Source organism: Aythya fuligula, chromosome 1 (assembly GCF_009819795.1).
Source record: "Aythya fuligula isolate bAytFul2 chromosome 1, bAytFul2.pri, whole genome shotgun sequence".
NCBI classification, from domain to species: domain Eukaryota; kingdom Metazoa; phylum Chordata; class Aves; order Anseriformes; family Anatidae; genus Aythya; species Aythya fuligula.
The window spans coordinates 138,024,047-138,312,404 of record NC_045559.1 but is presented as its reverse complement, the minus strand read 5'-3'; the positions used below and the strand labels follow the sequence as shown (position 1 = coordinate 138,312,404).

Genomic DNA, 288,358 nt, shown 5'->3' with positions numbered 1-288,358 from the left:
GGTTGGATCAGGTGACCTCAGGAAGCCCCTTCTAACTTAAATTGGTCTATGATCTTGTGATTAAGGGACTCCCCTCTCCCTGGAAGCAGTAAGTCTGTAATCACAGGCACAGATGTCTCAGTTCCTGCATTCAGCATTGCAATTGACTTTTGCAGCTGTGCCTGTTGGCTGCTGACATTTTTGACTGAGATCTGGTAGTTGTAAGCTCACGTCAACACTGCTGTCCAGGGCTCATCCACTGCAGAGTGGATAGGGCTCATTATTGGGAACACAGGATTCTTGGAAACTTCTAGCTGTTAAAGTAATAAAACGTGCCATGATAGATCCACCAAAGGACTATAGGACCAGCAAAGGGAGGACCTGGCTCTTACCTACACTGCTGAGAGGTTGGGTGACTGGCTGTGGCATGCTTCGCACTGAAACTCTTGGTGGAAGAGTGTGCTGGTGAGCCCACAATGAGGAATCTGCAAATGCATCATCACTTTTGTAGTCAGGGATTCAAATATAAGTGAACAGATACAAAAAGTTTCCTAACTTATTTGTTTATTTATTTATTTTAAATGAGTTTGTTTTACAGAACTGCTGTTCTCTATGTTCAATGTTGCCAACATTGTTTTAATACATTAACAAAACCTGAGAGACTTTGAGATTGATCACTTTGCTGAGGAGGTGGAGGAAGCCTTTAAACCTCTGCCCCTATGTGGAAGAATAATAATTAAAAAAAAAAAACACGTTGGGTACTCACAGCTCTGCAATTTTAAATAAGGTTAGTATTTTTCTAACTGCTTATTCCTTATCTTTGCATATGAGAAAGGTTAATGGGATCGTTGCAAGATCAAATGTTTATATGGCAGTGGATTAACCTTTACTACTAACTCAGTTTCTTGCAAATGTAAACTGTATTCAGCATGGATACCTGCTAACCATGCTATGGCAATATGGACAACAGTTCAAGCCTTCATTAACTGTGTGCTAAATTACAGTGATAATCATGTAATTTTCAATCATTTCAATCCCTCTATATTGCTCATTACAACACAAGCATAAATGACACATTCAAACTTCAAAAAAGTCAAGTGAGAAATAAGAATTACCATTTAAACCCACTCTGTGAAGTTGACCTTGATATAATTTTATTCTGCTTTCCACTAAGAGTATTATAACTATCCGGGGAGGCAAAGTGTTTCAGCTTAAAAATATGATTTAGATGTGCCACCTTTATTTCTTATCTAGGCTGGCCTTTTTCTTTAGATTGTCTCCAAAATATATGCCAAAAGCCCAAGTTTTGCTGGAGACTTTTCTGCCCTTTTCCTGCTTCTGCTTGTATCTGAAGTATACTGTGGCAGCTTTGTGTTTTATTACTGTTAAAATGCATATCTAGAATGGGACCAGCCACCAAGAAATGTATCATCCTACAGCTGAAGAGTACTCAACATAGATGGCAGGGGAACACCAACATAGAGCTCATGTGCAGTTGGCCCTCCTCTGTATTTCACTGAACTCTGCTTGCTGCACTTGTTTGCTGCTGTCACAGGGAAGAAGCCTGGATGTATTGATCAGGGCTTGAAGCTGTTCTCTGTTATGTCAAGTTTATGAGATAACAATCTTTTGATCTTTGTGAATGTGCTGTGTGGCTATGGATTGCACTTTTAGAGAGCTCTTTTGGAAGTTCAGCCCATTACTTTTCTCCATATTTTAACTAAAATGTATACTTGGTTTAGAATCGGGGAGGAGAAGAACAGGATTTAGATGAGAAATAAATAAAGAATAATCTTTACAAGGGCTTTGTTCCACAGTGCCTCTATCCAGTCTCTATTCTGGACACCCATTCTCAAAGAATTACCCCAGAACATAGTCCTGGAGAACAGATGTTGCTGAAGATGTGGTGGAATTAGGAGGAATCTGTTTCCTTGGCTGTTTGAAAGGCATTTCTGGTGTGGCTGAACCTAAACACAAAAGTCACAAAATGGCTTGCATACATTTTTGTGGTCAGTTGCTAAATAGTTTTATACTGATGTGAAGGTGGATGTATTGGCCAGTGTCTATTTACAAACTCTGGATTATCAGTGTTATATTTTTAACTCTTTCATATTCCATTAAAAAATAATTAAAAATCAATCATTTCCTTCCTTTACATAAATAAAATGAAGGAGAAAAATATATATATATGGTTTTGTTCACTTCCAAAAAACTGTAATGAAAATGAAGCCAAGAGGGTAACAGTAGTTGAACAACAATGCTCACCAGCATCAGAAATGCCATGTGGATTACCTCTTTGGCTAAAGTCTAGACACACAAAAGTAAGTACAACTCATGAAATTTTAAAACTGTTGTGCAACTTCAGTCAGGTACTATATTCTACAACTTCCAGTGTTATTCAAGAGCCTTATTTCAGCTCCATTTGTTCATTGCCAAGTGTTAAGACATATTTTTAGCAGATGAAAACTGTCACTGCATGAAGCACCTAGGGAACATACCCAGGAGGCTAAAGGGAAGAACCTGCATGTGTATTTATGTAGCTCATCATTCTCGGCTCTGCATCTGATGTCAGGGCAAATATTTAGCTGTGGGTTGTACTAACTGACAATACTGGGATTTCTCCAGAGGAAAGGTATTTCTCAGTGAAGATGCCAAAAACAGTTCACAAGTGAGCCTAAAGAAAACCTCGCCCTTGCATTTCCTTAGTGTGCTTACAAGACTCTGCATTTGCAAGAGGCTTAGGACTCAGATTCTTTCTTGGCTTCAGATTATCTGCAACCTTGAAAAGCTTCACAGCAGAAGACCCAATGGGGATTTTTTCATGCTCTTCAGGGATAATACATGGCCTCACTATCCTGTAATAACCCAAGAAAAGCTGCAAACACTACAGATATCATATTTCCAGAGATATAATTCAAGAAGAAACTGGTAAGAGTTGAGATATTCCTTAGCTCCTTAAATTCTTTGTTTCCACTGTTTTGACTCCCTGCAAAAGTATCGTCTTCTACATAGCCTTCATCATTACTATGGAGTCCCTTCATACCACAAAAACAGCTGTCTAAGGATGTAATTTTAAGGCTTTAACTAGCCTTTAATGTATCTTAGACATAAATTAAGGATTACATCAAAGGTACCACTAGTGATTTTGAATATGAATCCATGTTTTTTGAGAAGCTCTGCAGTGCTTAGAGCATTTGAGGAGATGGGCTTGTTGTATGCTGGACTTCCTAAAGAATAAGGTTGTTTTGCTGGCGACATTCAATTGCTAGAGTGTAGAAGGTCATCACCTCGTTTGTATGTTTGTATTAATAAACATCTGATGATGTGAAAGGCCACATAATCATGGGGGTGGAGATAATGGAGTGCTGTTGGTCACAGCAGTTGACAAAACGGGCACTGGTGTGTGAGCACTGGGGAACCACTCAGAATACATGTATTAATGGAGTACAACCTGACCCAACTACAGGTGGTGTGAACATAGAAAGAGGAGCCTACACTTGGCATGGGAACTCCTCAAATATTTTCTTCTACTCACCTGACTAACTTAGGTTTGGCTCAGACATCTACTCTTTATCAATCTTTCATCTTGTCCAGCTACATAATCATCTAAGGACAATTGTATTTGTATCATTTGGTAGAGATAATAAAATGTCTGAGTTATCTCCATATAAGAGGTAGTCAAGCTCATATTATTACTATTGCTTTTAAGACTTTGAGAATGACCACAGAGATAACTGGCTAACCTTCAAGTCTGGCTCTTCTCTACCATCTATTAAGACAGGTTTATAATCTTTCATTTAATATGGAGTCTGTACTGGGAAGGCTACACAGAGAAGTTTCTTAAATGCTCTCCAAAGGATATTCATGGGCACTTAACCACAGAACAAAGACTTGGTCAGCAGATATTACCTCAATTTAAAAAAAACATATGTCAAATATTACTTCAGATTTCATTAACTTTTGTAGACATTTCATTACTTTGTATATAAGGAGATTTGCAGTAGGAAAGCAATCTATTCTATATGACTTTCTGCTTTGGGAATCTCTGATCCTAGAGCTCCTTCTTTCCTAAGAAGACCACAAAAGAAAGCTGGAAAACACAAAAGATATAGTATAGTAAGAAATAGTCTTAGCATATCCTTCTTCCTTTCTCTCTTACCAGTCCCTCTCACCACTTCTGATGGTGTCCAGAGCAGGGAGATGCTGGATTTTCCTATCTGTCCAGGATGGGTGAAATTTGTTTAAATCTGTTCTCTTCTGTATTTCTTGTCACTCTTCTGATTTGGAAGCGGTAGTTTGTGACAGCCACTAGCATCCTGCAAGAGAAACAAAAAGATTTATACCAGTTGAGAATTCTTTCAGGTAGTTTCCTGCTCTTATACCTAGGTGTTGAGCTTGACTTTTTTTTTTTTTTTTTTTTTTTTTTTAATAAGAAAACGTGGTTTAATTTTTTTTTTTTAATTATTTTTCATTTTTGTTTTACTTTTGCAAAAGTATTTATTGGTTATTTTTCACACAGTATCCACTTTAAATATATTTAATGAACATAGGTCAAAATCTCAAAATCATGAGTATTTAAAAGAGGATATAAAACCCCAGAATCTTCATAGGTATGTATAAATGACTTGCTCCATAGCCTCTTTAGACCTGCTGAAAATCATTGGACATCTCCTCTTTGACTTGAAACTAAAGTCCCCCCAGGTTTGAGCATTTCAGGTTTGAATATGGTTTCCTTGTCAGAGTGCTTATGTACATCTCTGCTGCCTAAACCCTATAGGCACCTGGCAGGGCACAAGTTCCCTGTGGAGGCCAGCATGGTACTGCATGTGCACAAAGATGTCCAAACAAAGACTCAGTGGTTGTTTAGCTTTTAAAATGTGGGCAGATGAAGCAGAGTCATTCCTTACCTTTCATATAAGATGTAACCATTTCTCATTACAGGATTCAAATTCCTGACATTGTGCCCCAGCCCTGCTGGCTGTAAGTTTTCCTAACCACTGCAACTTCATGTTTCTAGCTAGACCTTGAAGAGATGCTCATGCCTTGAGACACTTCTGATGTCTAAGAGACACTAGGGTGGGATTTTCTTAGAATTATAATGAAAGTCAGTGTTTAGCTCACAGGAATGAGACCTTGGTACATAAGTTCCCTAGGTAATTGAAAATAGCCTGTATTTGAGTAGTCTACAGAATTGAGATCCACAGAAAATGCAAAGCAAAGGGATTCTTAATATATACTGATTTCCTTGACTCTCTACAAATGCACTGGTGCACTTTCCCACCAAACTATTAATCAATACAAAAGTATTTTATCAGTGGTCACACATATGCAGAGCTTCCCATGCTGCTTTGTATAATCTTTTTATCGTAGTATTTTACTGGGAAAATTAAAAAGGAGAGATGGCTGGTGAATAAGCTTAAGTGATTTTTAGAAATATCTGCTGATTAAGTTTGTGTTGTTTTGCAGTTGATGTGATATGTCAGGATAGCAGCATTCTTGACTAATAGTAGCAGCAGTAGCTCATAGAAAGAGTTTATTATTATGGAAGGATCAAGTCTAGGCTGCGTGATAGCCAGTGGGTTTGGGGAATTACATTAGGATGATAAAACATAACAATTCACAAGGAAAGTAGGAAAAAGGGAACCATTTATCCTCTAGAGATGTCCACACAGAAGGAATGAGGAAATTCAGCATTCACGTGATTTCAGCAACAGCGGGTAGTTCCTGGGATCACAGGATCAGAGGTCACCTGGTCCAACCTCCTGCTCCGACAGGATAAGCTATGGGATCAGACCAGACCACTCAGGGATTGTTCCAGCTGAGTGTTGACAACCTTCAGAGAGGGAGACTGCACCTCTCTGGATAGCCTGTTCTGCTACCCGACTGTCCTCATGGGAGAAAAGTTTTCCTCACTATCCAGTCTGAAACTCTCACATTTCACTTATGCATATTTATATCTCATTCTCTCTCCTTGCACCACTGTGAGGGGTCTGGCTCTACCTCCTCAATGACCCCTCACAGGCACTGTGGCGGGTTGGTAGGTGCCCCTGGAGCCATCTCAGCTCCAGGCTGACCCAGCCCAGTCTCCTCAGCGTCTCATCAAGGGAAAAATGCTCCAACTGCTACTGCTCTAGGGGCCCCCCATGATCTCCCCCCAGTTTGCCCATGTCTTTCTTGCACTGTGGGGTCCAAAACTGGATGCAGGATCTAGATATGGTCTGATGAGTGCCAGGTGGAGAGAGACAATCGTTTTCCTCTCTCTAATGGCCATGCCTCTGTCCACACAGTCATGAGCTGATGGCTGCCTTTGGTGCCAGGTCAGACCATGGGTTCACATTCAGCTTGCTGTCTGCCACCACTCCAAGGCTTTTCCTGCAGAACTGATCCCCAGCCCCTCCATCTTTTTTGGGAGATATAGCCCAGATGACTACCTTATATTAGACCCTTACCTTGCAGGTGTTGATCTTTCCCATTGACTTGGGTGGAATATAAATTTTCATCCTAACATGTATTCCTCATAAAAGGTTAATTTAGTACTCTCGACTTCACTAGGATGACTCATGAGTCACGAGTTACTCATGTGCATAAATGTTTTCAAGATCACGCCTGGAGCATGTACCTGGGTTGGGAAGACTTTTGATTGACAAATTTATTCTGTTCTCTTTCCTTTAAATATTCATTTGTTAACTTAAAAATCTACTTATTCATACATTACTCATTAAAATATGAATAAAGTTAGTTATAAAAGGTCTAACCTAAAAAAAAAAGCACCCTCTTTTTCCTCAATTCTTTTGCAGACTCTTAAGAAGAGTGTTATTCCCATTATATTTGAGGGATGCTAATGATTAACAAGGTTCATTATTAGTGGTGTATGCTGATATTTTAGCACTTTGAAGATGAAAAATCTTGGCTTTTCATCAAAATGATTAAACTGTTATCTCTGTCCACTTCAAAATCCTTTATAAAAGATCATTTATTAGTAATAGAGGATTAAACTGCCTGGGAATGATGCAAAGACATGTTAATTTTCATTGTTTAATACAGCAAAGTGTGTATTCTATTTTTCTCTTTTTTTTTTTCTTTTTTTTTTCTTGAATTTCTATCAAGGTCTCTCTATAATTCACTTCAGTTGGTAGCTAATTCACCTCGTTTATTGAATCTTCACAAGCGCATCCTCCCACCAAACATTGCAAAAGCTTAATATGCTGGGTCATCTTTGTGAGAACCTTTCAGAGTTTGATGATTTCTTGATATATTGAAGCAAAATTTGCTGACAGAACAATTCCAGCTTTCAGATAAAATTACCCAGGGAATCTTTTGCATTAGTAAAGAAATGGGGGGCTTTTTTTTTTTTTTTTTTTTTTTTTTTTTTTATTATTATTTCAGATAGCTTTCTTTGACTGGAGAGATGTTTTACCTGAGGTCCAAGTACAGAATGAGCTTCATTTTTGCTTGTTTGTAAAAAAAACAAAACAAAACAAAACAAAACAAAAAAATTAATTCCTTTTCCCTTCCCTTCCCTTCCCTTCCCTTCCCTTCCCTTCCCTTCCCTTCCCTTCCCTTCCCTTCCCTTCCCTTCCCTTCCCTTCCCTTCCCTTCCCCTTCCCCTTCCCCTTCCCCTTCCCCTTCCCCTTCCCCTTCCCCTTCCCCTTCCCCTTCCCCTTCCCCTTCCCCTTCCCCTTCCCCTTCCCCTTCCCCTTCCCCTTCCCCTTCCCCTTCCCCTTCCCCTTCCCCTTCCCCTTCCCCTTCCCCTTCCCCTTCCCCTTCCCCTTCCCCTTCCCTTCATTTTTGTTTCTGCACTCTGCTTTTTTTTTTCTGAGCCCTGCACTGAACTGCAACCTGTGTCAGAGCTGGAACAGATCATTATTCTGATGCATCCTAGTCCCGCGAGCAGAATGAGAAATAAAGTGTTGTGAAGAGAAGGAAGGAAATGGAAGGAAGTTAAATGCTATCAAAAACATTTCTGAAATTAGAAATAACTGAAAGAACTTTATTTTTTATGTTTTACAGAAGAGGTACAGAAAGTGGTCTGTATGATTGTATGCCAGTTCAATGTAGTCATAGCTTACTCACTATTACACAGTGAGAGATAATTAATAATCCATATAAGAATTAAAACATAAAATATTCAGGACTTTTCTTATAGGTGAAGTGCCTTGCAACACAGGGTAGTGGCATGTCCATGAAATCTGTTTGCAGACCACGACTACTCAGTTGGCTCTATAAGCACCTGCCTGTCAACAACACCTTCACAGTGAGAACTTAAATTACTGGCTGTGATGTCCTGCATGAGATACAGCGTAGTGCACTGGTGCACTTTGAAGCATAGGGTCTGATGTTTCTGTATGTAGCAAAAATTGGCCTTCTCAATCCTCTTTTGTTTGGGGGAGGAGAGTGCAAGCAGGGAAGCTGTAATCCTGACTATGAGTCTGATACATGGATACTTCATTGTACTGGAATGTTTCTTCTCCAACTGTGCCTGAGCTGAAGATATGTGATGAGGCACCTTCCTCTGCTCCTATCTTAGCACTGCTTAGGGTTCCTCTTTATATACATACATATATATATATTTGCATTTTTTGATCAATCCCACTTCTACTTTCTTGAGCCATCTACCTTTTAAATCCAAGGCTCCCACTTTCTCTGTGGTGTTGTGGAAGGGAAGATAAAGTCTATACGGATTTTCACATGGGTTTTTCTGCTGTTTGAGGGCTTTCTGCAGGAATGAAAAGTGCAGCCATTAAAATTTCATGATGCACTTCCAAGAAAAAATGTTCTCTGTTTAGTAAAATAATTAAAAGCCTGCATGGTCTCTGCAGTAAGTGGCTATGGAGGGATGAATGAAAGTGCAGCAGAAGAAATGTGCTTGCTTTAATCAGCATTACATCAACCAAGTGGGATCCATGCAGGAGAACTGCTAAAAATCTATCATTCAATAGAGCTGCACCATTTCTAGACCCTTGGGGAGAGCTCAGTACTACTTTGCATTTCAGACACACTGTGGTTGGGTCAGACCAGAGTAAATCTAAACCATATCCCTCCCCAGGGTGCTTATATCATTCTAAATAAATAAAAACTTCCTGCAACTGAGTATAATATATCAGAAACCCGCCCCCTGTTCTGTCAGCCTTCAAGGTATTTCTGTCAGCCACTGTGCTATTTTAAGCTCCTATATAGGTGGCAATTGCTTGGCTTGGCACTGCACCTCAGCGACACGAATGCAGCATTTCAGCAGCAAATGCTGGAGAAAAGGAGTGCAAGGCGGCTATAGTACTCCATTCTTCCATACAGAGAAAAGGATTTATTTTTAGATCCTTTAGCAATTCTCTCCTCTAGACCTCTCTACTCCTTTGAATGCAGACAGGTTACTTTGGGCATAAGATCGTATGTGGTGGGAGCCAGAATCATAGTGGTGGCCTTGAGGAGGCTTGCAAGAGCAACAGATGCCACCATGAGTAGTACCTGAGACTTGTCTAAGATGCATGAAAATGGAGGAAGAGGTTTGTCATCCAGCCCTGAAGCTCCCCCAGGTTCCTGGTCACAGTCCTGAGACTATCTGGCTTCTACCTTGGCCTATTGCAATGCTCTGCCTGCTTTCTAACTGCCTGCTGCTGTGTTCAAACTAACAACAGACAACATGTTCCAGAGCTTATGTATCAAACTCTGCAATTATTCACCACAAGAGCTGCTTCCAAATGTCTTATGGATGCTACTGTGACAGTGTACAGCACAATGAATTTTTCATGCAAAAGTACCGAGTGTGTTTAAAACATGGGTGTGGAGAAGGGAAATACAGAAGAAGCCAAATTCCCAGCTCTGCACACGCCCTGCTGGAAAAACAATCACTTCAAAAAGCTGACCAGAGCTGCTATGAGAGGCATTTAGCTTGCTTAACTTGCAGAAAATCTATGCCTTCTTTGTGCAGGATGGAAAATATTCTGCTCTTTTTGTAAGCATTCCCAGCTTGCCTACAGATAGGACATGAACCTGCGAAGATCTTTGCTTCTGATGTCAGTAATCACTTTTAAGCAATCTAATGGTTAAATTTTGGTTCAACACATGAGCAGTCCTATTAAAGTACATCTCCACATAAAGTAAAACTAATGATTACGTACAGTAGTGCTTGACACTGTTATAACAAGGCTCAGTCTGGTGATGTTTCAGATTTCAGCTAACAGGTTAGGAAAGATTTTTGTTTGTTGTTTTGTTTTGTTTTGTTTTGTTTTTGGTGGTAGTATCTTTCTAGTTATCATTTTGGGTTCCAAGGCATGCTCTCTTCTGCACTTTCCTCAGTAAACTTTACAAGGTTTACATTTCCTGAAGGAGTTTTTTCCAGTCACGTTCTCATATCACAGCCTACAATTTTTGTTTTGGGCTCAGTAGCAAAATTCACAGTAATTGGACTGCAGCAAACCATGATGAAGATTTTAGGTCTGCTTCCCCACTCCATCACTGAGAACTCTTCCTTACCTGGTTTCAGCAATCCCTGTGTCCCATACTGCTTGTGGGATGCTAATCATATGCTGCTTTCCTGACCCTCATCAGGAGGGTCTAAAAAGGATCACCTATTCCAGTCATTGGCGGAAGCTGTGGGTGCTATACGGTCTGTACAGTCACACTGTTATGCTTAAAAAACTGCATGGACAGATTCTGGGATGAGATTTTCCTTACAGATTTTACAGCACAGTCTCTGACAGTTGTTGCATGGGTCTTTGTGTGCAGTGAGCTGTTTGTCTGAAGGGGGAGGAAATTTTCCACAGAATGTGTTGGTATAGTATACGGAGCACTTATTTATTATTAGCTATTGGAACTTTAAATTAGGTATCTATTTTCAATGCTGCCCCTGGCTATATTCCCACTGCAGGTATAAGATGCAGCTCTGACATAATGCCACATCTCTTAGCTATAGAGGAGTGTTAGTTGCTTGTATGCAGAAAAGAATTCAACAGCTTCACATGGAAAGTTCTTTATCCTTTATTTTTCAACAGTGCCACTTTTAATGGCTTTGTAGTTCTTCAAGTGACTGAAGTGGTAAGACTCATTTCTAATCTCAAGAACATGAATGCATTTTTCAAAACTTAGTTGTTAAGCAGAAGCTTTATGAATTCACAGAAATACTCTATTCATACTAATAATCTAGTATCTGTGGCCTAGTGTAACTGCATTTCTGTCTCTTCCAAGGCACCTCAAGACCAGGTGCAATGCCTGGTCAGAGACAGAAGCAAGCAGCTAGAAAGAGAAGGATTTTAGGTGGTTACTGCATACACGATTCTAGAGAATAGAAAAATATCTAGAAATTTGGTCTGTACAAACAGGTAGCTTTTGTCACCTGGGTGCTCTGGAAAAATCCTTTTACATGAGACTCTTTGCTAGCTATAGTGGCACTTCTCTTACAGCAAATTCATAAACTTCAGTCCTTCTGGACAAATTATTATTGCAGGCTGTCTGCTGAAGAAGTAAAAAATTTAAAGTTCATGGTTTAAAAGCCCACAAACACTTGCTGGAGTTATGCCTTCCTTCGAGGCATTCTCCTTATCTCACTACCTGATTCTTCTGACAGCCCTCTTGTACTCTTGCAGAGAACACTCTTTTATGTATATCAAAATACAGTATTCATAAGTTACTCCAGAATAGCTCCAGTTCTATGTGTGTCTTTCTGCCTGATGCAGCCAAACACTCTAAGATATACTCAAGACTGTGTTGTTCATGGCAGGAGCCTAGCTTATTATTCAGCCAACTCATGCGAGCCACAAGGTGTTATTTCAGTCAGTATGCCTAATCAGTGCAAAGTCTGAAATAAATTAACCAGTATAAACTCATTAAAGACAGCAGTACCAGTCTTAAGAATATTTATGAATTCTTAAGATCTGCTTCTTTCCTCCAGATTTAATATTTGCTGTTTGCAAGTACTTTCTAAAATTACCTTTGGCACAAGTATTTGGTTTGCTTTTGCTATGAAAACCATTTTCTAATGCCAACATGGATAAATATTCAGGGAAGGGAATATGTTCTTTAATCATCATTTGTTATTTCTTTTCCATTGTTAATTTCCCCCTCCTTTATTTTTTTGTTAAAAGAACTTTTTGAGAACTGTCCCAGAGGGTAGAGGTAATAACGATCTATATCGTGTACTGCCCATCTCAGTGTGTGAGCAACGAGCAACGTGTGCAAAGACACCAGGGGCTGATTGTTTTTACATAAGTAATTCTGTGCATATTTATGGAAATTGAATTGATTAGCAAAAAAACAGCCTAATTTGCCAAGTTCTATAAGTGCAAAATAGGGCTACATGTTCTGGGAAATTTGTTCACAAAATTTCCTACTGCCTAAGTACTTTTTCTCACTCTTAGACTTAAAATAGGTTTACATTTGAAGAGGACTGTGCTGGAAAACAAATTGCTTCAGGTTCTTTACAGAAAATACAAAAGACTCATGTAATATTTGTGTCAGATTTATCACCTTTTAGCTCTTCTGCCCAATCAGGATGACACATCTAAAACCTTTATCACCGAGGGGTTTTAGCTGCAAAACATTTTATAATTGCAAGTGACTCCTAAATAAAAAGTGCATGGAGGCTGATAATTCTGTCTTGCTGTGACCTTTCAGGCTTTTATATTTGTCTTCATTTCTTATCAGAAAACCAGTAAACATCCAGAGTGTTTTCAAAGCATGACTTGTGCTGAAAAGTCTTTTTTAGATCAAAGAAGTCAGATTCATAGATTAAAAACAATGTTTCCTTTTCTCTTTTTCTGTGGCCAGTTTGACCTCAGAATCCTCCCATTGAAAACTCTCCAAATTAAGATCTCTCTGCAAAAGTTCAAGTTTTGCTGAAACAATAAAAAGTGCTTCAGTAGAAATCTCCTATTAGCTTCACTAAAACACCTGTGTGAGAAATATAATATCCTATAGTTTGTAGGTGATACAGACAAAATGTTTAAAAGATGAACATGAAAATTCAGAAGTCTGTATTTTTTTTCCTGTAGCTTACCTCAGGACATAAAGTAATGGTATTTTTTAAACATTTCTTCACAAGAAAGATTACAGAAAGCTAAGAAAATCTCTCGTGTGTCTTTGTATTAGCCATATCTCCCTCTTCTTTCTCTTAATTGCTAATATGCTTGACAAATTGCAACCCTCTCTTTCCATCTGCCCCACAAAAATTCCCCCTACTTCAGAAATCCTTTCACACTTGAATAGGAGGGGTAGTTTAAAGCATATGAGAAAATTAGTTATAAGATCTAAAACTTTTGGACTACAGAGATATTTCCAGAGTATGTATGTTTTTTAAAAAGTTTGCAAAAACATTACGGAGAAGAAAAAGTATTGTGCTTCATTTTCCTTTGGAATATAGATTGTAATAAATGCTGCCATTGTTTAAGGACACAAACGAAAAGCAATTATGTGAAAGTAAAGTAAGTGTATGGTCAGAGTCAAATTGCTCACTGATCTAGACATTAAAAATATCTATGTGCACATAAACTTGACAACTGATCAGAGGATATCATTGGCACACAGCTCCCTGCATTTCAAGTGTTGTACAGCCCTAGCTTTCTACTGAACCCACTGAAATGGCATTACTGCACGAATACATCACTACCACTCAAGCACAAGAACATTACTGATCTGAACATTATTTCTGTCCTTCATTACTCATTCTGAACCCAGGTCATTGAGATTACAGAATGTTATGGTTCTAGACTCATCCTTAGAAATTGCCCATCTGTTTTTTGTTTTTTATTTGTTGCTGTTTCTTTTTTGGGGTGGTGGGTGAATTCTATTTCCAACCTTGTTTTATTTCAAATGATTGGCTTTATCTAATTTTGTCATCAGGGTAATCATAAGTGATTACAGAGACATACTGTATCTAAAAGACCAAGAAAAAACAAAACAAACAAAAAAAATTTAAAAAAGAACCACTTTCCCTTTGATCAGCAACCCATAGAAACCTGCTGACTTCTTTCAGACATTATAGCTCTTTTAATTAACTTACTACTGGCTTTGCTATTATACAGAACTAAACCACTGCAAGAATGTTAAGGCGATAATAAACATCTAATTTAAATCCACTAAAGAGAGAAAAAAGTAATTTACAGCAAGATTCCTGTCCTTAGTTTACCCTTTTGTGTCAAACATTTTGAGAACATTTGGGAACTGACATAGTTTTCCTTAGGACAGAAAGGAGTCCCTCTGGAGGAAGCAGGCTTACTTATTGAAATGAGAAGTATCTGTTCTTTGCTGCCTAAAATCTTCTGTCTATCTAAGAAGCTGACATAGTAAGAGTTTGCAAGATTTCCTGATTTCTGTGTTCTTTTTTTAGTAAATTCAAACCCCAGATTTAGCATTGTAGTAATATGTCATTTTTGTCTCAGGTTTTTCAATGTATGAAACTCAATGCACTGATGACTTCTAATCTATGGATTTTCCAAAAAAGAAGCACAAAATGGTATTATTTGTACCTCTGATACTGAGGAAAAAAAAAAAAAAAAGTCTTGTTACTCAGGCAAGTTTGATGTTTACTTTTTGGGAAAAAAAAAAAAAGAAAAAAAAGAAAAGAAGAAAAAAGAAAAAAAAAAAAAAAAAAAAAAAAAAGAAAAGAAAAAAAAAGAAGGAATTTAGAGAAGGCCTATGAAAGAACATTGAAAATAATCCAGAAATCTCGAAAGCCTGCTTACTTCAGCAGGGGAATTAAGAAGTCCATTTTTTCAATTTTTTTTTAAGAGTAGTTTGTAGTTTGAGAGGTGTCTTAACCAAGTTGAGTCCGTGCCTCCACAAAGAAACAATTGCTAGTGGTGTAGAGATGTTTCTTTCACTGAACCAATGACAAAAGGCAGAAATTAATGGAGTTCCAAGTGCAAAGAAATGTGAATTTCTGTCCACGACTGTAGCAAAACAGAAACAGAGATGATAGAATACAGGTTGCCTAATATCTGTAAAAAAAAAAAAAAAAAAAAAAAACAACAACAACAACAACAACAAAAAACGAATGGATACATCTCTCAAAATTACCCTTTAATTTTGTCAGATTTTGTTGATGATGCAGACAAGTAGGCAATAAGATAAGCCATTCACATTCTGACAATACCTCCTACCACAGGATTGTCACTCCAATTCAAATGTTCATCTCACTTGTTAATATTTAAATTTAAGCTGCACACTCAGAAGGAATTTGATTGTCAAACATGACCTTCAAAGTACATTAGGTGCTTTTTCTTTTCAGAACTTTATTCTGATTTTTCAATGGTATTTCTATACCTCGTCAGGCTAAATTAAGGTTAACGATCTATCCTTAAACACTGATTTGCAATGAGGAAGTCCTTACAGGGCGCTTCCAGATTTAGCAGCAGGTGTGTTTAGCAGCATCCCTCCCAATACTATCTTCCATTCATTTGAATCAAGGAGCATTTCATTTCATACCACTTCCCTGTGAAACATTCCCTTCCCTGTGAAAATGAAACATTCTCAGATGCTGTAGTTAGGACACAGCCATTGCAGTTAGGGAACAAACGCTCGATCTGCAAGTACCTAAGCATACTTACACAGTGTCTGCTATGTGGCACAAGCAGGTGACTACCCTAAGTTTTCCACTGAGTGGCAAAGATCCTTTTGGCACTGTTGCTGCTAGACGTTGGCTAGAGACATCTCTTTGGCTGCCACTAGGCAGTGCCCCTTTGGGGAAGCAGTGTGAGGGATAAGAAGTCATCTCAGGACACATTTGTTGCATAGCTCTTTGAAAGCTTCAAGATTTTTTTGTAAACCCTTTCCTTGATTATGAGTCATGCTAATCCGCTGAGGAAACAAGAGAAATCCTGCGTGATTTGGGACTAGTCTCAGCTAACCAAAGCAGTTTCAATTTCAGATTGAATCAGTTCAAAGAGGTCTGAAAAGACTTGCAACAAGATGTGCCATGTAAATCCCAACAATGAATAAATCAGAGATAATTGTGAGCTGTGTCTGGATATTCTGAAGAGGAAAAAAAGCTAAATTAATCAAGTGCACTATTCATTGCAAAATTATTTTTTTCACTCCTGATCATGAAGCATTGTACAGACAGGAGCTGTCTGCTCCTAGACCTTCTGGTCCTTAATGCAAGAGGTTTTCCAGGAATGGGGCAGGGTGCAGTGTTACCCTCACTCCTCTGCTCCCACATTGTTAGCTTAGCTGCAGAACTGCTGTGTTTCCCAATGCTGTGTTTATAGCTTTCACTGCTGCTGGCCTAAAAATAACACTGTACTTGTGCTTTCAGCTCTTCCATATCACCTGCCATAGCACCTGTCTACAAGCTGCTTGCTGAGGTGGAGGATGAACAGGGCTAATCCAGGCTCCATGGTGAGACACATACATGGACTCTACAATTAAATGTATTTTGATTTCCTTCTCTTTGTATTTGCTGTTGTTTCACAGAAAAGTGAAACTGTGATGCCCATGGTGATTATGGGTTCTTGTCTGAACAGCATGTTTTCCTGTTCAAAATTTAAAAGGAAGATTGTTGTTTTCAAAGCCTGATGAGGATGCCATGATTATTTCACTCCAGCAGTTTCATTCAGCTGAAACAATGATGAAACCATAAAAACATTGGCTCAGAGTCCTTGCTTGTATACATTAACACAAAAATTTTAAGAGTTTAATGCACAAGAGAGTAAACAAATGTGATTAACTAAGTGTCTTTGTGTCTGTAACCACTTATAATCATGATAAAAGTAAAAAAGAGTAGTTTCAGCCCTATGTTATTTGTAGTTGTTTTTTGGTATTGTAATGGATGCCCGTTAATGTTTCCAGCTCTGTGATGCTGGACTGATAAAACAGCTTTCAAATCTGAGTACCAACTTGTGCTTCCAAGCTATTACTGAATGAAATGGCTATCTTCCTTCTTTTCATTTCAATGGATCATTTGACCTACACAAACAAGTTAAAAACCAAAAGTTTTTGCCTTATAAGTTTGTTAGGAGGAGAAATACATGTGCTGTGTAGGTAGCTTAATTTGTACAGCTCTCCAGCATGCTTCATTGTCTCCAATCCAGTTCATACTCCACTGAGTATGGAATAAAACCAGAAGAAAATTGGCATTTACTGTCACCTTTTCTCTTCAGAGGCCAACAGGGTATCCTAAATATCTCTGAAGACCCAGTAGTACATTAAAAGGACATTCATCACAGGCATGAAATCACAGAAGACTTTACATAGAAGGTTTTAGTACAATAGAGATTATCTCTGTGGTATATACTTCTTCCTCTTGATAAAAAGGAGCACTGGAAAAAACTAACTGTGGATTTTATGTGAAGAAAGCAAGAACGAAAAAGAGAAATGGTAGGTTGCCTCTCTGGCAACACATCATGTTTCATAGTGGTGGTTCAGCCATGAGGGTTAAAGCCTGTGGATGTAGAGAGCCAACCATGAGAGCTTTCTCTGCAAAGCAAAACTCTGTTCTGCAGTCTTCATGTTTGGTGTTGGTGGTCCAGCTGTGTGTGATCCAGCCTGCAGAAACAAGGAGCCAGCCACAAGACCTTTCCCTGCAAAGCAAGCCTCAGCCCTCCGGGAGGGAAGCCTGTATTCATAAATAGAGCATTTCCATTTCTCTTTTTTGCTCAGTTTCAATATTTTATTTGGTTTGGGTTGGTTGAGTATTTCTCCTCTGGAAGGTCTGGCAAAGCCATTTCCAGGAGGCACATGTGTGATGAGCTGCCAGACATCCCCCTGCCTGAAACCACCTGCATCAGCCTCAATGAAGTGGAGAGGATTTGGGAGTTGGGGTAGTTTTGGCATTCAGATAGCGACAGGAATATTCACTAGCTGTTAACAGAGATTAAAAACAGGAGAGTAAGAACAAGAGCCCTACCTTAGAAGATGCAACCAAAAACAGGGAAGTTATTTGTCTTCTATACACCTTGTTATTCAGAGGTTTGCATCCAGCTTGCTCCTGGCAACTACAAAATACATAATACAATTAATAACAGTTCATTGTCACCAGCTGCTCACAAGAAACAGATGCAGTTGTGGAGCCATTTAGTCAGCATTTCTTCCTGCCCAGTTATGCTTCATCTTGAGCTGAGGATATTTGAATAATGAATCATGTATTGGACTATGAAGTAGGACAGATATAAATCAAATTGTTCTCCTTAACCATTGTGGTTCACTAAGCACGAGGTCCACAGTTAAGCACAAGAGATTTAGGAGAAATACATGTACATTGGTGAGGAAAATTCAGTTTTGGCTTTATTCATCTGGAGGTATTTCCTCTCAATATGATCCCATGTGAGCTATGGGGCTGTGTTTACAGGGAAGGAAGTCCCTTGCCCTGCCATGAACTAACTGCCTTGGCACTCCATCTAGGGAATAGTCCTGTAACATTTTATATTCCTAAATCTTTTATTTTCTTTTTACAGCAAAGAGACAATAGCACAACCAGTCCCGGGATCTCTCTGTCAAGGCTTCTCTCTAGAAATTTTCATTTGAAATATTGTGGAATTCCTTGCCTGAAATGGGATGTAACACTGGAATATTTCCTCTGTAGAAATATTTGCATGTTTCTAAAGGAAAATATCATGGATTTCTAAGCCTACTGAAAACATCATGGACTCACGGGATGGTTGAGGTTGGAAGGGACCTCTGGAGATCATCTGCTCCAGCCACCCTGCCAAGCAGGGTCACCTAGACCACATTGCACAGGATCACATCCAGGCGGGTTTTGAATATCTCCAGAGAAGGAGACTCTCTGGGAAACCTGTTCCAGTGCTCTGTCACCCTCAAAACATATTTTATATGCGTCATTAATATTCAAGGTAAAAAACATCCATTTGCCCAAAAGCATATTGAGAAATATAATGATGTCTGAATGTTGGAGCCAGCGAACAAGGAATTTTTCCATTGGCCACTGACCTTTGTGTAAGGCTAATCAGAACATTTTGGTAAAGTGAGCCTTGGATAAACACTTTGAGAGACTTAAGAACTCTCATATGATGCAATTGGCAGGAAATTGATAGGTTATTCAAATATTAAATCTTAAATGAAAAACAAGTGGGGAGCATTCATAATTTAAAGAAAAACACATAAATCCCAAAAGAGAAAAGAGAAACTATTTTAGTCACATTTTTTACTTCAAATTAAGTAGTCATACAGTGTCTAGAACTATGTCTGCAACATACATCACAAAAATAAATAAATAATAAAATAAAAAACTGACAGTAATACATTTAGACAGTCTTATTTAAAGAAACAGAGAATTGGAAACAAGCAGTCACAGACAGAGATGAGCACAGTCCAGGTAAAAGATTATGGCAGTGAAAAAAAGAAAATATCAAGATAGGGGAGTTGTAAGTGGCAACACTGAAGGTTGTTTTTCTTCAAATCTCCACCCCATGCCCAGTCATGGAGACACCTGAGAAGGTGTGAGGTGCAGTGGGTTGGCATCATGGTGCTCCCACAAAGGGATCCCCCCAAAGCTGAGTGCAGGGGAGCCCATCCCCCACTCTGCTACCTGCTGCCATTCTCCGGGATGGGACCTCAGGACATCCCACTCAGCCACCTGCTTCCACAGAGCTTTTGGGAATTTTTGATCAGATTTGTTTGAAATTGCCCAAAAGGTTCAGAACAACATTCAGGAGGCAGGAGAGACACAGGTGCTTAGGCAGTTACATAAAACACCTAATTAACTCGGGAATGCAGGCAAAAAAATAATGCCTAAAGGAAGAATTTTGTTAAAAAGCTTTTATATATACTTTGTGGTTGTTTTTTTAATTGAGCTTCTTGGTCTTGTTAAGGTTCCAGGGGGGAAGGAAAAGCAAAGAGTTTCTCCTCTTCTCTGAAGCCTAGTGAAATCAAAGGATCCTTTCTCCTGTCTCCTGACAGAGGTGCTGAGCATGGCCATCTTCCAACGCATTTCAGTAAAGCTTTTCAGGGCATTGCAACTGCACATTTATGCAAAAAAAAAAAAAAAAGTATGCACTACTTTGCCTCTCTTTCTTTCTTTCTTTCTTTCTTTCTTTCTTTCTTTCTTTCTTTCTTTCTTTCTTTCTTTCTTTCTTTCTTTCTTTCTTTCTTTCTTTCTTTCTTTCTTTCTTTCTTTCTTTCTTTCTTTCTTTCTTTCTTTCTCTTTCTTCTCCTCTGTTTTACATCCCAGCATACCCAGAAAAACAAAGCTTATGCAGACCTGTGTGTCCATGCATATTTCCCTCATTTGAGAAAAGGATGTGGGTCTGAAAAGTAATTAAGTTTCTATTACTTTTATAAAAGTCCATAACCAGGAAAGAGAATTGTGAGGGTCCAGACATTTACACATTCATCTCACAGTGACTCGCTTATCTCATTCTTTTGTTATCTTGCCACTTTTAGAGAGGCTCCAGCTGACTTCTGCTAAGAAAGACTTTTTTCCAAAATTTGCTAACATCTGCATTTCAGGGTAACTCCGGACATTTTTGAGCATCTCAGTTTAGTGGGCAGGAGACACTCTACTCCACCCTGGAATAATGATTTCAACAACCAGGAGAGAGTGACGTGGCAAGCCAGTGTTATACTGGTCATGGTCAGACTTAGTATTAAACAAGACTGAGAGATAAAGTGATTTGTTTATTTGGAAATATAAATTTGCAACTATGGAATAAAGTTACAAAAAAATACAGCAAAGTTATTAAATTTATGCTTAGCATTAAGTAACTTCCTGTGCTTCCAACACTCTCATTGCTTTCTGGGTCAGCAAAAACCAGAATCTGCAACTCACTCCAGGCTTGGCATGCTCTGGGGAACTTCAGGAGCAGGATCTTGTCTGGCTGAATTATCAGGTCACAATATTCTCTTGTCCTGGCTTAAGTTGGGATAGAGTTAATGTTCTTCATAGTAGCTCATATGGTGTCGTGTTTTAGATTTAGTATGAATATAATGTTGGTAAAACCAATGATTTTCTTTTCTTATGAGCAGGCATAATCCTGAGGATTAGTTCATGCTCTCCTCCCTCCTTCTTAAGGCTGCAGTTATGATTCACATTTCTATTGTAAACTTTAAGTACCTGAAACCTGGGTTTAGCTGTCTTTGTTTCATTTACTGAGTCCTTAAAATATGACAGACAGACACAGCACTAGATAGATAGATAGACAGACAAATAGATAAAAGATAGATCAATGCTGGATTAATCAATCCACTTTGTCACGGGACATGCCATGTACAAGATTTATAACATTTTTTTTTTCTTATGGTCATCGCATTGATTCTACATATGACAGTAAGCCTAACGGATGACAAATATTACCTGGATGCAGGAGTGGAGTGCATCCTCAGCAAGTTTGCTGATACTGAAATGGGGGGTGCTGTTAACTCCCTGGAGGGATAAGAGGCCTTGCAGAGTAATGTAATTAGGTTGGAGCATTGGGCAATAATGAACAGCATGAAGTTCAACAAAGGAAAATGCCGGGTGCTGCATTTGCAGCACCTGGGGGTGCTGGTGGCAGCAGGCTCAGCAGGAGTCAGCAGCGTGCCCTGGCAGCCAGAGGACAAACCTTACTTTGGGGTACATTAAACACAGCATAACCAGCTGGTGAAAAGAGGTGGTTCTCCTACTGGATTTAGTGTTGGTGCAGCCTCACCTTGAGTAGTGTGTGCAGCTCTCGGCACCACAACATAAAAAGGGTGTTAAGGTACTTTAAAACATCCAGAGCAGGACAACAAAGCAGGTAGAAGGGCTGGAAGGCCTGTCCTGTGAGGAGAGGCTGAGGACACCTGGGCTGCCCAGCCTGGAGAGAGGAGGCCAAGAGGTGACCCCAGGGCTCTCTGCAGTGTCCTGAGGAGGGAACCGCAGAGGGAGGTGCCGGTCTCTGCTCCCTGGGCACCGGTGACAGGACACGCAGGAATGGCACAGAGCTGTGCTGGGGGGGTCAGGCTGGGAATTAGGAAAGATTTCTCTACTGTGAGGGTGCTCAAACACAGGAACAGGTTTCCTAGAGAGGTGAGTGATGCTCCATGCCTGTCAGTGTTCAAAAGGTGCTTGCACAATGCCCTCAATTAAATGCTTCAACTTTTTGTTAGCCCTGAAGTATGCAGGCAGTTGGATCTGCTGATCTTTGAAGGTCCTTTCCAACTGAACCATTTTCTTCTGTTGGTTATTTGGATGGCACAGCATCCCCATAGTTATCTAATAGTGTGTAATCGTACAGCACAGGTTAACCACTCTGCAGCTAAGTAGTTTTACATCTTTAGCTAAAAAGCAAATGCACAGTAATGGAGACACTTTTATACTTGTGGGCTTGAACAGATACAGACCCTTGATTGTCTATATAATAGTAGAATACATGTATATACTTGAGCATTAATTCTGCTCCTCACTGTTGTTTGGACAAGACAGTATTACCAGGCTGATACTTAATTGGGTTTTAAACATACCATTTGGGCATAGTAGATGACATTTTCCTCAGAAATTGGCTAGAGAGGTTTACACTTTAAAATCTTTGAACAGCATAAACACTGCAAATTATAGTCTTATACAACCATAGAAGGGATAGCTATAAATGCAGCTTAATATTAAATTCCTACAGAAAAACAAAACAAAACCAATGACCACTGAATATATGTGCACAAGACAGGGTACTTTCTGTGAAAGGGCTTTCTGGGACAGGGTTATGCTGTGATATTTATTATTAGCTTTTGACCCATTGGCTGATTATGACAGCTCTCATGTCATTGCTGAAAACCTCTGAAGGAGAAGATTTTAGGTACATACATAAATATTAGGATATTATACTATAATTAGTTTAAACAATGAATCAGCTATCCGATAGCTGAGTGATTATATCATTGAATTATAGAGAAACAGGTTCAGGGTAACTCCTGCTTGCTAGCTGGGGTGCTCACCAGTTAATGAAAGCGATGGATGTCACATTATTAGAATGGCTGGGCTTAGTTTATGTGTCTGCTGGAGGCGCTTCTCAGGACATACAGACACTGGGATGCCTACGTATGTGTCCCTTGTTGGCTTCAGTTTCAAGCAGATGCTAAGATACTCAGCCCAACAACAGTGTCTCAAGCCATGCAAAACTTCGGTGTCCCTGCACTTGAGTTTTTTTGTAAAGACCACACTTAAATGTAGAGTTCTATTATTGTTGCTGAGTTTTCACAACTAAATAAAAAAGTACAAGAATTTAAAGTTATAGAGTATGAATTCAAGCATTTCATTGAAATGAATGAAAAGGTGAGCTTGAATGAGTGGACCTTCACAAATATCCAGTAATGGGATATCAAGAAGTGTATAATTAGTTGCTATATGAATTAGCTATCTGAATGCTGAATAATTATACCTTTATTAATAACCACTGGCCATCATCTTGGCTTGGAGAATTGTTGCTGCATGATGAAAAATGCAAGTGGATCAAAATCCGTTCGCTTGCAGAGATGTCATGCAGATAGATGGGGACACAGAATAGTTTTCTTTGTCATGGACCAATGTCAAACCCTCCAGCAGCCTGCTGTTAGGCTGGTGGAAAGAAAACCCTGACAGATGGCTGGGCATTACCTATGCTGTGCTGTAAAAGGTACGGCACTAACTGGGTACTTCTTTCTGATAGTGCCTATCCCCAGCACGATGCCAGTCCCAAACAGCTCTGAAGCAGCACTGTGGAATAACACAGCTGCTAGGAGGCAGGCAGGGCTAACAGACCCAAATCAGCAGTTTCTTGCTAAAAATCACCATTTCAGCCCTGTTTTGAAGGAAGGCAGCCAGGTAAACTGTTAGCATGAAATGTGCTGTACCCATACTTAGCACAGTGTGCTACAGTGACTTGGCATTCCAGCCCTGAAAACAGAGGCAGTGTCTGAAAGTACAACAGCCATGCAAATTTCATGAGGAGGGAAATGACAGATTTACGCACTTCACATCCAAAACTGGCTTAGTGCATACTTTCACTTGAAAAAAGACGGAGGTTGGAAACTCATACCTAGCACAACAAAGAAGCAGAAAGCCGAACTAGACTGGAAACTGATATTTCCTGAATGTTATAAAATAACAAGATCCTATCATACCTCTTTCAGAGACCTCCTGCAGGTAATTACACACAGTCTATAGAGTGTTTCTTTGTGGCATAACCCTCTGTATTGGGTTTACATGGCAAAGATATGGTAGCAGGGGTGGTGCAGGGGTGGCCTCTGTGAGCAGAGCCCAGCAGCTGCCCCTTTCAAGATCAGAACCAGCTCCAGCCAGCTCCAAAAGGGACCCACCACTGACTGGCGCTAAACACCAGAGAGCAACACTGGGTGAGCCACTGGGAGAGCAGATTTAGAAAAGAAAAAACTACTGCGCAACAGCAACTGGGAGAGAGAAGTGAGAAACAGTACTGCAAGGGCTGCACCAAGGTCAGTGCAGGAGGGTAGAAGGTGCTCCAGGCACAGCAGTAGTACCCCTGCAGCCTGTGGGGATGCCCCTGGTGGAGCAGGCTGTCCCCCTGCAGCCCATGGGTCCCACATGGAGCAGATCTCCATGCTGCAGCCCTCCCATGGAGAGCCCTTGCAGGAGCAGGCCCCGGGCCTGTGAGAAACAGCCCGTGGAGAGGAGCCTATGCAGGAGCAGAGGGTCTGGGGGGAGCTGCCGCCCACCTGTGGGGGACCCGTGCTGGGGCAGTTTGCTCCTGGGGGATGGATGGACCTTGTGGTACGGAGCCGTGTGGGAGCAGTGCTTGAAGAGCTGCTGCCTGTGGGCAGCCCCCGCAGTCTCAATTTGGGAAGGACGGCATCCCGTGGGAGGGACCCCATGGGGAGCAGGGGCAGGGAATGACCATGAAGGAGCTGTGGAGGTGAAGCGTCAGAGACTGACCACAGCCCCCATTCCCCGTTCACCTGCGCCACTCAGGAGGAGGAGGTAGAAGAGGGTGGATGGGGGGAAGGTGTTTGTAGCTTGCTTTTAGTTTCTCACTGTTCTAGTCCACTAGTGATAGGTTATAAATTACATTAATCTCCCTATGCTGAGTCTGTTTTGCCTGTGACAGTAATTGTTGAGTGTTCTCCCTGTCCTTATCTCAACCCATGAGATATTTTTCATATTTTTCTTTACCTTTTCCTGTAAGAAGAGGCAGTGAGAGAGCAGTATAGTGCTGCTTAGGTGCACATTGGCGTTTTAACCATGACCCCCTCAACCTGTAATACTGTATACAGCTGGGGCTGTTCCAGAGATGCCTAGCAGCTCCCAAAGGTTGGCCATTCAGGTCCACATGTATGAGCCCCAAACTTCTTCCTGGACCCAGCAGCAGCAGATCTATTTTTCTCCAGCTCATTTGGTCATCGATAATTGTGTGTCAGAATGATTTACTTAGCCAAACTCACTCAAAGATAAAATAGCCTGTGAGAATATGGTGCTACATGGTATAGCATACTTGTCAACATACACCATGGATAAGAAATGTACTAATGTAATTGTCTTAACATGTTTTCCTTTGTTTATTTAAATTTGGTATTTTTGGTATTTAAATTTGCAGGAACTGTATGTGGATCATTATTTAAGACTTCAAAATAAGCTTCCTAAAAGATTCAGGTTACAAAAGAAAAGAAAAAGCCATACACTGCCAGGGCAGTGTTATTCCCTCTCTTACACAGCTGATCGGCAGAGCAGAGGACTGACTGGGTGGCTTGCTCAAGGCCAGACATCAGTGCTATGGCTGTGAGTTGCTATAATGGAGATCTTGAGAATTCCTGTCCAGCACAGCCACATCCCAGAAAATCAACAATATCATACAAATATATACATTAATTCCAAATATTATCCAGGGCAGTGTGTGTGCACAGGAAGCACTGTCCTGGAGCCTCTGGAGATATCAATGAGAAAAACAGATCTAGGAAAACAAAACAAACAAACAAAACAACTTTTTGTTGTTGTTGTCATTTTGTACTCTTTGTTTTATAAGTCAGGGTTTGTTTTCTTTCTTTTCTTAGTTTGTGTTTTGTGTTTGTGTTTTCCCTGGAGTATTTTCTTTTTCTTCGTTTGTCTCTGCAACAGAACATTTAGGTTTCAATAGTCTCTAGTATGTGATTACATCAATAGATATTTTACAGAAAAGTATCCAGCAACAACCCATTGATCCTGTTTGTGTATGAGAAACTTCAGGATACTGGTCTTTCAGGGCACAAGTATTTATCATGAAAAGTAAATACTGCTCCTAATTTGGCATCATTTTTTCTTTTTTGTTTTGTTACACCTATGCCCAATTACAACTTGTGGAAAAAACATTGGAATCTGTAGATTCAAACCTAACAAACTTGAGGAAAATTTAGAAAGGAGGTTGGTAAGATCCTACAGGCTTTATTCTTGCACTCAGAGCACAGAAATATGTAAAGGTTCAGCGGCTTTTAGCTCTGCTTTCCATCGTTGTCTTTAGTATTCCTGTCAGATACCATTTAGTACCATCCCTCTTCTCCTATGTCTCATTTATTTGCCAGCATTTTTAGCAATGCAAGTCTTGTTGGTAGCTGTGAGAAGAGCACAATTTGAAAACTTGTGAAGAAAGGACAGTTTATTTCTTTCCATTAGACTGTCTTTTCTTCTGTCAATGAACACTAGTTATGGAGGAAAGGAGGACACTTTCCAAATGTATTGGTTTTATGTGGTAAGAACTTGGTAGCAGGAAGGTCTGCAGGGGTGGCTTCTGTGAGCAGAGCCCAGCAGCTGCCTCATGTCAGATCACAGCCAGCTCCAGCCGGCTACAAGGGACCTGCTACTGGCTAGAGCTGGACCAGTGAGGGACAATGGTTGGACCTCTGGGAGAACAAATTTAGGAAAACAAAAACAAAAACCTGCTGTGCTGGGAGAAAAGAGTGAGAACCAGCCCTGCAAACTCCAAGGCCAGTGCAGAAAGAGGGCATGAGGTGCTCCATGTGCCAGAGCAGAAGTTCCCTGTGGGCAGCCCCTACAGGCTCAGTTCAGGAAGAACAGCATCCGATGGGAGGGACCCCACATGGAGCAGGGGCAGGGAGTGACTGAGAAAGAGTGGTGGAGACGAATAATCAGGGACCGACCACAGCCACCATTCCTTCATGCCTCACAGGGAAAGGAGGTAGAAGAAGGTGGTTGGAGGGGAAGGTGTTTTTAGTTTTCTTTTAGTTTCTCATGGCTCTAGCCTGTTAGTAATATGTAATAAATTATATTACTCTCCCTATGCTGAGTCAGTTTTGCCTGTGACAATAATTGCTGAGTGATCTCCCTGTCCTTAGCTCAGATGCTGAGCCCCTTCCATCGTATTTTTCTCTCCTTTTCCCTTTGACAAGGGAGAGTAAGAGAGTGGTTGTGGTAGTCCAGCTGCCCAGCCAGGTAAAACAACCACCCCAAAAAATATATATAAAACAAAAATGAACAAAAAACACACTGCATCAAGGTTACGCTCTACTGTTGCTGTTCCAGCAGCAAAGGGTATTATCACTAGTGCCTTGTGGAAATGCATTGAGCTCTTCAGAAGAAACAGAAATTACATGTTGCAGAACTGTAGGAATGCATGCTTCCTTCCATTTTTGCTGTCATTGAGGTCTTACTGAAAACAAGTTATGATAATAAGTAACTTAAGTCTCAGGATGTTTTGTGGAGAACTGTAATGAAGCTGTCTGTTTAAAAGCTCATGTGGCCTCTAATTAGCTCAGGTTCATCCTGCCCCAGGGAGGCACAGCCCTGCCAACATTTAGAGACCACAGCTTCCCACAGCACTGTCTGCAAACTGGGGACCGTCAGGCTGCCCACGTAGGTGGCTGGGCCTTTATCTTCATGGCTGCTTTACATGCCTCCATACAGATGTCCCACCAACAGAACCGATGTCTCCAAGGCAGCCCCGTGGCAGCCCCAGAGGGTATGGTACCACAGGTGGCACCGAGGAAGGCAGCACTGATGCCCCTTGGGAGCAGGGCCAGGCTCTTCTTGCACCTCCTCTGACTTGGCTGCTGAACCCTGAGAGCATCTTTTGCTTAAGAGTTGCAGGGAAAACTCTTCTAAAGGGTGTTGGACAGAAAACAAGACACCTGTAGAGGTCTCTCTTCACTTGGTCAGAGGAGATTTATCTTTACTCCTCCAGTGCGCTTGCCAAGAGAGTGCTCTGTGTTCTTCTCAAGAAAAATAAAGAACAGCAATAAAGCTTTCAGAAATATCATTTTACAGGTTTAGTTAATTCATACAGAATCCTTACTATTCAATTTCTTCTGCCATTTTTGGATTGATGAATTCACAACATACAGCACTAATTGTCAGGCAGCTACATCTAAACGCTGTAATAGCTAGATGCTTCTAACGGGAATTGACAGCTGACACATATGGAAAGTGTTACTTACCATGGCCTGAAATTGAGGGAATTATGTGACAAAATTAAATGCTTACATGCTTTCAGGCAGAAACTCTTATTTTAGTAAGGAACAAAGAAATACAATTACTGCACAAAGATTTACTGCAGGTAAGTTTGATCAGGATTTTATATGTACAATATACCACTTCAAATTATGTCACCAGGTATGCACGTAAACACATTCATCTTGATGGATGTCACAGCTTGCTTAATACTGCCAACAACACAATGCCTTTTTGCAGCAGCATCTTTGGGAAGAAATGATAACACCCAGCATTTTTATTCTTTTCCACATATAACCATTTACAAATGCTTCTTTGTACAATTAAGTTTAATTAAGCATACTGGATTCACTTAGGAGAATTTTTCATCCATCATCAGGCTTTTGAAGGCAATTTTATCACACTAATTTGTTATTTCTGATCCCCCACCCCCTTTAAACATTATTATTTTTTTCCTGTGAAGGCATTCATTTCTCAGACATTCTCCACAACAAAATCTGCAGCAATGCTGTGCCTTGTTGAACGACCAGTATATTTCTTAGGTAGAAAAGGTCTGTTGCTTTAAAAGGAATTCTCATAGGTGGACTACCCACTAATTAAGCAGAAAAAGAGGAGGAATTTGCTATATGTTAGTTTGCTTTGCTTTCCAAACTGCCAGGTTCACAAGGATTAGGTAATGGCATAAAGTTGTGTGCATTCTCAAAACATTTTTCCAGCAGGGGGATGTAGAATTCCAGGTGTTTTTTGTTTTTTTTTTTTTATTTATTTATTTTTATGAGTTGCAAGAATGGTGGGACAATTATTTTCCATTTCATGAACACCAGAATGGTCCTATTTCAAAAAAGAACAAAGTAAGAGAAAAAAGGCAAGAAGGCTGGTCTCAGGAGTTTCTATATCTGAGCAACTGTTAAATTGCTTCACTGTTTGTAATCTGAATAAATGATGACCGTGAACACTTTTGAATTACTTACCAGATCACTGCCTGGGAAATGACTGGGGTAAGTATTCCTGAAACTATTCAGAGTAAATTATGGGTGAAAAAGTGAGAGAGCATACACATGATTTAGAAACTATTTGGCCAATACGCAGCAGGCTGAAAACAATGCAAACTGTATCTGCAATTCCTCTGGAGCATGGTTTTCCCTGGTGTAAATCAAGTTAAAAATAAGGTAACATGACATGTAGCAATTAAAGAAAAAAAGAAAAAAAAAAAAAGTTGTTGACTAGGCACCCTAGAGCCTTTAGACCAACAAATATAATTTCCCTTGTTAAAGTAGTTCAACACTAGTCGCAGGGGGAAACCTGAACCTAGGAGCCCATCCCAAATCAAATACATTTGTTTAAATTTTGAAAAACAAATTGAACATCAGTGCCTGCCATTCAATTTCATCTGGACATTGACAGCCTACTCCAATGGGACTAGCCAGGATCCCCTGTATTCAAGAGCCCACAGCATCTCTCCCCCTCAGGAAGTCACAACTGCGTGGTGGTGAGGACACTCTCCTAGCTGCTCCTCTGCACTGACACCAAAGGTGAAAGCTGGCTTGTCATTTAGGACAAAGGACCTAAATCCATTTAATTCACTGTGGAGACCTCCTAGAGCAGCTTGAGGCAGGTGGAAGCTGAGCTGTGGGATATCCCAGAAAACAGGGTGGAGTCCTCACCTGCCACCTGTGAAGGACCTCAATTTCAGCTGGTAGCAAGTATCTTCTGGTCACCAGCCTCGGTTTGTCCATCCCCAGCTGGTATGAACCAACGGCATTACACTGAATCACACAGGCTTCAGCAAAGTTGGCCTCTGCTCAGAAATGGGAGCACAGGTGCAGCCTTTTGAGTCTTTCACGTTTCCCACCCAAGCTGCCAACCTGGAAGAGAAATAGACTGGGTTAATTCTTCTTGCAGTTCCAGTTCCCAGCCTGAATTCCATCTTTCTCGCACTCCCTTTTATCCAGTCCCTCACCTGCCATGTTTCCTTCTTCACCCAGAGATTTCAGGCACACAAAAAGAAGGTTTTGCAGAGTGCAAAGAGGAGTTTGTCCTTTTGCCCAAAATCTGCTTTATCATTCCTGCTGTGTGTCAACTGAGGAAGGAAACATTTCCTATTTAATTGTAGAAAATTGCATTCAGTGATACAGAATCATTTCACAAAACAAAGTGCTGGTTAAGCCAATTAAGAGATTCTAAATTAAAAAAGAAACAAGCTGTTGTCAATATAGCAATGTCAGATCTCTCCAGTGCTTGGAGTTATCCAATAATCAGGCGTTTCCAAGGGGTCCAGTCCTGCATCTATTGAAGTCAATGGCAAAACTCCCAATGATATTGGGGGAGCAGAATCCAGTTACTAATCTACAAGCTGCTAGTTCAGTAAGAGTGATAGTAATTACGCAGATGGCCATATAAAGAAGTTCAGCTGAAAGTCATTTTGTGTTAAAAAAAAAAGAAAAAAAAGAGAGAAAGAGAGATAAATATAGAAGAGAAATTCTGTTGTAATATAAAAACTACTGAAGTCTTAGATTTCAGAGATAGCAGGTGATAAATCATTTGACATTGTAAAAGTGGTGGACAAATTGTAACAGATATCAAGATAGGCATGAAGAAAAGGTCTGTAAGAAATTATACCTTCATTTCTGTATTAAGATAGCATGTAACTAAGCCTGCAAAATTCTGAGTTTTAAACCATTAGAAGTGATTGATTTTATCAGGGCTGTGAAGTGTATGAATTAGTATATTACTGATTTATTCAGATTTGCTTTTTCTTGAAATACGGAGCTAGGTTCAAAAGAAAGGGAACAGCAAGAGGGAAGTATGTGTAGATCTCTAGGCTAGGAGGAACCATTTTAAATTGCTGTAGGGGAGTTTCAAATTAAATAGGGAAATAGTTTGTCTCCAGAGGCTGTGAAATCTTTACTAGTAGCACTCTTTAAGAGTGGGTGTTAAATAAATGTTTTTCAGGAACGTCAAGAGGAGAAGCACATCCTGCCTTAGGAAGGGAAGGTGGACTTGAGGATCTCTTGAAATCCCTTCCATCCATTTTTTCTATGATTCCTTGGTTTTTATTTTTTTTCAAATTGATAATTTCCTTGAATCCCATATGGTTTCTATTTTACTTATAAGATCTTTATAAAACAAATATTCCCTGTATTAAATTTATTATAGCGGTGCTTAATGACTAATGAAGAACAATGATGCTATACTGAGTGTTACAGTAGACAAGTGCAAGATAACCAATGACTCTTTGGCTTTGGGACTAAAAATCCTTTGTTAGCTTGCTCAAGTGGTGAACTCATGCCATGCACTATACGCTATATCTTTCTGCTTTATTTGGAGACTTTTTTTTTTTATCTCTGATTTTCTTCCTAAGTATTTCAATAAGATCTGCACTTGCTGCATTTTTGGTCAGTGATACAGGTTTGAGCCTATTCCCTGAACATGTCCCACTTGCAATGAAATGCCTATGCTGAGATGCTGAAAGGTTCTTTATTCTCTAGAGGGAAAAGAAAGGAGCAGGTAGTTTCAGGTGGTGGTTTATATCTTATGTGGCCTGTTTTGCCTGGCAGAGGTTTTTTGCTTTTTAGATGGAGGTCTAATCTTTAACATGCCTCTGTAAGTTTTTTTTTTTTTTTTTTTTTTTTTTTTTCCCATTCCTTCAACATATTCGGTGGGTTCTCTCTTCACAGGTGGTGTTTGTATTGTCTCTCTTTTCTCAGCAATGTCAAGTGCAGCCTTTGTTTTTACCATGAATACTCCAGCAACAGATGTTTCTGCAACAAGTAACTTGAATAGTCATCTTTCCACTCATTGCCATTTACATTCACTCTTTGCACATCCTTTTTGGGTCTGGAAAAGGTATCCATCAGACAGGAACACTGTACTTGTCATAGAACTCTACACCATGCAAGTGTATGATGCCAAGAAGAGTTTTTGCTCCCAATGGGGCCTTATCCCTGTGTTAATGCCAGCAGTGTGCCATTCATTTGGTATTTTCTTAAACTATGAAAAGGTTGTGATGATCTTCCACTATTGCTTTGACATTCAGAGTTTGATTTTGCTGTAGGAAATGGTTCATGGATATCCCAGTACCTCTATCAAATTTGATTGTGTGCTTGGTGCTTTTCCTTTAGAATTCCTCCTCCACTGTTCAAAAGTAGGGTTCCCAACTGAGACTCTCCTTTTCTGACGTTATTAATTTTTCCTCTTGTGGTCTAATACAGTGAAAATGAATGCACAACCTCACAGAAATTAGTTTGCCATTAAACATGAGAAAACTATTTCATCTGCCATGAAGCGATTCACAGACATCTTCTAGAAATGCAGGCCAGTAGAAAGAAGACTGGTCAGGGGTCACAGACATGTAATAACACTTAAGGAATTGATTAGCACATCCAACAGATTAAATCAACTAAAATATTTAATAGTTTTTTTCATTTAGTTAAAGTTACTGAAAATAATGATTTACTTAAAACCAATAAAGATCCAGTGATGCCAAATGTTATTTTTCCTACCTCCTACTGGTACACACATTGTGCAGCACAGAACTGGTTTCTTGCAAATGAGCCTGAGAAAATTTGCAGCAATGCTTGGAAACTAGGGTGTTTACTATTTGCTACAGCAGTTGAAAGAGAGAACTGCAAAGCATCGTGGTCTCAAAGAAAATAAAATCAACCCTCTATTTGAAGAGAGGCAATGAGAGCAAAATACTCGCAACAGATCAACTGTATTTAATAAATATCAGTAAAACCATAGTGGGCTTCTGTTGATAGAAATGTATATCTGGGCCAAGCTTGCAACATGTGTTGATATGGTTTCACTGCTCTTAGTGGCTGAGCTTGGAGTAAAGATATTGCAGTTATACCTATCCATGCTGTGATCACACTCTCGAAGGCACCATAAAGCCTTCTAATGATAAAGATAACGAGCCATCAAAATAGAGTGGCTGGAAATTGTGAAGCATCTTTTGTTGAAGGTCTTTAAATGGATGCTGAATAAAAAGCTATCTGGAATGATGTGGTTACAGATGATCATGCCTTTGGGCAGATAGATGAAGTAATTGACCTCTTGATGTCCTGGCCAGATGTATTTTTTTTATTTTTAACTATATAATCTTGGATTGTCATTGAGCAACAAACCTCTATTTTTCTGAGGCTCTCTTACTGCCTCAGTGCAGCGTTGATGCATCAGTCTTCAGAGTCACGTCTGAGCACTAGTAATGCTTACTATTAGGTTTGCTTGCAAAATACATTTCTAAAATAACATTATCTTAAGATTGCTCTGAATATAGCAAGTCACCTCACTTCTTGCCACTGGATTCTGTAGATCTGTGTCTGTCCTTTGATCAAGAGACTGCATTAAAATGTGAAGAGCTATTGGCAATGATGACAGCTCCGTACTCTTGGAATTTAACAGGGGAAATGTATTTCTATTGTATAGGATTTTGTAGGCTGGTTAGGTGTGCAAACTGCATGCAAAGAATCTCCTGCTTTTTTAATTCTGCACATTCCTGTCTCCAGCCTACCTACAGCATCTGCCTGGTGGCTTCACCTGGTTTTATAACAGGAATGGAGGTTTAAAACTACCATTAGGGTAAGAATCTAGCAAATTTAGCTTTACTGAGTTCCACAGCACTTGTTCAATGGGATTTCTGCTTGCTATTGTAGTTAATGAAAATGTTTATTTGGCTGGCAGTCTAGTAAACACTTTTGTAGAGCAATCCAGATGAAACAGATCCAGGGGCTCTGCTTTCTTCAGCTGTAGCCATCTGTGTATAGGTATTTACCTGTCAGTGAATTCCTGCTGACTTCATGGGGAAGATTGGCCCGCCTGAGAACATTGTGGGACAGTGATTTTGGAGCATCTTCAAGGGTGTGACTGTGTGGGGCCAGATCTAAGCAGAGAGACACAGGAGCCCCTCTGTGAGTTTCTTCCCATAAGGGTGTTCAGCCAAACAGGGCTGAATTTACACTTGGTTATGTCTGCTTATTAGGCAAGATATTTATTATACTGTGTGATTTCAATGGAGCCTTTGAATAGAGAGAATGTGTTCCTGTTTCAGATTTGCTCTTTCCCTAGGCATTTTAAATAACTGTTAATATACAAATTTAAAATTTAAGTTAATATGGTATTTAGGATGTAACACTCCTTTGTGGTTTAACCTGTCATTATGTCTGATTATTCCACTACGTTATGAGCTTACTCAGAGTAGAAGAGAAAAACACCTTCTCTTCCTGACAAGGCAAAGAAGAAGAAGAAAATAATTACATAAAGGAGAGCGTGGGACCCATTCTGCCTCCGTTACACTGCACTTGCATCGCTGCTATTCCAGGCATTTCAGCAAAGTTACTCTGAATTTGCATCTGTGTCACCAAGGGCAGGGTTTGGCCCACACTGTGTAAAGGCTGCATCCTGTTGTCATGGCAATAGAAGTTCTAAAAATTGTAGAGGAGCAGAGCACTGGGTTGTTGTGATAAATGATGCATTAAAAGTGACTGCTTTCTCATAGCTTCTTGCTTTTAATTGATGCCTTTGTGTGTGTGTGGAATCTATTTTTATTGATGGATGCAATTAGCCACAATGCTCCTGTAGCAGCGTTAATTTTCCAGTGGCCAGATATCACAATGGAGATGCCCAGGTTACATTTTATAGCAAGATGAGAGATTGGTTAGCTTAAACTTATGCAACAAACTTACGTTCTGTACCTTCCTATTGATTTCTGCAACAGCTGTCATGGAGCAGCGGGAATCAACCTAAAGCTAATGCTATCACAGTGACAAGAAGGAAACCACATTTTTGACATCTGAAACGTTCTGTATTCTGAAACAGGCTTATGGAGAAAAGACGTGTTTTGGTGAACTCCATACTTTTTTACTTTCTACATTCCTGCCAGGAGACCATAACTCATATAATGCTTTTTGATGGTCTTTGTGGTCTGTGCTGGGCTGAACTTTGAGGCCTATAAACCCATCCCAGCCGGTTTAAAAATCATTGGGTTGGCTTTGCTAGATTACCTCCATCAGCCCCTCCCTGATGCCTCAGCTTGCCAGCAATCCTGTCTTTGGGAGGAGAGACCCGATTCACTTCCTCCTGAGGAGTTATGGGTGGCACCAAGTAAGAAGCGAGCACAGAAGGGAAACACTGGGAAGCTAAAGGCAGTGGTGAAAGAAAGCTGAATTCAAGTTTTAATGGCATAGTGGCATAGCACATCACTGTGCATATAAAATGAGAGACATTTCTGCCTCAGTTTACAGGAACCTAACTTCAGGTGTCTGCATATGCGTGTCCATGGGTGTCTAAACTCTCAGCATAGTGTTTTTTTTTTTTTTTTTTTTTTTTTTTTTTTTTTTTTTACCTAAATGTGGCACCTATTGCCATTTGAGATATTCTGGGATATCAAAGACATCTAGTTTATCAGGGAGGTCTTTCCATTTTTGAAGCAGTATGTGCCTAAAATGGCACCAACATTCAGGCAACAGAATCTTCCCATTATCTAAACTGGACAAATACATCACTCAGATATTCAGTTGATATTGATGCTGCATTAATCTGATGTCCACTAACTGTAATGAGATCTTAACCACCAACTCACATGCAGGCTCCTATGCTGTAAGTACATTGCTATCTAAAAATGGCTGTGAATTTCATAATTAATTACTCTTTTTCAGCCATAACCTTAAACTCAAATGAAGTAAGGGAAAGCAACAATTTTTTTTTATTTATTTATTCATTTATTGCTTTTGATTGAAGTCATGTCACATTAGCTCCATTGAAATCAGAATAAAGTTTCTACTCATTTCAGAGGGGGCAAGACAGAATGCATGTGATTTATGAATATAGCTCCTTAATGATGACATCAGGGTGACTGCTTTTCCTGGTCTACACAGCCTTTCATTGTTTAAGCTGTTTAAACAGACAAGATCTCAGGTAGTATCTAGACTCTTTATGCTGTCATTAAAGGGAGAGAGAGGCACCTCTACAGGGTCTCATTCCAGTTATTAGTGTGCCTCACTCATGACACTCATAATACGTATTTAAGTCCAGAATAACTCTTTAGTGATCAGAACTAGGCAAGATGAATTGCCCTGAGTGATTGCAAGCAACTGGTATGACAGCTATTTAGGTGTCCCCACAACACCAGTCTATAGGAAAAAGGGAGTAGATGAGATTAGCTCTGTGCTTACTGATGCCTGGAGAAACAGCTGTAAAACATTGACAGGAATTTCTATTGAAAGTTTACATCACATATAAATATATAAATTAATTGATAAACTAGTTTTTTGTTTTTTGTTTTTTTTTTTGAGAAAATCACTGTTATGCCTTTGGTGCATACTGATGATTGGAAAAGGGTTGTGATCCTTCTGTGGTGTTGGGCTAGTTTCTGTCTTTTTTTCTGTGTCTTTTCTGTGTTTGTGTCCTGCAGTGATTTTGATCAGTAAATTTCAGGAAACAGATCAGAATACAGGAAAGCACTAGGCACTGAACCTCAAATTCAGCAGGATTTGTGCGCATAGGAATTATTTTTTTCTTTTTACTGGATTTTTTCCTGTGCTAAAACTTAGGCACTTGCTAATCAGAGGCTAGGTTCCTACAAACTGTAATTTGCAGTATGACCTATAAGGTTGTTCTGCATTTTAATTGCTCTGCTTACCTCATTCCTTGGTATTCACAGTAAAATGTTGCTAAAAGGGAAATTAACTATAGTAGCTTTTTAGAGTATCTCAAACACTAGCTGTCTTGGAGGTAGTTTATTCTTGGAGGGCAGGCTTTGAACACCCCTCAGCAGGCTATCATGTCTGTGGCTATGCTCTGGGGCTCATGGATGAAGCTGCCACCCTACCTTGCTGTCTGCCAGAAGTTACTGCCCTGCTGGAAGAACTGCAGAAACCAGCAAGTCCCAGCTCCTGCAGTTCTCAGGTGGGGTCACCAGGATGGTGCCAGTGCACAGCCCATGCTATCATTACCATGGTCTATGTGCTGAGCCCAGCCAGGGAAGGTGGCTGGGAAAACCACGGCAGGTCAAGTGGGAGTGTGAGTGTGAACAGCACTTGGGAGCGGAGCGCTGGAAAGATGCTGATAACAAATCTATCAATCCTGTGGAGCTCAAGTGTGTGATTTGAGCAGCTTTTCCTTGAGACAATGTGTACATGTTCACATATTCAGAGAAATAACTCATGTCTTGGAAGGCAACAAAAATGAAAACTACATGGCAGTGAAAATAATAATGGCCAGGGGCTGCTATAGGATTATTATTTTTAGCTCTTAAACAGTGACAGTACTTTCTATGCCGTAGAGTGATGAAGGTAAAATGTAAGTCCTGCTCAGATTAAGTTGCTGGGAAGAAAATACATAAATCCATAGTTTTAATGAAAAGGAACAGCAGAAAAGGGTGCAGTCAGAGGGAAAAAAACAACAACAACAACAACAAAAAACACTTAAATGGTCTGGTTTTATTTTTTCTGGTCAAGATATAGGATGTAGATTGAAGAAGTTAAATCTCACAGGAAGCTAGCACTGTCTTTTACTACACTAAAGCTGCTCTCAGGTTTCCAGAGCAGGCAATGGCTGAGCTTATTTTTACCCATGGAACTCCAAAATATGGCAAAATTATACAAAGCCCAGAGAACACATATAAAGCAACATAATGAACTGCTGCACATTCCTCCTGTCCTCACACTAAATTACACACATTCTTATAAATCTAAGGTAGCAAATTTACCTTCTGATGTCTCAGTGGGAAGCAGCTTACTAGCTAAGGTGCTGCAGGTGTAGCTGAAGAGGGGGGACAGAGAAAAAAAGAGCAAGACTGGACTTGGTTAAAACTGCCTTCTGAGAGCCCCATCTCAGCAGCAGTTCTACTGAAGTTGTGTTTCTCAAGGGTCTTTGCTCAGAAGGCTACAAAGAATGCAAATAGGCTGGAGTGGTTAGAAAAGTCATAATGTTCCCTTCTCTGGCAAACAATCAGAAAGGAGAAACGGACCTGGAACAGAGAGTGGACTTCAGTGTTTCTTCTGTTCTCTGCATAATGGAAGGCATTGATCAGGGCAGGGGCGTGAAATACTGCCTTTGCACACAGAGTGAGCATCTGTGCTGGTGGAGATCCCTCTGCTGAGAGCACAGGGACAACTTCATTCATCAAATTGCGTAGAGAAGAATAAAAAGAGAGTATATAGTATTTGCTTTTATGTTTGCAGAGCTGTTAAAAATTCATGGCCCTGTTCTCCAGGAAATTCATCAGGCATGAATGAACTGAAAAGTGTGTTTTATGTTTCATATGTATATCTCGAGGAGAAGTTGAGAGTGGTCATAACTCATGAACTAAAACTGACTCTGATGTGATCAGCATACTACAACTCTGCATGCATTTCCATGGAAGTATATGTGAAGATTAAGCAAATGGAAGAGCCTTTTAAAAAGCCCTTGCTGTTCCCCAGGGGCTGTTTTCAACAAAGAAGGGGTTCGGCTGACCTGTTGCTTCGCTGGCAGCGTTAGTGCTGCAGAGCAGACTGGAGGTAGAGGGGGTGAGGTTGGGAGATGGGGTACACTTCTTTATTGCTCTTTGTCTGTGGCTTGTGAAAATACACAGGTAGGAAACAGAACTAGAGGGTTACTGAGACCCTCAAAGGATGTGCATTTACACCTACTAATGGGGCAGAAGCTGATGTAACTTCCTCTTCATTGCTAATATCACATATCATGATACAGAAATCAGAGAATTAATTACAGAACATGATATGGTACTTTCCATAAGAAACCATGGCCATTTAGCAGTTAATCATGGAAGCTATTAAAATGCATAAGAGCAGGCAATGAAATATATTCAATTTGTACCATTTCAAATTAGTTTTGTATTTCAAGAAGACAAAATGGGATCAGTTTGCTGCCAAAACAAACCCCAAGCCCAACAACAAAAAGCGCAAATCCAAAAGCAAATGGAATATAATGTGTTACTAAAATAGCTGAAAATTGTATATTTTACTAAGTTGTGTGTTCTCCAGTAAATTTTAGTTAATGAAAATATTAAGAGCATTAAATATTAAAAATGTCAAGCTATATAAATGATGGATACTTTTGAAAACAGTAGCACAAAGTGTTTTGAAAATATAAGTAGTAAGATGCTTCTTTCAGTTATTTCAGTGAAAACATTTAAGCTAATAATTTAATTCAATTTTTCATTGCTAGTTACCAGTGGCATTTGAATGTTCCTTTGTTGACTTTTGAGTATACTTTTTACTCATATTTTATTCATGAACTCTAGATTTGTGCTGGTTGTGTTCTTTTCATTTACAGTAAAGGTTTTCCTACATCAGAAGCTGCTTCAGAATATTTATTTTGTATTATTTACCTTAACTATCATTTTATTCCACACTAATTGCATCTTCTTATTTTCATAATCCACCCAATGTCTGATTTACTAATCTGAGAGGATATCTGATCCCAACCTTCTCCAGTCTTCTGAAAAATAGCCTTAAGACTTGGCTGCATCTAGAGGAAAGCGGGGTTTTGCAGCAGTCGTGACTGACTCTTCTTCACTCACAACTGATGTTTCTGAAAGATTTTTATCACAATATGTTTGGCCCCAGGCATTGGGATGAGCAAGTCACCCACCTGACAGTCGGCATACATCCCCTCTGCTTGATGGGAAGAACAGCACACCATTTCTGTGAACAGTTGTGTAGAAACTGTCAGTCTGGAGTGGCAGTGCTCTGTATGAAGGTTATGTGTTGTTATAGGAGATGTTCAGAAAGTCTCCGAATAACCTGCTGGTTACCAGCTAGCGCTTAGGGCTTTTTCCTTGGGGTCTAATTTTTAGAGATTTACTTGTGCATTTAAGATCTTGAAGACAATGTTGTAGTAACGTACGTACTCCAGCATTTCCACCAGGAAGGTCAATCTCCTTGTAGTGTCGTTCTGAGATCTGCACAATCGTGTTTCTTTCTACACCATAAAGCATATCTTTCTCTCCCACAGGACTGATATAATACCATCCAAATATGTTGGAGACCGACCATTGGGTCTATCATCTCCTGACAGCAAAAATTTCAATGATTGTGTTCATTTAATTTAATTTACTTGAAAACATAGTAACAGAGTACTATGAAGGATTCACTGTTTTGTGCTATTTCCTTCAGACCTGATGGAAAATGTTATCCTCCTCCGGGCAATGGAGAAAAGGTGAAATATTCGGAGAAAAAATGTTTTCAGGAGGACTGGCAGGTATCCTCATTGCTTCACAGGAAAAATAATAGTTGCTTTATGACCTACAGTGGCATCTTAGAAAGCTGGAAGGGGAATGATGGAAGAACGGCACTAAGATGCGGTGCCTAGGAGCGTGGTATCACGCAGGCAGAGGGGAGAAAAGGCACAAGGGAGCTCTGAAATCCACACCCCAGCACCAACTCAGCCGGGTGGCACTGCAAGGAGCTTCCTTGCAGCCAGCCCAGCCGTGCTGGCACGTATCTCGCCCACGCACCAGCTGGGAGCCCGGCTCCCCTGCCTCACCACTCCATCTGCTGCTGCTGTCTGGGGAGGGCAGGCTCGCCTTCAAACGTGTGCCCAAAAGGCTCTCTCTTACTTTTAGTCATTTTCAGGAGAAAATAAAAAGGGGGATGCTGTGGGGGAAAGGAAAGGGGGGAAATGCTGAATGCTGTGGAGAGCTGGGTCAGGTGTCTTGGGGAGACTTTACTCCCAACGGGAGCCCTGCTGCTGCCACTGCTGCCTGGATTTTAGGAAGCAGAAACATCTGGGTGGCTGTACCTGGAGGGTCCTCCACAGACAGCCGACTTGTGTTTCTTCTCCTGTTACCATGGAGATGGGAAAAGCTCTTCTGCAGAGACCGCAGCACTCAGGGGACCAGGGGATCTCAGAAAGATCTGAGATGGCACCTCTTTTTCAGATGCAGCACATGCTCCTCTAAAAGGAAATTAGAAGTTCAGTTCCTGCATATTCCTTAAACATTGGGTGAAAACATCCTGAGATCTGTATGTTTCTCCTCCTGGATATCCATCTTGCTGATCAATAAATTCTACAGCTGGTGATGGGAGGATGATTTATGGCATGGTGCAGTATCAGAGTTACGCTGCTTTGTTGATGTATTGATGCAATATATTATGGAGGCAATATCCTGCAGTGATACATTGATTCAAAACCTGGTTGTAACCAGCAGCAGCATTATGGAATAGTCCTGTCTGCCTTTTCTTCTTTCTTTTTATGTCTGTCAGATGAAAACTTTTGGGGCGCTGCCATTATGGCACTGCTGGTCTTTTCAAAGAGAAAAAAAATCTCAGTTTTTTCTGAGCATCATGTTTGGACCAGCTGCCCCCTTCAGTCGATGTACAGAAGGTGCTGGATGCTGTTCTCAAGGAGGACAACCCAATGGTGTAGAAGGGCTCTGGACACCGCCTGCTTCACAAACTGATGGACCAGGTATCCTTTCCAGCCTGGTTAATGGGGCCTGCCAATGCCTTTAAAACAGAAGAGGCTGCCTGGGCTGTCCTGTTGCTTAACAAGCATGGTCTATGTTTACTTGTTCCCTTCCTCTCCCCACCTGTGACAAGCAGTGTTTGTTTTCAAGTGGCTTTGCTTTTGCCACATTCACAGAGAGTGAAGTGTATTGCAGCCACTGGAGTATATCGAGCAGTTAGACTACATTAAGAAAGCCTCCTAGGGAAGCTAGCGTACCACAGTGTTGAAATTAGACAACATATTGTACAACACAGCCTTGGATATTCAGATGAACATTTTTCCTCGAGGTCCCGTAGGCACATCCAAGTTTTAGCTGCGAAGAGTACAAACAGCTGCAATCCTCATGAGCCAGTGGGCACACTGCTGTCACCAGCTACTGAAGTGAAGTCAGTGACATCGGCACACCTTGAGGAAAAAAAGTCTGCTACCTAAACAAAATACCATTTCTCACCAGGGAGTAGAGCAGTGGGTTAGAGGAGGACCAGGATCTTACTGCGAAGTGCCAAAAGGAGGTCTGCAGAAGGGAATTAAGTGTTCAGGTATTTTTCTTCAAATGTGTCTTTTTCCTTTTCTTTTCTTTTCTTTTCTTTTCTTTTCTTTTCTTTTCTTTTCTTTTCTTTTCTTTTCTTTTCTTTTCTTTTCTTTTCTTTTCTTTTCTTTTCTTTTCTTTTCTTTTCTTTTCTTTTCTTTTCTTTTCTTTTCTTTTCTCTTTTCCTTTCCTTTCCTTTCCTTTCCTTTCCTTTCCTTTCCTTTCCTTTCCTTTCCTTTCCTTTCCTTTCCTTTCCTTTCCTTTCCTTTCCTTTCCTTTCCTTTCCTTTCCTTTCCTTTCCTTTCCTTTCCTTTCCTTTCCTTTCCTTTCCTTTCCTTTCCTTTCCTTTCCTTTCCTTTCCTTTCCTTTCCTTTCCTTTCCTTTCCTTTCCTTTCCTTTTCTTCTGGCTATCAGCACAGATGTGCTGGCATGCTCTGATGTAAACTATTGCCTGCTAAAAAATTCTAACAACTTTTTTTTTTTTTTTTTTTTTTTTTGGGGGGGGGGGGGGGGGGGGAGAGAGAAAAAAGCAATGAATTGTATGCAATAACAGTTCAAAGATTGTCATAAATCCAAGGAGCCGTCAGATAACTAGACTACCCATACATCTAAGTCCTCAGTGTGCCCCTCAGACACAGTGATTGCTTTGGAGCAGATGGAGAACTGAAAAGCCACCCAAAGCTAAAGGGAGCACCTGGCACTCTTTCCAGGGAGCACATAACCATGTGTCTTTGAACTGCATACTTATAGCTTGCCAGGGAGCCTTACAAGATGCAGCTAATGACATTAATGAATTCCCCTCCTCATGAGGTCTATCTTAAAAAAGAAGCCAAGAAAGAAGCTGTGTTAGAAATCTTGTTTTTATTTTATTTTATTTTTTTTTTTTTAAAGTAGGACACAAAGCCCCAAATCAAAATATGGTCTAGAAAAGGCCCCGTTCAGATGGCTTACCAAGTGTGCCTTACAAGGGCTGAAACTACTGTCACTCCCAGTTTCAAGGTCAGAATTTCAGGTGTCTCTAGGCTGTGGGCAGTCTCTAAAGCCCTGAGACTCCCACACCAAAAAGAAAGATAGATCATAGAATCATAGAATGGCTTGCGTTGAAAGGGACCTTAAATATCTAATTCCACCCCGCTGCCATGGGCAGGGATGCCACCCACTAGATCAGGTTGTCCAGGGCCTTGTCCAACCTGGCCTTGAACACCTCCAGGGATGGGGCATCCACAGCTTCTCTGGGCAACCTGTGCAAGTGCCTCACCACCCTCTTTGTGAACAATTTCCTCCTAACATCTAATCTAAATCTCCCCTCTCTTAATTTAAAACCATTCCCCTTTGTCCTATCACTATCTGCATGTGTAAAAAAACACACTCCATCTTTTTTATAAGCACCCTTTAAATAGTGAAAGACCACAATGAGTTCATCCCAGAGCCTTCTCTTCTCCAGGCTGAACACCCCCAGCTCTCTCAGCCTTTCTTCATAGGAGAGGTGCTCCAGCCTTCTGATCATCTTCATGGCCTCCCTCTGGACCCGCTCTAACAGCTCCATATTCTTCTTGTGCTGAGACCCCAGACCTGGATGCAGTGCTCTGAGTGGGGCCTCATGTGTGTAGAGCAGATGGACACAACCCCCTCCCTTGACCTGCTGGCCACTCCTCTGTTGATGCAGCCCAGGACGCAGTTGGCCTTCAGGGCTGCAAGTGTGCACTGCTGGCTTTTTGTCCACCAGCACACCCAAGTCCAGCCTGGACTCATGTCTGGGATTTCCCTGACCCAAGTGCAGCACCTTGCACTTGGACTTGTTGAACCTCATTAAGTTCACACGGGCTCCCTTCTCAAGCTTGTCCCAATAGCAAGGGATGACATTCCTTCTTTCTGTTGTATTAACTGCACCACTCAGCTTGGAGTCATTGGAAACCTTGCTGAGGGTGCACTCAATGCAACTATCTATGTCACTGATAAAGTGACCCATCCTAAGACGGACCCCTGAGGGACAGTATGTGTCACTAGCCCCCACCTGGACATTGAATTGTTGACTGGAACACTCTAGCTGTGGCCATCCAGCTAATTACTTATCCACTGAATAGTTCACCCTTCAAATCCATCTCTCTCCAATTTAGAGATCAGGATGTCATGTGGGACTGTGTCAATAAAAGATCATGTGTTCCCCTTTTTTCCCCATAAAATAAAAATGAATCAAGGAACTCAATGCTTCTGTTAAGGATGATAAAAGGTCTTTAGTAGTCCAAATTGCTCAGGAAACAAAGGTAATAGAGCAAAGGAGATGAATTAGATGTTACTAAGCACCTGAAATTCTCTTCAGTCAAAACTGGTTTTGCATCCGGTTATCAAGCAGGGAACCATTTACAGTACTATTCAGTTCCTGGAAATTTTAGGAGTGGTTGAGGAATTCTGGTGCAGATGTCACTGTCTATGTCTATTTCTGGATATGTTGCTGTGCAATTAAACTAGAACTCTTTTGCTCATCTGAAGGATAGACTAGCAATAAATGTGTATATGCTTCACAGTATGTCTCAATAAAAGTTCCATGTTGATTAGTTACTTGGGCAACTGGCCAGTGCTCTCTGTTAACTGTAGAAGATAGAACATTTATTTTGTAATAGACTTTAAAAAAAATCTATCTTTGCACCTTAAATTAGAAGATATTAAATGAGAGTAGATCTGAGTTGTATTTTGAAAGAAGAGAAAGAAAAGAGAAAGCAGTACTGATGCTTCAGCTTCAGAAGGTGTGTAAGTTCCAATCTATTTTATTTTGGTTTCTTTGGATTTCCAAACCGGAGATCAAGTAAGAATTTACCACTTTTCTGAATGCTTCCATTCTGGGAAATGGCCCTCAGTGGCAGAGCACAGAAAAGAAATGTTGCTGCCAATGTATGCTGAAAACAATTTTTAACCAGACAAGAAACTTCTGAAAGGTTTCTTTTTATGCAGAGAAACTGCATAACACTAAAGCTACTGCTTGTCTTGACGCATTTGTGTGAAGTAGATTTTTGCTTGTACACTTTCACTTGTTTTGAATGATAATTCTCTGGAGCTTGATGTACTATGAATATTTTTTTTCCCACAGTAAATCCTGCTTAAAGTGGAACAAACTTACATCTTCAACTGTTAGAATTAAAGATTCTTGTGCATTCACTGAAGACTTTTCCTGAAGTCCCTGCTTCCTTTGAGCAAAGACTCAAAGAGCAAACTCTAAATAGCATGGCTCACTAGTTAAACATTGATACAATTCAGCCTCAGATAAATCTACCTACATTGTTCACTAAGTGGTGTGCTGTAGAATAGTGGTGCAGAACAGCATCTTCTGCCACAAAGGCAGAAGGCTGCTCACCAAGGAGGATTTTTGCCTTTACTACAACTGCTTTCACCAAGATAATCAGCTAAAAGAGGCCATGAGACAACCCTGATTATGTCTCAGTCATTGACAGCCATAACAGCTTGTATATACTATTAAGCAGTTTGTCACACATCACAGTATGCACTGAAAATATTGTGATAGATGCAGCTACTACTGTATATGGAGCTGTCAGAAAATGGGAGATGCAGGGATTGTGCCTTCACAAATACAGAAGTTCCCAAGGCTGTTTCATCTAGCATGTTTCTTTTTAGTCGAGAAGCAGAGTAATTCTTATGAAATTGTTCAGTATTCTTCTCCCAATGGATATTTTCACCTTGCTTTTCCCCTGCGTTAAGAAGGAAAGAGTAATCCAGCTCATTAATTCACCCCACGTGTTTGTAGGAGCAAAAGGTCATTTACACATATGCGGTCTTCATGAAGTCAGATTTTCAGTAGTGAATAAATTGTGAAGGCAGAACCACATAAAAGAAAACTTGTTGAGTGGTGCTTTGTTGCACAAGAAGAGCACTGAGCTGTTGACTACAAGAAATGACCTGGATTCCGAACAGTTCTCAGTGGCAGAGCTGTAGGATTTTACATCCTAGGATGGGCCTCAGGGGCTAACATCATCTATCCCCACCCTTAAGATAGGACCAAGTATGTATGTATTGCTTCTGATGGGTATTTTTTTAACCTACAGAAATGGAAACTCTCCTGTCTCCTTAGGCTTTCTATTCTACTCCTTTGCTGTCATTGTCATTAGAACACTTTTTAGCAAATCCAGCTTGTATTTTTCTTACTGCTACTAAGACTACTTACTTCTTCTTATATCCATCACAGAAATAGACAGAATAATTTCTTTCTGTTTGCAGCAGTCCTTGAGATATAGTTAGACTACTCCTCTGACTTCTTGTCCTTAGGCTAAACAACCTTGTTTCTCTCATTTCTTCTTGCCGGCTTGGTTCTCTTGACCTGTGATAGTTTTGTTACACCTTTCTATACTCTTTCCATTTGATCTGTGCTATTCTTGAAGAATGTCTATGGAAACCGGATGCCTTACTGTTAAAGCATTTCCCAATAGAAAATAAAGAAGGTAAAGATCAGCTGTTCAAAGCCAGGGAGCAGCAAGAGTGACTGCTCCCCAATGTAAGGGAAGGCAGGAGCTGGGCCATGGCCTCAGTGACATGAAGGAGGAGCAGAGGAGGTCAGGCAACACTAATAAGGGTCAGACAACAGCCTAAGCTGCCAAAAACACCACAGTGATGAGATAGGTCTGAGGCCAAGACAGAAGTTAAGTCTGGAGATTGGGATCAGCAAGGGACATGGCAAGGTACAGGCATGTCTGGAACAGAGCTCAGGCAAAGACCAAGGAAGAAGGCCTTATCCTGAATGCAGCCCCTGAGATAAAGAGAGTCAAGCCCCTTTGAAGGCTCAGTCTGTCACAGCTCTGATTCAGGAACACACAGGTGCCCTAGAGCAGAGAGATGGCCTTGAGGACAGTCAGTTAAATTCTTAGGAGGACAGGTTACTGTTCTCTGACTGCCTAAGCTTCTCCAGTGCAAACCAGTTCTCCCTAGCAGGCATCACATGTAATGTTAGTAAGAATTGTCTGTACTGCCTTATGTAGTTTGGCGCTTATTCTTAAGTATATACTTATAGGTATGTATATACTTATATATTCTTACGTGTATAGCCCGTAAGTGTATACTGCGGTTCCTTTGGAGTCTCAGCAGATGCTTTCCTTTTAGTAGTGTGTCATTAACAGCTGCTCTCTGAGCCATCCCTATGGTACAGTGAGTGATTTGGAGCTGTTGTGAGGGGCTGTGACAAAAGCCTCACTAATGTCAAATTGCGATCTGTCTACTGTTTCTGCTTTTTCTCTTATTTTTTTGTTGTTGTTGTTCTTGCTGAGGGTGTTGGTTATCGTCAGAATAGGTTGATAGATGCCTTATTCATGCAGAAATAGAATCCTTCATTCCAAGGACTGATTTTTAGAGAGCAGTGTCAGAGAAAGAAGTGTTCTTATTTAGCCTTAGAATATGAAAAAAATATTGGACTTAAACTGAAAAATTTTAATTCCATTTCTCAAAGGCAGTGATTATATATAAGCCTCCATGCAATCAGTCATGAGCACATCTCCTGTTCGCAGCTTTCCTCCAGAACAAAATACCCATACATAACTAATATGACATGGAAAGACGTTAAACAAGAGTCAGACTTTGGAGATTATTATTTAGAAAATAAAAATCCATTTAGCCAAACAGATGGATGTTCCTGTTGGACTAGTCAAGTGAATAGGATTTTGTATCTGACACTTTCACATATCTGCAATTTTGAAGTTTGTGAGCATCAGCCTTGGAAAGGTATACGCCTTGACAATGCTTCTTCATATTTTTCTTCTAGGTATACCTGCCTCTCCTAAACTGCCATGCCCTGCTAAATGCTTACCACAAAGAAGGATGTGTGCATTTAACCCAACAGTTAATCTTTCCAATTTAGCAAAAGGTAGATCAGTCCTTATAGCACAGTCTCCAGGTCTCAAGATATTTTCTCATTCCTTCTCTGTGATTCCTCATTTACTTTACTTTGTGAGTACTTATTCCTACACTGCACTCCATGCTGTGTTCTCAAGCAGCAAATTCATTTATATGATGCCAAATGTATGTAGCATAAAAATAGTTGACGATCTTCAACTGCTAAACCAACTCAAGCCTTTATCAGCATGTTAATGCCTTTGTACCTGAGTTTGGAAGGAGTATCAATATCCCTGTCTACTCTCTTGCATCATGAAGACATTCTCAAACTTTCTACAAATATCTCATTCTTTAAATCAGAGGAAAATTGTTTGTGTTAAAATTTTCCTACATAAACTGCCTTTGCAAAAACTCTCCAGTGATTCACTGGTATGCTCTGAACTGCAGTTATCCAGCTACTCCAAGACGTAATTGATAGTGACTGGTTCCCAAAAACATTGATGTTGAATCATACTCATTGATTGGTGCCAGGACTATCAATTGACAGCCTCTTAACCAAATAATTTTGTCCTGTCAGATTTTGTGTCTGAAACTTAACAAAGACACTGAAAAATAGTATAGCGTTCAGAGATAGGTTACAAGAATGAATCACAATCTGGAAAAGATGACATGTAGTGAGATACTAAAAAGACACTATGAGGCAATATAATCACCCGCTGTAAATATCTGTGCTGGAACGTAATATAGTGCTGGTACATAATATACTACTCTTTAATCTAACAGAAAAGAGATACCAAGAAACAAAGACTTGCTGTAGCTAACATGATTCAAATGGATATGATTAGAAAGGTACAGTACAATTAACAATAAAGCCATTTGCCAAAGGATATAGTATATTATCAGATATTAGAGACATTTTCTAGTTTTTAACTTGAGCTCCCAGGCTCTTCATTGGACCTGTGAAGTTCTATTTCCTGAGCAATAAAGGACATCATATTTGGTGTCTTATTCCACAGTCCTATTTTAATCCATTGGTCTTTATTTATTTATTTATTTATTTATTTATTTATTTATTTTCTGGCTCTAGTCAATTAGTGCAAATGTAAGCAGGGAAATAACTACATTTTTTAGTATGAACTAGTAACAGTTCTGGATGTCTATTCTTGCAGATACTATCTTTCTATCAGTGTCCATTTTACTCCAAGAATTATATTTAATAGGGAAGATAATTTATAACAAGAGCTACTCCTGCAGTGAAACTAGCTTGTTGTAAATGCTCACTGGAGTCAGAAAATAATTGTGAAAATCAGAAGAAGATGAACATTTTAAACTTCTTCTAAGTCATTAGTAGAAGATAGTCAGGTGGTATGTGGCTGCCAGTAGAAACACGCATGTCTATTTAACTCATTGCACTGAAGCTAACAGTAATATAAAATTGGAATAACTTGTGTCTTTATTTATTTATTTATTTATTATACCTAGGGAAAATGCATAGGGATATATGTGGCAAGATTTTGGTAATGGGGAACTGCACAGGTGGCCTTTCTGAGCAGTCCAGGTGCTGCTCCCATGTCAGACACAGCAACTTGTAGCGGGTGTTTCTACAAAACACCCACTGGCCAGAGCCACGCCCATCAATGACAACAGTTACAACTCCATGATAACAAATTTAAGAAAGGGTAAAAAACACTGCACCATCTGTAAGAGAGAGGAGTGAGAAAATGTGAGAGAAGCAGCCTTGCAGCTCCCAAGGTCAGTGCAGCAGGAGGGCAGGAGGCACTCCAGGCAGTTCCCCTGCAGCCTGTGGAGAGGCCCCTGGTGGAGCAGGCTGTCCCCCTGCAGCCCATGGGTCCCACATGGAGCAGATCTCCACGCTGCAGCCCCCCCATGGGTGGAGAAGCCCCCGGTGGAGCAGGTGGATGTGGCCTGGAGGAGGCTGCGGCCCATGGAGAGCCCCCGCAGGAGCAGGCCCCGGGCCGGAGCTGCAGCCCGTGGAGAGGAGCCCACGTAGGAGCAAGGATCTGGGGGGAGCACCCATGGGGGACCCGTGCTGGGGCAGTTTGCTCCTGTGGGATGGATGGACCCCATGGTACAGAGCCATGTGGGAGCAGTTCTTGAGGAGCTGCTACCTGTGGGCAGCCCCCGCAGGCTCAGTTTGGGAAGGCACCTGCGTGGAGCCAGAGTGGCAACTGACCACAACCCAAATTTCCCATTCCCCTGCACTGCTCAGGGGAAAGATTTAGAAGAGTTGGAAATGAAGGAATGAATTTGAGCCAGGGAAGAAGGAGGAGTAGGGGGAAGGTAGTTTTAGTTTTGTTTTGGTTTCTCATCAGCCAGCTCTGTTTCAGCTGGCAATAAATGACATTAATCTCCCCTAAATCTTTTTTGCTTTTGATGGTAATTGATGAGTGATCTCCCTATCTTTATCTCAACCCATGAGCTTTTTCATCCTATTTTCTCCCCTTTTTCTGTTGAGGAGGGGAAGTGAGAGAATAGCTGGTTTAATGTCTGGCAGTCAGCCAAAATTAACTTACCATGCTTAGCTACAAATTTCAGTTTCTACATATGAATGTCTTTTATTGTAGGGCATTGCAACATATATAATTTCCACAGGTGTAGTCAAAATAATTGCAATTACCAATTCTCTCCATGCCTTTGCATATTCCTGTAAGTTCAGTGTGTGTTAAGCCAAATCACAGCAGAGAAACCTTTAGAAAAAGCTCAGTAGGATCAATTTGTCTTTGTGGTATATATCTAAATTTTAGCCAACTTCCCAGTTCCCTCACATTGGGCTCAATGGCTGCTGTGTTTAATTAGGGACATTAATACATTTCTCAGTGTGAATTGCCCTTATGACTTTCACCTTAGACACTAATAAGTTGAGTTTGATAGCAAGAAAAAGAAAAACCCCAAACATTAACATCATTAAGGTTAATAACCCAGGAGTTTGCCAAAGAAGCTCCACACCTTAATTTGAATTGATTATCTAAATAGTTTCATTAAAGGATGCTAGCTGAATCAAGCCCATTGTTTCACAGTGACCCAGAGCAATGACTTCGCTGTTCTATTTACAAAGCTAAAATGCCTCTACACTTTGAAACTGGCCCGTGACTCCTATCACTTTGTTAAGTAATATATATTAGGGAAATGGGAAGCATTATGTTTACTCCAAAAAACAAATAGAGAGAAATTATAAATGTTCAAAATACTTAAAATGAGATAGCTAATGAGAGAAAGAATCCAAGGATATCAATGAATCTTCACAATGAAGAAGAACAGAACTGCAAGTTAGCTTATTCATTCAAATGAATTCAATGTAGACATAAGTATATCCTCCTCTTACTGCAAAATTCTTGTAACCCTGGATTCAGTGTAGAATTCATTCTGCAGTGGCATGGGAAAGCAGAGAAATATGTAAGGATTTTTGAATTGTTGAGATATTTTTACAGAAAAGTTAAAATAAATATTACAAATTCTTTTATGTATATATGTATATACACATACATACTTTATTTTTCAGTGAAATGCATGCAGACATCTCCCACACACTGTTTGGTAATGTCTGTCACATGCGGAGGTTAAAACTGACATCAGAGCAGAGTGCCTGCTCTATTCTCAATGTATGGCCCAGGATATCGTGAACCCAGGATAAAGTGGTGGGGAAGGGGGTCACCAGAAATCCCATATGGAGAGGTGGGGCTTATGGTGTTAGAGGCTTTGTGGTGGTGATATCTGGTCCATCAGCATTTGTATGCTCCTGGATTAGTGCCTGTGTACTCTGACACATCAGGACTAATTACCTGCCTGTATGGATAAAATAGAAGGTAGACTTACACAAGGAAGAAGTCAGGTGGTGAGACATGGATTTAGGGGAGGAAGGAGAAGGTAAAAGGAGATTACACAAAAGAGTTACACAAGTTGAGCATCAGGGCCACAGCAATCAGTAAACTCCTCTTTGCGTGATTAAACCACTCCCTTTTCTGAGTTTGTTTGTTTATTTATTTATTTATTTATTTATTTGGTGAAAGCTGTGCATATTCCCTGCAAGGGAAGAGATTAGTAAGAGGGAGGTATACAGCGAAGGGAAGACAGTGACGGAGCATGAGACAGACTGATCCCTAACACCTCATGGATGGTGCTGGAGATGATGCAAGGAAGCAAACTTCTGTTTTCTCCTTACAGTGGCTTGTCCTTTCCTCAGAAATTCATTCCCAGGTGCCTCATATGGATTCCAAATACTGACTTAAGCCTCAAGGTCTATGACAGTGCAAAGCCACATGTTAAAATTCAATGGCTGGTGAGGGAAGACCATTGTCAGAGAAACACTAAGGTTTAAATTTACAGATTCTGAAATAAAAAGTAATATAGCCTCCTTAAAGCCACCTTTTTTTCAAAATGTGTCTTAATTATGCTTAATTCACTGGATTTTATGACAGATCCCTCCGACAATCCTTGAAACCTGCAACATCATTCTGTTTGCAGAAATGACACCTGCTGGGAGGACATGTGAAAACCAAAGGCATTTAATGAAGGATCTCCCACAACCCCAGAACAACAGAATTTTTGTCTGCTTTAGATCACATTACACAATCTTCTTTATCTTGTTTCCATTTGCATAAGGGATACAACAGTCTGAAAACTGACCTACTTTCCCTGCCATATTTGCTTTGCTTTTAATTATAGCAATTATATTGCCCTGATCACTGGCATAGTCCCCAGAAAGTTGACTTTTTTCTTAATGTTATTGTTATATAGATTACACAGATTCTTTGCCAGCATGCTGCCCCCTAATTATCCAGCTGGAGATGTTGCCTGTGCCACAGACAAGTAGGAGAGCTTTGTGTGGAGGTCTTTGAAGATTTCTCAGGAGGCTGCTATGCAGCAATTGTTATGCATAGACTCCTTCAAGGGACAGGTAGAGCTGTATGTTGCTCCTAATCATCCGCTTCTTTCTTATATTGTTCTTTTCTCCTTTTCAGTGCAGCCGTTTTAATGAAGGGTAGTGTATAATACAGACAAAACAGCCTGAAAACCATCAAATGCTTGGCATGTCTCAGCTGATGTGCCACAGAATTTTTATTTTTTTACTGTAATAGATAGATGTGTTAAGAACTTTTTTTTTTTCATTATAATGTTGTTTTGTCTTCTATTAACTAGCTTGTTAAATAATTTCTGACTTTATTATCACATTTAACCTAAGAAATAACATAGAATAATTATATTATTATTCAGCAACAGAAAAAAGTGTATGTGGTTGAAAAGATTAGGAAGGTAAACCATGTGGTAGAGCATGGTATGTAATATCAGAGAAGAAAGGCATAGTGTTCTTCTGTGTCACAAATTGACTCAATATTTCCCGTTTTCACATTAATGAATGTTTGGGCTTAGAAAAGCAGATAGTAGAAAACATTACTTCTGCTAAATTTTTTTCCTGAAGAAGGAAAATATTATTGCATCACATAACACAAGTAAATCATGGGGGAGATTGCATGGTTTGATTGATGGCAAACTGTTTTAAGAACTTCCCTCTGGTACAAAATGCTGCTGTTACTATATCAGAACCCTTCCTCCTTCCCTGGTCTTAGTCCACAACTCAGCTCTGTCCTGATTCCTTATTAGAGCATCTAATTCCAGAAATGAACCAGGGGGTGTTTGCTGAGTGCTAGATAAGAACTATATCATGTCTTGGTGTGGAAAACCATAGAGATGCTGGCAAGCCCAGACAGGGAGGGCACAGCTAGATACTTGCAAGAGACGTTGTCTTATTGTCCTTGTTTAAAGGATACTGTGGAAGAGACAGCCCCAGGTTGTCTCCCTCTGCCCATCTACTTCCAAACTACCATAGCAATTTTTGCACCTCCAAATACCCACCTGCCCTCATACCAGGTCCCAGGACATAAACCGTTCTCCCTGCTAGTGAGGACCAGTGCTCCCTGCTAGAAAAATATCATCTTGGAGGGCTGAAACACAGCCAATGTCATTTCATAGCTAAACATGAAACAAACTGCATGCAAAAAGTAGAAAAAAAAAGTTACTGTGGTTGATGGCTAAAAGTATGCCTCACACAGCAAAGGACTGACCCAGGGGATTGTGTTTTACGGGGTGGACCTGGCTGCTCTTTCCTGGAGGGGATTTCAAGGCACTCTGCTCTGAATTGCTTCACGCCACTTTGCCAGGCACTGAAGATCATTTCTGAGAGCCAACAAATTTTGTAGTGTAGATGCAGCCATCAAGGAGTTCCAGCTGTATCCTTTCCCTCGTGCCAGCTTTAGGTCTTACACAAGATGAGCAGGCCCCACTTGCATAATGCTATTCTTATTCTGGGCAGCCCCTGGGACAGATCTCAGGTGTACCAAAATACCATGCATCTGGACAGCAGGAGGCCTAAAAATGCCAGGTCATATCATGCTTGATGCCTCCTGACAAGACCTTTTAGGTGCCTCCTTAAGGGATGTCCATGGCCTGCCTATCCCCATGCTTACTGGTGTAGAGACTTAAACAGGCAGATGAAAGGGGCATTTCTGGTTAATATGAGTGTCCCACCAAACCACCTGGTCTTTGACTTGACAGACAAAACTTCTGCCTGTTCTCCCTTCCTCTCATTTTAATTTGCTTTTATTTCCATAAACGCATGCATATTTCTCTACTTGTACATGTCATGAGACATGCTACCCCTCATTGTTGGACTGGCACAGCCAGTCCCTTGGTTTTTTAGAAGTGATGTTATATAATAAACATTCAAACCCTATGAACATGACAAGAGGCTCCTGACAGTTATAATTATATTCCACAATGCATGAAGTTCTCATTGTGTTATGTTCATGATTTTTTTTTCCTTTCCAGCTGGAAAGGCAGTTTCTTTGGTTGATTTCATCCATTTAAAAGCTGAGGAGGTGAATTCCTCTGGGGTGCTGTGAAAGGTTCACCATCTATGCATACATAAATCAGCCATGGAGATTAACAAGGAGTTGAGAGTATATGGCTTTCTGTAAATAAAGCAGAGGAAATACCTATTTAAAATAGTGCTTTTCTTCACAAGGTTCTTAGGTAGTGTCACAACACACATGTACAAATTTGGGATAAAGTCTGTTTCTATTATACAGCTCTCTTGCCAGAAAGGAAAACAGAGTTATTACAGATTCAGAACCCACAGTTACATATTAAAAATCCTGTGAAGATAATTGACATAGCAGAGGATTTTCCTGGTGTTAAATGTTAAAATATGTCATAATAAAGTGTCTACCTATACACAAAAATTTGTTTTTATTTAACAAGTTTCTATGTGCGGATCATCTTTTGATTTAATGGTAATTTACCTTTCCCTACTTAAGCTGTTTATGAGCAATTTAAGAATCACTGAAAGAAATAACTCCCAAAATGCTGCAAAAGTTTTATTTCAGTCTCATTAATACAGTCTAAATTTAGCCCATTTTGAAATATCATAGTGCTCACTTTGGTCGAGCCTTATGTGTTTAAGTGAGAAAGGCCAGCGTCTGATTTATTTATGGATATGATTACATTTGCTACTAAAGTAAAGTTATTTAAGTCAAGTACTTGTAGCCAAACATACTTGACAACATCATTTAAGATGGGGACATTTTGAAGAGAGACAAAAAGTAGTCGTGCTCTCAGTCTGGACTCTTTCATTCCAGGAGTACTCCTTTGCTGCAGATATTGTTATTTTTGCCTCTTAATGTGGGGCTTCACCACTGCTGGAGTCCCTGCTTTTTGACCGCTTTAGCCCTGTGGGCTCACCTGCGTTTAACTGGTCCAGGTACTCATCACTAGAAAACCAAGCAACTTTCTTCAAAACAATACATTATTTATTCAGAGGCAGAAGAAAGGTGTTCAACACTGTTGCTTTTGTAGTTCTTTTTAATTCAGGGAGCTCTGCTCAGCTGAAACCCAAATTCACCAACCCCAGTAAGGAAAACATAGGAAACTCCTAGAGCCTTACGTCAATGTCTCTCCAGCAGTGATGTCTTTCAAAGCTGCTGCCTACACACATCTTTATTTATTTTGTTTTATTTTATTTTAGTTTAGTTTAGTTTAGGTTAGGTTAGGTTAGGTTAGGTTAGGTTAGGTTAGGTTAGGTTAGGTTAGTTTTAGTTTAATTATAGTTTTTCTAGACAAGAAGATCTGATAGATAAGTGACCCTCTGACTCTAGGCATTGGCTTAGAGAGAGAATAAAATATTGTTAACCTTGACTGGGCTAGCTGACCGGATCCCATTTAATATCTACTTTGTAAACAGTAATAACTGTCTCTCAGTTAGCACAGGAGTTCTGGCAGAAGTCGGGGCAGGGTGAGGAGAAGAGAAAGGGATGAGAAGAACAACATTGGGGTGTTCTAGCTTAGCATATAAACATAAAGAACAGATCTTGACTGACAAAAAAAGCAAGAAAATAGTGTAGATTCTTAAGTGGCTTTCAAAGGGAAAACAGTATATCCTGAAAATGTTTAAAGAGAGACAGCCTTAAAAATTGCTCTCCATATGCCTGTCTAAATTTTGACGAGAACAGCCCAAGACAATTCAAAGAGGTTCAAAACATCTCTTTCTTCCTTGTATTTTCTGAACTTTTAATGGATTCTCCAAAAAAAAAAAAAAAAAAAAAAAAAAAGAAATGAAATCATGGAAGAGGAGACAAGGAAGGTTCTTTTCCAAATTTACTTAAACTACATGTTCTAGTCCACATATTCACATATTTCTCAGCTCTTGTCTGGTTTGAGACTGTGCTGAAACAAATGTTCTGTAAGTTGTTTTAAACCCATAAGCTCTGTTTAACCCTTTGTTGAAAACCATCCTCAAGTATGCTTTCCAGCCTGTATTAGAGATGAACCTTCTCTGAAGATTTCTATTTCCATGAGCTGTAAGTTACTTTTGGCATTTAATGATCCTGCTATTTTTGCTGCAAGGGGGAGATGGAGAAATGAGGGTTAAAGAGGTTTATTAGGGACAACAATAATTTGAACCAAATCTCTCAAGTACCAGCAGCTTTTAAGAGAGCAAAGCATATATCCAAACAGGATGTTTCTGAGATGCCTCCCTATTGTGTCATTTGGCCCATTTGTATCATTTTTTACATCCGCTAGGTGCTGGCAGAAGAGTGCTGAGTGGAATCCTATTCCTACCAGCCCACTTTTCCTAAAGTGTTTGCAGACAGTTTGAAGCAATACAGATAATAAGTAACTAAAAAAACTATAATGATATGGGTTGCTGTAAAATTCTTTATTACATGTTAGAGATAGTTGCATTAGTCATTGCTGACATTTCTTAGGCAGTAGTAAGAAAACTTTTACAGACCTTCACATCTCTGTGTAATGTGTGTCCTTAAAGGTTTTAAAATAGGTGTTATAATCCAGTAAAGCCACATTTTCTTCATTCTTTTTCTTGTTCATTTCTTAAATACTTTGGAGCCCTTACTGATACCAGGCAAGGGATGGCTACCACTATAGCATGAAGTTGCTTATGACAATGATGAATGCAATGGCCATTTTCTGGGAATTAAAGCTGTTTCTTATGCTTTTAATGGGAACATACAATGTAATGTAAGTAAATCTTGACAAAAATAAGAGCTTCTCTCTTTCTGGACAAAATTAGAAATAAGTCATGTAAAGTACCTTTTTATGTGGGGCTTTCTTCTCCCCATTCAGATTAATGATATCAAATTATTGAGATTGGTTAACTTTTACATTCTTCATCCCTCCCCATCACCTCCCATAGTAAATAAGGTGACAACACAAACATTCAGGGAAAATGTTAACAAATTTAAAGCTTTGCAATGCAGATACTGCAGAAGGAGGAGACTTTCTAGCAGAGTGATAAATATTAAGATTAGATTAGAAAGGCAGACTGATAGCCTTTCAGTTCACACCTCCTGCAGCCCACAACACTTTATCCAATTTACTCTCATCACCAACTCTCTTTATAAATGAAGAAGCCACATGCCTCAATATTTATAGGTCAAAGCTGTAGGTCAATTTAGTGACATTATGAATACTATAAATCAAGTCATACCATGAACTATGAAGGATACCAATTGTATAACAGTAAAAACAGATATAATTTATAGCCAGGTATTGAAAAAAAATTGTAATTTTTTTGCCTCACCTAAAATTAATGTATCCAGAGAACAGGAGGAGTACTGCTGGCATCCTCAGATGAAGCACAGCTTTCTGTGGGCCAACAGGAGCTATGAGATGAACAGTTTAAGTGATTCATTCTGATTTTTTCTTTCTTTTATTATTTTTTTTCCCTGTTTATCTGGTATACCTGTTATGGAAACAAATGGTGGAATCCTATTCAGTTTTTCTAGAGGACTTAGAAGGAAAACACAACCAAAAGACCAGAAGCAACAAGCACTTATGTGATGTGGTGTAGTGTTTTTGGAACAGTTTCTCACAAGTTCCTTAGCAGATGACTAAAATCTACTGTTTTAGGGCATTCAGGTTTGCTCTAGCTCTTTGCAGGTTCACCCAGCAGCTATGGCAAAAGAAATAGTTTAATGTTGATCTTCCTCTGCCTCTGAACTGCGTGTACCCACCCACTCTGAGCTACAGAATCACTGGTAGGAGAATGAACTACTTGATTTGAAGGAAAGCTTAACAACCCTAAATGGCCTTAAAGATGCCTCCCTTCCTAGGTATGAATTTATGGAAAAAACAAGGGCAGCCGACTCTGAAGCTCCTCCTGAAAACCCCATTTCAAACCTCCTTTGGAAGAAACATCTCCCTGCAACAACAGAGACAGTGCCTGAAGGAGGAAGAATAGCATTTGCTGTAAACTTCTCACTTGCAACAACCTTTGTCAAGTTGACACAAACATGTGAAAGGCATACACCTGGCCTAGGTATTTTTGTATGAGGTAAAACACTAAAGGAATCATCTTGATTATACTAAGTACTGCCTGGATTTCTGAGCCACTTATGTTGCTAGAGGTCCTTTGAATTCAGTATTGGTCTTAACCATGATTTCATGTTTGGCTTCCTGTGTCAGCAGTCCCTGTTGGTAGCAAGTATGAAATGTTAGCAGAACTAACATAGATACTAAGAACTAAGATACTTCAGTCTGGACATAGCATCAGCCACAAACCAACCCATCACTGCATGAACCTTCATAGATGGCCATGTAGTAGCATACCTGTGTCTTGCTGACAACTGTTTAAAAGTGAGTATCGTGGGAATCTTATCATTGTTTTTGCAGCAGCTGTATTGCATGTTTTTAGAACTGAGCCTGGTTCTATTTTTTTCTATTCCCTTTATAAAATCAGATTTAATTGTCATGATCAAGGTAGTGCTTATATCACCCTAAAGAGTGATAATTGTAGTTAGAAACCTACCATATCTGAAAAGAATAAAAATGGAAAAATTGCTTCTATGCTATTTGTCCGAAGGCCAATTCACTTCAGTGGGTTTGGACAGTAGATTTTGGAATACTAACTGCTGCTGGCCATGCTTTGTTTCAGAATGTAGTGAGGTCTGGAAATATTTAACGTCAGATTTGTTTATTGAATGGCAAAATCAAGCTGAAGGATGTCATCCTAATTGTTCACAGTGGAATCATGAGACATTGTGGTTTTCAAAGGAAACTCGAAGTTGATCAAGTTTAGGTAAATGTATGCAAGCAGAGTATGTTCTGTCTTTGTTTAAATAAGCAATGCATAAAGCATTAAATATGAGGTACTGAATAGCATTTAAGAAATAGACACTTCTGTTTCCAAAGTGGATCATGAATTTTTTAACTAATTACGTGTTAGTTATGGAAGGGACACTTGAATTAGAATTCATGCCTGGCTAAAACTGAAATTTGTTTATGTTCATGAAATACATCATTAGAATAAAAACAGCTGTATGGTTATAGAGAACTTAGGGTACTCAGCTTTCACGTTTGGAAGATCCTTGAACTTTTTTGCAGGCCACATCAACAATGAACCAAAAATATATCTGAGGCTGTTGAAAAGCTTCATTCTTTATTCTTTTTTATATTCCTGCATTCCTCAGGCACAGAGAAGTATTTTGAATACATTGGGATTTGAGTAGCTATGTAACTGAATGCATGCTCAAAGACTGAAACAAAGGGGAAAATAAAATACTTAGGGTGATACAAGAATAAACTCAAGAGCATCAAGCAAAACAATAGGAAAAGCAAAAATAAATAAATAAATAAATAAAATAAAAATAAAAATAAAAATAAAATAAAAATAAAAATAAAATAAAAATAAAAATAAAAATAAAAATAAAAATAAAAATAAAAATAAAAATAAAAATAAAAATCTAGCTGTAAGTTCTTGTAAACCACAAAGTTTTCTCCCAGGTGAACCTGGGAAAAGAACATGTTGCTGAACCTTCCAATGCTAGGCTGGACCTGTGTAAGTTGATGCCATAATGTCTCAAAGGTAGCTGAATAAATGGTCATGATACTTCTGTTTTACGCACACTGTTAATTCACAAAGAAGGAACCGTCTGACTATTAAACCTCTGAAATCAGAACTGTAAGATATTTATGGTAGGAATTTCAATATAGTAAGAGCCCATTAAGAGAAGTTGATGTTATGATTGCCAGTGTTGATTACTTCCATATGTGACCTGTGCATTGGGAAGGAATGGGCACTGTCTGAGTTAGCAGATGACACCACATTAAGGGGAGAGTTTGATGTGCTGGTGGGTAGAGTTGCCATTCACAGGAATTGCAACAGGGTGGAATAATGGGCTGAAAGAAGCTATGAAATTCAATAAATTAAAATGCAAAATCTTGCACCTGGGACAGGAACACTCCTCGCAACACTGCAGCCATGTAGTGAGGGACTAAGGAACTGCTCTACCCAAAGAGACCCAGAGGATCCTGGTGCACAGCAAGCTGAACATAGGTCAGCATTATGATGACTGCATACTGGGCTGTATGAACAAGCATATAGCCAACAAGTCAAGGCAAGTCTTGCTCTCTTCTTCTTGGCAATCGTGAACGTGTCTGGGACACTGTGTCCAGTTTTGGCTTTTCTGTACAGGAAGGACATCAGTAAGCAGAGGAGGGTGTAGAGGGCTGCTGTGACAGCTCAGGTGCTTGAGCACATGATGAAGGGAGGGGAGACCAAGTCACCTGGACTTGTCCAGCCTTGAAAGGAGAAAACAGAGAGGTCTAACTGCTTTTCTTTAGTATGTAGAGGGGGTGTATAGGAAGAGAGAGACGGGCATTTTCCAGAGGTACAAGGACAAGGTGCAAAGGCAAGAGGCAGTGGTCACAAGCTGTGGTAAGGGAAACTTCAGTCAGATATAGGTGAAAAAATTCTTCCCATGAATGTGGTTCAGTGCTGCACAAGGTTGTCTCAAGATGTTGTGGAACAGGATGGAGATGTGCAGCACCTGAGGTGAGAGGAAGGTTTTGATCCACCTCACCTAACTTTGAAGTCAGCATGGTGTGGAACAAGGGATTGGATGAGGTGGCCTCCAGAACTCCATTCCAACAGAAATCACTCTGATTCTAACAAAATCGAAATGACAAGTAACATCATTACTAGACAAAATGAGGACCCTCCAATATCCAGAAACTAACAGAAGTTTCTGCAAAAACAGTGAAGTACTTAAAAAGACAATGAGGAGAAATTATAAATGTGTACCAAATAATGATAGCCTGAGGAAAATGGATTTTTCTCCTCTTCATCTCATAACAAAAGCAAGGACATTCAATGGAACAAGAGGTGGTAAGCTCAAAACTAATAAAAGCAGAGTTTTCTTCATTATGAATTATTAGATAACTGTGGAGTTAGAATTTTAAAAGATTTATACAGGTGTTTGGAGAGTACAGGAAAAAGTACAATAAGTAGAGCTGTTTTAGTTAACAGTACTACAAAAAGAGAAGTTAGAAAGAGGTAAGACTCCACATTTTGGATTTAAAGATGTTCTGACTGTCTGCAACCCACATAAAGTCTATATCAGGGAAACTTGGACCTCATTTGTTTGCTGTTGAGGATTGTCCAACTGTCCCAGACAGGAATTCATATTTTAGGAAATTCAAAGCAATCACTTTCAGAGCAATGGAAAAAATCATGCAAGGTTTGTAAAATAGGATCAAGCTTTTCCTGAAGAAAAAGATGATATCCAAATCTGTGAAGTATATAGACAACTCAAAGCATTAGCATAGACATCAGCAAGGAACAATCAGAGATGTTTTCTCTTCTTACTCGTTAACAGCAATGTTCAGGAAATTTCATTTTTCCATTAAATGTTTATTTAGTATTAAAGACTGAAATCTCTCTTTCTCTTAAGGTGATGCTGAGACCTTAATCCTTTCTTATGAAATATGAGCACAGGTGTTACCAAACTACACCAAAATGTCATGTACTACTGGTAAAAATGTCCAGCAAAGACACTTGAACCTTTTGTCAGCATGTGCTTCACCTTTCCCAAAATAAGCTGAGTACCTTATCCACAGAGAAACACTTCTGCTGACATCACTTGAGCTCTGGGGCCAGGACAGCTTCCAGACCCTAGGATGGGATTTCCTAGCCACAGGCCCCAGTTATTTTAAACTTGAGCTTTCATTAGATGAAGTCTAGGTGTGCAGGGGAAAAAAAAAGATAAGGGTGTGCTCCCACAGGTACTCCATTTTGTAGGATGCCTCAAGACTATCACCAAGGGACCGATCCCTGGAGCACATTTACCTTGGATATAAGGCCAGCCTCTGTGAATCAGTGCTTCCTCCAATATAAAAATAGTGTAATTATTATTCAGTTTATCAGAGAATTTAAAACCAGCGAATTTACACCTGTGTTTCCAACTAAAGATACCATGACAGGAGTTTAAACGAATAAGAAGGTCATTCAGATGACTGATGTACCATTGCATACATAGCTATTTCTTCATTTTCTTGTACAAAGAACTGTATGAAAGAAGTAGCAAAACAGAAACCACTAACAAATAATTAAAACAAAACAAAACAAAACAAAACAAAACAAAACATGCATATAAAACCTGATGGGCACAAGTGCTAGATTCCAGGTATATCTGAACAAGAAGGCAGAGAGTTTTGTTCTGCTTACTTGCCACTACTACAAAAAACAAACTAAAATATGAAGTCAAGTAGGCATTAGCCCCACGGCACTGCTCTTCATAACTGACCTTATGATAGAACACCACAAACATCTTATTGAATTTCATGATGCTTTCAAATATTCCATCATTACCTATTTATTGGCCTCAGTTAAATGAACAGTCCTTGTCTTAGCACACTTCTATTGCAGATTATATAAAAAATGAAATTATAAGGAGCAATGAATACCCAAATTGATATAATAACTATGAGATTTAAAACTCACTAAGATACTGGAGTAAACTGCTTGCAGGATTTTTCATACTTCTCGTTCTTTGAACTGGTGTCTGAAATAGTTGCATTTCAGACAATGAACGTGTGATAGAATTCAAAATACTCAAAGGCTCTCACATTAGTATTTGGACCTTTTGTTCTGATGTTTGGACATACTGCATAGGTTTACTTCACTATCTAGTATCAATTTCCATACTTTAAGAAAGGGAGCACTTCACAAGAAAAAGGCAAGAAGTTTGCATATAAACTTATGAAGTGCTACAAACTTGACTGGAAATTAATTTATGAACTCTCCCATCTCACCTATAAATAATTGTTCTGTAATACTTGAGAGCACAATTTTTAAATTTTCCATGTACTTCACCTAAATAAATACAATTTTTCATAACTAGTATCTAATTCAAGAAGTTCTCTATACATGTTTTTTTTGAAATACCAATTTCAGGGAAACACATGGCATTACTTCAAGCTGAACAAAATTTCTCAGATTTTTCTATTATTTTTTTCCTGGTTCTGGAATCTTTCTGTATGAGAATGAATCTATAATAACTACGTTAGTTCTGCTGAAAGACAGTGCATCGATTAATTTTATAGCAATTTCTTCAGCATTTTGTTTAATAGTCATGCATAATCCTTTCTCTTCTAATTTCCTGTGCCCACCATAACTATAATCTAGCATACATTTGTTTTACTTCTGTCATGTTCTCAGTCTTTTTTTGATTCTCATTGACTTATGAGACTTTTGATAAACTTCAAGATGCCAAAGCTTCCCAGTTTTTAGTGAAGATACTCTTATTTTTACAGTTTCTGTCCTTGTGGTGAGCATTCCCTGGAGAGAGATGTTTCGGGCAATTGGAAGGCTCAACATTGGGACATGTAAATGTTTAAATTATGCCTTGCAGATCAATGACAAGAAATAGGACATCTATTTCTGGTAACATTGTAGATTTATAGTTATGAGTCAAGGCTAATGCAAGGTGAACTCCTCCCTTTATGATCACTGCCACAAATGCATTAGCTCATCCGTGAATTTAAAAATCGACCTCCAGACAGTTAGGTGGCAATTTGGCACCTTGCTTTGATTGTATACAATTTAACAAAAGAACATCCAGCACTAATTCAACAGTAATATTGCTTCTGCCTTTCAGGAATGATTTATTCATTTGGATATGATGTCCAAATCACATTTTCTTAAGGAGGGGGGTTTACTTTGTTTGTTTGCAGTTTATTATATTACTTCTCAAGGACATGACAAAAGTAGAATTGTTGCTACTGATTATTAGGTTACAAGCATGCCATGAATGATGGTCCTCTGCACAGAAAATCCAGGTAGTAGGGCTGTTGCTGCACTATGCTTTCTGACACTTCACAACCTACCTCATCAAGAAGCTTCTGTCTAAGCTATAATCTGTATAAAACAGACAGGGTCCTTGAACACCACCACTGCAGACCTCAAGGGATTCACAAGATCTTTGTGCTTCCTTATCCTTGCAACTGTAGCATAAATACCTGAGCAATTCTCAGTGATCACTGGGTAAGGGGCCTCACCTTGCCTGTGCTGAGCTCCTTTTTAGTGCCACAGACACTGTCTTGTGTTGTTGTGGTGCCACTGTTGTTGTTCACCATTAAAGAAGGCTTGAGTTTGTCTAACCCTTTCAGTAAGCATATGCCCTTGCTGCACTTTGGAAGGGTGATTCAACATTTCTGTGCAGCAGATCCCACCCATACTCATACCCTAGAGTAACAGGCTTTCCATTACCCACTGTTGCCTGCAAGGGTGATGTAATGCATGACTATCAATATTATTTATGAAGTTTTTATTGTCAGGGCATAAATGTATTTAGGCAGTTAGGCATTTAGGCAACTTAGGCTTTTTCTTCACATTAGCAATATGCTTATTGTTATTTTTAAATCATGTAGGTTAAGTGTTCAAGTGATTAAGTCTTGGAGACTCCCTACACTACTGACATTTCAGACGAGTTACCTCCATAGCTATTCAACCTCTTGGCTTACTTTTTGTGTCTGGGATTTTCACTGGATTTAGCCAGCTGCTGCGAAATCCTATAAAAATTAATACCTATGTGTTAAACGTGGGCACCAAGTATGAGCTAACATTCATTCTTGTCATGCTTTGCAGCCTTGCATGGATACAAGATGGAGAGCATTTCCAGGATATTCTCCCAAGAAGATGGTTACCTGCTCTACTAAGGAGGCCACGTAGTTGTAGGTCTGAGATGTAAACATCTCTGTAGTTGTGGATCTTGCAGCTACTGAGTGAGTGTTCAGCTCTTCCAGCATCACATATTAGGAGAGATGAAACACCTGGACCTGAAACAACTACCTGTGACAGCAGATGAACTTTATGAGAAAGAAGATCATCTTGGATTTAGTTTTGTCCCCTCTTTTCAAGGTCAGGCAGGTAAGTAGGCCTATCAGTGAAAAAACAATCAATCAATCAAACAAACAAACAAAAAAACAACAAACTAGTATTGCCATTAGACTTCAGCAAATCATCTGTCAGCACTGGATGATATAAAGTGGTCAAGCAGACATGTTGTCGTTTATCCACAGGCAGTGTTAAGGTTTCCAGAATAATGACAAAAAGTGCTCCAGAGGTCTGCTGGGGCTATCACTGTGACACATGACTTGAAAACCCAAGCTATTCATAAATATGTCAATTAGACATATTTATGCTCATTAAGTAAGTCTTGATCAATCAAAAAAAGTGTTTAACAGACATCAGTGCAATATGTCTGATGTCTCATGTTTTAGTGTCTCAAGAAGCTGGGTGATCCAGCAATTTGATATACACAGTGCAGGCAATCTGAGGCTTTCCTCCCACTGGCCACATGTAGGGTGTCTGTGCCCACTGGCATTTCATCTAAGGTCATTAAGCATTTGATGGGAGGCTAACTGGCAAGACGGTTTGGCTACCCACTTGGCTGGATAGCTAAACAAACAGTTGCAGACTGGTGGTGGAAACAGTTTAGCTGGAAGAGTGACAAGATAACACTGCTCACACAGTTTGAATGCCAGCATATTCAAAGATGCCCTCATTATAGGAAAAGAGGAATACCACAAGAATTTTAGTCAGAACAGGCTAATATATCTGATGGTTTTGCAGGGCTGATGGAGGTTATTTGAAAGGAAGCTGCACCCAGGATAACAAGGTAATTTCTGACCTGGAATTATATTGTTTCTGTCTCTTTCTTCAACAGCTGCATACGAATAGAGAAATGTTGGACTATTTTAGCCAAGGATCACTTTTCTTTCAGTGGTGCATTGAGTAGCTCCTTTCCCACCAATGCTGTTTATGTGGCAATATGAAGGACAGCCCAATAAGGATAGTGAGAATGTTTAATTTCTATCAGCTGAATTCAAATCCAATTGGCTGATTTAAATCACTGATAATGGTACCATCAAATGTCACTATACTCAAATTTTCAGAGAAGTGTCATTGTAACATCCTTTGGTTTGGTGCAAGGCTCTTTTCTTCTATTTCTCACTAGATTTCATTCTTTATTAGCCTTGGCAGGAAATCTTTGGATGATTTCCATTCTGAAGATAAGTAGTGTTAGAGAGCCTTCTCTTTCCCCTTTCTGCTCCCTGCCATTTCTCAAGACATGCTCTTGTACTCTGTTGCCTTCCAGTAAGATGGGGAGCTGTGATGCAAAACCTTGCCACAGAAGTCCACTTGTGATACTTTGTCTTTGCCTTACAATTCCACCAGCAAAAGGCCGGTAATAGATCAGCAGTATCAGAAATTCTGCAATTACTATGGAATTAATATCTTGATTATCTCTTTCACAACTCTAAAGCTAAAACAAAACAAAACAAAAACAAAAAACAACAACCAAAAAAAAAAAAACCTACAATATCTCCATCTTTACTTTTGCAGCAGATGTCTCTTCCTTCCCACACATTGTTCAGCTTATATCAGGCAATGCCACTTCTACATGTGTAGCATCAACTGCAAGTATAAGAGTTTTTTCCTTTTCCTGCAATAGTCGTGAATGAATGACAAGGGGGTTAGAGAGGAGAGCAGAAGAGCAATTGAAGTGGAAATTCTTCTTACTCCTGAAGGAAATCTCATTTGAAAGCACATAGTGGCCTTCATTGTAGGAAGTAATTATTAATTATAAGAATATAGCATGAAACAGTTGCACTAATCGCCTGTGTGCTAGGCACAGAAGTGGTATCTCTGTCCTGTCCACCTCCTAAGGTGGGATTTTCTCCTTGCTCCCTTTGATTTCTTTCTTAAACAGGTCTTGAGATCACTGTTCAAAATTACACTGAGCTTCTTTCTAGTCTTTGACCTCCCGGGTAACTGTTACAAATGCCTTTTGGTCTCAAAAGCTCATATCAAAAGTGTGACAGGAGAGAAGACAGTTCATAGAACTCTGTGTCTCAGAGAAAGGGAAAATATGAGGGTGAAATCCCAGATTTGACATTGGACTTGAATTGCAAGTATGTTTTCCTCAGGTTTGTTATTGTTTTTGTGCCCTGAAGCCCAAACTAATGAAAAATTCTCTTCTCTTAAATTTCTTGGAAAGGACCTTGAGCTGATTTCAGGAATAGCACCATATTATGCTCCTGAATAGCCTCATGGCAAGGGTCTACTAAGGATAATTCCACCTCCCAGACATTCACTATGATAATCTAGATTTCCTAGAATACATCTTTTATGTTAAAAGCAAACTGTTAAAGCTGAAAGTGTTTATTCTCTGAAAATGTTCAATTTTGTCTACTTGGTATGGATGTTACATTTCCAGCCTCCATAATCAAGCATTTATTAGAAATGCAATTGAGTTATTTTAACCCAGAAAAGAATTTAGTAGACTACAAAAAGTGCCCTTCTAAAGTGGGGTCAAAGATGATTCTGTCATTCATATTCAGGTAAAACTCACGCTGAAATCAAAGAGTTTTACGAAAGAAATACAGGGCATGCATAGGCTCTGGAAAAATGGCAGCATCACAAGGCTTAAGAAGGTGATCTGCCTGAAAGGGAATTAAGGATAAAGTTTCTTAGTCCCCACCTTATACAAGATACAAGAAGGTTGTCCTGGATAACACTTTTTTCTCCATGGTTTAATTTTTACTGTCAGGTAACCCATAAAATAGCATTTTGTTTTGAAATCATTGGGCTTGTATTTCACTGGGGACTGCACTAATTTAAAAATTGCAGTGGCTGCATTTTTAGATTTGTCCAGCTGCTACCACATCTTATGTCTGAAAAGTCTCTGATACAAAAGACACCCGTGTGTTGTTTTTCATACAAGCACTAGGTAGGTGAAACTTAAATTTCTGTCTTGAGAAAAAATCTGCTAAACAATTATTTTAACCTTCTTATTTATTCAAAGGTCAGTCTTCTTTCATATTCCTCCATCAGTCCACTCTGAACATTATAGCAGTGACTGAAGATCTCAGTGGTCTCCTCAAGTATAATATACAGTTTGAAATTTCACCGCTATTTGTAAGTAGTGTTTATTAAAAAACAAACAAACAAACAAAACAACAAAACAAAAAAACAAACAAACAAAAAAAAACCTGCATTGGAGTAACAGTAGAAGTTGAATTTATTTCATGGATCACAAAGTTGTAGTATGGAAAGTATTAGAATTACCTTTTTAATGACTCGTCTTACTGCGCTGCTTGGATCAAGACCTCTTGCATTAGCTGTACAGAGGACAAGAACACAGACCAACAAGACCACTTCCTGTAAAAGGTGGAGAAGTGCTGTGCTGTATTTCATAATTTTAATAGGTAAATTCATCATCCTTACATAGCTTTGTTTTCTTGTCTGCCATCTATAGATATAATACATAGGTGGACAAAACTCTTATCAGGAAGTATATCCAGATATTATTAGCCCTTAATCCCAGCAGACTACACTCCAATAAAATCAAATGTCTTTCTAATCAACTGAAACTAATTAAATAGTAGCTTTTAAAGTCATATTGATTCAGCTTTACAGTTCCCCAATTTTTGTAACAATATAATGCTAAGCTTAACTTTTTATACAGCTACAGAAAAAAAAAAAAAAAAAAAAAAAAAAAGCTTCCAAGAGCTATAATTAAATCAAAATAAGAAAATCCAGGTAAGACTTTTGTTCATTTTTAGAAGGCTAGAGGTGCAGGTACTGATGGAGAAGAACCTTTTATTCTGCCTCAAGAAATCTCATACCTAGAATTCCTCCATTATTTGAAAAGAAGGTTTATGGTAAGGTGTAATAAGGTGGAGCCTAAAGTTGACACAAAATTTGGGAAACATTTAAGCCTGTTTCCATTGGAACCAGAATCTGTCTTCACCTCACTTCAGCAGTTGTTTCTTGGGAAGTAACTAGTGAGCATACTTTTTATTATTAGTGAGCAAAATTTCACTTTAGTTCCCTGACATCATAACTAACCCACAAATACCTTTGTCCACAAAACGGGTTTTTTGGTTTGACAGGTCAACACTGCAGAGGACTCATCAGCAGAGAGGTATTTAGAAATGTGTGTTATAACCTTAAAAATGAAGTCAATAAATTGAGACAGATGGGGAAACTTCTGTGCAGAAGACCAGCTACTTGCTAGGTTGTACAGGAAAGTTTTGGTGATGATGGTGCAATAAAACAACAGTTTGCATAGGGTGTCAGTAGAGCAGAAAAAATAACTGGAGAGCTTAATGGATAGATCCTCCCCTCCCTTTAGTAAAATGTTTCTTCACTGTAAATGAAAGTGGCTCTGTGATTCTTTACTCTGATTGGCTTCATAAGTCTGTTTCTGAAGAGGTTATATTCAGAATTAGCAAAGAAAATAAGGGAAACATAAAAGATCAAATCTCTACAAATGTCAGTTGTGTGAATAAAAATAACATAGGTAGATGCATATAATGTATTAAGTAATACATAATCTAATGTATAGTATAAGATATAAATGTCTAATTCATATAGTGTTATATGTTGTATGATGTACAATACATCTTTTATCAAGTATCATACATCCTACATTATATTCCATATATTCTATGTTATCTTGTTATATTTGTATGTGCTGGAAAGAACCCTTCAGCAAGTTTTAGGACCAGAATTAACAAAGAAACAATGTAAACTTCAGCCCAATGTACAAACAAGAGGAAGTGTATTTTTTTGTTTGTTTGTTTTTTGTTTTCCTCTAATGTTTCTTGTAACTGAGAAAAGCTAGGAAAAACTGTTTTTGGTCTCAAAAAAAGTCACAGAAAGGATTAGACACTTAAATTAAAAAATAAAAAATAAATAAAATAATAATAGAAAAAGAAACCCTCGACATTTGTAGCAAAGTAAAATATAGCAAAATCAAGACATAAAGAAATAAAGAAATTGTGATGTTCTGGCTAGGGGTGCTTATAGGGAGGGAATCTCGTGAGCCACACACAACACCTGGGCACTCCATCTGCCACAGGCATCCAAGGTCACCCATGGGAGGTGGCTCCTTCTACAGCTCATAGAGACAAGCTTGTTTCCCTAAAGGTCAGTTAAAGCAAGAGCATAAAATGAGTGATATGAAATTGTCTCCAGGGAAAAAGCCTGTTTCTGCTCTGTGATGAGCTTCCCAGGCACATGCTCCCCACATGCCACAAATGCCAGTTTGTGCCATGGCTCAACACAGGGGAAGAGCTAGATACTTGAACAGGGGATCCACAGAAAATGCAAAGCAGAGAGAGTGTCCATGAGAGAGCTGAGGAGAGGTGGGAAACCTACTTCAGTCCTGCTGGGCTCTGAGAACACACCTAGAGCTCTTTGGGATAGACAATGTCAAACCTCATCTACAGGTAGGTGCTTAGTGCCTTTTCTTATAAAGTACAAGAGCAGTCAGACCTTTCTTTTAAGAGCCCTGAGACTGCTGGAGAACATTAGAATTTCCTTTGTACCTTTTTAAAGATAAGATTTCTTTTTACCGATTCCTTTTTAAATCAACATTTACTGGATATTGGAGATTTTAGTCCAAATTCAGTCCATGCTTGTAGGGAGATGGATGTTTCAGGGAATGCTCCAGTTTCTGCCTATTAGTGTCCTGCAGGATAAAAGGGACTCTTCCTTTTATTTTTTTTAAGCCCTTCTGATTTATAACTTGTACTTACATGTTCATTAGAGAAAAGCCCACAACACGAATCCTCCTTCGCACAGGATGGCTTTAGCAATTAGCTTGTAGAAACAGCCACTTGTTCTCACTTGAGCATGATTCATTTTGTAGGGTAGTGGAGCAGCAACAAGGGGCAGGACACACACACACACCTGCATGCACACCGCTTCCCCTAGTCTGTGCATGAGCACAGGGAATAAGGAGCCCTCACCCATGAAAACCCTCAGAAACAGTCTAATGAGGAGGCAGAAGAGACTGCACTGGTCAGCGCAGGTATGGCCAGACACATACACTGACCAGCACCTGCCTACCTGCCATCAGCCCTTTTCCCTTAATTTTTTCATGCTCGTTCCTCCCCAGTCCCCTTTGATTCCTCCCTCTCACCACCTCTGTTCCCTCCCTTAAATATCCCATCCAAAATGCTCTTCCCTCACATCCCATACTGAGCCTCTTACCTGTACACGCTCATACTGTCACCCCATGTGTGAAGTGACCTGGGAAAAGTTTCGCCCATTGACTCATCTTGATGGGTCTCACCTAGCCTCACCTAGGTGGTTGCTCCCCAGGTGCAACCATAAGGGGACAAGGCAGGGGGCTTCAGTGGGTCCTGAGGGGTTTTTGCCCTCCCCTTCCCTCCTGCCAACTCCTGGGTCTCCCTGCTCCTTTTCAAGCATGGAGACAAGTGTTTTACCACATAACCTAAAAAAAAATACATAAGTAGAGACAGCAGATGGAAGCAAGCAAGAGGAAGCACACCATGGCAATATCTATTTTGGGAAGTCCTCAAGGAGCTGCATGCCTCATTGTTCTGCTCTCTGACACAGACAAGCAGGGACCTGGGGGCTGAGACCCCTTCCTAGACCAGAGTACACATTGTGCATGCCCGTCATGCACAGATACTTAGTTAGACCCCTAGCAGGCAGTCAGCCTGCTAAGGTTTCCATGGGGATCTGGACTGCTTTGGGATCCTTCTGGGTGTGGGAACTGGTGAAGTTCCACCAGACCCAGGACACCGTGTGGGAACAGGGTGGGCTGTCAGAGGGAGAAAACAATGCTCCAGAAGGCAGTAAAAGCACTAAAAATAAGAATGTTTTTGTTTAACCAAGAAAAAAAGCAACCCCTGGGCATTGTGAAAGCCTGCTATCAGAAAGCAGGCTCTGATAACCTTTCAGTATTGATTAATCAGTTGCTGTATTCATTTGAAACAAAGCCTACGGCTTGTTTAGGAAGTGGCAGTGCTGCAGCTTAGTCGTGTCCAAAATACCATATCGCTATCAAGGCTAATTTAACACTGATGAGATCAATAGGGTTCCTAGGGCTAGTAGTAGATGAGAAACATGGCTCATTACATGCTGCTCTAGTTCTCCATTGGAAAGAGCAAAATCAGGCAGTAGGGTGAGAGGAGAGGGATACAGGGATTGTGGAGCCCTCAAAAACAGACAGGTACTTTTTGATTGCTTCAGTGAGCACCTGAAGTGACAACTCTCTTAAACAGGGTGACCAAAATGGGAGTGGTTCCTTCCTTTCTCCAAATTAGGTGTGCCCCTTAACTGAAGTGTCCTTTTCAGGGTGTTGTTAGTGTTTGCTCGCTTTTTCTTCTCACTCTCTATTTATCTAAGCCTACAAACATACAAATTCTGAGTTTTCTACACAAAGGTCTCAGTGCAATCCCATAACCATTGGTGGTACCAAGGTTTATTTGTAACTGCTTCTAGAAATTGTCCAGTAAATATTGCCTTCTGGTACAAAGCTTTAGAAATAGATGAAACAAACAAGCAAACAAAAACCACAAAACAAAACAAAAACAAACAAACAAACAACCACCTGGACTCTTGAAAGTGAGGTGTGACGATGCTCACAAACAGCAGTGCAATCCAGCTGGCTGGTCAGCATGCCACACATACCTGTGCTGTGCAAGGGGAGAGACAGAGGTGTCAGAAAACATCTAGGCAGCAAGTTTTCTGTAGGAAGCATAAAATTTATGTGACTGGTGGGCATAGCCAATATGAAACACAAAGGGAGGTGAAATCCTGGTCCTCTCTGGAAGTTAGCTAGCTATCTTTGCCAGCGTTGCCTGGAAAGCTCAGATGCTTGGAGGCAGTACCTGTATTCTTTTGTTTGAAAAACCAAGCAAGGTAAGGGGAGAGTGGGAGGTAGATTCCCTCTGTTTTTCATGGCTGCAGAAGAAGAGAACCTCTGTTCGTATGTTAGTTTAATAATTGAAGTAGCAATCTATATAGCAGATCAGTAGAGACCTCAGCATGAAAGTGAGAGCAAAAAAATCCCTTTTCTCCCAGAAAGACTTCAGCTTTATGTCCCAGCAGAATGGCCCGGCAGAATGCTTTCACAGCAGTGAAAGCATTGCATGGCTGCATGTGCCTTCTTCCTCCAGGCCTGATTTTTTTATTTTTTCTTGTAAGAGGCACCTCTACAGTAAGACAGATTGGGAATGTCTCATCCTCCTGTCTCCAACTCTAATACTATCTATAATAGTCCGTGTAGCCCTTACCCCTTCTTACAATCATTGTTCTCTTTGACAAGACACTACCATCGGTTCTTCCTCTGGAGTGCATTTTACTAATGCAAGCTGCTAGCATAGTACAGCTATTCTGACAGTCAGCTGGGATGGTGTTCATTTTGTAACAATAAAGATAATGATACTAGTGATAATAAAACAATAAATAGGGTTATATAGGAAAGGAACATTGTACAGAGTGACAAAGTCTTTTTCTTGGTTGGATCCCGGTATGGACTATGATGCTGCTCAGATTTGTCAATACAAGAGCATTTCTGGGACAAGTCAAATTAACTGCAAGTGCTCAAAAATGTTTTGGGGCTAAAAGTAGGTTGAATTCTAGTACCTTGTTGGCTAGATGAGCAAAGATGATCAGAAGGATAGCTCAGAACTTCTGTTTTTTGTCAGAGGATGCTGGCACTTTCTGCACAGGTCCAAGGGTATAAGTTGACTACAAAGAGTCAAAGAAGTATTCCCTTCTGGGTTGCAGGTTCATATCCAGCCTGTCATTGCTGTGATGAAGAGGGAACTTCAGATGGCCACTGAGTGATTTATTTGGGAAGTGTTTATTTATACATTCCTATCCGGCACATACATCATCGACACTCATATTTCATGGTGATGGGAAAGACACTGTGTGTAATTATCTCAGCCAGGCATTCATTTCCTCCTTTTAGAGAAAAGATGAAGAGTTTTTAACTCATAAGTATGGCAGGCCCTCCTACCCAGAAGCATTACTTCTTTCTATGGTAAAAAATCATGTAGTTCATATAAGAAACTTTCTGCCTGAGAAAGCTAGCTGAAAAATGCATTGGGATAACAATTTGTTTTCATTGCCAAAAAATAACAATCAATGTAACAATTCCAGGCAATCTAATATGATACTTTTTTACCTTGCTAGAGATGTTCTGTTTTACTTTTATTATTATTATTATTATTATTATTATTATTATTTATCCCACTATAGCCCATTTAATCTCTCAGCAATGAGAGATTAAATTAATTAGGAGACTGGCCCAGAGATTGGACTTGGTGATCTCAGGGTCCCTTCCATCAGGTTAAATTTACTATGCTGGGAATGAGCACGGCACCAGGGCTCTGCCTCCCCCATTAACCCTTATCTCCCCTTTTCTCCCAGAAGCTCTGGAGCTGTTCTGAGGGTTGCAGGGGCTCTTCCTATAACCATCTAATCAAAAGCAGTCCCATGGTCTCTGAGCCCCGTGTTAGCACCAGGGAAGTTGCCCTTGGCTGAATTATACCTGTAATGGCGAGCTGCTGTCTGCCTGCACAAGCTCCCAATGGTGCTGTCCCACTAGCTGTCAGCTCATAGGATCCTTCCTTGCACATGACCCCTGGCTTCTTCATTCCCACCAGCCTGTGTACATGACTGCTTTTTAAGTCTTTCCTCTTAACAGCAGCTCGCTTTCAGGCCAAAAGCGTAAATATAGTTTAGAAGAGCAGAGTCCTGCAGACTCCTGGGTGCTTCTGAACACTGCAGCCATGGTATAATATTCTAAAAGAAAAAAAGAAAAAAAAAGCCCTGCAAAAGTCAACTTCAAATTGAATTCAGGGATGAATGCAGGAGTGTAAGGTCTCATCCTTTCAGAAATTTCCATGGGAGCTAAATTGCAATCAAATAACACAGTCAAAGTTCAAGCCAAAGAAAATGAGCTCAGATAAAAAATGAACAGAGCTCAGCTAAAACTAGAATCAATAGAGTAGCGAACTTAATGACCTGTTCATCTTAGTATCAGGTAATTGAGCCCAAATGATATTTAAGCAGAAAGAAAACTGGCCTTACTGTTTGTTAATAATTACTCATATTCCAGTAACAAGCCTACAGAAAAGTTCCCTTAAATGCATATAATGTATTAACATTAGTACCCTGCTCCAACAAAGGGTATCTGATCAACATCATCCATAAGAGAAGAATCAAATCTGAATTAAATGTTTAATGGCTTTAACACATCCAGATGAATTAGATATATAAATTACAAAAGAAAAAGAGAAAAAGAAAAAAAAAAAAAGCATGAATTACATAGGACTGATTAGGGAAAGAAAAACCTGTTTTAATTTTAGAAGAAATCCTGCACACCTGCCTGAGATGACACTTTTCTTGATGTTCTTGGTGACATCCCACTTATTTCTCTCTTTGGAGCTAGGAAGACAGTGCTGAATCATGGTGCAGTGGAAAGAATGACTTAAATTGGAGTGGGTTCCACTTCTGTTCCCCCTTCTACTCCCCTCCCCCCCTTTATTTTTTTTCTTGCACATGGACATTTTTTTAGGAACACACTGAAGCTCTCTGAGGTTAGTAAGCCTTTGGATTGATTGCAAGGTGGTTTCTTTAGGATTTGTTCTGCCATTTTTTTTGTGTCATTGGTTGAGCTTTCTTTACCCTTTTGGAAGAGTAACTGTAGTCTTAACAAATTGAAATATGCTCACTCAGAAGTAGTCAAGACACCACCTCGTAGCTGTAAGACTTCTCCTTAGCTAGGATGTAGCAACTGACCATGATGGCCTTCAAAATCCATTGGAAGATAAAGTAAAATCAATTATTTAAATGAACAGTTATCTTAATGGGACTGTTAGTGGAATATCAGTTTTCAGCCATCTGTGACATGCAACATTTCACATTTTGAATCACATTAAAATTGCATGGCAAGCAAAATAGATGTTGTGAGACTGGCTAAATCAACAGTGGAGGAAGCAAAACATTTTACTTCATGGTATTACAGACAAGGAAGATACCACATCCTAGTCAGGGAAATAAAGAAGCTTCTTGCTAAGGAAAACAACTTTTTCACCAATGCTAATTCAATTGCTTGAGTTTATGCATAGATACCTATACAGGAACATCAATATTTTCATTACATTATAGACCTCAGAAATCAATCATTGTATTTGCAGCACAACTTATCTGTTTTAATCATTCTTTCAAGGTCTCCTTTCTCTGCTTGTCATATAGATTAAATATAATTAATTGATAATACTGCTGAAACCAAATGACTGCAGTTGCTTAAAACTGTTATTCCATTAATATCTGTGTTCGTTTTCTTCAGTTGGTCTTCTTGAAATTCAATATATGGAGGACTGATTTAAAGGACAAGTTATTTATCAGTTATTTAACAGAACAAGTCTTCAAGTCTTATCAAGTAAATTTTCTATTACACTTTCCTTTTGGTATGCTGGAATTTTATAGCATGTTCTTTTCAGAAGTCTTCACATTTCTATAAATATTCTGATCTAAGACATGAGGATAAGTCATTATTAGTTATACGAACAATTATCCATTTAGAAGAAGATTTGTTTATCTCTATTTCATTATTCAGGATTTTATGTTTTATATAATACAGACAACATTCAACAAGAGCGTTTTACAAAATAGTTCTCAAATACAAACCTGTCTGTCTCTATGAGACACTTTTCTCTATATGAGACACTTCTGTGGTAACTTTATTAGTGGAAAAAAAAATAAAAAATAGAGAAGTGCTGAAGAACCTTCATACTTGAAACCTGGGAGGAAGTTACCTGCAGAATGGCTACTCTGATTTTTCTCTGAGTGACAAGGTGGAAATGAATGAGAAACTATATGTGGCATGCAATTTGGTTATGTGAGACTGTGAAGTGATGGATGTCACCATTCCCAGGAAAGGAAGGTGTAAGGTAAGCAGAAGAAAGTAAGAGAAATTCACACCTATTCTGAAGATATGCAGAGAATTGACTGGCAGATTGTGTATTTGGTAATATCATCTGAGGTGCTTAGGATTTCACGTCCAGTTCCCTGGGACAAAGACATCATAATGTGGCAGAGCAAGAAACTGACATTTTAAATTGTGTATTTGTAGCTTACACAGTGACATATTTTTTGTGTTGGATTAATATTTTTTATTATTTTGACTTGATTATAATAGTATTGTTTTTTTTTTTTCTCTTGTCCTGTTTTATGTACAAACATGCTGGGTCCCCTTCTGAATTTCTTGAGTATTTCCAGTTCCTTTCTTGACTGGTATCCTTGACAGAGACTTTTCTTTTCTCTCTTACTGAAAGTCAACAAAACCAGCTCCTTTTTCCATGCTAGCCAGCACTGGACTGGAAAAAACAACACCCCTCCCCTCCTCCAACAAAACACAACAACAACAACAAAACAACAATTTTTTGTTTGTTTGTTTGATTGATTGATTGATTGCATAATATGTGAGAAACCTGTCGTTTTTTTTTTTTTTTTTTATTTCTACCAGGAACTTTTGGTCAGTAAAAGGAAATGTCAATAGCCTGCTGGTATGGGCTCTCACTAGCCGTAAGTTACGTATTAAATAATTATTTTAAAACTTTTCTGCAACACTATGTAACGGGGCAAAATCTTGCTGTTTCTACATCAGAACTACTTTTTTACATCAAAATCAGCCAGAGTTTTTTTATTTTATTTTATTTTTATTTATTTATTTATTTATTTATTTGTAATACTGGACCTAAGAACCATATTTAACATCATTTTGTCCACTACTCACATTTCTATGAGAATAATCTATAAATGAACCTACATTTGCTGGTGGAAAAATATCTAATTTTTGAAATATTTCCAGCTGCAGCTATTTCCACTTTTCTATAGACACTTCAGACATCTGCAAACCCATCTGGAAACAGGGAGAAGCAGGTGTTTTGTGACTAGAGCTCTCCCAGACGAACCATTATAATGGAACCATTTATTTTTACCACATAACCTATATAGTCTCCGTAAGCATCGTTAAGCTTTTGACCATCAAGCACTGATGGTCCACAAAGAACAGAGCTTCCAAAACAGTAGCTTAAGTAAACTGCTATAAATTGTAACTTCCAATTCTTTGTTGGAGACTTGAATTCATAGAGGCATTCACAAAATAAGCAACTACAACAGGTTAGTGTGTTACAGACCTGTAGAAAAGGTGTTAGGGTGAACATTATTTGGGTTGTAATGCTGCTGGTAGTACTGTGCAAATGTTTGCTCTATAAAAGTTACATGGTATCAGAAATAAAAGCAGTGTACTGCACCAAATCTTCCTGTGTTGCTAAGAATTGTTACATAAAACTGATGTTCACATAGGCTGAAAATCTTCAGTCACAAGGACAGCCATCTTTGTTTTCTTCTGGTGAACTTGAGATCTCCAGTCTGATCGATAAGACTTACATTTTTTTTTTTCTATGCATCTTATATGAGTTCCCTTTTTCAGGTGTTAGATATAAACACTGGATTTGAAATCATAGTTTGAATCATTTGGATTTGAAATCAGAATTTGAAATCACAGCTCATATCATTAGAAATTCTGTCATTAATTCAGACAAAGCCCACATTAGGAGCCTAAAACACACCAGTGAGCATGGAAATACTCACCTCTTATATCTTAGCTTAGCTGTTTAGTTGCACTAATCACAATCTGTCAAGATAACATATCTCTGAAGACTGGGAGGAACTGGACATATGAAGGACTGACAGAAGTTCTGTGTCTTGATACCTCTTACGCCAGTGGCTCTGAAAAACTTGACCTAAAAGGAAAAATCTCTCCATCTATGAACAAATTTTGAAAAGAAACAAGAAAACATTAAAAATTGCAAAGAGAAGTACCAAAGAGGCTTGTGCCTTGATTCAATGATCTTTTTTTATTGAGCAAATGACTGAGTGCAGTGGGACTAATGAATGCATCGATGTGCTCTGCTCCTTTGTGCCCTGAATGAGATTGCTGTTGCAAAACAAAGTGAAGGCTTTTGTGTTTGAAAACACAAGCGAGCTCTGTGGAGATGGATTTCTGCCCTCCGGTGGTCCATCCCACAGTTCAAGCCCTGAGGGAAGACAGTCTTACTCTTGTTGCTTCTAAAAAATGCTTTCTTGCTTTCTTCTAAAAATAACAAGGAAGAGCTTATGCTCATTTGTTCCATCAATTCTGTTTTTTACTTCCTGCAGCCTTTTCTTAGTTTCAGGGACTAGAATCATAGAATTCTAGAATCATTCAGGCTGGAAAAAACCTCTAAGATCATTATGTCCAACTTCTAACCAAGCACTGCCAAGTCTAACACTAAACCATATCCCTAAACCAGCACCACATCCACACATCTTTTGAAGACCTCTAGGGATGGTGACTCAACTACTTTCCTGTGCAGCCTGTTCCAATGTCTCACAACCCTTTTAGTGAAAAAACCTTTCCTAATATCCAACATAAAGTAGGTAGGAATCAAGGCATCTGTCTATTGTGCTGATCAAAATGGTGGCATTTTCACCCAGATTTTTTTTTTTCCCTATCTAAACAGTCAAGGAAAGAGTCTACCCATTCAAATAAGAAAACTCAACATTATGGGTTTAAAACCATCTTAACTTTGTCTGGTTGCATGGTGAATTGTGGTCTGTGGCTTGGATTTTGTGACATTACAAACAGCAGATGTGGTGGAAAGTTGTCTAAAACAGGATGGATTTTGAAAACAAACAAAAACAACAACAACAACAACAAACCACCACTCAACAGAGTCTTCTGTTTGTCCATAATGCATGAAGAAATATTTTTATACAAATCATTTACCAGAGGCATAAATTAATGTCTAGCACTCTTGTCAGGGAAAGAAAACAAATTCATATGAAGCACTTTGATGTATTTGTTAACTGACCCCTTTCCTACTTCCTTTAATTAGAATTTCAGATCTGGTAGAATGTATCATTTGTTTCTGATTGCTACATACCGAAAGAGGAGGGGGAGAGTAATTTTAGAGCAAGTTTTCACACCTGGTCCATATATAGCTAAATAATCTACATATATTTCATAGCTAGTTTGCAGAGTGGATTAAGAAAAAGATAAATTAACTACACCCTTTATCTGACTTTTCAAAATAGCCAAAGCCTATTTCCATAGTGAGATGGAAACAGAAGGAGAGAAATGTAGGTCTAATTTATTTCTCATTCTGCTTTCCTTCTCACACTGTTTCTCTAAAGACTTCCTGTCATCTTTACAGTATTAAGAAAATAAACAGGAAATTAAGATTCATGTATATATCCTCCTTCTGGGGAGGGGATGAAAAGACATATGAAGGGCATGGACTCAGCATTGGCACTGTCTTTCGCAGTGAGAAGGTGAGTTGAACAGATAATAATGTGAATTGCATCCTTCCTTTGTGACACCATGTTGTGCTAACATAAAACTAACTTAAGCCAACTGCACAAGTCCCCCATGGTGTCTACCTTACCCTTAAAGAGCTGAGGCACTTTCCCACCTATTTACCACACAGCTGCCTTGCATTTGTTCCTTGCAATAAAACCATTCACTGTTGTGGACTATTTCATTTGATTATTGCTGTTTGTAGCCACATTCTACTTCTGAACATAATCATTAGCTCCAGATGTGCTATTCTTAACTAGTGGTTGCTGTTTCAATCTCTCATTGTTTCCTGGTTCTCCTGGGCTCTGCTTAATGACAACAGAAACTTGTCCCTCCTGAAAAAGGTGAAGAGAGGCTCAGGACACTGTGGCAGAGCACACTTAAAGCCATTTCCATAACACCTCCTGTTATGCATAAATTCTCAGCATGGCAGTCTTTGAAGGCTAATAGCAACCCAGTGCAATCAGAGCAAGAGGAAACTTGTGAAGCCCCTCTCCCACCCAGTAGAGAAGGGTCAGGAGAACAGTAGCTGCCAAATGGACCAAATACTCAGGATAAAAATAGTAATACAGGCTGTAAAAAGCTTCGGTCCACACCGTCATACTGTCTTTTATGGATAAGTCCATCAGGAGAGGATTAAGGATGACCTGTCTTGTAGATAACCCAGGATGAAATGTCATGAAGACTGTGAAATGGTGAGAAAACTGATGGCAGAAACCACTAACTCATGTTGTTTAAAGATTTTACTTTAGTTTTTGTAATTTGCAGGCAGTTTAACGTGTGTGTGTGTGTGGAGGGGGGACGGGGGTCCCACAAAATAAAGGGTTTTTGTGAATCTGTTTTGGTCAGCTAGTAGACAGGAGTACTGCAAGATTTTATTTCACTAGAAATGCAAAGTGCTCCTAATTACACACATTGTTAGTTTTTCAGCACCAGCTTGCACCATATCATAGCTGGGTAAGCCAATCTTAGAGATTTCTGAGAACCTGTTCTGGAAGCATGGCTCCTCTCCACTTGAGGCACCTGTTGTGTCTCTCTCTGGATGCTGTTTACATCACATCACCTTCCAAAAAATATTACTCAAGTCTCGTCAAAATATTTGCATACCAGGTATTTCAATATTTAACAGGAATGATGACTCAGACCTCTATCTCAGGACCTGTTATATGTTTTACTCCAAGCTCCACATGTCAGACACTCAACAGTGATATGAGGGCATTTCCAAGGGGAAATACAGCATCCTGCAAATTGTTTTTGCAGTCTTCCTGTTCTGAGCTAAGAAGATTCATTTGTGAGGGGATACAAGGGTACTTGAAACCTCCTACAGCACACAGAGGGCAAGAGCAGAGTGAAGGAAAAGAATTAATTTCACCTCTGAGTTAATCTTTCCTCAGTTTTGGGCACTTTACTGAGAAGCCAAAGTAAGAAGGGTAGTCACCCAGGCTTAGTAGAGGGCTGAATCCATTCCTAAGTGCTGAATAACCTCTGAAGGAGCTCATTTCTTTTCATTGGCATGACTGGGAGGTTGGGCTCCTCACAGAGGAGACTAAATTAGATGTCCAACAATAAATGGAATGGGGAATCATAGCCAAGAAGCCTAAGGACAGAAACTTTATCATGGTTTGATAAAGTGGGATGGAAAAAAAAATCATGTGAGGCTTTTGTAGAAAAGCTGCCCTTACAAATTGGTTCAGGGATGATGAAGTTAGCTTGTAGAGATGTTCCCCTGTTTGAACTGATTCTCTGTCTGATATGGCTTTTATGTGCCTCTTTGACATCTCTTACACCTCAGTCTCCAGAAATTACAATCTCAAGAGCTCCAGTGAACACACATTTCATAGTTTGACCATTTCAGAAGATCTGTGAACATAAAATTACATAACATAACATAAGCCTTATAACATAAAACTTAGGCCCTGAATTTTGACCTAATGTAATCTGAGGAACAAAGATTTTTGTGTCCTGATGGTAGATTTTCTGGAAATCTCATATGACCAAGCATTCTCAGGAAAACTTTTCCTTGTTGAAAACACCTGACTGTTTTAGAGAGACTGACAGGTTGAATCCATAGAAATGCAGACAGCTATTACACAGTAATATATGAATATCCTTTCCTGCATTTTAAGATCATTAAGAATATTTTGTGACACCTGTCCTTATTATAGTGATGTAATAGACATATTCTCAAATAAAATCCTATCACTTTTTGTACTGCTATTTACTGCATAAAGAATTCTCTTTTCAAAAATGTTTACAAGTGAGATTTTTTAATCCAAATTATAGCTTTAATAACATTTTTATTGCATATTCCTAAACATTTGTGTCATGATGCCAAAAGCTGAATTAATTATTTTGTGAATACTTAGCATGACACTTGAAGTGTGATGAAAGCACTGGCTCTAGACCCTATTTTAAGAATTTTTATTAGCAAGTGATAGAAGTACCTCAAGGAGTTCAGTAGTTCTGGAGACCACATAATATACCAGAAAGAAGTGGAGCAGCAAAACGTTATAATCCTTAATATCCTTCTAAAATGTTGAGGAAATAAACTCATTTGGAGAGACTTGTTCTTTACTAGCTTGAAATAAGGAATAGGTTTTAGCTTAGAATCATAGAACCACAGAATGGCTTGGTTTACCTAGAGAATTTGTGGGGTCTCCTTCTCTGGAGATATTCAAAAGCCATCTGGATGCCATCCGGCACAATGTACTGTAGCACACTGTGATCCTGATTGGCGGGGGGTTGGACTAGATGATCATCAGAGGTCCTTTCCAGCCTTGGCCATTCTGTGATTCTGTGGGTTGGAAGGGACCTTAAAAATCATTTAACTCCAACCCTCTTGCCATGGACAGGGATGCGACACACTAGATCAGGTTGGCCAATACCCCATTCAGCCTGGTCTTGAACACCTCCAGGGATGGAGCATCCACAACTTCTCTGGGCAACCTGTTCCAGTGACTTACTAACCTTACAGTGAAGAATTTCCTCCTAATGTCTAGTCCAAATAATCTATCCTCTTTTAATTTAAGACCATCCCCCCTTGTCCTATTATTGTTTACCCAAGTAATATATCAACTTGGATATAGAGCCATTGATAGCAATTCTAGCTGTGGCTATCCAGTCAATTCCTTATCTACTGAATGGTCCACCCTTCAAATCCATATCTCTCCAATTTGGAGATCAGAATGTCACAGGGGACTGTGTCAAAGGCCTTACAGAAATCCAGATAGTTGACATTGGTCAGTCTTTCCTTGTCGACTGATGCAGTTACTCCATCACAGAAGGCCACCAGGTTGGTCAGGCATGATTTACCCTTGATGAAGCCATGCTGGCTGTCCCAGATCACCTCCTTGTCCTGTGTGTGCATTAACATTGCCTCCAGGAGGACTCATTCATTCCATGATCTTTCCAGTCAGAGGTGAGGCTCACCAGTCTGTAATTGCCCAGGTCTTCCTTCCTACCCTATTTTTAAATGGGAGTGATGTTTCCCTTTTTCCACTCAGTGGGGACTTCACTTGACTGCCATGATTTTTCAGATATGATGGAGAAGGGCTTGGTGACTACATTAGCCAATTCCCTCAGGACACTGGGATGTATGTCATCAGGGCCCAAACTTGCTCTTTGCTTACAGTGGGAGGGTTCTGCTCTTCCAGCCCCTGCTTAGATGTTCAGGGACTCGAGAGGTGTGGGAAGCCTGACCACTAGTGAAGTTGTTAAGTATATCTGCCCTCTCCACATCGGTTGATACCAGTTCTCCAACTTCATTTGTCAGAGGTGCTGACAAATAAATAAATAAATAAATAATCTTTACAATAAATAAATAAATAAATAAATAATCTTTACAAAAAGTCTAGAAATGCTAGATGAAAGATTTTACTTTTCCACCATGCACCTTCTCTGTCATACATTTTTTTCCTTTTCTCATTCCTTCTGTGGGCTATTTCATATACGCATTGCAATTGGGTCCTACAAAGTCTTTTTCAGTCATGTGAATGTGAATAATGCTGTATTCCCTACAACAGAAGGTATTTCATAGAGCAGTAGAGTTTAGTTCACTCCAGTATCAAGTTTCACAGAAAGCAGATCTTCTACCATTTCCCACAGGAACCGTGTCTCAGTCTAATAGACCTTAGGTGATAGGCAGCGTAACTTTTCTTTCTGTAATGTTGTCCCACTGCTCTTGGCTATAAGGCTCCACCACTGTACAAAATCCTCCTTCCGACTTGCATCAATGGCAAGCACCACCAGTGCTCAAAACACAAATTGTTGATTTCTACGTGTCTTTGTATTTAGGGCAAGATTTTCTGAATGGGCTCCATTAAGACAGTCATTTGAGACTGGAGGCTAGTATTCTCCTAAATGCTGAGTATTACCTCAGGTGTTGCTTGGATCTCAGCACTTTGGTAAACACAGCATTCAGCCTTTGGCTATTTCTTATTTCTTCACTTTCAGGTTTCCCTCTATCACATCTCCTGGGACAGATGCTACAAAAGTGGACAAACACAGCAAATATTCTACCAAGTGGAAACACGGTGAGAACCATTGTCATTTTTCATGCTCTCAAATTTCTTTATCTATCCCACACTTCTAGCTCTCTATGGAAGAGAGCAACTCAAAATCAAAAGTACTACATAGTTACATTTGGGAATATGTCTTTTGACCTGTTTTTTCTTTTCTTTCTAGAACGGATACTTTCCATCTAATAGATGTTATTCATTACTTGAAGACAGGTACAAAAAGCCATTTTTCATTCATTTTCCTATTTTCAAGTGCTGAGAACTATAAGTTTCATAGCTCACACAGGTGTCTCTCCTGCCTCTAATGGTTTTATACCAAAGTCAGAAAGGGAGAGTGCTTGAGATTGTAACATAAAAGGTGCTTAAGGCAACTTCAGATATATAAACTAAGATTAACATAATGGATTTATCCATACTTTAATGCCTTTGAGAAGAAAACAAAACAAAACAAAACAACAACAACAACAACAACAAAACACAACCTACAATTTTAACAAACAATTTTTTTCTTTGAAATCTTAGCATTTGAACAAGAATGCTTAGAAGAAAAATATAGATGTGTAAAATTAGGAGATAGGTCTTATTAAAAATAGATATTTTCCTTGGTGAAAATCACTGTCTGGATAAGTTCCTCCTGGGCTGGTGGGCAGACATGGGGAAGAAGAAAAGGAAACTAGACACTCAGCCAGAAGGCATCTGTGAAATTTCCAGCATTGAGTAATTTCAAATCAACACTTGCATCAATTCCACTGACTTGTACACTATCAAAGCATAACATTAAAAAATAAGTATGAAGAATATAATTTGAAAGGTTCCTGCACCCTAGAAAAACAAGATGTTTAGAAATAATCTCAGTAGTTTAGCTCGAGATCCCTCATCTGCCGATGTCTGGAGTGTGAACAGATATTTTTTAAAAGTCGAGAATTTGAAACTTCTAGTAAAAATACTCTTCAGTTTCAAACTCTTCAGTTTCAAAGGTGATAACAGCAACTGTGAATGAAGATGTAGAGATAAATCCTGTGTGAAGCCACTAGTTCTGTTTTTTTTTTTTGTTTGTTTGTTTGTTTGTTTTTTTAACAGTAACTGATATCTCAGTGAAGAAGAGACTGGTTTTCTCTGCATCTGGGGGTGAGATCCTCCAAGAATCTAAAGAATTACATTGATTAAGAAAGAGGAAAAAATGTATTTAAAAAGGAATTGGTGGCTTGCCAATACTTGAGCAATCTGTAAAGTTTTCCCTCTAGGCCTTTTGCTACCCTAAAAAAGGAAACAAGTTTCTACTGCTAGCACTGCCCCTCTCAGAACATCCATTTCATCAGGTATCTTGAGGGACCCCCTAGTCTGAAAGATGTCCTGCACACCCATGGTTTTGGCTGCACCATGATGACAACATCCCTCTGCTTAGTATGAGCCATGATTTCCCCCAGGTGTGTGTTTTTTCAGGCCTGCATCTGTCTGGGGCTGTACCTGCACCTGAGGGCATATGAGCTTGCTCCAGCAGGCTGACTTTGGTAATGGGTTTCCCAACACTGTAAAACAGTGCCTTCAGAAGCTTCCCCAGGGCAGGACAGGTGGCCAGATGCCAGACAAACTACTCTTGCACCCTGATGACAAGCCCTCTGCAGGCAGCGTGAAGGTCCTTTAAGAATGTTTCAGATGGGGGCAATCAGGAGGGACTCCACACAGGGCATCAAGGTGAGAGGAAAGGATAAGTGCAATGTCAGTGTCCTAGTGGACAGCAGGCTGACCACGAGTCAGCAATGTGTCCTTGTGGCCAACAAGGCCAATGGTCCATTTGGAAGAGTGTCGCCAGGAGTTCAAGGGAGGTGATCCTCCCCCTCTGCTCAGCCCTGGTGAGGCCACACCTGGAGCATTGTGTCTGGTTCTGGGCTCCCCAGTACCAGAGGGATGTGGAGCTACTGGAGCGAGTTCAGAGGAGGGCTACCAAGATGATGAGAGGACTGGAGCACCTGTTGTACGAGGACAGGCTGAAAGAACTGGGCCCATTTAGCCTGGAAGAGAGAAGACTGAGGGGAGATCTCATTAATGTATATAAATATCTGAGGTGAGGACGTCGAGAGGATGGAGACAGTCTCTTTTCAGTTGTGCCCAGTGAGAGGATGAGAGACAACAGGAACAAACTGAAGTACATCAAGTTCCAGCTGAATAGGAGAGGGCACTTCTTTACTGTGAGGGTGACAGAGCACTGGGACAGGTTGCCCAAAGAGGCTCTGTTGTCTTCTCCTCTGGAGATATTCAAAACCTGCCTGGATGCCATCCTGCACAATGTGCTCTAAATGATCTTGCTCGGCAGGGGGATTGGACCAGATGATCTCCAGAGGTCCCTCCCAACCCCATCCATTCTGTGATTCTGTGAATCTGTGATTCTGTGGGTGCATGTGCTGGGAATGAAGGAAAATAAATCCATGCAGTGATTCTTTTGGTAAAGAGCTGCCATGATGGCAGCATTTTGTCTAACATGGTTCTGCTAGTTACAGGTTATGAAACCCATTGGAGAGCTTTTAACACATTTTTTGCTGCTTGGCATCCCTCTTGTCATGGGTTTTGGGTCTTTTATCTTCATGTGACTTGTCAGGATGACTGATATATTAACTACCTGGCTGATCCTATACAAAGAAAGGGGACTGGGAGAATGTAGTTTCCCAGGAAGCAGTCAGGGATGACATTATTAGCTCAACATTATTGTGGGCAAGAAACAAGTACCTGTTGCTTAATAAAACAGGTGCAAATATTAGCTACTACAAGAAGAGGGTACTGCTTGCAGTAAGAAGCAACAAGCTGCTGATGGGCTGTGTAATAGGATTACAAATCAGTAAAGAAAAAGTAGCACTTTCTCTGACAGGCTAGTTTAGGTAGAGATGAGATAATTATGACCAAATAAATAACACAACAATAAAAATTCAAAGGGAGGGCAGTGACAGACAGAGGCAGGCTGCAGTGCAAAACTAATGAGCAAATTGTTGCTAAAATTCAACTCTCTCTAGATGCAAAATGGAGATTAATTTGCTTTGTTATAAGGCAACAGCTATTAAAAACCTCACGGACCTGCAGATATATTGCAGTGCAGAGAATGTGAAATGAGATTTCCATGTCAGATTTGTACTCTCACAATTATGCATGAGGGTTTTGCATATTATTTGAGAGCCTGAGATTATTAATGATTAAGAATCATTTATATAGCCTTCGAAGTTACATCCTCTTTTACAAAACTGATTAAGATGTGCTTATTCTCTTCTTTTCTCCCTCTCTTCTCCCACTCTCTCCTTCCAGATATGCCAATCAATGGACAAATATTGTTTATTCCACTCATGACAACATCCAATTGCATTTTTAGGGCTGTGTATCACATCAATCTGCCAAACCTTGGAGGCTGGCAAACCTCATTATCAGAGCAGAACAACTATGTTTAGTTGTTATCAGGTATTCAGAAGCTTTTGAGAAATATTGAATGTACATTGTGGCAAGAAACTCAGCTACACAGGATCTGCAAAGTGAAAAAGGAATGTATTTCAACATCACATTATATCAACATCACATCACTTCCAAGTGCAAGGTCCTGCACCTGGGTCAGGGCAATCCCAAGCATGAATACAGGCTGGGTAATGAGTGGATGGAGAGCAGCCCTGAGGAGAAGAACCTGGCGGTACTGGTTGATGAGAAGCACAGCGTGAGCCGGCAATGTGCACTTGCAGCCCAGAAAGCCAACCATATGCTGGGCTGCATCAAAAGCAGCATGGCCAGCAGGATGAGGGAGTTGATTGTCCCCCTCTGCTCTGCTCTTGTGAGACCCCACCTGGAGTGCTGCATTCAGCTCTGGGGCCCCCAGCACAAGAAGGATGTGGACATATTAGAACAAGTCCAGAGGAGGGCTACAAAGATGATCAAGGGGCTGAAGCACTTATCCTACAAAGACAAGCTGAGGGATTTGGGGCTGTTCAGCCTGGAGAAGAGAAGGCTCCAAGGAGACCTTATAGCAGCCTTCCAGTACCTAAAGGGGGCCTACAGGAAAGCTGGGGAGGGACTCTTTGTCAGGGGGTGTAGTGACAGGACAAGGGGGAATGGCTTTAAATCAAAAGAGGGTAGGTTTAGATTAGATGTTAGGGAGAATTTCTTTACTCTGAAGGTGGTAAGGCACTGGCACAGGTTGCCCAGAGAAGCTCTGGATGTCCCATCCCTGGAGGTATTCAAGGCCAGGCTGGATGGGGTTTTGGACAACCTGGTCTGGTGGGAGGTGTCCCTGCCCAGGGGTTGGAACTGGGAGATCTTTATGGACCCCCCCAACCCAAACCTTACTACGACTTATAAACTTTTGCTTTATGACAGACCAGCCTTTCAGACCTTACCAGACAGGTTACAAGAATCACAAGAAAATTTATGCTGGGAGAGTCCCTAAAGGTCATTTGGTCCAGTCCCAAATCAGAGCAGGGGTGGTTTTCACATTAGTGCAGGCATTGCAGCCAGCAGTTATTTACAAGACCTCCCAGATGAGCTGCAAGCCATCTGCATCTGCATCTGGATGTTCCCTTCTCCCTGCTGTGTCCTTGTGTCCAGATACACCTCTTTTGAATTGTGTCTTCTTTTGAATTTGTGGCTTTTTTTTTTTTTTTTTTTTTTTTTTTTTTTTTTTTGGTCTTTCCTCACCCTTGGTTTTATTTCACTGTACACCACTGCTGAGGTCCTCTTTTGCTCTAGTAGTTTTAAGTCCACCATGATGCCACCTCCTTTAAAGTCTTTCTAGTTAGGCTGGCCATAGATCTTGTAAACATTATTTCTGTTCCATTCCTTTGTCTTTCTTTGCTGTGTTTCCTCTAGGCTCTGTTTAGACAGGAAATAATTTGGGACAGCGTCTGTCACATCTTAAAACCTCTGTAGTGTCATAGGATATCATGGTGTCATCCAACAAACCAGTAGTAATGAGGATAATGACTTCTTTCATAACTGTCAAACTTACTTTGTCATGAACTTTATTTTTAAAGACACAGAAAATGAAATGTTTGTCTTGACTTTCTGTCAAAAACATAAAATTTCAAGTGGGTATGAATTTCACTTATTATCATTATTTTCACTCATTTATGTAATCAATCTTCAAAAATGTTAGATACGCAAAAGCACATTAAGTGACATGTTGTCAGTTCATAACTAGTTTCATACTGTTAAAATAGTGATTTGTTCTCTGTCTGCTGTAGCTCTCACATTATGGGGTCTTGCTAATGCCTGCACTTCACTGCATTAGCTTAATAGCTATGCCTGCTGATATAGGATTTACCTGTTTTCCCTTTGAAAGTTTTTTTTTTTCCCCTCATATCAGTTAAAAAAAAGAAAAAAAGAAAAAATGAATGAAATGTTGTTAAAAATATTTTTTTTTTCTTCATTTAAGAAAGTCTTTTTTAAATGTATTTATTTTTTCAATATCCACTGGTAGATAGTTGGCTGTCCATAAGCTGATGAAGTTTTCTGGAGATTTTGATTGTAGGAGTACACTTCCATAAATATCCCTCTGGCTTCATGGGTATAATTTCACTGAACTTCATGCATTTGTTTGTATATAATTGAGAAAATGGTATACATACATACATAGAAAATAATGAGTAAGATAGATGGTTTAGTACTCAAATAAGCTGGCAGTCTTCACAGCATGATTTTAAAAGCTTGAAAAAAAAATCAAAAACTGTAGTACAAACATTTGTAGCCCTTAAGGATGATTTTTGTACTAAAGCAGGACACAGTAACATCTGCCTGATAATTAAACATTCATCGTTGTACAAAATACTGAGGAAGAACTTCAAACATATATAAGCAATGGCTTATTCTAGCAGATGAAAGCAGATTTTGCTGTTTTCACATATCTGATCAACCATAAAGCATCTTACATAACAGAACGTAGGTACATTTCATTCTTCTATTGTGATTAGACACAGGCTCATCTCATTATACAGCTGAGTGAAACCAGAAGAGGCTCTTCACATTGTTATACAACTCACAGTTGGAACCCTTTTTTTTTCCTCTTGTTTCCAAAAATATGTGTAAGCACAGTACAGAAGACCTGCAAAACCTCTCTGCAGTCATCACACGGTAAATATTGCACATGTGAACTAAGTACTCAGTCACTTTGCCAGTTTTTGCTCATGAGAATGTTTAGAATTGTATGCACTACCTGTTTGAAGTCCTTCAGCAAAAAAATGTTGCTGGCAAACCTGTTTCAGTACAACAAACTGAATGTCTTTATGGTCTCATCTGGCCTTAAAATGTTTATTTTGTTTTCTGCATTGCTCAGGATTTGTGCTCATCACAATCCTTCTGCGTCATTAGTTTTGTTGTGTGATTAGCCAGTTTAGTGATCTCAGCTCAGTCCTTCCAAGACATTTGGGTCTCAATTTCTAGGCAGGATCCAACCCCCTGTGATTTTTTAGAAAAATAAAGCATCTACATATGGGTTGGGGGATAGGATTTCTAGTGCCTAATTTGGTGAAAGCCTGAAACTGGAGGTCATGATCATTAGTGAGGGAATGGGGAGTAGAGCATCCCAAACACTGCACTTACTTCCAAAGTACTTACTTACAACAAAGCCACATATGCATTAGCAAATTGATCAGTGCCAGAGAACATTGCCAGGTCCTGGAATGAGACCCATTGTACTGTACTGACCAAATTCCTGGGCATTGTTCAGATCACTAAATGGCCAACAACCATTCTTGAAGGGTGGTAGATGTGCAACCACCTATTTTGGGGCACTAAGAGAGTTGTATATACTTGGGCTCTTCTGTGCTATTTGGCCTCAGTGATTCACGGTGGTTGTCCTGGTTTCAGTTAGGACAAAGTTAATTTTCTTCCTAGTAGCTGGTAGAATGCTATGTTTTGGCTTAGGATGAGAAGAGTGCTGATAACACCCTGATGTTTTAATTGTTGCAGAGCAGTGCTTACACCAAGCCAAGGACATCTCAGTTTCTTGCTCTATCCTGCCAACGGGCAGGCTGGGGGTGCAGCAAGAGCTGGGAGGGGACAGATCCAGGACAGCTGACCCAAACCAGCCAAAGGGGTATTCCATACCATCTGATGTCATGCTAAACAATATATAGGGGTGGCTAGCCAGGGGAGGGGGCCGGACTGCTTGGGGTTAGGCTGGGCATCGGTCAGCGGGTGGTGAGCAATTGCATTGTGCATCACTTGTTTGTACACATTATTATTAGTAGTACTATTATCATCATTATTGTTATTATTATTATTGTTATTATTATTTTCCTGTCTTAATAAACTGTCTTTATCTCAACTCACAGGCTTCACTTTCCGTTTCTCTCCCACATCCCAGAGAGGGAGGGGGGAGGGTGAGTGAACGGCTGTGTGGTGTTTAGCTGCCAGCTGGGTTAAAACATGACGGTGGTCTTTTAACTTACTAGTACAGACAGTCCAATGGAAATGTAATCAATGGAAATGTAATCAATGGATTGGATAGCATTGGTTCCTTTCAGCTCAGCTTCTTGACTGGTTAACCAAGAGTAAGAGTTTTCAACTTGTTTTTACACTTTTTTTTTTTTTTTTTAAAGTTTTATTGGCATAATATCCAAAGAATCAATGCTTAGACCATAAACATATCCAAAGCATCCTAATACCCTGGTACTTAAAAATGAGAAATGACCAAAACTAGACTGAGAACTCATCTCTCATAGTGTTGAGAAATTACTCACTGAAAGGTCCTCTTTTATTTCAGTGAAGCTAGTGATAGAGCAGTGACATGTTAAAATAAAGAATGTTTCACTCTTAATATTCTTATTAAATGTTTGTACAACTCCTGCATATTAATATATGACCCAGTGCTCAACTAAAGATGAAACTGGCATTTTTATTAATAAATTTTTTTTGAAATGCATATGTGCAGCATTTTATGTATACTCTAAATACAAATGAACACTCTGTTCAGGAAATAAAAAATTAAAAACAGCAATGTCAAATCTGCCCAGAAACTAAATAAAACCAGTGAAAGAAAGAATATTATGTGTCTTTTAAAACATAGGCATGTTACTAGAGCTACTATAGACTAGTGGATGAAATTAAAAGCCCAGCACTCTATACATACCACTAGATATGCAATTAATTCAATTTGTTTGTTTTGTGTCTATAAAAACTTCCACTACTTAGTTGTTAGCCAAACAATTTTTTTCGGTATTCCACCTCCTTTTGAAACTGAATGTGTTGGGCCCCATCAGTCAATATTGACTGCTCTACCATTTACTGTGTTTACAAAAGCTGCTCTGGAAGCTGTCTCATGTTGTAGCAGAAGGAGCAGCTTCAGCCTGTAAATCTCTTACTAGTTCACTTCTAAGACTTACATATTAATGCATTATGAATTATGCTTTGGGATTGCATCGTGTATTGCTCTCTAGTATGGAAAATAATTTATCAGCTTCTATAGCCACCTCCAAAATCTCAGCCCAGATGCAATCTGCAGTATATTTACTTGTCATATAACTCACTTGTAACCACACAATCAATCTTCGTCCATCAGGAAAGCCTGAGGGAACATTAAAGGCAATGCAAAGATTCTCCATATAATATTACTTGCCCATTTTGTCCCAGATGAGAATATTAGAGAAAAAATAGTGGTCCAGGCTCGAACTGTCTAATTATTGCAGGATAGTTGCTTTTGTTCTTAAAATGCCCCAAATACCCAGGGGGTATAAATTCATACCCTTACCCTCCAAAAGTTCTGGTCTGTGCTGCAGCTTGGAGCTGCAACAGATAAATTTTGTGAGTGCTGTTAATTAGTGAGTAGTGTTCTACCTCATTGGCCCACAAGCTGAGCTTTGTGACTTCTTACATAATTGGTTGCAGAAGTCCCTTGCCTGCTCCTGTATTTCACCTTCCCACTCCACCAAGGTCTTCATTCTGGATTTGTCTGGGTTAAGGCTTCTTTGGAAGTATTCTGGTGCACTACATGAACAACATTTTTGTGGAAATTTGAAATTTTAAATCTAGAATGTGTATCCAACAATTCCTCCTGTGAGGAATTGCAGCATACCTCAAGTGAAGGAAAATCTATGAAACAGATTCTACAGTCCATATTAAACCTCCTTTTCTCTTTCTTTCCACTGCTTTTTCTACCATTTACCTCCTGCTTCTTAGTGCATTTGGGACTGATTGTTACTCGCTAACAAAGAATTAGGATATGTATCAGCTTTTAATCCATATTGTAACATTAAGTTTTCTAAAAAGATGACCTGCTGGAAAATAAAGGTAGCTAGTGCACATTTTAATCACCTCTAGCTACTGCCCCAGCCCTGTATGCGTGGCTGAACTAGTCCTTCTGTTGACATCAACATATTTTCACTTCATTCCTGGATCCTAGAGAAGAAATATACTACCCACATTACAAAATGTACCTCCATATTATACTATAGATTTGACATTTAGCTGCTTTGCACATCTGTATTTTCCTACTTTGTTTACATCAGGATAATTAAGAAAAGCGGTAGAGCTAGTAAGCAGCATTTTTACAGTGTTTCTTGAACCTTAACATTTTTTCTTCCTCTTCCCCACAACCTACTGTAAAGGAGTCCTTAGTCTTTACCAGGAAAGAGATCATCTACATCAAATCTCTCTAATGTCTTTATCATCAGAAACCTTTACCATATTTCATAAGAAATACCTGGAAATTATGGAAAACCTTGTACATGTTGGACTTATGAGGTATTACTATACACAACTATACATTGTACTATTTTGCTACTTCAAATTGGAAAATGCTCTTGGAAGTTACAAATCAGGTAACTAGAAAGTCACTTTACACATAATTGTCAAGCAGGCTGAGTTTCAAACTAATAATTCATCCATAAATTGTATCCTAGAGATACACCAGAAACATTCTCTTATTATGATACAGGCCTCTTGGCAGAACAGCACAGTAGTTAGCTGAAAAAAATTCTCTGCTTCATTTTGTTCAGCCAAGGGAACTGCAGCAGAACCTCATTTAAGTATCAGGATCAGCCAGAAATGAAGTGCACTTGATGTTCTTTCCAATCCCATGAACAAAGGCTTGAGCAGCAGCAATGGGATGTAATCAGTGCCAGAAGACATCTTCACCTATATTCAAAATAAAAGCTCCACTCAAAATTTCATCAGCTGGATCAGTTTTCTTTCCTGGAATTTGGTTGTAAGAGACCAAGAAGACTGGAAACTCATTTGTATATGTATAATTTTAAGCATATTTAAATATAAAGAATCACACTTGGCTGAATAGGATCATTTCCTCCCTCATTAATCATGATGTTACATACAATATGCTGTTCTCATATTTTAAAAGTAACAGAACTGAATTCTCATGTACAATAAGACAGTGCTACAAAGTGGTCTACTATACATGATATGTTCAAGTTGAAAGGATCCATAGACCCTTACACTGTCCTCTACAACTAGAGAAATATTCAATTTACAGCACTAAAATTTATTATTATTATTATTATTATTATTATTATTATTATTATTATTATTATTATTATTATTATTATTATTATTAATTTTCAAATTAAAGTTCAATCTCTGCTGACAAATAAGAGTCTCTTCTCCTGAGTCAAGGAACAATAATTCCTCTTTAGAATCAGCAAAATAGAAAAAGAGGATAGTGGTATAATGCCATTTTGATTTAAAGACTCAGAGGAATTTTCAGATTATTGGCCTGCATATCTAGACAAGGAGCTTATCTATACACAGAAGATGCATATTTACCTCCCTTTTTCTTGGGTTGCCATATGGTTCCCTTGCAAACACTGTGGTGGCTGACACTGTCTGAGGGACCCAGAAATGGAACAGATGACTACTGGAAAAGTAGGAAGTATTTGTAACTAATTTTTGAGTCTCTGGCAGAGTTGAGCCTGTGTAATATTCCCTCCAACTTCCTTCATCTTCTAGAAAGAGAATAAATGAACAGCAGCTATAAGGTTTATGGGAGACGGGTTTATTCAGCTTGCCACAGTGTTGCTACATAGAGAGAAAACTCTAGAAATAAATTACTGTTGAGACTGATTCTTGAAGTGTAAAAGGCTAAAAATATGATTTCATCAAGCAGTGTACTTTGCATTTGAAGGATTTGAACCTTTAGAGTTTACTCATAAAGTCTGCCACTCACAAGGGTCATGGGGACCTGTCAGTAATTCTTGTTTCAAGACAAGCTAAGTGGTTAATGAATTCTACAGGCAAGTGTTATCTCAGACAAGGAAGGAAAGGAGATGAAAGTGAGAATATAAGCATGATACAGTAGCAGTAGGCAATGATCTAAGTAAAATAGGTAGCTGTCTCAATAAGCAAGAATGAAGATCAGCTTGGCCTTTTATCCATAGGTCTTGGAGAGAGGAATGAAGAGACAGCAACAGGTCATCACACGGAATTGGTCTTCAGAAGCTTCAAACTGCTGCTGCCTTGCAGAAACAGATAACCCAGGGAATGGTAGGGATAAAATCATGGAGTAAACTCTAAGCAAGGATATAGAATTACAGCATTTGCTGGGGCATAGCAAAAAGAGGCTGTGTCCACAGATTATATGAGAATGATCAGAGAGTTGATTTACAGAAACAGAAGACTTTTCTTTTCTCTCATCAGCAGCCGGATACTTGTCTGCAGTCATGATATATAGCATATGAAATGTTCCTTGGGAATTAATTTTCTAAAACCAGACCATTACTGAATAAGTAAGTCCATGCAGGCAGTTCCAAGGGGACAAGGATTTTGCCAACACCCAAAAGAGATGCTTGAAATGCAAGGAGTTTCTCAAATCAGATCATAAATCTTGCCACTGTTGTTGGCAGATGCAGCCTCTTCCAGGAAGTTGCACTGGAACAGACAGCGTCAGATAGGTGTAGTAAAACCTGAGGACAGAAAAAAGATAAACTGGCAAGAGATGGTAAGGGATCTGCCACTAATGCACTGAAATCAATAGCACTCTAAAACATACACCCAGTGCCACTTTTAATTGTAAAGAACTACAGGTAGTCTTATTACCAAAATTAAAATGTTGTAGAATAACTGTATCTATAAAAACCTACAATAGGCTTACTACAGTATTTTTGGCTGCTTCTGCTAGTAAATGATACTATAATAAATTTATCAGACAGATGATGAGACCCAAAGAGATCAGCCTTAAAAGCTGATTGAGTTCAGTAATATAGAGAGTAACAAACACCCCCAAAATATTCAAACTTGGTATTGAGACAATATTAATTACATAAGTGTTTTTGTTTTCATTGTGGGAAATAAGTGCTTGAGTAGATTTTATTCTATACACACTGTATTTGTAGGGTTTTACATCTTTCACTGAATAGAACAGTGTTCTAGCGTGCTCCATTATATGCAAGGTAAATTGTCTGTTCATTGCTCTTCATTTTCTGTTTGTTCATTTGTTTGCTTGTTTTCCTGGGCTTTAAGTCTATTGCAAAAGACTGGGCTTTAAAGTCTATTGCAAAACTTATCATTTTGCCTTGGGTTTGTAAAAATGATGAGATTTTTTTTTCCCTCTCTTCTGAGAGCTTTTAAAATGTATTTGAATAGATGTTACGACTTTTATTTGTGCTGGTTTTTTTTTTGGTCTGCCCAGAATAATAAATAGGAACTTTTTTGAACAAGTGCTCATACAGATAAAAAATAAATGTCTGAAAAAGGGAAGAAAACAAAATCCTAATTCTGCTCTCACAGTCAACATATGCTGGAAAAAAAACTTTTGTTTAGAAGTCTTGGAAAGTGGCACCAAAAACTTTGCATTCCAGCCACTGAGGCAGTTGCAGAGGGCTGGAACATGTGGGGCAGAGAAGTGGGGATACCTCTTCTGGCAGCTTTTGTCTTCTCATGGCAATCAGGCTCCTAAGTTGCACTTTCACCTCTTTGGCCTGACTACCTCCATCAGTGTTCACAGGGAGCAAAGCTTCCCACCACTAGGGCAGCAGCTCTCCATTTCCTTTCCACTAGTGAGGCTGAAAGGTGGATCTGGGAGAGCAACATCAATTTTAGTCTATTCTCCACCTTTGCCAAAACCTGCAGGGCAGCAGCTAGGAATTTGTTTTTACTGCAGAGCTCAATTTATGAAGTTCCCCTTACGAAGAAGAAAACAAGATTCAAGCCAACAGTGGCCTTATAGCTTCAGAATATGCTCAAAGGTGAAAGCCAGTGCAAACCCTTACAGGGGAGATACCATGAAAGAGATGCAACAAAACCAAGTGTTCTGCAGGAGGGTCAGAGGTTCTTCTGGAGGAGCAGGGAAGATTTAGCTGACATTAGAAAACCACTGGCTGTATCCAGCCTCTGTATGATTTTAATCAGATGGGGAAAGATTGGAAAAGGAAGGGCGTCATACAGTCATGTAAAAAAAGAAGGAAAAAAAAGATTTATTATAAAAAATACAAGGGGAAAATATATGGTGGAGTAGAATTATAATAGAACTGAGTCACAAAAGACTGAAAATGAAAAGAGCTTTTTGAAAAAGATGTCTTAGCTGGTCTTTCTGAGAGGGATGACCACAGAGAGGATAGGAATGAACTGAACTTAAAAGAACTTCAGTTGCCACAGAAAAAACTTTGAAAAATAATTCAGAGCTTTTTGATGTGCTTTATCTTAGAATTGGAATATTGTTTTTTTATATAGTGCACAGTTTAATTGTAGAGTATTCTCAGAGAGTTCATCTGATAGATTATTGTTTACCTGAGGGGCTATTAAAACAGCATAGCAATGAGTACAGTGTGAAAGCCTGAACAGATGCACTTCTCACTTCCAACAGCAAAAGTCTCTTTCCCTAGTGTTGCTCCAAGACAGAGGCACCAAAGCTGCTTCAGTTCTTGTGTGCCAGCCATGGACCACGGTGCCAGTGCATAAGCATGTGCTGGGAGCAGTGTATTTGTTCCTATAGGTAGTGTGCTGTTGTCCTGCTTAATTAATCCATCTTCTCACCAGGATTAATCCTGCTTCTCAGCAGAGTGTGGGCTTGAATTCTGAAGTTTGGGGGATTGCAAGGTGCTCTGCCATGCAAACTAGCAAGCACAGAGATCTCTTGCTCCTCTGAACATGGATGTCTTCACTTCAGGTTGTAAGCACTGGAGAAGAATCTGAGGGGATCTAACCCAAACAAACAAAATTATTCTGGCCAGACTTGGAATGTCTAAACTCTAGTTGTCTAGTTCATGATAAGTAATTCTTCCTTGTAAGTGCAAAGAAAAAGACACCTGAAGGAAAGGGTTAATCCAATCTTCTTCAGACAGTAAAGATAAGATGAACTGCCTTGTGGAGGAGGCTTCCTTCTCTACAGTTACCATAAAGGAATCACAGAGCAAGCAAATCAGACATAGATCAACCATCATATGCTTGAATTAGGGAAGATGACTCAGCACAACAGACTATTTCTACAGTGAAAGAGGGAAGCTAGACACTTCTAGAAGGCAATTTACCCCACATCTTAGTAGGGTGCTTCTATTTTCTGAAAGTTAGAATGGGGACTTAAGCTGGTTTAGAATGGATTTTGGATAGCTAAAAATAGGTGAGATGAATCCTAGGGAAGTTGGATACTTTGTTTTGTCCCTCTATAACTTCTGTAGTGGGAATCTAAGACCTTCCTTCTTTCCCTCCTTCCTTCTTTCCCTCCTTCCTTCTTTCCTTCCTTCCTTCCTTCCTGTTTTTTTTTTTTTTTTTTTTTTTTTTTTTTTTTTGGTTGGTTGGTTGGTTGGTTGGTTTGGTTTGGTTTTCTTTTTTTGTTGTTGTTTTTCAGGACTGCTGCATTTATAAAAATTGCATGTTGAGAAAACTGTTTTATGCTCTATGACCAATATGAAAGCTTTACCAAATATGAAGTGATTGTTACTTATTGCAGATGCCTACATGGTTATAAGCATAATGGCATAACATTACTTCCCCTCTTTACTTCATGTCTTCTTATTCACCCACAATTTAAAATGTAATTCTGAAATACAGTGAGTAGTATAAGTAGTATAAGTAGTATAAGCTTCATCATAAATATTCTCTTTGTGAGAAGAGATATTGGAGTGCTCTAATGCTGAAAAATGGAAACCAGTGGTGGGCAGAGATTTACACCCATGTCCTTAATGCAATATGACAGGATAAAAATCAAGTGTCATTTTGGAGATGGGTACCCAGAGGATTCATGAAGCAGTCTTTTCATCTAGTGCACCTTTACCTTTACTGTTTTCTAACCAAATACCAAACTGTGACAAGAAAAAAAAAAAAAAGAGAGAGAAGAGAAGAGAAGAGAAGAGAAGAGAAGAGAAGAGAAGAGAAGAGAAGAGAAGAGAAGAGAAGAGAAGAGAAGAGAAGAGAAGAGAAGAGAAGAGAAGAGAAGAAAAGAAAAGAAAAGAAAAGAAAAGAAAAGAAAAGAAAAGAAAAGAAAAGAAAAGAAAAGAAAAGAAAAGAAAAGAAAAGAAAAGAAAAGAAAAAGAAACTGGAGGGGTTCCAGAGAATAAGGGCTAGAAAGGGTGCTAAAAATGTAAGTGCAGTGTGGTAGAGCAACACAGAGAAGGCAAATGGAGGAATCTAAGGAAGAAAGGCATTGTGAGTTGTATGATGGATTCATCTGGTCTAACATTAACTGTCCTATCAAACACAGGTTTCCCTGGGGCTTCCTGTTTAGGAAAATTAGCACAAACAGACAATAAGAAGAAAACATCAGTCTCTTGTTAGTATGAACGACACAAATCCCTATCTGGGCTGCAAGTTATTGCTCTATTATCTACTGTCTAATATGATTTCTTCCTGTCAGTGAGGTAAGCTGATTTTATGGCTTTCTTGTTTACTCCAGTGAAATGACTGGTTTTCTTGCTTCTCCGGTCTTTATGCCTATAAAACACAGGGTTCATCATCTGGCTAACTCCTTTCTTGACACGGAATGAATAGGATAGTTAAACTCCTAAGACTAATACGATTAAAACTATACTCTTCTCCATAAGGCATATATACCATCTAAATTATAAAGGGCAGGGTAAAGGTTTTCGGATGTTTCCTGGAAGAAGACTGAGAACTCAGATTTTCCTCTGACAAAGACTAGAAACCTAGAAGAAGAATATGAGGATAGGTTGCATGGTTTAGTGAGCTGAGGTCAGTGCAATGTATACTAGTATTTTAATTTGAAACTCACTTTTGTGTATGGACTAATACTACTTTTTTGCCGAGGCGATCGGCTCCGGGGCAGACGCGTTCTGCAGCGGAGCGGGGGATCGGACCAGGCAGGGCTAATTTTTTCCGGCATCGAGCCTACTTGAGGGAGCCGCCAGGACCCGGCAGCCCTCGTGAGGGAGGCTGACGAGGTGAAGGCGGAGCCAGCAGCGCCCCCTCCCCAGCCGTTCAAAAGCTGCCCCTAGGGAGCGCGAGCGACCAGGAGCGCGGCGACCAGGGCGGGCAAACAGGGCGTGGCGCGTCAGAAGGGAGTGGCGCGGCATTTAGCGCGGCAGTTCGCGCAGGAAGGGCAGAGCGCTCCCCCTACACACAAACAACACCTCGTTAACAACAGCCGTAGCTAGGTGATAGTGGTCGCCACCAGGCACGGCGCGCTCTCCAGAAAGTCGGTACACACGCAGACCGACTACCCGTTAAAAAATGCCGCAGTTCAGGTCACCGGATGCAAGGAGTGTCTGAGCCTGTTGCTGCCATCGGCGGGAGGCAGAGAAACTGCGTGCGTGAGATGCGAGCAGGTGGATGATCTGGTCCGCATGGTGGCGGAGCTCAAGGAGGAGGTGGAGAGGTTGAGGGCCATCAGGGAGTGTGAGCGGGAGATAGACTTCTGGAGTAACTCCCTGCAGGGCCTCAAGGGGAGGTGCCGAGGTGAGACTCCTCAAATGGGGGCGGACCCCCTGCCCTGTCCCCGTCGGGCAGAGGGAGGGGATCTGGGAGCTGAGGAGGAATGGAAACAGGTCCCTGCTCGACATCGCAGGCGATGCTCTCCCCTTCCGGCCCCACCTTCCCAGGTGCCCTTACGCAACAGGTTTGAGGCCCTAGAGATTGAGAGGCCGGTGTGTGAGGAAGAGGTAGCAAATGTTCCCAGGAGGATGCCTGGGGCGAGGAGGTCGACTCCGCGCCTCAGGACTGCCTCCACCAAGAAAGACAGGAGGGTTATTGTTGTTGGAGACTCGATTCTTAGGGGAACAGAGGGCCCTATTTGTCGGCCTGACCCTACCCGTAGGGAAGTATGCTGTCTCCCTGGGGCCAGGGTCAGGGACGTTGCCAGGAAGCTTCCTAACCTGGTACGCCCCTCTGACTATTACCCCCTTTTGATAGTCCAGGCGGGCAGTGATAACATCGAAGAAAGAAGCCTGAAGGCTATCAAAAGGGACTTTAGGGGACTGGGTCGGTTAGTGGATGGAGCGGGAGTGCAGGTGGTGTTTTCGTCCATCCCTATGGTGGCAGGGAGCGGTTCAGAGAGGACACGGAAAGCCCACCTGTTAAACACGTGGCTCCGGGGCTGGTGCCAACGCAGAAATCTTGGGTTTTTTGATCATGGGGCACTTTACTCAGCACCTGGCCTGATGGCCGCAGACGGGTCCCTATCTTTTAGGGGAAAAAGGATCCTGGGCCAGGAACTGGCAGGGCTCATTGAGAGGGCTTTAAACTAGGTAGGAAGGGGGATGGGGCTGAGGCTAGGATTGTTGGGGCTGTGCCAGGGGGAACAATGGCAAGGCCGGAGGATAAGGCAATGGCCCAGCTGAAGTGCATCTACACCAATGCACGCAGCATGGGTAACAAACAGGAGGAGCTGGAAGCCATCGTGCGGCAGGCAGGCTATGACTTGGTTGCCATCACGAAGACGCGGTGGGACCAGTCTCATGACGGGAGTGCTGCAATGCCTGGCTATAAGCTCTATAGAAGGGACAGGCAGCATAGAAGGGGTGGTGGTGTGGCTCTCTATATTAGAGAGTCTTTCGAGGTTGTAGAACTCGAGGTTGGGAATGACAAGGTCGAGTCCCTTTGGGTTAGGATCGGCAGGGACAACAAGGCTAGTGTCCTGGTCGGGGTCTGCTATAGACCGCCGAACCAGGATGAGGAGACGGATGAGGAATTCTACAGGCAGCTGACAGAGGTTGCAAAATCATCAGCTCTTGTACTCGTGGGGGACTTCAACTTCCCTGACATATCCTGGAAGCACAACACAGCCCTGAGAAAGCAGTCTAGGAGGTTTCTGGAGAGCGTGGAAGATAGCTTCCTGACGCAGCTGGTTAGTGAACCTACCAGGGGTGGTGCCCCGCTAGACCTTCTCTTCACAAACAGAGAAGGACTGGTGGAGGACGTGATCGTCGGGAGCTGTCTTGGGCAGAGTGACCACACAATGGTGGAGTTCACTATTCTTGGCGAGGCCAGGAAGGGGACCAGTAAAACCGCTGTATTGGACTTTCGGAGGGCTGACTTTGAGCTGCTCAGGACACTAGTTGGTGGAGTCCCTTGGGAGGTGGTTCTGAAGGGCAGAGGGGTCCAGGAAGGCTGGGCGCTCTTCAAGAGGGAAGTCTTAATGGCGCAGGAACGGTCTGTCCCCACGTGCCCAAAGACGAGCTGGCGGGGAAGAAGACCGACCTGGCTCAACAGAGAATTGTGGCTTGATCTTAGGAGGAAAAAGAGGGTTTATAAGCTTTGGAAAAGTGGGCAGGCCACTAAGGAGGACTTTAAAGAAGTAGAGAGGCTGTGCAGGGATAAAATTAGGAAGGCCAAAGCTCATCTGGAGCTCAATCTGGCTACTGCTGTTAAAGATAACAAAAAACGTTTCTATAAATACATCAACACAAAAAGGAGGACTAAGGAGAATCTCCATCCTTTACTGGATGCGGGGGGAAACTTAGTTACAAGAGATGAGGAAAAGGCGGAGGTGCTCAATGCCTTCTTTGCCTCAGTCTTTAGCAGCAATACCAGATGTTCTCTGGATACTCAGTACCCTGAGCTGGTGGAAGGGGATGGGGAGCAGGATGTGGCCCTCATTATCCATGAAGAACTGGTTGGTGACCTGCTACGGCACTTAGATGTGCACAAGTCGATGGGGCCGGATGGGATCTACCCAAGGGTACTGAGGGAACTGGCAGAGGAGCTGGCCAAGCCACTGTCCATCCTTTATCAACAGTCCTGGCTATCGGGGGAGGTCCCAATCAACTGGCGGCTAGCAAACGTGACGCCCATCTACAAGAAGGGCCGGAGGGCAGACCCGGGAAACTACAGGCCTGTCAGTTTGACCTCAGTGCCAGGAAAGCTCATTGAGCAGATCCTCCTGAGAGTCATCATGCAGCACTTGCAGGGGAAGCAGGCGATCAGGCCCAGTCAGCATGGCTTTATGAAAGGCAGGTCATGCCTGACGAACCTGATCTCCTTCTATGACAGAGTGACGCGCTGGGTGGATGAGGGAAAGGCTGTGGATGTGGTCTACCTTGACTTCAGCAAGGCTTTTGACACCGTCTCCCACAGCATTCTCCTCAAGAAACTGGCTGCTCTTGGCTTGGACTGGCGCACGCTTCGTTGGGTTAGAAACTGGCTGGATAGCCGGGCCCAAAGAGTCGTGGTGAATGGAGCCAAGTCCAGTTGGAGGCCAGTCACTAGTGGACTCCCCCAGGGCTCGGTGCTGGGGCCGGTCCTCTTTAATATCTTCATCGATGATCTGGACGAGGGCATCGAGTGCACCCTCAGTAAGTTCGCAGATGACACCAAGTTAGGTGCGTGTGTCGATCTGCTTGAGGGTAGGAAAGCTCTGCAGGAGGATCTGGATAGGCTGCACCGATGGGCTGAAGTCAACTGCATGAAGTTCAACAAGGCCAAGTGCCGGGTCCTGCACCTGGGGTGCAATAACCCCAAGCAGAGCTACAGACTGGGAGAGGAATGGTTGGAGAGCTGCCAGGCAGAGAAGGACCTGGGAGTGATGGTGGATAGTCAGCTGAATATGAGCCAGCAGTGTGCTCAGGTGGCCAAGAAGGCCAACGGCATCCTGGCTTGTATCAGGAACAGTGTGCCCAGCAGGGCTAGCGAGGTGATCGTCCCCCTGTACTCAGCTCTGGTGAGGCCGCACCTCGAGTACTGTGTTCAGTTTTGGGCCCCTCGCTACAAGAAGGACATCGAGGTGCTTGAGCGGGTTCAGAGAAGGGCGACGAAGCTGGTGAGGCGCCTGGAGAACAAGTCCTATGAGGAGCGGCTGAGGGAGCTGGGCTTGTTCAGCCTGGAGAAGAGGAGGCTCAGGGGTGACCTTATCGCTCTCTATAGGTACCTCAAGGGAGGCTGTAGCGAGGTGGGGGTTGGCCTGTTCTCCCACGTGCCTGGTGACAGGACGAGGGGGAATGGGCTTAAGTTGAGCCAGGGGAGTTTTAGGTTAGATGTTAGGAAGAACTTCTTCACTGAAAGGGTTGTGAGGCACTGGAACAGGCTGCCCAGGGAAGTGGTGGAGTCACCATCCCTGGAAGTCTTCAAAAGACGCTTAGATGTAGAGCTTAGGGATATGGTTTAGTGGAGGGCTGTTAGCGTTAGGTTGGAGGTTGGACTCGATGACCTTGAGGTCTCTTCCAACCTAGAAAATTCTGTGATTCTGTGATACTGGCAGTCATTCTGTATTTTTCAACCTTTTTTTTTTTTTTTTTTATTCCCAGAGTTGAAGAAGCTGGAGTGTCTTCCAGGCTAAAACCCTGGGATTGACAATAGATTAGAGATAGATCAGGGGCTGATAAGTACTAAAAGAAGAGAAAACAACCACTCTGCAATAGAAGACAAAATTGAGGTTCCAAGTTCTTGTATGTTCCTTCAAAACATAAGTATTTCTCAACAGGACCAGTACAAAATACCAAAAGAAGCCAGAAACAGTGTTCAAATGTTTATGAGACTCTATATGTATTTTAGCAAACTGAAGTCACTGACTATTTTCTCAACACAGTAATGGAGTGTATATATAGCCATTTAAGACTTTAGTGTATTGGAAGACATTCATAGATTTAAATATGGTTGCTGGTATAAAGACTTGTGCAAAATCATTACAGTATGGTAATTTACATAAATTTCATGTCACATGGTTTATAGTAAGGTGTGAAAAAAAGTCACATAAAACATTGTACCAGAAAACATTGCTGGGTGGACGAGGGAAAGGCTGTGGATGTGGTCTACCTTGACTTCAGCAAGGCTTTTGACACCGTCTCCCACAGCATTCTCCTCAAGAAACTGGCTGCTCTTGGCTTGGACTGGCGCACGCTTCGTTGGGTTAGAAACTGGCTGGATAGCCGGGCCCAAAGAGTCGTGGTGAATGGAGCCAAGTCCAGTTGGAGGCCAGTCACTAGTGGACTCCCCCAGGGCTCGGTGCTGGGGCCGGTCCTCTTTAATATCTTCATCGATGATCTGGACGAGGGCATCGAGTGCACCCTCAGTAAGTTCGCAGATGACACCAAGTTAGGTGCGTGTGTCGATCTGCTTGAGGGTAGGAAAGCTCTGCAGGAGGATCTGGATAGGCTGCACCGATGGGCTGAGGTCAACTGCATGAAGTTCAACAAGGCCAAGTGCCGGGTCCTGCACCTGGGGCGCAATAACCCCAAGCAGAGCTACAGACTGGGAGAGGAATGGTTGGAGAGCTGCCAGGCAGAGAAGGACCTGGGAGTGATGGTGGATAGTCAGCTGAATATGAGCCAGCAGTGTGCTCAGGTGGCCAAGAAGGCCAACGGCATCCTGGCTTGTATCAGGAACAGTGTGCCCAGCAGGGCTAGCGAGGTGATCGTCCCCCTGTACTCAGCTCTGGTGAGGCCGCACCTCGAGTACTGTGTTCAGTTTTGGGCCCCTCGCTACAAGAAGGACATCGAGGTGCTTGAGCGGGTTCAGAGAAGGGCGACGAAGCTGGTGAGGGGCCTGGAGAACAAGTCCTACGAGGAGCGGCTGAGGGAGCTGGGCTTGTTCAGCCTGGAGAAGAGGAGGCTCAGGGGCGACCTTATCGCTCTCTATAGGTACCTCAAGGGAGGCTGTAGTGAGGTGGGGGTTGGCCTGTTCTCCCACATGCCTGGTGACAGGACGAGGGGGAATGGGCTTAAGTTGAGCCAGGGGAGTTTTAGGTTAGATGTTAGGAAGAATTTCTTCACTGAAAGGGTTGTGAGGCACTGGAACAGGCTGCCCAGGGAAGTGGTGGAGTCACCATCCCTGGAAGTCTTCAAAAGACGTTTAGATGTAGAGCTTAGGGAAATGGTTTAGTGGGGACTGTTAGCGTTAGGTCAGAGGTTGGACTCGATGACCTTGAGGTCTCTTCCAACCTAGAAAATTCTGTGATTCTGAGAAAGTAATTTTAAAAGTAGGGATAATGCAGAACTGATAAATTGCAGCAATAAGAACAAAAATAAAAAACATTATTGGTAATATTAACATATGCACATAGATGCTGATGAATGTAATGCATCAAAAAAATAGGTGTTTGGGATAGGATTCCTCTTGGTTAACTTTGTCAGGTAATTCAGAACTCTCTTAGTTCCTGTTATTGCTGACATACATCTAGCAAACATAAACAATGGAATATAAATGAATATTTACCTGGTCAAAGTTTAGGGTCTACTTTAGGCAGCAACAAGTTGCTTTCTAGACATTATTGGCATTGGTTCTGACATTGACTAGATTTCTATTGACTAGAGTGGAGGCAAACCAATCAACTCACATGTAGGTATTTGCATTGTAACTAATGAGGTTAAGGTGAGATTAGTTCAGTCCCTAATCTGAGATATCATCCACCTAATTGTGCAAAATAAGAAAAATGCCAAAAAACAAACAAACAAAAAAAACTTATATATATATGGTGAGGGAGAGAGGAATAGGCTGACAATGTTATATTATGAAAAGAGGATGAGAGAATCAAAGTATGAAAAAAAAGTTTATATTTAACTGTGCTGGTGGAAAAGAAATATTCCTGTCTGGAATGCCATCTCCATTTTACCAGCCAAGGTTATTGCAGTGGATATGTGATTACATGGCTAGCTTAGCCATCATTTTTTAATGCAATTATACGTTTATATAATGTGCACAATTACATTTTATATAATTTTAATTATAAACTTTTATATTTCTCTCTTTTTTTTTTTTTTTTTTTTTTTTGTCATTGGCTATATTTTATTAAAATCAAAGTAGTACCACAGCTTCATAAATCTCAGGAATTGTTCTTCTATTTGATTTGCTTGTACTGTATCCCAACACATTAAAACCTTATGCATTTTTGTAGCTATTCAGAAAGGAAATAGAATCTTTGATGACTTAATAAAATTAAATCAATCATAATTACACCATTAGGCTGCAGAGAAGACAAGTATCATGAAGGTTACTATCTTCTAAAGATAATGTTTTCTTGGTATACCTCGAAGTTTCAAAAACCAAAGTCAAACCTCATCAGGTGGCAGTCTGATGACTGATATATTTTGAGAATTCTAAGGATGACTAAGGTTAAAAACACATCTTCATATCATTCAAAAAATAAGTAATAAAAATAAAAAAAAAGAAGCAATAAGATAAAATATTTGATAACCTCATCAAGGATTCTGAGTGAACTTCTGTTGCCTTGGAAGGTGTTATGAGGAAGAGTATTGGTGATGAACCTGTTCTGTGGGTTTTGCACACAAGGATTTTTTACACAAACACATATATACACATAGCAGGGTGTGATTTAGCTGATGAAAAGCATAGCTGAACCATTTGAAACCTGCTTATTTTACTCCCCAAGAAAGTATAGCAGCCAGAAGCCATGGACATGAAAAAGAGGTAAGGATTGTTCCCTCCACTGTCCAGCTCAAGCTGCATCTCTGTGTAGCAAAGAGTTTTAGAACACACTCTACAAAAAAGCAAGTACAACTCAACATGGAGGTGGTGAGGACTGCTGTCTGAGGGGAGCTTCTCTGGCATCAGACCACCTAAAGTATTTCCATATTTTTTCTCTTGGTGTCAAAAAATAAAAATAAAAAAGGAAAAAAAGTCCAGCTCCTGAACAAAGGCTTAGAAATTAGGTTGTCCTAGTCACGATCAAATGTACAAACCTGCTCTCATGAATAGTAGAGCATTTTTGACAGAAAGGTTGGAAACTATTATTACCACAGCTACCACCTTCCAGCTCTGTCTGTAATAAAAATCAACAAGGGATTTTTGTCTGAGAAATGGGAAATATAAATTTGTGTGACTGAGAGGGCACAAGGCCCATGGACACCATTTCCCGGATCATCTTAACAATAGGTTCACTGTTAGATAAAATATCACACATTTCTGAAAATGATTTTATAGCACTATATTTCATTTTTCTGCCACTGACACTGCTGTCAGAGTGTACTGTGAGCATATATCAAACTGGGTATCATGGGATGACTTCAGATAAGGTCAGACCTGCCTTGTAAAGACCTCAGCACCCATCACCATTACAGACTGTGTCTACATTACCAAATAGAGCAATCCAAAAGGAGCTGATTTGTACAGCAAAAGAGGTGGTGTGGAGTACCTGATAACCATAGCATATACACATTCTTTCTTACACTAGATTTAGCCTAGGCCAAGGACTGAATGTTCTCCCACAGCTGAAGAGTATTTGACCCATTTTGGGAATACATCTCCTAGTGTAGCTTCATCTGAAAATAACCTATCTTGAGTGCTGATAGACGGCTCCATGAAGCACAGTGATTGGAGATCACCTGCAGAAATGCACTCCTGTTTATCTGAACTAAAATGATCATGTAGGTATAACCACTGAAGGATTGTTACACCAAGAGCAAAATTGACCATCATATACCTCAACCTCTGCAGATACCAGAGGTGATGTAGAACTTTGTAGGTCGCAGTTTTAAACTTACACAGCTACATGTTGTCAGAGTCTCTTTTAGGTACCTCAGTACTTCTGCAAAACAGGGACTCAGCCCCTCTTGGCATTGTAATGTGAGAATGATAGCACATCTCCCTTTCCCTTTTTGTTGAGAAGATGAGGGAAAAAGACTTCAGATGGTACAGTACTGAAAAACAAAGTGTGAAAAAAGTTTGAAAGTGTAACTGTATAAAAATGCTTCATTAATCATTTTTAAAAGGCTGTCCAATAAAATGTTCCAGTACAAATAAACCAGGAAAAACAAAACAAAAACAAAGTGTAAATTACCTAGTGGAGGAAGAAATACACAGGGAAGCAGAGGATGGTTTGAAGTATTGCAAGTCTCGAGAAAAAGCAGTGACCACCATCAGCAGTGGTAGCAGCATGAAGGGGGAGCTTTGGGCAGTGCATGCAGGTGAGGCCATGCTATTGCTCTGCTTTTCCTGTTGAGATGACTGTACTCCTGGTAGCTGTGAAAGTCATACATACCATATTGATAAATCCCCACTGAGAAAGATGTGAGGCCATAGTGCAGAAAACTATTTACTTAGGCATTGCAAGAAGTGTGTTTTCTTCTGGAAAGACTGAGAAATTTCAGCAAGGTCTAATTTGTGCAAAATCAATTTCAAACTCACCTTCTCCCAAATGGCTAATTAATCTTATCAGATCCTGAAGTATACCATCTGGCCTTAGCTAACCATTATAACAGTTTGATCAGCCTACACAGGAGCTAGTGACCAAGACTTATACCCAGGAAACACTTCACAGGTTCTGTGAATAATGAAATGTTTAAGAGAGTTCTCTTTCTGCTGATAGATCAACAATGAGCAAGATTTAACTCCTTGAATTATCAAAGTTACATTCACAGATCTTATAAGTCCAAAACTGAATTCTGCTGAGTTATTTCTCTCACTGAGATATTTTTGAAAGTGATGTGTCCTTCACCCAGAGACTAAAGCGGACAACCTCTTCGTTAATTTAAATTTACAATACTCATTTGCTAGGCTATCACTTGTTTTCATTTTCCTAGACAAGCAGCTACTGTTCACCAGCCCGTGCACTTGAACTGCAGATTGTATCTGCATGAAACTCATAATTCAAACCACAACAGCATGCAAGAGCCCATTTGGAAAATGATGCCCATCAGGAAGAGATTCATTTCTCTGCATGAATTTTTGGCAACACTCTATTCTTCATAATTTGTACTGCAACAGCTCTCGTTTACTGGCACCACAGGTGTATCTTTGTGTGTTCATTTTTAACTGTAGGTGATTAAGGAAAAAAAAAAAAATCTCTCAATGATAAGTCATCTGTTCCATCTTTGTCAGATTTCCTAGTGCTTGACTTACAGCTTTTTCAGTCTGAGTCAGTCTGACTATGGTATTAATGAGAAAACCAAGCATCATCAACCCCAAATCTTGGAAAGATCATCAGACTGACACTCAGATGAGGAATGGGTTCTATGAGCTACAACTGGATGTGACCAAACCAAGTACCATATCTTCATAGCACATAACCTCTGTGAAATAAATGCAAAACCATATAAATTTTGCAAAAGATGGACTTCATGATCAAAAACACATGCCATTTCTCCTGGTCTCCTTAGAAAGGGCTATGTAAAGATTTTGTTCAGGCTGATTTAGTCACACTTCTTCAGTGCTTTTATTCAGAGATTCCCTACTTCAAAATAATTAAAATGTCTAACAAAGACCTTTACTTGAGTTTTATTCCAAGAAAAAATAATCTGAATGAATAAGCAACCAAATAAATAATCTTTACTATTGATTCCTATTAAATGATTCAAATGATGCCATGGAGTCTCAAAAAATCAAAATCAGAAGATGCACCAGTGTGCAGGAAGTTGCTGAGTTACTCAAAAGCTCTGAGTTCAGGGTGCTCCAGTGCTGAGTTTATTTCTAGAGGCTCCAGCAAAGATAGAGTCTCAGGATGATGAGAAAAAATACAGGCCACTTCTTTCTTTGAAGGTCTTCTAATCAAACTGTAGGCAAGCATTTAGGCTTCTTTTGATTCAACTATTGAGAGGCAGCAAATATCTCTTCACACATCTCATTGCAGAAATGTAGAACTCTTGAGACCTACAGTGAAAACTGAGTATGGATGTAAATGTATTAACAAATGTGGATCAGTACCTAAACAAATGCTAGCACAGCTACATTGACAAGTTAATGTCAACTGGGAAAAAAAAATAAAATAATAATCTTACAAATAGTTCCTATCAGTCCCAGCTACTCGGTGTTGAAAGTCTTTGTGCACTTCTCTCTTGAAAAGGACAGATGTTCTAGGTAAGCATAGTAATACGAGTTGGAGAATTAAATACAGAAAAAGAAGACTAATTTTCAAAGAGATGAAGGATAGATGCAGGGTAGGAGAAAGGTAATTCAAACTGGCATCCAAACCAAGGGGTTCAAAGCTTATCTGGGTATTTTAGTTAAAGATGAAGCTTCATTAAATCATGTACAATTTGCATGTTCTCTTTAAATATCATAAAATTTGTTTTTCTCAGGGTAGAAAGGAAGTGGTAATCATAGCATCAAATGTATTTGATGGAAATAATGCACTGGAATGCCCTTCAAAACAGTAATTGCTGTTTTGGTAAGATAAAGGGAAAAACGTATTTGTCATTTGTTGAACACAGCTATTTATAATAGCTTTAAAGGCATTTTAAGTAGTCATATTTGAAGCTAAATCACAGGTTGTGTGAAGGAAGATTTGAGGGAAGCACCATGAAATCCATCCAGACACACGTGGCTTGAAGAATCTTGGCTAACTGGCTTTGAACCATAGCAGCACACTAGTGCGGCCACACTGGTCTGGGGACCTGAGCTGGCATTTCTGCACAGCACCACACTGTGCAGACTTTTTTTCTTGGAGAGGCTCAAGAACTTCTGAGGAGATTCAGCACCAATATTACTTTCCACATGGCCATAGCTATGATTCCCGATCAAGCTTTGCACGTGTTTAAATGCACTGGCAGCAGTAGAGGGTGGGATTTAGTTGTCTAAATGTGGGTTTTCATCCTACCTGCCTTATCATTCTGGCCTCCAGCAGGCTATTTTAGACACCCTGATGTAACGGTGACATCTGTGCAGGACTGGCAGATCTAACACAAGAGATGCTCTGCCTTTGGAGTGGCAGATGAAGACCAGGGGGTTATCCCATGGCAACTAAGTGGCACTGAAGACCTATGACTGGCTCCTGAAACCCTTCCCAAACTGTCAGACTGCTCCAGAGTAGTGACTTGCTTTGAAATATATCTAAGAACTAGCAGGAGAATGGGAGAGATACAAGTACAATTAAGGTGCACTTTTTATCTTGCAATTTTGTATTTCTGTCATTATCATAAATTCTGGGAAATGACAATTTTTAAGAACATGTTGTTTTGTCCTTTTAAACTTGTCTTCTTAACTACAAGATAGGTTTTATTTTAAAATACTGGGGAACAGAAAAACAGCATTAATAAAGACAGGTTTACAATGATATGTATTTTCTTTTGCCACCCCTCCCTCATTAATCTTGTACTGTTCACTTCATAGTTACAAATAATCAGTGGAAGATATGAGAAGTCTCATTGTATATTTTGGCCTGTTGCCTAATAAACAGGATGTGCTTGAGTGAGGCACTGAACTTAGGTTTTCCATTTCATAATTAATTGCTGTAACTACATAGCTATAGGAAGAAAGGGGATCTGTAGCCCCTGTGATTGAAAGCAGCGCATTTTACACAGATCTTAAGAAAACTGCCGATAGCAGTCTGCTCTTAGGAAGAAACTGAGGCTCTGGACTCTACATCAGTAGAGCTTAATAATCCTTAACTGGGATCCAAACTGTGAAGCGGGGTCGTTGAGCACACATTTGTGCTTGAAGGCTTTCCCTGTGTATGCCAGCCTCAGGTACTCAGCTCTTGCCATGCGTTCAGGCAGGGATGTTAGCATGCATCAGAGTATGACAACTGGAGCCAGGGCTAATGTGCAGCTGCACCTCCCTTTCCTATACTTATGATCTTTACTGGACTGGCTCCAAATCCCCAGCAAGGTTCAGTCTTGTTCCCATTAAAAATGAGTGAAAGTTTTCCCACTGAAATCAATATAATGAGAATCAGAGTCATTCTCATTAAGTACAATTCCCATAGATTTAACAGCCCATCATTTTATACTGACTGCTTATCAGTCAGTATAAGAAATAGACGTCATTATAGAAAAAAAACATCATTGAGCTTTGCATTTTCAAAGCATAGTTTAAATGTGAACCAATTAACGTCAAAGTTTTTACCTGATGCATTAACAAATCACAATGACAAACACATTAGTGCTAGTTATGAGTCTCACTAACCTAGTCTTTGTTCCTTGGAGTTAAGTCTATAAAAAAAGTTTTAAAAGAACTGAAGTTCTACAGTCATGGTGTGTAAGGGAACATGAATCATTCGTACAAAGAAAAATAATGAAAGGATTTTACTCAGAAGGGTATTTACCTTTAGGTACCTTGATGTTAAAGCACCTGAAAGTTTATATGCTGCTAAGAGAAATGAAGGGAATTGGATGGTTTCTGAGGACATAAAAGAAGCTTTTTCTTATTCTTCTATGACTGCCAGAAACTTTTTGACTGATATTTTGTAGGATGAACAAAAAAAAGGAAGGAATCTACAGTTATCTCCAGATTTTACTTTCTATTATTATTATTTGATTTTTTAAATGATACTTCATGTTTAAAATGTCCTGCTTATTACTTTTATAGTTGGATCTTCAGAAATTTTTGTGCCTGTTCCCAGAATGTCACAGCCATTTGCAACATGGAGTGAGCATCCCTGGTTACTTCTTGGTTTTCTCAGTGTTTTGGAAGCTGCATTAGCAAGAAATAACTTCAGTGAATTGAGAAAACAAAAGTGTAAGAGTTAAGAACAAAGAGACTCTTTTGAAAAGAAAACAGAACAAAGGGAAAAAAAAGAAAAAAAAAAAAAAGCCAAGACTTTTACCAACTCTTTTCTTAAACTAAATAAAAGCTGGTCAGCACTGTGGTGATTCCTGATGACTGGAAAAACCTGTCACAATCATCTGCAAGTAGAGCAAGGAAGATGTGTGGAACTTCACATCAATCAGCTTCATCTCAGTTCCTGGGAAGGTGATAGTGCACGTCCTCCTAGAAGCCATTTTCAAGCCCATGGGGGCTAAGAAGGTGACCAGAAGAGCCAGGACAAATCACGTTTGACCAACCTGGTTGTATTCTGAGACATGGACAACAGGAAAGTAGTATATATAATTTATGTTGACCATGGAAAGGTCTTTGATGTGAACTTCCTGAGTATCTGTATAGTCAAACTGATGAGACCATTTGAGTCTGTGGACTATAAGACATACGGAAGATTGGACCACTGAGTTCAAAGGACTGTACAAGATCCAGCTGGTTGCTAGCCATTACTGGTGTCTCCCAAGAGCCAGCACTGGTCCAGTGCCCTTTAAAGAAATGTGGAGACGTTTCTTCTCAGAAAGAGCAGTCAGGCATTGGAATGAGTTGCACAGGGAAGTGGTGGCATCACTGTCCCTGGGGGTGTTCAAGGACATGGTGCTTAAGCACATGGGTTAGTGGGTGACATTGGTGGTAGGTGGATGGTTGGACCAGATGGTCTTGAAGGTCTTTTCCAACCTTAATGATTCTATGATTCTATGAAAATCTTTGCTTGTGTTCTCCCCAGTGTGATAGTATGTCCTTCCAGCATACTTGTGGAAAAGACTAAATTGGGTGGACTGACTGATAAGGAGGGCAGGGTTGCCGTTTGCAACCTGGTTGGGGATCAGAGCATGCCTTTTCCCTGAAAACTGCAATGGATAGAGTAAACTCCTGTGCCTAGGAGGTGGGCAAAACTAGCAGCTGTTATTAAGTTACAGTCCTACTAATTTCCCTTACTTTCAGTGCCTGTTCTGCTGACAATCAGGATTCTTTGATGAACATAGCAGTTAGCAATCAAAATTGGTTGTAATATTTCTGTGCTCCTAGCATTACTTTTTTCACTTTGCTTTATCTCTTGTTTTCTCTCTGTATGTTCGTTGTTGAACATCCTTGAGAATAAATGAGTTTCCCAAGATACAGTTTTCAGTTTTAGGTCTCTCTCACTCCACTTCTTAAAGATCCAAATAAACTGCAAAGTGGCAAATGGACCTAACAAAGAAAGGCTTACATGTAATGAGATAAGGCATATAAGAAGAAACACAGGTATTATTACAGTGACAAGTTCTGAATGGCATCCATGAAAGCAGGCTGACAGCCAGAGAGCATTCTTATTCCCCAGAAAAGGAACAATTATTTTATATTGAAGAGCAGAACAATCTGAAAAACGAGGGCTCCTTTAATTTTACATTTCAATACAGCTTTAAAAATGCCGCACAGAAAACCTGGAGCCTTTTTTTGTTCCTTAAATTATAGCTTGTAGAGTCATTACCATGAATATCTTAATCTTTCTAAATAATCATTGTCTTCTTAATATTCCCTTCCATAATACACCATCAAAATTGAAATTCGAGAGTAAATTTTTAGCTGTGAACTATTTTTCTGCTGAATGTCATGATCTGCAATCTGAATATGCACCATTTTCCTGCTTCTTTCTCTCCTGCAGATGTGTAGGTGAACTGTAGTAATCTTTACTTTGCAAATAGTGATGTTCTTCTACTTGCAAAACATTTTTTTTCTCCCCTCAGGCTTCCTGAAAGAAGCTGAAAACAGTTTGTAAATTCATAATATTTGGCTTTGTCTGTTCTCTGATGAGCTTCAGACATTTTAAAGCTGGAAGGTGCTACTAGCCTTGCTCTGTCTTCTTGGAGAGAAGATTATTATACTCCATTCTATTGTCCCTATAAAGAAAATGCAGTCTGTATTTAACTAAAGTATTTATTTCAGAAATAGAGGGCTTGATCTGCTAGTTTGAAATGTAGATACTAGTACTTACTACACCTCTCTCTGTTAGATTAAGGAATATTTTCATACCTAACATTTTTCTTCCTAGGGGATTCTTGAATATTACCATCAAGTTAATTTTTAATTTTCTTTATGACAAGTTTTTGGTCATATGTCACTTTATTATGTACTTCTTTTTTAAATCTCATCCTAAAAGTCCTTTGCTTCAGTCTCTCGAACAATTTTTTTCCTCAGCCTTTTCCAGTTCTTCATTTTATTTCACACCAGAATTGGACACTTGTTTGTCTTATTCATATCTGATGTAGAGAAGGCTTCTTCCATATTCTTGTTCACTTCTCTTTATGTGTTGACACAAAGATCACATTAATCTTTTATTCACAACATTTCACAGTGGCATTTCTTTCACTCTACCTGAAGACTTTAGAGAATACTTAATTTTTATATTATCATGCCCCCTTTCCTATATAAATTTATCTTCTTTCTCCCCAAATGCAAATTCTCAGGGGGCATTCACCTGAACAAATGTGTTCTGATCAAATCTACATGTATACTTACAGTGTAGATGCCCACACCTGAACTCTCACTTAAAATACAAAGATATAGTCATTTCTAAGGCCCTGTCATTCTTATCCAGAGAAAGGTGTTTAAAGTCAGCCAGGTGAAATCATGCCCTAAATGATATATTCTTTATGCTGATGGTAAAGGTAGCTGCGGTGACAAGCTCTGATGTAGACAACTGGCAGACATCTAAAATGAGGTAAGCATGACCCATCATACTTGCTTGCAAGCATTTCACTAAGTAAATACCTGATGGTGTGTTGTTTCTTCCCCTTTCACTTGCTCATATACATATAATGATATTCATTTCATTAAAAGTCTATAGCAGTCACAAAATGCATTAGTAGTGATGCTATATTTTCTTCCAGATGAAGCATGAAGACTTGAGTATGTGATGTTAGCAGTAATGTGTGAAGAATCGTTGAGTAGCTGGGCCTTCTCTGTGTTCCTACCAAATGCCATTAGGTTGTGACCTTGGGTACTCGGTAGCTACCAACCCCTAGTGCAGTAGTGAATTTACCCTTACACAGACACATGATCACAGAATGATTGCAGTTGGAAGAGACCATTGGAAGGGTTGAGTTTGGAAGATCATCTGGTACAAACCTCCTGCCAAGCAGGATCACCTAGAGCAACTTGCAAAGGATGGCATCCAGGTGGGTTCTGAACATCTCCAGAGAAGGAGACCCCACAGGCCCTCTGGGCAACATTACCCTTCACAAGAAGGTCTGGAAGAGTTACCTTATGTTGTGTGTAATATGTTTTGGACGTGAAGTTTAAACCATGCCTTTAAGAAATTGATGCAAATTACCAGCTATACACAATTGCCAAGACACATCTCCAAATTGAAATTCTCGATGAAGGCCGTACTTTTTCTTTCTATATATTATAAAGGAGTGTTGAACCTTAACTCCAAATTATACAACATCCTTGCTGTGCTCCAGTACATCCAAACTATGAAACAAGAACATAGCAATTTACAAGCTCAGCATCCCTACTTAGGCACCAGACATAACTTTTTCTATTTTAAAAGGTGATGATTCTTTAAATGTTTATGCTAGTGATGGGTATAAAACATACGTCTTCTGAAGGACAGAGATTAAGAAATCTGTAGTAGTAAATGAAGTGCTAGGAAAACAGACTGCACCTTTGCTGGCAAAGTCTCCGAGACTTCAGTGACTTAGACTCTTATTTATGAGATATCGAGGGATAATAGTGGATGGCTTAGCATGAATGTTGCTTACATTCTTCTGGTGTTCAAACAGACCTTGCTCACCTCTGAAATGCTGCTGGGACTTTCATTATCTGTTAAATCCTCCATTCCTTCCTTCCACCATGGTGATAATTTATGTGAGCTATGGTGGGTTGACATTGCAAGTTGGACTCATCTCACCTAACTTTTTAAAGCCTGCAGTGTCAATGTCCACATGTGACAATCTCTTCCCAGTCTCAGTTCAAAGTAACCAGAGAAAAAGTCTTGATTCCTCTGACTTATTTTAAACATTCATGTTAAGATGAATTAAATCACACATAGAAAAGCCTGCTTTCTCTCTGCTGATGACAAGCCTAGGACATGAAAATCTACAACGTAGATCTGGACATCTGGTCAGGTGGGTCCCACACAGCATGTGAAACTGTAATTGGAGCTGGCTGAAAGGCTTCTCTCTGTTCCCTACTCTCAGTGGTAACCACAATGACAGGAAAAAAAATGCAGATTTTCCTTTGCTTTGAAATATTAACTAAATACAGCAATGAGTCAAAAAAAAAAAAAAAAAAAAAAAAAAAAAAAAAAAAAAGCACAAACTTATTCTCAGTGAAGAATGAAAACTATTGTAAGATACAGCAAGTCCTCTCAGCTACTAAATTCAAAGGCTGTTCAGTTTTGAGATTCAATGTAGAGGTTTCATTTTAAGCTACAAGTTTTAATTCAGGTAAAAATTTATACGTATTTTCTGCTCAGAATTAAAAAAAGTTTGCAACTGACTTATTTAAATGTTAACATTTAGAATCCAAATGCTCTAACTAGGCAAAATGTCTTCTATGTGTTTTCAATCTGATTCTGAAAAATGGAACTGAAAATTTTCACAAGATAGTTAACACAGCTAAAACAGGCTATTTGAGCATGAATTATTCAGTCCAGATCTAAGGGAAAATATTTGTAAAAACAAGAGATATTATAGGAGGAAAAAAAAAAAAAAAAAAAAGGAAAAAAGAAAAAAGCACATATAGTCTACAATACATGCCATTGGGCATGGCAGTGCTCACATGGCCCCCATTTTTTATGGGGCATTGGGAGAAGCAGGGGGGCACACACAGCTGGAGCAGCCATATCTCTTATATGCCATATCTCTCGCATATGTGTGCACGCATGTGTAAGATCAGAACTTCCTGGGATCTGCTCTAGAAAGACATTTAGAAATTTCTAGGTGTTTGTTAACATTTTGTAGCTGTCTGGTTTTGCGGTATGTTACATTACCAGCATCCATTCTGCATATATGGTTCACAGACTGCCAGTCAATGATCTGTTCAATATAAAAATATCTGCTCAATATAAAATCAAGATACTGTCTTAGCTGTGATCTAACTCAAATGGTCTGAACTGGGCTGTTTTTCCCTGTGATATCAGAAAGATCTGTAAATAAACATTTCTATCTATACTGTTATCACCAACGTGTCCTTGTGAGATATTCCAGAAAAAACCCTCACTCTCATCTCCACAGTAAATGAGATTCTCTCTTAAAAGAAAAATAAATAAATAAATAAAATTTAAATTAAAAAAGAAAAAGAAATGCAAACTCATCAGCCCATCATTAAACACTGACCACAGAGAGACAGTGGGCTGCAGCTACTGGAAGTGCAAGCAAGCATGCACATATTTAAGACTCAATGGAGCAAGGTAGTTCAAATCTACCTTTCTGATCTGTGTTTCTCTATGGGTTTGCCCGGAAGCATTCAGTACAACCTACCATTGCCCAGATTTCCAGGGACTCTAGGAAGTATTTCTCCCCAGGTATGCCTAACAGCTCCTTGAATGACTCCATCCACCAAGCCTGGGCTGCTACCAGAGAGCCTTTATGGAGGCACTAATAGTGGCCTTGTCATCAATATGATCTACATCCACAACTAGAAGTAGCTGACAGCAGGTTTTTATTAATAAGTGCCTGGTTTGGGTGGTGAAGACACAGAAACACAATATTTCTGGTGCCTTTGTACAGCTGCAGCATCCTTCTGGACTGAACCAGTGATGAACACAATCTCTCTCACTTTCAGCAAAGCACCATTAAAAATCACTGCTTCAGGATCCTATTTATCAATTTTTATATTCTGTTTTCTGAGCATTTATTTTGTGCCTGTAATCTGTTTTGAAAGAAAAATTTAACATCAGCAGAAGGATTCACCTTATTGTCCAGAAATTTCTGCAATGAATATAGGTGCCTAGTCAGCAGCCATTCCAACATCTTGTGGCCACATTTAACAGGTATCAGTCTTTTCCAGGAAAAAGCTATGATATAATTGTCTTAACAATATAATAATAATCTGTGGAACTACAGAAAAATTACAGCAGAAGAAGCAACTCAAACCTTTATATTCCCTATTTTGCAGAAGGAAACTCTTGGGTATTTTCTAGCACTTTCCTGTCAGATCTGTCCCCAGTGACTATGTGAAAACAGTTGAAGGAGACTTGGTTTGAGATAGTACAATGACCTCACACAACAGCACTCTTGTCCAAGCATAGTCCTGAAAGAAAACTCCAAACTCTCATAACAGTGCAGCTAGTGCACAGTCTCAGTAATACACAGTACCTGTCAAAGAAGCAGAATAATTATTAACAGACCCCTGCATTTTGTCCTCCAAATATAAGCTGGTACTTGCTTCTCTGTTCTGAGGTTACTGTTCTTCATCCCCCTCTCACAAGCATTTTCACGAAGGTAGTTGCAGGACTGAGGGTACCCACCTCCTTTCACATGTAGAACCATTCTGTGTCCCAGCCTCCCTGGTCCTGGAGATGTGCAGGTTCATTTTGATCAGCGCAGATTTCTTTATAATGAAATGGCATATAATTTTGGTTAATAACCTACAGAATAAACACTGTTTGGCTTGATTCTTCATGATCTGGCAGAGAATGAAATTCTGATTTTCAAATCAGAGAGAAGAGGATGACTTTGGGGAAGCTGATAGAGCTGCATTTCTACACCATGTAGAGCAAGAGAGAGGCTGGGACAAACAAACTGGAGCACGGAAGTGAACTGGGGCCCAGCTGCAACTGTTTTGTGCATTACATCTGTCCAGGAGGTGCAATGTTTAGTATTCTGATGCTACATTTCCAAGATACCAGGCTCATCAAGGGAGATTAAGATGTCAAAAACCGACAATCTAGACAATTAAAAGCTTCTAGTACTGGAGCCCATGGAGTAGGAGGGAGGTGCAGATGGGGGGAGAAAAGGGAGGAGGGAGACTTAATGTTTCCTTCAGGGAAATTAATTTCAATAATCTCTTTTTGTATTTTTGCCAATTTCCGGTTGACAAATGCATGCACGAGAAGCAGGAATTTTAATAAGTGTTTATGACAACATTCTTTTGAATGAAGTTCATCACATTAACCTCTCGTGGGCCCTAGTAAACGCTCTAAATCAATAACCTTTTGTGAGTCTGTAAGGTAAAATAGAAGCATCTGGGGTGTGAGAAAAAGCATATTGCCTGATGCACATGACTGAAGTCACAGCACTGCATAGACTATCCCAGTGGCTGTCCAACAAATCTTTCCAAAAGAAGGTCTCCCCTTGAGATGCATATGCAAGTATTTCAGTGCTGTCTTAAATAAAGTCAAGATGTTACTGAGATGCTTCCCCACATCCTTACAGTGAAAACTTTTTTCTTTCTTTTAGTGAGCCTTTTCTTCACCAAAATTTGTATGCTTTTGCTGTTCTAATATCAGGCTGGTGCTGCCTTTGCTGAGCAGTTTAATCTGGGTTTCACTGTTTGGTATGAGGTTGTTATTCCAATGTCCTCTGAGGCCTGCAGTTCTTCTCTAGACAGCTCAGATCCTCCCTGTTGACCTGCCAGGATAGTAAGCTCAGCACCATGGTGCAGTTTTCCACCTCTGCCTGCACAGAGTAAACTCAGAGCCCCCAAAGAATTACATATTTTATGCCTATCTGAAGGGCTTCAGCAGAGGTGGGGAGCATGCTCCATGCTATGCACCACGTTGTCAGAGGATAAGGATCTTTTCCTGGGAAATGAGTTGAGTAGAAAGGAAGATTTGCGTTGGGGAGGGTGAAGAGTTTTGGCTGAGCTGAGGTTGTTCTCCTGGATCTCTTCCTCCTGGTGAATTATTTAACCTCTTAGGTTAATGAAAAATTCATCGCTTTGTTTTGATGTAAGTAACAGGAGAGATTTGACTTCTCTCTTGCACTAACATTGACAGATTCAAAAGTTGATAATTCTTTTGCACTTAATTTCAGCCCTGTTTTCTTCCACTACTCATCACTAAGAAAACAGAAATAATAAAACAAGCTGAAAATGCTCACCCAGTAACATTTACATTTTTCTGACAAATCTTGCCAGCTACTGAAGTAATCTGTAAATGCAGTGATACCCATAACAAACATTATCAAGCAAAAAACCACCACCAACAACAAACAAACTAAACATGTTTATGTATCCTTTTTATTTAATTACCTATTTTAACACCATTACTCCCCAAAATTCCAAAGTCCATTTTCATAGACAAGGAGTTCTCAAAGAGAGGAGAAAAGCAATTAAGGCTGAGAGATTCAGCACTGGAAATCAGTAACTTCTTGCTGACAGTGTCTGGGGAACCTGCATGGGTTGTGTTTCTTTGGCTGCATCCGTATTGTTATTACCACAGCTTCTTGATGCAGGCTAGAGTCACCTACCTGGGTGATGGGACAAAATCAGGTACACGTGATCCCTCTTGTCTCTTGTTGTTGGGAGGAAAGCCCATTGTGGGGGCTGAGGAGATGTGATGACGTGCTCCAGGAGATCCCTAGGTGGTGGAATCGGAGGGACAGAGTCACAGACAGTGCTAGCATGAGCATCAACAATCCTCGGTACAGCCTTTGGTACTAGCCACTACATATAGCAAAGGAGTATTACTGCTAGAAAGAGTTTACAACCTGAGAGATAAGGTGTATCAAAAGGTGAGGGAATCTGAAGTAGCAGGAAACTTTATTGAATGATATTTATGAAATGGTCCTACAGGTCTGGTAAGCCAAATGGTGGCAGGCAGCTGGACAAGAAAGGTTTTCATTTGAATTGCTGCATCTAAGGACAAAAGATGTTCTGAAAACAAGTATTTATAAAAATAAATAAATAGAAATGGCTAAAAAAGAACCGGTTTAAATTATTCATCCTCCTACACATGTAAACTTTGTCAAATGAAGCAAAACATAACTGCAAACTGTCAACAGTTAAATCCTAACCATCAAAGATGTAGGTCATTGCATTTTTAAGCACAGGCTCCTTCCCCAAAATACAGGTGGATTAGCTGATTTAAGAGCAAGTGCTACCCATTCATTTAAGTCACAAGCCTGCAAGGGATCTGTGTATACATGGCTGATGCAGTGTCAAAGCCATGTAAGTTGCATGCTTTGAGTTTCACTGGCTGTCCTGAGGTACAGATGGATGTCAGACAGTGAGGCAAAGAATACTGGAAGGGAAGAATTAACTGGAAGGACTGAAAATACCTTTATAAGAAGCCCAATTTCCGGACTCCCAGATTTCCAAGCCTGGAGTGCAATACAGGCTGTGTGACCAGAACTGCTTTGCGTTAATGAACAGGGATTAATTTCACCAAAGATAGTATTAGTGGTATTTAGAGATCTCGTGGGAGCAGTCATGTACTGTTCTTGGCAGAATTCCTTCATCATCTAGTTAATAGCTTTAGTTTCCTACACTGTTGACCCAGAGATATCTTTGAGGAGAGATGGATGATGAAATTAATTTTTCTTCTAATCTTTGATTAAACAGGACAATGACTTACTTGGGCTGATACACATATTGTAAGATCTGCTTCAGGGGAAGAGGCCACAGGAGGGGAAAGAGTTGCAAAGTTTCTACTTATGTGTTCATGGCAATACAAATTTCCCACTGTGGGAAGTGGTTACTCCAGGCTGTTACTCTAGACTGAACGTTAGCTTTGAGACCAAGTTTAATCAATAAACTACTTTGCCCAATAAGTAAATCATAATTAATCCTGATAAGTAGACTTTAGCAATTTTCTGAAGTTAATATAAACTCATATAAGAATTTTCATGAAGTTACATGGCAATATGACCATTGTCTTTTACATGCAGTCTCCTTTTTTGAGATTGCCAGCTCCTGAGTTTGAAGGTGATGAAATTGTGCTCTGCTTGAAGTAGGAACAAAACCAAAAGCCACTGGACAAAATTTATTTATTTTTTTTATGTGTTCTAAATCAGAAATATATATTTTGGAAAGTAATAATAATAATGAATAATATAATATATTATATAATAATATAATATAATATATTTATATATATTATATTTTATGTATTCTATTCTATTATATATATAAATATATTACATATATTTATATATGTAATATATATAAGATATAATATATACTTTTATATAGTATTATTATTAATAATATAATAATAGTAATAATTATAATAATAATTGTTATTTTTATTAATTTAAATTCTTTCTGTATAAAAACAAACAAAAATAATTCCTGCGCATCTGAGATGCTAAGCAGGGCACTGTGCCCAAACTCATTGGTAGCAGCCCCATCCATTCCTTAGACTTTACCCAGAAAATTTCTGTTAACTAAGGTGACTGAGTGCAGAGATCCAGATGACTCTGACCTTGCCTTTGTTGTGCTGTAAGACACTGGTGAATGCAGAAATCCCTACTTTCTACAGACAGACAGTGTCAGACACAATTAGCTGATAAATTTATCATAGGGAAGAGCTATAAAGGCTCTTTTTCTTGGAGAATTCTTGAGCAATTATTATGTTTTATTTTGAGTGTTCACCAGACAAAAGACCAGATGAACAAATGAAGTTGGGTATCTGAGTTTGTGATAATACTAAAACTGCATATTATAATATGTGACCAGCTCTTATATTAAAACCGGAATGTAGGAGGTAACTTGTGAAAAGCAGATGTATTTCAGGCATAGAAAAATATGTGTATAAATACTGTTGTTACTGTATGCAGTATCGCTCACATGGCTGAGCAACCCCTGTTGATGGCAGCTGCTTTGACTTCAGAATTGGCCACTACCCTTATGCAGGAGCCTGGACACAGCAGAATTTTCTGCTGGAACACCTCTGGGCACATATTTATGCCCACAACAGCTGGTCTTTTGAGGGAACTTCTTTTGTAGCTTTTTTGTTCTTTTTATAACAGTGTAGAAGAGGATGTTTGGCTAGCATAATCTGCACCACACCAAGGCATATGCCCAACTTTCAGCAAAAACTAGTTGAGGGAGAGGATATGTTGCAAGAGCTCCCACAGCACAATTCATTAATCAGTCTTTATGCAAGCTGTTCTACAGTTCATAGCATTTCAACAGCTAGAAACTCAGAAAAGTGGCAAAATACACTGCTGCTCCCTTTTCAGACAACATACATTTTCCATAAAGCCCTTTCCCTTGCAGTATTTCTTAGAAATCCTGTTAACTACAGCAGCATTCAACACTTCCGTTCTTCTATATGTTGCTCTTCGTTTTGCTGATAACCTCAACTTTTCTGTGTGCAGCCTAATACTTAGAAGAACGCAATGGACTTTGGCCATGGTTTTAAAAGCCACATGGAAAAGCATTTGGATATCTGTTGAAATGAGCAAGAGATTACCAACTGTTATGTTCAATTTATTTTTAATGGAGTGCATTTCATCATACATTTCTATCCAGAAGAGGACAATCATGGCAACAAATCCTACTTAAATCTGTTCTTAGTGTATTTAACTTTGGAGACATGGCTGAAAATATATTTAAAAATTAACATTAGCTGGAGCATTTACTTATGTTCAGAACCTTGCTCCAAGAATAAAATAGCAACCAGAGAGAGAACAGTTATTGCTCTTGAGACTGTGGTAACAAAATAAATGCACACTGCAAAGTCAGACCACCTCACTGTGATTTCTGTTTTCTCACTCTCTTCCTTACTGTCACATAGAGTTTTGTGATGTCACCCAAACAACATTACCAGCATCAGAGAAAACAAAGGCAATTTCCTCATCTGATAATTGTGGTCTTTCTCATTCCCTGCTGTGTGCTCTTCCTAAATAACCAGTGTTATTGACATCAGCAGCTACTAGGACATGTTGTATCCTTTGGACACCACATGAAACTGAACTGGCAAGTAACATTCCCTACAACTAGGAGACTATTTGTTGTCGATTAACAACATGCTTTAATGAGTTTCTTGGTAACATCATTTACCTTCAGAATACACCCTTAAGGGATGTGTTCTGTGTTGTCAAGCAAGTAGCAAATGAGGGCAGCTATTGATTCCTACCCTGTTGGATGCAAAATTACAACATATGAGAATAATTGTGCCATAATGACATTTGATCTCAACATGCCGGGAGTTTCCAACTACAATGAAATGTCCCCTCAGCTCACCCAAGAGTATGAGCATCTAAAAGCATGACTCACTGAAGGGCTTCCAATCACAAATTGCCAAAAGATAAAGCAAATGCCTAGTCTTGAAGTTATGGAAATATGGTAAATCTCTAGCACCTGGTGGAGAGGAAAGTGGAGACCAATTGGTCCTCAGAGCTAGGTGAAAGCATTTAGTCGGAGTGATTTTAGGGAAAATAAAGGATCAGAACCTTGAAAAGTTTTCAAGAGCCCTTTTATTTCTAAAAGAAATTCCATTCTGGAGTACATATAGTTCCAAGGCATAAGTCTGCATGATGAAAAAATGTCTGCTAATGCTTCACTTAATTTTGCATCTAGTGTTTGCTATCATCCATATCTTGTTCAGCCAGCTGGGATGTTCCATGTATTGCTCATTTTCTTCTAATTTTGCAAGTATTGTTTTACATGTTTGAATAATATTTTCTGAACCAAAAACTGCCACTCTGACAATCTTTCCTTGTGCAGCAGGTTTTTGAGATATCTGATCACTTTTGTTTCTCTACTGAGCACTTCCTCTCACCTTTGTATTTCTTAAATGTGCTGGACAAAGTAGATCTAATACCCTTAATGTGCCCTAACTAGAATGAAAAATTTGACTCATCTGCACATTTGAGTCAAAAACTCCTGTTAGTGTAACCATAGGTGCTCTATATACAGGTTCTATAACCTCTTTATATACAGGCTCTGTAACCTCTTCTCTCTCCTTGGGGTCTGGCTAAGTCTGGTCAGGTCTGCTCTCCTATGGCTTAGCTTTATAACCTGCGATCACACTGCCCTGAAAGAGCTGAAGCAGAAAGAGTTTAAATGTTTCACCATGGGCTTCTCTTCCTTAGAGCTGTATTTGTGTTCTTGCCCTTTCTTCTTGTCTTTGCCGGAGCTATGGCCGTAGATTTGTCTATGCCTGAACACGTATATTACTGAAGCTGACCCTGATCTATAGTTTTGTCTACCCAGCTCGAACTCAAACCTGCCTGGACACTGTGGTCCTGCCAAGTGGCCACATGGTCACTGACCCTGTGTCGCCATCCCATGGCTTGTTCCCTTGCTGCATCCTATGAGCAGGCCTTGCTCAGGAAGTGTATGGCCTCATGGCCGCCAGGGGCTCCCTGCCCTTATCAGGCAGCTGTCTCTGGCTTTGCCCTGGCAGTAGCCCGGGTTTTTATTCACCCAGGGACCCCTTTAAAACACGTTAAATGACTGGATATATATTTTCTGTTTCGTATTATGGAGTTGGCTGTTCCAGGTGCAGTGTTTTTCCCACTTCTGAGCTGTCTAAATTCAAGATGTGCTTGCTGATGTTTATTCCAAGTATTTAGGGCCACTGTAACAGAAGAAAATTAGACAGATTTTAAGTCTTATTTTAAAGGAGAGTTGTTAACTATTGCTTGGGCATGAAATAGTTTTCAATCAAATAAAATAATTCATATTACTAGTTGATGTGATTTGCTATAATGCTTGATCAGAGGGTGTTGCTCATCTCCGACCAGTGATGCTTGTTGGATCTGCTTCACTTTCCAGGCTCATTCACAAGTGTCAGCCATGTTAGGTCTCATTTCCAATACTTCTCAAATTAAGAGTCATTGCTTTGGAACTATTTGGTGCTATGACGTATTTCTTGAAAAAAAAAAATAAAAATACAATTTTGTATAAAAGATGTGCAGTACAATAAAATTTCTTGGAGAAAAAAAAAAAATAAAAAAAAAGTACAATGCAATTCATTTTAAAGATCCATTCCTTTTTATATTCTTGTGAAGTTGTAATTCTGGCCAGGGTAGAAAACTGAGGTTTCTTGTGTCTTTGTAGTTTCTGGGCCTGTATCAGGCCCCTGAGTGCCCCCACAGATCTTGCTGTCCCTGCTCAGTTGTCCCAGGGCTTCCTCCACTCTGCCCAAGACCCCATTTCAGTCCACCAGGACTCTCTGAGGACACTGACAGACACTGACCTTCCTCCTGGCCACATTCCTCCATTCAGTGTAATTGACAAGTCTTCTGGCACAGTGCTTCAGATTTGGAGTTTCAATTTGTTCTTGGAGCTCAGACAGCAATAGTTAGGCTCATCACCTCTTAAATTCATTTAGCTTTTGCAAACTCTGTTCTTGGAAAGCATAACAATTTTCCAGTAATTTTCTGTCATTGAATAGTCATCAGTTTTCTACTTTCGTCTTCCTTCTGAGATCCTGTAACAAGGTGTTCCTGCCACATCATTGCCTTCCCTCTACCACTTCCATGCAAACAAGATGCCAAAAGGACAGCAAAAAGTTTGAAGAACAGAACAGTCCAGAAACCTGGTCTCACTGAATATGCATGCATATCTACCCCATACGTAGCTTTCAAAAAGCTTTATGGATAGACTAGACTTCAAATGCAAAATGAGTTCATTCAGAACAAAACCTTACATGGCACTTTGTTCATTAAAGCTTCTTCTATACCTCTATGTGGCTAAATCCCACTGTTCTTTTAAAGAAAATGTGGCCAATATAAGAACGGAAGAGGAAATGACAATTTGAAGAGTTATATATTTATCACAAGTATAGGATAATAGCTGAAGGGGCAAACAGAATATCTTTACTGTGCCAGCCTCACCTTCCTGAATGACTTCACACATTAACAAATACTGAAAATATGCAAACATTTAATGCCATTTGTGTTAATGGGATAAATAGTCATCAGTTACACACAAACAAATGATTTTATTTATTTGCCAGCTGCTGCACTTTAGCTACCCATGAAGGTCTGTGACACCACTCCCAGACTAGTGCTTAGTAACGGACCACGTAATAAACTTAGTGACAGTATCAGAATCAGAGGGCAGTTAGTGCAGTAATCAATGTTTTCTCAGGTCTATTAATAGAGCTATGGCCACATTAGATATCATTTAAGTCACTTTATACATATATATACATATATATATATGTGTATATATATATATATATAGTTAAGAAAATATGGGACAAAAATTTTAACTTTGTTTCAGGAGAGTAAATGTGTGCCCTCATAGGGAAAACATATTATGAATTTATGTGCTTATTTTTAATTTCCTGAAGGATATACTTATTTTTCCACAAGAACTTAGTGAGAGTTAATAACTTCTGTCAACTTTCAAGATGAACAACTCCATGGAAGCACTAAATATTAAGTGTTTCTGATTTCTGCAAACAAGTAATCTTACCAAGATTTAAATAGCCATTTGGGAGAAAGAAAAAATGACTTGAATGTGTTACTGTGGACTGCAGAAATATCTGTTTACATTTTAGTTAAGGTAAAATACTCCACTAAAACAAACAGTTTAAAAACATCTTCAAAAATTTAAGCATATTAAAAGTAAGAAAAGCTTTCAGATTATTACTAAAAATACCTTGTAGGGTTTATGTGACTTGCAGTACAAAATTGATTTTGGTGATTTGGCAAAGACTGCACAGTGGAATCACCCCATCTGTACCTGGATGTCAATTTTATTTCATGTAACTAGCATCATTTTAGCAAATGTCAGTGCATAGCATATTTCACTCCTCAGACAATTTGATAGTCATTGCCTCAGTCACTTCCCAATGACCTTCCCTTTTCAATGCAGTCCCCCTGTTCCACTTTTCTGCCAGCTGAGAACAATCCTGGAACTTGCCACAAAATTATTTTGCTCTTTCCAGTTAATGTGTGGAGTCTTGACTTACCCAATTCTGTCACTTTTAATGGGCAATGAAGACTAAAAAGATGTTAAAAAATGCAAGATTTTTGCATCTTTGTTTATGTTTTAATCCTCTTCCTACAGCTTAGCACATCATGTTTTGACAAAACAAAGAAAATAAAACAACAACAAAAAAGAAAGCTTCTTATGAACAACATCTTCTAAATGTTGTCTTTCGAGAACCTTCCTAAAGTTATGAGCAATATTTTCTTTTTACGAGAAGATGGAGTTATCCATCTCTCCATACGTTCCATTTACAAAACGGTGCTATTTCCTACAGAGGGAATGAAAAAGACTTTCAACAGAGTCAGAGGAAAACTGATCATGTTCTTTCAGTTATGAATCATTTCAGAGAGTCAAGAGGATTTGAAATTCTGATTTCTGTCTCTTGTTTTTGTTTGTATTGCTTCTAAAGTGAATTTATATTTCCAATTAATTTAATAATCCAGAAGTCCCTGTATTCTATGCATTTAAAGTTTTAGAGGCTGTAGAGCATATCCCCAAGAGACAGAATTCAGCATAGTTCCAGAAATGTAATTCAAGCTGTATTGATTTATACCTGCTGAGGATATGTGAATGAGGTAAATATATATATATATATATATGCATATATACACTCTTTGAATGACAGAAAAAATCCTGTTTAAGAAGTTGGCTGAATATGCTAATTCCTAACAAAGTTATTTTTCTATTATAGTCATAGATAATAAGTGTTTAAAAGACAAAGCAAATGCCACCTAGTGGTATCAGAACTATTGTTTTACCCTCAAGTTGCCATATGTATTTCCAAACATTTTAAAATGTTCCTTTGTGCTTTCCCAATGAGTATGTTTCTAACTGATTAGAAACATCTTAAAGGGTTTGTTTTCAGAAGGATAATTTTGTAGGTTGTGTCCCCATCATAAAAAAATCAAAAGATATTCAAAGGGCATCTCTAGATTCAAAAGCTGCCTTCAGAAAATCTTAGTCATTCAGCCTAAATTATGGACATCACCCTCAAGAAATAGGAGTCTGTTGGCTCTATCCTCTTGTCATCTTCATGGGTTTTGTGCCCCTGAGGGGAATGACAAAGTCACAGAAACAGAAGTTGGCAGGCTCTCTCTTCTCCACCAAATCTGAAAGGATTTCCTAGATCCATTAGACCTTCTGCCTGAGTGGAGAGCACACCCCACCAGCTAAACCAGGGAGCCCGCGTTCAGTGTTGCCTTACTCTATTTGCAGAAGAGAAAGTGGATTTGCAGAAAAAGAGACTGAACAGAAGCAGGAACCAAAAAACCAAAGCAGGTTTGTGGCCTCAAGGCCAATCTGTGGCTCCAAGGAGCTTCCTGAAGGTAGAGTGGGAAAGGAAAATGTGTCAATGGGAAATAAATATGTCGATATGAAGGCAGTATAGAGCACATAGAGAGTAAGCGTAAGGCATTTCACAAGTTAAAAGTGTGTGTCAGAAAAAGCAGTACCAAATGGGCTTAATACAGCACCGAGCCTCCTTCTCTGATGTATGTATTTTTTCATAAGCTATCCTTGAGACAGTGAATTTGGAGGTGAAGAGAACATGTCACAGCCTCCTACTGATGGAAAAGGAGCTCATGTCAGTTGCTGTAAATGAAATTGGGATTGAAGCAGTTTAAGTTATGGCATATATTTAACTGATAATCAGCAAGCTATATATTCAGGAACAATATCAGTACTAGAACAAATAAACTGCTATACTAGACAATTACAATTTTTTAGTGAACAAATTTCTAAACACCCTTCTGTAACTAATACAAAGAAGTTTTAATGTACGCCTTCCCCAACACACACACACACACACAGAGCTATGTGCACAGACCACCCCACACCTCACAGTCCTATAGATTATAAGCGCCCACCCCTCTCCCCTGAGCATGGTGGTCCCCTCCTTGCCCACCTCCTCTGGAGAGGAGGTGAGGCTGCTTTGACTGTATGTTACCCCCACCATTCCCAGTGCCCCATGGACCCTCGTGCTGGTGGGGAACAGGCACACCCCGAGGTGTGGGTCCCTCCATGCTGCACCCACATGGTCACCCCCAGTGGATGATGATGGGGACATATGCTATTCAATTGGCTTTCTGTAAATAAGCCCTTTAAGATGTTTCTAATCAGGCACAAATCTAATTATGCTGCACGCATAGTTCTTTTCAAGTGGAATACTCCTTTTCTCTATAGTGTCTTGGCAATCTTTGGGGTACTGCTTAATTCAGCTCATGGTTGCTTTAAGTAAACTTGTCCCTGTTTGATTCCTCCTTAGAATTACCAGATTTGGGGCAAGATCTCTCTCAAACAGTGTTGGGTATTTTATTCCCATACACTGCTTACATTCAGATGTGAATATTGTCAGCTGTTGTTATCCAAGACATGCTAGCAAGAAGTAGGTTGTGCATTACCCCATACTTACCCCCAAAGCATTAACATGGAGTTGTCAAAGCTATGAAGACTTCTCTCAATGTAAGGAATGCAAACTGTTCTCCCAGACATTTTCATGCATCAAACATAAATAGAGCCTGAAACAGTCTATATTTCTTCATCCTTTTTTTTTGGAGGCAGAAGTGGAAGAGATAGGAAGGTTTGTACTGTGCATATTGTTTTAAGCAGTGTGAGAGATGTTAGTTCTCATACCCCCTACGCTGTCCCACAGAATTATGAAACAAAAGTTTTCTTATTTGTGCTGGCTATTGCCAAGCTCACACAACATGACACACAATGGTGCTTCCCTGCTATACATTTAGATCAGGTCTGTATCCCCCCTTATAAGATGTACCTTATGGCCATCAATTACAGTCTGTCATGGTGCCCTGCAGTAAGAGCTTGCTGCCCTGTGCCGTGCTGATTTGACTTCTCTCCACGTGCTGGTCTCTGCTGGGTTTCTCCTGGCTGCTTCATGTTTTCCTCAGAAATATGGAAACAGCATCTAAAAGATGTTCAGTATGTAGAAACAGAAGGGAAACAGTAAGTGCCTTGTGATACTAGAAGAAGAAGAATATTATTTTATTTGAGATTCAAATTATTCTGCAGAAAAGGGAGAAATTTATAAAACCTATTCTTTATTCCTGGAAGATCCATAGCTTCCATGGTCCCTTCATTCCCTTTCACTGTGTTAAATAAGTGCTCCCATTCACTGCTGACCCCAGAATCTTGTCTCAGGAGGGAGTTGCACCTGATTACAACACACATTTTTTATCCTGATTTAATATCCCTAATTCACACTAGGATATTTGATTTAAGTGGGCCAAATTCTCAGTGACATAAACTGGCTGAGTTAATGAAAAAGTTAATCTACCCCAGTTTTGGCAGCTAAAAATCTAAGCTGGACACATGTAACACCTTTAAAGTTGTTTAAAAAAACAAAAACAGAAACAAACAAACAAAAAAACCTGCTTCCAGAAGCATCTTAAAATAGTTGTCCAAAACAGATCAAGTGAGCCATCTCTGGAAGTGCCCATTTTTCTCTAATAACTGTAAAAGAAGCCTGCTGTGAGTGGCTCAGGCTTAGCCATCTAACTTGGACACCCCTAAGGTATACAAAAGCTGCCTGCTCTTGCTGAGTTTGTGGCCTCTGATGGTGTCAATGAATGACAAAGAGGCAAAGCTGGAGAAATATGGTTACCAAGGAAAAAATACCATGTCTGCATCCCTCATCCTGGTTATCAGAATCGTAAACAATAGCACAGGTTCACAGCCACTGTTTTGTAGGAGATACTTCTGCTTTGAAAGTTGAATGTCTGTGAACTGTAACTCATTTCCACATTTCTTTTTTCTTCCTCCAGTCTCCAGGTGTCTCACACAGAAGTTCCTTTCTAAGAGTCCAGATTTACAGCACTGTGAAAGGAGAGGGTTTCAGAGTGGTTTGTGTCAGTCCCAGTTAACGCAGGCACCTCATGCACCAGGCAGTGTTTATTCTCAGCCTCTTGCTTTGCCAGTCCTGAAAAATACAGAGTTTCTTTAGCTCTGGGGATTCATCTCTGGTGTTCCAGCCTTTAAACAGGACTGAGCAGCTTCTTGTAGCTTGAGCCACTTCTCAAACATAGTGTCTTAGCATCTTATTCCCACAGGGTACAGAAGGCTTATTTGCCCCTTGCAATTCTGTAGAGCAATTCTGTAGAGAAACTGCAAAAGCAGCTGGGGGCTGACTGCACTCCACAAGCAGGACATCAGGGAGGTGCAGCAATACAGAAAACACTATGTGGAAAGCCGAGTATGTGTAAAGGGTTTTTTTTACTTTTCTCAGGTACAATCTAATTGATTTTACCTGTATGAAATATTCACAGTTCTGGAGCCTTCTGCTTTGTTTACAAATACAAACAAGATTTATCTTAAATAAAAAGGGAGCCTTAACTTTTTCAGTTAAATGTCTAAATCAATGAAGGAAATGTTTTTCCTTTAATACGCTAAAAATACAGCATTTTGGCACAATCTCACACTTAAGTGATGAAGTGATGGCCATCACTTAAGTGATGAAGTCTTATTCAGTAAGAATCCCTTGCCAAATTACAGAGACTCAGCAAACAGAATACTGCTGCTAAGCATGTATTTAAGAGTAAATCCACATAGTAGTATCTAAGCAAGCAGGAGTTTCCAAAGCAAGCATTTGCAGATTCAAATGCCAGGGTCTCATTCTCTTTTGAGTCCACTGAAAAGAAATCCGTGAAAAAAGTCAGGGTGGGTCTGAAGAGGACATTCACATGTTTCAGGATCTCCAAATTCAGCTTCCCTTTGCACAGGACACCACTGCTCTGGGAACTCTCCAGAGGTATGCAGAAGAAGCCAGATCCTCTCTGCAACATCTGGCCACTATGGGGAGAAGTCATAAGACGCAAATATTGTGAGTGTGGACAAATGCTGAATTTACGTATCCCCCAGTGAAATATACTCTGCTGTGGAGGACAGGGTGCAGGGGAAAGCAGGAAGAAGTGGTTACAGTATAATGGCTTTCTGAAGCTTGAAGATGGCATGGTACTAACCAGCCCTCCCATTTGTTTAAATTACACCTACAAGACTACCTTAGGAACTGGGTATCAAAAGGTGGCTTAGACCTGAGGCAGGATGTGCATATATTTGGAAGGAATGCTTAGTAGGTCATCTTAATCAGGGTACATGTATTTTGTAATCAATTATGAGATATGGTCTAAGAGATCTACAAAAGGGTAAAACACTTCAAATCAAAAGTAGCTGCATGTGACAACTTGGAAGCTAATTTTTACATTTCCATCTCTTGATTGTTAGGATGTTAATCTTAAATGGCAATGTTTACAGTTTTCACAACTGTAATTGTGTTAATGATGGGTTTGTGAGAGGAAGTTCAGGCTTCGTATGATTGATATTTTAAATAAATTTGTTTAACATTCACTAAATTACAGGTTTCATTTGCCAAGTGTATCAAGAAAATAAAACTGAGATAAGTTATTTCCCTAAACTACAATCTACAATCTGATTAAATTAAAATTTGAGTGCTTTGATTTCCATCAGTGTTTAGTAAACACTTTGAGTATTTTTTCTCCTTTTTCTTGGTTCTTTATGGAAATGACTTAGAGATAGGCAGTGAGAAAAAGCTTGGCCACTGAATTCAGCATCACCTCTCAGAAATTTTGGATGTTCGCTGCAGCTTATTAGAAACACTATTCTTTCATAAAAATGGTAAAATGGAATGGAAATAACCATTTTCACTTCAGAGTGAATAGCAGGACAGATACCTAATAAATTTGGAATTGCCTGGGGGCAGATAATCTTGTTACCATCTATCTGTATAATCTGTAAATGTCAATTTTGTCTCCGCACCCCCTGCTTACCTCCTCAAATGAGTAAAGAAAGTATCCAGGCTGAAAAGCAACATGTCCTCAGGCCTTCTTGGTGGCAGGGACTGTCTGGTGATCCCATGACCTCTTGAGACATATCACTGCCATTTAAGAGAAGATCTTTACTCTGATAAAATCTGCTTCCAAGAGCAATCATGGCATCATAGTCATATCTGTATGGTCTTTTGTGATCCACAGTACAGTGTGGATCTGAGCTTGCTATGCAGATGAGCCAAGGGTGCCTGAAGGAGCATGATCTGAGTTAAGGTTCAGCCCTGTGCACAAGGTTGGGCAGCATGTGGGTTGCTCATGGTTAAGAGCAAATTGAGAGTCTTTGTCTAGGCACTAAGGAGGATCAGGATGTTTAGGCCTGAATTCTAGCTTAATCCTAAGAAAAGAGACTCCATACATTTGCAGGCCTTCCTTCCACTAACATACCTAGGGATCATGATGTGTGTCAGGACTTCCAACTCTGGGAGGAAGAGGAGAAGGATGAGGAGGAGGAGGAAGAGAAAGGAGAAAAGATAGTAAATAACCCTTCTACCCTTTGTTCCTCAATCTTAACTGTTGAAGAGTAGACTTGGACTAAAGGTCTTTGATTCTTAGCAATCCTTATTATCCCAGAAGAGGGATTGTTCCAGCTAATCAACCTGCTGTCTGTGGTGATTGTCCCAGGAACCACTGATAACAGTATCACAGACAGAGGCTTTGTCACAGCTTTTTCCTCCTATCTATGAGTTCTTGGATTTTCCCAGCCCTTTATTTCACGCTGCTCCTTGGGACACACTCTGGATTTTGTATTCAGATATTTGTATGCATGCCCAAACTCTCCTCACTCTCTTCATTTGGTATATGTTACTTTCACTTTGCTCTCCCTTCATTCCTACTTACTGATGCATTCCCTAGTCCAGCACCAAACAAAGAGATTGTAGATTTTCCCTGGGTGTCCCAGCTGAGACTGGTACTCTGTAGTGACTCTACCCTGTGCTGAATTCTTGCTCTACAAACTCCCCTTCTTCTAACTACCTCTCCCCATACTATTGTGGTAGTGCTAGTATAAACTCCATCTGAGATAATTATCTTTCTTTCAATTTTCTTTTCATTTCTGTAGTTGGCCTGTTTGCAGAATTTCTGCACAGGGAATTACAAATCTACCCTTCACCACACATTAAGATAATTAGATGTCACAGCCTGCATCTTTGTGAGTAAGCTCAAGTAGACAATGTCTGCATCCTAGTAATAATCCCAGGCACAAAAAGTGTAAAAATAATATGCATTTATTTTAATGAATCCTGATCTTTCTTCTGCTGTTTATTGTTTCACAACACCTGGAATAAATGATCCATACAGCTTATCCACTAGTGAATGGACAGCTTCTTCCTTCTCTGCAAGATATGCCATGACCACATTGTTTGAGGCCTTTTTCTGGAAGCTCCAGCCATCAGGTGGAGTTTATCAGAATTGAAACTAAGCTGTGGATCCACATCTCTTTCCTCCATGACAATGTTTCTCTGCCTCATTTTGGTCATCCCTACTGTCTTGCTAGCAATAAAGTTCGTAATTCAATCATAGTGTTTCTATTTTCTAGCTTTTCACATTCTGGCCATGGATCAATATTGTTGATTCCTTCTGCAAGAGTTCCTTTACACACTATGACTCTCATCCAGGCTTTCAATATCTTACATCTTTATTAGTACAAAATTGTTTTCAACTGCTTTGGCAAATCCATTTCTTTGCATATCCATTCAGACTGCTGCTGCAAAGTGCTGTTCTATGAGTCATTAATTTTGATCATGTTACTCTTGTCTTGGAAGCTTTTCACTGTTTTTTTCTTTTCTACTTTATCAGATACAGGCCACTTGTCATCTCTTTCAAAGGTCTTAATATTGGTGCCTTTCCATTTCAGATCTGTTCACTATGAAAAAGACTTCTTGCAACAGTTTTCAGCCTACAGAATCACCTGCATTTTCCAGAGCACTCTGGAAACCTTTTCAAAGTCACATGAAGGTTGTCCTTCAGTCCCTCCTTCACTTTCTCTTTCTCTGTGAAGATAGCAAAGACCTTGACAGCATCTAGCCTGCTGATGCACCAGAGCCAACACATCCTCCATCTTCTTGGTATAGCTCTTTTGTAAAGTATTGTCAGTCTTTATAGACTTAGCTCTTTTCTGTATTTGGGCTTCCTAACCACTGTGTATTATTGCCAGGCAGCTACATGGCTTTTTTAAAGGAACATATAGATATGCTGACATAAAGCCAAATGGGGATGCAACTACAATGGTAAAAATGTGATTTAAATGAATAAAATCATTTTAGTTCCTTTCATGGTATAAGAAAATCTGGCATAAATACTTGGCAGATCTGAAACAGAATATTTTATTGCAGTTAAATTTTCAAAGCTGCAAAACTTCCTTATTTAGAAAACCTTAAGGTCTCTCTGACTCATTTCACCATCAGACACTCTAAGGGTGGAAATGAGAATATACTGGTGTGAGGTGTAACAATATTATGACAATGAGGGCTAGAAAATACACATGTAGATATTTAGTACACAAGATGATACAGGCAACACAGATGTCAAACCACTTGGCAAGACTATGTATGCACTGGGGAGGACCTGAGGATTCTCAGCGACCACGTTGCTATCCATAGAGTCAGATAACCACAAAATAGTTTGGGTTGGAAGGGACCTTAAAGATCATCCAGTTCCAACCCCCTGCCATGGGCAGGGACACCTCCCACCAGACGAAATTGCTCAAAGCCCCATACAGCCTGGCCTTGAACACCTCCAGGGATGAGGCATCCACAGCTTCTCTGGGCAGCCTGTGCCAGTTCCTCACCACCCTGAGAATAAAGAACCAGTTCCTTATATCTAATCTAAACCTATTCTCTTTTAGTTTAAAGCCCTTTTCCTATCACTGCAGAGGCCACCTCTGCAGCCCTCCTGCTACCAAGGCTTGCCACACAAACCCAGTACAGGCAGTTCTTCATTCTCCCAGTCTCTGCCTTTGCCTTCTGGGGCTTGGGCTACGTGGCTGGAACTCTTGCCAGTGAAGACTGAGGCAAACAAGTCTGAGTACCTCAGCATTCTCCATATCCTGGCCTGTCCTTCCTAAAGACCTTGTATGCTTTCATTCCAACACTCCAGTCATGGAAGCCACCCCACCATGTCTCTGTAATGCCATTGAGGTCATCGCCGATATGGTTGTGTCATATAGGTAATGCCAATGAGGTCACTCATGTTGGTCAGTTGCCATGTCTATGAAATCTTGCTCCCAACTTCCCTAGCACATCCATGGATTGTTGCCCTCAGATAATTATACTTATTAAAAAAAAAAAAAAAAAAAGTTAATATTTAGACGTATGACCTTGTCTTATTTTATGGTTTAATTATTGTTAGAGCTTTAAATTCTTAAATTCCCAATTTCCCAAAGAAACATTCCCAACATGAATACCTTATGGCAACATTATAGGTACATATAACTTTGCCATGACAGTTAAATGCTAAGGTGTTTTTTCTCACAGTTGCAGTGGGCTTAGGCTACCAGAAACTAATTAAATCTGTTTATTCATATGCCCATCCCTTAAGTTTTATTTAATGGAATAACCCAATCCGTCATATCTGTTTAAAGAACTGGATTAAGAGTTGTGGCTGTCATGCTGGCAGTAAGAGTTGTAACATGTGGAATTGACTTGATGCAGCAACCAGGTTTAGGAAGAGCTCAGCTGAGGCTGCTCTTGTGAGTCTGCTTTCACAAGGAGAGGTCCTCCCACGTGTCCTTGCATAGAAATACAGTAGCAACTACACTCCCCCTAGATTATATAATGTAATCTAGAAGCTAAGGCCCTAACTGAGCAACTCTTCTCTGTTCCGCTCAGCACATGCTCAAGTTACAGGCTTCTGTCTTTCTCATGCCATGTCCTAATTAGTTACATGACAAGAAATGATATACAGCAGTGGTTAAGGAAGCTGAGAATTGGAGACTGTCATAAGCAATGATTGATAAAACCTTCTGCAGGGGTTATGCCTGCCAGTGTAATGGGGAAAAATGATTGGAGTAAAAATCTATTTACAGCAGCTGCTCCAAGCCTTCTAATCACTCCAGTTTTAAAAGTGACATGTTTGCTATGAAACTGGGCCAAGTCATTGGAGAAGGTATTAAGCCTACAGAGGTGGATCCAGAGCTTGGTTATGTATTAGCTAAAATGCCACTTTTTGTCCTTATGCATATGGGCTGGGACATTGTGGTCCTGGATCCCAAATCAGACCAGCATCTGTTTGGAGCATGGCATCTTTTTATTTTTATTTTTATTATTTATTTTTTTTCCCCAGCCCAGTCTTTCATTCAATCCATTCATTTTCATCCATCCATACATTCTTTTTTTTTTTTTTTTTTTTTTTTTTTCACACAGTCTTTCTGGATTTCCTTTAAAGTTGACAAGTGGTTGGGCACAAGGCTTGAAGCATGCCAAATCACACCTGTGGTGAATCCAGGACATGGATTCATCATCCAGGACTAAAATGCCCACATTCATGCAACAATTGAACAGTCTTGAACCCACCTCAGACCAACATACTTTATTCACTCTTCCTACTAGAAAAAAGGAAAAGCATGTCTCTGAATATCAGAGGGGGAGATGATGAAGTGATAAAATCACATCACTTTCAACGTCAGCATCCTACAAGCACTTAATCAGATAGGGCTAAGTAGACTGCAAATTTCAGCAATATAAAGGTAGCAGATGTTTTTACTCTAAACAGAAATATTATGATTGCCAAATAGTGAATGGCAACTGTCCATCTTTCTTTAATGCAGGAAAAAAATGTGGGTGTTTTGTTTTTTGACAGCACTAAATCATTTGTTGCCTTTTCAAAATGCTGTCGCGTAAATGCCACTTGCATTATGGCCATTCACAAGAAATGTCACTTCAGCCAAGCAAGCTTATGGCTGCAGCTCTGTCATTTTCCATCCAGCTTGCACAGTGAATCAGGCACTGTGATAAAGGGGAGCAGAAGGCAGACGAGTGAGGTAAGTGGGGAGACAGCATGCTGAGAAAACTTGGCAAGATGATTTTCTCTCAGCCTTAACCAAGCTGACAAATGCAAAGAGAATGTCATTTACATGAAAACCGTGATCAGCTTGCAAATAAAGTTTCATGATTCACAAGCTGCCTCTGTCCTTCTGCAACAATGTTTCTAAGGCTGTGAAATATTGCATTTTCAATACAGTGACATTTGGGATACAACAACACAGGGAGTTGCCTCTGTTAAAAATGTTTGCAATTTGCACCAGCCCAGGGACACCAAAATGGTTTTGTCACCACAGTTACACCCCTACTTGATGCCGCATCCCCCACTCATCTCCTCTACGCTGTCCAGTGGAACTGGAGCTCCCAGAAACTACTGCACCTTTTTCTGGGAGCCAGAATTTTTTCTGAATGGGGCAGGGATGTATGGGCATCAGTGAGATGACTTCAGCCCTGCCTTCTAGCTAGTAATAGCTAGTTTGAGAATGGTTTCTGGACTAACCAATGAGCCCAATGCATAGAAGGGATTAGCACCTGTTAAAGATAACCAAAAGCAGTGAGAATTGAATGAAATAAAATGCTGACTCAAGTCTTTTCCAGCTCCCAGTAACATAATTACAGTCTGTATAAGAAATCTGAGAGAAGCATACACAGACACATTTAGCTTGCAAGACTCTCACCAAGACTGGTTAATCGCTTGGGCTTTCTTCAGCGTCAGGAATTTACAACCCACGTGGGTTAAGCAGAATTTCTGAGGTCATGTCAATCACACAATATCCACTCAAGATAACTGAATTCATAACTGAATTCCCTTAGTTACGTAAGACATTACTAAATTTGTCTTTGCTATATTTTTATTCTCCAAATAAACTGGCTGGTGAATGGACTTTGGGGGCAAATAAAGAACCTGTCACCAGTTTTAGCACGAACAGAAATTTAGAGATATATGACATGAAATCCATTCTACCACCTCCACCCCTGCCTACCAGTAACCATCATGCTAAATGAACTGGTGTCTAGAGGAAGACGGTTGAATCATCATGTATGACTGTGTCACAGTGTCACATCGATGCTGGATAGGTGATATCAAATAGCCCACCTCTGTCATGGGAAGATGGCCTGGAAGGACTGAGGCATCAGTGACACAGGTACACTCAGCAGAAAGACAGAGCTTCTCTAACGAATGTCTTATTTCACCATGAGCAACTTCAATGCACAGCATGGCTTTCTAAGGGATGAGAACCTGTACCTTCTTCAAGATCAGCATCTTCTGGGACTAATTTAGAAGGAAATTCTGCACTGGATCAGGCCTTCAAGGAATAGCAAAACAAGCCTTCATTCAGAAAATTACACCTCTATATACATCTGCATTATTTCTCTCCAGTCTTCACAAGCACTACATCCATGATACAGATATCCCAGGCAATTTTTACACATTCATTTAATCTACATTTTCTAGCTTTCTAGTTGAAAATTGGGATTATGCTTACAGCTTTTTTATTTTTTTAATGCAAGCCCTCCATAAAATGGTCTGTCATTTTATTGCATCCACTACTTGAAGACAAATTGATAATAACATATTAAACCATCACAAATCTTGCAATATATACAGGAATAATTTATTCACTGTGTGTTACCACCATTTGTTTAAATTTAGTTGTGTTTATTCACATTTGTGGTATCACCCTTGCCTGAGCTACATCCTGCATGAATAATTTTGGGGGGCAGTATCTGACCTTGAAAAAAACTTGAAAATAAAAACTAAAACTAATGATTAATTGTGGCTTTTCTTCTACCTAGTACAAGTTTAGAGTGGTGAATTAGATATTGGCTTTGCCATGAGTGTTTTCTGGGGAAACAGTGCAGTTCCAGCCTCATACACTTTATTTATTACCTATACAAAATTTATCCCAGGTGTGAGCTTGGTAGTACTTCATTGGATGCACTCAGCTTCATTGAACAGAAAATGAGAGCCCATAATGCTCAGAAATTAGCCCATGAGAATTTTGTTAATGATATAGAGATAATACAGATCATTTGGAATTTTTAAGCAATATATATTCTGTTTATCACTGTGACTTTTAGCTTGCTGTGTCAGAAAAAAAAAAAAAAAAAAAAAAAAAAAAAAAAAAAAAAAACTGGTTTCACAAGTGACTGTCATTCTAAAAAGCGTGCTTTATATTTCTGTAGTAACTTTTCCTAATACAGTAGTATCTGAAAACTTAATTCAGTAAACTCTCATAATCCTGATATTTCCATTGTAGATTCAGTTTATTTGAGACATATAATATAATCTGACCTTCAGGACCTATTCAGTGTTATACAACTTCTGAACAGATTAACTACTAGTCCAAAATAACATTATTCATAATAAAATCATATAATTTTACCAAACATCATTATTTTAACCCAGCTACCACTGAGTATAGGGTATATTATCATGCAGTGTAGTTAAGTTCTACCTGAAATATTTTAAGACTAAGCAAAACATTTATTTGTACTTTATCAAATAAATAAACAAATAAATAAGTAAAAATTAAAGTGATTGCACTTACTTTTCATTCTCTTTAATTTAATCTTAGTTTATTCTAAAGCCTGTGCATCTGCAAGACAGGATCCAGCAAAGCTGGTTAGTAAACACATTTTGAAAGTTTTCCTGGGTGGAGCTTACTAAACTACTTCATCCAAGGAAAAAGCAAGATGTCTTAGGAGAATTAGATACTGATTATAGTTTTACTGTTCAATATGAATACCAAAATTAATGATCACATATAAATTTACCATTTAAGATCATGTATTTGTAACACTGCATCTTCATTGGAACTGTAGCATTTCAGATGACTTCAAGGCATTTTCAAAACCAAAGCTTACAGTCATTAATTTTTAATTTCTAAAGGAAAATGCTACTGTTATAAGCACAGCCTTACAGAAAGACGTCTACAGATGACTTGAAATAGCTTTCCTAAGAACAGACATAGGGTGTCACCAGATCTTTCAGATTGGAATTGTGTTATAACAGGCATCTGGGGTTCTTCATTCCAACCCTAGAAAGTCAAGTCCAAGACTGATTACCAGTCCTGGTCTGAATGTCTCCTATCTTTGTATGCTTTCTGGAAGAAAACCTGCATTAAAAAAAAAATAAACAGCAGAAGACTAGTTTATGGAATAAATGGCTATGTGAAGCAGGCATTGAAATTCAGAAATAGCCCTCGCAGGACCAAATTATCATACCATATGGAACAACATAAGCTTTATCAGAATACCAGTTATTGAATCTGTGTCCTTTCCTCACATGGGCAGTTCCTCTTATGTATCTAGCTGATGAATACAGCTTAAACATTAGTAAAAGCACATCACAGCATTTGTTTCAATCTTAAATCCATGGCAATTAAGAATAAAACAATCACAATCAATGGGAAAGATCCCCTTCTTCTCTATTCTCCATCAGACCCAAAGGGATACATAAGAAGTTTATGCCCACACAAAAGAACCAGCAATGCTATTTGGTGTTTAGGCTTTCCTTAGCAAACAGAAACTTATCTTATCACTGAAAAAGAGAGAGGGGTTTAACAAATGAACCACATAAATCTGCATTTGCCAAAGTGTACTAAACTCCATTTACCATTGCGCATCTCAATTTTATTACTATGTGACAAGATTGACAAATTTTATTGAGAAACAGAGAGATGCTCTCGGCTGTTCTCTCAACACAGTGCTCCCGTTTACCTCCAGTATAACAGACATGGCGACAATGAATATCCTTAAGTAAATTGCTAAATAAATTCCTGCCTTCCTGTAGCTGATTGAAATGCTGTGACATGATGAAAACTATGGGCCAAAACTAACTAAAAGCACATTCCACAATCCAGTAATTGCTTTTCTTGGGGACAGGGAGGTGTTCTTTATACTGTATTTAGGAAGGATCTTTTCGTCTTGACTGGGAGCACAATAATGCAAGTTATCAATAAAAGCAGGTGCTTAGTGTTGGCTTGCCTGTATTTCCACAGTGACTGCTTCCATGGCACTTCCGTGTCCAACTGTCTGGGGAAACCCTGGAGCAGATCATTGCAAAATCAGAAAACACCGGTTTTCAGCACCTGATAAGAAACTGAAAAAAAGGCAGAGGAATGGAAAAATGCTTGGAATCAACTTTATCAACTATATTTCAACAATAGCACAAGTAGGACCCTGAGACATGCAAGCAGAGTTGTTCTGATCAGTGTGAGTGTAAGGGACCAGACATCACAAAAACATCAGGCTTACTTTGTGACCACAAATATTACACATTATTTTTTGGCCATGAGATTTCTGAAAAGGACTTGAAAGTATTTCTAGGCAAATAACATGACAATGTGGCGCATCATGCTGGCCTGGGAAGATAGCACGCACCAGTTGTAACAAAGGCACATTTGACTCACAAATTAGCCTTCTGGTCCTCGACACAATGGAGGCAGAACAAGCTCCTATTTACACTATAAAATAAAGTGCCTATTTCTGTGCTCTGTTAAGCCATAAATACCGTGCTTTATTTACTCCTGGTTTTCTGCTCTCCCAAACTGTTCAAACACACTTATTTTTGTTAAAGTTTCAAATTTATATTTCAAATTTACACTCACCAGAGAGTAAGCAGAACCATAAGAAATCTGGGCTTGTTGCATCTCAGATATGTTGTGCAGTACTTTCTACAGAAGTATAGGGTTTTTAGGTGGAATCAAATGGATATATAATAACCTCACAGTCCTTCAGCTGTAGGACTTCTATAAGAGCTCAGGCAACAATAATTAATCATGCACAAAGAGATACACAAGACTTTCTTTGGGAGACAGATACAGAAAATACCTCTGCCTACCTCAGCTCTTTCCTGCAGTCGCACATTTATCATAGTACCAATTTGCACAAGTTATAAATAAATCCAAGCATGCAGTTCTTCAGGATGTTCTGATCCATGAAGCTCAAGCCCTTCAAATGTGGTAATAGTTCTTACAAAGCCTGAAATATTCGCCATGACTGCATGGTACACCATGGTATTTCAGTTTGTTCTGCCTCTGTGCTCCAAACTGAACACATCCCTAAATACTTGAAGATTACTTTTCTCCCAAAAGCAGCTAAAAAAAGTCACAAGGGAAATGTCCTTGAGTCTGTTACACACACACAGGCACCACTTCTTGCTCAGGATGCTCCTCCACCTCTGTCTGTCAGAGCTGGTAGGTTCTTCTGGGGAGATATTCCACCTGCATGCACTGTTCTTCTGCTCTCAACTACTTGTGCAGTAAACATCCTGGGCATCTGAGCCATGATGACTACTATGTTTATGCCATGTCTTTGTTGACAAATTAGTTTCTGATGCTTGTGAACAAACCAGTTCCAGGCTCCATGCACTCTCCTCAGGACAACACGCACCAGTGTATGCCAGCATTCCTTCTGCACTGCAGTTCTCTAGGCCAAATTATTGTCCTCTCCTCCAGTACCTGCCTGAGTTTACCCAGCACAAACAAAACACTAGAACTGCCACTCACATTTGCTCTGCTTGGGCAATGTAGTGAGCAGCAAGATGGCACAACATTTGGCAGATGGCTGCCCAAGCAATTACCATTACAACCTAACTGGGCAGCTGCTAGGGTCTCAAGTCTTCCAGCCCTGCGTCCTTTGCATAAATACATATTCTACCCCATTGCTGTACCTGCTTACTAAGTAGCTTCAAAGCACAGCTATGTACTTGGCACGGTCACACAATCATCAATTTGTGTATTGGGTTAACATGGCAAGGGTTTGGCAGTAGGGTGGCTGCATGGCTGGCCTCTGTGAGCAGAGCCCAGCAGCTGCCCCATGTCAGATCAGAGCCAGCACCAGCCAGCTCCAAAAGGGACCTGCAGCTGCCCAGAGCCCAGCCAGGGAGCAATGCTGGGTGGGCCTCTGGGAGAGCAGATGTAAGGAAGCTGCACAACAGCAGCTGGTAGAGAGGAGTGAGGAAACGTGAGAGAAGCAGCCCTGCAGCCTGCAAAGTCAGTGCAGCAGGAGGGCAGGAGGTGCTCCAGGCAGGCAGCAGCAGTTCCCTTGCGGCCTGTGGAGAGGCCCCTGGTGGAGCAGGCTGTCGCCCTGCAGCCCATGGGTCCCACATGGAGCAGATCTCCACGCTGCAGCCCATGGAGAGGAGCCCACGCAGGAGCAAGGGGTCTGGGGGGAGCTGCTGCCCACCTGTAGGGGACCCGTGCTGGAGCAGTTTGCTCCTGGGGGATGGATGGACCCCATTGTACAGAGCCGTGTGGGAGCAGTGCTTGAAGAGCTGCTGCCTGTGGGCAGCCCCTGCAGGCTCAGTTCGGGAAGGACGGCATCCCATGGGAGGGAGTGACCATGAAGGAGCAGTGGAGATGAAGCAACAGGGACAGACCGCAGCAGCCCCCATTCCCTGTTCACCTGCCCTGCTTGGGGCTGGGGAGGGGGGGGCGGGAGGAGGAGGTAGAAGAGAGTGGACGGGGGGAACATGTTTTCAGTTTGTTTTTAATTCTCATGCCCATGATGATAATTGCTGAGTGATCTCCCTGTCCTTACCTCAACCCCTGAGTCCTTTCCATTGTATTTTTCTTTTCCTTTCCCTTTGGGGAGGGGGAATGAGAGAGTGGATGTTGAGTTCGTCTGCCCATCTGGATAAAACCGCCACACCCTGTACCTCATATGAGCATCTTTGTCACATCAGGAGCTGTTTTGGCATGTTGTGACACTGGGATTGAAACGAAGGGATATCTGAGCATCTCAGTGATGACATGTATACAATAATTACTTCATACTTCCATTTTTTATTGCAATTTAAGTCTTTTCTTCAGCTCTCTGTCCTGGTAAACCTTTTGTCAGTACAGCCACATTCATCCTTATCACATTGATAACATGCCAATGTTGTCTAAACCAAGGAGCTTAAGACAAAATATAGAAGCATGAGATCATGTAGCCCTTCCATTTTTCTTCAGTATTTGGCAATAATTTATATAATACAATTCATCTTAAAAACTTCTAGCAAAAAAAAAGAAAACAAAACAACAACAACAACAACAAACAAACAAACAAAAACAAACAAACAAACAAAAAACACCTGCCTTTACTGTAAGGTATTTAACAAGTGTTTTGGTGCTATTTCACCACAATAAGACTTAATTTCTTGAGAGAAGTATTCTTTACCATTGCTTTTCTTAGTCAGGGGAAACTTGTGGAACTTGGGGTCAGCAGGTCATTCTGTTTGGACAAGTGCAGTATCTGTTTGTCTGTGGAAACAGTGATGGTAGAAGCCATCCTAAATCTCCTTGCAACTCTCCCACCTAATTTCTCAGTTAATGCTTTTACCCCTTCACTTACGACTATGGTACGCTTATGAGGCCTCAAGCATAGACTAAAGCACAGCCCCTTCCCTTCTTCTCCCAGGCTCGATGACTAGAATTGCTTGAGGTTAATTAGTCCCCCAACAGACCTGGCCCTGGGCAATTGCTTCAGTTTCCTGCCTCTAAACCTGTCTCACTTTCTGCCTCTTGACTTTTCTTTTGTGCCTTGTTCGTTAGTTGGCTTTCCTATTGACAGAATATGAATGTGTTAAAAGCAATGGCAGAAAGTGCACCTGCTGGAACTTAGCCAAAGTGTCACCTGTCATCTCCCTTCCTCTTGTGGTTCTCCACTTGTCAGAGCTCCCAGACAGCCATGGCAGCTCTGAATTCAACAATTAGTGTTTCATGTTTCAAAAACAATTATGACCAATTGGCAAGTAAAATCTTTATTCTAAACACTACTGTACAAACTGCAGCTCTGCTAAGAGCTCAGTTGAGACTTGAAGTTAGATCATGGTATATAAGTATTTCTGGCAGGAAAGATATGCCTATGAAGACATCAAATGTTCAAGGTGTTCCTCATGATTTTTGATTAAACGTGTGTCTCCAGAGCTCACACAGTTGCAGGCAGCATTTTGGCAGTTGTCCTAGTATAGTCTAATTGCCACATGTCACATCAACATGTCAGGTACTATGCCCTGTGTTCCCTATTGAGAAGGGCTGATTCAAGGAGTCAGGACAAACACACCAAGGGACATGTTTTTAGTTGGCTCAAAGATGCTTTGTTATGCTGGCTTTAGGCATTTTGGAGAAGGGGGACAGAGTTTCACATTACCCCAGAAAACTAGGTATTTTGCCAGAAGAGAAGAGCCAGGGTAGGGGAACTTGCTTTCTTAATGGCAGAACAACACAGGACTCTTTCGGTCATTGGTGCATGAATGTGCAAACCTGCATCTGGGGAGCAGGGAGTCAATTTAAATTAGTATTTTTGGAAGCTTTTTAGTTAACTGTTAGCTTATTCCCTAACCCTGTTTTGACCTGCTCAGGCTGGTGTCTTCCAAATAATTTTTCTGTAAGGGAACTATAAACCTCCCACTCGGCTATGGTTCAGTCTTTGTCCTGAGCTTTTATTTAGTTCTACAGACATAGCCAGAGTGAGCCAGGCTTTGATGCTACTTGCTCAGCTCTTCTGCCAGTAACAAGCGTGGGGAGCTCATAGAGACTTGTGGAGAGGGCGGAGAAGGAAGGGAGGCAGTTGTAGAGATAAAAGCACCAAGAACAGCACTTTGCATTGCACTTAGATAGTGCCTGGCTCAGGGATACTACAATGCTGCTAGTAGATTGGAACAGATCACAGGCTGATTTTGACAGCCACAGTAAGAAATATCAGAAAAGTGCGTTTCAGTCTAGTGTGGGGAAGGGAGAGGCCAGGAGGCTTAGGGCTGTGCACAGAAGTCAGCCAGGAGGAGAATAAAGGCCAATTCTTGGGGGACACAAGCTCTCTAGATTTGTGTTGGGGGTGGGGAGGTGGGGTAAGAAGAAAACAAGGTAAAGCCTAGAGTTTCCAATTATATTAAATCTGACAGGAAACTACAGTTTGACATGGATTATAACTGGGTGAGAAAAGGCTGGGGTCTCAGGTCCCTGTTGGACAGAGCACAGGAGGCAAAAACTTGCTTGAAAAGTGCTCTGCAGAGCAAACTGCTGTGTTTAGCATGTTGTTGATCCTGTTAGGCATTTCCACAGGGTCTCTTTTACAGCTGTGGTTGCTTTTGAAGCTTCCAGGTAGTCCAGACAGGTGGAAGAATCCATCCTAGTCAGTCAGCTTCTCCCAGACCGGCCACAGAAATGTCTGTGTCTCTCCATGTGCTCCAGAAGCCATGAACGTTTCTGAAAGATTTTGTGTAGTCCTGACATGCTGTGAGGAAATCAGGAGTTAGTATGGATCTATAAACATGCTCGGTGGGATCAATTACTCCTGGAATGTGAATGATAGGATCAATGCGTAGACATTTTGAGTAGCCTTTGCCCCACCTGCTTCGTGCATAGGGGAGATCATTTTTAGCAGTGCAAGTAGTCTGCCAGGTAGATTTTTTCCACCTTTGCTACAGTTATGAGGACTGAGAAAGGCCAGGGGAGAGACATCTGGTGGAAGAGTATGGATGGAGAGCAAGCTTACTTCTAAAAAAGAGAAAATGTTTGGACCAAGCTTGTAAAGCCAAAAGCCGGGTTAATTAAAATATTTCATCCTGTCATTCTGATGTTCACAGAAGCAAACCAAAATACTTAATAGTGCCTTTCAGGGTCAGACCATGCTTTGCTTCACTTCACTTTTAGCTGCCTCTTCAAGTCTTTTTTAAGTGCAAGCCTCCAGCTCACAGGGATAGTAAGTTTATTAAGCAGAACTCAGATGAGACCGTATTATACGTGTCTGGGTCCCAGGATCATCAGGTGGCTTCTGCTGACTCTCATACTTGAGCTGGATCATCCATTTCTGGGAATTCAGTGGGAACCCATCCTCTGCAGGAATGCTGGTAAAGTGTCACCAAATGAGATACATCACAAGATGAAAAACATTAGCTGAATTTCCTATTACCAGGAAGGATTTGGGGCTGAAGTACAAGTGCACTGAAAAGTGCAGCATGGAAGAGGAAATGTCTTGAAACAAATCCTTCCAACATTCACAAGTGACCAGTAAGGAAGTTGTGATATGGATTTGTGTTAGGTTTCTGTTGAGTCTACAGAATTTGAGCATTGATTTCTTCAAAGTCCTTAGAAAATCACTAATTGAAAAAATCTTTAATTGAATCTCCCTCAAAAGCCAGACATCAAAATTACAGAAGTTGAAGAAAGTATTTGTTGTGACTCAAGGCTGAAATCAGTATCACAGTCTAAATGACATGCAAAAAGAGCAAAAAAGAAACAAAACAGAGAAGAATGACTTAAAAAGGAAATCCATCATATTTTTGGAGAAGACAAATATTAAAATGAGTCCTAAACCATTGCGTGTTACAGACATAGTGACACACTGGGTATCCTAGTTTGTTTCTCCTTCCTCAGGTTCTTCAAACTGTTCTGCCTTCATCCTGTCACCATGGCACTGTTCCTCCTTGGGCCAGACAGCATGAGCAGCAGGTGACCCCCAGTATATTCGCTCATATTTGATATGACCTATGGGCCACTCTTATTTTGATATTGTTGGTAAGTTTAGTGTAGCTGAATGCCTTCAAATAAGTGATAGCACTGGAGAGTGGGACACAGCCACACTGGTGAGCTGAGAAGCCCTTGTTGCACCATTCCAAGGACCAGCCTTGAAGTAAAATAATTTGAAATGTATATGTGTCACTCAAGGTTTAGTTCTCCAGGTTAAGGCAGAGATTACCTTTTCTTGGAACAACTTGAGGGAGTACATAGGAAAAAACAATGACCTCCAACTGTTATAGTTTAATGAAGAGGTTAAAATCCCAAGGACAGATACCACCTCCAAAGGAGATGTTTATTTCCTCTCTCTATTCATCCTCAGGGCTCTTGTCTCATTCATGGAGGCTGACAGTAACTAGATTAGTCCTGGCCATACCCTGTCTGCCCTGAAATTCAAAATCTGTTTCTCCTTTTGTCTGAAAGACATCATTTTTTTTATGCTTTCAAGCTCGTAAGCCAAGCAAAGGAATTTAGGCCCTCTCCTGGGTTGGTAGCTCTCCCTAACTCATCAGTTAGCACCAAGAGTCACGATTCTATGTCTCGTCTGTTCTCTGAGCCTCTGTTGGTTAATCCAGCCTCCTCATTCATCCACTTCTTTGTCCTCTCCTGCTTCAAAACCCTGTATTCCTGTGACTCCTTCTCAACGACCAACGATAGGCCAGTACTTAAAGAGGGCCCACCAGAAGAGATTATTTATTTATTTATTTATTTATTTATTTATTTATTTATTTATTTTTAAGAAAGAAACAGAGGAATTTCAAAAACTTTGTTCCGTTTGGTCCACAGCTCCTTCTGAAATATCATGAGATTATTTTCTATTGTTGTCCTCCTAAATTTGTCATAAGTTAAAATGGAAACTCATTTATTCCTCAGAAAGAAAAACAAAGCAACAGAAGGATGAGTTATAGCTCCATTTCCTTAAGGCTTCATGAACTCCAAAGAAAAAAGAGCCAGGCTTTTCCCAACTCTTCATCACTGGGACGAGTAACTGCCAGAGGCACTACAGGCTCCTCCAAGGCTTTGCAATACCACTAGAAACAAGAAATCAAATGTTTGATTCCTCAAGTCAAACTGAGTCATCTAGAGTTACTGTAGCTTTTTTCTTCTTTGTAAAGCATTTTCTTCCTTCTTCTTTATCTCACTTGGCTGGTTGGAAGGTCTCCAAAACTCAGGTTGTGGGGCTAGTGAGTTGGAAGGGAAGGTCCTGCTGTCCTGTCTGTAAGATATTTCTAGCTCACAAAATCCTTCATCATGGTACAATTTACTCAGAATTAGTGTAATACTCAGTATTTTACTAAGTATTAGTGACTCTCAGGAGCCTTCAGCAGTGTAAAGAATTCAATTTTGCCAGCTCTCATGAGTTTGTCACAGCATTTGCGAGTTTGTTTTTTGAGGATAAGTAACAAACTGTGTTTTTGCTACCCTTTGGCCTTAAGAAAATACAAGCCTTGCAGCCTTCCAGATGCATGTAAAAACTCAGTTGGAGTCAGTCAGAAATGTTAAGGCTGGTTGGAAAACTGAGGTCCTAAGCCTGGGAGCAGCCCCCAGAGCTGGGAGGAAGGTCTGGGGCAGATGGCTGATGGCCCAGAGCAGAAGACTGTGTGTCCCAGGGTGAGGAGGTGGGAAGACGGATGGGGAGCCCACAGAAATGAAGTGACTGTGGTTGCTGGAAGAGGAGATAGGTTTTGGTGAGGAAAGAGCAGGCTTAAGGTAAAAAGATGTTGATAATTTGGGGGCTGATGTACAGAAGGACATGGAGAATTATAGGCCCAAACTCTGGGCATTGCTGTTTTCTAGCTGTCAACACAGAGCTGTGACATGCAAAGACAGAGTGTGTGCCTTACCAGGTCTGGTGGCTGGTCCCTACAGATGGCGACATGGCACCCTCACTGCTGCAGGGCCTCTTCCAGCCCCAGGCAAAACAACTAACAATTCCAACCCTGTGCATTGCCCAAATTGCCCAAATCTGTGCTTACAGGATGTCACCTAAAACAGGTACCTAAAACAACCTTGTATATCTCTTCTATTTGTGTGGCTATGAAGAGTTTAAACAGAGCTACCATCAAACAAAAAACAACAAACCAACAAAACCCCAACAAATTCAGAGTGCTTCTTGCAGACTTAATGATGGCAAAGATAAGCCATGTAAGAAGTAGGTGAAAATCAGTCTTTGATGACATATATACTCAATGTTGCCATTGTCATACGGAAAGGTCACCTCTGAACACGTAAGGACTTTCTCATAAGGCACACACAATAGAGGAGAGGTGTTAAATTCAAATTAGATAGGCAAATTTACAGTTTTCCCAGCTCTGGAGTGCTTTTTTTGGCAACAATAGTCTTGTTATTTTAGCTCCATGTGTTCCATATAAGCCAATGCTGAAGTTAATGAGAGGCACTATACACTGAGGTGCATAATGACATCTTTTTTTTACTGCAGGAGTTTGGAGCATTAATGCTCTTTAAACAGTTTATAGATTTTGCTTAAGCTGGTGTTTATTATTCAGTCTTGCATATGTTTGAATGTAAGCTCTACAAAGTCTACATAGTCGGTGTGTGTATCTATGTAAGTATATGTGCATGGATATAATGAATCGTTGTTCCATCAGCTCCCTCAAGTGACCTACAAATGGAACCCTGTTTATTTTTGTATTTGATATGTGTGAATGGCATACATGTTCCTGTGCTAAAACATGCATATGCAGAGAGAAGGCATAGAAGTTTTTTCCAAAAAAAAAAAAAAAAAAAGAAAAAGAAAAGGTTGCTTTTGCATTCTGTTGTGTGGCTGTATACCGGGAATGTATGAATATGCTAGCATTTTTTTCTAACTAGGTAACTCATTTATTTCCACAGCCTTTTGACTTCTAAGAACCCTAATTGGCGTGCTATTAGGAGCAGTGCTAGTTTCACTTTGAACAAATATAGCAGACTTTTCCAGTATGCATCATTAATGACTGCATAGCACACAAAATCGTTCTCCATGAAGAAAGACAGATGGCTTCTTTATGTTTTTAATATTGCACCCAGTTAAATCTTGCACTTGCTTTTATTCAATAAAATCTTTTGTCTCCTCTGCACTAAGATGTATTCTAGCCTTTATGGCCTCACAACTTATTAGATAAATAATTACTGAATTTCCATCTATCACTGAAGGCACAGATATGCTATGGATACAGATGGGACTGGAGCATGTTTATGAAACTGATAGATCATGTTTAATCGGTGGTTTCCTGGAGTGACCTTCAGAGATATAAACAGCTACTATTAGGTGTCTGAGTCTGAAGCCCAGCCTCCTATGAAGAAAACAGAGGTAGGTAGGGCATGTCCAGGCGGCAAATAAAAAGAGGAAAGTCATTAAGGTGCTCTAAATTGTTCTTCGAGGGGAAACATACCTCTGCAGATTATGTACAGTGCCTAGAGATACTGCTGCAGCAGTGTGGGCACCTAAATAGAGTCCCTATAAATACAGGTTAAACCTTCCTCTGCTGCAAGAAGAGGAGGAAATATCAGAGGAGGAAGTATCAGAGGGCAGACTATCTTGGCAAGGGCTTTGGTTACAAAATGTCTTCAGCCCCAAGGGGATCCTGAGCATCTATTGCCTCTCTTTAAGCTGTGGTAGCTCAGGATCACCGAAACACACAGTCAACACCCTCAGCTGGGGCTGAGCAGGACTGGCTGCCATTTTAATGTAGCACATAATAGGTAAAACAACAACAACAACAACAAAATAAGGCAAAGACCCCCCTCTGTAAATTGGACTGCTAAAATAAATGTATTCCATGTGTTGCTGCTCTCCCAAGTGTGGTGGTTTCACCTCGGTGGACAGCTAAACTCCACCACAACTGCTCTTTCACTCCCCCTCCTCGAAGGGAGAGGGGGAAAAGAAAGTATGATGGGAAACAAAAAGGCTCACAGGTTGGGATAAGGATAATTTAATTAAGGGGAAAAGTAAGAGAGGAAAACAAACAAACAAACAAACACCCAAAGGCAACATGGAAGCAAAGAGAGATATAAAACAATTATTCTCTACTTCCCACCAAAAAACAATGTTCAGCAACATCCCAGGAGGCAGGGCCTCAATGCACGTAGCAGTTGTTTGGGAGGACAGATGTCTTCATAGCAAGAGCCCCCCTTCTCCTTCCCCTTTGCCACCTTTTATTGCTGAGTGTGACACCACAAGGTAAGGAATATCCCTTTGGCTGGTTTGGGTCAGTTGCCCTGGTGATGCCCCCTCTCCATCTCTTGCCCACCCTCAGCCTGCTGGCTCTGGGGGGGTTGGAGGGAGTCACGGGTGACCAACTCCACAGGACACCTATCTACAGTTCATACCTACACCTCACAGGACTTGATTTGGTTCCTTTTGGGCCTGCCACACACTGCTGGTACCACACAGGTCAATGTCTGCTCCCTCACAATATTGTTTTTAAAAAGCTGTTGGTCTGTGTTGAGAGACAGCATGTGTGGACTAAAATGGGGAGGAGCATGCTGTGTTTTTCAAATCTCGGGTGACCTTTTGCAGTCAGGTAGCCATTCTCTGGACTGTTGAGGGAAGGACAAAACAATAAATAAATAATTCACCTTCCTTCCCATCAATAAAAGCAATAGCATGAAAGTAAAGGATGTGGAGCTCATTAACACCCTAAGTGAGCAGGATGAAATTGAAGTAAATCCCTTAGAAAATCCTGCTTTGCAGAGAGCAGAAGAGCTTTGTTAGGGAAGCCTTGTGCAGCCCCTCACTTGGGCACTGGTTTTACTGTGGAACAAAGTCAATTAGAGGGACAAATGACTACAAGCCAAAATATTTTTCATTGCTACTTGCATCATGAATGGTCCAACTTTGGCCCTAACTAGTGTTTGGGTTTCCTTGGATGTCACCAAGAACAAGGATATCAAAGTCTCAATCTGACTGCTCTGGAAGCAAAAAACTGTGATCCAAAGTCAGAATCATTGCTTTCTTTTACAACAATGCAACAACAATTTACAATATTTGTATGATTTTTAAAATGTTGGAAAAGGGCACAACAAATTCACATTGCTATTTTTGCAGTGGATTCTGATGTTTTTGTTTGTTTGTTTTGTCATTTTTTCAAATCCAGATGAAGAGGAAGCTCAGGCCATCTGTACTTTCAGGATAACCTGGACAACAGCTGTTTGTCTTACATCAGTGATGAACATTTTGTTCTCCCTCTGTGGTTTGTCATCTGTTTTTTGTTTGTCGTTTTTATTTTTTACTCCTATATTCTTGCCCCACCAAGTCTAATTTCTCTCTGAGTTATGGGGGTATAAATCAATAGTGAGTCCAATGAAGTCAGTAGTGTTTTGCTGGCATGGAGATGGCATTTTCTCAGTGGAGAAGTCATTGAGCATTACTTCCTGATGCTGTCACAAAGTCTTCTGTAACTGTGCAGAGATGAGGAAGCTAGTGATTTTCTGAACCAGCAATTTTAATATTTACTTACAAAATATGGCCATATGGTCATTTGTCTCTTGGTCCTAAGGGTCCATATAGCTTTGCATGCTTCCTCTCCAAGGTCACCACAGATGAAGATCATCTTGGGGATGGAAAACAACAATAGCAACAACAACACTCACTTCAGCTGGGTGGGAGCAGATTTGCTTCATTCCCACAGTATTGTTGGGAACTTCTATTCGTTTTTAATTTTCAAGTTATGTAAGAAGAAGAGCATATGTGTGAGAGGGAAAGAGATAGAGGAAAAATTCTGTGCAATGGCCTAGTAAAATATGCATTTGCTAGAAATGGTAAAAAATGCCATTTTGTGTCAATTGGTATAAGCTATCTTCTCCATCCAGATTTGTATTTTGGTTTTTGTTTTCTTTTTCCCCTTGAACTACAAGTAGGCATTCAGGAGTCCGAGGTTTATCTGAATGTGGAGCTGTGACCACCATTTTAAGCAGCATCTATCTCTTTCTGTAAAAAATAAAAAGTTTTTCATTATCCATTCAGTCACTCAACAACTCATCCTGTTTCTTTGGCACAAGTTGTACTTGGATTGGAAGTTTAATGTAAAATCATTTTCCAGGTCAGTACAGCCAGGCAGAGACATAAGTATGATGCCTACCAGTGACCATGAGAACTAGCTTTATTCACCTTCCTTTTATATGGCACATTCCCTCTTCCTCTCTTTTCTCATCTAGATTTGATTTTTCTCTGATTACAAGTTGAGGTACCTCTGGATGCCAACAGGTTAAGACAGGAGATTTGTGACCCAGCTGCTTAAATCTGAAGAGTTTAGACTGTCCATCAAACTGAGAATGAAAGTACCTAAAGATCTTAAAATTCAGAGAGGAAGATTAATGGTAGGTGGCTTTTTGGCTCATGTTTCTCAAGTGCTGCTGTGTGCACCTATGAACTTTATTTGCCTTTCGTTCACAAACAAAAGCTTACTACTGTGCTGTTCTGCACATCTGCTTATATATATAAATAAATAAATCTCTGAGTGATGCCTGACGGCTTTTCTCAGATATATAACTGAAGAAAATGAAAACTTTGAGGGGGAAAAAAAAGCATTTAACCATGTTTAACCTTTTGAATTAGATGCACAGAAGTCTTTGGCCCTAAGGATGGTCACAGATAGCTCCTGAATAAGATAAATATTCAAGAAGGCTCTTGAAAGTGTTGTTTTTCTGTTCTCCAGCTTTCTTGAATTTCCCTCCTAGCTCAGACCAGTTTGTGTCACATTTCATGCAGGCAGTAATCTCCAAGGGGAAAAAGCACTTAACCATGCTGTCAGGCTCTTACTTTAGGCTCTCAAAAATCTTCTGCTTCATCTGAACACTGGTGTATATGCATGAGACTTATAGATATTGTCTGACTAAACAAATCAAACCACCAGCTATCTCATGGGAATTCCAGAGGTAGCTTTAGTCCGCGACTCTTCAAAATGTCAGCACATCTTTTAATATGATTGAAAACCTGCTAGAAATGCCAACCAAGGTGTCGTAGTTTGCAAGCAAATGAATTTAGGTAAACAAGTATAATGACTATCCCCTAATTAGACAGAATTTAGTAACACAACGTTAGAAAGATCCATATATACATTTATGAAATAACATGTATAGACATATATTATCTATATAGTGTATATTTATGTAAGCAGTACAGCATTATTATACAAGAGCATATATGTTTTTCTATTGCTATGTAAGTGCAATTTGTAGGGATCCTAAGAAATCTGGGAACTCTAAAGGAAAGATGTATGTGTGACCATGAATATATTAAAGCTGTCCAGAATAACACTTGGGAAAACAGCAGGAAATTACAATGCCTGAAAGTACTGTTAATCTGCATCTGAAGTAAAACATGACTTGGTGGATGTTCCACGAGAAAGCAGATTATCTGGGAAAATGATCCACAGAAAAACAGGCTCTCTGAAAAAAAACATACATTGATTGATGGTCCACAGTATGAATGTGTTATCAAATTAAAGAAAACAGGAACCTTCTGTGGGAAAACCAATTAACCTTGTGTGCGGACCACCTAAGTTAATCACATGAAAAACCATCAAAGATGACCATAACTAATAGCTTAGTTTGTGTGTATAAGACTCTGTGAAACACCTCTGAGCTGTGCAGACACTGCATATCTAGTTGGGTATGAGAATTATGTATGTTAGCACTAGTGTAGTAATATTAAAGGGATATACATTTATTTCTACTGCTGGTACTCTTGGTACCTCACCCTTGAGATCTATCTGTAATTTGGATGCAATAGAGGGATTTCTTCTGCATTGCTTTTTCAGTTCTTGCAGACCCTATGAAACCACACACAGCCCTACAGAAATATGAAGGATTGGTCTGGGCCTACTTTTCTTCCTTTCTTTTTTCACTTTCTTTACCTCCACACTCAGTTTTCTGGACGTCACTGAGGCACAGCACATGGTTCTTGAAGAAATCTCAAACAGCCCAACAAACAGCGTGAGAACAAGCTCCTGATGCAGTACTCTTGTATTCGACATCTCTGCACTGGCAAGCATTTACAGTTCCCCTCGGGTGTCACTAATTATAATGTATGGTTCATTAAAAATGACAACAGAGTTCACCGAGCCTGCATTCTTGTGATTAATTGCAATGCTTTCCTAATCAGTTGTTGTTATTTATACTTCTGCCTTTATGCGACTGATTATACTGTACACTTGCACCATTCAGAGAGTAACAGGAGGGACACGAAGGGCATGTTTACATGATGCAATGGTGCAGACATGCCTGAACTAGCAGTGACCCAGGCTGCGTGCTGCCATAGCACAGAGCTGCGCCGTACTAGAGATGCTACTCTGGGTCTCAGAGCCACAAGGAAGTGACACCAAGCTCTAAGCTCTGCCTCACAGAAGGATTTGTTAGACTCTATGAATAGCTGTGGAGACATGGTTTATCAGCTTTCAGTTCCAGAGCTGTCTCCCATTGGTAAGCAATCGCAGGCAGCTCGAGGCAGGGATTTCTCAGGAGCTCCATTTGAGTATTGCTGCTTGAATCTGTGTGTGTTTTTATATATATATATATATATATATATATATATATATATATATATATATAAGATATCAGATTTCAGGACCCAGAAGCTAAATCCTGATTTTAAGCCTCCTAAAAATATCTTTACAATTTCCTAAATCCACTAACTAAGCACTGTTGTGTATTGAAGAACCCACTGAACAAAACCTAAAAAAAAATCTCTGAATATCAGCTTCCATCCAAAAGGAGGAACAAAAATGTTGAGGGTGCAAACCTTCATGCTAAATTGCCAATAACAAGGGTGTAGTTTGATCCACCTTCAGTTTATGTCTGTGTGCAAGTGGTTTGGGGTTTTCCTTTTATGATCTCAGCTAACATGCTAAGCAATTTAGGGGACCTGCTATTCGATATCCCAACCTAAGAGAGATACTGCTAACCTGATTTTTGGAGAAACTGCAGAACAGCTATCTCTGGGAATAAGTTATTCCCTCCTGTGGTGTTCCCACTGACTGTGTGTACAAAATTTGTGGCAGTGATGCGGCAGCTCATTTCAAGTCTTTTTGAGGAGAAGCTGCACACTGCCTATGTTCTTACAGATCTTTCCTATGTATTCCTCTTCAGTTTTCTGTTTGTTACACATCTGCTCTGCAACTCTCCTTTTCCTCGGTTTCAGGCTTTTAGTTGCAATCTAATGCTATTTGCACAGCATTATCGCCTGGAGGCCCAAGTCAACTTTGGCAAGTCTCCTACTGGCATGTTATGTTAATAACTGATTGGTTTTGTTCTCAGCAAGAGCAATTTGTTCCAACAACTGGGATTCATCCCACTTGTTTAGCAAGTACACAGCTATACTCTAGCACAAACATTAAAGGCCAAGATCTTTAAAAATAGAAAGGGAGGGACCACCAGCATCAAGCATCACTGCATCCGATCCAACAGCTGCAGGCAGCCACGGGATAGCTGCCTAGCCCAAATTGTACACCCACACCTGACCACACAGTCATTGAGACAGTCCCATCTCACAGGAGCAAATTTAATTTTTCAGACTTCTGACTGGTTTTCTGATGTTTCTGAGCATTCAAGTGCTCCCACAAGCTTCAAATATTTAGAATTTTTAGCTAAATCATTGTTAAATTTTGGCCCATTGTGGTATGTCAATGCTGTAGGAAAAATCACACAGATATGTGCTTGCAGCTTACTGCATGAGTTCATATACAGCAATGGGATTGGAGGTTGCATAGAGCACGCTTATCTGTAGTGTATTTGTTCTTCAATATGTGCCAAGTGCGTCCCCAGTATTACAAGCATTTGTATTTGTCAATATGAGGATGTATCACCTGAATTTAAGCTAGGCATTTGAACTGCCTGATTTCCAAACCAGGAAGTTTCCAAAAAAAAACTCCCCGACAAACAAAAATCCTACTCATGAGCCACGAAAAATAGTATGTGAAAATTTGTCATCACATGCAATTTGCATTTTTAAAATGTGTCTGTGAAATTTTACAGTCATTTGCATTTCAAGTCAGCAATTAGATTAAAAAAGCCAACAACTGCAGCTGTGACAAGTACTCCGCCACGTGAAAACCCATAAACAGTCCTCTTGTCCCCTAGTAACAGCTCCAATGCGAATGAATTTCAGCGTAGCACTCAACTTTTCCCTCCTCAAGGTTGCTTTCATCCTTGATGCAGTATAACTGGAAATCCTCAAAGACTGTAATCCAAACAAGATGCATATTAAATATTACAATCTGCCCTTGGTCCTGTACAGAGTGTCTTTTGGGGTGCCATTAGGGTCAGCTGTAGAGCAGCATCAGAGCCAGAGTGGGGGTTTTCCCAGCACATGGGGTAGGGCATCCTGCTGCTCCCTTTCTGTCCATGCTCTGCCACATGCCCAGCATCCTCTATGGAGGCAGATAAAAGGGAGATGAAGGTCCATGGGGACACACATCCATTGCCTCCCCTGGAGCAAACAGCAGTGCCCCAGCAGCTTGTCTTGGGGCTTTAGTGGCATCTGATTATTGGAAGGGATGTTTTGGAAATCAGGTTTCTCTACAGCATTGAAAGAATATTAATAAATAATAATAATAATAATTAAAAAAAAAAAAAAAAAAAGGACAGGGAGTTCCAGTCATTTTAGAAAATGTCACCCAGTGTTCAGCGGTGGGTTTTAAAACACATCCCTGCATCAGCAGGAAATCTCCCTGGCTTTCAGAAACACTCCTGCTGACATGACCCACGTGGGGCGGCACGAGGTGCCAGCAGTTTCCTGTAAGTGTAATGGCACTTCTTGGTGCTTGGCTGCTCTTGACTGTTCTTCCCTCGGTGGCTGTCAAGATCAACAGTTGTGAGCAATTTTTCTGCTTAGGTGAACCGAAGAGAATAGATGTTTCGGTCCACAGCCTCCTGAACACCATTTACACATGCACCATGCTTTACACATGGGCAGAGGTCTCAGGTTCAGTCTCCAGGATAATTTGCTGTTAGGAGTCTCCCTGGCAGACAAGGTTCCACCAGCATTAGTGCTCACACTGTAAGAGCTGGGCCCCATTCAGCTGGGCCCCAGGACTTTGTGGAAGAAATGTGGCCCCTAGTACAATACCCATGACCAGTGACCCAATACCCATGACCTGTAGACGTCTGGGATTCTCTGCAGTTCAAATACTGTACTTATCTTACCTGTCAGTGGTGTTTGATGGAAGATACAAAAGTCCTGGTCTCTGTTATTCAATGGCAAGATGAAATACAAGCTTTCACTTCACCTTTGATTCAGAGATTTTCCTTCCCTGCAATATGTGTTGATGTGAATGCCTTTCCTAACACCAGAAGGCAAGTGGATAGCACAGGGAGAGGAGAGTTAGAGACACAAAAGAAGAACAAAACCAGATGGTAAGCTAAGGACAGAGGTATGAGGCTGGGCAGGGGAAGAGACTGGTGACGATTATTAGGAGAATGTGTCCAAGCAACACTGGAAACAGACAGAAGAAATCAAGATGGTAGGAACACTGTAAAGTATTTTGGTCCTTTATGGTACATCTGCAACAGATGAAAGAGTAAGATGGTGGTCAAGGGAGTGAAGAGCACAATGCGACTAAAAATAGAAGAACATCTTTTAGCTCAGAAAAATGAAAGTAGAGGAAAATGTGATTTCTCTCTAGAAATATATCAAAAGAGTAAATGCCAGGTGGGGAAGTGCTATTTGAGCTAAAGGGCAATTCTGGCACAAGAACAAAGGGGGGGAAAAAATCGGCCATAAATACATTCAGCCTGAAGACCCTTGTTACCCCCTGAGCAGCGAGAGCCTGCCACCTGCTGTTGGCTGTAGCCACCAGGGCAACCTTGGTGGCTTAAGGGTGGATTTGACCAGTACTGAGTGATGTCTGCCTGGCTTTGGCAGCAGCATGAATTTCTGCTCCTAAGGGCCAGGTCTTGTTCCCCACAAAGCCAATGGAAATGGAAATGTGAGAAGGACTTGGTAGCAGCCTTTTTGTTTACTAACAGCTATGAATAGGGTTGAGTGCACTGAAAATTTCCATGGCACTTTCTACCCTCATACAACTAGTGCCCTGAAGCTCTTACCTTTGTGTTTTACAACCATTTTATGACGGAGAAAGGGTATATCCATGAAGACAGTTAGCTTTCTGAAGACAGAAAGCAGCCTTTATCAACAGTTTTTCGTATTACACTGAAGATACTAAACATGCTTTACGGGATCATTTGACATGTGAGCTAGTGCCCAATTCCAAACGGGCCACATAAATTTTGAACAGAAATTCTTCCAGAAATTATACATTGCCAGCAGCATGGTGGTACATCCCCTCACCTGCCAGCAGTGGAGCTTCGTACCCGTTTCAGTTGTTGTGATTTCCCAGTCCCCATGTAAGCCTGTAGTAACTCAGCCTCAGACTGTTGGACTGAGCTAGTGGGCAGGAATCAGCCCCAAAATCAGGCTTTGTTTTTACTTTTGTATGCCTGAAAGTAGTCCCTGGCCAAAAAAAAATCTTTACTTCCTAAACCAGACTTGTCTCATGGCCTAGGCTACAGTTACCTGGTCAACTCTTAGATACAGCTTCCTTGTCAATGAAGCCTGTAAATCTTTACCTAATTATTAAATGACAGTAATATTAACAATATTATAATATCGACATTTGTATTAATAACAATAAAAATACCCATTACAGTAGAAAGTCCTGTAGCTTGCTTCATGGAATGGCTGTGATTTCAGGTACAAACCATCTCCACAGCCAGTATGGTTCCCAGCCAGAAGCATGGCTATATTTTCCCTAAAAGCACGTTTCAATGCTTTGACCCTGACTGATCCACTTTCATTTAGGGAGACAGTTAGTGTTTTGTTGTTGTTGTTGTCACCTTGTTTTGTTTTGTTTTGTTTTGTTTTCCCTGTGTGTGTTGTGTGTATTTTTTTTTTAATATTTATTTATTTATTTATTTTGGCTTTGCATTTTGCTGGTAAGGGGCAGGCCTACCTTTGGGAACATCTGTAGACAAACAACAATGCAGCCTGGATATCTGCCACCTTATCGCTATCAATGTACTTGATTAAACTAAAATTGCACAAATTTCTATCCCTTCTGTCTATCAATTTCAGGTTTCAGTCCTCTGCTGTATTTTGATCTTTCCTGTTGATGCATTAAGTTCTGGCATTTTTTTTATGCCTTGAATTTTATGTAATCAATTAAGATGTACATTTTCCATCAGTCTGGCTAATATTAACTTCAGGTGGTATGCAAAGCCTGTCAAAACCTCTGAGAGCTTTTCTGTTGACTGTAATGGGCTTTGGATCAGGACTCTTAATAGCAGTCATTTGTTTGAATCTATTCTAGTTTAATGAGTGATTAGCAGATGTTTTTTCCACTCTTTACCCAGCAGTTGATAAACCAAAGTCCGTGAGGAGCTGTGTACTAAATAATAGTATGATTTTACAACCCTCAAATTGCTTTAGAAAATAGATTTATAAATCATGCACATAAAAGTAAAGAATATTGACAAATTTTCCCCTATAAAAGAGGAGGCTTGCTGCGTTTTATGTGAGTCTTTCAACAATAAAGTGTTACCTACCATGAGACATTGGGAAAACCTAGCAGATCTTTATATATCTTTGTGTCTTGCATATCTCTCTTTTCTGTTCTCTTTTATTTGATATAATTTACATGTGTTCAGCACTCCACCTCAGATTCCTGTATCTGTTAAGATGAGATTCTTGTTTAAACAAAGTCTCTTCATGCAGGAAGAGAGCTGTGCCAAGAAAAAAGCCCTTGATTTCCCAATTACTTGGTATTATTCTTTAAGTCACCTTCCAACCCAAGCAGCCTTCCTAGTACTGTGAGATATCAACTATCAGGATTTGTTCTACTCGACCTTTCATGATATTTAGGCATCTGGCTTTCCAGCTCAAGTAATCAAGATGATAATTAAACCTACATCTTTGTGAATGTCAAAACTGTCATCTGCATTCAGAATGTTACAGGTCTTCAAGAAATGATGATCAAGAGAAATTTAACATCAGTGAGGTCATTAGGAAATTGTTCTAGCATTGGCTTCACCAAAAACTGCCGTGTCAAAGCAAATGAGATACATGGAAGTATGCTATATTAACTGCCCATATAGAATACCTAATCAGTGTCACTATAAACTAAGATTGCTTTGTAAATGTAATTGCTGACAGTATTTCAGGTAGTGCTCAAACAGTAATAGCCTATTATGGTTATCCTTTAGATCATTTCACTATTAATATATAGCACTATGTCCAGATGCATATGTATTTATTACACAGATTAATTGCTTTCCTGCTGAAAATGTGCATTACATTTTTAGTGAAACAAATAAGCAAAAAAACCTCAGTGCTTCATGTTAAATAATGGAAAAGTAAGTGGTAATTTGAAAATGAGTTAATGATGCAGTAACTTCCAGCTTAGAATAAGGCAATGTCAGGAGTGTTAAGTTCACAGGAAAACGTGCCTTGGAATTGTTCCTTTTTGCAAATGAGCTCGTGTCACAGTTTTCCAACCTCAGTAAGCAATCAGAAGTTATTTCACAACAGTCAACATGGTCCCGAGTTCCCAGCCAATGCTGTAAGCCTGCTCTTGGCTCTCACTGACACCGGAGGAGGGGCAACTGGGACAATGTTGACCATGATATGAGTTCACTCACATCACAGGATTTCTTCATGAGCGACCTGTCAGCTGCAACTGAAACAGTTTAGTCCAAAACACTGTAAATCTAGGCAAGTGTAAGAATAATTTCTAGCTCTCCATCCATGCTTATGTCTCTCTTGTGCCCCTGCCAGCATCAACCACAGCCACTCCAGCTGCAGAGCTCTCTGCAGCAGTCCTGCCAAGCACCCAGCTCCTTCTGACGTTTCTCACAGGTTTCTCTAGAGGCAGGTTTTGCAGCTAGTCAAAGAACTAAAATTACCAATGTGGGCTTGGAACTCCAAGTGTGGGCTTTAAGTAGCCCTTGTGTTGATAGTATTTATTTTGTCGATTATAAATAGATTATAATGACTGAGGACACCTCATATAAATGTGCCACATGAGATGGGATGAATTTATGTCCTCTTCAGTGGCAGGGGAACTAGGCAGACAGCTTTGAAAGGCAAAGCAGCATATCCAGTATGTAACAGTACGGGAAATACAAATCTGAGGAAAAATCCGGCACTTTGAAGGCATTCACAGGCATCTGCTTGGGACTCAAGGCCTTTTCTTAACAGGATGCTCCCCTCCATCCTGGATGTAATTACACGTAGAGTTTTTGCTGGCTTTTACACCATACGACGGTGCCTGGAGCACTTGCTTGAAGGATGCTCTGGGTCATGTCCTGGGGATTTCCACTCAAACTGCCCAGCTGGCTCTGCCAAGAAGAGCTTTGAAAGCATGAGGAGCACAAGAGCCTCACTCCAGTCTTAGTCTTGGGCTGCCTGAAGTGGAGATTTTCCCATGATGATGGTCCCTGCTCCTGCAGTTGTTTGTGCACTTGGCATCAAATAACCCCCGAAGAAAAAAGGCAGGAAGACCTCACTGCTAATAATTTTTTAATGCCGTTGCATGTGCTTACATTACCGCTGTTTTAGTCTGCATACTTTTAAGAGTAGCCCTAGGCAGGAAGAATTCTGTACCAAATTAGTTCTGTCCCTGTGGATGAAATGTACGGCCTGCAGCAAAATTCAAGCCCAGGTGTATGGAGAGAGGTTCTTAATTATCTGACAGCCTGTGATTTCCCCCTTTTTCTAGTATTTTTCAAAGGACAGGAAAATGGATTCTCTAGTGGAAGTGCTGGCATTTTAGGTGGAGGAAGTGTGAAGCAGCAGTCACTTGTTAGACTAATACAGCATCTGATCTGTGAAACCGTTTCCAACACAGAGAACGTGTAATGCTGGTTTGTCTGCTGGCACAGCTGAGCAAGTCACCGTGCCTGCAGCTTGGAGCTCCTGGTAACCTGCAGATGTGTGGTTAACCTAGAGCAGTGGCAATGCAAGCTCTGACCCATGATATGGGTGAAGGACAGAGGAAATGCCCAGAGGTTTTGGGCTGAACTGATATAAAGACTTCAGCAAACCTCCCATGCTCTATCCCAGGTGTCTCAGGTAAACACGTATAAAAAGCTTCAGCACCTGGAGAAGACCATGCTAACTTGAAGGCTAAAGCATAAACTGAAATACATTTAAATACAGTATTAGAACAGATAACCTAAAGATTGCTGTGATGTATCATAGCCCTGAGTACCCATGCTGTTTGCTTCCGTGCCTCCTGCCAGCTAGGATAATAGCTATTTTATCTCCAGACTTTTGCAGCAAGAGCAATAACATCTGAAAGGAGCCAACTGCTGGTTGTAAGCTGGGGGATAATTCAGAGTTTAGCCTAAGGCTCCCTCTGTAGTCAAAGGAGAAAGATCGTTGCCTCCAAAAAGATTCAGAGCAGGGACCTGAGTGGCTTTGAGGTGTTCTGTCTAGGTAGCCCAGGCAAAACTTGGCCTGAGCAGTCACTTTCTGGAAAGTGACTGAAAAGAACCAAACCAAACCAAACCAAACCAAACCGCTGATTTAAATTAGGCTGCTTTACTGGGACAAAAGCATGCAGCAGTAATACATTGTAAAGGTAAGATATGCCGTCCATATAAATTATCCTTTTGAAATATTGCGCATGCTTAAGTACTACCTAAAATCCAGGTAACGCGCTAAAGAATTTAAACTGGCTGATTTTAGGGACTGTAGTTGCTCTTTTTGTACTATTACATATTCTGTCCATGTGGCTTTAGTTTTTAAGTATAACAAGTGACATAGTGCATTGGGTAAGCTGCCAAAGGATTTGATTTTCAGAAGGCATCTGCTTGAGACCACAAATCAGGCCCTCACAAGAGAGGAGAACCACAGAAAAGAACCACTCAAAATCTGAAATGATTTTAGAAAAGCTCAGACCCTTTATTTGCAGGAAAGTTTGGAGGTAATTTTGAGAGATTCTGTCTTTGTTCAAAGAAAATTCAGCCTTGGGATTCCCTCCATGCTTAGTTTGATTTTTATCTCGTCTGCCTTACTTCTTCCGCTAGTGGGTTGTGCTTGCTGTTCTGATGGCTGCGAGTATGAAACCAACATTTTTGGAATTTGCCTTGATCCTAAGGAGCATGTTTATTTGGGGAAAGAAACCCCAAATATCTAATAGGACTGGAAAACCTTTAATACAGTTAGTAGTACCTTATTAATTAATATTAGTATTAACTGATAGTATCTGTCCATACATCAGCTTTAAAATACAGAAGGAAATATATCTCTTTCCCAGATATTCCTCATCAAAAAGATAAAAAGATAAGCTTGGGACATCACTATTTTTTTCTGCTCTCCAGTATGTGCTGTACTGGAGTAAATAGACAATAGATGTTACTTACGATCTGCGAAGTGCTGCTAGAACTGAACAGAAACTTGCTGAACAGAGGGAGCCTTTCTGTTGACTTCAAAGGCCTTGCAATCAAATCTGTTGTGCTGAATATTTTACCCGCTCCTAAAAGTTGTGACACACTCCATTAGCTACCATGATATTTAAGCAAGTGTGTGACAGCTTATTATAACACAAAGAACGGCAGTCAGGTATAAGGACAGTGTGCTTTCCAAATCTCCACTTAGAATCCTTAGAGGATTCTTAAAATGAACTTAATGCCCCTCTTGGAACCTGTCAGAATCCCAACTCCTTTAAAATAACCTACCAACAGATAGCAATAGAAAGTGTAGTGAATGCAATTAGCATTCCTGATACAATTAGCATAGCTAGAGAAGAGTTTTTGGCTAATTTTTAAAATATTTATGATGGTTAATGAAACAAATTAACAGGACATCACCATCTTTTGATATCAAAAGCTCTCTTGTCTCCTAGGCAGGCAAAGGTTGCATGTAAAGAGGACAACCTTTCTGCTCTTACCGAGCAGTGCCCCAGGTCAAGAGAGGTTGGGTTGCCATTAAGAACCCTGCCAGGTCAGTGGATATAGTTTTCCCTCTTCATTAATCTACTACAGAAAACACTAGGAAACACAGTAGTTTAATACTTAAGAATCCATTTTTCTACTTGTGTGTCAATTTCAAAATACTTTAATCTATTTTTTTCTTTAAAACTGTGTAAGACTATTACATGACATTTAAAACCTAATTAAACATTAGAATTTAGCCAAGCACCAAATTTAGTTGACATATTTCCTCCAACCCCAGAAGAAAAAAGAGAAACAATTGATCTTTAAATCCTTTTTAATAAATGAATATTCATTCATCAATATTTTCATAAAGCATCTCTTCATCATTCCATTTTACTATTTTTTTTTCCACTGCTGAAGAATACCAAAAATACATAGATGTGCCTTAAGCAAAAAAAGACTGGGGTTTAGTTTATCTTTACAATGGAATGAAATCAACTTAGAGTTAAACAAACATAATATTTCTACTTTTTATTGATCCTTTGGGCTATAACACAAGATAGATACTTTTTTTTTTTTTTAACGCCTTTTACAGACAAATGATGTGTAAATGTTATTTATAGTAGTATGAGTTAGAAATGAGTTAATTAGCTATAAATACATTACTCTGGTGCAATTTGGTTGGAATTATCTTTTTTTTTTTTTATATATATATAGTCTTAAAGCCACCTATTACATTAAAGTCATACACTGTAGCTAGCATAAAGTGACAATAGCCAGAAAATGTGAGGTCAAGGTAAACACTGTTCTTAACACATGGTTGTGTGTATGTGTCTGTGTGTAAGAAGTGGTGCTGGGACTGGAGGAAAGGAATTGGCAAAAAAAGGCACAAAAATGTGTGTTAAGGATGAAGTGTTAACCTCAAGTGAGTATTTCCTGGCTTTCTTCAAGTCCAACCAAGACTTCAGCCTGTTCAAAGACCAAGCTATTTCTGCCCTATGGAACTCAGCTAGACTGATGAATACAAAATCTCATGAAAATCTGAAACATAAAACTGCTCACTCTTTGCAGTGAGATAAAAGGGGGAAGTACTGATCCATGAAAGGGGCTGCAGTAACACACTGCCTCTTACCCCAGCAAGTGGTAAGAGTCCTTAGAGACTTGGTTCTCTTGCCCATGTGGGGTCCTGAAAGTGCATGTTGCCTCTTCACTCAGGCCAGACTGTAATTTGCCTCCTACCTAAAAATCCTGACTGAAGCCTCTGGAGAAGTGGCTTCAACAAGATGTGGAGTATCACAAATAAAAGGTCACTTCTTGTTCATAAAGACCCCTGCCTGATCAGATAATTTCTAGGACTTGGAGCTTGAAGAAAAGAGAGAACTGTGATTAAATCATCAGCATGGGACCACTCTTTTCTTGAATCCCATTTTCCAGCACAGTTGTTTAGGGCACTTACTGAAGGACTTGCTCAAAGATCATTTTGTTAGGGTAACTTTTCCAATGCAAAGCCTACTCTTTTTAAGTTTTATTAAAATCAGATTTATTTATTTTTTGTTTAATCATATTTTGATGGTACGATAAAAACAGGGAAGGGATTTTCAACAAATCTACTAAATACATACTTTGGGGAGGTGTTAATTGTTTTATTACTTTGAATATAATGACGACAATGTGCTCTGTAATCCCTTCATAGAGATAGTAAAGAGCCCGTAATTGTGGTTTACCGATGACAACTAATAGTGAGGAGCTTTTTTTAAAAAAAAAACACAAGCTTTTTTGCTCCAGCTCTGTGGGTTCCTTTGAGGCTCTTCATACTGCACAGTTATTTGCAGCTACAGTGCTTAAAAACTGCAGTTACAGCCACTTTGCACCACTGCCAAGGATGCAGCTGGACTGCGGTGCTGATCCTGCAGGCGCTGGCAGGCGAAGTTAGGGTGGTGGGGATCGCACTGCAGCTCTGCCTCGATGCGGCTGCGAGGAGTGCACTGCTGTTCACAGGGCAGCCCCTGGGTACATCCTGCACCATGGAACAGGCACTCAGGACTTTTTCTGTGCTGCATTTCAGCCCAGAGCAAAGTTTCATAGCTCAGCTGCAAAGAATCAGGGGTTGGAAACAGCAATGGACTGTACAGGGCAACAGCACAAGTATCATTGCTCTCTTCGCAGATAAATCAAGTGAGAACGCAGGTCATTACAGAGCCAAGTTATGGCTCTGTAACTGATGATACTTTTCAGTATCATACCCTCCTTTTAATTTTTTTTGGTAGATGCATATCCACATATTTTTCTCCCATCGATGTCTCTAGCTAGCATTCAAAGCTCTCTGCCACAGCTTTCCACTGGTTTCCCCAGGAATCCTACCTGTGGAGAACTGGCAGGACCGTGCCTGAATTCTTGATTTTAATCTACTTATGCTACTGTACCTGTTGGTATTTGTGAATGTACATGATAGAAACACTGCTTACAAAAAATATATCTTCTTTTCTTTAGAAAGGTTGCTCTGATAAATAACAAATTAAGTTTACAGATCTGAAATCGGCATACCTTGATGACTACAGCCTACCAGAATGAAAAAACTTGGAGCCCTGGTAAGGGAATGAATTCGAATGAAAACCAAAGTGGTCACATTTGCATGAAGAATGTGCTTGAACATAATTAACGTTGAAAAAAAAACACATACTGTTTGCTATCTTTTGTGATCTGTGACTGCAGCACACTAGCTTTACAAGTGTACACATATATACTTTAAGTATATAAATAAAATATGAAAATGCTCCATTACTGAATCAAAGTATCAGAAGTGCTCTATTTGTTCAATTCTAGAGAATAAAAGTGTAACATCACAGAAACAAAAATATGACATAGCATGCAATCACGATAGCAAGCACAGGAAAGAAAAACATTGAGAAAATATACATATATGCATATTATGCAAATATATTTTACATTAACATACAATGTTATAAGAAATGTTAAATAATGTGAATGCATATTTAAAAAATGCTACAGCTAGGTGGTTTCATGTTGAAGTAGCAAATAACCTGAGACATCTTCTATGCTTTCACTGGAATAACAATCTTTAAATCTATAGCAGATGTAGAACACATTGACAGTAGTTGAATTCTCAGCTAAATTACACTAAAAATGTGCTGTTTTCTTTCAAAATGACATGGCAGCTGGAACCAGTCCAAGGGAAGGAAAATGTGCTGTACATTTACAGTACTTACAAAAGATTCTTTTCACTGTTGATGGACACTTAAAATGCTTGTTTGAAATATTATGAACATGTATATGTCTCCAAAGACCTAGAGCAACACTCCTATGATCAACCTGCTTACTGCAGAAGAGAAAGCAAGAGATCATTAAAAACGATGCTTATTCAGGACCGGAAAAATATATTATGACATATAAAACCAAGATATTTTAGCAAAGAAAAATAAATTTGGCTTGATGAAATTGTTCTTGATGGATCTGCAATATAAACAACTTATTTTAAACTTACCAGTGTAACTCTATCGCTTTATGATTAGTGTGTATGGCAACATTTACAAACAATGTTACTAAATACTGACTTTATACACCATTACAGCTGCTTGAAAATTTCTATGACAATCAAAGTTCTGTAGTGATAATATACAACACTTACTTTCTCAAGGCTTGTTTTTGACGACACCTGCCTTTCAATTTAAAAAGATCCTCGAAGTGCATTCTATGTTACATTGTCCATAACCTCAGAATGAGCGTGTACACGCATGTGTGCATACATATATACCTTTGCTTTTCAGTGTGTGCCTACATACACACACAGTTCTTTGCTGTATGTATTCACACATACATGAGTATTCTCTACATAGTAAAAGTTCATATATATATATATTTATATATAAATATATATAAACTCTGCAGGCAAGTAAGTACTTCACTTGTTATAACTGAAGTCCTTTAAAAAAGTTCAGTCACTCAGTTAACATAGTATAGCCAGTAAATTAAGTTGAAAAGAGAAAATGTGAATGGAAACACCATTCTTGACCATCTGTCAATGGCATTCACATCTGTTAGATCAGGGATTTTTATTTTCAGTTGTGAAGACCTTCTTCGTAAATGGCCCCTCTTGCTGTGGGAGCCTGTTCTTTCTGACGGACGCCTTCCAAAGCTTTCACGATGTGAACTTTGTTTTCTGTACTGGATTCCTGAGTTGTCAAAGGATATCGTTGAATTTCTGGCATCCGTGACGCTGGTTGTGACCTCGTTGCTTGCCACCTCATTGTGAATTTCAAGCGATGTCAGCAGAATATTTCCATGGGTGTCCACCTTGGGGGGCAAAAATAGAAATACACATTGTTTCAAGAGATTTGACATATATCAGCAAAACGTGGGTGTATTTTAATCTCCAAAACCATATGTCTTTTAAGAAAGGAAGTATTCATTTTAAGCATGTGGTAATCTTAAAAAAAAAAAAAAAAAAAAAAAAAAGGAATACTCAGCTGCTTAAATTGAGGCAAGTACTTAGATACTGTTACAAACAGGGTTATACTCCCAAAATCTAGTATAAAACTGTGTTTGGCAAAAACAGTCATTTTCCTCTCAATCTAAACCAGCTGTGTTTTAAAGGATGGAGTAATTCAGTGCAGTAGGGAGAAAGGGTAAAGGATGCAACCTCTCTGCTACAGCAGGAATTTAAATTAAACTGGACAAGCTCTTTTTCAATGCAGGCTTTAAAAACGGAAAAACAAAGTGCAGGTGAAGTTTGATAAAATCACAAGAATGGTGCTGGCCTGATGAACTCTCTGTATGTTGGAACCACGGAGCTTATTTAAAGCTTTTCTCTTAAACTTTTCCTTCCAAAGTTATTTACACTGTTTTGTAATCATGGCAATGCACAAGTGTGGGGCTTTTCCACTTGGATAAGTGATCTTAAAGAGTGGTGAACTTGGGCAAGGAAGAACACTTAAATTAAGGAAGCAGGTGACACTCCTCCCTCTGGCCCTCAGACATAACAGGTGAGCACAGTGTTGAGCACAGGTGAGCAACACAATGCCATTTACAGTAAATAAGAGGACAGTTCTGATCCTTTAGAGCCTTTAACAAGCTTTAGGCCAGATTCCTCAGTCCCATCCTGTAGCACCAGAGGAGCAGCAGCACAGAGTTGGGTACAGCTCCTTCATCCCCCAAAAGCTTTCAGTTCCCAGAAGTGGCACAAATAGGGAGTCCCAAGTGATGCTGTCTCAGTCAGTACTTGGTAGCCTCAGTGGTGGAGCACCACATCCCTTTGTGGCCTGTACCCTGCATGCTGGCGAGAACAAAGCTGGTGCAGCTCTGATTTCCCACCAGCTTTTGGGAAAGAACACTGACCGCTTGATATAAAATAAATGCTCTGTGCTGGGTATTTTCAACTAGTTAATGTTTGTGTGACTCTGTTCCAGTGAACCCAGTTCCCCCCTGAGTCAGAAATAGATTGCAAAACATGGCCAGGATAATTTCCAGTTCTATTTACACAACTTATTCATCTACAATTCAGCCTGAGACTTTGCTCATTAATACCTTATTCTAACCTGTTACATGATCTAGCTGGGTTAACTGTGCCACATCTGAACACCTCATCCTAGAAGCATCAGTATAAAAGTGGTTGAAAAACACACTATTGTCATGGTCTTTTGAAGTTCATACATTCATCTGATACCAGCTCTTTTCCAAGCTTTGTGTGAGGCATTAAAAGTATATGTTGCTATGTGTCTGTCCATATGCATTTAGATATTTTCAATCCTGTTAAAATTATTTAAAATGGATATTTCTTCCATTAATTATAGATGCTACAATTTATCTTTTCTCTGTAAAAAATAAAAATAAAAAAGTATACCAGTAATGCTTTGCCAAGCTTCTTGCAAATGGAAAAATGAACACATAATGCACATACAAGCAAGCAGAAAAAAAATTACTAAGGTATCCAACAAATCCTGCTGCTGTAGGCAATGGTACGTTATGCTGATGAGTGCCTATAAATAAAAATAAACAATGTGAAACAAAACAATGGGGTGGAGAAGCCTCAGTGGTGATTAAGAATTTATTTTTCCCATGGCAGAAACCCACTGGGTACAAAAATATGGGCTTGAGGTTTGCAGAAATTAGTTCATGCTGTTGAGCAGGATCTGCAACTAGGGAATACACACAGCTGTAAAATACAACTGTGGACACCATCACTGCTTAGAGTGGTCTCTGGAAATAACTGCTTCAGTTTGCTCTTTTTTGTTCCTCCCGCAATCAGTACAAATTATGATCAGGATTTGTAATAGCATTGTGTAAAATATCTCTACAGTCTGTAACTTCCTGATGAAGATTAAAGCTTAATCTCTCATCCAGACCCCTACTCATCACATCATCTCCTTTCCCATCTCCTCCCAGGCTTTAAGAAATGCTACATCAAGTTCCTTCAATTTACTCAAAATGCCCCAAAAGAGAACGTTTTACTGGGCTCCACTTGGGTAGTACAGCCTTCTCTTTGCAGGTCACTGCTCCCTTCCCTTCAGCCACCACAGATGTCAGCTGCTTTTTTCCTCAGTGCCTGCTGATCTCTCCTGATTCTGTCTGCCACCTACATACATAAAGACATTAGCCTGTCCCTGGGTACTTCATCCTTCCACTGAGACCTGGATTTCTGTAAGTGAGGTGTCAGCTGAAAGCTTGTACTCTGGAGGGTGTATATTCAGGCTTCTTCAACCCAGAGAAAGGATTAATTTGATTCCACTTATTTCATCACACCGCACAGCCTGCTTCACCTTATCTGCCAACCTTGCATGCCACCCTAATGTAGTTTCTGCCTCTAATCTTTCAGTGATACTGCCGCCTTTCACTGCTAGTCACTGCATCTGTAAATCAAACCAAAAATGTAGTCAAGGAAGTGGCAACATTTCTGTAAATGCCGTAACATACCATTATGTCCTATGAAATTGCATGATAGCGTATATTTTCTGCAAATGTCCAATGAAACATATTTGGAAACACGGTTTTGAAATGCATCTCTTTGTTAATAGACTGAGGGACTAGCATGCCAAACACAAGGAAGGAGCAGATGGAGAGAAGAGATCTACAGAAACTGAAATCAGGCTTCTGGTCCACAGATATTCTTGAGACCAATTTTCACAAATTGTATTGATTCCTCCTGAAGTTTTGGATAAACCACCAAAGCTCTCAATAAAGTTACCGCAATGTATGCTAATGCTTTGTGACAATCTGAAGGTGCTGTTGTGAAGTATGAATACTTAATGTCTGCAACACGTTAAGAAGTATTTGTATACAAGCATGACTTCTGAATGATTTAAGCACTGATTTAAATGACTTAGACTAATGTACACAAGCTCTCTCAGGGAATAAAGAAGCACAACAATGGCAGGGCATCCTGTGCAAGTTTACTCAGGTTTGCTTGAATATATTGTTAAGGCAAAATCCTCCAGAAGGAAACATGAGTGTGGTTCAGCAGCTCCAGGGAAACTTACTTCAGGTACAAATATGGATTTAGAAAAGTAGCTGAACTGATTACAGACATGACTACACATGACAAACAGGGCCAGTTTCTTTGATAAAACTTTGTTTTACTCTTCATGAGCCTTAGGAGATAATTTTATCACCTCGCTCAGAAATGTCACTGCTTGTGCACTGGAAGGTCTCCCCAAAATTTCTCCCCAAAATGCCAAGCTTTGTTCTTGAAGCCTATCTGAATTTAAAAAGCATTTGGACTGTGCACTTAGTCACATGGTCTAAACTTTTGGGCAGACCTGTGCAGTGCCAGGAGTTGGACTTGATGATCCTTATGGGTCCCTTCCAACTCAGGATATTCTATGATTCTATGATTCTATGATAAATTGGAGAGAGAACAGTATTTGGTCATTTCCCTCCCACTTCATATGATCCCAATTTAACCTAAAGATTTCTTTCTTGTCTTCTCCAGAGTTCCTGGGCCTCCATGCCTCCCATGGCCTCCTTTCTTCCTGAAGCTGGCCCCACCTGAACCCCCTCATTCCTCGCTTCCCATGGCTGTCTCACTGCCTGTGCTCCCATCTCTTTCCAGGGCTGGTTGTTTCCACAGAGTGTTTCCAACTGAATTTATCAAAGCAGATGAAAACAGTGGAGTACAAAATCACTAATGAATTCCCTGCTGAATCAGCATGGATCTAAACAGGCAAAATTGATGATCTTATTCAGAATCAATTTCAATCAAACCCCATCTCTCCCACCTCTGAATAATTACTGCTCCTGCACCATGAAGCAATTGGTTCTCACGTAACTCCATTTGGAGGCTGAGAAGCATGAAATGCTCTGAGACGTTTTATACATAGAAAAACTGATTTGTTTTACTCTTGCAGGAACTCTCCTTCACCAATAGGCTCTGCTGGAATGGTACATTGTAGATCTGAAACTTCAACACCCTTTTTACACTGGGAAAGCCTACTTTCACAGTCCACTTTTTACTTCTACAAAACACCACAGTGGCTTGTTTGGATGTTAAGTATTATATTTTTAAAGACACGAAAGGAAAGGGCTGCTATTGAATACCTTTCAAGATTCTTGGAAAACTTCAGCTTTAATGCAGTTTGAAAACACTTAACTAGGGCCAGAAAACTACCATAAGGTTTGATTTACTATTAGATAGTGTCTAAATTACTTCAGGTTCATTTAGTTCTCTGTTTAATATTCCATAAATTTTAAGGAGTACTTTACAATGAAATTTCTTCTTCCTCAGAAATCTTTCATTCTACTACACAAAAAATAGAAAGAAGAAGCATTTTGCTTGAACCCCACTGCTGCTGTTTAGGAGTTCATCAATCCCAATTTTTTAAATACCATGTAAACATTTTCCATCATCTGCAGCAATATAAATGCAAATAGCAGGCTTAAATAACAGCAAGAAAAGCTGTCTCTGTAGTTAGTCTTGCACTATTTTACATCAAAATTACTATTGAAGTATATTACTCCACAAAACAGATCTCTTAAAATTATAAAATGGAAATTACTTTTGGTTGAAATCCTAATCTAGACTCAAGCCCCCTGATTGTCACCTGCTGTGCCCTGGTGCAAGCGTGCATGGCTGTGCAAGAGGTACACTACCTGACAGCAGCTTCCATCTTCTTTATTCTTTATTTTTGTGTAAATGGCTTTCCAACATGTAAGGCAACAAGAGAGCTCGCCCTAAGTGTTATCAGTGCTTCAAGCAAAATTCATTGACCATATTATGCCTCAGATTTTTAAAATAATAAATATTAATAATTTAAAACTCCAAGCACAACAAAAATGATATTGTTGAGTGTTCTCACTGCATCTAAAAGTCACAATTTCTTATATTAATTAATAAGCACACACAAAAAAAATAATTAAAAAAAATGAGTATTATGTTGATATCAACTGATGATATGATGATATGGATGAACCCAGGGTAGCTGGCAGAACCGGGAAGATGAAAAGATCTTGAAAATAAAGGAAAGTATGAAGAAAAAGAAAAATTTGGAAGCTGCATCCTAATATTGCTGACCACCAAGTAAGAACAGAGTTTGACAACTAACCTTGATGTATTTGAGCTAAATTAGTACACACAAGATCCCCCTGGTGCACAGTGTATGTTCCCATCACAAACACTACAGAACTAGCACTCTTCCCACAGGAATTGTATTCATCACCCTTTAAAGATATTTTTCAAAACTTGGCACCTAGTCATCACACTCATGTTTCAGAAATATCCCACTATTCAAAACAGTACCAAAAAAAGTATCCAGGAAAGCTGAAGATGCACAGGAGAATGCTGCCAGCTTTGCTATTCTCATATTTCCCAATTTAAACCGAGTGATAATTCTACCACAGCAGCCAAGATACTCATTCTCAGAAGAAAATCCCACTTGCAAGAGCGGTTGCTACGATTATCAGTGCCTTAAAAGCCCAAAGTAGATGTAAGTGGCATGAGCCTCTGTTCCCAGTAGTGCCTGGTGGGAAGCCGCTGCCTTGGCCAACAGTGGAGGGCTGAACTGGGAACCTCTGGAGCTAAAAACCCATGCAGCAACTGCCTTGAGTAGAAGGGTCTTTTTATAAAGGGTTTGGTATTATTTTTGTTCAAAGGAAGCTCTTCCCACATGCCTGACAGCCACAGGGGGTTGAAGCTTGAATGAGCTTGTGTGATAGCTACCCTCCTGATCGATACCTCGGGGCTGAACTTTTGGTCCCACCAAACCGAAAACGTAAATTGCCACAGCATGAACTATGAAGAAGTATTTTTAGCAGGGGACTGTAACAAATCATAACCTCGGTGGATTGGCCCAGAAGGAGCAATGTCCAAAACACATGCTCACCAGCTGATTATGCCAGTAGCCTTGATCACAAGAGGGAACAACAAGTGAGAACAGGATTGCCTTAGAGCTCTCTCATGCTGATTTAGTTGTAAATTAGGCTGTATCTGAGCCTTATTTAAAACAAACAATTTATGCAGCAAAACTGAAAGTGCACAGAGAGCTACAAATGAATCCTGAAACTACCAACAGAAACAGGAGAAATGGAATTGATCCATAGCAGTGGTGGTCAATTTTCAAAGGAAAACATTTTTACAGGCCATCTATTCTTTTCAGTCAGTTCTTCCACAAAGAAAAGAGTTTAATTTAGGCACTGATACCATAGACAGAACAAATATTTTATGAAAAATCAAGGTCCTGTTCTTCCTTTACCCTAGAGCTGGTCTTTATATATATAAACTGATTTACTGACGTTTTCAAGGGAGTTTTCAATCCTAAACTGGTATGTGTGCAAAAATTGTTTTATTCAAAAAAGGAGTATCCTGTGCTTGTCTCCAGTAGCTATGGTTTACTGGGATAAGCTGGAAGACTGCAGAGAGGAATGCTATTTAAAGTGTGCTATCTGAAATAAAATATGATGCAAAAGCAGTCAAAAGAAGACACAGCTATGTGTGAAAATCTCTTTGTTGTCAATTGCTGATCCATACATGAGTCATGCATAAAGGCTCTCTCAGGTTTCATCTCAGCACCAGCTCTGACTCTTGAAACCGTTTCCAGAGATACCGTCTACTGAGGCATGCTTCCATCACCACACTACCTTCAGCAGTGCTACATGGGAGAAAATAGGACAGAGTTTTCCTTTCCCCATTGCTTTTCTACAACGCAAGAGGTGACACTGGCTGTGCTGTCTGCATGCTACACCGGCTCTTCCTTCCCTTACTCCTGCAGCTCTTGGGCTTGTTGGCTTTCACACATGGGCAAAGCTGGCCAAAAAGCTGCGATGGGAGCAAGGAAGCCAACAGGCAGCTCAGCAGCAGCCGCTAGAGCCCTCCTCAGCACAGCAAGCCTCGGTGACAGCACATCAGGAACAGCTCAGAGGACAGAGCCTGAAAGCTTGGTGTTGGAGAGGCATGTCTGCAGCACCAGCATTGACATGGAATTGACTGTGCCAGTTGCAGTTTTCTAGACCCACAACCTCAGACACAGCACAGTGCAACTCCATGCATGAAGAAGCAGAATTACCAAGCAAGGCAGTTATCAAATAAAACACAAAACATATCCAAATCTATGTGTTTTGTGGCCCAGAACATTTTTGCTATTAAAATTCTCCTGCTCCACAATCAAATGAAACCGGGAAAGCATGAAAAACCCTTTTGCTACATTAAGGGTGTTTATAACCAAGCCTGCTAGCTTGCTTGCCAGACCTCAGTCATCACATGTGTAAGGCGCAAACTGCACCACCAGTTTCCATGCTGGTGCTGCTGGCCTTCATGGGCGAGAGTGCTGAGTGAAAACAACACGGCATTTCCCCTCATCCTTCTCCCATACCTGCTGAGTAAGACGCATCGGCTCAGCACCACTGCCAGTCTCAGGCACCACAAGAGCAATGCTCAGGCTCAGAGCCTGAACTCCAGGCAGTGCTGTGCTGTCTCCGCTCTCCTAGCACTGCCTTCCAACATGAGTCTGTGGTTTCCAGCTCAGGCTGAATCGCTGGATCTGATGTAGCACAGAATTGTTCTGTCACTACACCCGTAAGTTACAGCATCTGATGTGGACAATAAATGGACTACGGTTTATTTGCTTACTCTTTTTTTTTCTTTTTCTAGTACCCTGAGCTAGGGCTCTGAATCAATGACAGGGAACTCATGCACGTGGTTCATATACAAGCAAATTCAATTACTAAGACAAAACAGAAAAAGATCAACCCAAAGTGGTAGGCTTAAAGACAAACTAAAAGTAATTGGTTTTTCCAGTTTTATACCAGAAACCTTTTCAACCTTTTTGGAAAAAAGCATACATTATGACAGTCACCAAAGACTGAGAGGAGATGTAAAAGGGGCTGGCAGTTTTTAGACACTCTCCCTTCCTTTAAAAATGCATGTCAGCCCTAAATCACGTGAGATTTGAAATATTTTGTAATAGAAACCTTGCCTTTCTGCATGGAAAGCCTGAAGCCTCACTGAAAAGATGAAAACAATAACTTCATTTAACTAACACAAGTGAGACTCTAAGCCTCCCTTACTTGTGCACTATGCCTTCCATCTTTGAGTCTCTCCCAGGACATCCAGCCCAAGTCCCAGCTCTAAAGGAAGAAGCAAGCAAGTGCTAAACAGCCATTATTTCCATCAGATTCAACAATCTTCGAGACTCATAGAAGAAGAGGTTTGGTGCCTCTTTACCACTCCTTGAAGAGGTCCAAGTCAAGGCTGAAGAGATTTCAGACACAGCCTTCCTTGGAAAATGTGTTAAAAACTCTGTCATGACCACCTGTCCTACTACAAACATGGATGCCTGTACAGGTTGGTATACAGTGGGCATGATCCAGAACCGTGGAAGCTTTGTTTCTGCTTCAGGGCTATGGTCTCTGAAAGCCCTGGTAACCTTTGTCCAAAGTGGTTTAGATGGATTTTCACTGAGCTGCTCATCCTGAAAGCAATAGGACCTCTTTCAGCTCTGGTGCACTGCTCGTATCTTAAGTTCAGTTCATACGTGGTCAATATTAAACCACCAGAAAAGTCATATCAGTGCACAGTATTTGCTTAGGATGGTCCAGAAAGAAAATAAAAGGTCGTAAGTCAGAAGTGAGATAAAATGGTTGATATATGGTATGATCAGGGGAGTATAAAAATGACATGATCTGGGTATAAGAAAACCACCTTTTCGTTAGTTAAGGTGTTACACTTCTTTTGACAATGCTGACCAACTGATCTCTATATATAAGTACAATCAGGCATAGGGTCATATAGGGTATGTAGTGAGTTATATAAACCATTTAAATGGATGAGATCCGCCAGATGGTTTTCCTTGGGAGATCTGAACTTTAATGCATACATCTGTGTTACCTGCTTAAAGCTAAAATCTCTATTGCTTTCAGTGTGATACTCTTTTGTTTTCTTTTTTTCTTCCATTTGCTTTCTTCTTATTATAACTATTTATTTTTACAGGAAAGGGAATTCATTCTTCCTGTTAGCTTAGTCCTAAGCAGTGCTGCCAACTGTGATGAGGTCTTGGTTTCATAACAGAGTGGACAAAAATGAATTGATTGCTTCAAAAAATATTTCACAGATGTGAGTGTCGATAATTAGGTGGAGTTCTGCATTACATCTATCATAGCAGACAGAATCATTAGAATCATAAAATACAGCTTAAAATTACTTTTATGATATTGGTATTTAATAAACAGGTAGTAGTTTTGTTTCTGTGAACTCCTCTAATTTATAGCTGATAGAAAAAACCAGTCTTACTCAACAGAACCGGCTGAAAAAGCCTCATTGGGAACATCTTAGCCAGAAAATATGTTCTACTGGAACTGACATGACTCACTGATATCACATATTGTTGAATACCTTGAATTTTTCTTTCAAAGGAGAAAAAATAGTATTCATTGCACAAAATAATACTCAAGGCAAGGAAATAGGATGGAGTGTAATCAGCACTGACCATGCCAATACTGTGCTTCAGAAGCCCATCTGAAAGTTTTTTAATTTTCTGTTGGCCTTCAACAGCAACAGATGTCAATGCCACACACAGCGGTACTGCTATGTTGGCCAATTAATTAGCATGGCAGGACTAATCCTTTATCTGCTTTCTCCCATTCTAAATGTGTCTGCTGGAAGGGAAGTGAGAAAAAAATATGCTGGATTCCCTTGTGTAGGTATTTAAACAAATTAAATTACATTTGATTTAAGCAAATAAATGCCATTGTAGAGCTGAGCCTTTATTTCCAAACTAGCTGCACTAGAATTGTTTTCTTGTTCTTACAGTTTCTTGTCAAACAGATCATACTCTCTTAAATTTCTGCATACCTAAATATATTCTTCTATGTAGGACCTTGTATATAAAAATGCCAAAGTTTGCCCACAAAAAGGAGATGTGTTTGGTGATGTTTTTTACACATGATTTGTTTGTTAATTTCATACAGTTAGTTTTTGTAATAAAAGAAACAAGCAACTGTATATAGATAAGAGAATCCTACCCGGCTGCCTTCAAACTTTGAGCGATCGTTGTTTGCCTTTGCTGTTTTTTCCGCAAGTTTCTTCTGCCTTTGAGGGCCTTTTCCAAAGAAAATGTAGTTGACAAAAGCGTATTCAAGTAAGGCCAAGAAGACAAATACAAAGCAGCCCATAAGATACATGTCAATGGCTTTAACATAGGGAATTTTAGGCAAAGTCTCTCGCAGATGAGTGTTGATTGTTGTCATAGTCAGCACAGTTGTAATTCCTAGACAAAGAAATAAAAGAGCACACATCTTACAAACCTAAGTGGATCATGCTTCAATTTTATTTTCCTCTTTGGCAAGTTTCCCTTGTTAGTGTGAAGAAGCTTAAAAATTTGTAAAAGAAATCTCTCAGGTGACATCACTGCAATTGAAAGCAAAATTAAAGCTTGAAGCATTATTATTCTGTTACAATATTTCCTTCATACAACCTGGGGGAATCGCTAACAAGGGTGTCACCACCGCAGTGAATTAATGTTGCTTCAGAGAAGCCAGTGTAGCTGTACTGAGGATCTCTTCCAGGAAGACCAAATCGACCTGCGACAGAAAGGCACGTTTTCTGCAAAGCATTAAAATATGTGCTCTTCCAGCACTGCACAGCCATCAACACCACAGAGATTATTTTTTTTTCAAACAGTAATGAAACTAATTAGGGGTCTGGACAGATAAAACCATGTGAACACAATAAGGAAGAGCAACTCTATAGATGGTGAAATTTATCATCCAGTTTTAAATTTGTAATAGTTAAACAGTTGGCTGAAGTTAGCCCTGTAAAGCCCCACTGTAGTAGATGAAGAAAGAAAAGCAGCTTTCTAGAGCAGTTCATCCCATGTGTTTGAGACACCTATTTCAGGATAAGACAATGTAGCCAGTTCATGAAGAGGGATTTGAGATGACTATTAGATCAGTAGTCTAACTTTCACATGGCTAGACAGAAGTGAGAAAAGTAGTGAGCTGCAGACAGGTATGCATATTTGAGGGGAAAAAAAAAAAAAAAAAAGCCAAGAAGGGAGAGCTGCATTTCTATAGTAATCTACTGGACATTAATAAAGTACCTACTATATATATTTCAGATATGTCAAACCCTCATTTATTTATCTGAGGATGGACATAGCACCGGAATATACATTACGAAGCATTGTTTTGAAAACCTGGTAAGAAAAGCAAATTTATTGTCAGTCTGCTTGAGTTCACATTAAGCTGCAGGGTCTGATCTCTGCTGGAAATTTTATGGGAATCACAAATCACAGATGGTTGAAAACACTGATTTGTGTGACAAGTCTACACTGGTAAAAGAGGCAAACCATTCTAATAGGTCTCCTTCCATTACAATTTTTTCTGATTTCATAATTATACCACCAGTTTATAGGTAGTCAATAGAATGCTGGCAGAACAAAAATAAAGAACAAAAAAATTGCCTGCATATTATAAAACACAGTTTCTTTTTACCCGAAGAGACAGAAATAGAGACAATATAACTCAAAATCAAACTGTCGGTGTAAGCAGTGCCACTCCAGGGAACTGCAGAAGTAGCCTATGAGGTTCCATAACAAACATTTTGTATATTTAGTAGGTCAGTGTCATGCAGTTTTCAGTGTTTTTCCTCTAAACTGTGAAACACGTGTGTGTTGATGTCAGGTGTTTCATGGCTTGAAATACAATGAAGAACACAGCACAAGCATATTTTAAAAATGCTTTGTGTGTAGCTCACTCAACTCTGCAGTAAAATGAGGAAAATAATTGGCTCAACAGAATTATTTTTAAAGAAATGTTGAAAAGGTCTGTAGAAAACCTCATTGCCAGAACATGAACAAGGATGAGAGGGCTGGAGGACATTACACTATCACATATTTGCAGTCCATGGGATTACCTGCTCCTTGTAGGATTACCTGCTACCCATAAGGAATTCTGAAAATCACGTAAAATAAATATGAATCTTGTATGAGAAATTCCACAAAATTCTCTTTTAATACACCCTTGGCATCTCAGTAGCACCCCACAGATGCTTACCAAAGCCTAGTTGAATAAGGGAAGGGTTCATCAACCCAGATTGGGTTATAATACCCCCGGTTTTGTTGTCTGTTCACAGGCTGTAATCCAGAAGATTAAGCACACTGAATAGAAAGGTGGCCACCACTAACCTAAAGGAAATACAGCCCCTGGGAGGTCCCGGCACCCTGCGGGCAAATACCACGCTCATGTAGGACTAAAATCTCTCTTCTAAAGGTCAATAAAGTGTTTTAAAGCACAGCTGGAAGGGCTTCAGCTGATACCTATCATATCAAAATGGGATAATCTTGTGATTACAGCCTTTGCAAAGAGAGAACTCCAAGTTTAGTCTTCACCCTCTTTGTCGAGGGAACTTCTTGGTTCAATACAGGCTGGAGCACAGGCAGAGCATGCAGCAAGGGACCAGGGACTGGAGAAAAACATGGAAGTGGATGAACTATAATCAGGCTCTTTCAGAGAATATAGACTTCCTGCAGAGGCTGAGTAAAATCTTGTCACCTTGTCTATAAGGATTGCACAGGGAATCCTTTCTCTAACAAAGACCTGTGTAAGATGGCCTTTTTCTCCTCTGTAACAGGCTTTTCAGGGCTAGTTACCTAAGTCCAAAGATGCAATACTGCCTTTAAACTCTAGTATCATTTCTTATCAGCTTCAGGCTCATAAGAGTGGCTACACAAAGGAACACAAGATTAGGCCCATGGTACTGAACTTTATTATACAAATACCGGATGATACAAGACATAATCACCAAGGCACTAATTGTGTTCTCAGAAAAACCTTTTATATGGATTGTCGTTCTCTCAAAAGGACTTTTTATCGATTGGAAATAGAACATCTGGGCTCTTGAGCTTGCTTTTAATGTATTCTCTGACTTTGGTTCAAATATTTGTGTTATCACAGTATGGTACTTGACAAATCAGGACCCCTTGTGCTACACAGAAATAGGTCACATGAGGCAGTCCTGTCCCCTAAACACAGAACAAAAAAAGTGTGAGCCCATTACAGGAGGACATGCAATGTTATCGGGTTTGGTAACTTCTGTCTAACCGTTTATTCATTGCAGTCCTGACTGGCATTTAAAATCTAGATGCTGACTGATGTGTTTGAAGTATCGTTCTCATTTGGTTATAATTTCTCCATGGTGGGTCTTTGGTATCAATAGTTCATTTGCAAATGCATCAAAGATGTTTGGACTCTATGTCCCACCTCCTGTGAAGCTAGTACTTGTTTGCAATTTTCTGAATGTCCACTGGCTGCTGAGTGGTAATGACAGATTGTGTCATGTGTACTACACACATATGCACTAGTTAATCTACAGCATCTGTAGAATTATTGTATCTGTAGAGTAACAGCAACCAGTATACAATATTTTCAGTCACACAAGTTCAGATGCTAGGAATGATGATACTGATGTTCAGATGACAGGGATGATGAAGATGCTAGAATATGACACTGCACATGGGTATAGCTGTAGCTACCCTTCTTTGGTACAGTGGATCTTGGTAGGTAAGTGGTACAGAGATGCAGAGTCATACAGGCATGTCTGGGAGTATTGGTTTGCTGTGGTACGTATCAGAAAAATAAGGGAGCTAAGGAATATGCTCCTGTTTTAAGAGAAGAGAGTGTAGCAAATGTAGCATAGGCTTAGTGTCAAGTTTTGAGTAAGAAGGCATATGCTAGTGGAAAGAACAGGGCTGAAGACAGGATTTGGGGTGAGATGAAATGCAGTAGTCATAAAGATTATTTATGGGTCCATTAAACCTTCTGGTCTATAGCTACCCATAAGTACATTTCTGTAACAGATGAAATACTTCCCATGTGATATTTTGAAGCTACCCCTCCTTTATCTAAAGGATTCTTTGATCTGAAAAGGTCTTGGACTAGGATCACAATCCTGTGCTAAATCCATTTTTTTCTACCGTGAAGTAAACGGCACTATAAGCTGTCATAAAAATGCACATAGCATACTGTGCATTCTGAGGGATGCCATGGCCCTCAGGATGTCATGGTCCACAGCTGATGTGTCCCTGCGCTCTGAACTAGCACATGGTTCTTGAGGTCTCTTCCTGCCACTGTCAGTTAAAACAGCCAAGACCTCAGGTGAAGGCTTGGAGCCATGCTTGTCTTCCCACACTGGCCTGAACAAAAAGCCCACACTGAAGCCCTTCGAGTATGATTCTGGAGCTGGTCCCCTTGCTGAAACTAATGGCAACAACAACATTAAATTTGATGAAAACAAGTCTGGGACCCATATGAGCAGCTCATATCAGAGATTTAGTGGTAGCTACATTCTTGCATGTGGGGAAAACTTACCACTTTTGAGGCAATACTGAATGACATGATTTTGACGTAAATGATTTTGGAATACCAAAACACTGACATCATGCTGCAGTCTTTAACAACCTCCAAAGGCTACATTTATTCTGACATTTTAACGTCCCACTCATTCGTAGCACATACCAAGGGCAACTCTTGCTGCTGATGCATCATAATTGATCCAGAATGACACCCATGATAAAATGGTAATCAGTATGGAGGGCATGTAAGTTTGAAGAATAAAGTATCCAATATTTCTCTTCAACCTGAAGCTCAGTGAGAGTCTTGGATAGGCACCTATGAAAAGGGAAGGAAAAACAGCGTTATTTATACTGAAGCAGAGACACTTGCAGATACTTGTCTTCAGTCTCCGTAGAAACTAAAGCACGCACATTTTATGGGGTACTATGACATCTGCAGAACAGTAGGGAAAATGCGTTCACTGTATTACTGGTTTGTATTAGAGGAAACCTTGCAGGGAATATAGTGATATCCATGTAATTTGTATTTGGGAATAAAAGAGATTAAGTTATTCTAAATTATTGAACAGATGGATAAGCACTGGTTAGTTTTCAAAAACAGATGTTTAGGTCTCCATGTAAAATGCTTATCCCAATACACAATTTTATGTATAGTATCTATACTGAAAGGATTAGTAGAATTCCATGTCTTAAATGTGCATAGTTTTGTATTTGCATAGAATTGTTTTTGACATGGCACTTAATCACACTTGAACTATGAGAAACATGCTACCTGTGGCGTCAAAAATATAATTGTAATGAATCCAGGTGAAGAAAAGCCTTCTGATCATATCCAAAGGCCTCTGACATCAACTAGAGCTGAACAGAATTTTTCTTCTAAAAATATTTTAAGCAAAAAAATGAAGATTGCATATGTATATACATACATTATATACATAGGATTCATATACTGTTTCAGTTGCAGCAAACAATGAAATAATGATAATCTCAATGACAGGTGCTTTTTTGTTTGTTTTTGTTTGGTTTTGTTTGTTTGCTTTTTTGTTTTTAAACACATATTTTAACTTCAAACCAGTGTATTTCAAAATTGGAAACCTTACTAAATATACTTAATATATTTAGAGTGCTCAAATACTGAAAAAGAAACAGCAGTGACTTTTTTTCACCAAATGCAAATAGGATTAAATCTGAGTACTATTATACAAGAAAGATTCACACATTCACATAACATCAGCTCCATGATTTCAGTGGTTCCATTACAAATCTTAGGTATGATACTTCTAATAGCTGGTCTAAAAGTTCTATTTATAGTCAACATGAGAAAAAACACTTCCGTACATACAAAGGCACAGTTATTGGTATTAGAGCACAACCTGCCCATTCTGATGCAACTGGGTGCAAGATGTAAAAGATAACATCTAGAAATAAATAAAAATATAAGTATTATATGATTATATACTCTTATATAAGAAACCACATAAGAATAGCCACCGGGTCAAGGGAAGTGATTATCCCCCTCTACTCTGCTCCATGAGACCCCACCTGGAGTACAGACTTCAGCTCTGGGGCCCCCAGCACAAGAAAGGCTGGTTGGACCAGGCTGGACCAGGTCCAGAGGAGGGCCATGAGGATGATAAGAGACCTGGAGTACCTCTCCTACTTAGAAGCACAGCTGAGAGATTTGGAGTTATTTACAGAAAACAGAAGGCTCTGGCAAGACCTTATAGTGGACTCCAAGTGCTTAAAAAGTGCCTACAGGAAAGCTGGGCACGGGAGCATAGTGATAGGACAAAGGGGTAATGGTTTTAAACTTAAAAAGCTCAGATTTAGATTAGAAAGATTATTAGAAATAAATTCTTCACTCAGAGGGTGGTGAGGCACTGGCACAGGCTGCCCAGAGAAGCTGTGGATGCCCCATCCCTGGAGGTGTTCAAGGCCAGGCTGGATGGGGCTTTCAGCAACCGTATATAGTGGGAGGTGTCTCTGACCATGGCAGGGGGGGTTGAATTAGATGGTTTTTAAGATCCTTACCAACCCAAATCATTCTGTGATTCTCTGAATGATGGATTTCCTGAGAGAGAAAACAAGAGAAGGAACAGAAAACTGTAGATTTCTCTTTGTTTTTCTGACAGGTAAACTTTTAGTCATATGATAGTAAAAATGCTACAAAGTTTCCAGGTAGCAGAAGCATCTAGGGAGTATCAAACTTTAGGTAGCTACCCTTAACTGCTTTGTCAATTTCAGAAGCACTGTCACCAAAAAAAAAAAAAAACAAATATAAATATATCTGGTAAGTATATATAGTTGTTGTGAATATTTAAATCAGTACTATGTACTGATACATACATTTCCTGTATGAAATGTCTAGTTTCACAAATACATGAATATAGATAGAGTCAGAAGACCATATTCCAGCATGGAAACCTGCAGTGGTTTTACCCAGCTAGGCAGCTGAACTCCGCCCCAACCACTCTTATTTCCCCTTCCCAGAGGAAAAAGGGGAGAAAATATGATGGAAAAAAAATCAAGGGTTGAGATAAGGACAGGGAGATCACTTAACAGTTATTGTCACAGGCAAAACACAATCCGCATAGGGAGATTAATATCACTTATTGCCTATTATTATCAGGCCGGAACAGTGAGAAACTAAAAGCAAGCTACAAACACGTTCCCCCCATCCACCCTCTCCTACCTCCTCCCCTGAGTGGCACAGGGGAACAGGGAATGGGGGCTGCGGTCTGTCCCTGTTGTTTCATCTCCACAGCTCCTTCATGGTCACTCTTTGCCCCTACTCCCCGTGGGGTCCCTCCCACGGGATGCTGTCCTTCCCGAACTGAGCCTGTGGGGGCTTCCCACAGGCAGCAGCTCTTCAAGCGCTGCTCCCACATGGCTCCATACCACGGGGTCCATGCATCCCCCAGGAGCAAACTGCTCCAGCACGGGTCCCCCACAGGTGGGCGGCAGCTCCCCCCAGACCCCCTGCTCCTGCGTGGGCTCCTCTCCACGGGCTGCAACTCCGGCCCGGGGCCTGCTCCTGCGGGGGCTCTCCATGGGCCGCAGCCTCCTCCAGGCCACATCCACCTGCTCCACCGGGGGCTCCTCCACCCATGGGGGGGCTGCAGCGTGGAGATCTGCTCCATGTGGGACCCATGGGCTGCAGGGGGACAGCCTGCTCCACCAGGGGCCTCTCCACAGGCCACAGGGGAAATTCTGCTGCCTGCCTGGAGCACCTCCTGCCTTCCTGCTGCACTGACCTTGGGGGCTTCAGGGCTGCTTCTCTCACGTTTTCTCACTCCTCTTTCCCAGCTGCTGCTGCCCAGCAGTTTTTTTCCCCTTCCTTACATCTGCTTTCCCAGAGGTCCACTCAGCATTGCTCCTTGGCTGGGCTCTGGCTAGCTGCAGGTCCCTTTTGGAGCTGGCTGGTGCTGGCTCTGATCTGACATGGGGCAGCTGCTGGGCTCTGCTCACAGAGGCCACCTCTGCAGCCCCCCTACTACCAAAACCATTGCCACATAAATCTGATACAAAACCAGAGCAAAGTTTTCTGTTGTCTAAAGCACTCTACATGGTTTTCAGAAAAATATATGTATATAAATAAATAAATAAAATCATTTAGGCTTTTGCTTAACACCTTAGTTTTTTAATGAGCAATGTTTCATTCCAAGGACAACTTTTTTATTTCAAACTACGCCTGCTATTTCTGCTAACAAAGCCTAATTTTTTCACTGAGTTTTCTCATGAGATGGTTTTCATGGCCTTTTGTCTGCAGACTATGTGAATAAAACAGGAACATATTCTGCCATCATGAAATACATTAAATATGTAGCAGACCTAATCACCTTTCTGCAATAAGAGTAGTGCATCAGACGGAAATCTTCATAAAGTTCTGTTGAGGAAAATTACTTCATAAAATACACTACCAATGTAAAGGATTCTCTACGAATCTGTTCCTTCCATAAGTCCTGTCCAGGTCTGGGCATCTTTGGAACATCATTGACAGAGGTGATGACTGGAATATCTCTCATAAAATACTGATTTTCTGATATATTATCTGAAGGATTCACTCAAGGCTCATCTTGGTCCATTCCAGTGCTAAGGACCCTTGGTACATTGGGGTACCTCGGAGAAAGAAGAGGGAGAGTACTCTGCTAATGATAAAGCAAGGAAAATGGTGCAGCTGGAGGAGGCAGGAAAGAAGTAATGTGTCGTGTATGTCAGTAATATTCAGTAATGAAATCCTTATTTGAGACAGTGTAACAGAGAAAACTTCATTTATTTATCTTGAATGCTTCACCTATGAAGCGCCTTATCTCTGTCTAATGAGATAAGACAATTAGTGAAACTAGTGGGACTCAGCTTTAAAGGCAGTGTTTCCAGACAGATTGTTTCAAGACCAGAAAGGTCAACATAAGGTTGTTTTGAGCCCCAGGTTCTTTATCCTGATGCTACAAGACAAAAGCCTAAGAACCATACCTAGGGCCAGGGTTGTCAGTGCTGTTTGCCTATCCACTGCAGTGTTGGAGTTGGACTGTAATACAGACATGCATTTGCAAATCTGAAGGTGCCCTGGGCCTTTTGAAATGCCCTTTGACATCTCAAACACCAGCATGCATTTGGTAGATACAACATAGCCCCTACAAAACAAAAAAATCGTATTGATCAGCAGATTGAGATTACAAGGGGTGCCCTACGCCATCTCAAACTGCAGTTGATAAAGCGACTGACTTGAGCTGCATAAATGTTACCTAGGTGTCTAAGCTTCAATTACGTTTACAGGAGAGTAAGTTCATTTAGTTGATCTAGTAAATGAAACCTGAAGAATTATCCCACTACCTCCTAAAATAAGCTCCTTTGGACTGATTTTGTCTCCAGAATCCACTGACTGTAGTCCCATTGACTAGATTCCCATCAACTGTAACAGGAGCTTAGACACCTAATTCATATGCAGACACTGAAATTAATTATATTGACCTTAAATCTGACCAAAATGAATCCCAGCTACGCAAGTCTCAAGGTAGGTTCTGGGGGTTTACGGCTCCTGGGTAGTCTAACCAACAGTCTTATCGGCATCACAGCTGCTTAACGGAGTTGACGTTTTGTTCAGTTTCATCAAAGTAAATACAGAACGTCATCCTTTTTTTGTGTGGTTATTTTCCAAGCTCAAAATTTACTGGAAGGTCTGGATCTAAGGAAATTTCAGAATAATTTGGTCTTTGTATAGTTCAAGATGAAACTGAAGCATGAACTGGTAGCTTCATTTTCAGATAACAGGGTTCTCCTTTACGTAGCTCTCCTTGAGACTAAGGAAGTTTGTGTAACTTTCACCTGTATTACTTTTATGCTTTCATGGATGACTTATTGCCCCTCCCTGCAGTCTGGAGTCCCTGCTATCTTATCTTACTTCCAGCAAACAGTACATAGGAATCTGTGGGTTAAAAAAAAAAAAAAAGAAATGAAAGAAAGAACATTACTGTGAAGCTCCTCTCCTCATCTGGAAGACTAAAGCTCTGGGTCCTAACCTGCATGGGTCCTAACCTGCATGGAACAAAAATTTTAAGCCCTGATCTTCATTCATGTAAGAAGGAACCATCTTGTGTAATTTATTTAATAAAAATAGAATTCTTGGTGAACTCAACAATTACAATGTTACTTGCCTGATTATGCTTTTATAATGATTTGTCAATTAAAGCTAAGTACATTTAGAGATTAATTACAAGGAAATTGTAGCTGCTAACATTCCACCATTTTTTTATTATTTTTTATTTTTTTATTTTTTATTTTGCATAAAGAACAGTGTTTCTGCTCAGCGACCAGATTTGTTACCTTTTCTCCCATCTCATATAACATGTTTATGTCCATGGGCTAATTTAAAGAGTAGAGGAATAACAGATTTTGGCCTGGAGTACTTAAATCTAGCAACAGTATTGAAAATGAAGACATGAAAACAAATAATCAATAACTGAGCTCAAAATATTCCTCCTTCACATGTTTGAGCACTTGGTAAAAAGTAATTACTTGTTTCTGTTTCAATTTCATTAAATGCTAGCAAGCTGAAATATCTAGCTCCAAGGCTAAATTAGTCTCTTGCTGTTTTATGCAAGTATGAACCAAGATAAGAGAATTGGTCAGTTACAGAATTCTTATTTTAATCTGTTCTTCTGGGAAGGTTCTTCAGCTAATTGGAAATGTACTTTACAGATTGATCTTTCAGAATTTGCCAAATAATTAATTTTCAAATCTTTTAAGATTACCTTCCTCCTATCAACAAGTTGTTAATCTGTCTCTGACTGCTATGCATCTTGAAGCTTTTAGGTGTGTTATATATCCTCATTCATGTTCAGTTTCTTAGCATTCCTGGATAACAAATCTTTAGGACACATATTCAGCTCACAAGTTAGGCATTACATTTCAGGCATTTTCATGTAGATAATTCCACACTTATAGTGCATAAAGTCTCAGTATAAACCATGGAGAGCTAGACTTATAGCCAGCTGATTCCAAGGATGTGATTCAATTGCCTGTACAGAGGTGTCTAATGCCATTTGAGATGTCTTATTGTAGCCTCTATAGCCTTCAGCTTAGGCTAGTCAAACAAAATCTTTCTTATTCACTTATTTATAAATTACTTTTTCTTCTTTTAATCATGGATAAAGAGAACAAGTTACTCCTTAAGAGAACATGTTACTCTTTGTAACTTATTTAATTCTTATTAAGTACTCTCTTTTTTCAAACTACACAACCATATCTAGATCTCTTTTAATATCATGGAATATATTTTCTAGACTTCCAGTCATTCTTACCAATTTTGTACGGGCTCATGTGCAGTCTGAGATCAACAGTAACCCCTAAATTACTATGCACAGGACTCTGGTCTAACCAGGTATTCCCCAGTTTGAATTTGGATAGGAATAACTAATTGAATAGTTGTACTTTGTACTTGTCTATGCTGAATTTTGTGGGTTGTTGTTGTTGTTGTTGTTGTTGTTGTTGTTGTTTTTTCTTTCCCCAGACCTATTTTGCCAGTTTGGTAAGATTATTTTTAACTCCAATGACATACTTCAACATGCGTGCAGTTCCTTCAATATTCTTGCATCCCCTCACAGGTTTATGTCATTATCTATGGGGTTTTTCTCATGCTTACTCTTGCTGCTTAGTAGTAACTATGGGAACAGATTATTCAATTTGCATAAGTTACACAAGGTTATATGGCACTGTTCCTTCATGGAGGATAGGAGAAATAACTACTCCAAAAGCTGTTTAGGGCATGACTCTAAAGTCCTTGTTTAGTTTTACACTATCAAATCACACTAGCACTGAAATCCCGGAAATATTGAGATTGAGATATTGATACTGAGATATTGTATGGAAAGAATCTAGTATCTTCTCATGAGGCTCTAATAACCTCAAAGACAAAAAACCCATGCCTGACTTATTTTCCACAAAAACGTTCAAACTGGCTCTAATTGTCGGGAATATAAGGAATATGTGTCTTGAGAAGAAAATTGAAAAAAAAGTGTGCTGACTTTATCTGTCAGATTCACTGGAAAGTTTCAGATTTAGCATCATAATTAGGCATGAGTTTCTGAGAAACAAATGTGCTGATTTCTTTCAATGGAAATATTTGTCAGAAAAGTTCATAATTAATGAAGCATTTTCATCATGTCCTAAACCAAAACAATAGTAGATGCAGTATCATGTCTTTATCGATGACAAAAATTATACACTTCAGAAAACAATATAAAAAACATGGGATAATCTGTTCTTCACAACTGCCTCATCCTGCTCCCTAACATCAAGCTGCCTTAAACCCTGAAGCATGTGGGTTTTTTATTCCCTTCACTAACTAATTGGAAAGAACTTTTATGATTCTGAATATTTGGTCATTTACATGCATTTCTACCCCTAGTTTTCATTCTCTATCATATTTGTCTCACAGCTCTTTGGACTTCCTGAATTTAATAAATCTTTTCAATCTCCAAATTACTACATCACATCTTTATGGAAATATTTCACACTGAAGTGAAAGGTGATGGCTTTGGACTTCCCAAATACAAAGTTCTCTGTATTGTCATTGTTGGCCAAAAGGGTCATCTAACATATCCAATCCTGTGCAAGCGCAGATAAACCCTGGCTGCAGAATATAGGATTAGAGTATCTGTTTCTCTTTAAAAAAAAAAAAAACAAAAAAACAAAACAAAACAAAAAAACTCACATTTCACAGTGATACACAAAAACAGCAGAAGTTGGCAAAACCCCTCATATTAATTTCAATCCCAGCAATATTTACATTTTGTTCTGAAATATAACTCGTGTTTCTGTGTACTTTGAAACAGATGCTGTGTCCATAGAGTGGGTGAAGTGATGCTTACAAACATGATAGAGCTGTGCTTCATTTGCTCGAGTGCGCTGGGACAGACAGAACAGAACACCTCCGTGGTCTGAAGAGGACTGAAAATCTGGAGGTCCCAATAGTCGCCCCACACTTGCTGAGGGCTTTCTGAGTTGCTTTGGTCTTTTCACACATAGCAATATTTTCCTAGGCTGGTGTCTAAAATCAAACATCTAAATCAGTGGGGATTTAAACTAGGGATTTAAAACTAGGGATTTAACTTTAGAATCTTAACAATGATCACAATAGCACCGGTTATATATACACTACCATATACCCATCAGTGAAAATCAAGATATAAATGGCACCACATTCACTGTACAAGAACAAAACAAAAGACATACAGAAAAGCTGTAGGGAGGTGCTCATAAAAACTGTGCCTTTCTGACCTAGTTTGCCATAACATACTTCTGTATGATCAGTAACCCTCTAGGCTACATTAGTTAAACTGGTGATTCAGACATGAATGACTTTATATTTATTTAGATCATGTATATTTAGGTGTATGGTTAAGTATGACACATGCACATACACACACAGAAGAAAAATGAAACAAGAAATACTGTTTCATGGACTCCTGCCTCTGGGCTTTACCAAGTCATCTCTTTAGCCATGCATAGAACACAGGACAAAGACTATACATAATAATGATTAATAAAACAATAATTGCCATACAGAAAGAAATAAAACACCAACTAGGGAAATGATATTACTTGCCTGTGGCAAAGACAACATTCTTCGACACCAGTCTGTATTCCACAATGGAGAACTGAGGAAGCTCAATCCTTTCCACGCCAGTCACTGCATTATCGCCTCCTCTCCAGTAGAACTCTATGTCATCAGTTGTGTAGCCATCTGCAGGCAAAGCAGGAAAGTAAGTGAGAAACAACAGTGGACTGGAATGAGCTTCAAACCAGCATACATGGTTTGTCATTTGTGGCAATGAGAAGAATAAGAACAGCTGTAGTGGTGTATGAATTTTTGTTCTGTATGCCTGTTAGAAGCTCTCCTGAAGAGCTGCTCCATTACAGTCTACACAGGAATTTGAGACACAATACTATTGGTTTTGTTTTGTTTGTTTGTTTGTTTTGTATCATGCCCATTAAATTCATACTAGGACTACAGCCCCTACGAGATAGAAATTGCCACCCATTACCAATTTCAGAGATTACAGACTGCTACCTGCAAAATCATATATTAGTCTGATTTAAGACATTCAACACATCTAGCACTGATACGAAGTGTATATTGACACCAATAATCATCAGAAAAATGTGGATTATTCTATAAATACAGACAAACATAGTTAGGGCAGATCTTTTCCACTCACACTGAAGAGTGTGAGTCACGTTAGCTTCTGCGGTGGAGGACTCCAGCTGAATATAGAGTATTAGCACACAATCTCCAGCCAGTAGCAGAAATGGAGTAGGAGCTCTTGAAGCAGAAATATACATCTGAATATTGCAGTCCTAGAACATGACTAGGTGGAAGAGAAAATCTGTTTTTTCATGGAACAGAACTACAAACCACAAATGGGGCTGATCTGAGAGCCCAGGGGGTCCTGCGGCAAGACCATCTGTGCATAAAAAAGCACACTGAAAGAAGATGATATCATAGTGTTTGCCCTCTTTAAATTTAATCTGATTAAAATATGAACACTCATTCTTGTGTTGAAGATAAGCATCCAGTCACTGCCCCTGCTAACTCAGGCTAGAATGAATAACAGCTTCATTCTGTCCTAAAACTGTTTTCCTAGGAGAGATATATCCATGTAGAAATGGATAACACTTTATGTATTAAAGAAGGTCAAATAAGCAAACAAAAAATCTAATGGATGATAATTATGTGATTCATATAGTGGTTACAGTCTCCAGTGTAAATATTCTACAGTTGTACAAAAGGAAAACCACCCCGCATCTGAACTAGGTATTACATTCATCTTCTCATATACATACAGCTTTCAATTTCCAGAGTACAGTTCTGTTCATCTAGTGGGTATCTTCTCAAGTCCATCATACAAGCTGCAGTGGTTGTGATTCTGAAACACAAACATGATATAGAATTACTATAAAGCCAGTAATCCTGGCTCTTTTTTTTTTTTTTGTAATTGAGAATCTGGTCCATACTTTTACACTGAGCAGCAACTACACTGACTTCAACAGAACTCACTGTGACTTACACTTACACAAGAAGTCCCTTTGTGACTTGACCTATCTGCATATGCAAATATTACAAAAACCTTTGCTGAAATTAAAGAATATGACTTTATATTAGAAAATACGAAGTGATAAAAGTCTGCTACAGATGTCAGAATTATTAGAGCTGTGTGAATTACTGTTCTGTGGCAGATGGAGGAAAGAAAATGAAACGTTGAAAAACTGTTGCAAGTCCAGCAAAATGATTTGTTTTAAAGTTGAGTTTATTTCTCTAGTTTTCAAAAGTAAATTAAAAGGGATTTTGTAATGAAATACCATATTGAATTCTAAACTTTCCCGCAACGATATATTTTTGCTTTTTATTTGTATTTTTTATTTCCAGTGCAGGCAATCTAGGACACTAATGATGAATTTGCAAACCATTTCATTACTGATGAACCTGCATTTTTATACTATGCATTTTTATATGAATTTGGTATACTAGTTTAAAATTCAAGGGCAGAGTTTCAAGGGAAGAGAAGTAGGTGCTTTTCCTCAACTCTTACATGCTAAAAAACAACAACAAAAAAAAAAACACCTGTTTTCATTATGTATGCCTTAACTGATTCTCCAAGAAAATGAAGGAAAGAATGCTTATCCTTAGCAAACGGTTTATTTAAGTGAATTAACTTCACATAAAATCCAAGGTAAGGCAGTTGTAATACCCATTACAACTATCTTATAGGACAACAGAAGTTCTATGACTGTCGAAGGCACTTCTGCAAGAAAATATTCTAATTTATTTGCACAGGGGGAGACAGTTGTGTATGAGAACAATGGCAATGGATGGGTCAGGAGAGGAAAAAGCTCAAGGATCTGTTACTCAGCATATTTTTCTCATTTGTGTTCCTACCAGTAGACAGGAGGAAAGGCACACTCTGGATCTTTGTCCCAGACACACCTATAGCATGATCTGTCACTGATGCACACTCTAGGCACTCTCTGAACACCTTTATATAAGTCCCACAAGCTTTCAGGTACAAGTATTGTATAACAGGAGAATATTTCAGGTCAACCCATCTCCAGCTTCCTGCTGGGAGATGCTCTGGGCCTATACAAGAAACTGCACATTCTTGCTCAAGTACCTTTACATGCTACAGAAAAATGTAAGTTTTTCATGTCATAAATATCCAGTAAAAACCATACAAACAAACAAACAAACAAACAAAAAAGATACAGCTAGATATAGACAGAAAGAGATTTACCACATTTATGCAAAGTAAGTTGAGTGCTCAGAGGTCCCTCCTGAATGAACTTTTAAGCAACCAAATTTAAATTGCACAAATGTTCACCAAAAGCAAATGTTAATTGCTCAAGCTTGTGCATGCTACCAAGAAGAACAGTTTTATTTTTTATGGGATGGGATGTTGCCTGACACAGTGGGACAATGAGGTTTCAAGAAGTCATCATCACAGCAGTGACAGAGAAACAATTACAAGACAGAGAAAGATAAAATTGTGCACAGATACATGTACATTTTGCATAAAAGCGATAAATAAAAGAAATATTTTAAATTGATTAGAGTTCCCTATTCCAGTTATCTGTCCTCTGGATATAGTTTCTCTCTTTCCCTGCTGCTTTATTACTGGACTGATCACCTTCAATTATACTGACCCCATCCACACTACACTGGGAGAAGAACGTTCTACTGACAGAAGAATGTCCTCTGTACCCCCAAAATTTACAATATAAATCAGTCTAGGCAATATAAATACTTTTTATGGGACTGGGTTACAGTCCTGATGGCTAATTTGATCTTCTTTTCATCTTGACTTGGAAATACATTCATCCAAAAAAAGAACATAAGTAAATCTATTTGCATTGTCTGACCAATCACAATTAACCTTTTTACCTTGCAAACATCAACCATGCGCATATCACATGGGTGATAACTACTTGAGTCCTTCCAGATGAAATAAATACATTCCTCCACTCTATTTGTAACATTTAACATTGCACTGCCTGAAAACAAGAAGTCTATATACGGCAAGTATACAAGCAGTTGGAAAGACTTCTTTTGATCTCCAGTCAGTCTATAGTGCTTTATTTCTGTTTTGGTCTATTATGGAAGAAACTGTTGTATAATCTTATGTTTGCATATTGTTCTGAACAAGGTGGGACAAAGTTAGTATGATACCCAGAGAAAAAAAGTTCCCCAGAAATGAGTTGAACTTCCAAAAGCTACAGTTCCATTCCCCCATCTTCATGGACTCTACTGCATTAGCAAATTGCTTTCTCTGAACAGAGATGAAAGTTGGATAACTGAAGGTCAAGTACTTCAGAAGCAAGATAAATTAATTGTTCAGAAGAAAACACAGAGCCAGTGTGGCCTGTGGATCAGTTTTGTTATATATTTTTGAGAAACTGCTTTGCTCCATAGATATCCTATAATCGGTTGCAACACTCCAAATTTCCCCTATTATTCTCAACAACCTTGCATTTTGTGGCACATAAAATTCCAAGTTCTGGTCTCAGCCCACAGGATGAATCATTGTCTCCAGACAGCAGCTTGAGACCGAGGCCACCAGGATGCTCCCAAACCACAATACAAGAAGTTAGGCCAGTGGCAGAGCAACACTAAGCTCAAGTCCTTAGATCAAAAGAGCTAAAGATTAGACATTTTCTTCCCTCTAATCACAGTGCCTTATATTTTGCCAAAATTTAATTTCGGACAGTAATTTTCATTAAGTAACTTAGCTATTTCACACACAGCAAAATCTGACCATGAATATCGAACGTTTTCAGAGGAAAGGGAATGGAAAGAAGGCTGATATACATGAGCTACAGGTGAAATTCCTGCCAAGTGAATACTATCAAGTGAAATGCAATCTGCTTGTGGACATTTTCATTCTACAGAAGAGGAAGATAACTTATTCAAATATGGTATTTTATGACAGATAATCCTCACCTGAATGACTCCAAATATTTTTAGAGTGTGGCAGAGAGATTTTTATTCATTATTATGATCACAAGAGTTCTAATCTCCATCACTTTTCTATTACATTGCTGTTGGGGATGGTTCTTTAGAGTACAGGAAACAACATCATCTTACATTGTTTTTTTATATTTAACTACTTGTGGAAAGAATCCTAAACCTGCAGTGTTCAATATTGGGTACAAATTATGCAACATGAAAGCCTGCTTTTGCTTAAATTAATTCTGAATGTTTTTTGAACATCCTGTTTACTTGAAACTTCTTAATAGGCTGAGTCCGTTTTTATTTTGTGTAAAAAGATTCACCCAGCTATAGCCCATACATGATATCTAACAGGAGTTAAAAAGGTAATGGACCAAGACTCATCTCAGATTAAAAGTTCACCTGCTGATAAAAAACAAAAGCAGGTAAAATAATATTATAAATCTAATCCATATGTACCACATTTCAGATCTCATTCATTTTTAAACTAGGGATTCTATCCTGTAATTAAAAACACAAGAAACTTCCTATGATGGAAACAAAGTTTAAATTGGCAAAGACTTGTTTTGCTGGGATAGTTTAAATCACTGTACCATACAGAATAACCTGTCCAAATAAAGGAACTTTTTGATACTACCAAGCCTTTCAGTAAGTTTTTGCTTGTGTAATTATATGTCTTAACGGAGGTATTTTTCTGCATTACTAACCGTAAAAGCTATGATCAAAAACAAAGAAAACACAGGCCAAGCCTAAAACAGGTATAGCACAGGTCAGCGCAAGGCCACTTTGTAGCTTTGTTTGAAATGTAAAACATTGAAGTGTTGATCCCTGTTTGAAAAAATCACTGAATGTACACAGACTCATGGTCCTAACAGTGGCTGACTCCATGTAACCAGGACTGTTTGTGGTTTTCTTTTTCTTTATAGACTGAGGTCATGTCAAGAGGCAACATATGTGCCCATGTTCAATCTTACTGCCTGTATTTGGAACAAAATTTTCAGGTTTACAATTAATGCTTGCCTTTCCGCTTCCTATAGCCACTGGGCTTTCCAGATATGGTGACTCTACATAAACAGATAAAACCTGACTGAAGATGCTTCTGGCAAAATTAAGAAACATTGACTGTGTCATTTATTTTCTATGGGCATCTTTCAGAGTTGTAGGGAAGGTTACATAATATGCTGCACACTGTTTGTAATAACCTTGTACCAGGAAACAAATATCAACAATACATAACAATAGCTATGAAATCTTCATCATGAAAGTACAGACCTGAGGCCATAAAGCACCGTTCCATCTGGATGAAGGCGAATCATTCGATTCTTCACAGTAACGCCATGCACAAATGATTTCTTGTCATTTAAGAAGTAAGTGTCAGGCACCCAGAGTTGATCTGCCACTCGATTATCAAGTGTGAGGTTGAGAGGTATGCCAGCATATGCCAGTCTCTTGTCTCTCCAGTACTGTTGAAAATACATAGTCAAAGTGTAATCCTGGTGAGAAAAAATAGAAGTACAACAGTCAATCATACTTGCCATAACTAGAAAAATGTTTTTGTTTTTTTTTTTTTCCTGTCATTAGCCTAATTTGCTGTTAGTAATTAAAAAAAAAAAAAAAATCTTAAGAAATACAACTATTATTGGTATCTTTTGTCCTCCTTTTCTTTCATGTAATCCTTCTGAAAATTACCTGAAATTATGATGTCTGTGGAATAATAAACAACAGCATAGGTAAATACTGTAAATACTTTCAAAACTGATGGAGGAAATGAAAAATATGGAAAGTGTTTTAAAGCAATGTTCTAAATCATACCTGAAAAATAAGCTGCTAAAACGTAATTTATATATGTGTCTGCATGAGAACGCATCTTGCAGTAACAAAGATTTTCTCATCAACAGGCAACATATAACACATACTAATGTCAATATTTCGTTTTCATAATTTTGCCGGTAAAGATCTATAGCAGCTGTGAAAAACTGTGATTGTTAACTTGAGATCCTAAATATGAATATAGACACCTAAAAGATATGTTTTGAAAATCTTCCTTTCATTATGGAATTTGTTAACTTGCCTCGGTCATGTCATAATAACACTGCATTGAAACATTCTAGAAGCCTTAGATAATATGCCTCATTTGTTAGCTTCATGCTATTATACAAATATATAAAACTGTATGGGAACATTTCAAAGTTAAGTGCCAGCAAAACTGAAAAGAAAATCACATGAAATAGCAAAATTTCTTTTTTTGAAAAGAAAAACCTTTATGTTTTCTTTCTCATAACTTTCAAATTGTGGAAGAACACTTCAATTTTTAGGAAGCCTATTTTTATGCAGGAAATAAAAGAAGAAAGCAGCTGAAAAATAATACTTTATTGTATATGGAAATAAATGTTTAAAGTCAAATAAACCATTGCTTTCAGGTCTAATAATATTGCTGTATTTAACATTTAAAAAAAAAAAAAGAGACTAAGTACAGGCCATTAAAACTCTGATTTTCAAATTACAGAAATGCTTTAAACAATAAAACTATTCATGAAACTCTTCACAAAACACTGAGAAATTTATGTGATCTCCAAACACATTTAAATATTTAGCAGCAGGTGTGCAAGCCACAGGATACCTGCATTTGCATCTGGTTCTACAAGCTGGAGATACAAAAGCCCTCAGGCTTGCTTCTTGTTTGGGAAAAGGATGTTCAGGGTTTCTAAGTACAACTGTTGGGAATGGTCCATTCTTGTAATGGGTCTCATGTGGAGACAACCCAATTTCAGGCACTGATCTTGCTCTGCTTCCTTCAACCCCAAAAGCCTCTCACTGAAATCAAATTTAACTCTAGATAGCCTTTCATACTTAGAGAATTTTCATTTTTTATTCAGTGATTCATTCTATCTAATGAGGTAGCTGCTATAGCTTTAAGAAATCAATTTTAATTGCTTACCAAATAAATCATTACAGTTATCAAGGGCAAGCTGTTCCCGTTTTAGGAAACTAATAAGAGACCTTTGAAAACAAGAGGACCCAGCGATGGGAGAAAGGAGCCTGTGTGGAACTGCCTGAATGGAAACTCGTCTTTTGAAACTCAAATCTGACATGACTGCTCAGGAAAACATGCTCCAGTGTTTCTCTCAGAAGCTTCCTTCGGTGGGACTCCTCGTCACTGTTCATCAGTGAGGGAGGTACATGCGCGCCTGCCTCGCTCCCATCGGGAGAAGCGCATCTCTCCTCCTGTTCCGTGCAAACGGCTTTCTGACACTGATGCGTTAGGGTGAACATCCTCCACCAGTTCTGTTACGGCTTAATTAAAGCCTGTTTCTATTAACATTTTAAAATTTGCTGTGTGCTTGGCTTTTATAATGCTTTGCACATCAATGTCGAGAAACTGGGGATTCTAAAAGCTGTAGACACATGTGCAGTACACCAACCAAAGCTCACTAAGTATAAATGCACAATATACAGACAAAACAATGCCAGGCAGAAATAAAGAAATGGGGTGGCAATGTATAGTATTGAAAGAAGCAGAACCAGATAGCACTAAAATATAACAGAAGCAGTACGTTTGAACATCCCAGAATTTTAGGTGAGTTCCTTTTTCCTTGGGCTTGAAATAAAATACATGCTAACAGCTAATGAATGGAGTAATTAACTAGCTATGTAAAATATGTGTAACAATACTAGCAGTAATATTCTGTCATTTTATCTGTTTATTTAACTAAAATTACTGGGGTAGGGAACAACAGAGAAAGGAGTTTACAAACTGCACACAAAACCAGCAACATCCAGCAAACTGCAAGAACTTCCAGCATCTTGGCTGAAAGAAAAACAGAATACTGCCTCTGAGGTACACATTTTATTAGCACTTCCTCAATTAACCTTCACTTCTTATTTCATCTCAACTTAAAAGCAGCTATCTATGCATCTGCTAATGTACACGACTACATTTTCATGCATTGATAGTAACGATACTTCAACTAGTTGTTTAAAAATCATACAATATCACATGCAAAATATCTGTTCAATAGCAGTTCTTCACTAGCTATCTACTAAGGAAAATGCTTAAGAAGTATCTTCTGCAATGCCAGTCTACTATCCTATGTCTGCCTCATCCTACTCTCTGGACTTCAAAACAACAGACACAGACTACCCAAGAAAGGCTGTGTGCCTCCATACACTTTGACGGATCACTGTACATTTGTGGTCTTTTGCCAACTGACCTGCTCTGAAGATGATAGGATAGAAAGAATGAATACAAACCATGGCTATTTACCATCACACTTTGGGGAGGGGAGGGGAGGGGAAGGGGAAGGGGAAGGGGAAGGGGCATCAAGCATATAAGAATGGCACAGAAGCTGCTTGGTAATGCAAGGAACAATAGAATGAATGGGGAAGGTCAGTTCTTTTGGGTAGTTCTACCAAAGTTAGTCCTGGAAACTATGTTTATTAAAACCTATGAAGATGTCAGCATTTATTCTTCGAGTAGCTAATTTGCTAGGCTTTGTACCTATAAAGGAAAATTATTTCTCCTTTTCCGCACTCCAGAGGAAAATGCTAAAATGGTTTCAGTGTGGATTCAAAAAAACGCACTAGGTATCTTTTAGGTAAAATGAGAAAATGAATTTTTGCCCCTAGGTAAGTAGCCTGAAAAGTTTATTTAGGGCCACATTCCTCCAGGGTAGCTTATGGTGACTATCTCTGATATAGCGGTCAAGAGGGTAGGTGTCTAAAGCCAGAAGAGATTAATCCCACTGCAGCTTCAGCATTAGGTGCTGTTATCTGTCAAAGAGGACACAGATCTGCCAGCTTTAGGAAATTCTAACTGTTGCACAGAGCAGTGAACAATTTCATCAGCTGCAAAGACCTCCATAAATCATATTTGAAACAAACAAACAAACCACTCAAGTAGCAGATAATACTTGAGAAAGAATTTAGATACAACGGTAAAGAGGTTTATAGTGAAACTTAATTAGTTCATAATATATCTGTCCTTTTTTGTGTGTATTATCTGTGCTTTCAAAACATCTTAAGCAAGAATTATACACTCACGAATATTATACATGCTAACTGTGTTCAAATACATTTTTAAGTGTTTCCTACATGTTATTCGTCTCTTCACTGATTGAACATACCATGCAGGAAGTGAAACTAAAATTTAACTATGAAGTCAGTTCAGACAGGCAGAATGCATTGTATTACACTACTGAACAGTACCTTATGCACAAACTATAGGACTAATGAATTATAAATACTAATGCAATGCAATATTAAGCACAAACGAATTTGTTTTCTATTACAGGGTTAGCTATCTCTATCTTTTCTCTCTCCTATTCAATAAAAATGAAAGAATTATTTTAAATATATACTTTGTTCATCAAAATTAAATTAAAAACAGCAATTATACTCTAAAATTGACTCTCACTGCTTACATTCTTAATTTGCTATATATTGAGGATGTTAAAGTTATCTATTAGCTATAAAAATGTGGTTCTTCAAAGTGACTGCACAATAGAACACTACAATTAATAATTATGATGGAATACTATTAATATGGCAGTTAATCAAAATAAATTATTCACGTAAAACAAATACATTGAAAATTACTGGAAATACTGGAAAATGTTGTGCAAAAAAAGAACTGTTCCATTGTTTGGAAGGACAGCCTTATATCTACTTGAAGTCCAGATTACTGTCTTAGCTTTTCATTTGGACATAAATTTACATTGTTGTTTTCTTGACCAACAGACATGCAACTATTAGCATCAGCTTTTGGATTATTTATTTTTTCTGACCTAATAAAGTAAATACTTATTCAGTGGATAAACAGATGTATGATAATCCATGCCTTAGTCTCTATATAATTAAAAGGTCCCTTTCTTTCCCTTTCATATAATTTCAAAAATTGCCTGTTGTAGTATGAAGAGCTATTCTTGAACCATCGGTGATTGAGTTGCATCCTTCCCAATAAGCCCAAAGTGAGTTGCAAAGCCAAACTCATTAATCTTATGCATGACAACACAGCTGTAAATCTGTTCCCATACTATACACAGAAAAGACCTGAGAAATAGATTCATGAACACATTAATTCATAGTTACAGTTAATTTAAAAATTAATTTAATAAAGATATATTCAGAAAGGCTAACTTTAAGAAGTTAGAATTTACCAGCAATACATTCAAGTGCCTGAGATAATTACTTAAACATTTTTTCTCAAAATTCAAAATGTTCTAAAATGCTCAATAACTTTCACATTATAGAAAAACATCCATTATATTTTACTGGTTGACAGTGTGATTTTTCCCAATGCATCTAAACTATATATTACTTTGTTAGTTGGCAGTGAATGGAAAAAGGTCACCAAAGCCCATTATTCTGCAAAGTCTTTCACAAGAAAACTGCCTGTTCAGAACCTTGCATTGAAACTGGTGTTAGAAAGTTCACAAGCAGCCTGAGTGAAGGAGATGTATGCACACACACAGACACAAGCACACATGTACTTTGCCTCAACAAAACATCATTCTCCAACACTTCTTGGTCTACCTGCTGTTATATTAAAGATTCGTCTCACCTACAAAATGTTCATTCAGGCTTCTCTCTGACACCTTCAAAATGACAGGTTGAAAACACACCATGTTTTCTCTGTCAAGTGGTAAAATATTATTCTGTTAAGAAAATGTAATTCTCAAGTATCTTAATTACACTAATTGCAGTGTATCCATGTATCCATGTTGTCTTGATATCCTTTGTAGTAAATTACCATGATTTTTTTCCCTCTTCTACTGAAACACATGGAGTTATAAATAGGCATAAGGAGATATTTAGCCTCTAAGAACCCATTTGATACCGCAAAATAAACTTTTCCAAATGAACATATGATAGCCTGTGTCTTTCCTGCCCTCTTCTCATACTCTTTGGCACGAGAGTTTTCATCTCCACCGCAACCAGGGTGCCTTCTCCAAAGAGCCTGCCCCCCGCTGAGCATCTCTCCGTGCTCCGAGGAGGGTTGCCATACCAACCAGTGCCAGGCTTTCTGCATGCAGAGGGAGCATGGTTGACATGGCAACTGGCTAAAGCAGCCTGGTCCCCAGCTTTTCGGGGAGCCATGGTGGTCACTGCCAGAGAAGTTTTGGAGCAGGAACAGAGGGCGTAGTTGGGCAGCCGTCAGCAGGCACTGCCCTGTTGGCCATGGCCATGGCCAACCATGCACTGCCATGGCCATGGGATCTTACTTGTCAAAAGATACATGTTGGCTTTTCTTTTTACATGTTCCTCTGCCCACAACAAATTCAAGCTACCATGGATTTGGGGTGTTCTCTCATCCAAACATAAAGTTTCTGCAAATATTTCAGTCTGAAGACATAAGTCAGGACAAGAAGCCAGTCTCAGCTATTCAATTCCTAACAGGTAAGGAGACAATACTTGAATGTTCCTTCTTTGATTAAGAGTATCATGGGCATTACAATACCACAGTAATCAGGAGTTTCTATTCTCAAAGGACTGATCAAAGGAAAACTAGCATACACTTTTACACATCAAGGTTATAATACCCTCTGATCTGGTGGCAGAAAGCTAGCTAAAAGAAACTATGGTCCTTTGCTATACCCCTCAAGATCTGCCCAAAATTGTGTGGTAAATTTGCAATCAACATCTACTTTATAATAGACAGATGAAGCATAAAATTCAATATCTAATGGAGGCCTACTACAACACTTTAAAAAGGAGGATAAGCAGAAATTTCAAATAATTAATTGCTATGCTAAAAGACAACCCTTAAAAGAGATTAATTAAATACAAATAAATAAATAAATAAATAAAAGACCACCAACTATGCTTTACAAAAACACTTATCAGAAAGAAAAGAAACACTAGGCTCAGTGAAACAATGAACCTGCTGCATGCAGCACAAATTTATTTATTTTGGAGCTGACAGGACCTCAAGAAAACAGGTACATTTAATTGCACTAATTGAAATCCTGCTAACAGCCTAACAGGGAAGAAAAAAATCAACCTTTATCAGCTGTCAGCTAGTTCCCACGACTGAAGCAGCTGACCTTAGAGAGATGGGAACTGACAGCTAATGGAGTGTGCCTCCTACACAGTCACGGGATGTGCCACCAGTGAGTTGGAGAAATGAGCTAGTGCCCTAAAATCTTAAAGCTATGGGATGTTTTGTCTAATATGAGATATTTGAGATAAAATTTTCAGGTCTAGTAGGTACCCATTTTAGAGAACAAAGGATTTCTCACACTTCTGCATCATTCTTTCCAGAAATACGTCAAGTTATAACTCTCTTTGGCATTACTTGAATTATCGGTAAAAATCTGGAAGAAAAAAAAATACTCAAAGTTCTTTAAGTTGATCTTACTTGTTGTATTTGTTCAATACTCCCTATTTCTTAGTCTACTGTATGCATAATCCCTTCAGTGTCTACAAGGTGTACCAGGACAGCAGTGATGGAAGCAGTAAGAACTGTGCATACACTAATGTCTTCTAAATACCGTGACCATAAATACATAGCTCCATGACACTCTTATTTGCTCTCACTGAACATCAAAACCATCCAAAACAATTTTCAGTAAAAGCCATATTTCAGATTAAAATTCTACAGTCTTTTTGTCACTATAAAATCATCAAAAGACTTTTTTAAAAGACACTTTAGAACTTGTATGGTATTTTTTTAATCACACCAGAGTTAAAAAATAACACAAAACTATATTTAGGAACAGAGGGCTAAGGAAAACATGCCCTTAAATGAAAACTGAAATACGTGTCTGCTGCCATTTACACTTTTTGGTTAAAAAAAGGAGTATTTACTCTGGTGTGAGGAAAACTTTTAAAATTGTCTCACCTCCCAATCTATTTATTTTGCTGACTTTGGGAACCAGCCAATCTCATTGGCACTAGAGCATCAAGGCTGATGCCCAAAGTCCTACTTGTTGTTTGTGATTATCTGAACCACCAAACAGTCCTAAAGGAAATCCTGTTTGAGAATGGCAGTATGAACAAAATGCCATCTGAGAAAGCGAGTGGGAACATATTGGACATCAAATGCTTTTAAAATACATGACTTGAAACATTCTCTGTGTACTTTTCAATATTGTAGCCCATGAAGTCTGAGTGTTCCAGGCGTGGAGGGTACCTACAGACCTGGCTGCCACCATCTTGTCAAGGCCCAGGCCTAGGCCCCTGCATCACCCTGGGGCCACCCTGACACAGTGAGGCAACAGCAGGGCCAGGCTCCAACTCCCCATATCCATGTCCAGACATGGCCCCCACCTGTGGGCCCAGCCTTAGCCCATCCTCATCCCCTGGGGCTGCCCAGTGCTGGGGATGGGGCTGCCATGGTGCCCCTGGTTGCCTGCTCCTGGTAAGGCGCTGGGACAAGCCCTGGCTGCCAGAGCCTACCCTGAGGCTTCCCTATACTATGACAGGGTGTAACTGTGCCTCTTTATGTGTAAATGGCACGTTCACTGGGATATAGATATTATGTGTTCCTTTTTGAGCAAGGAAATAAACCAGAATAAATATCTCTGCAGTGGAAGAGAGTGGGAAAGATGATCAGTTAAACTCACTGCTCAGCCGATTTCTTTTCCTTCAGACAAGTTACTTATATTGCAGCTTCTCGTACTTCATGCTTTCACCCTGTCCTGGTTTCAGTTAGAACAGAATTAATTTTCTTCCTAGTAGCTGGTGGAATGCTATGTTTTGGCTTAGGATGAGAAGAGTGCTGATAACACCCCGATGTTTTAATTGTTGCAGAGCAGTGCTTATACCAAGCCAAGGACACCTCAGACTTTTGCTCTGTCCTGCCAGCGGGCAGGCTGGGGGTGCAGTAAGAGCTGGGAGGGGACAGACCCAGGACAGGTGACCCGAACTAGCCAAAGGGGTATTCCATACCATCTGACGTCATGGTAAACAATATATAGGGGTGGCTAGCCGGGGGGAGGGGGCCGGACTGCTCGGGGTTAAGCTGGGCATCGGTCAGCGGGTGGTGAGCAATTGCATTGTGCATCACTTGTTTGTACATATTATTATTAGTAGTACTATTATCATCATTGTATTATTATTATTATTATTATTATTTTCCTGTCTTATTAAACTGTCTTTATCTCAACTCACGGGCTTCACTTTCCATTTCTCTCCCCCGTCCCAGAGAGGGAGGGGGGAGGGTGAGCGAACGGCTGCGTGGTGTTTAGCTGCCAGCCGGGTTAAACCACGACACACCCTATCGGCAATGTTAAATCCAATTTTATATTCCGCAGTAACAAAATTGGGATGCATGGTAAGTCAAAAGGAAAACAATGCTTTTGCTAAAAATTCATTACTGTGGGTAGGATAAACTGATCACGTGACAGCTATGCTCATGTAACTTGGTAAAAAGCAAAATAAATGAGTAAAAAAAAGCCAAATGCTGCATGCAAAAAGAAATACTGCAAATATACATGATATTCAACCCACACACAAACTTCTTGTCATACAGAGGCTTGTGAAAGTAGTGGAAAAGAGAGTGTCCCCTGCCAATGCCCTTTAAAAAATTAGGCTGAGTTAAGTTTAAAGGAAAATGGCTTGTTGAGGGGGATGTCTCGCCTCCTTCATATGACCTGAACACTCTGCAAAAATCTGCTAATAGCTTTTGTAATTAGGAAAAAAAGATATATCACCACAGAAATAAAAGTGAGGAGGGTTTTGAACTGCAGCGTTGTCCAACTTCTTAAGCCACAAACAGGATAGTCTAAATGATCAACATGAAACAGATAATTAATGACAAATCTTCCAACTTGTAGGTTTAAAGTTTTTTGTTTGTTTGTTTGTTTGTTTGTTTGTTTTTAAATAGCGTTCTTTGATGACAGCTGACACTCTCAGGGGTTTGTATCTACTTTAAATACATTGAGTAAAACTGATTCTGCTGTGGATTATATGTTAGTTACTTTCCTCTTCAACCATCTATAGTAAAAATACTTTTTGCAAGGCTATCTTTTGGGCTACTTTCTGACATCAGCACTTATGTGCCACACAGGATTCCTGCACAGACAAAAAGTTGTAAATGTATTCTGCAATATGTTTACTTTAAATAACTGAATGTAGAAAGGGCTAGTTGTGTACTGCAATATTCCTCCTAACATGGTACTAATTGGAGGGACAGAAGGTGAGTATTTTTATTTCCTAGGAAATCTGGTAAAATGATTGAGAACTTAAAACTCAGTCTGTATATCTCCCTTAATATCCCTTTCCTCACCAGACAGTTATGCTGTGTGGTGTTATGCTAGTGCAGTGTGGTAACACCTCTTCTGCAGCAAAATTACTTGTATACAGCTGTGCTAGGTGGAGATGCTGATTTCAGTGGTGCTCTTCAAATTCAAAAGGAGGCCAGTTACAGATGCAGGCCAGTTATCTAAAGAAATGGATTCTTCCTACCACAGGTACAGCCTATAATCACTGTTTGATTACCTACCAAATTCATCTGCCATTGTCAGATACCTCACAGATACCTCAAACACAGCAAAGCACATTTATGAGGCCAGAAATCATTTTCCCCACTAGGCCTTTGAGTGACCAAAATGTGGCTGGGGGAAGGAGCATTAGCAAGGTACATTATATGACATTGTTTTCAGCCAGAGATTAGTATTCTGCAGAACATGTCAGTTATGATAATCCGATGGCCTCCTCAAATATAAAGATTATATCCTCCATCATCTACCTCTGCTCTTGTTTCAGCAGTGCTTTTTCATGCTGACAGTAGAATCAGTCTTTCAGGTAATAGCATAGGGATGAAAGGTTTACATGTAGACCCATCAGGAACCAGACAAACTTTTAGAACAAAGTCTGTATATAAACAGGGTTCAGGTAAAGCTGCTGGCACTAAACAATAGAAAGGTTACTAAAGAAGGGAGCTGAATTATGATGATTAGAAAAGAAAAAAAGTGCAGAAGAATATCTGGCCTTGGGTGATGAATCATAGAGAGGTAAAATTATAAAATATTTATATCCTTGAGAAAGAGGTTAAGGTGGTAAAATGCATGTAGGACACAAGTTAAGCTAATTCTACTCTCAAAAATACTAGCATAGAAAAATAAGCAACCAGATCAAATGCATACATGCTGCTATTAAAATGCTAGAAGTTTGAAAATAAGATGAAGGAAGTAGGATACCTAGTTTGAAGTGAGAATATTGACCTAACACAAACATCACAGACTTGATAGAAGGCAAGCAGTCAGTGGAAACCTGTAACACAAAAGAAACCACATAGGCAAGAAAAAGAAGGATGTACTATTAAAGAAAGCTTTGCATCAGATAGTTAACTGTATTGAATGTTACACACAGTCTCTATGGATTAAGAAACCAGGCCCATGTAAGTATGAGAAATAAATTGCCACTGCCTAATCAGGATGACAATGGTGTCATTGAGGTGCCAAGATAGATCTAAGAGGCTGCAAAATAAAATAAAATAAAATAAAATAAAATAAAATAAAATAAAATAAAATAAAATAAAATAATTAGTAATTAGAAACTTTAATCACCCCCACATAGACTGGATAAATGTCAGGTTGGGGTGTGATACAGAGACTAAATGACACCACAAATGACTGACTCACGAAGAAGCTTTTGGTGAAACCTGAAACAAGACAAGACACTCTTGACATAGTTGTGAGCAATGCATAAGTCATGGGTTAAAATGCTGCTACAGATCACTTCCTATATAACCCCATTGGAATTAGGAAGTTACCTTTTAAAACTATGGGAAGTCTAAAATTTCATGAAAGTACTATTTAATTTCAAAAAGTAAAATGTATAAGCAGGAGTAAACTTGGCTCCAAATTGGAGAAAAGATTGTTTACAGTCATCATATCATGAGCTTCTGTATATCAAAAATAACTGTTAAGTAACAAATAAACAAAGAATGGTTGAAATTTTGGATAAATAATTTCATTAGAAGGAAAAAGATGCACTTCAAAAATATGAAGTCACATCTAAACTAGAAAAAAATGATAAGAACATTAAAAAAAAAAAAAAGCCCACAAAAACACAAAAGCGATGATTTGGTAAGGGCATAAATATTTGCAAGAAATCCTCAAATGGTCTTAAAGAAAGCTTCATAGAACAAAAAAGGCATGGTTTAATTATCAAGAAAAAACACAACAAACAAACAACAGAAGTTAACAGTCATTTTTCACAACAGCAGGTCACTGGCAGACCTGGATGGGGGAGCTGTGCAGGGCTCCATTCTGGTCATCATTCTCATAAACAGAGTGGACAAGGGCAGTTGATATAATCTTTCTGGATTTCGTTAAAGTCTTCAATACTGTCTCTCACAGTATCCTTTTGGACAAAATGATCAGCATATAGTTAGGTAAAAAAAAATAATAAGATGGGTAAACGACTGGCTGGTGGGTTGGGTCCAAAGGGTTCTTGTAAATGGGGTTACATCAGGATGACAGCCTGTCACTAGTGGGGTTCCCCACAACTCCATTTTAGGAGCCCTCTTCAGTGTTTTCATAAATTATTTGGATTACGGACTTAAAGATTTTTTGAGCAAGTTCATGAATGATATCAAGTTGGGTGGAGCTGTTGACTCCATCGAGGATGGTGAGGGCTTGCAAAGAGATCTAGACAAAACAGAGAGCTGGTCAATCACCAACAACATGAAGTTTAACAAGAGCCAAGTGTTGGATTCTGCACCTGTGAAAGGGTAACCCTGGCTGCACGTACAGACTGTATATAGAGATGCTGGAGATCAGCCCTGCAGAAAACGATCTGGGGGTGCTGGTCAACAGCAAGCTGAACACAAGCCAGCAGTGTGCCTTGGCAGCCAGGAGGACCAACCATATCCTGGGGTACACCAGGCATGGCATTGCTAACCAGGCAAGGGAAGGGACTGTCCTGCTCTGCCCTGTGCTTGTGTGGCTTCACCTCGAGTACTGTGCATCATTTTGGGCACCGCAGTATAAGAAAGACATAAAACTGTTAAAGAGTGTCCGAAGTAGGGCTACAAAGATGGTGAAAGGTCTGGAGAGCAAGACATATGAGGAGCGGCTGAGGTCACTTGCTTTATTCAGCCTGGAGAAGAGAAGGCTGAGGGGAGACCTCATCATGCTCTACAGCTTCCTCATGAGGGAGAGCAGAAGGGAAGGCGCCAATCTCTGCTCTCTTGTGGCAGTTATATGATCCAAAGAAACACCTTGAAGCTGTGTCAGGGGCAGTTCAGGACAGATATCAGGAAAAGGTTCTACACTGAGAAGTGGTCAGGCTCTGGAACAGCCTCTCCAGGGCAGTGGTCACAGCACCGAGCCTTGACAGAGTTCAAGGAGCGTTTGGACACCACTCTCAGACACTTGGTCTGAATTTTTGGGTGATGCTTTGAGGACTCAGGAGTTGGACTAGAAGATCCTTGTGGGTCCCTTCCAGCTCAGATATTCTATGATTCTGGAGAATGCACATTAAGATGCTTATATTTGCTGCAACATTTCTCAGAACAGTAAAAATGAAAGATGTGAGTGTGAGGAGATGCAGAAGGACAACAGCATTATGGATGCCTTGTGATAAAATAGATAAAATTCAACGCTGATGGAAAGTGAAGCAAATAGAGAAAAAGTAATCCTAAATACAGAAATAGTCTTAGCTTCTGAGCTAACTAAGACCACTCTGGAAAAAAAATGTTGTGATATCAATCAGCAGTTTTATGAAGAGATCAGTACAGTATTCTGTGAAGTCAAAATAAGCAAACATAAATTTGAGACTGTATTGAAAAGAAATAGAAAAAAAGAAAAATCACCATGCCATAATTAGTATGCTTATATATTAAATACCACATGTAGTTCTGGTCCACATCCCCCACAGGACAAAGCATAACCAGGTCCCAAGAACTGCAGCAAGGATAATGAAAGGCCTAGAACGTGCCCAGAACATAAAGATAGAATAATCACACAAGGACTTTTGTTCATGGAAAAGAAGCAACTAAGAATTATATGGAAGGTATCTGTAAAAAAGTTGTTTTTATAGTCCTCCACACAAAAATGTTGTGGAGGAGGCTGACAGTTCTTCATTTGTAAGAAAGAAAAGAGCAGCAAAAGTAATTACTGGATGTCAGGCTCAAAACACATGAAAGGATACACTGTGTATATGCATGTTTAAACTGGGCAGCTCTTACCCAGTTCTTGTCACCTGAAATATACAAAGGTCTTGGGAAGCCCCTAAGCTGTTTCATAGTTTGATACTGGATGAATATCGAAAAAATACCACTATTCAGTCTATTTTTACACTCTTCTTAAGCCTTCACCATTGGCCATGGTTGGAAATGCAATACTAAGAAAGATGGACTTTTGATCTATCTTAAAAACACCATTCTTACATCCTTATCTTCCCAGAGCATGCTGTTAATTCACTTAGGACTCTGCTGCATTGTCTGTGAGCTGATGTGACTGTCCTATGGTGTTAATAAGCATCACTGTCAGGGCTGACAACTTACTGTTTCAGGGGGGGGACGGAAGTAGAAGTTGTGACCTGGAACACTTAAGCAGTTCATTTTTGATTCAACTGCATATGAAGATAATTTTGTACATGAGGTTTTTGCAAATAGCATAAATATGCCAATGTAGAATATTTAACCGCCTGTCAAAGTTCAGAAATTATTACAGAGTTGCTTCTTTAATGATGTTGAGTGATAGTTATGTTCATTTTAATTTGTCTAACATCTGCTCCTGGCAAATGTAAGCAGATGCATCTAATTATTACCTTTCGATACTTGTATATGCATAGCATGAATAAGATCATGAAAAAATTGGATTCTGTGAAGTAGAGGTAAAATGCCTTTGAAGCAAACGACATGGCAATGAATCAGATAGCTAAAATATCTATTTTATAGTTGGGAAGTTGGCAAATAAACACAAGAGATACATTATTCAAAGTGAAAATATTGTCTGAAGATGATAGATAAATTTAGTCTATGTGAAATTTAAATTAGTTGGGAGCTTGAAGCCAGAACTATGTTCTTTCCAATTTATGCTGATTGATAAGGGTAATATTTTTGACCTTATTTTCCAACTGCAACACCATTCACATTTTATTTGAGCATTCTTTACACTTTGAAAGATTTTTTAATTAGTTAAAACCCCAACTAAACTGCATTTTCCCTTTTCAGCACAGCACAACAAATAGACAGATTTCTGGTCTCCTTCATGAGACAGCAGTTTAGCTATAAGTCCCCTGTGGCACTACTCTGCATGCCCGTTTCCTCAAATTAGGGCCACCAACCTCATGGCCCCTCATGCAGCCCCTCTACTGTTCTCTCCTATGTGGGTAGCCCCTGATTTGGGGTCAGCTGGTGGCAGCACAGCTCTTGGACTTCGCTGCCTTGCCCAGGGACAAAGAGCTACCACCAGCTGCCTGCTGCTACCTGCCAGCCCCCGAGGGAGGCCACACTGTTCGCCTGCTGTGCAGGGTCTTGCTGCTGCGCAAGGGAGCAGTAGCTCCTAGCTGCACATCCCTGTTTCTGACAGAACCCTGACTGCCCTGATCCTGGCAACCCTGCACTGCACTGCAGTGCTGTGAAGTCTCTGCTTTCTCTGGGGTTAAAAAAGCTGAGGTAGAAAGAGGGCACTTTCTAGTTTCTAGGGTGATTTGATCAGGAAAAAATGAACGCTGACAGCTGTTGCAAGAGCAACATCATCTCAAGCAGCTGAGGAACTTGCACTATTCCCAAGTACACAGTTGGCTAGGTTATGAGCTCTTATACGCACAGCACAGATCGTGGCAATAAAGGCAACATTTGACTTTAAAATATCTATTGAAACCACAGATATATTCTATTACCAGTTTAAATTTTAGGATTTTTTTTTTTTTTTTGTTCACCATAGATTTACCTTATTTTATTCATGATATATGGACAAAGTGACTCTGCTCATAACCTCATAACAAAATTAAATACAGAATTTTCTACGTGGTACAAAGCCTGTAAACAGTTCAAATTCTGCTAGATAAAAAAGATGCACCTAAACCAGGTTATACGCTAGTATAGATCAGTGAACAAGCTAAAAGTAATTATTCATCCATCTTAGTGTCCTATAGTGAATTTTGATTCTGTTCTGTTTATGCAAGCAGATACATTTTCTACATAATTATTAGTTTCTGTGATGATTAGAGTAAGTTTCTGTGTTTTTTTTTTCTTGTTTTTTTTTTTTCTTCTAATTGGAATTGCAATTATCAGCTACTAGCTGAAACAGAATTACCATATAGTTAATTATATAAAACAAGAACAAAAAGTAGAACACATCAGTGGAACACATCTTAAACTCAGAAACTACATGTATGTCCGATTTGTACCACAGGATACAAACTAGTTTTGCATCATCTCTGTCTTTGCCTAGCTTCATCTCACACATAATTGCTTCATATACAGTCAGCTTTTATATATTGCCCAAATCCAGCAGCTCACCTTCAGAGTGGGAGCTGCTGGATGCCCAGCACATTAACGCATCTCATGCTATATTAGGAAACACATCTTCTACCCTGATCCTAGGGAAAGAAATGGATAGACCTGAAAAACATGGTTGTCTGGTTGCCTCATACAACTAAATGTAACAATGTATGAATCACATTTACACTAATAAAAAATTGACGTTGTTTGAATTCAGACCTTGTTCCCCAGTGGAGTGATTTATTTTATGCTTAGAAAAGGCCTTTACTAAGAAGTATTAATGTGTGCATTATTGAATAACATGACATGGCAGAAGTATTCCAAATGCCTTCATTAAGTGGGTCCCTGATAACACAGCTACATAAAGGATTTATCTTTCTTACCAGATACATAGATTACACATGCATTTGTATGTGCAGGCTTGCAGGCTTTAAATCCTGGCTCTGTGCATGAGAGAAACATTCAGTGTTTTCATGTCACACTTGCTCATATTTTCCATAACACAGCTACCTTGTTTAGGCTTTGAAAAACTAGTGTTTTATAGTTAATGTTACCATTTCAAAAAAGTAATTTGTTGCTCATTCACAAGCCATCTGAAATGCATTCAGTCACTGTTTGGAGCTACTATTTCAAAACCTTTACCTGAAGCCATGAGTTCTAGAAAACTAATTTACTTAAAATTGATTTTTAAAATATCAGTATGTAATTTATTATTATTATTTTTACTACAATAATTTATTTTACATACTTTGTGTTTTCAGAATTTGCTGACCTTCCTTTGTGGGAATGTTTCTTCAAATGACTGTGAAATGTAATGTCATTTGGTGTTTCCAGTAATGACAAATACAAGTAATATCGGAAACTACAGGAAAATAGCCACTGCCTTTTTTAAAGGCTAGAATTTCATCAACTGTCATATGCTCAGGACATATTCCACTTATTCCTACTTTTTTAAATTCTCTTTTCAGGAAACATGAACTTCCTGAGGATTATGAAGCAGTTTGAAATTGCATAAGATATAAGTCAAAATTTCACCTAAAATATGCTATGAAGTTCTTGACACCTTTGCTCAAAAACTTCAACTGGAAATGATATAGAGAAGGGCCAGTAAAAGTCCAGGGGAAGAGAAAACCTGTCATAATAAGGAAACACTGGCTTGTTTAGCTCAATGAAATGAAAAACGCAGTATATCATGTCTCTCTCCCTGCACATACACTGATGTCTTTCAAACTGAGTAGCAGGAGATGGGGATGTGTGCATCTATGTCATAGCTCAACAAGCAGTCAGGATGTGTCTGGATTGTTTATCCTGATCCTAGAGAAGGAATATTAATTCCTGTTGTTCAGATGTAATCTCAGACAGTTTACAATTGATTGCTTTGAGAACTACTCAGCCACACTGCCTCATTAGTCAGTGTTAACCTTTCCCAAGCAGACCTAAAATAAGCTCCAATTTATATAAAAATAGCCAACAGGTCCTTCTTTTTCAAGGGTGCCAAGGTGCAGTTAGGACTTGGTTTCCAAAATTACTTATTATCTTAAACTCATTATCAAAACTCTCCTCAAATAAATAGGCCACATTTTAATGGGAATTATTCAGGGAAAAAAAAAAATAGAAGAAAAAATGTATTAATTGTATTTAGAAGCATCAGTTGCCTACTTAATGTTGATATGATTCATTGGTTGCTGTCAGTGGTTGTTAGATTCAAGGGGGTTATTTTAGGTGATTATAGTGTTAAAAGGAGAAAATCTGAATTAAATCTGAAGTTGTGGGACCTGTCCAAGTACACTTAGGGCTAAAGCCACAAAGAGGTTTACATGTCTCAATCCTATTCAAGTACATGCTTTGCACTGCATGAATACATCAATGCAAGCCTCAAAACTGAAACACAGACCTCAAGAGTGTGTGAAACCATGTGAACTGGGTTAATGGTGTTGGAGGGGTGACAGTGCCAAGCTTATGTGGAGAGGCCTAATGACCTCTGTGGATGGGCTGCTGCACCAAAAAGAGACAAAAGCCCAGGAGTATAGGAGAGGAAGACGATCCCATATTGAGAGTAGACTGAATAGCTTGATAGGTCTGCAAAAAGGAGTTGGAGACTTTTGCAGATCTGGAGCTTGAAGTTTTCCAGGAGCAGACTGATGCCTCGGTACCAGGACCCAAGTGCGATGCACAGGGAAAAGCTCATGAGACAGGCTGATGAAGAAAAAAGACAGAAAGCAGAGGTAAAGCTCTGCTTTGGCACCCCTGAGACTTGACAAAGCCAGGGCATAAATTACAGCCCCAGGTGTAAGCAGTTGCTACTTTCAGAGTATTTCTACACATCATCATGTTAACTTTATCACAGTTCTATTTAAAGTATGCTTATTCTTGCATTCAAGAATTATGTCCACTTTCTACAGAAAGTATTTGAGGAGATAATGTTGAAAACCTTCAAAAACAGTGACAGTGTGCAGTTTACATTTACTATTGTACTTAGGATGAGAGCATTTTCATGGGTTTAATGCATCAGATCTATGTCACGTCCATGCCGGGATAAGCATTCTCTAGAATGGATCCATATCAGAAGAGCTGCACATTTTAAAATAATTCTGTTATGTTTCAGATTCTGGACTGAACTCAATTTATAAATAATGGGCTAGATTCAGCTAACATTATGCTATTACAAGTCTGCAGATTTTGATGAGGTTGCACTCATGTAAAGGAGGTGTAGTTTTCTCCCAGTAAACAATAAAATAATGATTTGTGGAAAATGCTATGATGCACAACTGAATACAGCCCAGAATTAAACACGCATGCTTCCCTCCTTTCAGAGTGAACACTGGCATTTTCTCGTGGTTTCTGCCTGCTTTCTCCTTCTACAAATTGAGTTAGTGCTCAGGCAAATTCTTCATTTATTGTTCTTTTAGTATTCCACCTACAGTCAGCCATTACACAGTCTATGCCACGGGAGCTTTATCCTCTTTGCCATATTTTTGTTCCTGAGTGTATCTGATTTGGTCTGTGCTTTTAAATGCTTTCCATCTCCTACAGAAATCATATTTTCTCATCTAAATGTATTCTGCGCTACTTATTTCTGCCCCTATGCACTTTTTAGATTATGCTTGTTGTTACAGTATTATCAGACCAGATCAATAGATTTCTCCTTATTTCTCTGTTGTGGATTTAGTCAGAGTTCACACAGATATAACAGTACAGAAACCGAAATAGAACATTTAAAGGTGCTAGAATCAGACTTTTTTTTTTCTTTCTTTTTTTTTTTTTTCCTACAAGTTATCATTTGTGTTTATGTGACTATGTTTTGATAAGCGTTTCTCCTCCTTACTAAAGTGCTGTGAATACAAAACATCCCTGCAGTTCTGCAGGGCTCATCTTGGGAACTTTGCTGGTTGTTTGTGTTGCCGCTTGTGCATCAACGTTATTCACTGTTAGATGCAGCCAGTTTAAACCTCCTTAATCTAAATCTCTCTAAACTACATAGCTAAAAAATGTTACTTCCTGCCTTGGAAAAATAACAGATCATTTACACCACCTAGTATCTCATGATTTTATCAAAGCAAACAGGTTTTCACACATGATCCGAACAATCCAAGCTCAAATTTGCCAGGTACATGAAATCAGCAGGCAGAAATAGAAGGAAAAGGAAAGCTGAAAGACTTCCAAAATTCAGAAAGAAGCATTCTGGATTTTATCCTGATTGACATGCATATAAAAATAGGTGACTTTGGCTACTGGTCCTCCTCTTGCTGGCAACTTCCACAAACTGATATTGCTACATGTTTTAATGTTGAGTTACAGAATAAAAGACATTCATAAAAGAAAGAGGCAGCTTATTCATGTCTAACTACCTGATTAGTTACAAATATAGCATTAAGGAAATATCATTAACTCATTTAGAGGCTTTTATTTGAATTATATAGGTTTCAAATGAGTTCCTCAAAAGCATCTCAAAATAACTGTTGGGAGTAATTAAAATATTTATTATCAAGGGGTGAATCACAGTAGACTTCAGTGAAACTGTTCTGATGCAATCATTTTATTTTCTTACTGGTTTCCCTCATATGCAGCACATATGACTTTCCCAGGATGAACATATTTCCTTCAGTTTTGTTAGCCAAATAATTATTCCTAAGTGATAAAAAAACAAACAAACAAACAAACAAAAAAAAAAAACACATAAAAATCATTTTTCTGTTCTGAATATTTCATCTTTACTGAACATTTTATTCTCCCACTTTATTCACAAAATAATTAAATAAATAAATAAATAAAAGCTAGTACCCTTAACTAATAACATAATCTTTAAACACATTGCTTAACAAATATTTTGGGGTGTACACACTTTTCCATCACAGATCACGTCACCTGTGAAACTGTCAGCAGAAAATTTTAATCAGGATATCCTCAGCAATCTTGGTCCATCAATGTTGTTCTTACTGTTTAAATTTTTACACTTGGTTGAGTAACTTCCAAAGTTCTTCGCTATTTTCTGTATCAGAAGCAAACAGGAACAACACTATCATAATACTGTACAACTTCAGCCCTAACAGTTATTGAAACATTTACAAATGGGAATGCAGTTGTCACTAGGGCCTCCAAACATACCAATGAAAACACATTAATTTTGGGCAGCCACTGCTTCATAAAAAGAAACCACACAAAAACACTACAACTGAGTTTTAACCATTCAAACGGGTATGGTTAGTTAAACTGCCAAAATAATCCATGCAGCAGAGATGAAGATGGTCTGGAAATACAAATGTTCTGCTGTGATGAAGTCAGACAGAGTGGCTTTAGGCATTGTGCTCTCCCTTACTGGGCAATAAAAGAAGTAAATGTTCTGGTTTGATTATCCATTACCATCACATGGCACAGTGTCACTAGCTGACACATTTTAAACCAAAATAAATAAAAGGAACACAGTATGACACCCATAGACAATACAGATTGACATTGAAAATATTTATCTGTCATTTCCCTTCACCGAAGTCAGAGGAAAAAAACAAACAAGCAAACAAACCCTAACGCACTGTCTTTAAGAAGCCTGGCAAGTAGTTGGGTTGAAAGGAGATGCAATATTTTTACGGGTATGCTTTTACCATAAAACCCAGACTTCTGATGAAAGGATGGATGAAATCTTTCCAAATGTTTTATATTTATTTATTATTTTATTTGATTTTTATGTGAGACACGTCTGATTTTGATAACCCAGGAAGAGCTCCTCACTAACACAGCAGGTAGCTAGATGCTGTCCCGAGATGTCTGAGATGTCCATTACACTGTACATGTCTTACTGAAGGAGACAACCAACCCTCTCCCTAGCAGTTCCTTCCTTCCCCTCGCTGCAGAGGCAGACAGGGTTTTGCTCGCCCCATTTCACAGTGCTATAACTACACTGATAGGTGGGACAACCCAGGCAGTGAGGGGTGTAAGCTCCCTCGGAAACAGAAAACACAGCATTAATGAACAAAAACACCATCAGGAAGTCATGTTCGTGGGTTAAGAAAACATTCAGGAATGTATATAGAGAAAAGTTTATTATTAGTCTGTTTATTATGTTAAAAGCTATTTACAATAAGAATTCATTATAGTCCTGGGAAAGCCAATAGGTATATCAAGCATGCTAAGTTTGGATCAAAAAAGGAGGAATTGAATGCTGTTTTGTTTAGTAATAGCCAGAATACTAGGAGGACTGCATCTTACACATGATTCAACTCAGCAAGTAAAGTTATTATACCAGAGTCTGTTGACAGTTTGAAAATACAAATGCTGGACTTTAATTTCATTATAAGTTTTCATCATTTCATCCTTTCATATACTTATATATGAAAGGATGGAAGTACCAGGGTAAAAACACACGAACAACAAGAAGAACTCTGTGTGTAGCCCTGGGAGAAAGCCAACACCCACGTGTTTTTTTTTGGGTAGAGTGCTTGTAGCAATGACCGACTTACTGCTGAATACAAGGGAGATTCCTGCAGTTCATGCACAGTGCGACTGGGAAAATAGGACTTCACACAGAGTTGTTGACTGTGTGCATCTCCTTTGCAAATAAACAGGACTGGACCAAAATCCAAATTCATTAATTTCTCTTTCTCACCAAAATGATAACAAGACCCTGTATGTTATCAAACTGCAGGAATCACATCACAGTAATATCCACACATGCGCTGTTAAAGTTGTAATAATTAATTAATATTCACAAAATCAATTACATTATTTAGTATTTACAAAATTGATTCTGTCTGGAATAAACATTATTAAGTACCAGATGGATGGAAAAGATGAAAAGAAACATGCTCAAAGGCTGCTTACATATTGATAGATTTTTGTTATGCACGAAATATGTTTTAGTAAAACCTTTAATTTTTTACTTCAACTTTTTGAGATTTAAGTCAGTGTTGATGTAAAAGTAACTGACACCCTGTGGATGCAGAACAAGGAAAGATGGTGTTATTTATACTTACAATAGAAAAAAAAGAGTAAACAAACGAGTTCCTAATTGCTTGTGTATTGAACTCAAGGGCTGAATCAGCTCATTCCTAGAGCTGCGCTACCATTTCAGGGTTTCCAATCCAGGAAAACATCAGTGCGTAATTGACTGAAGTGTGTGGTTAAATTCCCAGATTTGCTCATTTCTTGCTCGTACAAGAGCCAGAATACAGCAACAACAGGACCATTTAAAGATTTCATTATTATTATTTTTAGAAACAAAATGAATTAAAAAAGAGGTGGTCTGATCCACAACAGCAAACCTTTTCAGCTTAATGCATTAGCTGTGGGTAGCAGGTGAAAACACCTCTTTCCTTCAGAATCACTGACTGCCATTTCAGACTGCAAAAAATAGAAAGCAGTAAAATGTCAGCTGACACAATGAATATCTGTATAAAGGCAATGATACAACTTGGCTAAAGCAAGGGAGATGTATGTGATAGCTGAGGGCAGTGGAGCTGTCAGCCTGCTATGCAGATTTTATTGTATTTCTCATAAAAAATAGGAACACTGTTTATATGCACTACTGATGCGATGTTTTTGCATTTTTAATGCTCACCTTCCTATCAGCACTTTACTTTGTCACTGACATAAATTGGCAGTATTAGCAGCTGCAGAATGAAAGCATGCGACAGGACACACTGACTTTGTGAACTGCTATCTGCCTGTCTACTTGTTCAATTAAATCAGCAGGATGAAAATGTTAAAGCAGACTTGATTAAAAAGAAACTTTTTTAGATTAAAAAAAAAGTACATTCATCAAACTGGCCTATCTGTCCAATTTTGATTGTGGCAGTTTTAGTGAAGAAACAACACGAAACTCCATGGGCTTCTGAGGATATCTGACGTACACAAGTGCACATCATTTGCATCCCCATAAACATGGAATAAACACATTTCTTTCTTGCATCTGGCCTCTTCTGGTAGTTTTGGACTATTATGTGATCTCTGTCTACCAATATAATCTGTCTGGCACTAATTCAAAGACTGTGTTCCTGCCAAATAGTTTTCCTTATGACAAAAATACTTCATATTTTTCCCTTCTGCACTCCCACGCATATTTGCATCCATCTTTGATAGCCTGTGGGCTGTCGGTCCTTAGAAAATACTCAGAAAGTTTGCAGAAAATAAACTATTTTAGCTCCGGAAAAACTATTTCAGAATATTTCTATTATCTTAAAAGTATTCTAATATTCACAGCAGGTGGTTTGCTGATGTTACTCATATTGGAAATACAGATAATCACAAGAGCTCACCAAAAGTGGATGAGGATAAAAACAGCACTTATATGTCAAATAACTTTTGTAAATTGGGGGCACCAATAAACACGATGGTGAAATCGGGATACATTTCACTAGTATGCAGTGCTGATCTGACAACAGACATGAATAGTGAGGCTACTAATAAATTATGTAAATCCCTTTAAACTGATACCAGTACAAGTTCTCCCTTTGTATTTCATAAAATAAATTATAATATTATAAGCAGGATAGAAAATAAGTGGTGATGACTACTAGGAGATTTCCCTTTTAACTCTTAAAGGGGGAAAAAAAAAACAAAACACCAAAATTCAAATGAAAGTAAAAAGAAAATTCTATGTCATAGACATTGTTTACTTAGAGTCTGTAAAATTTAATATAATTTTAGCTACAGCTATAACCTTTGCATTGTCGCTTTGATGTTTGCCACTTGAAAGTATACCTTAATTAAAGTAAAATAGTTGTGTGGGTTTTTATTTTTTTCTGATATCTCTAAAGAAGTCATGGAAGCTTATTTTTTCTGAAGTATAAATATTAAAAGTATGAGAAAGCCTGTCCAAATCTAGGAATATAAATAATGATTGTGATATAAATTAATTTAGAAAGTGGATAAGCATTTTTTTTTTGAGTGAACAAAATAACTAGTACTTACTGTACAAGGATTTCTTAGGATTTTTTTCAGTGACTCTTTATAAAATAATTTTAGTCCACAATACAGTGTCTTTCAGCATGTTACTTATAGGTCATTTAGTGCTCAAGGTTTTCTTTTTTTTTTTTCTTTTTTTTTTTTCAGAGCTCTCAGAATCTGGCAACCAAACACTAGCTTGCAACCTTGCAGTAACCAATCTCCTATCTTTCAAGAAAAAGAACATTTTCACTCTACTGGAGACTTGACACAAGATGACTCATGAACCGAATGCTTTGTAACTGTTGGCAACCAGATTTAAAAAAATAAAAATAAAAAATCTGAACCTTCTAGTAGGTTGTTGGCTACTTAATATGAATTCAAGTTTTCTTACTCCAAACCTTTTTTCCTTTCCTCTTTACACCTGCCTCTTTCCCCTTCCCTTCACTTCCCTATTTTTTTTTCCTGTTATTTAAAAAAAAAAAAAAAAAAAAAAAAAAAACTAAGTTCATAATTTGAGACACCATGCAGTAAGGGCAATGGCAAGACATTTGACTCAAGTGGATGGTGGGTAACATCTGATTTCCCAGGAATGGCACCCTATGACAGGTTTACCCAGGACACTCTGCTGGATTTTAGTCCTACCATATTGCATTCATAATAGAATACTCAAGCCCTGGGCCCCTCCTGAGCATATACTGGTGACAACTTCTAAAGCAGAAAAATCTGATTGCATGTTGTGGTTACAGCTCGCACATTCTGAAAACTTGTGATCATTGAAAAACTTCACAGCCAAAAATACAAAATATTGCTGGACATTCAAGAGGCAAAAGCTTCCAAGGAACGAAATACTACATGCTATAATAAACATCTGAAACATAGCCGGTCTTGCATTTTGTTGTATGGATAATAACTCTGAATACATGCTGCTTGACTACTGCATTTTATTTTTCATGAATGACATAGAAAAGAAAAAGAAAACATCTATTACTTGTTTTGAGAGCATAAATCCTTAGGACCAGGCTCACCCCACTGAATATTAGGCACTTACATGAGTGAGACATAGAATTGCCCTAGGCCAGTGGAGAAAGACAAGCCACTCCATAGGGCCATTTAGACCTTAGGCAAGATGAATCCTCTGGAGATGAACTTCTCTTTCCATTGACTGCGTAAGCAATCTAAGACAAATGAATTTGTAATTTAGGCACCTTATATGAACCTCCTGATTCAGTTTCCCCAAGAAAGTTGCTCGGCTTGGACTAAATAACATTGACACAAAGCCACCTCTGAGCTAAGTACTACAGAATGTGAACTGAAAGTCTATTGCAGATGCAGTTTTACTCCTGCTGCATTTTCACCATGTAATAGCAAGCAATGCTTGACCATTTCAGCCCCTTAATATATTTCTAGAGCTGAAAAGTTAGTAAATTGGATCATCTATTATCTCCTCACCACTCAAGAAAGTAACTAGAAAGATAACTAGCCTCTTCTGGTAGACCATGTGCCTCTACAAAATTTTCATTCAACACATCCACTTGCAGAAATAAAGAAATAATGCAACTTCTCCAGCTAGAATTGTTTCCGGCAGTTATAGTTGCCAGACAGGCTCACGGATTACTGGACAAGCATTTGTGTGATGTCATCTCACAAATGCAATCTACATTTTCATTCTAAGATGGTAAATAAATAGTTTGTGCAAACAATCATTAGCTTATTTTTGTTAGACTATCTGAAGCTGTACTTTTGTATTTACTGGAAACCCTTTCTTTTATTTACTGTAGGGAAAAAGGGTAAGTGAATAAACAGTTCAGTGATAAAATAATTAACATTACAGAATAAATTAAGATTCACAACCAGACCCTATGTCCAACCTTGGTTTCTCTCTATTTCCAGAGAGAAATTAACTCTTGGACTGGAGGACTTATTAATCAAAAAGCCACACAAGGATTTCCATAGTAGAGGCATAATTGGGGTAAAAAAATAAACTGCCTGCCAAGCAATTCATTACAGTAGGTGTTAATATGTACGGGTGAATGGATTTCTAACACTAAAATTAATTCTCCTGGTGCTAGCACATTTCTGCACTCTGGGGGCTCTGGCAGATCTTGGTGGATATGCTCCTGTGCTTCACAGCACCCTGTGACAGTGCCTTTGGCTGGCCTGGAAGGTAATTCACATGTCCCCTTGGTACTTGTAAGCAAGATTCAGTTATCAAGACACAGAAAACTACTTCTCTTCTTCTCTTGTATATCTAAGACTTCTGCAGAATACTGCCAGATAGGATACTTGACCATCAGATGACCTACTCCCTACCTGGGACTGTAGCTGGAGGCCAGAGGGAATACCTGCAGGATCTAAAGGGATGCTAGATGCCTGTAATCGAGCAAGGGACTTCAACTCTGTCCATCTATTGAAAAATTAATACAGAATGAAAGAAACAAACAAGAAGGAAAAGAGATGAGCAAAAGTTGCAGATACATTAGACTGAAATAGTTGAGTTAAAAGTAGCAGGCAAAAGCACAGGCCACAAAGTTTGATGTCAAGCAAATTTTATGTCTCCTGTGTAACTTCTCCCACTTTCTGCTCTATTTTCTCTACTTAAGAGTACAAGGTCTGGCTGGGATGGAGTTAACTTTCCCTGCACCAGCCCATACAGAGCTGTGCTGTGCACGTGTAGCTAGAACAGCACTGGTATCACACCAGTGTTGTGCCTATTGCTGAGCAGTGCTGGCACAGCATCAGGACTCCCTCCAACCCCCCGAGAGCCAGCAGACTGAGGGTGGGCAAGAGGTGGGGAGGGGACATAATCGGAGCAGCTGACCTAAACCAACCAAAGGGATATTCCTTACCTTGTGGTGTCACACTCAGCAATAAAAGGTGGGAAAGGGGAAGGGGGGGGGGGAGGGGGGCTCTTGTTATGAAGATATCTGTCCTTCCAAACAATCACTGTGCATATTGAGGCCCTGATTCCCAGGATGTGGCTGAGCATCACTCATTGATAGGAAGTAGAGAGTAATTTCTTCTCTCTCTCAGTGCTTCCGTGTGGCCTTTGATTGCTTTTATTTATATATTTATTTTTATTTTTCTCCCTTTTCCTTTTCCCTTTAATTAAATTATCCTTAATTCAAACTATAAGTTGTTTGTTTGTTTGTTTTTCTTTTCTGTGTACTTTCTTCTCCTCTTCTTCTTCTGAGGAGAGGGAGTGAGAGGTGAGAGAGCAGCTGTGGTGGAGTTCTGCAGCCCAGCACAGTAAAACCATCACACTTAGTCATAGAAAAAGCCCCTGCTGTTTCTCTATCAAGGTTTCATTTTTTTTCTTTATATATAAGTCAAAAGAGAAATGAGATAAAAGATGACAAGAAATACTTAACCGATTCAACACTTTTTCATTACGTCTGTGAACTTGCAACTTTTCTACGCAGACAACCCCAAAATAACTTATCAGAATGGGAAACTGAGCTCCCAAACCTGTAAAATCCAAAGAAATAATTCTCGACAATATATGCACTGATAGGCTATACACTTACTTTCCTGAATAGCTCATTGCCAAAGTCTTCCAAGAGGGCAGTGATTTCTTTGCATGCCTATGCCTTGAATAGGTAGGCCTATCAGTTCCTAATATCTCTACGATATTTTAAGCACACCAGCTTTTTCCAGGTGTGAAATGGAATCAAAATATAAACTTTATTGGATTGACATAACAGTTGGTAACTATTTTATGACCTAAAACACACAAAATTATGAGTTTAATTATTGAAGCATATGTATATCTGGAGAATACAGGAGTGTTTATATCCTATTCATCTCTTGCATCCAGAAGTAATCTTTGAAAAGCCACAAAACAGAGCCAAAAAGAACAGCAGGAAAAGGTTCAGTCATTCTAGCTAATTGTACATAAAATTAATTATGCAAATTAATATCAGAAATGTATCTGTCAGGCATCACTCATTTTACATAGTCATTAAAATCTGATAAATGAAGTGTTGGATGGATTGGAGAAAAGCTTTTAAACAGAAGGGCAAAATTACACTCTATGAAAACTGTAGTCCAACTAAGGCAACTTTGCATATGATGATTTATTTATTTATTTATTTATTTATTACAATAAATATCGAAGAGCTCTTGAATGAACTTCTGGAATTTGAAAAAGGCAATATGATTTAGTACTGGGACAAAGGATGACCAATACTGTATCAACTCTGTGCCTCCTCATGAGGAAGTCTAGTGAGGAGACATAAAAAGAAGCAATCCTATGGGAGTGACCTTTAGAAACCGTGAAAAGGCACTCCAGCCAGCTGTTCCTGAGTATCTTAGCTTGGGGGAATTTGTTCAGGATAAACACAGTGGAAAGATTTGTCTGTGCTACAGAAGGCAAGCATGAGAGCAGCCATCTATAGGCAAAACTGCAGTACAGACCACACAAGACTCTGGCTTGCAACAGGTTCAGCTCTGAGTTGACTTCTGCTGGTGGCTGCTAGGAGACTGAAACTAAGAGAGGGAGGGAAGAATGGAAGGACAGAAAGAAAGCAGGAACTTTGGCAGGATTCAGGCCACAGTAGCAAAGGAAATAAGAAGCTCCACGCTGAGTGCAAGAGCTTGTAAGGCTGCCAGTAATTCAACTACTGTGGAAGAAGCCTAATTCAGGCAAAAAGCTGAAAATAATGCTGCCTGTTTGATACAGTAATATCAGTATAATTGTAATTACACTACAGCCGCGGTGTGTCTGCTGCTGTACGACACCAAGAACAGCTGTCCAACACTGCACATGCTTGACACAGGTGGGGGACTTTCACCAGTTGTCTGGAGACAAGGGCTTAAAGCAAGTTGCTCCATCTGAAAACAAATTGTGAATGAATATACGGAATATACACATCAGAGATCAGGGCAGTTCTGGAGAAGTGCCCCAGGACAAGTCTGACATCCCCCTAACCACCCCGGTGCTTCTGCCCCCTTGCACAAGGTTCCCATGCTATCTGTTGTGTGCAGAGCAGGCTGGCAGAGAACTGCATAAACTGAACACTGATGTAAAACATGCCTTGCATCAGAGCACTCGTAGCCAGGAACAGCAACTGAATCTGAATTTTACCTTTGTTTACAAACATGCAGAGAAAACCAGGACCAGGCTAAATATGAGGATGAAGGTAGGAGCTAGGATACACTTTTACCTCCCTGTGAAAACAGGTTAACATAGGAAGGCAGTCTTGCAGTACTGATGCTGAGTGAGTTTTTTCAAGCATCTGTAGATCAAACTGGATGCTTCAGGCAAACCAAAGAGACAAATTCACGGTAGTGTTCATCACCCTCTTGTAAATAGTACCAGGGAAAACCAAACCAACCAAACAAACAAGCAAATACAAACAAACCTGGAGGCAGGATTTTCTATGTTTTATTCATTAACTACGATTGCTACAATTTCTTTGTGGTAAGCTACCCCAGCAGGGACATAAGGCAAAATTAATACAGCTACACACAACATAAAATGATTTTGATAGAGCTGTGCAAAGTACATGATCACAAGCAATCTGCTTGTAAGTAAAAATATAAATTTACTTACACAGACATGATTTATAGACATTAGAAAACTCTGTAAAATTCTAAGTGAGCATTTTTCTGCTCCGATTAGCCATGCTAAATATAACACAGTTTTGCCCTTTCGCCCTACTTTGTCTGTCTTTAAAACTCAGAAGTTAACTCAGTATCTGTTAATTCAGAAAAATGTATGAGAAAATGTAGATCACTTCTGCTGTGGGACATAAAAAGACAACAATGGAATTAACTGTTTTTTTATTATCAGTTCGGCACGAGAACCAAGAAATAGCAACATTTTGGAAATGTCAAGATAGTACTTCAGAGCTTCACTTTGCCTTTTTTCACTGTCTATGTGTAAGGTAGTTAGCTCAGACATACAAAAGATTCACAGAGTCACAGTGTGGCTGAGGCTGTCAGGGCCCTCTGGAGGCCACCAGGCCCCAGCCCTGCCCCAGCAGGGCCACCCAGCGCAGGCTGCCCAGGCCCATCTCCAGGCGGCTTTTGGAGATCTCCAAGGAGGAGACCCCACAGCCTCCCTGGGCAGCCTGTGCCAGGGCTCCTCTCCTGCACAGCACAGAAGTGCTGCCTGGGGCTCAGGGGGAGCCTCCTGTGGGCCATTTTGTGCCCAGGGCCTCTGGTCTGTCACTGGGCACCACTGAAAAGAGCCTGGCTCCATCCTCTTTGCATCCTCCCTTCAAGTGTTTATAGACAATAATGATATTCCACCCATGCCTTCTCTTTTTCATGTTGAACAGTCCCAGCACTCTCAGACTTTTCTCATAGTAGAGGTGCCCCAGTCCCTTCATCATCTTCATGACCTTTTCTCAGATTCTCTCCAGCAGCTCCATCTCTCTCTTGTACTGAGGAGCCCATAACTGGACACAGTGATCCAGGTGTGGCCTCACCAGTGCTGAGTAGAGGGGAAGGATCACCTCCCTCAACCTGCTGACAGTACTTTGCCTAATGCAGCCCACGTTCAACTGTGTTTCCACTAAGAGCCCCAAGTCCTCTTCTGTCAAGCTGCTTTCCAGACGAGTGGCTCTCAGCATGTCCTGGTACCTGTGGTTGTTCCTCCCTAGTTGCAGGACTTTGCACTTTTCCTTGTTGAACTTCATGTGATTACTCTCATCCCATTTCTCCAGCCTGTTGAGGTCCCTCTGGACAGCAGCATGACCCTCTGATGTATCAGGTACTCCTCCCTCCAAACTTGCTGAGGGTTCACTCTGCCCCATCAGCTGATTATTACTGATAAAGTTACACAGGATTGGATCCAGTAAGACCCCTGGGGTACACTGCTAGTTACTGGCCTCCAACTAGACTTTCCACAACTGACCACTACCCTCTGGACCCAGCCATTCAGTCAGCTTGCAAACCACCTCTCTGTCTGCTCATCACACATCAACAGTTTGTCTAGAAGGATCCTATGGGATCTTTGAGGTTCCTCTCTATATGTCACCTCCAAATGAGAAGAACGTGACAGAAGCAGACAGTTTTTTCTTGTTGCTTCTTTTATTCTCTGGAAGCCAGACACATGGAAATGTTGCAACTGAACTTCAATCCACTTCCTCTTCCCTACCCAAACCTGACCAGGAGAGTGAGAGCCACACAAGTCTTGCTTTGCCTCTTTCTCTGTACTAGTACCAATATGGATGGAAAACTGCCTATGCTAGCAGTACACCAACATATAGACCTACAAGTTACCTCTCTTGAATCTCCAACCTGAATTAATCAAAATAACTATAAACTGACCGGTAGAGAGGATGCTAATGAGACAACAGTCAATGTCATCTGCCACTTCAAACATTTTAAATGCAATCAAAGTAACAGAAGTGGAAAGCTAGACTTTGAACTGTTCCCAGTACAAGAAAGAAAGAAAGCAAAAAGAGAGGCGTTTTGTTGTTGTTGTTGTTGTTGTTTTGTTTTGTTTTGTTTTTTGTCCAGGAGGTCATCCAGCAGGGATGATAGTTGGCTTTAGTTGTAGAAGTCTGAATTCAGGTCTCTCAGACGAGTCCCTGACAGGGGTATTCTGAAGGGTATTTTGTAACACTTTTAAGTCAGTCTATATTCTTGTTCTTCTATTAGATTTTAAATACTCAAATACTTGTAGAGCCATTAGGAAGTAAATTTGAAGTTAATTCTGTCACCAGGTGATTAAGATATTTACCTACATAATGAGCTCCAATTCTAGGTCCTGTGAACACTCAGGTGTTACACACAAAGTACAGCATCATCTAATAGGAGAGACCTGCGGGAACCCACATGTGAGTAAGCTCATGGTTAGGTCCTCCAAAAGGTCTATGAGTCAAATCCCATTTCAACAAAGAAAGGAACTGATCCTTAGATGTCCACGCCTAAGAGTGCCACTAAAAGACTATAAAGTAAAATGAAAGCTCTGCTGTTTCATTATTGGGACTTAAATGTTCTTTTTTCCTGAACTAATGAGTACTTTCTGAATCAATCTCACTTTTTACACATACACGCACACAAAAGACAATTCTAATTTCAATCTATTTAGAGAAGAAAAAAAAAAATTACTATGCTCCAAAAGAAACCTACAGAGACTGAACATAAAATTAGAAAGAAAGCTAACCCAACTGGTTTACAAGTCAAAGGATGTATTACAGAAGACTGTGATCTTTACTGGCCTTTCTTTCAAATCCCATAAAGAGCAAAGAGCATCTGCTGGAAAACAATGACATCAAAGAAGGAATTAGCTGGAAAAAAAAACATTCTGTGACACCTTCCTCTAGCTGGAAGGTCCTCTGAGTTTATTTATATATTACCACATATGAGATAGTGCTAGTTCATGGCCTACACTTGTCTCTTCCCAGTGTCAGGAGACAGAAGACAATTACTGCCTTGCCAAACTGAGATCCTCTGCGGACAGGAAAGTAACAGACCAAGTTTGTTACTCTGGGGCTTCTATATGATTTTCTGGAGCCACACAAAGCAAAGTACTCTCCATCTCCCAGCTGCTGTAGTAAAATATGTACTTCAGGAATCTGAAACAGGTACTCCAAGGAAAAAAAGATATATCAGTTTCCTATCAGCCACAGAAACGTTACCTCACTGCTTGTTTTCCAATGACAAAAAGTCCCAAGCATGGGTGTTGCAAAATCTTGCATCTCATTCTCTCTTGCTTATGGATTTAATTATAACTGAGTAAGTGATTGCCTAGATAATTTAAGATACAACAGGAAAAAAAATACACAATAATGTAATTGAATTTCACAGTGTGAATGTATGCTGTTTGTTTAAAATTATATGCCAAACTCTAACCTTTTCTCTAACACCATGAACTACCAATGTGGAAAAGCTGCAAAGGATGTACAGTTTTTCTGAGTGCTGTCTGCTTGAAACTTTTATTTGTGTGGAGTGCAACCTGAATTTTCAATGCATTTTATGTAAAACTGCTGTTGAAAGGAAATCCAGGACATAGCAAAAGGGTTAGAACTGAGCTATGATGGTCTGGGGTAGCTGTTTGTTACTCTGGTGAAGCTACAAAGTTGTTATAGCAACAGGCCAGAACCTTCTTGAAAATAAATAAATAAATAAGGAAAGAAAAACAACAAAACCAAACAGAAAGAGTTTACATAACATGCATGTCATCGAGAATCTGTTTTGATTGAACAGGAATGGGAAATGGACACTGCCCCATTCTGATACTTGTAGAGAGGGCTGAATTTCTCACTTGACTCAGCTTAGGGCTTTAGCACCCATTAGACTCCATAACCAAATGCGTACATCTTAAAACTAAATAAAATCCTAGCTGGTCAAGAGAAGTAGACAAAAACAGATGGGGATATTAATTTTTTCCTGACCATTTCCAAACAGCTCTGAAATTGTTAAACTTTTCCTCACAACCTGCTACTCATCCCTTCACCCTGTTTTCTGGCTTTTCTGATCAACAACAGCAGCAACTGTAATATAAGTGATTTGAAAGGATTAATGAAGTGAGGGAGTTGATCTGACTTGCATTGAGCTAGGAAGCAAGGAAACTATTGAACTGCAAACAAGAATGTCAGAATCTTTGTCTCTGTTTATTGCTGTGCTCTTCTGTCTCCTCCTTACTTACATTTGCTTGATTGTGAAACACTCACCAAAACTGATCATTTATAACCATTTTCTCTTTCCCAGCAAGAATAATTACTATCTGGAAATTTCAAGCAGAGGGTTTTCTTTTTACCACTTAATATAAAACAGACACAAACACTGATAATGGAGATTTCCTCATTATTGACATGTTTTTAATATTTACATAATCTAAATTTGTTATCCTTGCTCTTTTTTTCTAGTTTAGTAAGAAAAAGAAATACATATATATATATGTATATTTAGCAGTGCACAACAGGAAAAAATAAAAACTGGCATCTTGAAGATAATAGAGAATTAAGAGGATGTTTATAAATGCATGCATTCTAACCATCCATAGCGGCATTGGTAATGGAGAAAGATATGTATCACCTTTACGTAGCATAAGGTACATTACTGAAGACTGGCTTATAAAGAACCAAAACAACCTGTAGAAATGTTCATGTCTTGGTGCATGGCATACAGCATATGGCAATCTCTGGTTTACCCTGTCAAATCTGTACATGCAGATACAGAAAAGGGTAACATCAATTTGTGACAACTACATTATTCAGATACAGCAAATCTAAGTTTCTAAAGCCTTCAGGGCTCTACAGTATGTCAAACACAGTTACATTCTCATGTTTAGTGGCCCTTAAATATGTATCCTAATTATGTAAATACCTACATTTTACATAAATCTCCTCAAGGACTACTGGCAGGAAAGGGGAAACACCTTCTGTATGCACAAAACTACAGTGTAGGGTCCCAAGTCTTTCATGTCTTTCTAACCCAGGATTAGCAAAGGCTGGAGGATGAGATTAAATGATTGAGCTGCCATGAACAGAGCAATGACTTCCCAATCATGCTGTTCACCCACTTACAAAGTTCAAAAAGAGTGTAAACGTAACATCTTGCACCACCCAGGAAACTAAGATGTAGAAAATGCATCCGGTTCAGCCTAGAAATAAATCAGCCGCTGTACATTCAGCTACATGCAAGTGTGCAGAAGATGACTAAGCCAGCTGAGTATTATTCATGACTGTGAAACCTGCTCTCAGCATTCACAGCTGATAAGCATATAGTGCATGGCCTTTTGGCTGTCTATATTTGTACCACTCTGCTTAGAGGGCTTTGCATTTGCTTAGCATTGGTCAGATCATTACATTAGGCATCAGTGCTTCCCGGTAAAGCAGAATGATCGCCTGAAGCACTTTTAATCAGTTTGTAACTGGAAATGTTCCATACAGGTCAATGGCTATCAGCTGTTGGAATGTGTATAATGTAATTAGCATGGGCTACAATTGCTATTTTTTACTTAAATGAGGGACTTCTTTACTTAAGTCCACAGATTTATCTAAAAAGATACTGAACTGTCTCTTAAACATAAGCTGTAGTAGTGGCACAGTCCACAGAGGCTTCATTCTACGAACCATGAAATTTGGACTGTTTAAAGATATCCATTATGCATAAATACTACTGGAAGGGAAAGCAGAAAGGGATGCTTCTTATTCTTCAAGTCAGTACCCTGCTACCCTTCCTCTGCAGAATTTAGGAGTTACCTTTCTCTTACTAATCAATATAAAACGTTTATTGATGAATGCATGTTGGAGAGCGTGAAAGATGTTATTACTGTTAGCACATGCCTTGTAAAGCTGTCAACAGACTGTTCCCCATTGTGCCACACATTATTCATAAGATAGCAATTTCAGCTTCTGAGCATTTTGGACTTGGTCTTCATCTTTCAGCAGTCTTGGAACAGTAGTTCCTAGGTTCTTAGGTGTCTAAATCCCTAAAAACTTCTACTTGGAGAACCAAAAGGATGCTGTCTTTCCTGCAAGCTCCTTCTAAGCTTCCAAAGTTCCTGCAAGGTGTCATCTGCAGCTCCTCCTCAGCTAAACCACTGGCTGGTTTCCACAGTGCTCTTTTCTGTTTCTAGGTAGTTTAGTAATTGAACAGTGCTGGCTTTGAGAGGCAGGTCATGCAATTATTCTGAAGCAAACAAGACAACCTCTCCAGGCTACTGATAGCGGCTGTTGCCCTCTCACTGCATTTTACATATTTAAACCTAACTTCTTCCATCACAAGGTAGAATTAGCACTGAAGCAGATAATTTTTTAAAGCATCAGTTCATAATGTTAAACAGAGCAAGTGACTTTTCTTTTGAATTTGCATGTTAACATCCATCCCTACAGACTGAGTGTTCCTTGTTTTAAATGACAATGGGTGGAGGAAGAAAAGCCAGGGAGACAAAATAGCAGCATGCAATAATGGTGAAATGAAATAGTATTTAGTGCTATCAGTTACAGTCTCCTTTTATTATTATTAAAGTTAAAGCAGCACCTGGAAGCACTGCTTTAAATTAGGCTGTATTTGGTAGCTACTGTACAGAACAGCCATGAATAGAGTCTTCATCCTGTAGAGTTTACACTCTAAAAGATGCAAAACTGAGATGCAAAAAGATGTTTGGGAAGAAATACAAATGCAACTAATTCCACTGATACACTGACCTCTTTTTGTATTAAAATAACAACCGACTATTCTTATGCCATCATTCTCTCTGCACTTGAAAGCGCTAAAACATGAAGGTGTCTCACTGGCATTCCAGCAGAAGTGGGTCATGAGCAGACTTATCTCTGTCATCGAAGCGATGATAGAGAACCACATCAAAAAAGGTGGAGGCATTTTTGTTTAAGTAGCAGAAGGGCAAGGCAGACAAGGATAGCTCCCTTTGCAGAGGGGTAAAGAGCAACCTGATATAATGCAAACTGGTCAGGAAAGATACAGCTGTTTCCAGAGGATGAAATGCACAAAGCCAAAGTGATGAAATAGTGTGAGAGTTCTGAATTCAAACTTAATGGTAAAAAAAAAAAAAAAAAAAAAAAAAAAAAAAAAAAAAAAAAAAGAAGCTTGAGTTGTACTTAAATAAATAAAGAGGAGGAAAAAAAAGTGAAGGGAAAAAATGAGAATGATGTGAGGAAAACCAGAAAGGAAAAATCAATGTCACTAAAGAACACCAATGTAAGCTTGGATCACACAAGGATGTATCTTAGAAGATTACTCTAGAGATGTATTACCAATTATAGGCAGAAAGAGAAGAAATAAAATTAGCTGTAACCTTAAATAAACACAGAATATGAATGCAAAGACAAGCCTGGGGCTACATATTTATCTAAGCATTGTTCATTGTTGATCAGTGCTACCAAAACCTGCAGATCCAAGCGACACCAAGAATCACATAATGTATTGACCGTATAGTGCTGCTTCAGACCTACTCCAGAAGTAGGTCTGAAGTAGTTTAACAATCACATACATCAAAAGAAAGGGCAATATTTGATAATAATTATGGAAAGACAGAAATTCAGGCACAGTGGATTGTCTTAGTAATAGCCAATGCTGAGTAAATCTCTCCAGTCAAACACTTCCTGTGTAATTAGAACTTTTTGTTTGTTTGTTTGTTTCTTTTGTTTCCTTTTTTCCTTTTTTTTTTTTTTTCTAACTCTTGGATCTCTGAGATAATTAGTAATTATTCAGTGCAGGGCTCTGTTGGAGAGAAACCCCAGTTTGTTTCAGACGATGAACTGCTAGCATTACAGACCATTGCTAATCTTTTGTTTACCCTACTTTGTTGTGGCCTTGATCTATTCCCTCTCCTTGATCTCTGCACAGTCTCTACACACTGCTATTTCCCTCCTCCTGTCCTTGGCAGAGAGGTGGGTGGATATCTTGGAGGTCAAGCATGAAAGGAAACAAGAGGAAACTACTCTGAAGTCCCTCCTTCTCCCAGTGCTAAGATCAGTGGGCAGTTTTATGGCCTCTAACGTGATTTCTCTCCTTATGACTTGGGTTCCTTCCTATTTCTGGAAGAAAGAGGAGGGAGGAGGTAGCCTTTTGTGCTGGTATCTTATGCCGATTCTCCTTATCTGCTTATAGACAAGGCTGTTTGTATAACCACAACAAACTTCTGAAATGTTTGCAGTTCACAGGTCTAACATCTTGGGAAAAAAAGGGGGGGGATCTGAATAGTATTTCTACCAAAATACATCTACAGATATTTTGTGTAGGCTTTTTTGTGTAGATCTTATTTTGTGTAGATCTAAATGTAAACTTTAAAAAAAAATCTAAACAAAGCTTCACTACCTCTTCACAGGAGGGAGGCTTCACACAAGTAGCAACTGCACTCCCAGACATTCTTGTTTATATTCAAGACCAAAATGCTAAGCTTCATAGCTCAAGTCTATTATATAAATTAACTTAAATAGTTCATGTTAGCTTAATTTGTACTGAAAAGATTCCATTAGTATGTACATTTCTCAAACAAAAGGAAATCTGTCTACAAGTGCAGGGTATATTTATGTGCATAATTAGTATAATTGTAATAGCTGCAAATTGAAAACCTGTAGAAACACTCCAGAAAACATGGAGCAACCAATAACAATCATCGTTCCTATTGATACAATGTGCTAGCCATCTGAAGAGCTTCCTTCTGGAGACTTTCAAATGTGTTTAGTTTTAGGAAGAGCCTGAAAAATGGACAGCTCCAATCCTTCGCATTGCAGGTTGTTTCTCTAATTCCAGGTTCCAAGAGCTAGATAGTACAACATCAAGTATGCCTTGCAGTTTATAAAAAATATTTTGTTTTCCTTAATGAAGTCTTATGAACGTCACAAAAATATTTTGTTTTCTTTAATGAAGTCTTAGGAACATCACAAACACAGCTAAAGCACCAATGCTGAAAGGTGCTTAAGAGCATCTTTTCCTTTATAAACCTAGCTAAATAAATTCACACTGTCCAAAACATTTCAGTGCATTCTTAACTTTACGCCTGGACAGAGGTCACAGTGAAGTAAAGAGAACAACGTACATGCTCCAAGCTGAATGCACACCTAAGTGCTTTGTGGAATAATGCCTAAATTACACCCTTGTGAGGAAGCTCAGCTGGGAGGCCAAAGCCAAGGAGAATAAATTACCACTTCATCCTGAGACAAGGCTTCCTCCAGACACAAACAGAATTATATCAGCAGGGGCTGTGGAGAATTTTGCATTGGTGAAAGGATAGGTGCGATTTTCTACACAAGCTATGGAGAGTGATAATACGGCAACCCCCTCTAATACGTCCATTGGCACTCCAGGAGTCCTGGGCTTCTGAAATTAGCTCCTGAGCAGGTCTCAGCCGGACTCTTCATGCTCTGTGTAATTACACTGCTTTTCAGGATGCTAACATCATGGTCTTTAAGCAAATTAAAACTTGAAAATCCACAGACAAAACGCTGAATGTTGGTTTTATTCAGGATTTGAAGTGCTGTTTGCTGTAATTGGAGTAATATAGGAAGATAGAAACTATCCTAGCAAGACCTCTGCTGCAAAGACCTTTGAAAACAGTACTTGGCATGTAGGACTCTGGTCTCAAGGTACAATTCAATCATGTTTGTCTGAGAAATGTATCCTAAGCTCTCAGATACTTGGCAGAATGTCACATGTTTTCGAATCTACCTATTTGTTTTGAAATACTTAATCATATGATGAACAGGTTTTGGCCACAAGCTCTTTTCAGCTAACAATATTCTATCACATCAGCAGCTGAAAAAAATAATAACGTTCCTTAGGGGCACATTAGAAGAAGCATACAGAAATCTTCCAGCAGACTTTGCTAATCATACACGTGTGTGTTTCCTAACAGTGCATTTTCTAATGTCAAAGGCCTCACAAATTCCTTATTCCCTCAGCAATCTGGCATCTTTGCATTTGTGTCCACAATCCAGTTTCTGCCATTTCTGGCATGAATACGGCTTCCTCCCTCCCCACACTATCATTTGAAATCCTTTAGCTTGGTACCAGCCTTTCATCTTCACATGTTGTCACGTTAACAAGGCCCAAGAAGCGCTCTCCACCCCGAGCACTGCCTGGTGTCTCTGTTCCCCGATCTGCCTCAACACCTCCCTGTTGGCTTTAGCTGGGAATGAAGATGTGCCTCCTACTTCAGCTCGAGGCCCATCTACGAGATGGCTGATTGAAGGACAGTGTGGTCCATTAGCAGGCAGCACACCCATGCTCTCACACAGCTTAGGCAGAGCTGGCAGCGCAGGGTCACTATACCTTTCCAGGCCGCAGTGGCAAAGGCCTGGGCTTCCAGGAATCAGGCCCCTGAGTCTGGGTCCCAAGCTGTTTATCCTTAATAATGGCACACGACTGACTGCTGGCACCTGTTCTGGGCATGAGCAGGAGACTGCCTTCCCTCGGGGTTTCCAGGCTGGTTCTGTTCTCATCACAAGCCATGAAAATTGCACTTTAGAACTACATACATACATACACATCCAAAAAGAAGATGACTTGTTATACTACTGATGAGAACCCCATAGGTCGGGCCACATCTTTGATATCTAAGATGACAATATTAATATTTCTATTATCCCTGAGAACCATGGTACAGAGATACCCGAGGAGTTTTAAATTATTTTCTGGGCATCATATTACTGGGGTTATGTTCTAGTAGAAAACAAAAGTCATTCTTTTTCTGGCACACTCCAGCTTGCAGGAGATCAAGCACATTGTGTGAACAAGAATTCAGAGAAGAAAAGAAGTCTAGTTGTTTGATATGATAATTAATTTACCATAGCAAATAGAAAAAAATAATAAAAAAAAGATTTAGCAGGTGGTGATGGACTGAGTCGTGTTGCTAGCAAATTTTAGTTTACTCTCGGTAAGAGCACGTTCACAGCATAGTAACCTTGAGTTCACTTTGCCAAAAAATCCATTGAGAAACAGTCTGTCAACTGCAATAGATGTAGCTGGCTATAGGTAGCTGGCCTGAAGTATTCACTTTCAAAGTGGTGAGCTGGCAAAGCTATTTCCCATTCAGGGACACAGGACTGGGCACCAGAGCTCATATGCCTCTAGTCTGTGGGTTGTCCTCTATTCTTTGCATAGGGCATATAAAACGCTTAACAGTAACAATCTAATTTTATCTGACCATTTATGTTTAATGAGGTCCGCATTGTTCTTTCCTGTATGCAGAAATGCATCATTTGCCAATAAAAATACTTAATTTAAAAAAGGAAACAAGAAATGAGGGCTTAAGAGGGGAAGGCCTATAGAGTAAAAATTAGAAGAAAAAACACACAAATATGATTTGATCATTTAAAACAATGCCCTAGCTGAGAACTCTTAGGTTCCTGACAAAGAGAGTTGTTCCCTTGTAAATATTTTGTAAATCACTATTCTTCTGGCAAACAGTATGCAACCTGTTAAGCTCCTACAGATGTTATATCTGCATCAGAAAAGAATAGCACTATTTTTAGCCACAAACATGTTCTGGTTAAAGAAAGGCAAAGAAAAAAAGCCACGGCAATTAAACCTAATAGCTGTGCACAGCAGTCCTGTCAGGCTGCATCTCCGTGGGTGAATGGAAAATGCAGGGGGACTAAAAGCTCTGCAGCTGGAATAAAGTGCACAACTGGGATGCTTTACTGATTTGGTATTTTTATATTATTTTTGAAGGAGGAAGCTATGCATTTGTGATTTTCTTCTAATAACAGGGAAAACATTTCAGTGAGATTTGTTGCTTCAGTCCTATACCATATTTCTTCCAGGAATCAGAAACGCAGCAAGTTTCATTTTTTCTTAGAGCATGTTCTGCTATAAAGCAGAGGAACGAGAGGAAGATGCAATCGTTCACCATAGGGCTGTTTATTTTCCTTCCAGTGTTTGCAACTCCACCTCTAGTCCTTAAATCCTCCAAAAAAAAAAAAAAAATCAGGCAAGAAAAATAAATAACACAAACATCAACAACAAAAACATAACACAAAATGCTCTTGTTTCTTTTTCATGTATTGCAGACATTTCTCATTAGCAGACCTTTCTTTGGCCAAAATTTGAGAGTCCTTGGTAAAGCCACTTGTAAGCTACAAGACTCAGGATAAATAGGTGTTAATTATGTTTTGAAGAGACTCTTAGCACTTTTTGCCATGTTGCAACTCCAAAAATTGTCTGTTCTAGAAACTTCAAATAAACCTCTTCTGAAGTGAGATGTAGCTGAAAATGGTCATCAGAAGAAGCAGAAAGGCATTCTGGGATGTTATTTGTTGGTAATTAGGAAACTAAGAAGAATCTTATAAGCTTTGAAAGATTTTTTAAGGATGTGAGATGACTAAAGATTTAGAGTCCTAATCCTGATGCTTAACTACAGGCTAACGCAGCTTTGGAGAAAACGCTGAAGTAACAAGATTGTTAAAATGGTGGAACTGAGCTCTTTTCCACCCAGTTCAGAGACAGACATTCTCAAGGCAATATGCATGGATGTTTTCCAGGCAGAAAGACCACAAGATGACATTTTAGGAGGACACTAGTGCCTGGCTCAGCTAAGCTTCAAGCTTGCGTTGGATAAATGGAAGCCCACTGAACTGAGAGAAGTTTAGCATGTTAATACACACAATCTAGCCCTTTGCACCTTATGCCTGAACTGATGGACCCAAGTGCTCTTCCAGGTGCTGCCAAGAAGGCCAGAAAATAATCACAGTGCTTACCAACCAGGCCACTGCACATGACTGCCAGGGACAAGCGTTCAAGTCACATCTTGGAGTCTTTTCTGTGAGGATGAGATATTGCAGTACTTCTGCTCACAGGCTGTGATAAGGATCAGATATATGTGACAAAAATGGCTGATAGCTAGCACATCTAAGTGGAGTTGGGGAACCTGTGGGTTCCATGGTTTTCCTTATGGGGAAAGGAAAAAAACTACTCCTCTTATTACCATCCATTAGCCATTTAATATATGGCTATGGAGATGCTAAAGCCAGGTATCTTGAAAGAGTAGAAAAAAGATTTTAAACAGCAACTAACAGAAATATATAACATATGTATGTATCTCCAGATTTGCACGTTAATGTTCCCTCTTAAAATAAAAGGGTAGAACCAATTTATGATCTCTGAAGAAGCATAGACTCTCTTGTAGGTCTTTGAGACTCTCAGCACAGTCTTTCTGTATGAAGTCATCCTGTTCCTACACTCCAGCAATGGTGAGCCTCACAGAGAGAAGCACCATTTAGTGACATTCTGTCTTAGCCAAACGTTTTGCTTCAAGATCGGTATCACAAAGATTTCATTTTTTTGTTTCTTCAGAGGGCATACACTCCTACTCAGTCAAACCCTGACACTGAAGTATCTCTTCATCTATAATAAAGGCATATCACAGCGGTGACAGATACAGATGCTGTGTTAATAAACACTGAAGACCACAGCATTATTTGTTGCAGCTCCGTATCTCTAAAGTCTGTAAGGAGGGAAAGAAGAAATCAATACATGCAGACTGTGGGAACACTGAGAAACTGCAGAGGTGGACATACACCAAGGGCTGGGGGAGAGGAAACAAAAATGGAAAATTGTGAAGTAGTAAAGAGAAATTCTCACAGGTCCATGGATTTTCTATAAGTGCTCTGTCTCAGTGTCTTGCACATAAAAGATACAGAAAATAAATTCTTAGAGGAAAGTCTTTATTAAGCTCAAATATGTTCAGAAACAAAAATATGCTCAGATTATGTTTCAATAACTAAAGGTAATACAAAAGCATTTCCCTCACAGTGAAACAATCATTAAAAGAAGATGAAATTGAGTGTTAAATATAACTGGAACTCAAAGATGCAAAAGCACTGAAAAATGCACTATCCAAACAGCTCCAGGTCTGTCCAAAAGCTATTCATGTGGAACAACAAGAACAATAACAACAAAGTAAGACCTCATTCAGTACCTCTTGAGATTATCTGTTATCAACAGAAGAGAATGGGTTCATTTTCATCAGTGATAAGGAAAAATTCAAGTTACTTAAATTCAACTTTAAAATTTTTATACTAATACCACCTTTTAGGATTCACCGCGAGCTCACAACAGAAGTTGTAGCCTCTATCAACCTAAGGACAGAAGATGAAGAATCCAGAGTTCTCAATCTTCTTACTGAGAAACCTTCATTATGTTACAGAAGCTCAGTATGTGATATAAAGGCACAGAGGTTATGTGAAAGAAGACTTGTGTGTATCTCTGAGGTAGCAGAAATAGAAAGAACCTGACCTTAAACTGTTAATTTAACAAAAATACAATTGTGCTCTTAAGCCTGAAGCAAGCATCTGGGGGAAAGTACGCTTACATAAGTACGATAATAGAGAAAAATGGTTTCCATGCAACATAGCTAGATAATCTATCTGAATAAGAAGCTATTTTTAGATTTCAAGAAAAATGATTTTTTCAGATGAAAGCATCACTTTCACTATACTCAAAAATTACTTCTCATCAAACAGTTGTAAGTACAATGTGTATCATCTATTTACACATTTCACATAGCATTAATATTTTATCTGATAAACTTCAATGTTGAGTTTTATTAAAATACATATAATTTGTCCTTGATAGTAGAATATTTATTTAGTAGCTTTTACTTATTAAAATGAATAAATTCAAGGTTTTCCTTGAAGAGAATTGTGTTGTTATGTACTGTGAATAAAAATCAGTGATGTTTCTGTGATGTTAAACATCATTTTTCAAGACTGGTGTAATTTCCTTGTAAACCAATTTCTCACAGCAGTACCGTATGGTAGCCCAATAAGGATATTTTTTTTCAGCTTATCTTTTAAGGGCCTCTCTTCACCCATTTAAAAACTCCTTTGATATGCTGAATGCATTGCACTTAAATGCAGTTCTCATCACAAGAGAATTCAGAAGACGCTGTTAATTATTTTCACTGATTTGTATTAGGACTGCACTACAGGATTAATTGAAAACTAGACCCCCCACCAGAAGTCTCTGAGACAGTCCCTAAGCCAAAGTACTTCCCTTGCCAAGGAAAGTTAAAGAAAAAGCAAGCAGAGTGAAGAGCATGGCAGCCATGCAAATCATGTTAGTGTCACGGAGACACTATGCCACATATGGCAGAATGACAAAAGAATAGATGAAAAAAGAATGTGGAGGTGAGGAGACACTAATGCCAAAGGAGAAGGAGCACAACAGGATGGTGGAAGAGAACAATGTAGCAAAAACGTCTGGCTTATGGGGTCAGTTATCAAGAAGATGGGCAGCGTACCACAAGAGGTAAAATTCCTGAGATTTCAGGCGTTACTCAGCAACTCAACAACAAACACTCAGCCCAACCCACAGTCAAGCACAGCAATTCAGGACACCAGGTGAATGTCTTTAACCAGTAAATCTTACTTCAGGTGCATGCAGGCAGAGATACGAGAGTAGCCACTTCCCAACTGCAGTGCTGTGCAGCCCCTCCGTGAGTGAGAGCAGCTCAGCGTCCTCAGCAAGCATGGCCTCAGCCAAGCATGGCTGGGTGAACAGAACCTGCTCCTACCCCAGGTTTGTTTGTGTACCCTTGTATACAGACTTTTTCAAGAGCTACTGATGGCCACAGTGATTGGATTTATGCTTCTCTGTGATGAGCAGTTCTGCTCGTCTATCTCAGGTAAAGGGTGCGCTTAATTCATACATGTTCAGAGATAATAGTACAGTTCAGCACTACCAACTTTTGCCAGGAATAGGAACAGATATTTAGTGTAAATACATTGTTTATAGCCGAAGACAAACAAAAATGCTGGCTAGCCAGATGACATAAGCCAAAAAGCATCTTTATGTGACAAAGCAAATCTCCTTCTAACAAGGACAAGAATAGAGCAATAAACAAACAAACAGTATCTACTGCCCTAATAACAATACAATTAGGATGGGATTTAAAAACTGAAATATTTTAAAGGGAATATTAGAGGGCAAACTTAAACCCAAAACAGTGATTCTTTCTAGATGGAAAAAACAGAACTCTTTGTAGAAAGTGGATCCCAGTTCCGGAAAACTTTGCAAAACCTCCTGCAAGTAGTCTCATGCTCACCAAAACTAGAAACTAGGAATAAAATTGAAAGCATTCTCCTGTACACCCATAAAAGCTTGTTTCATCTTTCTCTGTCTGTATTTATCATTGCATGCTGTCCCTCAGTCACAAAACACAACTACAATGCAGCTTCTTTGTGCAGCAGGTTAGCTGAAACAGTGATCAAGGAAGCCGGACACAGCATGGCACTGACACAACCATAAGCCTTGTACAGCTGCAGCAAAAGCAAGAGAAGTACCTGGGAGAGAGTACAGGAGGGAGAAAAAAGCAAAGCCAGCTGTGCCCACTGGAGAAAATACTGCTGATACCACATCCCCAGGTCCCCACAGGGGTGAGTCTACTTTTCACTGAAACAAAATGTCAATGCATTGTCCTCAATTTTTAAATCTGTTTGTGAATCCTGGTATTTCTTCACCAGCAGAAAGGCAATACATGTTAAGTGGCCAGGCTTTTGCCTCTATTGAGTAGATTACTAAAATAAATATTTTCAAGCCTCTTGATATCAAATACACAATGGAGATTATTTATTTTTTTTAATCTTCCCTTATGTTGTTTTATGTTGTTTTTTCATGTTGTTGTTTATGTTGTTTTTTCATAATAAAAATTCCTACCAAGGCAAATATCATTGGTGTACCAAAGCATTATACTTGTAATAGCAATATAATAAAATATCCAAGATAGGCAAGCCTTGAAAAAAAAAAAAAAGAATCAAAATAAACAAAAATGCAATTCTACTTATGAACTAGTAGAGAGGAAAAAAATAAAGCCTAAGGCTTTTTTTTTTTTTAAGAGGAAAAAAAAAACCAACAACTATATATTACTTAGGAGAATACTTAAGATACAGACGAAATATGTAGAAAACACACACTCTCATCTGAAATATACTGTCTCCAAGGCATTAGTTTTAGTCATCAGTCTGGGGTGAAGGATGAGGTCAACAAAGGATACATAACTCTGAAACACGGAAAAGTTTGTCTGTCACCTAAGACAGCAAGAGCCACAAAACTCTGAATAAGCTCTTTGTGCACATATGGGGAAATCTGTTTTTACATGTCATGGGGCATTCAGGAAAAACCTTTTAGTGCCCTAACACCCCTGGTTGTATAGTAAGAGAACTAATGGATGTGCACTGTGCTGGTTTCCTGGAAAGTTTGGCAATGTGGAAAAAAATGATGCATCTCAGGGGAACTTTACAAGTCATTTATAGATTTCATAGCAAAACACTGAATCAAGAGGTGCATGTCCTTACAATATGCAAAACCAAAACTTGAATCATTAATAGCTGGACATTTATTTATTTATTTAGGTTTCTGGTATTATCCACCAGGTCTTTACTTAAGGAGTTTCTGTTTTGTTTAGATCAAAGGAGCTGTTTGTCTGGTTGTTGTTTTAAGTTCAGACATTACATTTTAGCTGTATTTCAGTTGGAGTCAGCCTCAACATTTCTTCAGCAATTGCTGGCATAGTTTGTGACCAAATGTGTTTGGACTGAGACAACTTGGTCATTTAATTTAATTAAACTTCTCCACTTTTCTCTCTTTTCTATCACACATAATTTAAGCCACATGTAAAATCTCAGATTAATGAAGAACAAGAAAGCAAATCTTTTTACTGGCAATTTCTTTAATCAAGTTAATAAAGCAATTCAGGGACAGAATGACAACAATCTTATGCTTAGTAGTTTTTTAAATGTTGTACATTTAAGGAACACTAAAAAAATTTACAGCTAGTATGTCAGTGGTGTTACTTCATACCATGTACTCTTAGACTGGCAAAATCCCCGAGCATACTGCTGATAAAGCACAATATCTGAAATCATTATGCCATTAAAACACTTAGGATGTTGGACTGAGAAAGATGACTTCTATTATTAGAATTTGCCTTTTGATGCAAAATAATAACTCAGAAAATAATTTAGTGCAATGTGAAGAAAAAAAACAAACAAACAAAAAAAAAAAAAAAAAAAAAAAAAAAAAAAAAGCTCCGGTTTCATCTGTGGCACAGTTCCAGAGAATATTCACAAGGAAGACTTTGGACCAATGTAATTCATCAACCAAATCTGTTGTATTATGTATGTTCACTTAAGCGACAATGACTTTATTTTGTACAGTGCTGAAGCAGCATGAAATAAGCAAAAAATGTGTATGCAGCTGAAACTGCAATCACCTGAGGTGCTTCTTGAAGCTCCAACCAAGTCAATCTTCTTTAGCTGCCACAGAGAGATAACCATGCAGAATTTTCTTATATTTTGCTCTTTGTAAATCAAAGGCACATTTTTTTTGTTTTGAAGACTCATATGCTCTAAAACATTATCACTCTGCTGTGCTGTAAAAGCCTTGCCTGTTGTTTTGCTTTGCTTTGGGTTCCCTACTTCAGTCTTAGAACAAATACATCATCTTACTACCTACCTGGACTGCACTTTTTTCTTCCACACTGAGAAAAGATTAAGGGCATGCATGCATACTCCTGCATCCCAATAGCAAAAGCATTTGTTTTTTCTGCAACAAATCTTCTAGGGTCTTTGCCTTCTTCCATTTCTAAGTGTGGGAGTGAGTAGCATCCTAGCATGATTTCATTGGAAGTCAATTGGCTTCCCCTGCACCCCAGGAATCAGCAACAAGATAAGCAGGTAGCACAGCCAAGGTTGAAAAGGCTGTTCTTACAATCCACTTAATTCCCTTGGGCACACAATCTACTTTCTATAACTCAAAAAAAAAAAAAAAGGATTAGTCAAACACTTAAAATACTTACACATGCATGTATTAGAAAAATAGGGATTGGTGTTGCAATGAGTAGAAACAAATTCCAAGAATAACATGAATGTTTCTTTAAGTATATATTCACTATCACATATGTTAAACTGCATGTATTAAACAACATCTAGTGCACTGTAGGCATTCCAGTTCCAAAAGAAGGGAAAAAGTCCAAATTCAAAAAAGCCAAATCTGATCACCCCTGGTGTGTCATGCCCAGAAAATTTTGTAGTAATATATGATACTCTGTTCCTTTCAACAAAAATTAAGAGGAAATGCTATCTACCAGAGTGAAAAGGAGAAAAATTAAACTTATAACCATGCCAGAAGTTTTCTACTTTTCATGCTATTGATTAACTGCTGGCAAAAATTAGTTTACAAGTCTTGCATTTTTAGCAGTGATCTATGTCTACTGCCCTCTGGACAGTCTGGGTCTCTTAAATTACATCTACTCACTAAGAATTTTAACAACTATTTCAGTGATTGATACTTTCTGAATCAGTAGGGGCTGAATACAAAGAAAGAAGTACTTGAAGTGTTTATTATGAAAAACTGTCCTTAAGTAAATTAAACAGCAGAAAAAAAAATAATAATCATTCAGCAGGACTGAAACTCTCTGGGCAAAATTTATCTCACTATTTTTATTTATTTATTTATTTATTTATTTTTAAACAGAAACTTCCTAATGGATTTTGGAAGCACACTTCAGAGAGGGTTACAGTCAGGACATTCTTTGTATTCTGAATGGGAAAGCAACCGAAGCTCTATGTGAGAGTGGAAAAGTATGGTGGGAATCTTTTAATGCAAATTCTGTCACAGAACATATTATATTATAATATAATATTATAAATATATAAATATAGATAAATATAGAAAAATAAATATAAATAAATATTATAAATATAATATAAATAATATTATATTACCACAGACTTGCTAAAGTTACGTAAGACAACTGTATGGGAGGCTAGACTAGTGCCTCTACTCTACTAGAGTAAACCAATCACTAACACGAAAGGACCCCAAATATAAAAGGACTGATCAGTAAGGGTAGGAATATCAGAATCTCACCCTATTCTGTCTTTTTCCATAGTGAAATTTCATACTGTTTCTTATTAAAACACAGACATGACTTGAAAAAAAATTGAAATTTAGGAAAATCCCAGAAAATTTGTTTTTACTGAAAAACACATAACCAAGCTATTTGCAATAATTTAGATATTAAACAATTCTCTTTGTGTTTTGTTCTTTTGTTTTGATGGGTAAATTATTTTTGTGTAAATTTTTATGAAATGTATTGGTAAAGTATTAGAGATAGAATGCCTGTATTATAATGTACTGACTGGTCTGATTTCTTGGTCCCTAAGTTAAATGTTTGGTTTTGAAGAATGCTACCACAGACAGTTGATAACAGAATAGAAATCAGACCATTTTAGCTACAGTAAGCAAAGCCAGAGAAAGGGAAATAAGAAAAGTAAGACAAGTTGTAACAGACTCCGGTCAATGCAGAGAGGCACTGATGGCAATGACCATGTCAGTCACACTCCTGTCTACTTAAATATGCCATGGATAGAGGGTACAGAGAATCAGGACTTTCACAGCATAATGAAGCTCAAGAGGAAGAAAATCAGTGATGTAACTGTTTTGCTACCTGACATATGTTAGAACTTGAGCCACCATAAACACCAAAATGACAAAGAAGTGATATGATACACTGAGGTAACAGTAACAATAAAAGATCTGTTAGTCAGATCAATCGACATCATGAGTACTGACTGGCAAAATACCCAATACAAATTCCAACACCTGCAAAGGAACAGAGCCTTGCCAAAACTCTGGTTTCTAATTTGAAAATCTGTCTTCAACCACTGAGGTGGCATTGACCTCACCATTACAGCTGGAACATGATGAATTGAATTGCCAAAATTCTAATTTACAAATTCTACCTCTTCACTGGATAACCAGAAAAGTTCCCCAGTTGCAAGCACATTCTGGAGCAGGAATGGTGTGCAAGGTGAAGGACACAGCAGCACACATTGGCTCAGGCATAAACTGGCGTCATGAAATGTCCTATAAAAACTCGTTACTACACATAAACCTGTACAGGTGTCTCCATATCTCATCAGCATCACTTATTTACTACCACCTGGGCATTCTACACACAGCAGTCATTAAACAAGCATCACTGCTTACAGTTCACACCGTATATTTCCATCTGTGGATTGGCTGCAAACTGCTCATAGAAGCATTTGCTACTGTTGATTTGTTACCCAAGTTGTACAGATCAGACTGATCAAAGTCAAACAATCTTAGGAGAATTAATTCTTAAATGGGAAATCATACTTTCTATGACAATGCTTTAAAAAAATAAAAATAAAAATAAATTAATAAAACTGTTTCTTTATGTTGCACAGTACAATGGGTGAGGATAAACAACACACACACACACAATCTCTGAAGAAACCCTCACGTAGTTATTTGAAGACTGGTAGGCTATAGCTGCAGTTGTAGGACTGTCCAGGCTAATTTAGCATATTGACTTTTTTCCATGAAGTTATTTTCAGCGTTTTGGCGTTCTGAGTCTCACTGGGGAAAGGAACACTTTTCATGACACACAGCAATTAAGCAAGATTAGCAAATATTCAAATAATTTAAGCCTATACACTGGCATGCACAGCCCTAGCCCTGAAGGTTAGAATTATTTAGCTTCTTATTGACCAAATCCTGCCAACTATTCATGTTACACACGTGGCATGGTGGAGTACTTTACTGTATAAATGGGTAAAATACTAATTGCATTTAAATAAATCCACTAAAAGATTGGAACAGAATAGAATAGAACAGAATAGAATATTTCAGTCTAAAGGGACTAACAAGCATATGAGCACAGAAAGGAAAATACCATTGAGGTTACTGAATCCCAGCCCTTCCAATGACAGGATTAGACAGAGTAAAAACTCCCTCCACTGAGAGAACTAAGAGCAAATTACTAACCAGGGGGATTAGAAAGGCAGAAGCAAGATCTTAAATTAAGGTTCATCAGCCTAAGACTAGCCGAACCTTTGTTTTACTACTATACTACTAATCACTATGTAAAAGGCATGACTTCCAGTTAGCAAGCTTAATGTTCTTATGTCCTGAGCATTTCTATGGGTAAAACAGAAATTGCTTCAATGTCTGTAGAAGGCACACACAATATAAATAGCATAAATATAAGCAGTGCCTGCTCCATGCACTGCAGTAAACAGTGCCTTTTCAAAAAACTCAGGAACCTCATTTATAATTTTCCTACCACAGCTGATGGAACCATTAGTCTATGGTATGGGAATTTAAATGGACAAATCACCCACTATAATTTCCAGTATCTATGGCCTTACATACAATTTAAACTGTTTGACATATCTTGGGTAGGGACCTCTTTTTCAGCTTCGAGACCAAAACGGTCCCACATTAATCTCCTTAAAATCCAAGTGGATCATCAGTGAAGACTGACAGATTAAATTTGGCAGATCGTGATCTGCTTGATAAGGCCATTCTAGCATTTATATGCTATAAACTGCATTTTCACATACTCACATCATGGGTGGTACTTGACCAGGTCTGCCTCCAAAAGTAAATGAAGGACTGCAAAAGAGAAATTCTTTAGACATGATAGGTTTTTCTGCACTGCAGGTGACACACAGGGGAATTCAGTAAACTCAACAAATATATCTGGCCAATAACAACAGAGAGTTAAATGGTCCCACTGACAGCTCTTGTGCCTACGGTGCTTGAAAGCTTTAGGGATAGGTCTACATCATCACACAGAGGTAGTACCTAAGTCCTGAGTCCTGAAAACACAACAGCTGTACAGGATGGGGACACAATTACACCATTGTGTAATTACAACAGCTCAGCCACTGTTTTTTTCAATATGTTCTTGGAGGCATAAATCCCACTGAGATTAAACTTCATGGAGGAATATATTCTTTCCCAGCCAATTTAGTCTTCCACAATGTGAGGATGTTCACTGTCCGGAAGTAGATGGCTGCAAATGAAGCAGAAACTATCCAGATATCAATTTTGTGTTTGAGTGTGGAGTATCTTCAGGAAAGGGATATTAATGCTGTCCTATCGTTGTCTTGTTCAGAATAGGTAAGTCTGAAAATTTCTGGTAGAAAAAAGACTGACATTTTACTAAATTGAGAGGAAAATAAAGAAGCAGAAAAGCAGAAAACAACAACAAAAACAAACAAACAAACATAAGGCAATTATTCTGGTGAAAGAACCAGCTGCTAGGAGAAGACAGCACCAAAGAAGATAGAGACAAAGATGTAGACAAAGGACAAGGAGCACTAAGATCATTTGGTACACCATTTTTTCTTCATTCCAAAAGTGGTGGATTTAGTAGCCAAGAACTTCCAAGTTGTATCACAAATTTTTGATGATTCATTCCATTTCAGCAGACATATCATTTCAACCAACATCTTCCTAAACTGACTATTTAGAGCTAGGCACTTTTTGTTTGACGTGTCAGAATTTTATTTTATATATATATATATATATTAAGAATATATGTAAGCAGTTGTTGCCTATCATCTGCAGTATGCACGGCGATAAATATGAACTGTTAACTAAACATTAAAACTTTACTAAATATTTCAGGAAGAAAACAATTTGGGCTGTAATACAGCAGAAAAACAGAACATATCTGCATCATTTAATAGTCCACTGTCAAAATTAAAAAGAAAAAAAAGGCAGCCCAGGCTGAGCATTTATGAAAGCAATCATTCAAAACCTTTTTTTTTTTTTTTGAAGATATAAATGATGGCAACGTATCCCAACATTACTAAAAGAAGTACAAACATCATCTGTACAATTCAAAGCATTTGATCCTTATTTTACATCTCCTCCATTTTTTCTTCTTCTACAGAGGCAAAGAAGGAACATCAGACATTTTCACCTTAACCAATCCAAATCCCAGCCTAGTCAAATCAGGGTTAAGTAAAAGCATTATTTCCATGCAGTCACTCAATAAAAGTCTTACTATCCATCACACTAGGATAATAAAGGGCAGAAGGAATTCTGTACTACAAATCCAGGCAACATTTTTGCCATAGAATCACAGAATCACAGAATTTCTAGGTTGGAAGAGACCTCAAGATCATCAATCTCCAACCTCTGACCTAACACTAACAGTCCCCACTAAACTATATCCCTAAGCTCTACATCTAAATGTCTTTTAAAGACTTCCAGGGATGGTGACTCCACCACTTCCCTGGGCAGCCTGTTCCAATGTCTAACAACCCTTTCGGTAAAGAAGTTCTTTCTAACATCCAACCTAAAACTCCCCTGGTGCAACTTAAGCCCATTCCCCCTTGTCCTGTCACCAGGCATGTGGGAGAACAGACCAACCCCCACCTCGCTACAGCCTCCTTTAAGGTATCTGTAAAGAGCAATAAGATCACCCCTGAGCCTCCTTTTCTCCAGACTGAACAAGCCCAGCTCCCTCAGCTGCTCCTCATAGGACTTGTTCTCCAGGCCCCTAACCAGCTTTGTCGCCCTTCTCTGGACCCGCTCAAGCACCTCGATGTCCTTCTTGTAGCGAGGGGCCCAAAACTGAACACAGTACTCGAGGTGCGGCCTCACCAGAGCTGAGTACAGGGGGACGATCACCTCCCTAGCCCTGCTGGTCACACTGTTCCTGATACAAGCCAGGATGCCGTTGGCCTTCTTGGCCACCTGAGCACACTGCTGGCTCATATTCAGCTGACTATCCACCATCACTCCCAGGTCCTTCTCTGCCTGGCAGCTCTCCAACCACTCATCTCCCAGCCTGTAGCTCAGCTTGGGGTTATTGCGCCCCAGGTGGAGGACCTGGCACTTGGCCTTGTTGAACTTCATACAGTTGGCCTCAGCCCATCGGTGCAGCCTATCCAGATCCTCCTGCAGTGCCTTCCTACCCTCGAGCAGGTCGACACACGCGCATAGCTTGGTGTCATCTGCAAACTTACTGAGGGTGCACTCAATGCCCTCGTCCAGATCATTGATAAAGATATTAAAGAGGACCGGCCCCAGCACCGAACCCTGGGGGACGCCACTAGTGACTGGCCTCCAACTGGACTTGGCTCCATTCACCACGACTCTTTGGGCCCGGCTATCCAGCCAGTTTCTAACCCAACGAAGCGTGCGCCAGTCCAAGTCAAGAGCAGCCAGTTTCTTGAGGAGAATGCTGTGGGAGACGGTGTCAAAAGCCTTGCTGAAGTCAAGGTAGACCACATCCACAGCCTTTCCCTCATCCACCCAGAGCGTCACTTTGTCATAGAAGGAGATCAGGTTCGTCAAGCAGGACCTGCCTTTCATAAACCCATGCTGACTGGGCCTGATCGCCTGCTTGCCCTGCAAGTGCTGCGTGATGACTCTCAGGAGGATCTGCTCCATGAGCTTCCCTGGCACTGAGGTCAAACTGACAGGCCTGTAGTTTCCCGGGTCTGCCCTCTGGCCCTTCTTGTAGATGGGCGTCATGTTTGCTAGCCGCCGGTCGACTGGGACCTCCCCTGATAGCCAGGACTGGCCATGTTTGATCCAACAACAAAACTATTGAAATTATAGGGGTGCTATCATTAGAGAAGCAGAAACAATATAAATAACATTTTTATCAGTATTAATTGTTCCTGAACTCTGTAAGCAGCAATATTCTTTTTGTTCCATTACCTTTTAAAATATTCAACATTGCCACAGTAAACAACTTATTATGCATTTACATTACACTCCTATACCAAATGTATCCCTTCTGCCATGGACAATGGCATACCAAATGTTGACCCACGTTTTTTTTTATTTACTAGTAATTTCTTCTGAAGATACTGTTTCTACAGGACTTCAATATTTTGTAATTGTGAGCATCAGTTATTCAAGCTGATGTTCACTAAATTAGGTTTACTCACCCTGGCATGTGACAATCAGAAGTGGGATTTACAATCCATCACTTGAAAGTATGCAGTAGCACTGATAGAATCAGTAAAAGCAGGGAAGGTTTATTTTATTTTAAAACTGGAGCATATGTAATTGAGGTCTATGGTCATTTTCTCATCCCTAAACTCCAGAAGCAGCCTTAGTCCAATCCTCTGATCACTGAGATAAACTTTCAGTTTGATCAGCTTAGTGCGTACAGTTTAAAATAGCTTTCTCTACATCCTTCAGATCAAAAATTGTGTCCCAAATGCAACCAATTATTCTGATTAAATATGCCCGAATCCATCAGTCTGTGAAGGGGTTTGACAACAGCTTACCATATAGAATGAAACCTCTGCAAACACCAGTCACAGTCTTTTCAAACCTTCCCACAGCTATCACTCCATTTTTCAAACAAATACGGATGGACATCAGGTAAATGGTATAAAGTAGTCCTGCTAAAACTATACACAAGCTTTAGGTAGCAGATGACCCAGGTCACTTTTGTTCTCCTTTCCTTTAAACAATTCATGACACAGCAAAGCTTTTCCTAAACATGCCTTGCAACCCTGTTTCAATTTAGTTATATTAACTGTTACCAAAGTAAGTTAAAATGAGTAATTTTGTGGTTATCAAACATTGTAAGATTGCAACTTTCAACACAATTTCACTGCATATCGTATCATTTCATATCCATTCAATAAATACACTGTTGGTTAAATGACCAGCAGCAGTCCTCTGAGTGGGCAAACACTGAGGAGCCTGCTGAAGTGTAAACACCGAGTCTAAATATGTGATTTGCATATGACACTGGCATTTATCGGTTCTTAATCTGATTTCATTCTCTGAAAAAAAGGGTGCCTATTGCCTATATACAAGTAAAATTCTTAGTTATATATATCTATATATATATAGATTTAAAAAAAAAAGTATGTCTTCAAATCAAAGTCTTCCACATTGCAGCCAGGTTTCAGGTAATAATGGTACTAAACTATGCTGAATATACTCTTGATAAATACTATGCAGACATTATGACTTCCTATTAAAATATAAGCCAATAGGGGAATTATCCATTGCATTTTCTCAGTGATATCCAGGTAAAACAACTTCCATGCAACCTGCCCTGTTTCTGTTACCTACAAATTGTCTGAAAAATTAAATAAAATGACAGCTTTAGATCTGTCTGGCATGCAATGTCTTGCTGGGAGGAGTAATAACAAATCATGATATCTTTCAGAAAATTTGGACCCTTTTCTTCAACATTTTCAAATATGCTTGTTGTTGACATACAGCTAGAAATACCTACAAGCTCTCTGGACACATGCCTGAAAAGTAGAACTGCAGTAAAATTAAAAGCTATCTGCTTTTATAACCAAGTCCTCCCACTTTTCCTCTACCAGATGAATAGAAAAATGAGCTCTTTACTATATACAAAGGCCTGACAGCAGACTAAAGAAATTTAGATACTATTCATAGAGCTGGTATAACTTGCTTCCTTCAGTCACTTATGAGTTACCCACATTACTCCAAATTCATGTCAAGCAGGACCTTGCAGGGCCCTGCATAAAGACTTTTTAAAGGACCAACTTAATGGGAGAAGACTCAAAGACAACACATGCTTCACAGAAATGTCATGGAAAAATAAACCCTATTGAACACCTGTGACTTTTAAAGCATACTTTTCTTTGTTTTATTGTTGTTGGTTTTGTTTTTTAAGTGTCATGAAACTATTTCAAGTTCACCCCTGCACTTCCGTTTCTCGGTCCTGACTACCTACCTGATTTCTTACCCAAGTTCTATGCTTATGAGTTCATAGTCTTCTTGGCTGCAGAAGTTCTGTTCAGAGACATAACTTCAGACAGGAGCTCAGTATAAAAAGGAAAGGTACAGGAAATAAACTCTGGTTTTAGAGTCATATAAATTACACAAGTTTTTTGTTTGTCTTGTTTTTGTTTGGCCTTTATTTAAATTATAATTTCTAGTCCTTACAGTAGGAAAAAAATACATGAAAATGTGAACTCTCACTGCTCAAACTCCATAAAAACTCCATAAAACAATAAAACTCCTTGCTTTTTTTTTTTTTTTCTTTATCTGACAAACACTACCACAATTCAGCTTCGTAATGGGTTTCAACATGCAACAGCCATCATTAGACTCTGCACTTGGCACATGGCTTTAAAACAAACCACAGCCACCTCTCCACTCCATGCTGCTCCTTCTGCCAGATGACTCCCATCCAGCCCAGTTCTCAGTTCCAGCACTGGCTCCGGAATTTATCACTGCATATAGATTTTGCAGTGCCCCAATTCCATGCTATATTCTTGGAGGTCAAGATCACATCACCAATATGATTTAGACCCTGATTCAAAAATTTACTGAAAACAACAAACGTTAGAGGAGGTCCTGAAGGGGAAATATTGGAAGCCTACCTTTTCTACATTCTCAATCATTTTGTAGTAGGGTAGGTCACAATGGTATCAAGAAAGTATGTTGTATCCAAATGAAATGTGTACATGCCAGATTACTTATTCAGATTTAAAAAACAAGTTTAGAAAACAAACGAAAATCTGAATGTTATGACATTTTCCCACACATTAGTACTGACGAGCACCTACAAAAACGCCATGCAAACCATTTCCCTCAGAGCTCCTGTTGTCCTGGGTTTTCTGGTCTTAACACTCTGACACAGTTCAGGACTTCATATCCTTCCAGAACTTTATTTTAAGGTGTCTGCTGCTGTTCATTTGATCTCATTCTAGATCTTTTAAACAGGTGAAATTTACTGATGTCTCAACCTCGGAGCCAGAGCCTGTCAGTGGTGCAGAACGCAGTGCCTCATCTGAAACCTCCACGCACAAATTAATCAAAAAGGAAAGAAAAAAAACAAATGCAGGTGCACAGAAAAAAAAGGGCATGAGACCAACTACATTATACGGCCTGAAAGAAAAAAATAAAAACATCATGCAGAACAAAGTGAGATTTTTTTCTTTACATGCTTATTGTAGAGATAGCAAAAGATACTGAGTATTCCCACTAATCTGGTCACTTAATATTTCAAAATTGCTTTTTCATGCACACATATGTTGGTACAGTTACAAACGGAGATTTCCACTGTTTAACTGTAAATCTGTTCCAAAACCTCCCACTGGCAGCCCTTCCCTCATATTTGTTCTAAACCACTGCTATATACAGTATTTGTATGGTATATATACACATTGTGTCTCCTTGAATGACACTGAACTGCTCGTTATCTTTTCAATATCTCTACACTACACAAAGAGATTATCCCACGATAAGGGTGTTAATTTATCAGGTGGTCAGAGAAAATGTTCTTCTGCTTGAGCTGATGTCAGTTAATCACAGAATCATCTAGGTGGGAAAAAACCTCCAAGATCACCGAATCCAACCTCTGACCTAACAGTAACCAGTCCTCCACTAAACCATATCCCTAAGCTCTACATCTAAATGTCTTATAAAGAAACCAAGGGATGGAGACTCCACCACTTCCCTGGGCAGCCTATTCCAATGCCTAGCAGCCCTTTCGGTAAAGAAGTTCTTCCTAATATCCAACCTAAACCTTCCCTGGTGCAACTTCAGCCCATTCCCCCTCATCCTGTCACCAGGCACGTGGGAGAATAGACCTACCCCCACCTCACTACAGCCTCCTTTAAGGTACCTGTAGAGTGCGAAAAGGTTGCCCCTGAGTCTCCTCCAGGCTGAACAATCACAGGCCCCTAACCAGCTTTGTTGCCCTTCTCTGGACTCGCTTGAGCACCTCGATGTCCTTCTTGTAGCGAGGGGCCCAAAACTGAACACAGTACTCAAGGTGCGGCCTCACCAGAGCTGAGTACAAGGGTACAATCACTTCCCTAGCCCTGCTGGCCACACTGCTTCTTATACAAGCCAGGATGCCGTTGGCCTTCTTGGTCACCTGAGCACACTGCTGGCTCATATTCAGCCGACTATCCACCAATACTCCCTGGTCTTTCTCTGTCAGGCAGCTTTCTAACCACTCCTCTCCCAGCCTGTAGCTCTGCTTGGGGTTGTTGCACCCCAGGTGGAGAACCCAGCACTTGGCCTTGTTGAACTTAATGCAGTTGACCTCAGCCCATCGGTGCAGCCTATCCAGATCCTCCTGCAGAGCCTTCCTACCCTTGAGCAGATCGACACATGCACCTAGCTTGGTGTCATCTGCAAACTTACTGAGGGTGCACTCAATGCCCTCGTCCAGATCATTGATAAAGATATTAAAGAGAACTGGCCCCAGTACTGAGCCCTGGGGTACTCCACTAGTGACCAGCCTCCAACTGGATTTAACTCCATTCAACATGACTCTTCGGGCCCGGCTATCCAGCCAGTTTCTAACCCAACAAAGCAGTCCAAGCCATGAGTAGCCAGTTTCTTGAGGAGAATGCTGTGGGAAACAGTGTCAAAAGCCTTGCTGAAGTCAAGGTAGACCACATCCACAGCCTTTAAATCATAACTCAATTTGGCAATCCTTCACTGAGAAGTAAATAATTTCTAATTAAATACCAATTATTTTACCTTTTTCTCTTTTTCCTACAGAATGTTCACTTCATTTTATTCAATTTAAAATTTTAAATGCAAAAATATCATGTGACCTAGAACAAAATGCCAGTTAATACACTACACAAGAATAATGTTGCTCTCAAATTAGCAAGTATGAAAACAGTGTAAGGGAAAAATAAGGTTTTAGTCATAAAGTATTTTTTATATGATTATGAATTCATTTATCGAATTGTATCTTTAAAAGGACCATGAATCTTGAAAATGTATCTATTAAAGTTTTCCACAAATAAATCCTTTAAAAGAGCATTTTCCCAATTACATCAAGTCAGAAAAGCATGTTTATTTACTTGTATTTAGCAAATCACTTCACATTAGGCATGCATTTAACTCTGCTGACCACAGTGTGCCTCATGGTGATGCAGAACTTACACCTTAAAATACCACTGCCAGTTTTAACAATTCTGGTGAAGCTCTGCCCTTGTTTTCCATCTTTCTGCACTGCTGTGCCATAACGTCACCAGAAATGAAGCAGAAACATCTCCCACAGAACTATGACTAGAATCAGCCAGAATGCTGTCATTACCTAGGTGGTTTTTTTTTCGGTAGATAAACCTAAAGGAAATTTCCTAGTAACCTAAGCAATTCTCTTTGAAGAAGGTCTGATGGGCAGCAGTATCAGGAAGAGGGGAAAGGCACTGAAAGGCCAGAAGTGCTGCACCATTGCATAGCCTACAATGAGGGGCACCGGTCCCCTGGGGTGAGGACCTGCTGCAGGCCGAGGCCCCCACATCTCCACACCAAGAGTGTCATCCGCTCCCTCAGCCACCTCTCCAAAGCATTAACTGGGAGCCTTAAGTAACCTCAGCCTGATTTAATCTAGTGCCTCTGAGGGACAGTAAGGATTTCAAACTAGATCTAATTTCTGCGGGAAGCAGTGCATTTAGGATTGAAGAAAGAATTATTTCTTTTTCCTGACTCCACATTTCGCTGCTTCTCCCTGATACAGAAAATAATAAAAATAGCAAGATAAAGTTATCTTTTAAAATAGCTTCAATTCCCAAATGGTGATGTTGCGTTTGCTCACATTTCCATTAAAGAACATGATAAAAACATTTAAGCCAAAATGAAGAACTCTAGTCAGAAATCATCCATACTTCTAAAAGATGACAATGAAGGGATTAGAAATTTATGACTATAATCAAGGCAGGTTCTCTACATTAAAGAAATCGTTTTTAATTAACAGAGCAGAAAATCTACATAGTGCCTCCAGAGAATCTTTGGATTGCTCTGGGATTTGTGAACTCAGCCACAGCATATTTAGAGGTTTTTTTTGCTTTAGTGGCTGCCCTGCTGCATTATGATATGTGCTACATACAACCACAGCACCAGAACTGTTAACAAACTTCACTGACACTAGCATTAGGTATTTCTTTTGAGCTCTCAAAGCATAAAATGCCATTTTTAATAACAGAGAGAAGGAAGAAGGTTAAAACTGCTATTTTATCAGAATGCAGTAAAAATAATGAAAAAGTATACCTTACAATTTTAACTACAGCATGTTAGTAAGTAAAAATCTACAGCTGGTTTTGAAAACTTTTAATATAATAGTGTAATTGCAGGAGAGAAAGGACAAAGTAAATCTACCCAGTGCTGCTCCTTTAATATTTGCTTCCATTCATCTACTTTATTATTAAAAATATTCACCAACTCTGGTAAAAGGAAATATAGATCAAAATAAACACTTCATTTTAATCTTAAAATCTTATGCAGCTAAGTACTTGGAAAAAAAATGTTCACAGTAGGGATGAAAATGGGAGTTAGTTTTACCAGCACTGCAGGTCTAAAAGAAAGATACTCTTTAACAAATATTAATTTTGGCTCATATTGCATACTCCTCTTTGAGAAAGAATTATCCATGATTTCTCCCATCTAAAACATTAACTGAATTTGCAGAAGACTGAGTGCAATACAGTACTGGACCTTGGAGGCAAATGCCTACCTTAGAAGAAGTAGTTCAGATACTACAGAAATGCTTATAAGCTGTTGAAGCAGAAACAGGATTTAAACAAAAAGCAAAATGTCATTTTGAAAAATTCACTGACAACAGGCCAGGACACACTTATGTAAAATGTTCTAAGTGTTTGTTTATTTCCAAAATTATGAGATATCATAACAGAAAATCACATGAAAACTCAGATGACACATGCCATTAAGCAATCAACAAGTTTTAATTTTTAGCTGGTCTAAGCACTATTAAATTAATAATTTTTAGTTGTATTTAACCCTAACGTGCACAGAGTACTGATAATCTAATGCTTTGATTAAAATAAGATCATTAAGCCTAGTGTGGTCTCACCAGTCCCTATTACACAGGAACAATCACTTTCCTTGTCCTGCTGGCCACACCATTTCTGATGGAGGCCAGGATGCGTTGGCCTTCTTGGACACCTGGGCCTGCTGCTGGCTTGTGTTCAGCCAGCCATCAACCAGCACCTCCAGGTGCTTTCCTGCTAGGCAGCTTTCCAGTTGTTCTTCCCCAAGCCAAGGGGAAGACTCATGGAGTATTTTCCCCATATATGTAACTAACACAATTTAAGTGATGCCACTCAGACACTCAGTTATTTCACATGCAAAGGAAGGAAACGCAGCACTTGCCTAAAAGAATAGCCTGAACAAAACCTGACTATCAAAGAAAGGATTGATTAACTAGATCCCTAACTTTGTTCTATGGTTTTGAATCTAAACTGAACTAGTGAAATGTAGCATAGTTGAATATAATTTTATTTGTATGGAAGAAATTTTATGCAGCATCTTCAAATACTAATTCCCAACTAACATGAAATGAGATGGTATTCCTAACTTCAAAACTAAGGTATTCCAGACAGAGGCATACATAGGTCATACAATGATTTCAGCTAAGAAACTACATCAGGTGCCTGACAAGAGGAAGCAGGGCAGAGTCTGATATGCACGTCATGTGTCAGCACCAAAAAGAAGAAAAAAAATGCAGCAATTCAAGAGGTTCTTGCAAGAAGGTATCTCACTGATGTGCCCCTCTCTGCTACTGTAACAACCGGTCAAATTGGAAGTCAGTATTGAATATGCTGCAACTTCAAGAAACACTTTCAGTTACAATATTTATTCTCCTCCTCACAATAACTCACTATTACATATAGGTACATATGTTACTGAAGATGCAGAATATAACTTATGTGTGATGGTTTAAGTGTATAAAAACATTAAATAAATCCATGGGAAAAACAAATGGACAAATTACACATCAAACAGAAGATTCAGTCTCTGTTTAAGAGTGATTTCTAAAGCTGACTTGCTGCTACAGCAGCAATCATTCTAATGCAATGACATGCTCTTTACAAGTGCCACATCACTGCATGCACATGGTGCTACCTTCCTGAGCTTGGACTGTAAGCACAACAGCAGGATCTTGAGGAGTATAAAATTATCCCAGTATGACTCCAGTAGTAAGTCTACACTGAGGGTCTAAGGCATTCTGTGAGTTTTGTCATACCTGCAATCTTACCTAGGAATTAAGGGCCCAATATAAACATGCATCAGTTAACAACTTTTAGAATCCCAGTGTAGAAAAACACAGTTAGAGTCTGCTTCAGTTCAATAAGTTTATGGCGTGTTTAAGAACTCACTGGTATACCTGTATAGCCAGTCCTGCTGCTGCACCTCTCAACCTAGGCTTCATCAGGCAAAAAACACTAATGCCCTTCCACATCTGGCCCTGTTCAAAGTGAGAAGGACCAGGTATCATCCCACATATACTTAATATGCTAATTCAGATAATAGAACAAACAGTACTCTCAAATCAATAGGCCTTCATTGAGTGGATTCAACTTCACAAAAGATCATAAGTCTGCCTGATCAGGTATAGTTAATCAACCATAACTATATAACCTCAGAGACATTTTTAATACATATGTAAATTTACTTCTCTGAAAGTATCTGGTAAAACCGGATTCCACTTTAAAAGACTAAACTGTTCCACAGAAGACTCAGGGAAGAAAAGATAAGCAATAAACAAATAAGCATATCTATGCAATAAATTGATTTCAAGCAGAAATTTGATAGAGCATGTCATGGTATGTGGTGACAGAGCAAATGATGTGCTCATCATGTGCTAAAATGCTAGTGTTACATGTGCAGTCTAAAGTAATGGTGAAGACAGGAACAAGAAAGCTCAGGCTTCAATATGCTTCTGCAGTCCTGGAGCTAGTTGTCATTGCCACTACATGGTATCAAGTAAGTGCAGGCTATTCTAAGACTTTATTTTCCAACTTGTACTAAAGAGATTCAGCAGGCACAGCTATGCCAGGAATTCTTACAAAAGCAGCTATATTTTGCTGGGAGCACTTATCAAAATATTAAGTAGATTGCAATAGTGCTGTAGTTCCACACTGCTGAAAAGTATTATGGCATCAAAATTACCCTTCTTTGTTTTTCCAAAATATATTGATTTTGACAAAATATCATTTAGAAAAAAACCTGAAGTGTTTGAAAAAAAATTATAAAACCCCTTTTGACTGATCCCAAGAAGGATTTTTAAAATATGTTCCACTGAAAATATATATATATATTTTTCTTCGATTCTAGGCCAGATCATATGTTTTAATAATAAACATGCCATTAGGTGTACAGTCTGGTTTCCACACAGCTCTCTGAATTAATGGTTTATATCTGGACATGGCCTCAAGAGAAGACTGTGCATCCCAGGAAGTCCATTACTTCTTGCCCTCCTCTCCTACTCTCCAGACTTCTTTTGGAAGGCTTCTACAAGGGTTCTGCATACCATGCAAGATTAAGGACTCTAATTCCTTGAAAGGTGTGTTCTGCCTGTTGTCTGCATCTTCGATCGCAGCAGGAATCCATGCTGCACTCTGGCAACTCACAGCTATGGTTAAGGATGGGTGGAGAACGTATAGGCACTCAGGACTTCTCTTACACCATCTGATTAGCAAGTTTTGGCAAACTAGTCTTGAAATACTGTGAAATAACCCACAAGAGAAGAAATTGAGCAGTTCACAGCATCACAACAGAATGAAAAAACTGCTGAGAGGATTAGCTTCTCCCTTTGTCTGCCTGCTCTCTGTTCTCCTCTTGTTTTTTATCATACCTTAGGCTACAGTGATTGACTTACCTGGAAAAAATCTATACTAGTTCCAGTGAAAGAGATGCTGAGGTGAAGAAAACGAGGAAGCACATGCTGAGCAGTTAAAACCATGTGTCAATGAAAGGTCTGCATGTGTAGCAGGAACCATAGGTGGTGTCTGATCTGTGACACCTGGGATCTCATTGCCAGCTCCAGGAAAATGGTGCATGCCTATGGGTGCCATACCTCAAGAACACACTGGCCACAGGAGAAATATCCTGACATTCACCTTTTTATGATGTAAATAAAAATTACATAGTCCATCTCAGGACATGCAATATTTAATGCTGATCTCTAATTGATTTTCTGCCCTAGATTTCATGACAATTTCATTCTGAACCTTTGTCTTATTGAAAAGGGAGTAGTCATAAGTTCTTGAAAGAATACCCATCTCTGCTCTCAGTTCCCATTCTGCATTAAAAATACAGATTTCAACAGCTTTCAAATTGCACTACAGTTTATTTTTTTAAAGTTCATTTAAGTCATCAGAAACTCTCCTCTCGGGGCTTATACAATCCCATCCCTTATATCACAGAAGCCAATATTGTAGGCAAAAGGAGCTTGAAGAAAAGTAGTCTCAGACATAAATTAATCCATGACTGACTATCCAAAGACATTTGGATTTTCTCTTCTTGAATTCACAATAACATAATTCAGACATTGCTTCACAAAGATTTTTGAGGACTAGTGCAGCTGAAAGCAAATGAACTGCTGCTTTGAGATTTCTGAAATGGAAGGGTTTAGGGGAGAGTTTAGTTTTTCCCCTTTAAAATTGCAGACACACATGATACTTTACATTGAAGCTTTCTAGTATTCACAGAAAACAGTTGATGAAAACAAACAACTTCCAGAAATATGAATGAATGATAGAAGGGAAATTTCACTGATTAACACTGGAGAGCTTTAGGGATTTAATGAACACTACCAGCAACTATGATGACATGCACTACAACAACATCCTCTAAAAAGTATGATCTACAAGGACAAATGTAACCAAAAACTGCATATATAGATATCCCTCATTTAGGAAATATCCTTTAGCTTAAATATTAAGACACCAACTGCAACTAGGTATTTCTGAACTGGAAAACATTGGGTCTGGAATATTTTACCAGGGAAGTATCACTTTTTATGCTATTTGTTAGACATCTGCTACTAGCCACAGTCAGAGATGTGATACTGGGCTGAGAGACATTTGGTATGAGCTGATACAGCAATTCTTACATCTGTTTACCCTTGCTTCTCATAAGCAGCAGAGAAATGAGAATAAACATGAAGATATAACTTCAGAGCTAGTTGTTAATTAAGTGATGACTAAACAACACATCAGATGGGGATGTGCTTCAGTGTCCCAAAATGAAATGACAATCCATTCCAAAAATGGGATTCAGCTGGGCCTTGAGTTACCTATATTAGCACTGCAGTCCAAATCAGGAACGTGTTTCTGATGCGAATCTTCCTACTGTTCTGCCTTACCATGCTTTGGCTCATGCTGCAAAGCTGTTTGGCAGCACATAAACTTTCCGCCTTTTGGATGGCTCCAAACCAGAATTGCCCTCCATAAGTACACCTAAAGCTCCAAGGATAAATTGCTGTGTGGTCCACTGAACCAAAGCAGAACTACTATTACGACAGTGCACTCCCAACAAAGGCATTTAATGCAGACATTGGGCATCCAGCTTCATTCTGCAGACCTGCACCTGTTGTGCTGCACTGTGCTAGCCTTTGTGATCAAAAACTGGAATGGATCTCCTAAATGATGGAGGACACGCTTCCCCTCTTTTCTGTGGCCCCATATCATAAGAGTATTTAATTCCTATAGACAGAGCTTTGAGACCTACCAATGAAAAGCAATTTCAACAATTATCTCGAATGCATGGTTAATACTACATTCTGGTAATCCATTCACTTACAGACTCACAGCATGGTACCTTGCCTGTGTAAACCTTTTCCCTGCACACATATCGCTTGTCAGTCTGTTTCCTAACAAACAGAAGCATTTGGATATACCTCAAACTGCACAAACCCTCTAGACAGTGTTAGCAGCTCCAAGGCCAGCCTATGGAGATTACATGCAGTCCCATCAGCTTCATGCAGAAAAGGCATTTTTTAATGGAAATCTTACAGATAAACAGAGATCTCAGAGGGTTTTATTCTCCACTGCCATATTCCCAAGATGATAGCTTACAACTTTTTGTTTACAAATCCTGCAAAACAATTCTACGCAGGATTGAAAACAAATACCTGGCCTGACTAGCACACATCAAACAAATGTTTACCTATGTTTATAGTAATTTTCTCCCTCATCTCTCAAGCACTCCTAATATTGAATTGTTCTTTGGAGCACTGCAAGGGACAGTGAAGGGAACTTCATACCACAGAAAGGCTGTGATGGTGCCAAGGATGAGAAGCATGTGGGCAACAAACCTACAGAGTGGCCAGGCAAGGCCAGCTGTGGAGGGGCAACCTGACCCTCTAGCAGCAATTATTGGTCCACAGTCCCGCAGAAAAAATATCTTTAGGTAAAGCTGACCTGCAAACATCACTGGAGCCACAGCTTTTTGCACAGAAAACCATGGATAATTTTTACCTGCTCTTGATTTAATTCCAGCTTAGAATTCACCTTCCTTGAGAAGTTCAAGTGGCAAGACTTAGTGAGGGTGTTCACTAAGGCTTCATGCAGTACAGCTGGTACCTCCGGTACCAAAAAAGAGCTGAATTTATTATGCCTACAGGTCATGATATACATTCTCAAAGAGATTCAGTGGCCAGGTCTCTACCATTGAATTAAACATGACCAGAATACCAAACATGTTCTCTGGCACCAAAGCCATCTGGCAAGAACAACTCGAGTCTGTACTATTAAGCTTTCTCACCCTCCAGAAAAGGGATGCTGGACACTACCTGTGTGCCAGAACCCATCTCTGGCTGGCCCTAGCTCCTGAGCAGCACCTGGGACATGCTCAGGAGGCCAAAGCCAAGTGAGAAAGCACTCCAACAACTTATTGGTAGAGCTGGTTTGAGTTTCAGTACTCAGGAACCTTTTCCAAAGCTGTTCAGTGTACCCACATAGAGTAGGCTGTTCACACAGGTGTCCACACAGGGGTGTTCCACGCCATGTTTGTGGAAGCTGATGGAGAAAGCTGGCAGTTGCGGTAGAACAGAAGAAACAGAGGCACACAGGTCCAAGAAATTCTGGTCCCAGGGATAATTTCTGCAGTCTGGCAGTAACAGTTAAGCTGTAAAGTCTTTAATAATTTCTTTGGGATGTACAGTAACTCTAAAGGACACTGAGCCTCTGGAGATTAGTGAATAATTAATAAAACAGTTTTTCTCCCTTTTTATCAGTGGCTACAGTTTGTTTATTCCCATAAAGGGAAACCAAGGGAAAAAATGGTGTTGGACCTGCTGGTAGATAGAAGACATTAAGCTAAACATTTTTATTTTTTTAAATTCAGTTTCAATATTTTTCACTGGGAGTTTTGCTTTAAAAGAATTAAGAAAATGATGCTTTGAAAATGTACTGATTGGGTCTTCACCAGATGGAGTTTCCAGTCTAAGCAGCTGAAGGGAAAAATGGGAAAAGTTGTCTTAAATCAGCTTCTTGTTCTTCTTCATTCTGAAGTGGCCAGACCGGGACAGCTCCTGGCATGAACTGCACCAGCATAAGGACCACATAAACATAACAGAATCATAGGGGTTGGAAGGGACCTTCAGAGATCATCAGGTCCGACTCCCCCTGACAAAGCAGGTTCCCTAGAGCAGGCTGCCCAGGTAGGCGTCCAGATGGGCCTTGAATATCTCCAGAAAAGGAGACTCCACAACCTCCCTGGGCAGCCTGTTCCAGTGCTCTGTCATCCTCACTGTGAAGTTCTTTCACATGTTGGCGCAGAACTTCCTGGGCTCCATTTTGTGGCCATTGCCTCTTGTCATGACCCTGCCCAGTCAACTCCACCTCCAATACACCACATAGCACAACAAATTTGTCCTCTGCTGGTCCTGACAAGTGTCTCTCCAAACACTACCTAGTGGGAAGTTAAAAAAAAAAAAAAAAAAAAAAAAAGTATTTTCAGGATTTAGACTTACAATTGCATATAATTCTTCTGCTTTTAACATGGTCACCAGTACTCAGAAAGCTATGGTCCTAGTTTTTTGAGGAACTTACACAAGATGGACTGCATGGCCACTTCAAAGCACCTAGTAATTCAATCTATGATACTTAGTATTAACCATTTCAGTCTTGATTTAAAGATTTGTGTATCTGTAACTTTGGAGCCATCACAGGAAGACACAATGGAATAAGTCTGCAGTCAGATATACCATTAGTGCTGGATTGCTTTGCTTCTGTCAATCTGTGTGACAACTGACAGATATGGGACACTACCGAAATTGTATGAAATAGCCAAATTTGACGCTGTGTTTTCCCTGGAAAGAAAAGGCAAATGTGTCGCTCAGAAGTCTAATGTGACATAATATGCCAAAATAGTCTACTCTGGAGTTTTTTTTCAGTCAATTGCTAAAATAAGTGTTCTGCAGGAATACTTAATACATGTTTTTTATCAGGTGGAGACTAGAGCTCCTTGTGAGTAACTACCTATTTACCAATGCTTTCTGTGGAAAACAAGAAATGTACTCTGTCTCTTCTGAGCAATGATAACCAAATTAAATCAAATTTTCACTGAACTACAGTCTCACAGCAATCCAAAAATTTAACAAGACCTGCCACACACACACCTGCCTTCCTTGTGTTCCCTAGGTTTGTTGGAGAAATACACACAACTGATAGAACGGCACAATGAACAGGCAGATGTAAACCAGAGATTTTTTTTCACAAAAGTTTTGTCACTCTATTCTTTCAATGTTATTTATCCCTTTTTATACTTATTTATGTGGCACACTCATCTGTTAATCAAGTAAAAATAACCAAAAACATAAAACACAGCAAAACTGCATCACTAAATATAAGCACTTTCTGTTTTCAAAGAACCAAACAGGCCTGTATTGAGAGCCACAACACACTAGTGTTGTGTAGTTAAAGAGACATAGAAAATGATCAGCAGCTGAGAGATGAGGCAAGAAAGCCCTCCTGTAGGAATGGGCATTTTGAAGAATATGAAAAAGCCTAAGTGGCACTGAGTTGGGTGTGCTGCAAGAACTGGTGAAAAAATGCCATACTTCTGACAAAAAGATGACTAGGCAGTAATAGACATGAAGATTCAGCAAGAGACAACAGGGAGAAAAAGATGGGAGCAGAAGAACAGGGAGAAGAAGGAGGAAATAAAGCAGAAGTCTCAGGAGAAGCTAGGACAAAATATGGTTTCTGCGATAGATGGCCACAATTTAATGACAGATTGACACTGACACTTTCATCTTTTGATTGCCTTCATCAACACTACATCTAGTCAATTTTTCATACCCATTACTTCTATGTATCTGAAGATTTATCGCTCATCTTTGAAAGACAGTATTTCATTTTGTGTCCTCTAGAAGCAATTAAATAAATCCATCTTCTAAATCTTCAGCATTGTTACTGCATTATTGCTGCGTTTTAATTGAATTCCTCACAAATGATCTTCCATTAAGTATTGATTCATTGTAACATTTGGTTTCAGGTTTGCTTTGATTTCATTATCATGAAGGTGGTCACAATAAGGTACTAGTGTGTAAAAAGGCGTATGGAAATCAGCAATGCCACAGAGAGCAGCGTGAAGATGATGCTCTGTAGATGTTGTAATCAAGCAGCATAGAGTATTGCAATAGATTTTATAACTAATTTATTGTCATGCCAAGCAGTAGCAAGCATGTGCTGTAGTCAAGCTCAGAAAGACTTTCTAATTACATGCCAGAAAATAGAAAGCTACATTCATACTTAGTTTAATTCGGCAGTGTTTCCAGGGAGAGGGAGGGATCTGTCTTTCCCAATTCAGGTTTCTTTTTTAGATTGTGCACCTTAGGAAAAGAACTAGAAAAATAATGATCACAAAAATTCAACCTCCTGCTTTAAAGCACAATAGACGTAGATAATCAAGAGTCAAGGGAGAGTAGAAGGAAAATTGCAAAAGATTCATACAAGGAGTCACATGAGGTTTGGTCACTTTCTTGAACTATTCAAAAAAATCGTTCAGGGACTTTTAGTGAAAAGTACTAATAAATGACTATGACTTCTGTCTTAAAGACTGCTGTTCAGTTAGCACCAGTAGTCAAATTAAAAGGAACCTGAGTTGAATAATTCTTTTTTTTTTTTTTCTCCACTCAAATCACTTTGCACATATAGAAACCTTTGTGCCAGCAGGTTACTTGACATTATACATTTGTCTCTGTGGGTAATTAGAGCAATATAAGGCAATATTATAAATGAGATCCTTTTAGATGTGACTAATGAAGGAAAGGGATAATATCACAACTGTTAGGGGTAGATGATCTCTTTAGGAAGGCTAAGCAAAAGGTATCTTCTTCAGGGACTGAAAAATATCTTTTTAAATGTAAAAATAAATAAATACTTCATTGATGGATAACAGGATTACTTTATGCAAACTTCTGGTTTCCCTCTCCAAATGACAGCATCAGCATGCAATTCAGAGGGCACCTCACACCACATAAATGGGTATGCCGGGAAAGACATACCATTTCAACCTTGATGCAGTACTTTACAGTCAGGTTAATAATATATGAGCATGCGACTAAAGTGAGTCTACTGGAAAGATAAGCTGATCAACTATCTTAAATGCATTTTCTAATTCACTGCCCATCCTTTTCTTCATTTTTTTTTCTGTCCACTTAAGAGGGAGGGTTTATAAAAAGAATTGGAGGCAGCTCATCAACATTTTTTAAATGGCTAATCTATTCCCAAACTAACTCAACTATTTTTCAGAAGAAAAAAAAAAAAAAAAAAAAAAAAAAAAAAAAGATGGAAGAAATGCCAAAGGAGACACCACTTTTTGATTAAAAGGAAATGAAACATCCCTCCTTAAAATTGATTTCTCTTAATCACCTCTCGTTCATCACACAAACATGCAGGTGCTGCTAACTACTTCTCTTCACATTTCATAGGTTTTTATTACTCAAGGACAAACTGCTTTCTCTGACACACAAAGCCCAGATGAAGCCCAGTCCATCTTCTGTAAGCCACTAACTTGCACCTGCATTCCTTCAGTTTGCATTAATGAAGACAGGTCAGTACCCTCCACAGAAACCCTCCATGGAAAGACCGTATCCACCCAAACCGAGGTGAACATCTCCCTCTGGTTTAAGCGCATGTTAAGTGCCCAGCACAGACAGTTCAGATCCCACCTCAAGCCCTTTCCTCTACACATTGCTAGCTACTGCTCATCTACCTGCTTTCTGCTGTGTGATGCAGATTAACGCAGAGCATTATGAAAAATCAGTGCAAATGGGTATGAAGACAAGCAAGACCAAAAGGCAGAACTGATCCCTGATAAACAAGTTTGCGACAACAGTTTTCTAATGCACAGGGAGTTATTTGTCCACATGCTACCTTTAGGAACACATTACCAGGGAGGAACAAAGAGCTCAGACAGCAAGACAGAGATGAGAGGACATGCAGGTGGCATTCACGCCAACTGCTTCCAGAAACCAAAGACAGGCATTTGGCCTAAGCCATGTTCCCCGTTCCCTGTACAAAGAATGCAAAGAAGCAAGCTCTCCACAACAAGTTGTCTTCTAATGCTGCCACTGACAGCCAGATAGGATGCATCCTCCTCTGGAATCACTTCTCTTCCACTACAAAGGATGACTTAGATAATTTTGCAGGGATGCAATGAACTGCATTTTTTGGATATATCTAACCTAGGGAAGCCAGCGAGGGAGTTCTCTGGTCTCAGGGACGAGAGGCATGGCATTGCACAGCCTGTTCCTGTGTGGATGAACTGACTGACTTCACAGAACAAGTAGCTGCACCCAGGCTGCCTGCTGGGAATGGACCTAGCCTGCACTGATCTCTGGAGAGGACCTAAGCACCATGTGAGGAAACACCAAGCCAAAACCGTGCTAATGTTTTAACAGATCATGAATGCATGTCGGACCTCAAGCAACGAGCTCGTGCATTGAAGTCTTGGCATTTTTTGAGACTAGCAAGAGTGGCAGCTCTTAAATCTAGCAGATTTGTAGCTCACAGTCTTCTTCCAGGAAAAAATTTTTAGTCATATCTATTCTGCAAGTCCAGAAAACATTCTGCTACACAAAATTACAGTTGGTTTGGGAGATGTTTTTGTTATTCAAACAGAAAGTCTGTTTTACCTGTTTGGGAAAAGCTTAGAAAGGCCATGTGTCATTATCTGAATAGCCTAAGAGGTCAGAAGCTACAGCTAACCACTTCTGCTGCAGAGAAACATATCCATATCATTGTGTTATGTTACCAAAAAAAAAAAGGGCTTAAGTTCATCTTCTGTATCTGTAATGAATAATAAGACTTACTGTATTACTCAGTCCTCCCATCTTGAGTTGGTGCATTTTAAAACTCCATATTTAAGTCTATTTTATTATCTCTTAATTTTAATTTTAAAATTTCATTGCATTTTTAAAGCTACAGTAGCATAGAAACCACCAAGAAACCCTGCTATCTGCTCACAGAATTATTTTTGGTTAAGCAGAAAAATGTTTCCACTGGTTTACATCTTAGTATTCTAATTAGATTTGATTTCTCACTCTTCCAGACTTACCTCCCCATTAAAAATGGGAGAAGGACTCAGATCCTGAAAAGGCTCTGCAACAGCCCAGTCCTAAGGAGTGGAGGGCCATGCCCAACAGAGCTCACATAGCGCACGAACTGCATTACACCCACAGCATTTGATGTTGCACCTAAGCAATGAGATCCCTGCTCAGCCCATGATGAATAAAAAAGCATCTAGATGGAAGATGTTAAAACATCTTTGTGATCAGCAAACATCCACGTTTGACTCAAGAATATGCTCTTCAAGTATCAGCAGGGTTAACAGACCAGCACAGAACGATAGCAGGGCTATCCTACACCTCAATTAAAAGCTCACAGGATGAGTTACTTTTAATCGCATGGATTTGAGCTTGCTTTTAAAGGTTATCATCCGTGTCCTACACGTATTTTAATTCAGGATGTGCACGGAGTCTACATGAAATACCCTCAGTAGTTTAAACTAGGCACAGAATTTTATGTGGCTCTTAACCTGCTGGGCAGTATTATTTGCTGCTGCTGAAGATCAGCTATGTACCACTTCAGTACACCCTCCACTTACCTTCAAAAAGACTGGATAAGGAAGAACAACAGGCTGAATTCCTCTCAACAGTAACTAAATGCTGAGCATCTATCCTAGGACAATCAAATCTGGTTGTCTCCCCCACCACCTCCCTGCTAGTACTTCCAGACAGGCACCATCTTACGCCCCCCTCTGTTAGGGGCAGCTCCAACGGGACGCTGTACAACCCATGTAGAGATGTGAAAAACAAGTCCTGCAACCTAGCTCCCCCTGACACAACTACCTGTTACTGAGCTCTGTGCTGGCTTCACTTAACAGCTTCCAGAAACTGTACTAGCTGCACCACAAGCACCCCGGCATCTCTGCAGAGCGCTGTGCTGTGCCGTGGAGACATACCCATGAACTAATGAAAATTCAACATTCATATTAGTATAAAGAAAAAAGTCATTAACTGCTACTGAGCTGCCAATTACCCAGTGTAACTGCAGACCTCCCAGCACAGCTGTTCTACCTTCCCTCTCTGCTGCATGCAATATTAGATTCATATTGCAGGTTACATTAACGCAGCAACCTGTAACTGGTTTCTAACTGCTAAGAGAACAAATTATTTTGCCAAAATTATTGGTTCAAATCTGTAATAGTGAATAATGAATTAGACATGCCTAGACTTAGGAATTTTTTCATTGCAATCTCAATAGTTATAAGGAACTGTGAAATTCAATTACAAATACTAAATGAACTCTCCTTTTGAAATGATTTCTCTTCCAGCTATTTTTTTTTTAAATGAGTGTGTCATAGGGGAGAAAAACGAAAGTTTGTCCTGGACAAGCTAAAACCCCTAATGGAAACTTAATATTACCCAACCTCTTCCACAGAAAGTTTTTATTCTCTTTCAATGTTAATGGATTGCACTTGATATTACATCAGTTAGAAATGTTTATATAATCAAACCCATATTAAAATGAAAGTTGTGATGAAAAGTGTATTACTAAAGGATCCTAATTCTCTGGTTATGCTTAAAGAATTGCTCTCTCTGACTCAGGAAATCTCAAATCACGAATTAGAGGAGGTCAAAAGCATGCACTAGAGAAGTATTAACACACATTTATTCTTCCCTGAGTGTCCCTTACCAGTCAGCAACACAGTCAGGATACTTGGCCAGATGGACCTTTAGTCAGATGCGCCATGGGATGTTCTTATGTTTGCTGTTGTCTTCTGCCAAGCATGAGATTGTCTGCAATGCCTTTATGAAACTGCTAAGCTTTCTGTATGACTACACTCAATATGAATAAGGATTCAGTGCATGAATAAAGATCTTCATATAAATATCACGCTTTTCTTTCTCTACCTCTTTCTGTCTTCAAAGGAATGGAAGAAATGCTAGACATAATGGGTATAAATCCGTAAAGCTTCTTTGAATTTTCAACTCCCATAACCTAATTGAATGACTTCTTCATCACTTGGCCATTCAGTAAGGCTGTCAACAGAATTAAAAAAATCACTTATGGTTATATGCATGGAAGTCATAATCTCATACTCTTTTTTTTTTTTTTTTTGCCTTTACAACATATTTTAAAGAATATACATTCAACACCTGTTACAATCAGTGCCAAGATACTGAGAACATGATGAAGCTATGCATACATTGGTAACTAATGACACCTCAGATGGCCTGCCACACCCCTACAACAGTTGCATATTATTACAAATGGCTTCTGGAAGACTCCTGGTATTCTAAAGCACCAGCATAAGACTGACAAGGGCATCTGAAAACGCATGAAGACAAGCTTGTGTGTGCAACTCAGAGGCACCTACCCTGTCAGAAATACTTAAATTGGAGCACAGATTCACAGAAATACAGTGCTGGAAGAGATCTCAAAGCCTAACTCTTCTAGAAGCAAGAGCAACACCATCAAAGAGGTATTTTTCTGGTCTCTTCCTAAAAATCTGCAACAAAGATGGTACAACAAAGCAGCTGGCTGAAAAATAATCTGAAATGAATTAATTTCTTCAAGTGTTACTCCTATTGGTTCTAAATTGGAATTGATCATCACCCTCTCACCATCAGCTTCCTACATACTAGGAAATGTATGTCCTTTCTCCATTCTATTTTTCAGTGCCAAACAAACCCATTTACTTCAACATTGCCACATACACACTGCTTTCTAATTACTTTAATTAGACACATTTGTTTCCCTCTCTTGTATCTCCTGTTCATTAACATCTCCCTGAAAAACAGTGCAGAAACACTGGACACAGCGTTCCTGCTCAGCCTTCACCAATAGCAGACAGAGAAACTCATGTCTTGTGAGTAACACTCCTATTCATGTACCTGAAAACAAGATGCGTCTGTTTTCAGACTTGGATTAACTTTTTCCACTTACTTTAGACTCTAGTTCAGCAAAGCCTCCACATCCTCTTTTTTTTTTTTGCCTTGCTGCCTATCCAATCTTTTTTTAATAACTGATTCTTCCTTTCTTACAAAACATAGCACTTTGTGCTTGCCACTAATAATACATTCTTTATATAGAACCATTCCTCTTATTTGTAAAGATCGTTGTGAATTCATTTTTTGTCCCCTGAAATGTTTGCAAGTATTCCAGGTTGATATCATTGCAGATCATATCTATCATGCAAGTCAGGATGATTCAACATTAGCAACTGGATTTAGCCTTTAAAAAGCCCTTGTCACCCTCCAGCAACATTAACTATCCCCTGGTTTCTCCAAAACCAGGTATTTCTTCTCCTTCACAGTCAGAACCCTACATACCACAGCAGCCACTTTCCCAGAAGCTTATCACCAATTTCCTTGGCCAAACAGGAGTCATACTTCTATCACACCATCCACAAGCACTTCCCCCTCTGTCAGCAAGAGCTAGGGAACATCCAGGAGTGAACAGATACAGAGAAGCACGCTGGGCAAGTCCATGGACACTCTGTGAGAGAAGAAAAATGCATGCAACCAAGAGAGAGGATTAGAAGGAAGGATGTTCTTCTTGCCAGTTGGCAACTAGAGGACAGGTAACCTGCTGAGATAGGCTGTTCTCCTCAAGCAGTACCCGTTGCTGCTGCCTCCTAGCTGTCTTGCTGGCTCATCACCAGCACAGTGACACCAGTCTGCAAGGTTATGCTGGCCTCAAGATATGCTTTCCTGCTTGGGCAGGGTTTCTTTTTGGTTGTTCTTTTTTTTCTTTGTTTCCACCTTGTATGATCTATCCAATACATATATATAGATCATATAAATAATTTTTTTCATGTATATCATATCTACTCACTATGGTCTGCTAGTCTCCCTATGGAAATTAAATTATAAAATAACATTTTAAAACATATAAAATTATATATTCTATTTTAAAATCTTGTGCTTTACTATAAGCATTGCACACATGAATCTTCTAGCTAGAAAACTTGTTTGTAATAGCCACGATTACACTCTATTATTACAACTCAATTTCTCCATCTGAATCTTCAAAGCAAAATACGCCACAAATCAGTCATAATTTCCTGCATGAGGTAACTTTGATATTCTGCTTGCAAAGTATTCAGAAGGTAGATGTATATGGCAGGAAATACAGGTTATGTTTATGATAGAAAACGGAGGTTACGTTTCACCGTGCCTAGCACTGTGGCTGCCCGAAGACTTGGTGTCTGCCTCCACCTCCTGATTCTTGAAGGAACCTGGATGATGAGCTTGGGATGTGCAGCCTAAGGGCTGGAATTCCCTAATAAGGAAATAATTCACTTACCTAAATGTGGCTGTCTGGTGCTGTTTTGGATGCTCTGGATTGTGTAAAAACATTTGCATAGGGCTGGAAGGTACAGCACAAGACCTATAGGAGTCTTGTACCCTTCTGGACAGGTAGTCAGAGTCCGAAATGGATACCTTGGGGAATTTCAAAGATTTAGGAAGTACTATTTAAGTGTCCTCTTTATTTTAAGCTAAATAGATCTCCATTGGCTGTATTGACAAGATAAGACAATTGTTTAAACTTCAGCAGCTGGTATGACATCCAACACAGCTGCACAGAGCATGCAGACGTGACACAGAACTTATGAATTGGAAATTGGAGGGCAAGTATGATGCATGAGAGGCAGAATGACAATAGACACCTTTGCCTAAGCAGACAAATTCTGTCCTACATCTCCATTAACTACAGTCCCAGAGCGTACCAATTCAGCTCACATTTAGAAAACTAATTGTATACAGTTGTTCAGTTTACATGAACTGAGTCACACCCTATTTTTCAGGCATCTAAAGAAAGACTAGACAAGTCTCAGCAATGGAAGCATGAAGGTTCAGTGTCTCCAGTACTTCAGGTGAAGTATGAATTAATTCACCTAGAAATAATTCTTTATGCATTGCTATCTAAGGAACATAGGCAGTATTTGTCCTAAGTAAGAACGTCAGTTGACCTTAAAGCAGCAAGTAAAACACAGTTTGTCAGAAAAATGTCAAAATTGCTTAGAAAATAGCAGGCACCCTATGGAGTCCATATGTGTACTTGAAGTTTTATATTGGAACATATGTAAAAATAAAAAATTACAGCGCTAGCATAGAACAGATTACATCTTTTTCAGAAACAACAACTCATAAGCTTTATGATCTGACTTTATGTCAAACTAATTTTCTTAGTACAGTATTCTCAAAAACAGCAGGAGGACGATATAGCCAATGATGCCTCCTGGGTTTTCCTGGTTTAATTTTATTGAAATTAGAGCTTTTGAAAAACCCTTGATCAACAGCTCTGAAGTCCCCTGTATGCACAAAGAGAATGCAGAGAGCAGTTTAGTGAGTAGTAGCACAAGATTCCTTGCTTTCAGGAGATCACACTATTTTCTGCAAAACATTATCTCTAAGGAGAAAGGTTTATTTTTGTACTGATCCCCTCATTTTCTCTATCCACTTTATAGCTTTATCTCCCATAAGCTATAAACCACATCCTAAAATGGTGGGGAAATGAAAGCACAGCACCTTAGTCTTCCAGCTACAATGATGAGTTTAAAGAGGGGGTTTTTGGGATAATCAATGTATTGATTATTTAACTTCTTAGGGATAAAACGCTATGGAAGTATTTGGCTGTTTGGAAATTATATGTCTGGAACTAACACATTTGATTCGCAGACCAAATGTTGAACAACGATGAAAAAAACAGACTATAAAAAATCAGTAATTGTGGATGTAGTCTTATCAGAAACAGGTTGACAGACTAGTAAAAAGCATAAAAACTCTCTTTCAATTTGCCAAAAAAACAAAGAAAACATTCCTCCAAAACAGAGAAAGTACAGAACACAATCAACCAAAATCATGTAAAATTATGTATCATAAAGCTAAACTCTTGTAATAAGACAACTGTAATCTTCAGTACTCTTATTTGGTAAAAAGCATTTATAGTATTTTCTCAGTATTATTCTGGTATTATCGATTAGTATTTTGTTTAGAGATATACATTAACGTACAATTTACATGCACTTACAGTAGTTTTAAATGCAATTATTGTAGGTATGCACAAAAACAAGTAGATGGTTAAGTACCCAATTTCAGGTAAATTTTGTGAAATAGGCAAATAATCATGTGAAAGCATGCATAACTATAATAGGGAAATAAAGCACTTATGGATATATATATGTATATTTACACATATTTATACTTGCAGGTCATTAACAGACTGCAGCCCTTCCTAGAAAAATGCGCTTCGTACATTCAACTTGATTAATCTATTGTTGATACCACATATGTAAAAGTATAAGCATGAAAGCATATTATTTTTACTTCATAAATATTTTGTATTTTCAGTATGATGTAAATAGTATGGTCAAGTAACAATAAAGCTCCTCGATGTTTTCAAGATGTTATGAAATCAAATAGAAACTGCTGATTTAAAACTTTGCAGTAAAACAATCTGATACTTGCATCAGTTCTCTTGATCCAGATTAGCGTTACAGCACCATAAGTAAAGAAAAATGTTAACTTTTCCATGTAACCTAAGTATGATGTATATTACTATTCAATTCATCTCTTCTAAAGGATAGCTGGAGGTAACCTGGACTTATGGAGAGTAAAGGACTTCCAGTAATTTTCAACAGGAAGACCAAAAATACACAAATAATTTTTTAAACCATTGGAAAGTGAAGTGAATACCTAGTAACTGAAGATTCATTGAGAATAAGGCTACAGTTTGATTAAAAATAGAAGAGTATGACACAAGCTGTAATTCTTATTACAAAGAATTGTCATCATATCACTGAAAGCTACATTACAGGCTGCCTAGAAGGCAGTACAATAAAACTTGCTGTAATAACTTTTTATTTATATTCATAAAATTGAAGAATGTTAATTCCCTGGTTATTTTATTTTTAATATAGAGATGAATTTTAACAAGCTAATTTATAAAAGGTTACATCAATGTCTAGATTTAAATCAAAGGAATTAATGTCCATGCTACCACAGTTCAGAGAGATTCTTGTAAGACATTTCAATAGTTAATGAGGCTAAAGGTCGAAGCTAAAAATATCTGCTTGGCACTAAGTAGAAGAACATGTCAAAGATTAAAAGTTTCATTGGTAACTTGCGTGAAGTACACCAGACACACCTCAGGTCTTCAAACTAGCAGTGACTTTTTTTCCCCTCCAAAGTACTATCTTAAAATGTAAGCTTTAGCAATTCTTAAAAGCTCCTTCTTTTCTTCCTTATTCACTGCTTCTTGATATTTACACAAGAATCTTTGCAGATGAGTATGAAATTACCTGAATAACTGAAATTAATCAATTCAGACAGTGCTTGAGTACAGCACTGTCTGAGTTTAGTCAAAGAAGACTTCTTTCCAAGACATAAGCGACAAGACCAACTGCAAGTCCAGCTGTAGTTCACCAACCAGATGCCGTTTCTGCTCATTTTTTCCTGAAGTAAATACGTACAGTTTTTGTACCAACAATACTTCAGTACTTCCTTTCAGAAACAGTTCTTTGTTTCTGTTGGAAGATCAGGATTACTCTTTTTTACACTTTGCCTTGCCCCATTAGAGGACATAGAAGGAAACTCTTCATTTCTTTAATTCTCTGCCAAGTCATGGGAAACAGCGAGCACTAACTTGTACCCCTGCTAGAAACTAAAGCAAGTACTGGGCTGGCTCACCTGTCCTCTCGAGGAGCTCCTGTCTCATTTAAGATCTAAATGCTCAGTCTAGCAGCATAACAAGCAGCATATGTAATTTTTCCTCATATCCCTGCTACAGTGGGTTGGACAAATTATTTAAATGTAACAGGCTTTCCCATAGCTGAAAAAAAAAAAAATCACTGCATATCCTGTCGTTTTCTTTCACATCTTGGTCTGTTTTTCATATTTACTGCCAATGCGGCACTTCACACATAGAGAATGTTGTATATAAATTCAATTTGTAATTCACTGCTTTGCTAAGAATGAAGCATAGCCAAAGGTGGGAAGGTTGCAGTGGGAACAGTGAAGTCAGACTTTTGAATTACTCTTCAAGGACTCAGCTTTCATTTTATTGCGAAGCAATGCTACAGGTACAGGAGAGCCTGTGGAATATAAGAGATGTCCCTGCTGCTGCCTGAATTTGCAGGAAGCCTAAAACAAACTCTTACAAACGAGAGCTACCTCAATTGCCCCTCCTAAATGAGTATACAGGAGGATGTTGGTGGCGCTTTAACCGTAAACAGGCTGTATGTCTACATAAAACATCTGTAAAAGATCAGAAACACAGCAAAAAGTTTCTATCTCAGCATTTTGGGTAAAGCAGGGGAAGGATGGGGCAGAATTAAGTAAAACACACAGATCACCTACAAAACCAGGCTCTGTCAGCTTGTAACACTGCAACAATGCGTTGAAGGGGGGGTACAGCTGGTGTTAGCATCATTAATTACTGAAAAATAGCTCGGCTTTTTAATGTACAGGATTATTTGTAATGACATAGACGTAGCTACAGAAACACAGCGTAGCCCGCTCGTTTTACTAAAAAAAAAAAAACCACGCTAGGTTTGCTAAAGGAAGGCTAGGAGGAAGAACCCGAGACCGAGGAGGAACGGGGAATTTGCTCAGAAACGCTCGGAAACTCCACCTGGGATTCAGGATCAGGACAAGAAATGGCAAACCCACCTGCCGACGCCTGCCCACCCAGCCGCGCTGCCTCGGGGGCCGGGCTGCAGCAAGGCACTGAACGCACGCCGGTCCCTTGGTCAACCCGACAGCCCCCGAAAAACCACTCGGAGGAGCAAAAAGCGAGATGCCTCCCAAGTGCAGCCCCGTCCTGGTGCTCTCAGCATCGCTCCCCGGTGCTCGGGTGAGAGCTTGGCCGCCGCCGAGACCCTTTTTTTTTTTTTTTTTTTTCCGCTTTTCGCCCTCCCCGAGAAGCCCGGACTGTACGGGCGGCCGCTGCCAGCCCCAGCCCCGCTCTGCTCGCACCGAGAGGGGAAGGAGCGAAATCCGAAAAAGCGAGTCCTACAGGGATGGAAAGTTTGGAGACCGCGAGGGGCTGCACTCAGCACCCGGCCGGGCTCGACCTGCCCGGGCAGAGCGGCGGTGAACGGGGGGGGAGAAGGGGAGGGGGGAGGACGGGCACCCCCTCACGCACTCACCATGTTGACCTCGGAAACCATGTCGATGCTGGCGATGTCGATGTTCATCCCGACGCAGACGGGCGGACCTGCGGGCAGAGCACACTCGGTCAGCCGGGGAGCCGAGCTGAGCCGAGCCGAGCCGAGCCGAGCCGGGCCGGGCCGGGCAGCCCCGGGACAAAACGGGGGGGATGAGGGAAGCGGCGGCCGGTGCCACTCACCTCCGAAATCCGGGCGGAGGCGGATGTCGTAGCCCTTCAGCAGTTTATCCACAGTTTCTTTCACGAAGGACATGTTGCCGGGATCGTTCACACTGTGGGGGCGAGAGAGACGGGGGAGGCAGGGGCCGGGGTTGGGGAGCGGGGCGGGGGGCAGAGCCCATCCATCAGAGCGGTCCCCCGCCGCCGGGGCACGCTGCCTCCTACCTCTGGGCGCAGCAGACCACGGCCACCAGGACGGGAGCGGAGAAGATCCCGAAGATCCTGCCTCCCCCAAAGCCCCACATCCCTCCTCCCCGGGCTCCCTCCGCGCAGCAGCAGCAGCAGCAGCAGCCGCCGCCGCCACCGCCGCGATCCGGCTGCCCCGGCTGCCGCTGAGGAAGAGGCGGAGGCGACAGTCCCCCGTTCTCCCCCCCACCCCACCCCGCCCTCCCACCCCAAAAAAAAGCCCCCACCCCCGCCCCGACACCGCAGCAGCCGCCCGCGCCCACCCCGCGGCCGCCGAGCCCCGGAGGAAGCCGCCCTCCGCCGGTGCCCTCCCGCCTGCCGGGAGAGGAGAGGAGGGGAGGGCGCCGCGGGGAGCGGGGGCTCGCCGGGGACGGCGGGGACAGCTCCCCAGGCACCCCTCGAGCACCGGGGCTGGCAGCCGGGGCAACCCGCGGCGCCCCCTGAGAGCCCCCCCTCACATCATGGCCACCCCCCGCCCCATCATGGCCACCCCCCCTCACATCACGGCCACCCCACTGCCCTGTCATCGCCACCCCGTGAGGCCGGGGGCGAGGGGGCAGCCGCCCTCCGCCGCCTCTCAGGTGGCCGCAGCCCCTCAGGAGCAAACGCTCCGGGCCTCCAAGGGGGTGCCAGGGGCACGGGGGTGTCCCCCGACATGGCAGGGGGACGTGTGGGGGTACCCGGCCTGTCAGGTGGCTGTCGCCGTGTGTCTACTGAGAGCCGAACCCGCCGGCTCCCAGTCTTCGTTAATTACCCCGGGGTAATGAAGGGAGACGGC

General features: G+C 39.6%; 1 protein-coding gene across 2 annotated transcripts; it reads right to left on the bottom strand.

The window, feature by feature from the left end:
• Positions 1–173,402: 173,402 nt before the first annotated feature.
• On the bottom strand, positions 173,403–287,880 carry GABRB3 (gamma-aminobutyric acid type A receptor subunit beta3). Of its 2 annotated transcripts, none has more exons than XM_032185492.1 (9): positions 287,844–287,880; positions 287,356–287,447; positions 287,156–287,223; positions 204,010–204,230; positions 199,581–199,663; positions 198,343–198,480; positions 189,400–189,552; positions 184,909–185,153; positions 173,403–174,759 (listed from the first exon to the last, which is right to left on the bottom strand). In XM_032185492.1, exons 2-9 carry the CDS (start codon positions 287,426–287,428, stop codon positions 174,409–174,411), a joined length of 1,332 nt encoding a protein of 443 aa, XP_032041383.1. In that variant the 5' UTR covers positions 287,429–287,447; positions 287,844–287,880; the 3' UTR covers positions 173,403–174,408. The 2 variants fall into 2 exon arrangements, with proteins under 2 accessions (XP_032041383.1, XP_032041375.1); XM_032185484.1 differs by lacking the exon at positions 287,844–287,880 and adding an exon at positions 287,560–287,654.
• Positions 287,881–288,358: the final 478 nt, after the last annotated feature.

Excerpts from the sequence above, each read along its gene's own strand:
- GABRB3 (XM_032185484.1), bottom strand. The coding sequence starts at position 287,639 with ATGTGGGGCTTTGGGGGAGGCAGGATCTTCGGGATCTTCTCCGCTCCC. Across the intron at positions 199,664-204,009 it reads ACGGTGCTTTATGGCCTCAG|AATCACAACCACTGCAGCTT; the intron begins GTCTGTACTTTC and ends TTTGTGTTTCAG. Across the intron at positions 189,553-198,342 it reads GAATGTTGTCTTTGCCACAG|GTGCCTATCCAAGACTCTCA; the intron begins GCAAGTAATATC and ends CCCTTTTCATAG.